This window comes from Mixophyes fleayi, chromosome 6 (assembly GCF_038048845.1).
Source record: "Mixophyes fleayi isolate aMixFle1 chromosome 6, aMixFle1.hap1, whole genome shotgun sequence".
NCBI lineage: Eukaryota > Metazoa > Chordata > Amphibia > Anura > Limnodynastidae > Mixophyes > Mixophyes fleayi.
This window is the reverse complement of record NC_134407.1, coordinates 204486183-204774540: the sequence shown is the minus strand read 5'-3', so window position 1 is coordinate 204774540 and position 288358 is coordinate 204486183. Positions and strand designations below refer to the sequence as shown.

The 288358-nt window shown below is 42.4% G+C and overlaps 2 protein-coding genes and 1 pseudogene across 4 annotated transcripts; 2 read left to right on the top strand and 1 right to left on the bottom strand.

Moving 5' to 3' along the window:
* Positions 1-6832: 6832 nt before the first annotated feature.
* Positions 6833-7332, top strand: LOC142160559 (adenosine 5'-monophosphoramidase HINT1 pseudogene; annotated as a pseudogene).
* A 43129-nt stretch (positions 7333-50461) lies between these two features.
* On the top strand, positions 50462-89520 carry LOC142095246 (E3 ubiquitin/ISG15 ligase TRIM25-like). 3 transcript variants are annotated; one of them, XR_012677767.1, is made up of 4 exons: positions 50462-50510; positions 57182-58870; positions 59613-59774; positions 89354-89520. XR_012677767.1 is itself a non-coding variant. In XM_075178153.1 (3 exons), the coding sequence occupies exon 2, from the start codon at positions 57260-57262 to the stop codon at positions 58850-58852; it is 1593 nt and encodes a 530-aa protein (XP_075034254.1). In that variant the 5' UTR covers positions 50462-50510; positions 57182-57259; the 3' UTR covers positions 58853-58870; positions 59642-60067. The 3 variants fall into 3 exon arrangements, 2 of the variants coding, with proteins under 2 accessions (XP_075034254.1, XP_075034253.1); XM_075178153.1 differs by lacking the exon at positions 89354-89520 and having other exon boundaries at positions 59642-60067; XM_075178152.1 differs by lacking the exon at positions 89354-89520 and having other exon boundaries at positions 59613-60067.
* DNAH9 (dynein axonemal heavy chain 9) lies at positions 65917-281346 on the bottom strand. Its single transcript, XM_075178154.1, has 69 exons — positions 280856-281346; positions 265637-265830; positions 261031-261186; positions 259833-259963; positions 255757-255968; positions 254274-254507; positions 249910-250077; positions 245395-245511; positions 244834-244984; positions 242943-243057; positions 241605-241673; positions 235338-235464; positions 231516-231771; positions 230124-230365; positions 228503-228638; positions 226289-226485; positions 225778-226202; positions 225004-225226; positions 224567-224733; positions 223614-224484; positions 218810-218940; positions 218577-218703; positions 218059-218199; positions 217546-217671; positions 216563-216802; positions 215607-215767; positions 213860-214016; positions 213663-213767; positions 211963-212120; positions 210816-210954; positions 208576-208863; positions 207055-207265; positions 204877-205004; positions 203872-203980; positions 201898-202045; positions 194726-194900; positions 182088-182261; positions 175350-175557; positions 166393-166558; positions 165275-165377; positions 163054-163293; positions 153980-154141; positions 150926-151122; positions 148629-148791; positions 144277-144400; positions 141288-141430; positions 137176-137337; positions 136844-137077; positions 130398-130658; positions 128416-128841; positions 127483-127602; positions 120518-120706; positions 116955-117190; positions 116196-116318; positions 107755-107959; positions 105077-105241; positions 103741-103881; positions 102417-102587; positions 101592-101714; positions 94455-94648; positions 89332-89480; positions 88556-88683; positions 85251-85478; positions 83528-83719; positions 80964-81155; positions 78805-78975; positions 74183-74365; positions 70319-70708; positions 65917-66383 (listed from the first exon to the last, which is right to left on the bottom strand). Exons 1-69 carry the CDS (start codon positions 281204-281206, stop codon positions 66156-66158), a joined length of 13377 nt encoding a protein of 4458 aa, XP_075034255.1. The 5' UTR covers positions 281207-281346; the 3' UTR covers positions 65917-66155.
* Positions 281347-288358: the final 7012 nt, after the last annotated feature.

Genomic DNA, 288358 nt, shown 5'->3' with positions numbered 1-288358 from the left:
TTTCTCTTTTGTCTCTCCTTATGACTGGGGAGCTGGAATATGGGGAGGAAGGGGCATGCAAGCATAGTAAGAGTAAAGACGTCTGTCAGGACAGGGCCATCTTTTCCATTGGGCACGATGGGCAGCTGCCCGGGAGCCCCACGGGCAAGGGGGCCCCATAGGCACGGCTCTTAATGAGAACAAATAATCCTGCAAAAGAAAAAAACCTGCAGAAAAAACCTTCAAGGGTCACTGAGCAAGTACATCTATCTATCCCTATCTCTATATATCTATATCTGTATCTGTAAATATCTATATATCTCTATCTATATCTATATCTAGGGGCCCCGGTGCACTGCTTTGCCCGGGGGGCCATAATGTTGTTAAGATGGCCCTGTGGCAGGAGGCAGTGGCAGATCCAGGGGGGGGGGGGGGGGGGGGGCGATCGGGGCGAGGGGCTTACTGCCGGCGGCTGCACACTGTGCAGGTCCGTTCAGCAGTGACAGTGTGCTGCCCGGCTGCTCTGATTGTGTTTTAAACACAATCAGAGCAGCGGGGCAGCACACTGTCACTGCCGAGCGGACCGGCACATACTGTGCAGCCGCCGGCAGCCTTAGAAATTAGAAAGGGGGCGGGGCCTAAATCACCCCTCCCCCCCCTAAAATCGCCCTGGGTATAGTAATAGCCTGGATCCGCCCCTGGCAGGAGGCGTATCTGACGCAGGTGCTCTACCGCTGGAGCAAAGATAGTGCTGATCAAGATCTTTACCCCTCACCACCAGCACCATCACCATTTATTTATATAGCGCCAACTCTCTCTATCAAACTTTAACAAAAACATTTTGGACCTCTAATAACTTGTTTGAAAAAATAAATAAAAATATAACATCTCTGTCTCTCTGTCTGTCTGTCTGTGTGTGTTAGGGAATTTAGACTGTAAGCTCCAATGGGGCAGGGACTGATGTGAATTAGTTCTCTGTACAGCGCTGCGGAATCAGTGGCGCTATATAAATAAATGATGATGATGATAACAGAGCAATGAAAATGTTTCTTTCCCCTACATACTCCAACAGTATTTTCACTTTCCTTTGCCCCTAATTTCCTCCCCCTCCTACCACCCTACAAATCCATCACTGACCCATTTATATCTGCTCCGTTATCAGTCCTCAACTACTAACTCAACATTATACAATGTACCTCGCCAACCTATCCCTTTTGTATGATAACATGTTATGCACGAAAGCCACATAAGCAGCGGTCTGATTGTTATGAATCACTCATTTATTGTGGACTTCCAATACATATTGCAACAATCAGCAAATGGTAAGAAAAAATTATGATAACTTCCAAAATGTTGTATTACTGTTCTTCCTAACTGAGTTATTTGTAATCAACTGCACTGTAAACCTCAAATTTGACATTTAGATATAATAAATTTCAAAAAAAGATTGTCTGGGCCCTGGACAATTACCCTGTTGGTCCTCTCCAAACTTTAACCATGGGATGGACCTCCACTAGTGTAGTAGTCTAGGGTAGTGCTCTCCAAGTGTTTCCTTGAAGAGGGACACAGTTCTGCTTTAATAATATAGCCAAATATTATTAAAAAAATTGCTGTCGTTTAACAGGTTGGTTTAGGGAAGCATATAACGCGGAAATTGTTGCAAAATAATCCTATACATTGTAATTTATGAAAATCTATGTTTCACATACTATGTATGCAAACACTTTGTGCCTTCGGGTAACTGGTCAACTTATGAAGATTGAAAACATTCTATATGACTTGCATTTCTGCCACATTCTAGAAGACAAACGTGACTTCTTATGTGACAATCATCATAAGTGTGCGTGATTATAAGAGCACTCCACAAGACCTCAAGGGACGGCCCCGGGACAGATTATTTTTTAGTTATTTCTAAATTATCACATGTGCGTCACTCAGTAAAGCATTTACTTTGACTCTCGTACCTCTGATTAATGAAGAGCAGTGTAATACCTGGCCTGCTGCCATTCTTGTGTCCTTGGGTTGTGCAGCCCACTATTGGATAAAAAGAACATATGAACAACACATTTCTGAATTCCCTAACACGCACACACAAACTATGGGCAATTTGTTACCAGCCAATTAACCTACTAGTATATTTTTGGAGTGTGGGAGGAAACTGGAGCACCCAGAGGAAACCCACGCAAACACGGGGAGAAAATACAAACTCAGCACAGATAAGACCATGGTCGGGAATTGAACTTATGAACCCTGTGCTGTAAGGCAGAAGTGCTAACCACGTAGCCACCGTGCTGCCCCATCTGAAGCTCAGGTGTGGGGTGCTTTAAATTTACATAACATTGAAAATGATATGCATAATGCATGTATTCTGTATGTCAGAGGTGCCTAAATGCAGTCCTACCAACAGGTCATGTTTTCAAGATTTCTTTAATCATACACAGGTGAGTTAATCTAAATCTTTTTATTGGTCAGTAAAATTCATAATAGACATTTGTTTACAGGTGATGAGGGTGGGGGGCGGGGGAAAGGGCAGAGGAGAAAAAGAAATGTTAGAGACTGAGGGGTCAATTTGCTACTCAGCAGCGGTAATCACGTGACACTGCAAATCGGAGCAATAAATAAAGCATAAATGCAATACTGCTGCTCTACGCTATGCCGGGGCCCCAGTAGAAGACACCCCTTTCGTTTTACTCTAACGGCACCGGCGAATGCTGGAAGTGAAATGTGTATGGGCTGAGAAACATCTGTGCATTGGTATAAATATCTGACCCGGTAGGGACCAATCAAAGACTTTCCGGCTTCACTAGACCCCATAGGAAGAGGTGAGACTAAGATGACGTTCGCTTGCAGCAAAAAGCAATTCTTTTTGCTGCTTGATAAACCACTAACATCGCAGTCCCCAGAGACTTCTATAGGGACTGCGCTAACAAACAAAAAGTAGATTATCCCCTTTATAAATGAAGTGAAGTCCTGCGCTAGCCATTCTCCAGGGAAAACAGCTTTTTTTCTACGGATATTTGAGCTGTAGCAGTTTATTAAATAGACCCCGAACAGTCTTAAAGGAGAGCAAAATTGAATACAGTTTCATATACAGACCATGGAATGGTCATCCATGCTTTGACTGTCCACTGCAGCAATATTTTAAAGTAAAGGGCGATAAAGTAATTCCTTCCACCCTATTACAAGCAGCGAAAGACATATCCCTCATTCTGCTGATCAGAGTTTGATGCTGAAAAAAGTAAACAAAAAAGCTCAAATTGCAAAAGGGACGTATGCATGGCTATACTGTTACAGTCTATCAGGGTAGTCTGTGGCCATGGCCTTGGGTTTCTAAACCCATCAATATATTTGGTCTCACTGCAGTAGCATAGGATAGTCCAAGGAAATCATTCAGGACCTACTCTTCTTCCATGTCCCAAAGAGAGGGGGAGAGCTAGCCGTGCCCCCACTTAGGTGAACTGACAACCCCATTCTACCATGGAAGTTGGTTTATATTGATGTCAGCAAGTGGTCACTGTCATTTCACATGGCATCAATTTTATCACAAACCAGGAAAAAAAAATATTTAGTACCACATTTACAAAAAGAGACATATTGCTAATTATCTATTCTTAATTTGTATGTATGGATTACTGCACAAAAACAATTTTGCTGTCCTGTATGAAAGGTTCAGCAAACCATCTGTCAATGTCAGTAGCATGCATCAGATGGCACTCTTATCCAAGCGCATTGTCTCCAATGATTGCACAGTTGGTGCTCTAGTGGCTCCAGGAACGTCTGGATGAGGGCAGATGTGGTAACCAGTTAGAGTGACTTTAGTTGTACAAAAGATTAAAGAACTGGGCAAGGGGACAAAATATGTACCTGTATTAAATAATACAGGGTAGTTAGAAATGGAACATATTCAGATCGGACACAAGTTGTTAATGGGGAACCTCAGGGATCGGTATAGGGTCCTGTCCTTTAGAAACTTTTTGTTACTCATTTGGTAGATGCCCTAGAAAACAGTATTTCCATATTTGCTGGCAACACTAAGCTATGTAAGGTTTTAACAAAGAAAAGCTGTCATGATCAGACACTGAAATATAGGATTTCCAGGTCTGTCTAACATGACACTACTCTACCCAGTGGCGCAGAGTCTAACGGGACAGGTTGTCTTCACCAGGAACCCCCGCAAGGAGGTGTGGGCTTTGCAGCCACTGCCCCGCAGGTCGCTGCCCTCAGGGAGAGCGTTAGACGAGACCCGTATGGAGAACACAGGAGTAGAAGAAACTCTGCAGCGAGAAAACCGCAGAGAGGTGAACAGACTTGAGAAGTAGATAGGTGTGGGTGAGTGGTACTGAACAGCAACTGAGGAATCACTGGAACAGCGAGCTGAACATGTGGAAGTGATAACTGTGGATGAGTAGCACAGAACAGCATCCAGGAAATCACTGGAACAGCGAGCTGAAGCAGCAGGAGCAAAGGGAGCCACGTCTGTGCACTGTCAGGGTTTGAACATACTTACCAACTTTACAATGTTGGTATCCGGGAGCCTGCGGGGGAGGTGGGTGTCATGGGGGGCGTGCCTCCAAAATGCGCGTAATTTTGGACCTGCCCCCCATGACGTCATGACGCGGGGGCGGAGCCAAATGCCTGCGATTCACCGGGAATCGCAGCGTTTGTGACCTAATATAACAGATATTAATATTATTATATATATATATTATATATTATCTGTAACAGATCCAGGATATTGCCACACTCGCCCGGGAGTCCGGGAGACTCTCCCAAAATGCGGGAGTCTCCCGGACATTCCGGGAGAGTTGGCAAGTATGGGTTTGAAACACAAAAAACAGGCAACTGACTGCAGGTTCAGGTGCATTAAATTATACCCTGCTAGTGAGAAAGGCACCAATAGTAAAGAAGAGGAGGTTTTAAAAGAAGATCAGGTCTGTACATCAACAGACCCAAAACTAATATGGCTGCCGCCATTGAACGGACGTGGCGCTCTGCACCGAGAGGGACCCCTGCGTGGAGCAGGTAAGTGTGCCGAGACCCGAACGCGGGCCCGGCGTGTGATAAAAGCTCTGTAACTTACTTCAGAAAAATATGGGCACATTTATAAATGACTGGGGATATCAAAATGGAAAAGGATTTAGGAATAGTAATACAAAATAGACTGAAGAGCAGCTGCTGCAAGAGCTAATGAATTTGTGAGACACACCAAACATAGGGGTCTATTTACAAATGTGCGATCTGCCATAGAAACAATCACGTTTCTCCGTAAAATGGCCATCACATAATTTATAAAGGCTTCAATGAAGGACAATTCATATATAACCCAGGGGCGGATCTAGATAATTGGTGTACCGGGGGCGATTTAGGGGAGGGGGGGGGATTTAGGCCCCGCCCCCTTTCTGCCTTCTGAGGCTGCCAGCGGCTGCACACTATGTGCAGGTCCGTTCTGCAGTGACAGTGTGCTGCCCGAATGCTCTGATTGTGTTTAAAACACAATCAGAGCAGCCGGGCAGCACACTGTCACTGCAGAACGGACCTGCACATAATGTGCAGCCGCCGGCAGCAAGCCCCTGCTAGGGGGGGGCAATTGCCCCGATCGCCCCCCCCCCCCTGGATCCGCCACTGATATAACCCCCTGTACACAGTGTGTAGTGTTGGGGTGCACAGTTTAGGCAGCAGTGCGCCTCCTTCTCAGCCCTGGCTAGCTCCTGGCATGGATATATATAACCAGAGGGTCCCCGCACATACAGGTTATTATTACAGAGCGTCTGTGAAGATCTTGGGACACAGGTGATGTAACTTGCTGGTGCAGAGCAATCAGATGTCTCCATAATGCGGGCACCAGACCATCTCTATATTGCAAAACAAACTCTTTATTTACACTCCTTCTTCACTCCAGCACATTCTTAAACGGTTGCAGTGATAAAGTAAATACGTACAGTTCTTATACACATCTCCTGTCTCCTCCTGCACAGTTCTTAATGGCTACATGGACAGAATATCAATGGGGCAGTCACATCCAAAATGGTGGCTCTCCAGCTCACCCTCATCTCTCTCTCACAGCAGTGTCCACTCACCCTTCCTGCAGGGGTAATATCTCTCAATTGGACACTAACACACACTCCGTGTGCTGCTCCTATCTATCATCCTGGCACTTTCTGAGGTAATTTATCCCTGATATCTGCCCCATATCACCAGTATTATGTCAGTGATGTTGTACTATGCCCCCTAGTGGCAGCAGGTGATGGACCAGCTCCCAGATTACAATGGAGGTCCCAGGACCTCCTCCCCTCTGTACTGTGTCCCTGGCTCTTCCTCTCCACACACATAGATCAGGGTTGCCAACTCTGAAATAAAAAACAAGCAACCGGTAAGTGAAAAACAAGCCCAAACCAATCCTAAAAAAGCCCAACTTACAGAGGACCGTCCTTTTCTATAACACTAATTTCTACACTGAATCTCCATTTAGAAAACCTTTATAAACACAAGAGGACACATTTATACACTGAGAGGACAAATGAAAAAGCAAATGCTGTAATTTAGGACACTGGTATGTCTATACCACACAGCCCCATGATATGACAGTATAAGCAGTCTTCTGACATGAGCAGCTACTGAATGGGACGGGAGGGTGTTATATAGCAGTGTTACCTGCTATAAGTGCAGCGATCGTACAGACAGCACTTATATCAGTAGGTTGCTGTAGATCCGTCTTCCTGTGATTTATTTCACGTTCTCCTCTGACTCCGCCCACCCACAAATCATTGGCGGATGTCGCTGCACAACCCGCCCACAAAAAAAAAAACACCTGAATACATCAATCACAAAATAGTAACACCACCCACTGGTCTGCCTGTCATCAGGGCTGCAGCTACGGCCGATGAGATCAGCCCGTCCCGGTGGTGAAATCATCATATTCAGGACAATTATCCGTAAGGAAATCCCGGCTAATATAATCTATGAGGACGATCAATGTATCACTTTCCATGATGTCGCTCCACAAGCGCCAACACATTTCCTAGTGGTACCCAAGAAAGCTATTAGCCAAGTATCTGAAGTAGAACCTGCTGATGACGCTTTACTAGGACATCTGATGATTGTTGGCAAGAAATGTGCTGCTGATTTGGGCCTGGCGAGGGGCTATCGGCTGGTTATAAATGAGGGACCAGATGGTGGCAGTCTGTGTACCACCTTCACCTGCATGTTCTTGGGGGCCGTCAGCTGGGCTGGCCCCCAGGCTAATAGCACATACATAGCAGTCTCATTCTGTCCTGTCAGATGAAGTGCGTTCTCTAAATATCATCCTCCAATATATTGTCATCTGCTCAGGCAAGAATACAGCGAATATGACAATGGAAGATAAAAAAATAAAATGAGTTTGTTTCTTCAATTTGTGTGGAATTTGAATACATTATTATATTTACCATTAGGTGGCAGTTCCCAATGCAGAATTCTGTTATTTATTTTATATTTAAATAAAAAGAGCCCTTATAAACCAAAAAAAAAAACAGTAACAGAGGAAAAAAAACAACAAAAAAACGATTATGCAGCCTGTGGACTTGGAGAACGGCTCCAAGCCCAAAAACAAGCTACCCGCGGCAGTGGGGAAAAAAACGCAACCTCACAAAAAAAGAAGCCCAATTCCGCTTGTTATAAGCGGAATTGGCAACTATGACCACAGCTCATAACAGTCTGATGTTGCTAAGCAACATACCCAGTGTGACCCCCTGGGTCCCAGTGCCGGGCCAAACACTCAGTCACTGGGAGGTGAGAACCTCCAGAGCGGGTGGTAGATACATTTCTCCTGTCATAACCTATTTAACGTTGCTTAACGCAGACCCCATATTTCAATATGGGGACTGAGAAGGTATCCAATTTATTAAGCATGGTAATACTATCTCAGGATGGCGTTGGCTGTCATTTTCAATGAGATTCAGCTGAAGCCTCTCTGGCTTCACTGGTTCCCTCCCGGGTGAAAGTGTTATGCACATAGCACTCTTTCCAGGAGGTGGGTCAACACTGGTGCTGACCGGCATGGTAGTTTGCAGCGATACATAATGAATGGTACAGCGGTTTAATAATAAATAGACCCCATTGTTTTACCATTGACCTGGCTAACTACGTAACCTTCAGTTTCCTTATTGTCTCCTCATATTATTATACCGGCAGTGTGTCCTCATGATTATTCCATTGAGGGACATAGATCTCATTGCCCTACCGCCCTATTGCGCAGATTACCCATTGCAAAGCCCTCCTTTGAGCTAGGTCAGCACATTGTATATTTTACCCATTGCAGAGACCACGACAATATTGCACAGCTTGCCTATTGCACAAAATCACAGTCCCTCTATTGTGCTTGCTAGGTCTGAGGGCAGTGGCGGAGGTAGTAGGAGGTCTCCCAGCATTGCAGTGTTTTGTACTTCCCCAGGAATCTCCACACAATGTTTTGTAAGTTTCAGTGAAAATCCAGCAGTATGAATGTGTCTCTGCTCCGTACTAGATGCACGCATAGCTCTGGGCGATCCTGTGACCTTGAGTGCAGTGGAAACTCCCCGGGGGTGGTGCAGAATACCAAGTTAATGCACAACTGCACTAGATAAAGTCAAGGGGGGGAAGGACGCCTGACACCAGCGGTGCATTGTGGTCTGTGGAGATGTCTGCAAGTGATCCTGGTGCCTCTGCTTGCAATTCAGGCCTTGAGATATCAACTTAAGCATGAACCTATGTTCCCTTGCCCATTATCCGGCACACAGGTATATCGCAGTATATTTTTAGCAAATAAACAACTTCAGAAAGTAGGAAAATTGCAATCTAAATACCTAAGTCCTGGTTATATAGTCAGAGATCTAAATATATGTTCTGAATATTAAGAAATAAAAAATGCACAAAATGTATATAACTAAAACTAGTTTTGAAAGAATCTTGATTGTCAATATGCAAATAATTGTTTGCCGTGAGGCAGAAAGATAATATATTCTAAATTTTCTTCCTTAATGTATAAAATAGTTTTCTGCAAAGCAAGATCTTATATATACTTCTCCGGCCTGTATTCTGGGTAGGGAAGGTCGTGTATGAAGGAAAAAGATCAATTGGTCCATTGCTCTTGTTTTTACAGATGAGCACAGTGCAAGTCTTTATCTGCAGTGTGCGGTTGTATTTAGAACTGAGGGATGAATTAAACCCAAGGGAAATGAAAAGCTGTGGTTTGTATACATAACCTTTTTTAATTACTGAGGGTTAATAAAGTGAGTAGGTGGTTATGCACAAACAAGTGTCATGAAGGGGCAGGGACAAGGAATCAGTTTAAGAGTGGGCTGGAGCTAGCTCACTTTATTGGCCCAGGAAAGCAATCCCTCCCTCCCATTCCCGAGGCCTGGTTCAAGTGTTCGCTGTCTGCTCAAGGTACAGCTTGTCCTGCTCATGTGCAAATGGCCATAGGATGCACGGGACAGTTCTAATAGTGGAGTGTTGGTGCAGACCGAAGGAATGAGGATCCAATTGGAGCGCAGGCTCGTGGTATGGCCAGCTGTTGTGGTTCAGCCCCGGAGGTATGTTGGTCCAACAGGGACTTACGGCCATGGTATGGTACGAGTGCTGTGGTTCAGCCCCAGATGTATGTTGGTCTAACAAGGAGGTACGGCCATGGTATGGTACGAGTGCTGTGGTTCAGCCCCGGAGGTATGTTGGTCCAACAGGGACTTACGGCCATGGTATGGTACGAGTGCTGTGGTTCAGCCCCGGAGGTATGTTGGTCTAACAAGGAGGTACGGCCATGGTATGGTACGAGTGCTGTGGTTCAGCCCCAGAGGTATGCTGGTCTAACAAGGAGATATGGCCATGGTATGGTACGAGTGCTGTGGTTCAGCCCCAGTGGTATGTTGGTCTAACAAGGAGGTACCGCCATGGTATGGTACGAGTGCTGTGGTTCAGCCCCAGAGGTATGCTGGTCTAACAAGGAGATATGGCCATGGTATGGTACGAGTGCTGTGGTTCAGCCCCGGAGGTATGTTGGTCTAACAAGGAGGTACGGCCATGGTATGGTACGAGTGCTGTGGTTCAGCCCCAGAGGTATGCTGGTCTAACAAGGAGATATGGCCATGGTATGGTACGACTGCTGTGGTTCAGCCCTGGAGGTATGTTGGTCTAACAAGGAGGTACGGCCATGGTATGGTACGAGTGCTGTGGTTCAGCCCCAGAGGTATGCTGGTCTAACAAGGAGGTATGGCCATGGTATGGTATAGGTGTTGTGGTTCAGCCCCGGAGGTATGTTGGTCTAACAAGGAGGTACGGCCATGGTATGGTACGAGTGCTGTGGTTCCGCCCCGGAGGTATGTTGGGCCAACAAGGAGATATGGCCATTGTATGGTATAGGTGTTGTGGTTCAGCCCCAGAGGTATGCTGGTCCAACAGGGAGTTACGGCCATGGTATGGTACGAGTGCTGTGGTTCAGCCCCGGAGGTATGTTGGGCCAACAAGGAGATATGGCCATGATATGGTATAGGTGTTGTGGTTCAGCCCCAGAGGTATGCTGGTCCAACAAAGAAGCAAGTCGTGGTATAGTACAGGCTGTGGTTCAGCTCTGGATGTACTTGGTTCCACATGTTTGAAAGCCGTGGCATGGTACGGGCTGTGGTTCAGCTCTGGATGTACTTGGTGCCACGTGGATGAAAGCCGTGGCATGGTTCGGGCTGTGGTTCAGCTCTGGATGTACTTGGTGCCTCGTGGATGAAGGCTGTGGTATGGTACGGGCTGTGGTTCAGCTCTGTATGTACCTGGTGCCACGTGGATGAAGGCTGTGGTATGGTACGGGCTGTGGTTCAGGTCTGGATGTACTTGGTGCCACGTGGATGAAAGCCGTGGTATGGTACGGGCTGTGGTTCAGCTCTGGATGTACTTGGTGCCTCGTGGATGAAGGCTGTGGTATGGTACGGGCTGTGGTTCAGCTCTGTATGTACCTGGTGCCACGTGGATGAAGGCTGTGGTATGGTACGGGCTGTGGTTCAGCTCTGGATGTACTTGGTGCCACGTGGATGAAAGCCGTGGCATGGTTCGGGCTGTGGTTCAGCTCTGGATGTACTTGGTGCCTCGTGGATGAAGGCTGTGGTATGGTACGGGCTGTGGTTCAGCTCTGTATGTACCTGGTGCCACGTGGATGAAGGCTGTGGTATGGTACGGGCTGTGGTTCAGGTCTGGATGTACTTGGTGCCACGTGGATGAAAGCCGTGGTATGGTACGGGCTGTGGTTCAGCTCTGGATGTACTTGGTGCCACGTGGATGAAAGCCGTGGTATGGTACGGGCTGTGGTTCAGCTCTGTATGTACCTGGTGCCACGTGGATGAAGGCTGTGGTATGGTACGGGCTGTGGTTCAGGTCTGGATGTACTTGGTGCGACTTGTCGATGGGTCTTGGTATGGTACGGATGTTGTGGGTCAGCCCCAGTGGTAACGGGAGACGGTTGGTGAGAGTGACAACGGCATGGTCTGCCGTCAAGCAGCTGGTGCAGCCTTTAGAGTGACAGGTGAATACTATGCAGGATAAGCAAAGTGGCTAAAACACACACTAATGGTAGTCAGATGTTTGGAACCTGTGCCCTTTGACGAGCCGGCTTAGGTTCGGTACAAGTACAGCTCATCTGGGCTGACTTGCGGTGCATTACGATTAGCCCAGATGGGTGCGGGCTCTGGGATGCCAGGGGACGGATGTCCCATTAAGCTTAAGAAACAGTGTGCGCTTATCGATGGGCAGGGTTGAGTACAGTGTTCTCCCATCACCATAGCAGTCACGGTTTAATTTAAATAAATAAGAGTTATTTGCCAACAAGTCGGTATGGTGTCTTTTATTATATTTCTTAGGAGTTAAGGTTAAGACTATGGTCTATTGGTTACGTCATCAACCAAAAGCACTTTATATGATTAGACAATTTAGTATAGAACATTGATACAAAGCAACTTGATTCTCTGGCGCTAATTCTATAGCTAGTATTACTCTGTGGGGATATCGGTGTCAAATGCAGCAATTTCAAAAAAGAGACAGTGTTAAGTCTCTATATACAAACCAAAACAAAAACATATGAAATGCGCAGAATAACCGTTAATATATTTTATTGGTCTAGCTAATGCACATAAGTATGTACAGAAAAGGTGACAAATTGATATCACTTGAATGAAAATCAAATGATGCAAACTTATAAAAGAAATTCTTGGCCAAGAATAAAGTATCTACAACACAATAAAAAAAATCAAATGTATTCAATGCATATCACAGTGATCCATAAACATGGTAAAATAATGGCAATATGAGTGAGAGATTGACTATAGATCTCATTAGGAATTGTTGGACACTCATATAGAGTTATAACCAATTTATTATATGCATTCTGTATAAAGATGCCATATTTACCATGTTCAGAAAGTAATGTTACCTATAGCAACCAATCAGATTGTAGCTTTCATTCAGTTAGTGCATTCTACAAAATGACAGCTAGAATCTGATTGGTTGGTATAGGCAACCCACAGTTTAGTAAATAAACCCCTAGGAGTGCAATGGATTTAAACACGGCAATAATCTTTTTATACCATGAGGTGTATTTAAGAAGCGCAAAAGAGAATCTACTCTGTGGAGAATGGAGGTTAGAGCCAGGGCTCCCAGAGCAGCTCCAGCATAGTAAATTGCAGCGGTTCTTTATGTACGCTGCAATATGCAGTGGTACATACTGAGGGCTACCACGCTGGGGCCACAAATAGACCCTTATATATGTTTTCTGCTATAATCGCTCCATTTTGTTGTTTTGGAATGTCACCATGTTCAAACTCATTAAATTACCTATGGGAACTTGTTGACACCGGTGCTCTCAAAGAAATCTCTCAGGTTGCAAGCAAAAAATAGTCCTGTATCTGCAGGACTACAATAAGCGCAGGTCAGACCAAAATGCCGAAGGTAGTCTGCAAATGGTTCTTCAGTGTTTTGTTCTGATCTGTGGTTTAAACTGCTATTTATGTCAGCAGCTGTTTTATCTTGTGCTGTGTTCCATATAGAACATGGCGTGAAAACATTCTCTGAAAGTGCTATCCTGAATGAAGTCTGACAGTGGATCTTTACGAGATTAATTTTCTTAATCTCAATTTATACAGGAAATTAGCAAAACAGATTTACTGCAGGAGAGATTCTTTGGTGAAAGAACTGATGATCCACTCTCTTTAAGGTGCGTTTGACTAGGAATTTATCATCTAATTGTATTGTTTCCTGCTTGTCCATTGTGTCTTCGGCTCATCATAATGTTCACAGACTACTTCAGTCGATAAGTGTGCTGGTGTTATCTACCATGAATGTACCAACGACTAAAGTTCCGATCAGTCAGCCGATTCACGCACACACGTTTTAAACAATTTTTGCCCGAGTTAGCGTCCGAGCAGCCATTTTTATCTGTCATAACCTCGTTTCAAAAGATTGTGACTCCGTAGTTAATGAGACTATAAACTTTCACATGTGTTAAAAATGCCTGTTGTATACACTTGCATACAGGAAAATATAATTGACATTTGGAGCATATAAAACGGGGTTTTTATTGCTTCTTCGTTTTGACACCGCACCATGTGGGAGACGTAGAGGCAACATCATAAATTTAAATATACACGATCAGAAAGACGTCGATGTTGGAAGAACTATCATCAGAATGTCGGACAATTGGTCGTGAGTTTCTACACACTGCAAGATTGGAAAGATGTTGTTCCATTGCTGAAAGAGATTTTCATGTAGTTTGAAAATCTCAATCCAATTCAGTGGTTTTGGAACAACCATCAGTCATCATTTTACTGTACACAATAAGGCGATAACGGGCCGAGCGGTCGTTTATATAAGACTGTAGTGTGTACCTAGCCTTAGTGTGGACAGGGATAAATGTGACAGGGTCAGTTTCACCATGTGAGGAGGGGTTGGATCTATTTAATATTGGTGGTCTTCGGCAGTCATTATAATTTTGCATCGCTGCACACCGCAGCAACACAAAATGTACTGCCGCTTGTATTTCTATATTATTGGCGAGCCCTGGCGAAGTGCGTCTCCTAAACTAACTAAAAACTCCTTCACTTGCAGCCTAACGCTGGCAGCAGATGAAGGACCTGAGCCCTGTGTGGGTCGCACATACACATAGCGAAGGGTCCTAGCGATAGATGCACAGCATCTTCTCTGGCACCGATGGAGTCTGATGGACTCCATTGGAAAGGTAAGCTAACCCCATCTTGAGTTGGTGTTAGTCTTTTAAGGCTGGCGGCAAAAAGTTAAGATTTTCTGAATCTGAATCCACCTTCAGGCAACATATGCAAAACAGTGGGGAAAAGCTTTCGAAATTACCCTCAAAGATTCCATTTGTGAAAAAGTTTTGGAATGAGGAAACAAACAACTATCATGCTGCTAACAGAAACACGGATGATTAAAATTTTACAAATGTTTCAACAAACTGTTGGTGACATAGCAGAGTCTTGGGGCTAGATTTACTAAACTGCGGGTTTGAAAAAGTGGAGATGTTGCCTATAGCAACCAATCAGATTCTAGCGGTCATTTTGTAGAATGTACTAAATAAATGATAACTAGGGGCCTGATTCATTAAGGATCTTAATTGAAGAAACTTCTTATTTAAGTCTACTGGACAAAACCATGTTACAATGTAAGGGGTGCAAATTAGTATTCTGTTTTGCACATAAGTTAAATACTGACTGTTTTTCATGTAGCACACAGATATCAAATTAAGTTTCAGTGTACAAATAAGCTATCAAGTATTTGTGTGCTACATGAAAAACAGTCAGTATTTAACTTATGTGCAAAACAGAAAACTAATTTGCACCCCTTGCATTGTAACATGGTTTTGTCCAGGAGACTTAAATAAGAAGTTTCTTAAATTAAGATCCTTAATGAATCAGGCCCTAGAATCTGATTGGTTGCTATAGGCAACAGCACCACTTTTTCAAACCCGCAGTTTAGTGAATATACCCCTTGGGGTCAGTCGTTGATATTTTCTGAGAATGCCCATTTATACAACTTTACTATCAGATAATTATTCCATTCATGGCAAGACTTGCAGCAGTCTCACCCAGACTGGCAACGCTTCCACCGAAATGTTTTTCTGTCACACTCTAACTTTATTTAGTTTGTGGATGTGTTTGAAGGAGTGATCCTGGCTCTGAGGCTTGTGAGCTTCTTTAGCCTGGCACTTTGTGAGTTTTAAAGTGATTTGAACCATGAAGGTAAAATACATTGTCTTATTTTAACCAGACATTCCACTGCAGCTCTGTACAAGAATTATGTCAGCACCACATTGCAGGCAGAGGCCTGGTACAAACACAGCAGTTTATTTGAACGTCTGTGTCATCACTGACGCTGCCCCTGTGCATGAATCAACCAATTGATACAGAGCATTTCTGCAAAGCAAGCCGGTCAGTCTATCGGTCTCTCTGTGTCTGCTGTGTAAGAGAAACACCTCCTTCCTAACAAGGCACTCTACTACAGAGAAGTGAAAGAGCATGATGAACTTATTTAGTTAAGGATAAATACTTCTGTGATATTATGTATATTTTTCAGCTAAGTAATACTCAGCCTTTGATATATGTTAATGTCAAATAGTGGCATTGCTTGCTTTTTAAGCTTGGAAACCCAATTTATCCTTCAATATGCTTCTTACACCTCACCTTGTTGTCATTTAAGGATGAAATTATAATTGGAGCATTGATACTAATTAAACGGTAAAAAGGGCTCTTCCGCATTAAGCCTTCGTAAGGCAGTGTCTAGCTTTACTAATCTAGACAGGAGCACTGTCCAAGGATTAATCCTGAAATGGATAGTAGAGCTTCATGGAGCATGGATGCCAATGCCATGGACTCCAAGGGGTATATTTACTAAACTGCGGGTTTGAAAAAGTGGAGATGTTGCCAATAGCAACCAATCAGATTCTAGTTATCATTTATTTAGTACATTCAACAAAATGACAGCTAGAATCTGATTATTTGCTATAGGCAACATCTCAACTTTTTCAAACCTGCAGTTTAGTAAATATACCCCTAAGCCTTGTTTGTGACAGCAACACTGGTCCAGGTCTAATGCCACCAAAAAAATACTCCATATAGCGTTTGTCAGGACGTAAGCTGTGGAATGGTAAATCTTACTGCAGCAAGGAGAGTTCATTGCACGGTGGCCAATGTAAACTACAGAGTCCATGCTTGATTGGCCCTGTGTGTCCGTATATTGCCCAGTCCATGGTGGCCCAGAGTGACCATAACTTGCCCAATGTGACCATATCTTGTTCAGTCTATGGTGGCCCAGTGTGACCATATCTTTTCCAGTCCCTGGTGGCCCAGTGTGACCATATCTTACCTAGTCCTTGGTGGCCCAGTGTGATCACATCTTGTCAAATCCCTGATGGCCCAGTGTGACCATATCTTGCCCAGTCACTGGTGGCCCAGTGTGACCATATCTTGCCCAGTGTGATCATATCTTGCCCAGTCACTGGTTGCCCAGTGTGACCATATCTTGCCCAGTGTGACCATATCTTGTCTAGTCCCTGGTAGCCCAGTGTGACCATATTTTGCCCAGTCACTGGTGGCTCAGTGTGACCATATTTTGTCAAGTCCCTGGTGGCCCAGTGAGCCCATATCTTGTCAAATCCCTGATGGCCCAGTGTGACCATATCTTGCCCAGTCACTGGTGGCCCAGTGTGACCATATCTTGCCCAGTCACTGGTTGCCCAGTGTGACCATATCTTGCCCAGTGTGACCTTATTTTGTCTAGTCTCTGGTGGCCCAGTGTGGCCATATCTTGCCCAGTCACTGGTTGCCCAGTGTGACCATATCTTGCCCAGTGTGACCTTATCTTGTCTAGTCTCTGGTAGCCCAGTGTGACCATATTTTTCCCAGTCACTGGTGGCCCAGTGTGACCATATCTTCCCAGTCCCTCGTGGGCGATTGTGACCATATCCTGTCCAGTCCCTCCCTGGTGGCCCAGTGTTACCATATCTTACCTAGTCCTTGGTGGCCCAGTGGGACCATATCTTGTCAAATCCCTGGTGGCCGAGTGTGACCATATCTTTCCCAGTCACTGGTGGCCCAGTGTGACCATATCTTGTCAAATCCCTGGTGGCCCAGTGTGACCATATCTTGCCCAGTCACTGGTGGCCCAGTGTGACCATAACTTGCCCAATTGTGACCATATCTTGTTCAGTCTATGGTGGCCCAGTGTGACCATATCTTTTTCAGTCCCTGGTGGCCCAGTGTGACCATATCTTACCTAGTCCTTGGTGGCCCAGTGTGATCACATCTTGTCAAATCCCTGATGGCCCAGTGTGACCATATCTTGCCCAGTCACTGGTGGCCCAGTGTGACCATATCTTGCCCAGTGTGATCATATCTTGCCCAGTCACTGGTTGCCCAGTGTGACCATATCTTGTCTAGTCCCTGGTAGCCCAGTGTGACCATATTTTGCCCAGTCACTGGTGGCTCAGTGTGACCATATTTTGTCAAGTCCCTGGTGGCCCAGTGAGCCCATATCTTGTCAAATCCCTGATGGCCCAGTGTGACCATATCTTTCCCAGTCACTGGTGGCCCAGTGTGACCATATCTTGTCAAATCCCTGGTGGCCCAGTGTGACCATATCTTGCCCAGTCACTGGTGGCCCAGTGTGACCATAACTTGCCCAATGTGACCATATCTTGTTCAGTCTATGGTGGCCCAGTGTGACCATATCTTTTCCAGTCCCTGGTGGCCCAGTGTGACCATATCTTACCTAGTCCTTGGTGGCCCAGTGTGATCACATCTTGTCAAATCCCTGATGGCCCAGTGTGACCATATCTTGCCCAGTCACTGGTGGCCCAGTGTGACCATATCTTGCCCAGTGTGATCATATCTTGCCCAGTCACTGGTTGCCCAGTGTGACCATATCTTGTCTAGTCCCTGGTAGCCCAGTGTGACCATATTTTGCCCAGTCACTGGTGGCTCAGTGTGACCATATTTTGTCAAGTCCCTGGTGGCCCAGTGAGCCCATATCTTGTCAAATCCCTGATGGCCCAGTGTGACCATATCTTGCCCAGTCACTGGTGGCCCAGTGTGACCATATCTTGCCCAGTCACTGGTTGCCCAGTGTGACCATATCTTGCCCAGTGTGACCTTATTTTGTCTAGTCTCTGGTGGCCCAGTGTGGCCATATCTTGCCCAGTCACTGGTTGCCCAGTGTGACCATATCTTGCCCAGTGTGACCTTATCTTGTCTAGTCTCTGGTAGCCCAGTGTGACCATATTTTTCCCAGTCACTGGTGGCCCAGTGTGACCATATCTTCCCAGTCCCTCGTGACCAATTGTGACCATATCCTGTCCAGTCCCTCCCTGGTGGCCCAGTGTTACCATATCTTACCTAGTCCTTGGTGGCCCAGTGGGACCATATCTTGTCAAATCCCTGGTGGCCGAGTGTGACCATATCTTTCCCAGTCACTGGTGGCCCAGTGTGACCATATCTTGTCAAATCCCTGGTGGCCCAGTGTGACCATATCTTGCCCAGTCACTGGTGGCCCAGTGTGACCATATCTTGTCCAGTCCTTGGTAGCCCAGTGTGACCATATCTTGCCCAGTCACTGATGGCCTAGTGTGACCATATCTTGTCCAGTCCCTGGTGGCCCAGTGTGACCATATCTTACCTAGTCATTGGTGGCCCAGTGTGACCATATCTTACCTAGTCCTTGGTGGTCCAGTGTGCCCATATCTTATTCAATCCCTGGTGGACCAGTGGTATTACTTACCTCTATCCAGGTTATATTTTCTTTCCTGCACTGAACTCCACCAGCGAACCAGAATTCAGTGCTGGACGCAACACTGATTGTTATCAGCCAATAAGAGAATATACGCATAGCATTCAGCTTCCTCTCCTCTTTGCTGTCAAAACAATCAGAACAAGTAGAACAACTCTATGACCCAGCACAATCGGCAAAGACATTCCCACCTCTTCTGTGACTAAGTCCATGATATTTAGACTTAATAGGCTGGTTTGAACTTTAAGATAAAATGATGTTACCCACAGGATTGCCTCAGCATGGTACACTAGCCTCCAGACAATGCCTGTTGTATGGTACATGAAATATAAGGGAATGGTTTCTATACAGTACACTATCCACGTGGCACAGAACTCAGCATTGTACACTGCCCATCAGTTGATGAATCCTGTATTGTATACTGACCATCAAGGAATGGGTTCAGCTTTGTACACAGGCCACACCTTCTCTGCATAAACCACACCCCCAAACCAATACAGCCACGTCAATTTTTGGTTCACCCTTCTCTCCCATTTGTTCTTTATAATTAACTTGACACACCATGAATAGTATAGGTGTTCAGTACATGTATAAACTTCGCAACAGCAAAAAAAAAATACTTTTTTTGCTGGTAGACATAAAGGTAGCCGCAAACTGGTTGTTTGGGTTAAAATATGTCCTCAGGCACATAAGAATGAATAGCTTATTTTTGTTCCAATATTATTAGGCGGTTATCAGGAATATTTTCTTCCTTTGAAGTGTCTGCAGGCTCCGCTGATTGCACACGAGGACCATCTGCTGTAGTTTTCAGGTAAGTAGGTCATTATAAGCAAATTATTTATTGTTTGCAAACACCTTTCTTTCTGAGACAAAGTTGGTTTGCTTGCTGCTGTCTATACATTTATAAATTGTCCAACATTCACCCTCACTACAATCATTATAACAACTTATTTTTTTAATTGCAATTTTTTTTATTCAATTCACTAACTTTTCCTAGTTACAGAGACTGAAAAAATGAATGAGAAGAATGGAAGATGACAATGGGACACACATGTTGGAAGGTATTCTTTTAAAATTTCCAATACATCTATCAATCAATCTAATATAGTCATCTCATTGTACGCACAGCTCTAGTAGGAGAGGAAGAACTGTACTTAAAACAAATGTCCTTCATTAATGGAACCATTTTGTCCTGCAACAAAATGGTTGCCATATTAAAATTTTGGAATTGATAACAAGTTTATTTAAAGCTGGGGTTCTGTTTACAAACAATAAAGCCCATTACACTCAGAGGCCTACTGGTGACTAGGTGGGAGCTTATGGGGCTCGACCATATCAGAGCTGGGTTGTGGGCGGGGGAATGTGACAAGATTCCTATTGGTCAGTGCAGTCACATCGCCCTAGGCTGGGGCTCAGCAGATGTTTGCGCAGTAGGGATCAAGGGCTATAGGGAGCAGCCTGACCTCTTGGCCGACCTGATTACATATACAACCTTACTAAACCTCTGATTTTGGCGAAGATCCGGCACCGCACTGGTACATTATCTACTTCACAACTGGATAGTAATCTTCATAATGAGACTCATTTTAATATTTTTGTAATGTGCCTGTTTCACAGGAAATACCTTTAGGTCAATGTCATGCTTTCTTTAGGTAGCACAGTGGAATAACTATGTTTTTATTGCATTGGCTTTATATAAAGAAAACACTGCAAAATTAGGAGAAAAATTAAAAAAATAGTGAATGGGTAATACTGAGGCTGCAGTGTGATTACTGGGACAGTGACTGGTTAATACTAAGGCTGCAGTGTGATTACTGGGACAGTGACTGGTTAATACTGAGGGTGCAGTGTGATTACTGGGACAGTGACTGGTTAATACTAAGGCTGCAGTGTGATTACTGGGACAGTGACTGGTTAATACTGAGGCTGCAGTGTGATTACTGGAACAGTGACTGGTTAATACTAAGGCTGCAGTGTGATAAGTGGGACAGTGAATGGTTAATACTGAGGATGCAGTGTGATTACTGGGACAGTGAATGGTTAATACTGAGGCTGCAGTGTGATTACTGGGACAGTGACTGATTAATACTGAGGCTGCAGTGTAATTACTGGAACAGTGACTGGTTAATACCGAGGCTGCAGTGTGATTACTGGGACAGTGAATGGTTAATACTGAGGGTGCAGTGTGATTACTGGGACAGTGACTGGTTAATACTGAGGCTGCAGTGTGATTACTGGGACAGTGACTGGTTAATACTGAGGCTGCAGTGTGATTACTGGGACAGTGACTGGTTAATACTGAGGCTGCAGTGTGATTACTGGGACAGTGACTGGTTAATACTGAGGGTGCAGTGTGATTACTGGGACAGTGACTGGTTAATACTCAGGGTGCAGTGTGATTACTGGGACAGTGACTGGTTAATACTGAGGCTGCAGTGTGATTACTGGGACAGTGGATGGTGAATACTGAGGCTGCAGTGTGATTACTGGGACAGTGACTGGTTATTGTAATGCTGTGCGGAATAAGAGATATTGTATTGAGCATGATATCCGCTAGCATGGGAATTGTTATACAATCTGGGATACACACATATGTACACATACAAATGGAGAAGTCAATGTACCCATACACAGATATTGTATCATCTATGTTGAACTGTTATGTGTTCGGTGTGTAATTTGATGTTTTTGACATTATTGTAGAAGTAAAATATATGATTTCATATAGAGTATATATATCTGCATAGTGATTGTGGGTTCTTTCTTAATGCAACTATACAACTATTGTGAGGATTGTATGTTATTTATGGGTCTATTTACTAAAAGTCATTGATAGGGCTGATAGAAAAATCAGTTGTTTACGCAATCTGTTAGCAAACTATCACCGAGGCACCTTGTCTATACTGTCCCGGAGTGGTGAGGTTTTACCACCAGCGATAGTAATGCCGTCGCTAGCGGGGGTGACCCCTTGATGTATAGGGAAAGGGACAATATAAACGGGTGTTTTTGTCAGATATGGGTCTTTTCGCCCTTTAATAAGTAGACAATATAACTGAAGTAGGCATAGCTTATGAGGAAAAGAGTGAGAGCGTGAGGTCAATTAACGAGACTATAAAGGAACAGTGTACTGAAATCGGGAGTGCATTATAACATATGTAATATACCCTATTCCTTTCACATGAAGATACCATTTTATTAATGTGATCATACGATCCTTCTGCCTCCACCACCACCGCTATAGGGAGGACACTCATATCTACCTCTCCTCCCCTGACCACACTCCTTCTCTCTTGTCCTACGTCTCTCAGTCATCTCCACCTGGATGCCACAACAATACCTCAAACTCATTGGGCTAGATTTACTAAGCTGCGGGTTTGAAAAAGTGGGGATGTTGCCTATAGCAACCAATCAGATTCTAGCTGTCATTTATTTAGTACCTTCTGCAAAATGACAGCTAGAATCTGATTGGTTGCTATAGGCAACATCCCCTTTTCCAAACCCGCAGCTTAGTAAATATAGCCCATTATGTCCAATAAAAAGCTAATCATCTTTCCCTCTCCAAATCTCAATACCCCCCCCCCCCCCCCTCACAGCTGACACCATCATGCTCTCACCTGTTCCCTACACCCGCTACCTTGGTGTCATCATTGTTCTCAGCTTCTCTCCACACATCCAGTCCTTCACATGGTCTTGTCGCCTCCTTCTTTGAAACATTGCCTGACTATGCCCCCTTCTCACTCCCCTTGTTAATGCTTTCATTATCTAGACTCGTGCACTCTCTTCCTAGCTGTTCTTCCCCTCATCTACCCTTACCTTCTACAATCCAACCTGAAATCAGAGGCAAGGCTAATCTTTCTCTCCCGTCTCTCCTGATTTGCTTCGTTGCTCTGCAAATCATTTCACTGGCTCCTCATTCTCTCCATAATTAATTTGAAGCTGCGCACCTACAAGTCCTCACCAGTGCCCTTCCTTCACATATCTCTGACCTCGTCATGAGATACACCCTGGCTTCACCTCTCCGTTCTGCCTCTGACCTACGCCTATCCTGCCCTCTAATAACCACCACTCATTCCCGCACAGATGCCCACTTAAAGAACTCACTACCCCACGTAACCAGACTGACCCACAACCTCCAATCTTTCAAGCGCTCTCTCAAAACCCACCTCTTTATTCTAGCCTACCCTACACTCTTGTAAACTACTTCCTCTCCACCATCTACCTGCCTTGTCCTATTAGCTCCTACTGTCTCTACTTCCCCAATCCCTCTAGACTGTAAGCTCTCATGAGCAGTGCTCTCCAGGGCCATCTTTTCCATTGGGCACGAAGGGCAGCTGCCCGGGGGCCCCACGGGCAAGGGGGCCCCATAGGCACGGCTCTTAATGAAAATAAAAAATCCTGCAAAAGAAAAAAACCTGCAAAAAAACCTACAAGGGTCACTTAGCAAGTACATCTATCTATCTCTATCTCTATATATCTACATCTGTATCTGTATACATCTATATATCTATATCTATATCTATATCTAGGGGCCCCGGTGCACTGCTTTGCCCGAGGGCCCATAATGTTGTTAAGATGGCCCTGGTGCTCTCTCTACCATATGCCTCCTGTCTGCCCCTCCTTTGTCTATCTTGAATGTAATTATTATTTTATGTTTAACTTTTTTTTCTCATGTTATGTGATTGTTAATCTATACAGCTGGTGTGTAATTAATAAAATCCATTGATTGGCTATTTTAAGTTTTAAATACCATGCACAGACACAGGTATTATAACCTTCTGATGAAACTGCAATGAATAGATATAGATATTTGATACGCCGGATACAAGTGTGTTGTACTCTCTTGAGAAATGTGGAGCCTGTTATAAGGATCAGTGGAGTGGTGAGAACAGACAGGCAGTTTTCGGTTTCTGCTTCTAAGCTAATATACTGGAGGGACATTTGACTTTTCCATATTTATATTACACACCCGTGTGAAACTAGAGCCTACTCTGGCTTTCTCCTTAATATTGGTACTTTTCAGTGTGTTCCATATTGCTTTTCAATAATTTATCCAGAGCACAGTAATATGTATGCTCCAAATATACTAGGTTTTATTTGATGCAAGCTACTTATGTTTTTTTATTAAAAAAAAATAGATTTTTATATGTTTTTATTGAATAATTGTATAATACTATTATTTATATTGTTTCCGCAGTATAGTTTCAATTTCTTCATAGTTTACTTGAGTGCTGTTTTTCTTTTGGGTTCCACAAACAGTAGAACACAAAAATTTCACCCAAATTGTAGTAAGCTAGCAATCCTAAGTCTAGAGATACAAAATTTGTCTGTAACGGCTCCCGCTGGTCACCAGACAAATCTTTAGAACAAGGTATGAGAGTGATTTTCACCTAGAGTAGCCGTACTTCCTGTAACAAGCGATTTACTCACAGGTACTCAGATGCCCCCAGGACTTTGGTGACAGGTAACCAGAAGCTGTAGAGAGGGGTAGTAACTGATGGATCGAGTAACAGTACACCAGGGGGTAAATGTATTATGGTCCGGTTTTGTCAACTCGCGGGAGTTAGGCGATTTGACAGCTTAAATTTAAAGCGGCGCTGCCTTGTAAAGGGAAACTTCCCTTTATAAGGCAGAGCCGCTTTAAATTTAAGCTGTCAACTCGCCGAACTCCCGCGAGTTGACAAAACCGGACCATAATACATTTACCCCCAGGTGATATACAGAAAATAAGCAGTATCAAAGCAAATGGTTGAAGGCAGGCAGGAAACTGGGATACCAAGGTCCAGCCAGAAGGTCAGGGCAGGCAGCAAACAGGGATACCAAGGTCAAGCCAGAAGGTCAGGGCAGGCAGGCAGCAAGCAAGGATACCAAGGGCAAGCCAGAAGGTCAGGGCAGGCAGCAAGCAAGGATACCAAGGTCAAGCCAGAAGGTCAGGGTAGGCAGCAAACAGGGATACCAAGGTCAAGCCAGAAGGTCAGGGCAGGCAGCAAGCAAGGACGGTCCAATAACAAAGGAAAGGGTCAAGACGGGCAGCAGACAAGGAATATCCAGGAACAAGCAGGGTCAGGCAACAGGTAGTCAAACAGAAAAATCATGTTTCAGCAACATAAATGCTACAACTGGCAGGGAGGCTAAGCCCTAACTGCTATTTAAAGTACTGTCGGCCAATCCCAAGTGCTGCTCCTCTGCAACGATATGCTGCAGTAACACAGCTGACCACATGAGCATCTGGAGAAAGCGTTCTGGCTGCTTGGCGGGACATACAGAGCGGAAGCCATAGAAAGAGCGTCCGGGCTGCCAAGTATCAGCTGGGACGGAAGAGTCGGAATGAGCCGTCACAGCTAACACAGCGGCTCGTAACTATATCATTATAAGGTTCATGGACAAATGTATGTAGTTTAGCTTTAAGCTTTTTTTTCCCCTCACGCTATACTGCCCCTTCACGCAGGTCCAGGTACACACGGCACAAAGGACGGGAGTAAGTGAGGATAGGGCAAAGGAAAATAATATTAGGGGCCTAGCACCATTTGTGATGTTTTGGAATGACCATATTTCTGTGTGACACTGTGGGGTGGGTTGGGGAAGGAAGGAACTTTCCTTATTCAGTTTTTTTTGTACAGTTTTGTCTTCATTCACTTTTGACAATTTCTTTGTTACAGTGGCAGACACTTTAGAGTGAGAGCAAGTTACCTATTCTGTCTGAAAGTCCTGGAGACTCCCGACAGATCAAGCAATTCTCCTATAACACTCTTACTTTCTGCAAGGTGGGAAAGGACATGATGGAAATTGTTTAATCGACCCCTCAGCCCAAAACAGTAAACACCAACTAGCAGGGACATGCTGACGTGAATTGCACCCCTGCCCACAGTGTATGGCAATAATTACCCTGCCCAAGGTGGTGAGATGAAGAGAACCCTTGAACCTTTGACGATATAATAGATTAATATAAAGTAGAAACCTATGATTATCCAAATATTCTTTATTCATATCTAGGAATACTAGGGAAGCCAGGACCTGACCTAGGGTTTCTGGTAAAGCCAATATTACAATTCAGAAAAAGCATGTTACACTGCAGAGGGGGCAAATTTAAAATATTCCTGCATATTTACTGAACTGCAGGTTTGAAAAAGTAGAGATGTTGCCTATAGCAACCTATCAGATTCTAGCTGTCACTTTGTAGAATGTTCTAAATAAATGATAGCTATAATCTGATTGGTTGCTATAGGCAACATCCGCACTTTTTCATACTCGCAGTTTAGTAAATCTAGCCCTTAGAGTTGGAAGGGGGTCATGTCATAGATCCCCTTTAAATGTTTGTGTACAAATAAAGCAGACTTGTAATGGTGTCTTAGATGCAAATGAAGGCTCCTTTAAACCACAGATTTGCATTTAGCACAGTGACTCCAAAGACTTGTGTCTCAGTATATGACTAGTTGTTCCTTAAATAACAGGGGAAACGTGGAAGAATTATTATAATACAAGAGTGATCGCTCTCCGACTTGGAGGGTAGCATTTATCATTGGTGGAATTAATTAAGGAAACGAGGATCGGACACTAGTTAATATGTCAGACTAGTGGTTTATGCCCATAATTTCTCCTCAATTATCCCAGTTGGTATAATCAGTCGCAGAGCTATGTCTTGCAACAAATGACATCTGAAGAGGACGGGCCTGCTTGATTCATCAGATCTCTTTGTCCTTCATTTGGCGGGTGGGAGGATGGGGAGTGTGAATAAGAAGAAAAAAAAAGGACAGCGTATTATCATCAGAAGTCTGTAAATAAACAAATCCATCTTGGTAGAAGTTAGTCTTGAAGGCTGGGCACATAATTCATTGTCAGTTCAGTAGATTACAAACTTCGCTCACAGTAAATGCAATAAAGAGAAGATGCGGGGACTTCAGGCAGCCAGGATTAGAATAGAGCGCTCACATTTACCATTTCAATCTTGCACCAGTAAAACCAGATTGAGTGCACAACACAGATGGGGTTTATGGAGTCGGTGCAGGAAATTAGACGGTTATTTTATAGACACATATTCCAGCTGACATCAGCCTTTTGAAGATGTCCTGGATCACACAAGAGATGGGTTTTGACAGTCTTGATAAGAGGAGCAGGTGTTTGAGATGTGTGGTTTTAAAGACAAATAAAGAATTTATTGGGCTGCAAAAATATTTATATGGTAGCTTGACATTTTTAAGTAGCTTCTTTCAAGGTCTTTCTCTGCAGTTTAAGGAAGACCGTACAGCACAAACATACGTCCATATATCCAATTCAATAAGATCACATACAGGGCTGATGTGAGTGAGTTCTCTGTACAGCGCTGCGGAATCAGTGGCGCTATATAAATAAATGGTGATGATGATGATGATACAGGGCAAATATACTTTTAAACATACAGTTATTAATATATAGTACCTTGATTTTTTTTCTAAAATCACGAGTCAATGATGTTGCCCCTATTTGATGCCCCCTGTTTAGGGATGCCCAATCGCAGAGTCCTCACAATTATTGGATTGCAGCTGCACACTGCTACCTGGGAGAGGAGAGACCTATCGGCAATGGTAGTATGTAGTAAATTTGAACAGGAACCTTTGCCAGCTCAAACATTAGCACTGTTTACTATACATACTCAATCCTTGCTGCTTAAACCGCTCGGATAGGTTGGATCCGCCAGTGCTGACAGAATTTTCAGTTCCCCAGCTGTCAGCACTGATTGCTCTGGAAACCGTGTCGGTTTGAAAAAGTCATTTTATCAATATTAAATAATTTTATCGCTTACCAATAAAACATTGTCCAATGCGATTGTTGTGATTCCAAAGCACAAAGATATTTAATTGCAAAATATAGCAGAAATTACAGAAAACCATTATTATGCATTAAAGATGTTACAATAAACCAATACACGATATTATAATCAAATAGGAAAGTATAAACATAAACCGAATGCATTACATGTTAAGTAGTGCTTCACTATGTATACAGATAACACTTAGTGAGGTCTTCATTGGTCCAGTTCGAGTTTGAACATTTCAAAGGATTGTCCCTCCATGTACACTAGGACGACAGAAGCTGCAGAGTGGAAATGTCCCAGGATCCACTTTGCTTCATATAACCCACTCATGCCGATTCTTGCAATTGCTGATGATAAGACTACCAGGAGAGAGCCCTGGGTACACTCTCAGCCACTTAGTATGGGCAAATAACCTTTGGGTGCCCCAGTATTGTGACAACAAAATAGACTCTCAATACTGGGTCAATCGGATTTCGTCTCAGAAGTCCCAAAGGTTAACAGACCAATATGTGACATTGTAGAGTATAGCCGACTCTTTCATTGTCCATTTATTTCATTGAGATAGTTCACATGAAACCAGCCAATTTTAAACGTTTTTGAAAAACTTCTGTGTTTAGAGACTTGTTGGCACAGAACTGGGGAATAACTTCAAAGGTTTTGTTCTGAATTAAGACCTTTTATTTTTAAACAAATATAGGACATCTGAACATCTAATCAGCAATACCTTGGCAGACAGATGTTTTCCTGTCCTTAATCAGCACACTTCTTTAGGGAGATTGTGAAAGACTCCTAAGCTGCCTTTTTTTTGTCGTTGGTGGTTTGTTTTCTCCGCATTATACCTGAAATACCTTTTGAATTTCTTAATCCAGGGAAAATGTTTTCCCCAAGCACCTGGCTTACTTCACTATTCAAAGACAAGACATTGGATATTAATTAGCAGTGTTAGAAAAGTCATATACAACTACCGCCAAGCTGCAATTAGTGAAAGTTTAATTGCCTTAGATTAAAGTTAGAATGTACACTGTATATGGAATGTTTTGCACAATCTGTTCTATTGACGTCAACAAATAATTGTTTATTTTCTGCATTTTTAAGTTTTAAGTAATCTGCCATACTTTTCAAAGTTGTTCAGAGAAAGTGAATAAGATCCATACACAGCTTAGCCAGAGCTGAACTACGTATACAATTCTCTGGGAATTCTTTGAGAGAAAGTTGATTTGCATAATCGTCAGTCATGTCAGTTTCAAGACTATGGGGCATATTCAATTGTTGGCGTTACTGCCTAAAGTACCGAGGCGGGCGCACTATTACGTAATGACAGTAATAGTAAATACCGTTATTACGGTAACTTTCACGCTGGATTTCAGCTCCGCGGCTCAGGGAGCTGCGAGCTGAAATCCAGCTTAGTATTACCGTAATAACGATAATACTTTTTCCGCGGTGGAAAACGGGAACAATTGAATATGCCTCAATGACTACCACCGACACCTGACTTTGTCAATCATCGCTCTAACCAGTTACTATGAGGGGAATTCAATTGGCAGCGAGATGACGTTTCCCTGGAACAGTCCGTGGAGACACAGCGCATCTGAGATTTTACTCAAATCTCCCCTCACTTCCCATAGAGATGTGAGGAGAAAATGAGCGGATATTTGATACCATATTAGCCGGCCATTTAAATTAACCCCTATGAATCCAGTTTTTCATTTAAAATTAAAATTTAGAACATTGTATTTATTTAAAGGCTTGCTTAAACAACAGATCAGTCATTGGTCTCAGAAGGATTAGAACCTAATTAATTCACAAACAAAATAAGTTGACATCATGAGTAATGGTGAAAAGACAAATAAATATACTATATTCTGAGGCCACGGTGACACGATGTCATTACCGGTGTGATATATTGTATAAATGCACATCTTTATAGTTTATGCACATTTGGGGAATCTGAATTTGCATGGGCCAATACTGATTTATGTTGTAATTCTTAAGTTTGTTACCCAAGAATGTTGGTCCGAGGATAAACATGGTCGGTTGCTTATTCAGTATTAATTTGCTTAAGCTGGCCAAACGCATAGGGACTGATTCATTAAGGATCTTAACTTAAGAAAATTCTTATTTCAGTCTCCTGGACAAAACCATGTTACAATGCAAGGGGTGCAAATCAGTATTCTGTTTTGCACATAAGTTAAATACTGACTGTTTTTTCATGTAGCACACAAATATCAACTTTAAATTTCAGTGTACAAAGAAGCCATCAAGTATTTGTGTGTTACATGAAAAAACAGTCAGTATTTAACTTATGTGCAAAACAGAATACTAATTTGCACCCCTTGCATTGTAACATGGTTTTGTCCAGGAGACTGAAATAAGAAGTTTCTTAAGTTAAGATCCTTAATGAATCAGGCCCATAGTTATTGGTAAACTGACCAAAGAGCAACATCAAAAATGATCCACTCGAAATTAATGATTGGATAGTTCTTGTACATGCTTAGTCCATTGGTAGATGACTGCATCGGTCGACTTTGCTATTGCTGGCCACAGACTTCGAAATACTGCAGACAATATCGGCAAATTGTGTGACCCCCAAATTATCACAGTGCACCAATAATCCTGTGAAAACCAATAGGTTTGTTATATGGCATGCCGGAAAACTCAGGTCGAAAATGACCACAATCGACCACCACTAATGCTCCTAATGATAGACCAATGAAGCTAGGTGCCAGACCACTGAACTACCAGGTATCCAAATGTAATGTGCGTATTGTCGCTAACCAATAACGATTGTCGAACCTCGATTTGTGTTTCCAACGCACAAAGATTTATTCGCAATAGGTGGAAAAAAATATGCTCAAGCGAAGTAATAGTAAATACAGCCGTTACTTAACGCAGGCGCTCTGGATCCAGTGCAGTCATTCAATCCTGAAGTCTGGGGACAAGAAGTCTGCACTCTGGATCACAAGCTGCTGCTTATATACACAATCAAGTACAGTAATACAATGAAGATGGTATGGCTTGCATCTATTGGTCCGGGTCTCAGGAATGTCCAAGGGGTCGTCAATCATTGGCTGGTTCATCCTAAGGAATCCAAAGGAGGGGGTCATCTCTGCAGGGGGTATGCTCTGCTCTTCCCGCCAGAATTCCTTAGTCTTAAGTAGTTCATAATTCCCTATCATTCATAACTTGCGTATGCACTCTGCGATTCCCTCGCAGAGCGCACCAAACAGTAGGATATGTAACAAGGTTCATTATGATACCACTCATGATGTTATTCCCTCAACCCGTTCTGTGTATTTCACTAATATGCATGTAACTCTGATATAACATATAAATACTACTATATTTCGACATAACTGACTATGTGTTGCAACTACCAATAATGTGTACTATTTTATAAGTATGCGTGTTTGTGCAAATGTATGGTAAAAGACCAATTACTGTTGCTGCCACGTGTAGTGGATGCGTACGCCCTTTCACGCCGTAGCGTGCCCTTGTACGTCGATGCGTACCGTACGCATCTTTTCAGACAAAGACAACCAAGTTTGCTAGACTTTAATTGAAATGACTTTATCCAATTTGCTGACTTCGACAGTTCCACCCTTTGATAGTGTAATAAACTATCACCCAATCACCGTTTCAAGTTCAGGATTATACAATACTTCTTCACAGACCATGATCTCGGTATCTGGTACCACCCTTTCAGTCTCTTTCTCAGTGTTACTCTTATGAGACCGTTTTCCACACTTCAACACAGTAGGAACACATTTGACAACTAAACCAATTGCTAAGATGACACCCAGTATAAGGAGAAGGAGCTTACCTACACTCGCAATCATTTCCTGTACCCACTCCCCCAGACCGGAGAACCATTTTGCTGGGTTCAACCATGAGAACCAACCCGCCACCTTTTCCCCGACCTCATACAACGAAGAATTATGGCTCTTTCGAAATTCCCATTTCAGCTGCAAAATTTCATCCATCTTCCGGTCTATAACCTCTTTAGGGTCTTCCGTATTATTAGTAATGTACGTGCAACATTTGACACCGAACTGGGTGGCCAGTGTCACACAGTACCCACCAGTAATAGAGGTGAGATAATTTAGTACCAGTCTATGTTGCACCAACTCCTTCTTGTACGCTTGTAGCTCCCTTCCAGTATACCTGAAAGTGTCATCATACATCTCGGTGATATTATCTATTAATTTAGCTAGGTCTTGGATATATTTAAAGTTTAATGTTCCCCGAGCGGTCCTGGTGAGATCTAGAGCAACCATAACTTGGAAACCAGCAGTTTCACTAATCAATTTTGTAGCTATGGGTTCCTCACCAGGAATCATATTTCTTTTGCCACGGTGTTCATACTGTGTGTGTATGTATGGTGGTGATGTAGTCTTGTGAATATCTACCATTTCTTCATGAGTAATAGTCATGATTTCAGGAACCAGTTTAGCTAAGAAACACAAGCCCTTGGAACTCGGAGTCACCCAGGAATAAGCTTTCCTCCCACAAACAAAATACACATCATCAGGGAGAACATAAGGAACAGTATGCCCATGAATTATATCACACAGAGTTTTGATAAAACTACCCATGCCTAGTGTCTCCATCTGCTCTAGACACGTGTCGGCATTAATGATATTTTCACATTTATCTGTAGAGACTTTTCCAATAGATACCTTCTTATGTTTGGTTATGCGCCCTAACTTGTGACTTCCATCAGCATTCCTGCCTAGTAGTGACCTTGTGAGTCTCTCTCTAAAATGAGTGTGGCGAGCCATTGTCTGATCTGATAGGTCAGCCTCCCAATTCTCCAGGCGCTTTGCATGAGATATGTTTAGGCACAGCAAAGATCTGCCTATGGAGTATTGTCGAAGCGTCAGACTAGGGGACCTAGTGTTATTGTACCTCCCTTCTATGGGCCTCCCACCCCTTAATTCGAGTACTTCGGATATGTTTAGCGGGAATGGCACTAGTCCTATGTTATGCTGCCCTTGAGGCACGTGAGAGCACACCCAACACTCAGTTTGGTTTAGCACCTTACCCACCAGGGAGTGATAATCCTCCAAAGGATGCCCGCCTATATTCAGAGTACTGGGGGACTGGCATCGTTGGATGCATCTCTCATCAACTAGGGAGTTGCAGAACTTGCAGATACAATACTCATCAGACAATAGCCCCTCACACTGCCTCCGAGTTCCTGAGCTAGCAGACCTTTTCATAACCCCTGGACCAAGTTTGATAATGGGCTGCTCAGGATATCCTATTAACTTTTCTTCGGCCTCCATTTCATCCGTATCACTCCCAGAACTCTCCTCCATCCTCCATTCTCCTTCACAAAAATAGAATGTCCTAGAAAAAGTAAAAACAAGGAAAATCCTGGAACAAAAGAAAAACAAAAACCGCCACTCCATCGCTGGAAAGATAGTTCTGAGGCAACGTCTCTGGTTCAGGTGTCTCAACTGCAGGCTTTAGGTCTCCCGGAACAGGCTCACAAGTGACAGCTCTATGTCGTCGGTCTGAGTCTTGTCTTGCACTTTCTCCGGATTATGGACTCTCCTGCAGTGGGTGGAATGGACCCAAGTGTCTCTCTCTGCAACCTTCAGTGATGTAGTACTGGTCAGCAGCACTTGGTACGGGCCTTCCCAACGGTCTGTTAAACAACCTGAACGTAAGAAATTGCGGATCATAACATAGTCTCCAGGTTCAACATCATGACAGTTCGTCTCTGGCATACCAGGTGACAGCATTTTTAGTTTTTGTTGTTGTTGTTTCAGCTGTCTACTCATTCTTATAAGATATTGTACAGTCACTTCATTATTACACTTTAAGTCGTCTTGTGGACTCACGATCAAATGAGGTTGTCGTCCGAACAGTATCTCAAAGGGGGACAGATTAAGAGGAGGTCTAGGAGTGGTTCGAATGCTGTGGAGGACCAACGGCAAAGCCTCAGGCCATGCCAACCCAGTTTCAGCCATTATCTTACCTAGTTTGTTCTTGATAGTACCGTTTACTCTCTCCACCTTACCACTGGCTTGTGGTCGGTAAGGGGTGTGAAGTCTGCTACTGATTCCCATGAGTTTACACATATTTTGGAAGACATCACCAGTAAAATGGGTACCCCTATCACTTTCAATGATTCTAGGGATACCGAACCTACACACAAAGTCTTGTACAATTTTCTTTGCAGTGAACACAGCAGTATTAGTGGCTGCCGGATATGCTTCTACCCAACCGGAAAACACATCAATACACACTAACACATACTTTAGATTCCTGCACGGTGGTAGTTGGATATAGTCAATTTGTATTACCTGAAAAGGTCCGTCTGTAGGAGGGATGTGGGATGGCTCAGTTGGAATAGTTTTCCCAACATTTTTCCTCAAACAAGTAAGACATGACATTGCTTTCTTACCAGCTTGAGAGAAAAATCCGGGAGCACACCAGTATGCTCTCACCAGTTTGCACATACCTTCTTTACCCAGGTGAGTCAGGCCGTGTGCTGCTTCAGCCAGGCTTGGATAGTATGTTCGGGGAGCTACAGGCTTACCTTGTCCATCCCTCCAGAGTCCTGAGGACTCTTGACCACATCCCTTCGCCTTCCAGACCGCCTTCTCCTGCAGGGAACACAAATCTTGCATTTCAATTAATTTCTGCGTGTCTAATGTCTGAAAAACCATCATAGTCTCGGTCGATACAGTCATAGGTTGCCCTGCTGCCCATTTAGCAGCTTCGTCTGCCCTGTTGTTGCCCAATGACACTGGGTCTTCTTCAAAGGTATGGGCTTTGCACTTTATGACGGCTACTGTTCTGGGTAACTGTATCGCTGTCAGAAGTCCTTTTATGTGTTGTGAGTGTGCCACTGGTGTACCTGCTGCTGTCGTAAAGTTTCTAAGACGCCAAAGGGCCCCAAAATCATGCACTACCCCGAAGGCGTACCTAGAGTCAGTATATATGTTGGCTGATTTACCCTCTGCCAATTCACACGCTCTCCTTAGTGCTACTAGTTCCGCCACCTGGGCTGAGTGAGGTGGACCAAGGGGTTCAGCTTCTACCACATCCTGATCGTCTACAACAGCGTAACCAGTACATAGCTCTCCTGTCTCTGTCTGTCTATGGCAACTTCCGTCTGTATAAAACGTAAAATCTACATTTTCTAAGGGGGTGTCACATATGTCGGGCCTTGCAGTAAAGGTCTGATTCAGGTGTTCCATACAGTCATGCGTGTCAGTATTCTTGCCTAACTCATCATCAACCAGGGTCTCCTCACCTCCCACCCTTTGTGTCTCTTGAGACACATACGGAAGGTATGTAGCTGGATTTAGGGTGCTACATCGTTTGATGGTGATGTTTGAGGGTGCCATCAGGGCTAGTTCCCACTTTGTGAATCTAGCTGAAGAAACATGTCTGGTTTGGGCTGAATTTAACAGAGCTGATACAGCATGGGGTGTATAGATGGTTGAATTATGTCCTAATACTACATCCTCGCTCTTACTTACTAGAAGGGCCGTTGCTGCTACACTTCTGAGACATGTTGGGAGTGACCTTGCCACATTGTCTAATTGTGCACTGTAGTATGCTACCGGTCTGCTAGCGTCACCATGTTTCTGTGTGAGGACACCTGCTGCACAGCCATCAGCTTCTGTACAAAATAGCTCAAAAGGCTTTTCATAATCAGGTATTCCCAATGCAGGTGCTCTTGTCAGACTATCTTTAAGATTAAAGAACGCTTGCTCCGACTCTTCTGTGTGTATGACACGTTCTGGTTTTGATGAAGAGACTAGCTCCTGCAATGGTAATGCCAGAATAGAAAAACCTGGGATCCAGGACCTACAGTATCCACACATCCCCAAGAAAGTACGAATCTGCTTCTGGCTCTGCGGCAGGGTCATGTGTTGTATGGCCTCAATTCTGTCGGTTGTCAGGTGTCTTAGCCCCTTAGTGAGGCAGTGTCCTAAGTATTTGACCTTAGTCTGACATGGCTGTAATTTATCCTTTGCCACCTTGTGCCCTGTTTGTGAAAGATGAAGCAACAACAATTTAGTATCATGTAAACATGACATAAAAGAATCAGAGCACAACAACAAATCGTCCACATATTGAATTAGAACAGACCCATTGTGGGGTTGAAAGGATTGCAAACAGTCATGTAAGGCTTGGGAGAAAATACTGGGGCTGTCAATGAACCCCTGGGGTAGTCTGGTCCATGTGTATTGCACTCCCCTGTAGGAGAATGCAAAAAGGTATTGGCAGTCAGGGTGAAGAGGGACTAAAAAGAAAGCAGAACATAGATCAATGACAGTAAAATGACTGGCAGACGGTGGAATCTGCATGAGGATGACAGCTGGATTCGGCACTACGGGGAATTGGCTCTCAACAACTTTGTTAATTCCCCTTAAGTCCTGGACTAATCTATAGCCCCTCCCCCCACTCTTCTTCACAGGGAAAATGGGACTATTTGCTGTACTGGCTGTACGAATTAAAATCCCTTGTTGTAACAGCCTCTCAATAACAGGATATACCCCTAGTTCCACCTCCGGTTTTAATGGATACTGTGGGATTTTTGGAGCTATCCTACCACTTTTTAGATTGACCATGACAGGGGCTATGTTTGCCATCAGTCCAGTGTCCTGTCCATCTCTGGTCCATAGGGAACCTGGTATTTCCAGCAACATCCCCTTTACTTGAGATGGACTTTGTTCTATAACAGGAGAGTGTAACATTAACCTTGGAGGGGTTTCCAATATGTCCTGTACCTCATGTGCAACCTTCTCGGGTATATCTAGGAACACACCATCTGAAGTACAGTATATGACACATCCCATTTTACATAACAAGTCTCTCCCTAGCAAGTTAGTAGGAGCCGCTGCAGCTAAGAGAAACGAATGCTTAGTATGCAGAGGGCCGATAGTAACTTCAGCGGGTTTAGTTAGAGGATAATGTAACACTTTTCCCGTTACCCCCATAGCTGGAATGGATTTACTGGTCACCTGTAGATTGAAAGGAGAGGTTATCACAGATCGGGCCGCCCCTGTATCTACAAGAAAAGTTTGTTTCCTACCAGCTATGTCAACTATCATTGTTGGTTCTTCACTCTGACTCTCAGTTAACCTCACTGGCTGTAGACTACAGGTATGACCTGACCCCTAGCGCTGACTATTATTTTCTCGCGCAGCATTTGCTGCTATAATATGCGCGGGTAGCTGTGTGTTCTCTTGCCTATGTGTGTTTCTCCGTGGAGGATACCTATGTGATTCTCCCCTTGATGTTTCTTTCCTTGCTTCTGGACAGAATCTCCTTATGTGTCCCTCTTTCTTACAGCGAAAACATACCATGGCCTTTTTACTTGAGTTGTATGCTTGGTATGATTGTGGTTGTGTGTGTATTCCTTCTAAAGCCTGAATACTCACCGTCATCAACCTATCACCTTTCTCTTCTTTTTTCCTAAAGATATTTTTGTCATGTTCCACAGCAGACTCCCTAAGAGAGTCTACTGTGATACCTCTCCAGTTAGGTAATGAGGTTTGTACCCTTGTTTTTAAATTTTCCCTAAGACCATCCATTAACACCCCTACAGCTACTTCCCTGTGATGTGGATCCTCTCTTATGTCAGTTACTCCGGTAAAGTGTGTTATTGATGCTAGCGCCCTAGAAAACTAGTCTGCTGCTGTTTCACTATCCTTTTGCTTAATGGTGAAAATCTTACTCCAATTTACTACTACTGGAAAATAGATGGCTAAATGTTTGACAATTTGTTCTATATTCTTTTGGTTAATCTCATCAGTCAAGGTGTCATCTTCCTTCAACAAACAATCTTCAATGAATTTTTGTATGTTAGTATTGGGAGGAAGACACGCCCTCAACACTACACGCCAATCCTTATTGGTTGGTTCGTGGGCATTTCCTAAGTCTTTAACAAATTTCTGACACTTAGCCAACTCTTTTCTAGGATCTGGGAATTCAGTCATAATGGAACGTAATTCTGATCTAGTCCAGGGACAATGCATTGTAACATTTCTTAAAGGAACTACACCATCCTTGTCCGGTTTCCCATTGGGAACTGATATTGTGCGGACTGGGAACGCACCTTCTGGTACACTGACTTCAGGGGACGCTACAGGATTTACAGGCCCTAGATTTAGAACACTTTCACTCCTAGTGATCACGCTACTCTCACCTATCTCAGCCATTTTCTCATACTTGCGCTGGGTTCGCCACGCTTCGCAACGGTTACATCCGCCTTGCGCGCGCTTTTCGTCACGCCTACTTCCGGTTTGCATTCGCTGCTCTGCCACGTGTTACCTTCCATTTGCCACAATTTCAAACAATCATTATGTCTATTTCTCTTTTTCGTTGACTTAATCAACCAAACTTTATCTCTTACGTTATTTAGTACTTCTGAATAAAAACTTCCTATTGTTGGGAAAGGCCTATCACAATCTTTGGTCATCTTGACCCACGTGTCGCAATACGCAGTTGCGTATGCACCATATTTCTTAAACATAAGATACCTAGCTGACCCCAGCGGTCCTTCCTTAAGCAGCACAACATCAACCATCTCTAGCGTTTGCTTCGCACCCATTGTGAAAACAACCTATTTCTCAACGCTACGCAAAAAGACTTTTTACCTGTTCTCCTTTCAAACAGAACTTACTAGAGATTTTTATCCGTGGACGGTTTCACAGGCTACGCCCACGCACCTCCTAACCCAGAAATATCGCTATGGACAACAGAAATATCAGCTCCTCGATATCCTGGCTCTCCACAAAATTCTGTTGAGTATTACTGAACTGGTAGTACCGGGGTTTTATACCCGTTTGTACCAGCGTAATTCCTCTCAGCCGTTCAACCCAAGTCACAAGCACGGTTGTACAACCATGCGGTCCGATCGCACCGCTTAGCAATACTAACTATTACTAAACTTTGCGATTACTCTTGGGGAGAAAGTTTCCAAAAGCTTTTTAACTGTTCTCTTTTCAAACAGGGCTTTTGCTGCCAGTATACCTGCCTTGTATACTACCTCGGTTGCAAGCCCGCCTCGTCAAGCGGCAACCGATATCCCTGTCTTTTTGACAGTAAATCAATTTTCACTTCAAAATCATACAATCACAAAACACATACACCTTAGTTTTCTGCGCAGAAAATCAACAATATTCCCAACAATAGTGATAGTGTTTCAGAGACTTTCACAAGTAATTATACTATGCATGTATAATAACTATCAACACGATTGTTTAACCACGTGGCAAGTTTACCGGAAGTTTGCGTACGCACAGCAGGAAGTACACATACGCTAAACAATGCAATACAGTTAAAACGCACAATGACAGAAAAAAGAAACAGTTTTCTCTTTTGTCCCTAGGTTCTAGTTAGCGTGCCCTAGATAATGCAAAACGGACATTCGGTTTCGCAACACAGAGTAAAATTCAGGTTTTGAACACCATGCGTTCTTACCCGTTTATGACGCGTCTCCACCCTTTGTTGAGGAACCGAAATCCGTTGGTCTTGCGTATCATCGGCAACGAAACCTCCAAAGCTCACGAGCCCCCAAATTGTAATGTGCGTATTGTCGCTAACCAATAACGATTGTCGAACCTCGATTTGTGTTTCCAACGCACAAAGATTTATTCGCAATAGGTGGAAAAAAATATGCTCAAGCGAAGTAATAGTAAATACAGCCGTTACTTAACGCAGGCGCTCTGGATCCAGTGCAGTCATTCAATCCTGAAGTCTGGGGACAAGAAGTCTGCACTCTGGATCACAAGCTGCTGCTTATATACACAATCAAGTACAGTAATACAATGAAGATTGTATGGCTTGCATCTATTGGTCCGGGTCTCAGGAATGTCCAAGGGGTCGTCAATCATTGGCTGGTTCATCCTAAGGAATCCAAAGGAGGGGGTCATCTCTGCAGGGGGTATGCTCTGCTCTTCCCGCCAGAATTCCTTAGTCTTAAGTAGTTCATAATTCCCTATCATTCATAACTTGCGTATGCACTCTGCGATTCCCTCGCAGAGCGCACCAAACAGTAGGATATGTAACAAGGTTCATTATGATACCACTCATGATGTTATTCCCTCAACCCGTTCTGTGTATTTCACTAATATGCATGTAACTCTGATATAACATATAAATACTACTATATTTCGACATAACTGACTATGTGTTGCAACTACCAATAATGTGTACTATTTTATAAGTATGCGTGTTTGTGCAAATGTATGGTAAAAGACCAATTACTGTTGCTGCCACGTGTAGTGGATGCGTACGCCCTTTCACGCCGTAGCGTGCCCTTGTACGTCGATGCGTACCGTACGCATCTTTTCAGACAAAGACAACCAAGTTTGCTAGACTTTAATTGAAATGACTTTATCCAATTTGCTGACTTCGACACAAAAATCTAGCCAGCCATATGTGTAGCCGAATTGGACCACAATCGTGTCGACCAGCATTGTGATGTTACTGCTCAGCTCGAACGCTGAACGGTCGGATCTGTCAAAGGACCAAGTGGCAGGATTGGATTGGCTGTGGTCAACCTCACTCTAAAATGTTTTTAGAATTACATCAAATAACATTTGCATGTACCAGGCTTCCCTTGTTGTCAAGTGTTTATTTTACCTGCTTGTCTGGGCTATGTGACTCCATAGAGTTTACCTAAGGCCAGGAAGTAAATCCTGTAATTTGCAAAGATTTTCAGCAAGAAAAACACTTTGTGCTGCAAATATATATTTTGACACAGCCGAACAGAACAGTATGTAAGCAACTGTTTATAGTCGCTGAGCCATATGGTGGCACTCGAGTTTTCTTCTTTTTTTTTTTAAAGAAAGTATTATATTTCACATTCTTAAACTGATTTCTGTTCAACTATAAGTAATACCTGTTCAGCAACAGGCCCTTAGAAAATATGAACAGAGAAATACAGAAAAGGTGGTTCAGAAAGTGCACTCCGAAATGCCTTCGTTTTGCACCATTGCCAACACCAAGACTGTCACATTCGTTAACCTACATTATCTGTTATTTGTGAATTTTGCATCAAGTTATTGGTTTGGCAACTAACAAATGTTATGCAATCCACTCTCAACTGATGTAACAGATATTAATATCTAGGAGCTGCATATGCCGATACCTTGGATTATGGTTTTTTTTTTTATTTCTAAATTATAAATTGTTTGTTTCTTGATTTGTGTTTGTGTTTATGGCTTAAATTGACCATGAGTGAGGGGAATTTATGACTGCCTTTTTACATGTGTCGTATTTTGTGTGTGAAGCTTTATATTACATTGACAGAGTGTTCCAGGAAAAATGTCACATACCAACCAACTGTCCCGATTTTGGTGGGACATCTCGTTCATGACGCGCAAAAAGGGCAAGGGCTTAACAAAAAGTAGGTGAAGTTTGACCCAAATTTACCCATTTGTGGGTGGAGTTTGATCAGAATGGGGGCAGGGCTTATTGTTCCCGATTTGGGTACTTTGAAATGGGCCCATCAAAAGTATAGGATTAGACCCCAAACCACCAGTTCCCTTTTGTGGATTGGAAATGAGCTATGCCCCCTTGTACAGCAAGAAACCTTAATAACTATGTTCCTTCTTCACCCTTTTATTTAATTCCAATAATCTCGCTCTGCAAACTGAAGGCTGCACATTCCTACAAATGTGAGCTGACAGATGCACCTACTCCACAATTCGCTTTCAGTCTTTTGCTCCCCTGCAAATGCCAGCATTCTGCTCTGTGAACCAATGCACCTTGGCAGAAATCTGGGCACAAGTCGCAATACATGGCACGTCCAAAGCTATTTTGCACTTCGTAAAAGACATCCAGGGACTTTTATGGGGGCTGAGGGGTATAGCCCTTGTCTTACCACAAAGAAATACCGCCAAATTACATACTCACATTAAAGAGTGTATCAGACTTGTTCCTGGTACTGAAAAAAATCCGTTTCTGGGACAGGCATTGGATGGGGGAAAATATTCAGCGCCTGCCCTCTATGTGCAATATGTACAATGCAAAACAATTACAAAATGTTCCCAGGTCTCACACACACACACACTGGGTACAGCTGTTTTCTGTTGCATGTTTCCTGGTGCCATGTTAAACATGCATTCTGTACTCACTGAGGGTCACATATGAACACAAAATTTGTGCACACGCAATTGTTCTTTAAATGTGCAAGTGCTTCTATGACAGGTACAGGTCAAGGTGCACGTCCACTTCATGATAATTGGAAACGCCCCCACAAAAACTTTCTTTGGCTAGTTTTACAACCTGTATTTTCAGAAGCCGAAAGAGGCCAATTCCTGTAGGCAGCACATCCAGAATTGTTCTCTAGAATTGAACTTGAGCACAACAGTCATAGAGGAGATAGTCATTAAGGAGAGCAAAGCATAAAAAAAGAGTAACTCTGCACATGGGCAAAACCATGTTGCATTGGAGGGGCGATGTAAATTTAAAATGAAGTGACAGATTTATAGTTGGGGTAGAGCATGCGTTAGACTAACTTTACATTTCAGTGTAAACATAAAGCTATCAAGTATTTGTGTGCTAAATGATAAAAACAGCAATTATTTAACTTATGTACAAAACAATAAACTAATTTGCACCCCTTGGATTGTAACATGGTTTGTCCCAGAGAAAATTTACTCCTTTTTTTTTGCCTTACTTTCCTTAATGACTCAGGCCCATAATGTCTATATGTTCATGTCTACACAGTTAGACATTTTACTATTACCAGCACTAGGCTTTGCCAGCCTGGACTGATAGCACTATAGCAGGGAAACTGGCAGAATGGAGTCCCGCCCAGAATGGAGTCCCGCCCAGAATGGAGTCCCACCCAGTAGTGTCTATGTTTCTAAAAGAATAAACACTTGAAACAAAGAGTTTATTAATCATTTATTTTCTGTTAACTAGTATTAACCTCAAGCTAGGAAGAACCAACACGCAGTGAGAGAATCACTGGGAGGAGCCTAGCACACAAGTAAGAGAAGCATTGTACTTGTAGGAGGAGCAAACACTGGTAGGCAGAGTAAGCACACCTGTGGGTACCACAGGTATGGTAGTGGGCATACCCTTACCCACAGAAAGAGGTACCATCTTACCAATGCCCTCTGTACCTATTCTTGGGGGCAGGGGTGGCTTTCAAAGATTAAAAAATGCATTTTAAAAAATATGATGAATTAACTACCTGTAAACTCTAGCTTCAACAATTCAACAAATGATACAGAGCATATGTTTTGAAGTAAAATGTAGCAAGTCATCCATATAAGATAGAAACAACACTGAAGTGTCATATTTAGTTTCCTCTGCGGGCTGTCGTCCTGACACTTGCAGCTACATAAACATCTACATCTTAGTCAGTCCTGACTCTAGGAATTCTGGTACTGCGTGAAGTCCTGAAACTTGGATATATAGAAAAGCCTCTTACTGGAGTCCAAATTGTCTCTAGCAGTGTAAAGCACAGATCATGTTGCCATCACCCACCTCCTGCACCTAAGATTTTATGGGATTAAAGTAGAGATGAGCGGGCTCGGATTGCGCTAATCCGAGCCCACCCGAACAGTGCGGATCCGACGGGATCCAAGCACTGTTCGGGTATTTCTGGCGGGCAAAAAAAATGAAACAGAGGCTATGACGTCCAAGTCTCGCGTCGGATCTTGCGAGACTCGGATTGCATAAATTCCCCCCTTGCGGCCGCCATCTTCAGTCGGGCTCAGTTCAGGGAAGAGGGAGGTTGTAGTTTGTAGTGGTGCTCCTGTGTCCTGTGTCCTGTCCTGCTTAATCCAGTGGTTACTTTGTCCTGTGCTCTGTCCTGCTGATCAGTCCAGTGGTAATTATCTTTGTATCATTTTTTTTTATTTTTTTTTTAATTTGTTTTCTATAAAAAAAAATTATGATTTTTTAATAATTTTAAAATAACTATGGACTTAGCAGAACAAAGCACAGGACACAGCACCACTGGACTCAGCAGGACAGAGCACAGGACACAGCACCACTGGACTCAGCAGGACAGAGCACTGGCCAAAGCACCACTGGACTCAGCAGGACAGAGCACAGGACAAAAGCACCACTGGACTCAGCAGCACAGAGCACAGGACAAAAGCACCACTGGACTCAGCAGGACAGAGCACAGGAGAAACTAACTAACCACTGGATTAAGCAGGACACAGGACACAGGAGCACCACTACACTACTACCTCCCTCTTCCCAGATCTCAGCCAGAAAGAAGATGGCGTCCGCAAGCGGGGAATTTATGACATCCGAGTCTCGCGAGATCCGACGCGAGACTTGGATGTCATAGCCTCGCTTTGGATTATTTTCGCCGCCGGAAATACCTGAACAGTACTCGGATCCCGTCGGATCCGCACTGTTCGGGTAGGCTCGGATTAGCGAAATCCGAGCCCGCTCATCTATACCCAAAATCAGAACCAAAACCTTTTGTGAGGTGTTTTGACAAAACAAATCAGAACCCAAAACCTCAAGCTAATCAGAACCCAAAACCCAAAACACCAAAAGTGGCCGGTGCACACCCCTAGATTAAAGTCATGGTGTTGGGAAGGTCCTGCCCCCAAGAAGTTCCTCCCTTCCAAAGCCTTCTGTACCTCTTCTTGGGGGCAGGGATAGTTATCAAATATAAACACATGCTGTAACAGGAACACAGACACCGATTTTCAAATTCTTTTATATAAAATAAAAATCCCCCAAAACCTTCACTTACCTCTTCATTAGCCTCTTAAATGAATAGTGAATGGTCTTTCTTCTTTCCTGAAGTCATCCAGATGGGTTATATCTATAAAACCTTAAGAGAATAACACTATTTGCTCCTTGTGGAGCTGCTATGTATCAAGAGGTAAATATGCAATCAGCCAATCAGAATGGCCTGTGTCTGATTGGACCACAGAAAACCGCTGATTGGCCATTACAATTCAGAAAGCATTCTACTAGCCTGTATAAAACACAGAAAACATTCTACTGTAAAATACAGACTAATAAATAGATTGGATAATCCACCTCCTTAACACAAAGCCGTTTTGAAGGCCACCACTGTCCCCAAGAAGATGTTCCACCCTCCCAATACCTTCTACCTCTTGTTGGGGACAGGGATGGCTTTCAAAGATGCGAAAGATACATAATTTTAAATATAACTATGATTAAACTTGAAAACTATAGCTTCCACAATTCAACAAATGCTAACATACAATGTTTTAATGTAATATGTTCATTTCAATCATAGAGGATAAAAACTATATATATATTTAGTTTCCTCTGCTGGCTGTCACCCTCACACTTGCAGCTACATAAATATCTACATCTTAGTCTGCCCTGACACTAGGAACTCTGTTACTGCGTGAAGTCCTGAAACTGGAGTCCAAGCAGTGTAAAGCACAGATCATGTTGCCTTCACCCACCTCCTGCACCCAAGATTTTATGGGATTAAAGCCATTGTGGTGGGAAGGTCCTGCCCCCAAGAAGAGGTTCCACCCTGCCAAAGCCCTCTGTACCTCTTCTTGGGGGCAGGAATGGTTATCACATATAAACTAGGCATGAGCGGACTCGGATTCTGGCAATCCGAACCCCCCCGAACAGTGCGGATCCGAGCCCGATCCGAGCACTGTTCGGGTTTTCCCGCCAATGGCCAAACTGAAAACGAGGCTGAACGTCAGGATCCCGCCGTCGGATCTCGCGAGATCCGGATTCTTTATATTCCCCGCTTGCGGCCGCCATCTTCACTCGGGCATTGATCAGGGAAGAGGGAGGGTGTGTTAGGTGGTCCTCTGTCCTGCTCTTTCTCGTGCTGTGCTGTGCTTTGCTGTGTCCTGCTCAGTCCAGTGGTGCTGTGTCCTGTGCTCTGTCCTGCTGAGTTCAGTGGTGCTGTGTCCTGCTCAGTCCAGTGGTGCTGTGTCCTGTGCTCTGTCCTGCTGAGTCCAGTGGTGCTGTGTCCTATGTAATCTATAACTACGTTCACTGTTCCTGCAGTATTAAAAAATAGGTACTGCAATCTCAAACTACGTTCACTGTTCCTGCAGTATTAAAAAATAGGTACTGCAATCTCAAACTACGTTCACTGTTCCTGCTGTACCAAAAAAGTAGGTACTGCAATCTCAAACTACGTTCACTGTTCCTGCTGTACCAAAAAATTAGGTACTGCAATCTCAAACTACGTTCACTGTTCCTGCAGTATTAAAAAATAGGTACTGCAATCTCAAACTACGTTCACTGTTCCTGCTGTACCAAAAAATAGGTACTGCAATCTCAAACTACGTTCACTGTTCCTGCAGTACAAAAAATAGGTACTGCTGTATAACTCCAGTCCAGTGGTACTCTCCTGTGCCGCATATAATTTTTGAAGGCTTTGCCGAGTGTGTGTGGTTTAGGGGTACGCTCTCTTGTGCTGCATATAATGGAGTACCAAAATGTGGAGGATAAAGTAGGGAAAGATCAAGAACCACTTCCTCCTAATGCTGAAGCTGCTGCCACTAGTCTTGACATAGACGATGAACTGCCATCAACGTCGTCTGGCAAGGGCGATGCCCAATCTCATAGTAGAGGGCATGTAAAATCCAAAAGCCCAAAGTTCACAAAAATTAGCAAAAAAAGAAAATTAAAATCATCTGAGAAACGTAAACTTGCCAATATGCCATTTACGACACGGAGTGGCAAGGAACGGCTTAGGCCCTGGCCCGTGTTCAGGACTAGTGGTTCAGCTTCACCCAAGGATCTAAGCCCTCCTCCTCCCCCCCCTCAAAAAAGTTTAAGAGAGTTAAGCTGTCATCAACAACACAGCAAACAACTATGCCTTCTAAACAGATGGTATCACAAATCCCCAAGGCGAGTCCAAGGGTGTTGGTGGTTGCGAAGCCTGACCTTCCCATCACTGTACGGGAAGAGGTGGCTCCTTCCACCATTTGCAGCATGCCCTCTGCATATGCTGGAAGGATCACCCACAGTGCAGATCCAGATTTGGATAATGAAGGTGTCAATGTTGTACACTCGGAGGATATTGATGTAGCTGGCACTGAGGAGGAACTTGACGAGGAGGATGCTGATGTGGTTATCCTAAATGAGGCACCAGGGGGGGAAACAGTTGTTGTCCATGGGAGGAAAAAGCCTATTGTCATGCCTGGGCAGAAGACCAAAAAATCCACTTCGGTCTGGAATTATTTCTATCCCAATCCGGACAACAATTGTATTGCCATATGTACCTTATGTAAAGGTGCAATAAGCAGGGGTAAGGATCTTGGCCACCTAGGGACATCCTCCCTTATACGTCACCTGAAGAACCTTCATAATTCAGTGTTTAGTTCAGGGACTGTGGCTCGGACCGTCAGCAGTCCAGGGACACCTAAATCCCTTGCTACCGTTGTATCCACACCAGCAACACCCTCCTCATCAATTGCCTCCTCAATCTCGATTGGAGATAGTCCTGCAGGCCATGTCACCGGCATGACTGAGTCCTCTTCAATACGGTATTCTTCCAGAGGATCCTGCAGCGCTACGCCTACTACTGCCACTGCTGCTGTTGCTGCTGGTAGTCGGTCATCTTCCCAGAGGGGAAGTCGTAAGACCGCTACGTCTTTCACTAAACAATTGACCGTACAACAGTCGTTTGCCATGAGCACGAAGTACGACTGTAGTCATCCTATGGCAAAGCGGATAACTGCGTCCTTAACAGCTATGTTGGTGTTAAACGTGCGTCCGATGTCCGCCATCAGTGGAGTGGGATTTAGACAGTTGATGGAGGTATTGTGTCCCCGGTACTAAATCCCGTCTAGATTCCACTTCACTAGGCAGGCGATACCCGGGATGTACAGAGGAGTACGAAAAAGTGTCCTCAGTGCTCTGAAAAATGCGGTTGTACCCACTGTCCACTTAACCACGGACATGTGGATAAGTGGTTCAGGGCAAACTAAGGACTATATGACTGTGACAGCCCACTGGGTAGATGCATCGCCTTCCGCAGCAAGAGCAGCAGCAGTATCAGTAGCAGCATCTCCAAAACGCCTGCTCGTTCCAAGGCAGGCAACGTTGTGTATCACCGGTTTCAGTAGGAGGCACAACGCTGACAACCTCTTAGAGAAACTGAGGGAAATAATCTCGCAGTGGCTTACCCCACTTATACTCTTCTGGGGATTTGTGGTGTCGGACAACGCCAGTAATATTGTGCGGGCATTACATATGGGCAATTTCCAGCATGTGCCATGTTTTGTCCACACAATAAATTTGGTGGTGCAGCATTACCTGAAAAGTGACAGGGGTGTGCAGGATATGCTTGCGGTGGCCACTGCCTACCGAAGACTGGAGCAGCATCAAAAACGCCTGAACCTGCCCTGACATCACCTCAAACAAGAGGTTGTGACACGCTGGAACTCCATCCTCTATATGCTGCAGAGGTTGGAGGAGCAGCAAAAGGCCATTCAAGCCTAGACAGCCACCTACAACATAGGCAAAGGATTGGGGATGCGCCTAAGTCAAGCGCAGTGGAGACTGATTTCTGTGTTGTGCAAGGTTCTCCAGCCGTTTGAACTTGCCACACGAGAAGTCAGTTCCGACACTGCCAGCTTGAGTCAGGTGATTCCCCTGATCAGGCTGTTGCAGAAGCAGCTGGAGAAAGTGAGGGAGGAGCTGGTAAACCATAGCGATTCCACAAAGCATGTAGCTCTTGTGGATGAAGCCCTTCGTACGCTTTGCCAGGATCCAAGGGTGGTCACTCTTTTAAAGTCAGAGGAATACATTCTGGCCACGGTGCTCGATCCTCGGTTTAAAGTGTATGTTGTGTCTCTGTTTCCGGCGGACACAAGTCTACAGCAGTGTAAAGACCTGCTGGTCAGGAGATTGTCATCTGAAGAGGACCGTGACATGGCAACAGCTCCTCCTTCATTTTCTTCCACACCTGTGGCTGCGAGGAAACAGCTTTCATAAATGACCCGCTGGCGGGGATGCAGAGAACATCTGGTCCGGACTGAAGGACTTGCCAACCATTGCTGACATGTCTACTGTCGCTGCATTGGATGCTGTCACAATTGAAAAAATGGTGGAGGATTACTTTGCTGACACCATCCAAGCAGACATGTCAGACAGTCCTTACTTTTACTGGCAGGAAAAAAAGGCAGTTTGGAAGCCCCTGTACACACTGGCTCTATTTAACCTGAGTTGTCCCCCCTCCAGTGTGAACTCCGAAAAAAAACTCCGAAAGAGTTTTTAGTGCAGCGGGGAACCTGGTAAGTGAGCGGCGAAGGAGGTTGCTTGCGCAAAATGTTGAGAAGATGATGTTCATAAAAATGAATTATCAATTCTTCAATCAAGACCAGCAATAGCCTCCAGAGACTACAGAAGGACTGTGATTGTGGAGTCCAGCGGGGACGAATTAATAATGTGTGAGGATGAGAAAGTACACACTGAAGGGGGAGAGGAATCAGAGGATGAGGACATCTTGTCTCAGTAGAGCCAGTTTACTTTGTACAGGGAGAGATGAATAGCTTTTTTTGTGTGGGTGCCCAAACAAACCAATCATTTCAGCCACAGTAGTTTGGTAGGCCCTGTCGCTGAAATGATTGGCAACATAAGGGTGAGTGGGAGGGCCCAAGGACAATTCCATCTTGCACCTCTTTTTTTGGCATTATGTGCTCTTTGGGGCCTAGTTTTTGAAACTGCCAACCTGTCTGCCACTGCAGTGCCACTCCTAGATGGGCCACGTGTTTGTGCCGCCCACTTGTGTCGCTTAGCTTAGTCATCCAGCTACCTAGGTGGCCTAAAAACAATATTGTGAGGTGTGAGGTGTGAGGTGTTCAGAATAGACCGGAAATGAGTGAAAATGAATGTTATTGATGTTAATAATAGCGTAGGAGTGAAAAAAAAACAAAAAAAAAAATGGATTTTAGCAGTTTTTATGCTTTTTTTAAAAAAAAAAAACAGAACCCAAAACCCAAAACCTTGAGGGGGGTGTTTTGGCAAAACCCATTAGAACCCAAAACCTGAAGGTATCAGAACCCAAAACGCGAAATGTGGCCGAGGCACATCCCTAATACATACAATGCAGAAATGTCTTATTACTACAGCAAACCAATTCATAACCTGCTGCAGTTTTTCTTCATTTGTCCATAAATCACTCCGAGCCGACAGACAAAAATCAGCCTTATATGATGATTATGTGCTCATGACACAATCACTGGACTCAGACACAAAGCACAGCGCAGAGTGAATCAAGGAAAACCAGATGACATCACTAAAATGCATACCTCTGTTCCTGCACCCTATAACTGTGCATAATACACATATTTGGTGTTCATATACTTGGGGAAATTATGGTTTAAAGAACCAATCGTGTACATTTATTTAGGCAGAGTGGTGGAAAACTGTATTTTACCATTTACAGTAAAAGGGGAGAGACTACTGTGCTGTTTAATGTCAGTCATCTCGACCTAATGCTGCCAATGAGACTGAGTGTTTCAACCCAACACTAATAATAAGTTCAGATGTGCTTCTGAGAGGTCTTGTAAATCATAATGACCACGTGCATAGACCTTTATGGTCTATCTGCCTCCTGCAAGGTGCTCATCATTACATAGACCTAAAACTAAATAGTGTTACAGGAAAAGCATCAAATCACCATTTAACACCATACAGAACAAAATATTTACATTTTGTCAACCTGCAGGAACATCTGCGCCATTTTACACTTATATTCACGCCCTTGAGCTTCTTCATTTGAGCGGGAGAATCTCCTATTACACCGGCTTCAGATTGGCCTAAACGTCTGTCTTTCATGTGTCTCACACAAGGACTCCTGGGAGTTGTAGGTTTAGGTTTCATCTCTGCCCGCTCCGCAAGACTCGGACTAAACTACACTCCCCAGAGGTCCGTGCAATGTGGGCGGGGCCGTTTAACAGGCTGGCAGCCAATCAGCGTTCTCTGGCATTGTCTCCGGGTTCCATCTCCTCTTTTAACTGTCAGTCTGGAATTCTGCAGAGAGAATGTAGGTATCTGTGTGTTCTGTAGGCTGAAGGCTGGTGCATTTATATGTTCTCATCTAGGTTAATGGTATATAGGTATTGCATGTATCAGTTATATGGTTTTATATATATATATATATATATATATATATATATATATATATATATATATATATATATATATGTGTAATTATACAGTGTACCAGGTATATGCAGGGAGGTAATTATAGGAATTACAGCCCCAGTATGCCAAAAAGGAGTGGCAATTTGCTATCATAATGGCAATTTAAAATTTGATGTATATTTAAAATAATCTTACACATATGGATTGCATCTTCCTCATACCTATTTCTGAAATGCTTTGTCATGCTTTACATGGACAAAAAGTTGCATGTGCCTATTTTTCTCAGATCCACCTAATCCCACATAAAATCTTTTCCATATGCACTCAGTCACTCATACCTGTACCCCACTACACAAGCCACAAAGTGTGTAATGGTGGCTTATTGCTATGGACTGGCAGCTGTTTTATATGCTGTATGAATCCAGAAATGTCAGTAAAACATTGCATGTGTATCATATAAAGACCTTTATTTCTCTCAGGTCCCCTAAATTTTTTTCATACACCTTCCCCAGTACTTGTACTCTAGAGTATCGCCTATTGGTCCACAAACCCTCATGTTGCTCAAATGCACTGCAAATGTGTCTTGGTTGGTAAAAAATGTGCAAAAAAAGAATCCTAATGTAAAGCAGATACTTGAAACATTTCTGCACCATATTTTGTCTGCACTATAATTGCTGCAAAATGCATGTTACATGGTCTGTTCTTCCATTGATGTCATTCTCTACTGTCACAATGGAAGTAGTGTTAAACAAGCTGCTCTCTGGATTTATTTTTATCAGCTGAAAGGATAGTAATGTGCAATACATAATGCTGGAGACTGGCAAACTTGGGACACAGGCATACCTTAATCTGGCATTTAAATATACGGCACTTTTAGCTCCAAAAGCTGAATATACTAATTACCTCTGTTGGTATATAGTCGAGATACAGAGATTTAGTTTGCTCTGTACAAACAATAAAGACAATTTTCAGTTTGTTGAGATTTCAGCGTTTTTGAGTGCTGTATGCTGGTATTTTTGCCTCCAGTATGATAAAGTATTCTAAGGCATTCTGATAACTATTTACTATATAAAATGATTGCAAAACTAGTGTGTAATTTGATGCAATCAAAAGTGAGTTTGCTGCTCGCTGTTACTCGGTGGCCCCCAGGTCCTGTGCACGCAGGAGGCTAATTCAGAAAGTGGCCCTGACACAGGAACAGATTTTTGACAGTAATGAAAACCGTACAGAGGGATAAATTACAAGGAAGTGCAGGTACTCCTGCAAGCTGCAATGAGATCCAGCATCTAACAAGAGGTATAGCTGGTGCCAAGCTACAAATTGGCAATATCCAGGCAACAGGTCAGGACAGGCAGCAATCCAGATATTGGTTGGGTTCAAGAAATTGGTCAGGGCAGGTGGCAATCCAAGGAATAGCCAGAGTCAGGCAGAGGTCAAAATTGGCAGGAAATAAAACCAATAACAATTTTCCACACAACAGCAGGAACAGCTACTTCGCAGTTGCTCTCCTGAGCCCTCTTGACCGAATTTTCAAAATTTCAAAGATTTGTTCCAAAATCTTTTGCTGCAGTTCATCATCATCACCATTTATTTATATAGCGCCACAAATTCCGCAGCACTGTACAGAGAACTCATTCACATCAGTCCCTGCCCCATTGAAGCTTACAGTCTAGATTCCCTAACATACAGACATACACAGACCATGGTCAATTTGTTAGCAGCCAGTTAAACTACCAGTATGTTTTTGGAGTGTGGGAGGAAACCGGAGCACCCGGAGGAAACTCATGCAAACACAGGGAGAACATACAAACTCCTCACAGATCAGGCCATGGTTGGGAATTGAACTCATGACCCCAGTGCTGTAAGGCAGAAGTGCTAACCACTTAGCCACCGTGCTGCCTGCCATTTTTGTTTTGCAGTTCACACTTTGAGCATATATATTGCAAAAGTAACAACATTATGTGCTTAATATTTAGCAAAAAAAAGTGACAGAAATGTGTACTTTCAACACCTGTAATGGGTTGAAGCGTCTTTCTGACAATAAAAATGCAGGCCAGATGACCCCAATTTTGCCAGTGACAACAAAGAATAATACGATCGTCTAAGGAGTAATTTCCTGGACAAGCACTTTCTCCACATGTGGACCACTGATTGCTGATACTTGATAATAAGTGATTTTAAGTATTTGACCAATAGTTTTTCCTCAACCTTGACATCAATAGGGAAACCACAACGGTTTCTATACAGTATCTTGTCAAAGACATTTGGCTCTTCCTGTAATGTTTACTTTTTTCCATTCCTTTCACTAGAAATGGACCAGAAGACTTGGGGCTATATTTACTAAACTGCGGGTTTGAAAAAGTGGAGATGTTGCCTATAGCAACCAATCAGATTCTAGCTGTCATTTTGTATAATGCACTAAATAAATGAAAGCTAGAATCTGATTGGTTGCTATAAGCAACATCCCCACTTTTTCAAACCCGCAGTTTAGTAAATCTAGCCCTTGATCTTGTGAATGATGGATTCAAGTGGGAAAAACTCTGGAAATCTTAATTCAATAGCTTATTTTGTTTTGTCAGAGCTGAAAACTAGTTTGTAATATCCAAGTCCACAGTTTATGTTCATGCAAATAATAGCAGTGCAGGTAGAACATTGCAGGTGTGGCAGCATAAATAATACGGGTTTGGATACAATATGACGACAATGAATATGTCAACACTTATACTGTCCACACCGAAGTGGTGACAGTGTAAATGTCAACATACTCATTCTGACGACATGTTTAAAATGGTGACATTAAAAGGGCAACCGGAGTCCGGAGAAAAATAGTTCATATTAAAAAGAAAAACACACAAGCATGAACCCCAAACCTTCCAAAAACACATTCACCTTAGTACTACCGTAATACAAGCCGCCGGACTTGCCGGCACAATACACTAATTATTTTTTTTTAAAAAAATAGTACTGCCAGCCCAAACTGGTGGTAGCAAAATCGGGGGGGGGGTGGGGGGGGGGTATAAAAAGCGTAGGGTCCCCCTGATTTTACTGGAACTAGCATTGGGCTTTGGTGGCAATATAACAGAGGAACCCGTATTGTGGGGATGGAGGGGGGGGGGGGTTAAATGCAGCCTCAGCAACTGGTTACCCCAATTCTCAGTTTCTAGGACCGAGACAATAATGACCGTGTGTAAGGGTCAATCATGATGTAACTGAATGTACAGTGCTAGAGTATTGCCTCTTTGCTTGCTTCTTTATACACATGTGAGGAGTGGTTGGGGACGATTTATCTATGGTGACAATTCCGACATTGGCAATTCCTACAAAATAAAAGCGAAATAATTTAAATCCGAATGTAAAATAAAGAGACCTACCTTGAACCCGACGCTGGAGATCAGCGATGGAAGCACGATGCTGAAAGCAAGCCATTCCCATTGAAGAAGTGTTCGGCAGTGCGGGGCGACGGCTGTTAATACAGATTTAAAGCGGCAATGTGGGGAGCCCTAGGGTTAAGTGCTTAAACACTTAAGCCCACATTGCCGATTTAAATTTGTATTGACAGCCGTCGCGATTACGTTACCAGCGTCGGGTTGAAGGTAAGTCTCTTTATTTTACATTCGGATTTTAATTATTTCGGGGGTTTTTTGTAGGAATTGCCCATGTCAGAATTGTGGTAATCGTATAAACGATTACCACCGGTGAGGAGGAGGTAATATCTCACATAGGCAGACCTAGTTGGCAGCTCTTATCAGTGTTCCTTTATTGTCATGGCCCTGATGCTGATTTTCCTTACTTAGATTACACACGGAAGCGTTTACTTATTAATAGATAGAAAGTTACCTATCATCGCAATTTATCATTAAAATCTCACCAAGGCAGCTCTGAGTAGGTGTAGTCACAGATGGAAGTCTTTGATAGTGTTCTTTTTCTTTTTAATTGATTTTGTATGTGGCATCCCTCTTGAAAAGTCAAGACAGTCTGTGATTTCACACTTGGGTACAGTGATATGCAAAGTATTTAGTGTGTGGGATTAAGGGATTTTAGTGAAACGGGTCTGTCTTTTTTATGAGACAAGTGAAACTTTTGACATTTTCACCTTCAGACGGCATAGAACACAGCTATCATTCCATGGTAACGAGCTGTCACTCCACATTATGTCACTTGTCCAATAGGGTACAGGGATGGGAGGGCGCATATGCAAAGGATTTAATTTGTGGGACTAGGACATCTGAGAGAAACATGGTCTTACTATAAGACACATGGAGATATCCCATGATTGGAGGTTTTGTACCAAATACAGGACCTTTTTTTCAAGATCAGGCCATACATGTAAACATTCCAATCTTCTATTTATACGCAAATGTTCCGGCCAAATTATTCAACGCGACACTTGCATCACTGCTGCGTCATCATGCAAAGCATTTCTGAAAGATGAGACATGGGGGCATATTCAGTTAGCTTGGCGGTCCGCGATTACGCACCGGATTAGCCGGCGATAGTAATATGCAGTACAGCAATATGGCAGCTTTTTCTTGACACCTCATGGGGTTGCCAAGGGAAGTCCTCGGTATTACTTTGAGTAAAGCGCAGGGGCCGAGTAATCGCGGACCAGCAAAAGCTATTTGAATATGCCCCATGGTGTCAAATAATTTATACCTCAAATGAGGAGAGGTGGCGATAGAGCTCAATATACAAACCAATAAACAACAATCAGAACTTGGTCCACAATGGGTGTATTGTCTAGAGACTACTGCTGAAGATTTGAGGGCCTATTGCTAAGATCAACACATAAAGTAAAACAAAAAGGCGAAAGTTAATAGCGCTATAGTCTTACTAGCTGTTTCAATATCTTACATATGCAGTATATATGTATATATATATATATATATGTGTATGTATATATATATATATATATATGTATGTATATATATATATATATATATATATATATATATATATGTGTGTGTGTGTGTGTGTGTGTGGGTATATTTTATTCACTTAATCAAAATTTCCATATTTAAAATGACATTACTGGTTTCAATCATGTTACAACAAAATATCTGGCTCAATATCAAATTTAATATATACTTTTATTACTTATAAAAAAACAACTAGTTAATAATCTATATGCATATATCTCGTACATCTATAGGGGACTTACTAATATCGCATGCGGACTGTTACTCATTAAGTACTAATAACTACTCAGAAGGGTTATGTAATGTACGTTCATACTATAGAACATATGTTCCTTATTGAAGTATATAGACAGGTCCTGCAAGATGGTACTGATGATAGTACACTTATGCATAAGTGTTTATTCAAGCCGATATACGGATTATGCTTTTTTTACATTTAAACACCTACGTATTCAGATTTGCGAAGCACATTTTACCATTAACAACAAATGTGTTAGATGTTGTTAGCGGTCTGTGGTTCCATATAAACCGTAGAAGAGCTTTCTGGATATTGCTCAATAAAATAGGTGGAATAGCTACAATTGAGTATTTGAACTCGGTATAGCCACTGAAGGATAAATCTCATTTTAAGAGATATTATCCTGCCCAGTGGCACGATAATTAAGAGTTGCCATGAAGCTAATTCAGCCAGGAGTTTGATGAAAAGTGGAGGGAAATTTTCCTGGTATAAAATTATGTAAGTGATATCCATTTGCAATCTACGTTATCACTTTAAACTTTGCACCTCAAACTTTCATTGTGTCTTGTTAAATATCTTCTTGGATAATGAATCAAGCTCCTTACTCTTACTTACAAAGCCCTTACCAACACTTCTCCCCCTTACATCTCTGACCTTATCTCGAGTTACATACCTAATCGACCACTCCGCCTCTGTCCTCCGTCTCATTTCACCTCTCATTACCTCCTCCCATGTTTACCTCCAAGGCTTCTCCCATGCTGCCCCCGATCTTTGGATCTCCCTTCCCCGCGTCTCTCAACTCTACCCTCACCTTCAGTCCTTCAAATGCTCACTCAAGACTCACCTTTTCAAGCTTGCCTATCCTACCACCTCCTAACCATTCTATCCATCACCTCCTCTTCCTCCACCTGCCATCTCCATTTGCTCTCAGTTGGTCCTACTGTCTCTCACCACCCCTCCCTCTAGAATGTAAGCTCTCACGAGCAGGGTTCTCTCTCCCTATTGTCCCACGTCTATCTAATGTCTGACTCCCTCGTTCGTCCTGTCACATCTTTTGCTGCACTCTGTGTGAGTCCCCATAGCATTACTCACACTCACCTGTGCTACTTTACTTATGTGTATAACCTCATATACTTGTTACTTACTTCTGTGTCCGACGCTACAGAATCTGTGGCGACTTATAAATAATAATAATGATTGTGTTTTGCCTGTGTTTGTGTGGTCACTGGCCAACAGCACTAATTGGAGACTATGTGATCTATAGCCACCTAGATTAGTCCCGTGTGGGTAGCCAAATTGGACGTAGATCCAGTTGTTTGACATTCATAATGAACTAATGTTTTTTAAAAATGTATATTTATATTTTGTATGTTATACCCGGTTTACGTTAATTACTCTAAACTATATGTTTTCTAGAGAACCTGGGATTTATTTTTGTGTACTGAGAAACTGCATCAAGATTAAAGACCTTTTAAGTTTCCTGCTTGGCAGACAATGGCACTCACCGGTCTGAGAGACGAGTTGATTTGCTCCATATGCCTGAGTACTTATACAGATCCTGTAACATTGAGATGCGGGCATAATTTCTGTTGGGTCTGCATTACACAGGTGCTAGATAACACAGGTCTTCAGGGTCCTTATACCTGTCCTGCATGTAGAAAAAGATTTAGTGAAAGACCAGCACTTCATAAGAACACCACTTTGTGTAACATAGTGCAACATTTGCAACCTGTTCCATCGGAACGAATGATGGGTGTTATCTTCTGCACATATTGTATTGAGGTCCTCGTGCCAGCTGCAAAGTCGTGTCTTTTGTGTGAGGCTTCCCTGTGCAGTGATCATCTGAGTGTGCACAATAAGTCTCGTGAACACGTTTTAACTGAACCCACAATGTTCTCCAAGAACAGTAGATGTTCCTTGCACAGAAAGGTTTTGGATTATTTCTGCTTTAAGGACTCAACATGTGTTTACTGCCAAACTGTAGCGCACAGAAAAGATCAAGCAGGTCAACAGACCTATCCCATTGATAAAGAGAGTTTGAAGAATGACCTAGTGGAACTGACTTCACAGAGAGAGGGGATTGTGGATAGCATTCATCGTCTTCAGCTCCACACAATGGAAGTACAGAAAAATGCGGCCGATTATTTAGCGCAGACAACAGCTATATTTGTAGACATCAACAAACAGCTACAGATGCTAGAGAAGCGGATCCTAAATGAGATATTGCGCCAGGAGGAGCAAGTTTTGCTTTCGACCTCTAATATGACTGTGCAACTGATGTTAAAGAAGAGCGCGCTGTCCCAACAGATTTCGAAAAAGCAGGCGCTCTACAATGTGGTTAGCACAATGCATCTATCTCAAGTATCTAAGCCTGAGAGTACGGAACTTGCTGACGAAGAGAAGGAAGAAGCTGAGAGTGGACTTGAGACATGGGATGAGAAGTTCCGCGCTGTAGGCGATTTGGTTGGCGTCCTCATCTCAGAGACTTTACATAGAGACTTAATTGATATTGTCACTAATGTAAACCCTCTTTTCCATGGACAAGAGGCTGCAGATGTGTTACTGGATGCAGACACGGCTGGATGGGATGTAGTTGTTTCAGCTGACAAGAGAACCGCATCCTGTTCAAGGCTGAAACGCCAACGCCCAAAAAACACTGAGCATCTGCAATACTTTAATCAAGTAGTGAGTGCCAGCAGTTTCCCCCCAGGGAGATATTACTGGGAAGTTGAGACCGGCAAAACTGGAAGCTGGAGGATAGGGGTAGCTTACCCAAGTGCAGGAAGGGAGATTCTGAAGTCCAGAATTGGAGACAACGATAAGTCCTGGTGCTTGTGCAAGGCAGTGAATCAGTATTCAGTGATACACGACAGTAGGAAAAACGTCTTGTCTAAGAATGTTTTGTGCTCAAAGTTAGGAATATATCTGAACATTTGGGCTGGGACTCTGTCCTTTTATGAGTTGGGCGATCCAATTGAGCACTTGTACACCTTCTCTACCACTTTTACTGAGCCTCTTATCGTTGCCCTATGTGTCGGGATACGAGGCCGGATGACAATTAAGAGCAAGAGATTCCAGTCTTTATAAATTCTTGTGCTTTGTTAGGTAATTATTTTACGGTTATTAAAAATTGTTTGCACCACAGAAAAATGCAATCTACAAGCAGCAAGGAAATAGTTTAACATTTATGTATTAAGGCTTATTTTTGCTTACACAGCACCACCACATTACTAGACAGAGAGAATATTTAGTTACTCGTAACAGTCCCTGCCCCAAAGTTAGGAGTAAATACAGGTAGAACATGGAATTTTGCACACTTGCTAAGTCATGTGCAGCGTGGGTGGGGAGAGATTTAAAATGTGCGGGTAGGTTTAGTGTTGGGAGGCTCAACTCTAAATCGCAGTGGAAAAATAAAGCTGCCCAGTATTTTGGGTGTTTCCTGGACAAGGAGACCGTATTTTCCCGAAATGAAAAAAAAAAATTGTATTTGCACCCCCCCCCCCTTCCCCCCTGCATGGCTATGGTTTGTCCACTTGCAAGCTTTTAGTTAAATCTGAGGTTGTGCTGACAAATAGTATTTGGTTCAAATCCTTAACTTAACAACCATCCTTACTTGTAATGGTTTGCAAAGTGCTAGTTCCTACTATTGCTATTCTATTGAATTGGGAATTATGCCCATTTAAAGTTGTTTCTCATGCACAGTTGTTATATGTACACACTTAGTTATTGATCATACTTGCCTTTATACTTTAGGCAAGGGGAATTGTATTGTTTGTTTTCAGAAATCTTTCCACATTGTTATGTAATAAATGTTTAAAGTTTATATTGTCCCTTGTTTACTTCAAAGTTTATAAAAGTTGATTTCCTTATATAAAGGGGAACCTAAGAGTAAACAAGGAAAGCAAGAAGAACAAGGAAGATGTGGCAAATAGGATATAAGCCAGAACAGAAGCATAGGTGGTGACAATTTGTAAAGAAAGGAAAGTATGATTCTGTGACTTGGACTGAAGTAAGTATCCAGCGATTGGAAGTAACGGTAGAGTTTGAAGAATTGCTTCATTATAGTGTTATAATTATAACACACATGGACAATTTATGATTGTGACTTCATGATTACTTTATATAGTTCACATGAGTAGTATATTTTTTGCTTTTAAAACTAAGCATATTCAGTTTATAAACACGACAGAAAAACTCAGTCTGCACATCTCGAAAAAAAATGTATTTACTTAGACTAAACCACTGACTTACAAATAGCAATTTCTTTCCCACACTTTCCATGAAATAAAAAAACCTAGCACAGATTGGTCAGTAAATGCAACCGGTAAAGGGTATCAAGTAGATATAAATCTTATGGACTATGACGTACTCTACATTGTAAAGGAAATCAGTTTAATATTCATCAGGTAAAGCAAGTGTCATTAAAATGCATACATATATAAAATAGGCTTAAACAACTCGTGTGTTTGCAAACACTGTGAAAAAGGAAAATTAAGAGAGACGAAAAGCTACCGGTTTGTGTGTCTGCAGCAGTAATGGGATGAAAGAGAAAAAAAATAAATATATATCTAAAGCATAACAAAGTGCGGGGGTACTTCCATGACTTTCATTTTTTTTTTTTATTAAGGTAAAAATGTTTAAAATACACAACTACCTAATATATATATATATATATATATATATATATATATATATATATATATATATATTTTGAAATACTGTGAAGGAAGGGAGGTATGAGGCTTTTTAATATAATTGTAAGCATTTCATGTGGATAGATGGCAAGTTTCTATTCTCTGGGTCCAGCCGCACGCCTGCGATGTCTGGATTACTGCTGGAGGGTTCTTTAGCAGAGCAAATAATAAGGGGACATCCCTAATATGCTTAATTTGAAATGGAGAAGAGGTAAATCAATATGTGAGTACCGATGCTGAGGGATTATCATAAAGGTACACGATTGCATGGAAAAAGGGTCCAGTGAAGCCCATCTCCCGGTGTATGAGGTGCATAAATGGCAAAGTAACCCTGTCACTTGCTGTCCTTTGATAAACCTGACCAGGTCAGAGTTGAACAACGATGTGATGACCAAGGCCAGTGTGCTGGCACAGAATGTCTGGTGCAACAATATTGGGCAGAGTAGAGGTGTACGTTTTTTGTAGTAAACTGCTGTATAGGAGCTCTGACATTTTACGTGAGTTTTTCAGAAGAGATTTCTTTGTCAAGGGAGTTGTGGGGATACCAAGGTAATGTTTAGTTCTGTTCACCCTGTCAGCCGACTAGACTGCCTGTAGATCAGCCCTGTGCTTTGCCGCTGGCTTTCCTGGCAGCACGACATAGGTTAAATAAATCATCTAGGCAAACAGATGGTGAAAGACACACCCTTTTACTATATACACAGCACACAAAATAGTACAAAATATGACAAAGGGTTCACCACAATGCAAACTACACACTGCTATGCCTCACCTGCATCTTTGTCTCAGCCACTTCGATGTGCAATCCCAGTTGCTGAACCACACTCTTCATTCCTCCACCCATGTGGTAGGCACAGAGCTCAATGTCTTCCTGCTTTTACAGGTCCACAACTAAAGCACAGTCTGGAGACTTCAGTGTCCACACAGACATGAGTAGTGACTCCTAGACCGCAACTGTCCTGGAGAGAAAGGTCCTCTGCTCTGCATATCTTTAATTTTTAAACCCGTCTCAAGTTCTCACCATGGCCTGAACATGAACCTACCCCAGTCCTCAGTTAATTTGCCGGCTCCCTGCACTGTGTGACTCCTGCATGTCTGTTAAGCAGGCTGCTACTCGGCTGCCTGTGTACAGATTCAATGGCCAAGGGGCGTACTTCACTACACAATCAAGTCATGTTTACACAATAGCAGCAGTGTGCAACCCCCATAGACTTAAAATACATACATAAATGGTTAGCATACTACAATCCAAGCAATATTATACAGTGGTTGGAAGAGAAGGTGTTCAGCAGACTAGACGCTTATTTTCAAGGTCCTGGCACACCTAATCACAGGAGTCCTGCTGCCATGGAGAGAGCAGAGTGAGCTGGCATTATTTTCAGATATTTTTTATTTTTGCTGTCAAACTGGCTAGTTGTGATTAAAGGTATTCTTGAAAATGATTCACAATCCTCTGTACCAGTTGCGGGTGTCATTGGCCGTGGTTTGGGGACATGTATAACAGAGGCCCAAGGTTTTGTGTCTCTTAGGCCTCAGCCTTGCTTATCAAGATTAATGTTTGTCCCAGTGGACTATGTGGAGTGATAAATAGAACCTTTGATCATTCTGTGATCTAAAAGTCTCTGGCTCTATACACACAACAATGAGTTCACTTAGTCTTTCCTGGTAAGTTGTGTTTTTTTGTGATGTAGACCATGCACCATTTTAGTAGCCCTTCTTTAACAATCGTATGAACATCATACTCTACTGTCGGTGTCTTACAAATTAACAATACAATGGCATCAACAACAATCTATTTCTCTTCCTATGCAACTTGGCACCTGACTGGCCTTCCTCATTGCTTTACCGCCAGCCTCCTGGTGTGTTTACCCTGTTACATATCTGTTGTCACCTTCAATATCATTATTAATGTCAGCAATAAAGATATTAAAGAGTTTTTGTCCAAATATATATCCTTTGGGTGGTCCACTGGTAACTTCCCTCTCCTCTGAATGTATTCAGTTCACTAGAGCTCTGTCTATCCTTTAACCGGTATCATATCCCCTCAACCACCTTTAAATCCAATCCCAACTATTCCAATTTATCAGTCTTTCATGTGCGACAGTAGCTCTGTGCTCCACTTTTATCTATTACCTTTGTCATCCAGACTAGTTCTATTTTAAAAGTGTTTTAAATTGAGGGGAGTGGTATATTTGGATCTGGACCCCTTCTGTTACAATGGGACCCTAGAGAGGTGGCATGGTTGTTAGGAAAAACAAAAAAAACAAATCTGTAGTCGGTGCTTATTGTTATCACTACAAATCTACATATCCAGCACAATACAAATTGGTTCATATTTTGATCAAAACATTTAAGCTTGCACTGTCAAGGCTCCTCAATTCTTGCACCTCACATCTATGCTTTAAACTTCACTGAAATGCAGTTAAAATCCTATACACATCCCTCACAACTAGGAGATTTATATGTGACAAAAAGGTTGTTTTTTTTAACGGTGTCAAAATAGCTTGTATAGGCTGGATAGACATTAGTTAAGTCAACGTTAGGCAATAGTTGCACACACATGCCTTTTTTATAAGACCCAATATCTCATCTTTCTACTACAAATGTGTTCTATTTGTATTCATATTGTATCTGCAATGAAACATATCGGCATTCCATGTTCACTATTGACAAATCGGTGTTCACAAAGGGAGATGGGCTGGCATCCTTAATTCTTGGTTCTTGGGTGACTTGCACCAAATTTTTTAAACCCCTGATCTAAGAACAAGGAGCAAGCTAAAGTATTTTCTACCTCTCTAACTCCAGAAAAGATACATTATATAGGCTATGTTTGGTTTTCGTCAGGCAGGATATGGTGCATTAAGACCTAACAACTCCAATTTGGTCTCATCTATCCAGAGGACATTGTTCCAGAAACCTTGTGGTCTGTTGACCACAGTACTTGTACAGTCTTTTTTCTAATAAAGTCCATATTAACATTTGTTTGGTTGACAAAGGCCTGTCTGTAGATTTCTGGATATAGCTTTTGGGATTTGGGGAAAACTCTGAGCATCATTTCTTTGGGTGACGTGGCTGGGACACTAGCTCCCTTTACAGGAAATGCTTTTGAAAGAAGATGTATTCTCTTTCGTAAAGCTCTCCAGACCGATGAGCATCAGCAATGGCTTCTCTGTGGTCCCTGCCGATATCTTTGCTCCTTGGCATGGTGTTAACACAGACCTGAAAACGTCATCAACATTTCTCCAAAGGTTTTGCTTTTATATTAGTAACCCTTCCTGATGATCAAATGATTTTGATTTGAAGCTCAGTACAACCTCTTGCTCTCGGTTTTCAGCCATGTTGGTTGGCTGCAATACAAGTCAATGGAATTCATGACATTGAAGTTTGCTGTGTGCAGGAAGATTCCCCTACCCCCATAGTCCCAACTTTTTCATATATCTGCCATCCTGATAAACTTTGTGAAACACATGCAGCATTTATATAAATGTGAACGTCTCAAATTTTGCAGGGATTTATTTTTGTAAGAGATTGGTTTTAATTCTTAGTAAATAATTTCTCCCAAAAAGAAATAAAAAAAACTTGGGACGTTATTTTAAAAACTCTCACATTAAGTTTAGGAATGTCTTTCACTCTCACAGATCGTCCTCTACTGTCTCATTCCCTTACTGTCAGGAGTGGGAGCTCTGTTATAAAAATCAAATGTTTGGCCATGCTTAATTAATCAACGACAAGAACCAAATTCATCTGGATTATTTCTTACAAGATATTCTCTATCGGGAAATGAGGTTGGAGAGCAATTAAAACCTGCAGAGAATTTCTATCTAGATCCAGAATACTTTCTATGTAAGTGATGGAATTGTACATGTGAAAGTGCATGTCTACAGTAAACATTTTTTTAATGTAATTACATATACATACACACACCATTGTAGTCTACAATATCAGCAGCAACAGCTATTTTTTATAGCGTTGCTAATTTCGCAGCGCTGTACAGAGAACTCATTCACATCAGTCTCTGCTCCATTGGGGCTTATAGTCAAAATTTCCTAACATACACAGACAGAGAGAGAGACTAGGGTCAATTTGATAGCAACCAATTAACCCACTAGTATGTTTTTGGAATGTAGGAGTAAATCAGGGGAAACCCACGCAAACGGGTAAAACATACAAACTCCACACAGATAAGGCCATGGTCGAGAATCTAACTCATGACCCCTGTGCTGTGAGGCAGAAGTGCTAACCACTAGGCCACTGCTGCCATATTAACGCCATATTATATAGTAGCTATAGTATCTCTTACGATGGTAGTGATGGCAGATCCATTGAATGGATTTTGCATGCCTTTGGTATAAGAAATTGTATTTTTAGCTATAACCAGTAAATATCGTAGCTGATGTGGGTAATCTAGGGAGTTTATCTGTTTGCCATGTATGGTGTCCGGAAGGAAGTTTATCCCATAATCGCGTTCTAGGAGGTTACATTTGACAATTGTCTCACTGAGGGGAGAGTTGCCTTCTGGATGAACGCAACTAGAATTTACCAGATTAGATTGATAGAACAATGTTTATATTTTTATCCTCCCTTCCTAATTATGTTTCCATTTGTCATTTAGATAAAAATTTTAGTCGTTCCTCCTTTTTTCTAAAAATGTCAGTTGTGTTATCTTGAAAGACCTCAGGGGTCAATGAACGCATGATTCATTGCCCCCTAAAACATGCTGAGTAATTACTTTAGTTAATGGTGGCCAAAGCTAAGTGACATTTAACGTATGATAGTAATGTACCAAAAGTGTCAGAATGCCCTCTGATCGCCTAATTTGTGGATTAGGCTTGGTTGTAGCGGAGTGTGAAATGTTAGTTATATACATAGGTCATCTGTCAATGTTCTAGATAAATGGATTAGAGCTTGGAGTAGATCTAGTGAATGATATTCCATCCCCCGTAATCGGTTTTATCATCCAAATAAAATTGCTAAAAAAATCAGCTTTATGAATTCATGTGTGACTGTTTTCGTCCTGCATTCCTCTGGTTGGGCTGCAATACATTCAAGTGACATTGAAAGGTACAGAATGAAGGGATCATTGATCCCCATAACGATTTCAAGGGATATTCATATAGCCACTCGGACGAGGATGAATTCTTAACGGAGCACATACATCTATGCTTGGTCTGTCGGAACTGGGGAGCAGTTACGGTTGGTGACTGCTCTCAGGATACAAATCTGTAATCAGGTTTAAAGTTGGGCTTGTAGTCTACAGCCAGACCTTCTGTGTCCAGAAAGAAAGCGTCATACCGGTGGGATCAACAGTGCAGTGATTGGAGCGTGCTAGAGAAGAGGGTCACATACCTATTTTCTTCTCCAATCATTCCCCTATGAACCTAGATAAAATAACCATCTCCATCAGTCTCTGCCCGAGTGATCTGAAAATCATTTTCAAGGCAAATAATACTCAAAGTGTAAGAGAAAACATTTTATTGGAACAGTTTTACAAAAATGACATTAGTCCAATGCAGAAGAACACAACATTTTCTCTACAATATTTCTCTGTTAATACTGGGTTTTCTAATTAATCACAAGGTGCAAAGTGTTTTTTGTAATAGTGCAACTGAAAGTATAACCGTGTCTGGTAAAGGAATGATGTTGAGTCCAGTAACCAGCAGCTAAATAGAGGGGGGGAATATAAGTTAATAAAAAATTTAAATCTGTAAAAGTAGGGCGAGTCCAGCTAGGACCCACTTTGATGAGTTCTCCTTTGTCTTGAGGTTAAATGTCCACACATAGGTTGGTCCTCTTTGGCGGGTCTTATACACAGGACAGGCATAGACATTGCGGGTTTCTTGCTTATCCACGGGGATGGCCTTGATGAAGATAACGGGCATGGCTGGAGTCAAGTCCTTGAGTCTCGCATCTGTGATAATACCAGTCTGTAAAACAACAACAGAACTATACTATAAACAGTACATACAAATTAAAAGGATCATGTGATCACATGAAGTTATTAATGAGCCATTTCGCAGTTATGGACAAGGTTTGTTATTGAGCAGAGCACTAGAAATATTTTTGCTGTATTAAATCAATAATTAAGAATATCTATATTTTTGTACTCTAAATGCATATGGTAAAAGGGGCATGGCTGCCTTGCTGAAAACCTGCCCACTCCCCCACGTCCCTAAAACTCCTCTGTATTCAACAGCCGAGGTGGTGTATAGTTGGATGCCTCATTTTGTATATAACCACACCCCAGATGACGTGTTGCAACCAAGGTCACCCAATGATTATACAGGACTACATGCACTTAAATGCCACTTTGTTTTGTTAATACATCGAGGAGTTTCAGGGAAGTGGAAGGATTCAGATCATGTGACACTAATATGGAGCTGATATTGGTAACAGGCCACAGAACATATAGTTTTTCAAGTCTAAAGAGCTAATTTGGGTGTCGCTGGTCTGTGGGCTATCACTCTTGTCAGGTGATTGCTGGTGTTCTGCGATAGCTCATACAGCGGTAAAAAGGGGCGTTGGTCCATGTGACCAGGATACAGTGGTGAGGGGAATATCGATCAGTTGTGGAAGGCTGGGAGCGACCACCCATGGCTTCCAGGGCATGTTGCTATAAAATCTTTTTCACCACTGGGCAAACCCTATCATGATCCTGGCAATTGAATGACTTTTAAGGGACAAAATTGTAATAATCAGAACCAGCATGGAGATGAAATCTAACTGAATCACTGCGGAGGAAATAAAGGAGACAATGATTGACATAAAGATAAAATTAAAATGTTAAATAGAGATTCGTTGGTACTGCAATTATGAGATTTATAGAGAATAATTAACCCCTACCCCCCCCCCCCCCCCAAAGTCTACATCTGCCCCTGGTGCAGGCAAGGGATTATTTCCTATGTTTTCTAATTGTAGTTATGAGTCCTGCTATGTTTATATCACTGAGGCTGCATGGCGGTTGTAGCATTGATTAGGAAAAAGCCCCAATAATGAGAATGGATGGAGGAGGTGTTTGTGGTGGAGCCTCCTATCGTACGCATCAAGGTTGGGGGTAATCTTTCCCACATAGGACATCAAGGGTCTGGTTTATGTTTGGACGTCCATCCTTTTGTGTAGCGTATCTTGTGTGAAATAGCTCTGCGGCCAGGATCGGACATTACGCCAATGAACGCAATCATATGCAATTCATGTCTGAACACAAATGATACAACTCCCTATGACTTGAGAAGTGGAACGGGGGAGGGATGGGGTGGTCTTACATAAGTACAGTAAGGACGTTCCCACGCAGATGTGGATGATTCAAGTCCTGTGTTTGCTGTAAGTACACTTGTTTTACCCGTGTCTTTTGTGCCCACTACAGGGCAGTTGTCAATGACTGATGTCTGACACAGGATAGTCTTTGATCTAACAGTGACTTGTATGCATGTAACTAGCTATCACACAACAACTTATGTAATTGATGTAAAAATAAAGTTAAAAAAAAAATGAAAATAAATATAGAAATTATTATACTGTTAAGTTATTTTATGATCAAATAAATTGTATGTGTTCTGATGTGACCTTATATTGCACATACGCTTGGGCGTATACTGCAGTCTGTTCCGTCTGTCTACATAACGCAAGTACCGTTTGGGCGGAGCCTACTTTCAACCAGGTTGAAATCGAAATGTATCTTGAGATCTGATTGCATTTGAATACGGTCTGAACTACGCACAAGCTGCATGTTTAAAATGGACACGGAACTTGTGTGCAAGTTGCGTTCGGTCATGAATCAAGCTCCAAATGTCTAGCTTACCGATCCGCAGCCATTCCTGTGTGCCTATCAAATGATTTTTGGTTGGTACCCTGGAATGTCGGTGAGAGTAGTGCAGAATGAGCGATTGTGACGGGATTAATGAAATTCTAAGCACTCACAATACCTGTCATTTCTTTTATTTCCATATAGCTTGCGGCAGTTCCATGATCTTACCTAACAATTTCATTGTGTATAGGAAAAACATAATCCTCTCAATGATGAAAATGACTGTATGGCCATTGATTAATCTCCAAGCAATGTAAATGACTGATTAGGGTGGGTGACATTAGATAACGCTTCCTAAGCCATGCCACTTTGTAATTGGTTGAAGTTCTTTACTAGGCAGAATGTACGTATGTATGTGGATGTAAGGAACAGTGGTAGCCCCATGGTTTAGGGACAAACTGTGAAATCTCCCCTTTTAAATAAGTTATATGTTCTCTCTTTAACTAGAGGGTAAAATTTTCTATACTGTTGCAAACTGTTTATAATTGTTTTTCTCCTGAAACAGAATGACATCATATCTGATTATAATTTGCCATGGAAACAATATCTACAGCATTCTACTTTATATATTCAGTTCAAACACCCAAAAGAACTGTCTTATTGCAAGATAAATGATCTGATAATATTGAGATGAATGCTAGGAGAGGAAGATTTCTGGGTCTTAAGCACAACAGATATTTTAATGATAAATGATTATGTGCAGATGGAGGATAGATGCATTTTATTAATGTGTTTACGAGCAGCCATTTTTTAAATAGTTCTTATTGCTCCTTGGAAAACTGTCACATTGATATAAATTGTACAGGAGGGGCACAGTTATCTAACAGAATAGAGTGGATTTATATTAAGGTTTGCTTCAGCCAGAATACTAGAGATTCTTTATTAAATAAATCAACATTAATTAAATACATATATGTGGTCCAAAACAAAGGCAGGACATTCTGTACCCAGACATGACTGTCCCAATTGCTCCAACCCACATAATCATAATGCACTCCCATCAATCCTAATTGTAGTGTAGCAATGCTGGTTAATGGCTGGGGAACGTTTTCTAGTATAAAGATCGGGTACATTGTACGTGTTCAAAGACAATTACTGTCTTGAATTTGTAGTGATGTTGCTCTGGAGCGTTAAAACATAAAATAAAAATATTATATGATCCCCCATGCCGTAATCCAATGGGAAGATGTTAACCCATATGGGAGAGAAAAAGCCCCATGTGAAACGGACTGCTCCCGAGGAGCACACGATGCAAAATCACTGGAGCTCCGATGTGCTCGACTATTTAATAGCCGGACAGCCAATCAGGAGCGATTTATTACACTGCTCCGCCAATTAACGATAGTCTATCTGTGATTTAGTGTTCAAGCACAAACTTCTTGCTAGTGCTGATGTTGAAAGCGACTAAAGCTGTCCAACTATAGGAGTAGACATAATCAGATTTCATCAAGACTATAGCTTTTACTCCCCTATACTATGTTGTCTCCTAAATTGTCATACACCGAAATTATTTAACATAATGGAATAAAAGTTTCTTTTTGAAACCATGAAAATCAAAAGCAAACTAAATAGTTCCATATCGCGTTTCATCTTCTCTATGGCTGTTACCAGACCTGCCCGTGTAAAGAGAAAGTTTGACACATCCATCGTCTTTGTGTTAGACTTCGCTTTACCAGTCAACCTTGAAGATTGTCCTTTGTTAATGAGTGCAGAGACTCGTGCTCTCACACACTATCAAAGACGGGTTGCTCATACATAAAGCTGATCATGTAAGAGGGGGAACATCTAAACGCTCAGATAATGAGCCAGGTGACCCACTTAGATCAGCCCTTTACAAATTGTAATGAAGCTTTTTGAAGATCGTTGGCAAGAGGATAAAAGAGGACAACACTACATGTTTAATACATTGTTTTACTCGCATAAAGGGGGTAGGAAGGGCAGGTTCTAAAGTGTCCCTAACCAAAGTAGACTGGTCCTACGGCAGATCAGGCGAGATAAATAAATCTATTTCAGAACACTGTAGACTTAATTTGTTAATGAAGAGAAGTAACTATTTACCTGTGTATCCCAGCGCGCCCCCTCCATGAAGAGGCCGTGGACGTAGGCACCTTCTCGTGGAGGACTGCTGAAGTCCTCCCTATTCTTCTTTGTCACATCACACTGCAGTGTCATCTTATCCAGGGGCCACTCGTTCTTCCTGGCCATGGACTGCATGATGGCTGTAAGGAAGGACTGAGGATTGAAGAAACCAGCCAGCCAGACAGCGGAAGGTAAAGCAAAGTCCCCTGTCCAGGTCTCCAGCTCCTTGATACGGCTGAGAAGGTCAAGAAACCAGCCGGCTAAACCGGCCATGGACGGATAGGCTCTCTTGGTCCACGAATCAGGAACTTGGTCCAAGAAAATGGCATTCTGCAAATTCTCCATATCACTAGTCATGGTCAATTCACCCTGATGGACAGAGGTTAGAAATAGTTCAGTGTTTCCATCAGTTTGTCATTTACTTATTTTTCCGGGCTGCACCTACTTTGTGGAATTCCCTCCCTCGCACAGTAAGACTTTCCTCTAGTCTTCAAACCTTCAAGCGTTCACTGAAAACCCACCTCTTCAGACAAGGTTATGATATTCCTCAACCATCATCTTAATTTCCCTAGATTACCCTATTGCCATCCTCTACACTGCTAACGCAAGACAACAACCTTCTGACCAACATTGCAACACACAGCCCACTCAATACTTTTACCTTTGCAGTCTGGCTGGTCCATTGTGCAATATGATGTAGCACATGCCCTTGTGTTTCTAACTCCCATTGTCCTATAGATTGTAAGCTTTTGAGCAGGGTTCTCTTACCTCTCTGTCTGTATGTATTACCCAGTATTGTCTTATTAATGTTTGTTCCCAATTGTAAAGCGCTACGGAATTTGCTGGCGCTATATAAATAAATGTTGATGATGATGATACTTACATGTATCGACATTTATTTTACATATAATATCATAATTTAGTTAATGGAAATAAAAGAAAAAAATAAAGTCACACACGTTTCACTTAAATGTGCACAGAAGTGTGTATATGCTGGATATAGTTTTATGTTATCGCTCTGGAGAATTATATGAATTGCATAGTATAGTCTCCTTAAATTAGTGTTGTATTAAGGAGGGTCAGTGAGCCCCAGTGTTCCTATGCTGGGCACTGCACAAAGCTTAGTGGAGTCTAAGCTGTCTGATATAATTACTAAGGGGTGACTGAATGTATTTTGTTAAAATGCTACTGGTGCTAGCAAGCCTGCTGGCCAAGCTCACTATCTGGTACAGTTCCACTGTTTTCTTTCTCAATTGAATATTCCAATCTAAGATTTGTCAGTCATGATAGAAGACCTTAGGGGAACATGACCTAATGACAGTGGAAATGTGTGACATCACTGAGGTGAAGTATGACATCAATGGGCTGTGGGCTAGGTCCAAAAAAGGTCTTAAAATATGACAGAACAGAGAAAGAGGCTTAACTTAACCGAGTTTGCACATAGGGAGAACATAAAACGCTGTCTAGTATACACATCATCACCATTTATTTATATAGCGCCACTAATTCCGCAGCGCTGTACAGAGAACTCACTCACATCTGTCTCTGCCCCATTGGAGCTTACAGTCTAAATTTCCTAACATACACACTCAGAGAGACTAGGGTCAATTTTTGATAGGGGTCAAATAACCTACCAGTATGTTTTTGGAGGAAACCGGAGCACCCAGAGGAAACCCATGCAAACATGGGGAGAACATACAAACTCCAGTGGTCACTTTATTAGATACACCTTTTTAGTACAGGGTAGGATTTCACTTTGCCCCCAGAACAGCCTGAATTCTTAGTGTCAACGATTCAATAATGTGCTGCAAACATTTCAAAGAGACTCTGGTCCACGGTGACATGACAGCATCACACAGCTGCTGCAGATTTGACAGCTGTACATACATGCTGCCAATCTCCCGTTCCACCACATCACAAAGGTGCACTGGACTGAGATCTGGTGACTGTCGGCCTGATTCATTAAGGAACTTGGGCAAGAAATTTCTTACTTAAGTCCCCTGGACAAAACCATGTTAAGGGGTGAAAACTAGTTTTCTATTTTGCACATAAGTTAAATACTGGCTGTTTTTTCATGTAGCACATAAATATCAACTTTAAATTTCACTGTACAAATAAGCTATCAAGTATTTGTGTGTTACACGGAAAAGCTATTTTATCTGTCTGTCTGTCTCTGCACTTATTAGCAGGTTTCCAGGTGTACTAATAGAGGGGTCACTGAGTGTTCATTCCTATGAAGCATAAAGCACTGATGGAGTTAGTGTCCCTTTAAGTTGAGACACAGGGATGCTTTGGCACAGCAGAGACAGAATTGAGTCCCTGCAGCAGGGAAGAGAGTGGAGAGGGTCCATCTAATGACTGGTGCTTCCTGCCACTGAAGAGATGCTCTTACCCAGTATAATATATGACCTAGTCATTTTTTTCTTTTTAACAGACCCGTTCTTGTTTGTATCTGAAAGTTCTTTTACGAGAACCAACATATCTTGTAAATGAACATTTACAGTACTGCACAGGACCTGGGGAGCTATCACATTACATTCAGGATGATTCCTCTATGTAAATGGAGGTCAGCGGGCCAACTAACGATCTCTGCTTCTGTACGACTCATAGATTTTCAAGTACAGTCAGTTGTATATATAAGCAAAGGCAGATTTGGACGTGCAAGACATTAAGGCCAAATATATCCCTGACCCATGACTTCTATTCTAAGAATATAAAGAGACAGTAATGGATTTCAGTGGAACTATTTCTTGAATATAGATAGATTTGTGCATAGATGCATATCTGTGGCAAGGCCCAGAGATACTCAGCATGTGATATTGTTGTTGAGAGCGTTACAGCATTAATTCAACTTTTATTTCCACTGTACGTCCATCTTTACATGCGGAATTCATTGTTATGTCAAACAGTTCTCGACTATTTAAAAGACGTTCAATGATATACTGTAGTTTATGGTAGAGTGAGGGAAGGAGCGGAAAGACTTACTCCTTCATACCCATTACATGAGCGATAAGAATGAAAGAATGGATAATTATGCAAGGTGTCAATCCACCCACACGTCTTCCTTTCCTGTCCTTCCCTTATTAGGTCAACACCCCTCCTCCTGCCCCATTGGCTTAAATCACAGCTTGATGAAATCTGGTTTAGCTGCCAGTCAGTGGTGGCCTTTGGGAGCCGTCATTTGAATCTGTATGTCTAGAATAGTTCACTACTTTACTTTGGTTTAGAGCATTACCCTCAATTTAGTTCAGAATCTTCATATATCATCATCATCACCATTTATTTATATAGTGCCACTAATTCCGCAGCGCTTTACAGAGAACTCACTCACATCAGTCCCTGCCCCATTGGGACTTACAGTCTAAATTCCCTAATACACACACACACACACACACACACACACACAGACAGACTAGGGTCAATTTGTTAGCAGCCAATTAACCTACCAGTATGTTTTTGGAGTGTGGGAGGAAACCGGAGCACCCGGAGGAAACCCACACAAACACGGGGAGAACATACAAACTCCACACAGATAAGGCCATGGTCGGGAATTGAACTCATGACCCTAGCACTGCGAGGCAGAAGTGCTAACCACTTAACCACCGTGTTGCCCTATATATAGTATCAGTCATGTACTGTATACTATAATATGCCCATATTTTTTTATTACAGAGTTTCTCATACCAAAAACCTGCAGAAATGGGGAATCTACTTAGAACGGATTGAGTGACTACACAGTCATCCAACATGTACTGTATACTATACCCGTATGAACATATTGTTCACCTGTTGTCATTAGATTGTGTGCACAAAGTAACTGATATACAATACAAGCCTCCTTACCTTCAGCCCTAAATCGAGCTCTTTGAGGGAGCGTCTGATCTCACTAGTGAGCATGTTCATCCTCTCGCACTCCTGGAAAGCCACCACAATGTATGGCGTCCTCTCCTCCGCCTTTGCCATAAGTTCTGCAATATTAAATTCCTCTGGGAGTTTCTCTAGGATTTCATCCAGTGTGGCTTTAACCTGCAGAGGAATTACACGATCCAGTTAGCACAACATCAAAGCCTTCCTTCCATTCTGTGTGTTCGTGCTGGCGAATGTGTAACGCAGGCCATAGGATAGCTGACTTGGTGGGTGATCTCAGGAGCTTTATACAATGGACTAGATTTGTCTACAGAACCCAATCCACGTCCGACCCTCATTGATGCATTGTGACCTTCATGTAACAGGCCAATAAACTGAGTAAGTTAAGCTACACAGCTCTATTACAGAGCACAAAAGGATCCATTAGCTGTAAACAGGGATTCATTATCCCGGAGCTAGCAGACTTTGTAACCTCATCATTACAAGTGGAGAAGCAGGCTGGGTCTGGGTGAACGTGTATGAATCACACGTTACTCTGTTCCATAGAGGCTGAGATTTCTACCAACAACTTTATCGCTTATAGAAATTGTATTTCGATCCACTAGTACAAACAAACCCAGTGTTAGTGTAACACAGTAACTCAATAATTCAGGGAATGGCTTGTCTAACAATTGTCTGCATAAGTGAGCATTGATCCTATGTATTGTGAGGGGATACAAAACACCTTGGGACATTTACACTACAACAATAGATTATATTTATACTCCCCTGACACAGCTTTACATTACTTGATTTCCAGCTTAATGAGACTCAAGTAAAATTAAAGCTTGTATCCCTACCTAAAGGTCTTATTTAAATAAAATGCATTACTTAAAAAAAGGTAAAAGTAGAAAAATATTGGCCCAAGCCTGCGTCATCATGCCCCATCCACTTGAATAGGAAAGGGGATGATTCATGTCTCTCCTTGTATATTCCAGGAGACTGCTAGAGATTCAGGAGTCTCCCGAACATTCCGGGAGTATAGGCAGGGACGCCGAGAGGGAGGGGGGTGCGGGTACAAATTACCAGGGCCCAGCCTGCCTGGGGGGCCTGGGCCGTCATTGAAGCTGTATAGGTTTTTTTTTTTGTTTTTTTTTTAAGAAAGCAGGTTTTTTTACCCTCCAGTAGGTGGCGCGTGCTCCTACTATCGTGCGTATCCACAAGTGTGGTGGTGGGGTGTTATGGGGGCATGGACCAGGGACTGGGCCCCCAACTTAAAGAGTGAAGAAGCCGGCGTTCCAGTGCCAAGTACACGGCAGGGTGGTGCTATATGCTGCTCAGGAGCGCCTGCAATGTCTGAAGGAGGAAGCCTGGAGCACTTTACACTGCTACAACAGGCAAGTTAACATTGTGATTGAGATTGATTATTATTAAGTTTTTGGTCTCTGGTATTGAAAGCTCTATATGAGCTGTATAATCCGTAGGGTTAGTGACAGGCGCGGGCTTGGCAGGGGGGCATCGGTCCCCTGGGCCGCTCAGAGTGACCGCTGTTCGGGCCGGCCGCTGTTTCAACACTAAGCCTGCGGAGTCCAGACATTTCCACTTTAAATTACCATTCATCTAAGTCGCGCACACGTCACACTGAAGTGCCAGAGAGCTGTCCAGTCGGAATCACTGTCTGTCAGCCTGCGGTGCCATCGGACATCTGCCTCTTCATCTTTCAGGTAAGTCTGCTTCTATTTAGTTTGTGTTTTTCTGCCATCGGGTTTTTTTATAGGTATAACACTTGTCGGAATTGTTGTAATCAGTAATACGATTACCACCGCTATTTTCCCTACTGTATGGCACTGTGGAGCATTGTGGTGCCTGACAAATCTACCATAATAAATAATAATAATGATGCCACCTAACTGAACCTGAGGATGGCAGTTTACCTCAATATTCTGACTTTAATAATTTTTGCTGAGTGACTGAATGGTAAAGCTTTGATACATTATGGATTAGTTAATTCACGAAAGAGAGAGTTACTATGATACTATGCTCTTAATTTTAGACAATAGGGCACCCCCTGTCTTAAGTGCCCCATGCCCCCATAGGGCATGTCTGAGGGGTGGCGTGATGTAGCTGGTGATAAATGTAATATTTTATTATAATGTATGTGTGTGATCTGTGTCATGTACGATGTTCACTTATTGCTTGGCCTTTCATATATACATTTTCCAACAGGTCCCAACATTCCAGGATCTATGCAAGAATCCAGTAGCAGGTTGTGAAAGCTGCAGTAACCGGTAGGTGAGAGTAACACAACTTTAATACATAATGGGGGAATTCAATTATCTTCAATTGTCTCCGGAACGTTCGCGAGACACTTTTCTGCTGAAATTTGACAGAAACCACTGTTCATTTTTCCTCCCAAGGGAAAATGAGCTGAGATTTCTACCGTAATTGCCAGCAATGTGCGCTGCGCGATATCCGTGTTTCACATCCCCAGCAATTGAATCTTCTTCAATATGTTGTGCCACGGCCCATGTTGACCACGCCCCCAACATTATGCGACCACACCCCTTCGCCGACGCCACTGCACAGCGGCATACATCTCTCTTCCAGCGTACCAGTGTGGGGTGGGGGGCAAAAAGTTGCTGTATTGGGGCCCCAAATTGCTCTTGGCGGCCCTGAGTGTAGGCAACTACTGACTAAAGGTTCTGACTCATAGATCTGTCCAGCTGTTCTGTTCCCAATTCAGCTACACATGTAGGGGGTCTGATTGGTTAGATCTGGTCAGAGGTTGGACCTAACAGCATAATCCTATAGTGCCTCATTAATGTATCTGGATGATGACCACACAATACTACGTTCACACTGCATTCCCAAGTAAAACACTGTTTCAGTATTTTGATTGGAAGCACAGGTCGTTTCTGGTTCGTGCAGAGTTCATTACTCCACAGAGGATGATGTCAGGGACATTTGGTTAAAAATAGGCAAATTTAGAAATTCGCTACTTGGGCCACTTAAAAGCGGACAAGGCAGGGGTACAGTCTACTTTATACGGATCGGCAGCAAAGCTTTACAAACAAAGAGGAGACCTTTATTGGTGTGGAGGACTATATACGATTGGATGTGAGCTGCTTACAATCGATTGATTATATGTCGATCATTACAGCTATAAATATTCCCATTTTCAAAGCTCTGTCACCAATATGTTTTTACATAATAAGTTGCATTATATATCTGCAGGGTAATGTTTCATTTCTTTACATTATGTAGGATTTAATGCCATAGTGAAAAGGATGTGAGGAACAATCGGGGATTTCTGTGCACATATAAATTGTCAGCAGCGTATACATTAATGCTCATACTTTTCTATGGAATGTTGAATAGTAATTTGCCTTGTGTAGTATAAGGCTCAGTTAGCAGCTGAGAACACCCTGTCCCCTTAGTGCATGGCTCTCAGGAAGCTGCTATAAAATAGCATGACGGGGGAGCATTGTTTTGAACACTGAATCCTCAATCTTTCCATCGAGTGACAGCAGGGTGGCTCTGACATGAATATGCTGTGGTATAGCATAAGCACATTCAATATGTGCTAATTAGTGTACTGCCGAGCCGTACTTATGTGAAACAAGTGTCATGCTGCTGCTGGCCTGGGAAGATGTGACGTAAACCTGACAAGTCTTAGGTTCAGCAGTGAAGGATTCTGGGGGGGGTGATTGCTTACACACTCAGGCCTGGATTTTTAATACTGTGTATGTCAACCTGGAAACTTATAATTATGAGTCTGTTAGATATATGACAGATCTGAGGAATAGGAAATGTGCTCCTCTATTTGTGAGAGATCACTTCTCCCCAGTCAGTGCAAAGGTGACATGTGCCATCAAGGAAACAGCCAGCAATGTCACTAACAGGGACCTGTAGATCATTAGTCTCCTCTGAGTCACTGTCTTATATAAACCGTAGCATTATGTCAGTAAGAAGTAAAATATCTGAGGGGACCAAGTTAAACTAAAGCAATACCATGAAAAGTTTCATCATAACAATTATTTTCATATTTAAAATTGGCTTATTGCACAGAGATGGAGATTTGCATCTACAAGTTATATAATCATACTATCCATGTTCTGTTAGTATTCGGGAAATGTTTATTTGCAGCTGATAAGGGGGCGAGGTTTTAAGAGGGACCAGATAAGCGACATTTATGGAAAGTAAACAGCATCTGTAATGTGAAAACTGGCGATATTAAGGCACATCCTGCGCCAGGAACACGCGCCAGGTCAGGGGACTGTAGGGTGTTTTGCCCATTACTCTTCCACCACATGTTTTTTTACACGATTTATCTATAAAACTGGTTCTATAAATGTAACCCATTTTATCTCTATATAACAATATTCTTTTTAAAAAGTGCAATGTACAGAGATCTGAGGATGCCAGAAAAACTGAGTGTAATATGCTAAATGATCACTGCACATTAATTATTGGTGTAAACCTGTTCTTGGTAAACTTTCTTACCAATAACCGTTTTCCTGTGCAAAGAAAACCGAGTTATTAAAAATGACCTATACATTTGTATTTGGAAACATGCCCACTTCTGTGTACACAAAACCATGTGCCAGTCATGTACATACCTTCTCCTCCCGGGTGACCCCTCCACCTTCGCCCATACTGCTGTCTCGTGGTTGCATCTCTAGCACGGTGCGGAATAGTTTCTCTGAGGTCTGAGTCAGGAAGCCGATCTCAGCGTTGGGGTGCAGGCCGTACAGGTAGGGAGATTCCGCTGGTAGGACGTCATCAATATACTGCGACAAGAAGCAGAATGGTAATGTGTACATTTATGTAATATGTAGTGGTGCTAGATGATTTGTGAAACCTTTTGAGTTTCTTGAATTTCTGCATAATTAAGACCTTAAATATATTCAGATCTTCATCTTAGTCCACTTTTTCAATTAATTTATTGATCAAAATGACCCGACATTAAATTTGTCGGGAAAAGTATGTGAACCTCTAGGATTATCGGTTCAGTTAAGGGCTTAATTATTATGAGTTTATAATTTCAACCAATAGGCTGACAATGAAGGGTGATATTGGGGGGCCCTATTTAAAAAAACATAAACCTAAGTCTCCACTACCAAAGACTGGTCCTCACCACACAGGTTGGTGAACGATTCCATCAAAGGAGAATTCTGAGGAGCTCAGAAAGAGTTGTCGATGCTCATCAGCCTGGAAAAGGTTACAAAATGATTTCTAAAGACTTTGGGCTTCAACAATCCACTGTCAGGTAGATAGTGAACAAATGGAGAAATTAAACACTACTGTTGCTTCAAGACATCCATAAACATATGTATAATATTCATTATATGTATAATAATTACATGTATGATAATAAAGAACCCCATGGTAATGTCAAAGGGTCTGCAGGCCTCTTGCACTGGCTAATGTCACTTCATGAGTCCACCATCAGGCAAACACTGAACAAGTATATCGTGCATAGGAGGATAGCACAGACAAAGCCAAGACACTACTCTCAAACAAAAACAATAACAAACTGGCAGGTGGCAAAGACCCCCAGCATGAGCCAATAGGCTACTGGAAGAATTTTCTGGGGACGAATTAGTCTAAAATAGAACTTTGTGTTTTAAATGAGAGACTTTATGTTTGGAGAAAACTAGACACTGCATTCCAACATATGAACCATCTGCCAACCAGGAAACAGCGTGGTGTCAGTATCATGGTTTGGGCCTATTTTGCCTCAGGACAGCCAGTGTTGATGGAATATGAAATCTACCAGGGTATTCATCTGTGAACTGAAGCTCAACAGAAGGTGGGTCTTGCAGCAAGACAAAAACCCTAAACAAATAAAAGTCAATCTACAAGAAATGGTTGAGACAGAAACTCCTCCAAGCCGATGTGCGGGACTGATAAACAAATACCGTAAACGTTCTAATACTGTTTTCCGATAACTTTAATATTGGATCATTTTGATCATTACATGCATGAGAAAGTATATCCTTTTGTGTTTTATTTGATTGATTGGGTTCTCGTATTTTTATGATCTATTTTTGTGCTTTTTCTTAGATGAAGATATCAACACATTTAAGGTTAGATTTATACAGAAACTCAGACAATTCTAAAAGGTTCACAAACGATTATCTGCAGAATTTCAATACAATGGAAGGAAAATGACCGTCGAAAAGTGTCCAATATAATCACCTATCTGCCTCTCAATCCCAGGAGGTTTGACGATTCCCTACCGCCCAATATTAGACGCCTTCCACACGTCCGTGTATCAAAAGCCAACAAGCCAACCTGTCTAATACATAAACTCAGCAACACGTCACCTGGCTGCTCAATCTCTCACCTGATACTTCTGCTGCATCATTTTACTTATACAATTATACCTATTCCTAATTCCTCCAATTCTATCAAGCTCCTAACATCCTACTCTCTACCCCCACTCCCCCCAATCCCACTGACGCCAGCCTTCTTTCCTCGATCACCCTACACTTTGTATTTAACTTTTCCCAACTGCCTCTAGCTAGCAAGCTTTACTTTCAGGATTTTGTCTGTTGTCTTATTATGTTCCCTCTTATTTAAGTACAGACACGTGACTCCATCTAGAGTAATTCTATGTAGTTAGGATAATATCTGACATCAGAATGGAAGTGTAAAGGGCACTAGAAAGGCTGGTTACAGACAATTCATTATCGAATACTCTATAACCTACATGTGTAATAAAAGATACAGTAATACAATACAGGTCCACCTGCTTGAAGATTTCATTCAATACCTGATGATAGCCATTGTAATCCGCATTTCCAGGAAGGGGGAATCCAGGGGCCAGGAACATCTCCCCTTCCAACATTTCAGGCTTTATAAACTCCTCCAGATAGGTCCTGCAGAGGCGCCGGTCCCAGTCATCCGTGATGTGACCTCCGTACATGATCTCGCCAAAGAGATAGCGCAGGTCGTCATAGGGGACCTAAACCACAAAGTGATAGGGAACGAGGGACAGTGAGTCAGAAGACTGGATAGTACAGACCCTCCCTGTATATAGTCTGACAGCAGCGCAGATGCTGTGTGTCCAGGACGTGGCCTGTTCTGGACTACAAAGACCAATGAGCTTATCGCTGTACATATACGCAATGTTATGTAATACTGTATTATAATGTATACAAGTACTTATGTAGCAATATATATATGGTTCTCCTGATATATGCTAAATTATTATTTACTTATTTAACACCAGAGCTGTACAGTAACATCATTGTATTCAAGCAAATGACTTCCCGCCTTAGTGTAACTTACTGTCTTATTTCCCTACCATAGAGGCAACAACAGTGTAACACCCACATATGTATGTTTCGCCTATGCTGAGGCCCAGCGATGTAGCAATACTAAGTGATGTGCCATCCATTGTAATATTAGCACTATTATAGGACCATAGTTTAGATGGCAGACCATATATCCCATCATGCATCAGTGCGCTGGAGCACTGAGATTTAACTTACATATGGAGGTGATAACTACAACCTGCACATAACTGCGCATCATATTATAGGTAACACAGCAGTTCTTATCAGAGGATCAAGGCTATTCTCTATACAGACTATATACATATCATTCAATGAAATCTCCTATCTAATAGCTAGCACTTATTACATGTATTACATATCACTGCTATATAACCGAACAAGAGGATGGCTAGTGGCAGGTCTCATAGATAAACACTGCAAATCCTGCTAAACATTCATGGACGGATACATGGGTCCAGTTGGATTCATTTTTTGGACACCTTTTGATCTCTATATGCCAGTATCGGTTACAAAATGAGTTGTCTATTGTTAATATACTAACGTAGGGTTAAGCAATCTGTGGCTTGTGCGCGGTTTCGGAATCACAAATCCCAACATGCTGAGATTTGTAGTTCCCCACAGCTGGAGAGCTACACATTGCCTAATCTCGCTCTACTGCGTGTTGAGTGTAAAGGTATATCATTTTAGTACTCTTTGTTAGCTGGAGAAGAAGCGTGTCATCTTATAGGTTTAGTATGCACATCAATCAATGAACACATTATTACGCCAATGTACAGCTATAGAGCTCAGATGGTGTAAACCACATCACAGGGATTTAATAAAGGCAGAGGACTGGCACCATCCAGTATGTAGGAGTAAGACTGTATTAATTGACACTGGCTGATTCCGGGACCTGGTTGTTGTTATGTTGGCTGGCATCCTCTGCTGTACAGACAATGCCATGAAGCGTCCTCACCTCTCACTATCCTTTCTCTGTTCTGGATATCTACTAATACCAAATAAACGCAGTGAGGGTAACCATACTCATATTTAGCCTACTGATTCTGCCTCAGTGATGTCCCAGTGAAATGATAAGCTGCATTCGTGTAACTTTTTGTTCAGCCCAATAAATGCTGTTAAGATGGGTACCCCATACTTTTGTATTGTCAAGAGCGGGAGGTAGGAGGGGTTACGCACCAAAATGAAGCATTTCGCCTTGGGGGTTGGTCCGGGAGAGCAACCGGACCAACCCCCACGGCGAGATTCGGGAGGGTCGGCAAGTATGGATACACAATAAATGGAATGGTATCAGCGGAATACACACACTATTAACATTCTACTGCAGGTAGCTGTACATTCAGAAAATATGAGAACTTGTTACGTTTCCCAAAGCTTATTTTATTTATGAAAATAATATGTCTCTTCTTATTAAATAAAACATTGGCTCTGCTACCGAAAAGCTATAACTAATTAAATACACTCCCACATTTTACTCTGTGCAGCTGCTAAGCTGTCATGTTTTTGGTAGCAGAAGACACTGCTCTAGCAGTGAATGAGAATGACCTCATGACATCCGTGTCACATTACCTACAATGCAATCAGCTCATCATGAGAAACCAAGACAAAACTTTCGTTTTGGGAAAAAAAGTTATTGTGAACACGTAATTGCTTTTTCTGTATATGTACCAGCAACGCTAGAAATTAAGTCTATTCAAAGACTCCAAATAACATGATATACAATTAATTCTCCAATTTAAAAGACCCATAGAGAATATTATTAAGAACAAACCTATCCTGGCTCTTGTAACTATAGCATGTTATATGCAAACAGAGGAAATAAAACTAATTATGTTGGTGTTCAGAGATTACTAAGCAAAGTTCACTCAATGCATTCAGTTTAGTTATAGAGCAAAATAATTCTCCCAATGTTTCACCATAATTTCCGTGAATAACAGATGTTCTGATCACTCCTACAATTGTTTAATGACCCGATTGCTCAGATGGTTTGTCATCACCCCATAGAACGGACGGTATGATGCCCCATAGCTGAAGGTCTCACCTTAGCATTGGCCTCCAGGTAGTTGTACAGCACGTTGACGGATATGGTGAGATCTCCGGTGTTAAAGGGGTAAGATCGGTTCCAGCCCTGAGGGCCAAACTTCCTCCTCTCTGCCACCACAGCATGGAAGTAACACAGAGCGAACAATATGCTCTTAAACTCCGTTTCCCGGGTGCACATCTCCAGCGTGTCCTGTACATAAACACATTGCAGAGTAAGGTGCTATGTTGTAGGATGTCTACCAAATAACACACTAGTCCTATGGGCCTAGGCACACTCTTAGTAGTAAACTATGTCTGCTTCCATATTATGTAGACAACCATGGCCTTATCTGTGTGGAGTTTGTATGTTCTCCACGTGTTTGCATGGGTTTCCTCCGGGTGCTCCGGTTTCCTCCCACACTCCAAAAACATACTGGTAGGTTAATTGACTGCTCTCTTTGTCTGTCTGTGTGTGTGTATTAGGAAATTTAGACTGTAAGCTCCGATGGGGCAGGGACTGATGTTAGTGAGGGCTCTGTACAGCGCTGCGGAATTAGTGGCGCTATATAAATAAATGATGATGATGATGACGACCTGGCCAACCTGTGGCTCTCCATGTGTTGTGAAACTACAAGCCCCAGCATGCTTTGCCAGTAGATAGCCAGTCGATAGCTGTCAGGGTATGCTGGGATTGTAGTCTCACAACACCTGGAGAGCCACCGGTTGGCCAGGCCTGATGTAGACAGTGCTGGTAAAGCCTAATCTTTTAGTGTATTTATTTACCACCATCCTATAGGATATGAACGGGAGGTGAGCAGAGCAATGGACTGCCCTACTATAGTGCCTTCTTGTATCTTCATCTGACCTTGACTTCCCATAATGCAGTGCTGCCCATTGTCTTGTCTTGTTGAATGTTAGGCAACAGCATTTTGTGAAGAGAATTAAGCTCTCCATATCTATTCTAGAGCAAATTGGATGAATATGACTCAGGGGGGATATTTTGGGATAGCAAATGCTTTATCTTTGAAAATGACTAGACAGAGAGCTGTGCTGGTGCTAGGAGCTTCCCTTTATATAGCTGTATACAAAAGACTATATGTAATATGACGGCTTACGGTGTGATGGAGGCATGCCATTAGGTAGCTGCTCTCCCAGCAGCAAGAGAGCCGGTGAGAGCTCTCTGCTTTTCTCACAGATTTCATGATAAAAGACTGTAGTTGGGAATGGAATGGGTTCCTGCACAGCGCTCATTACACACAGCTCGCAGCTGCTCTTGTATCCTAAACGCTGTATCAATAATTAAGTCACACACAAAGCACAGGCCCGTGTGTGCAGACACTGGTAGTGCTGGAAGCACACAAAGAATACTGTAGTTAATGTAGAGCTCTGAAACCAACAGAGCAGACATAGGAAACTGAGACACTTTCTGTAAAAGCGGTTTATAGCAATCGATCGGAATATCAAGGTCTCGTGTTTCTATCAGAAACTACAGTGTTTTCGGTAGAGATTCTCCATTCCTCAGGTGTACAATGATCAAACATGGCGCTTTTCTGTTTAAACTTCTCAATGTGATAATAAGACAGCTCAGATGAGCACATATAAATCTACTTTGTGTTGCCTCAAATCAATAACAGAGTATATTGCAGTGAACTTACTCTTTAGACATATCACTTAGTTTTAGACTATATGTGTGTTAACATTCCTTAAGTCATGAGGTCTGCCTCCGAAAGGACAGGTGTTACCTGGTTAAAGTTATCCAAGGCTTTATGCAGATTGGCGTGCATGCCGGTTGGTGGTTCATTGGTGATTTTGATGGAATTCTCTAGGATCCCCTGGGGAATGATGTGTCCGTCGGGAGAACCGGCAGGCTCGGCACTGATAAACACCCGGAAATCTGGGTTACTCCCTTCACTGTGACGTTCCAGCTTCTTCTCCAGGGTGCTCAGCCACTTGGCTACTAGATGGATGTTCTGTCACAACATCATAGAGAGGTCAGTATGAAGCATGACTGGTACATACAAGTCATCAGGAGATTTATAGACACACTCCTATTATGTTCTTCTATTGCAGACTATGGACCTCTCCTTTAGATCATTAGATTATTAGAACACATTTGAAGAATTCTGTGACTACAAGGATGTAGGTGAAGAGCTTCTGTACTAGTAACATAACACCAAGGTGACCTCAAATATCCTTATAATCCACAGAAAGGGGTATAATATTTTCTACATTACATAGGTTTCAACTGTGTTTTAATAGTGAAAGTCAATTATGATGCCGTTATTTACTAGTTATAACAGATGACATCACTGCTGGAGATGGCATGTAAAAAAACGTATACCTTTAAAATGTGAAAAAAACATGTGAATTGTTATTTGTGAGGAGTTCATTAGCTTATACTTCATGTTGGAGCTGCAGCGGTAGAGGGCCGTGCCTCTGCCTGTCTATGCAATAGAGGAACTCTGCTCCTGTGGACGGGGCCTGCTTGCAGTGAGTAAAGTAACCTCTGTTTCTCAATTTACAATCTGATTGTAAATCAGTGAAGCAACAATGTATGAAAATGAAGAGACTCCAGGATTAAATTAACTTGATTCCAACACGACTGAAGTGGCATTTTAGCTAATAGATGCCGACAGCAGTTGAAATAGGAAATATATGTTATACCTCCCTTTACCAAGAGCCCGAAACAACCTGAAAAAGACTATTTCAGTTCTTGAGAAAGCAGTGCACATACCTTACATTCAATGCATAATTTAAATGTCTTTACAAATACATACCTCACATTCCCAATATTTATATTATGAGTATACGCTGGAGGTAATTTATTAAGCGCAAAAAGTCCCTTGCGTAGTACAAAATCAGCTATAGCACCACCAAGTGTTTGACCTGTGCAAGTACAACTAGATTTCCATATAAAAGGCATTGTTGTGCAAAGCAAAATGGCAGCGTTTGAGGGGGGAGCAGAAGTTTGCACAGGCTGAGGATTGGAGTTGGGTGAAGTTAGGCCATTCTTTGTAAAGTACACTAGAATGTAAGCTGTCTCATGAGCAGGACCCACTGTCTGGGGGGGGGGGTGCCTGGTCAGATCCACTTTACAAAAAGACTTTCATTTTGCATCAGATAACACTTGACTGTCTTTGGTTTTAAACCTATACTTTTGAATAGACTAGCCTGCACCTCTGTGTTACATTTTGCAGTAGAAGTGCATTCTGGGTACACCACAACAATCATTATGTAATAATTAGTCAGTCAAATGCTAAAAGTAAAAAAAAAACAGCCCTGAGATCCCTTTGTTCTCTAGATTCATGGCTTAAATTCATTCTAAAATTACTGTAGTTTAGGGCAAAAAATAAATGCTTTATTTAATGAAAGGGTTGGTGATAAAGTGGTTGGAGGGTGGACTTTGATGTGACACTTCTGCGCCTTCTAGCTGTACTTCTATTTAGCAGCGGATTCATCTGAGAAAGGAGAGTGGGCGTACACTTTGGTGTTTGCGGGGAGGGTCATTCAGTCAAACAGGTGTAAAACCATGTTTCATACACGGCAAGTCAGTGTTCCACCACTCCACAAGGGGGCGCCAAACCACTGGGGTCTATGGATGGATAATACATGATTATGAACCAGTCAAGCAAGCAGCAGAGTTCTACAGACAGTAATACATAGGCATACAACTATTTAAATTTACGAACCCCTCACTTAGAAATCCCTGACCACCATTCTTAATGATGCTACCACTTGCACCCTAGGGGGGAATATTTTATAACCTAAAAAAGTGCAAATAAAAATTCTCTTTGTCAGCAACGTTTTATAAAATATGTAGAACCCTGGCAGGCTGATAAATCTTGTATTTCTCCGACAGATTTTTAAAATGTTACAGAGAACGGGGGAAGTAGATGTTATGTAGGCAGAACAGGCATCCAGGGGTACATAGAACAGCCTATTATTAGAAACCATTTTACAGACAGCAGGAGAAACAGTGCCCACATCAGGCATAAAAGGTAAGGAATCTAAATAGACTCACACAAGACCAGAGTGTATTGTAGCTGGAAAATGTATCACATTTATAAATAGTGATGGAAAATGTCTTTATAAAGAGTGCTCACTCTTATTCTATTATCACATATGTGCTGGCTATGCCATGAGCAGGGCCTACAGGGGACCCTGGCTATTATTGCAAGACCATATATTAAGAACAAAATATTGATGAAGGGTCTACGTCGGTCTAACAAACGAGTTATTTGCTTTAGCCACCCCAAAAACATAATAAAATGATTCTTCTAAGCTTCATTTTATTAATTAGATGTGGAGATATAACTCATCTCTTTAGAAGTAGGCCCAGGATCAAAAATTGTCAGGGGCCTACTAATGTTGGGGCATCCCTGACAATGAATGGGTGTATGTACATCTGGGGCCTGCGGGTGGCGCTGTTACTGTTGCTGCTTTGCAAATACACCATATTATGTAAATAAATATGTGAATAAATATAATTGTTTTCTAGTCCCTGGCACTTGTGATAACCTGGTGCTATTTCTGATGCATCATTAAGTGCCGTGCCAGATGCCTAAAGACTTCACAAGTGAAAAGACTATGAGATGAGAGGGGACTGGATGAGGGACTTGTCACATCCATGGGATCTATGTACTGAAGGCTGAATGTAACATCTGGGTTCGGGAAGAAGCTGTCACATAGAAATGACTCTTGGCCAAACATCATAGGACATCTAAATAACTTTTCTCTGGCTAGCACAAGCAGTTTTCTTACCAAAACCTCATTATATGTGTAGATGGAATTAGGTTACGTCTTGTGTAGTGGTCAGAGGAACTGGGAAATAGATTTTACTCTGGAGTGTGGATTTACTAAACGGCGGGTTTGAAAAAGTGGAGATGTTCCCTATAGCAACCAATCAGATGCTAGTTGTCATTTTGCAGAATGTACTAAATAAATGATAACTAGAATCTGATTGGTTGCTATAGGGAACATCTCCACTTTTCCAAACCCGCAGTTTAGTAAATCCAGCCCTAGATGTGAGAAGCACAGATGTCAGTACCTGCAGGATAACCCAATGTCCTTCTCTTGCCGCCAGATCTAGAGCTTGCTCGGCCACAATCTCTTGTCCTTGACCCAGAGACACGTTATGAAGATTCTGATTGTCAAATGTGTAACCCAGTTTTCTCCCTGAGAAAAACAAAGTGGTGAAGGTCAGAAGTATATAGTCATAGTATTAATGCTCTTACTATGGTCTTACAGTAGGACAATGATCTGTCTGGCTGTTAGGGAAACACACAGGTAAATAGCAAGGGATACTGAAAGGTGGACAGACATGTAGATGGGCGAAAGACATGTCGACAAATAGCTGGACAGACAAGTAAATACAGATAAAGTGGACATAGAAAATTAAAAAGTAAAATGTTCCATGGCTTAAATAATGAGTATTTCACAGAATATAACAACATTCCGCAGACTAGAACGGTGTGATACTGACTAATCTAATTGGCCAGTCATGGTAAGTGATGGTAAATGAAATGCTACAATACAGCCTTTCCATCTGTAGATTGAAGTATAGACAGGAAGACGGATAGGAGGGCAGATAAGGATCACAGACAATGGGGTAAATGTATTAACATGCGGGTTCTTCAACACCCGCAAGTTCAGCGTCTTCGGCGATTAAATTTAAAGCGGCGCTGCCTTGTAAATGGAAACTTCCCTTTACAAGGCAGCGCTGCTTTAAATTTAATCGCCGAAGGTGTTGAAGAACCCGCATGTTAATACATTTACCCCAATGTCTTCATACATGAATGACTGATGACAAAGCAATACAGTTACCTTGTTTCTCCACATCCTTCAGAGGGTCCACACCAGGGGACAAGATGAAGAACATTGGGGTGGCCGGGCCAGACTCCTCGTATGATGCTGCAAAGTCCAGGGACCGTCCCACAACATATTTACTGCCTAACTTCTCTTCCACAAAGTCCCTGGAAGGAAATGTCAGTGTCAGCCGTGGACTAGGATTTCATGTAAGTACTGTAAGTCGGATCATGTTATTTACTGTGGTCGAAGGGATTCAGAACACAGGGTTTTCCTGGTATTGTGCAATCAGTATCATGGTTCTGGCAATCTCAGTGCTGCTCACTTACCTCTCTGAGAGCCACAAACACAACATTCTGAACGGAACGTCAATTGCAGTCACCACATTATTTCATGTATTAATGTGCTCTATGTAATCAGTTACTGAGTTTATTTTTTTTAAAACAAATTGGGTCTGATTCATTAAGCAACATAGATGAAGATATGTGTCATATTTTGCGTAAAATCGCTCTGCACATGCCCAGAAACAAACATACTACAAAGATCGCAGCAACGTCCAATTGATCTTGGAGCACAAAGACCCTTATTGCAGCCTACAACTTCAGGGGCGGATCAGGGAGGGGACTGGGCGTATGCACATGGTCCATGTACAGTAAGGGCGTGCTAAGCTCCAGCGCTAGCAGCAGTGTCAGATTCAAGCGTTGGAGATCTCAAAGGTACGTGATTTTCAGTTGTATCACTTGCCCCAGCTACAGGTCGGGTGTAAGTGCTGATTACTAGTGATGGCGGCTGAGTATATATGCTAGAACATGTTTTTGCAATCAGGTGCAACTGTAAAAATGTATTTTATGCACAGTAGGCATTCATAACATCCTAATAAATGTATTTTATGAGGAAAAATATGGAAAACAAAACTTTGCATTTTTTTAATGTTTTATCAATAATGACTATGGGCCTGAGTCATTAAGGAAAGTAAGGCAAAAAAATAAGTAAATGTTCTCTGGGAGAAACCATGTTACAATGCAAGGGGTGCAAATTAGTTTACTATTTTGCAGATTAGTTAAATACTGGCTCTTTTTACATCTAACATACAAGTACTTGCTAGCTTTATTTTTACACTGAAATTTAAAGTTGATCTAGGACATGCCCAATCCCAACTGTAAATCTGTCCCCTCATTTTAAATTTACCTCCCCCTCCAATGCACAATGCAACATGGTTTTGTCCAAAGTTACTCCTTTTTTATGCTTTCTCTCCTGAATGACTCTATATTATTAACAGGTGACAATAATAAAAAAAAAAAAATTCTGTGCGTTCTTTTGGGACTTTATGTTCCACATATGTATTGAATGCATCCTGTATTGACTATTAGAGCAGACCTAGACCCGTATTCAGGAGACGTAACTTTACATCCGCTCCTTGTTGAATACGGACGTGCGTAAACCTGATTTATGTGCGCATTTTAAAAAAAAAGCAAAAAACACCACATGTTCGTTTTGGGTGCTTTAATGAATCAGGCCCATTGGCACTAGATATTTTGCACAAGTGATGAAATTAATCAGTTTTTATGCAGGACTGTGCCACACATAAGGGTGAAAGCCTAAAATGGTTTCACAGTATGTTCAATTTTCCATTTTATGTTCTTTTTTTTAATTATTGAGAAGGGGGTGTTGGATAGAAGCACAGGAGGGCGGCGGGCCTATTGCTGAGACGCTATTGCTGTTACTGGTGTGGGCTGACAGTGAATGGTTGTAGCTTCCCGAGTGCTGCAAATAATTATCTCTGCACTGCAAGGTGCACCGATTGTCACAGCCTTATCTGCTGGCTCTAGATTCCTTCCTGTAATAGCCTATTATTGTACATATGTTGCTGGTGCTATGACAACATGGGATCCTTGCTACTGCTTGCTCTCACCCCATCCCTGGCAACAACTGCCAGCCCTCTGCTTGACAGGAGGAACGTGTAGTGGTCACAGTAACTTAAGTTGTAAGTAAGTTGAGTAATATCCACTCACAATGCCTAGTCCAGTACCTACTCCTGGATGTATACATTGACTCATCTATTATACATGCCAGGTGCTATACTGCTTACTCATATAACCATAGGGCTGCCCTGGTTAACCTGTGGCTCTCAGGTGTTCTGAAACTACAAGCCCCAGCATGCTTTGCCAGCAGATAGTAAGCCCATAGTGAAAGTGCATGCTGGGACTTGTAGTTTCACAACACCTGGAGAGCCACAGGCAGGGCAGGCCGGCCATAGGGAACTGATCATGTGACAGTGGGGAATAATCCACATGGCTCTTACATAGCACACAACCGTCTCAGTTGCTGTGGAAACCTTTGTACACTACTAGAATGCCGCTGGATCTGTCCTCTCCACTTTCATGGCATTTTATAAACATATTAGTAATAAAGGAGAAGCTGGATTGAATAAAATCTCAGCAATAATAATATAGGCCCTTTCCTAGCAATGGTGGAGGTTTCATAATATGACCTAACATAATAAGACAGAGGTCATTTGTGACGTCAAAGTCCACCCTTCTACCACCTTAGGACCCCTCCTTCAGTCATTTAACTTAAAAAGGCTGTACCCCCTTCTGCAAACCAGAGAATGATCCCTAACTGTGCCCTTTCCACTCCTTGATCTCATAAAAATAATTTTGTCCCACATGTGGTTACATAACTGGTGTATTTATACACTTAGTTCACACATAGCTAGGTAGCACGGTGGCTCAGTGGTTAGCACTTCTGCCTCACAGCACTGGGGTCATGAGTTCAATTTCTGACCATGGCCTTATCTGTGAGGAGTTTGTATGTTCTCCCTGTGTTTGCGTGGGTTTCCTCCGGGTGCTCCGGTTTCCTCCCACACTCCAAAAACATACTGGTAGGTTAACTGGCTGCGCTTATTCAAACACAGACGTCTGACGTCACAGAACAGAATTTGCATTGTACTTTTGCAGGTACATAACTGACCTATCCTGACTTTAAATATCAAATTTTGTCTTCTAAAAAAACACAGTGTTTATAAAAAAGAAATAGTTGAAACCTTGACTGGCATCCAGAAGTACAAAGTTACAGTCACTGTCTCTGTACTCAGTGTGTGAAGGGAGCAGTGCTGGGAGAATTAGGATTAGCATTGGTTCATCTGCAGCTGTGCCCGGGCATGGGGAGGCCTCTCTGGAGATGGACAAAGCCAATTAGGAGGATATTTTTACAGCGCTTCCCTATCTGTTTAATAACAACCTCCCAAGTAATCAGCTGCGTACTTGGAACAGCGTCTTGTCTATAGGCCGCCAGCTCCTCTGCTCAGCTGCAGCCTGGTCCATCTACGACCCTCCGGAGACTATTTCCTGTGCACAGACTGCGTAAATGACCCTCACTCAGTTATAGTAAAATAGGACAGGGGAGCCTGATAGTTATTAATAAAGAACATTAGCAATTTAACCATTTTTATTACAGTTACATGGCTTTCAATGTATCCCTGCCCTACTAGGTCTATTGTGGCACTACAAGTTCCAGCAGGTATCAACAGGTAGAAAGTCTCAATGCAAATTTTCACCTATTGATTAAAATATTTTAAATGTAGTGCTTAAAGCTTTTTTTCTATATTAGGTCACAACAATTTGACATATCCAGGCTCGGTGTTCATGGTGTACTTTATCTGTTTGTTGTATAACCCGTGCAGAATGATTTGTGCTAACCTGTGGCATAAGTGTAGCCTGGTATTAAAGGGCTAGATCTGCAAGACACAGTTTTATTTTAATACTTAAGGGCTGCAGTTTGTTGCCTTTTAGTCTGACTTATTTCACTTCTCCTCTATTGGTCTGTAACATGTAAACAGCGCAGTGTAACTGTGGGCTCTTCTCATTGTCAGATCTGTAATACATTATGCGGGGAATTACCTCTTCCGGGGTCCCAGAACAACAGCACACTGACACTTTGATCACTTACACAGCAAATAACATTTCATGTTCAATTACCAATTGCTGTAGACTAGACTTTATGTGTTGCCTGTCAATGTTAAGTAAAATATCCCCCTCCCCAGCAGGACCTGATTATCCTACAGGCTGACTAGGCTGCAGCCTAGGGCGTGAGGCTTTTGGGGTGGGGGAGGGGGGTGAACATGTTTGGGATGCAACATTTTGAAAGGGAGAGATATAAACTCAAATTCATTTTAAAATATAACAGAATAAATGTACTCCGAAGTAAAAAAAAAACATGACAGAAAAATGTAGTAATTTTTGAAATGTTGATGTATTCCCACGGTAAAGGCTGCAGACAATGAGTCATCCCTGAGCAGGCGCTCGAGGATAAGCATTTAGGAGAGACAAGGATGGCGAGAGGTACAGGCCTCTCCCCCTTCACATCCTCACCATGGGTAACATACGTTCATTCCTAGGTTCTGCTATACAGCTCTAATTTCAAATGAAAAATTAAATGAGTGATCACTGTAACACTTTAAAATAGAGATGTTCACTGACCCCCATGTTCTAGTTCTGGTTTTGGATCTGGATTAACTTCGTGTTTTGGTTTTGGTTTGGCAAAACCGCCCTTGCATGTTTTGGTTTCAGATCCCGATTTTTTTTCTCCAAAATCCCTTTTTTTTTGGGCTAAAAATCACATAATTTAGCTTTTTTTCCCCCTACATTATTATTAACCTCAACCTCAGACTGCCAAGAACTGTGCTACCCATTCTATGTCCCGCTGTGAAATGGCGCTGGATCGCCGTGGAGGGTGGTACTTATAGAATCCAAAGCTCGCGAGATCCGACAACGTAACGATCATGTTTTGCCTCGTTTTCAGCTCCGAGGGCGCACAAAAGTACTGAGCCGGCTCGGCTCAGTACTCGGATCTGCTAAGTTCGGGTGTGTTCGGTTCTCGGGGAACTGAGCCTGAGCATCTCTACTTTTAAAAAGCCAGAAGGAGTTGAGTTTTGAAATCACGGGAACATCAACATTGGTGGGGGGGCATGTGGGTGAAGGAAGCCAGATTTTAAATTAAGGACGAGTTCACCTTTACCTACCACGTATTAGCCTGGCGTGGAAAGGAAGGGGGCGCTACAAGCTTTTACCCCAGAGAGGCCTGAACCCATAATCAGGCCCTGCACACCAGCGTGAATCACGTCATCATTTCTTGCATCTCACCTGACCGCATACGTCATCCGATCGGGGCGTATCGCCCGCATCATGCACAGCCTCTGTAGGGCCGTCTTGCTCTTCCATTCCTGAGGGAACTTCTCCTTCTCCGGACACTCTGACTCCACAAACTTCTTCCAACGCTTGGCAGATCCTTCAATGTCTCGATCTAAGCTCTTGAACTCATCCATGGCCGACAGAGCCTTCAGGTGAGAAGACATGGAGTTACCACACGGTGCTAATTCTGTGTCCTAACATACAGTAATCACCTCATACTGAGTGACAACCAGCAGTTAAGGTTGTAGCTCAACTTAATAAATTCAATACTGCAACATTTATATTATTAATGAGAGATGACGACATGTTACAAGCACCCAATACTTAATGTGTATGAGAATTATTAGCTCATGTTTGAGTGAAGTTTTTTATTCTAGTGCTAATTTGTTGTGCTTCATCCTCTGTAGGGGCAACAGGTAGAGAAATGATTCATTAACTTCTGTGACAAGCGTACTAATATATACATATATATATATATATATATATATATATATATATATCTAATATATAAATGTCTAGTGGCGTGTGTTAGTCTGTCTGTGTGTGAAAAAAATAAAACCAAGCTGCAGCGCCACCTGCTGGGCGGAGTTATACACTGACCTACTAAATTCTTAGTGTGTGTGGGGAAAAAAATTCAGAAAGGGCTGAAATTTGGTATACTAAGATGTTTTTAATTTGTTAATTGTTAAAAGTGTTTATAAAGATTTAAAAATATATATATTTCTTGAAGGAGAAGTGACAGTTGGGAGTGGTTGGTGGTTGCCGGGGGTGACAGTGGGGAGTGGTTGGTGGTTGCCGGGGGTGACAGTGGGGAGTGGTTGGTGGTTGCCGGGGGTGACAGTGGGGAGTGGTTGGTGGTTGAGGCCTGGGCTATGGCCCAAATGCATGACAAGAACCTTTTTAACACCTTAAGTAGCTTGATTTGATTAGAATGTATGAGTATCATGCACGGGTTAACTTATATATATATATATATATATATATATATATATATATATACATACACACAGTAAAACCCTGTGTCCATTATCACCATTTCTATAGGTCACCATTGTTTTCCCCCACCTTGCCCAATGTTTTCATGTTTTTCCATTTTTGTTACCTTTAGTCTTGATTATATTATACTCTTAATATACATTTTATTTATGCAATTGACATACCTAAAAATGACCATAATTGCCATATCAGAGCTACACAACCCTATCTAGAACACACAGCCTAGTCTACACACCTATCTCCATTATGTTTCATATAATCCATGTCCCAACCCTTTACAGAATAGATATTTACACATATGAATATGTGTATTCCCTTTACCCAAACATCAATCCCCTTGTGTGCCTAATACTGTCTTTTCTTTCTGCCTAATCCATCAAAACACTAACTGCAGCACTTTCAATTTCAATTGCAACTTATTTTTAGAAACAAGAGCTCACAAATAGAAAGAATTCTATATCATTGGCTTAAATCCCATTTGCGGTAATATTGGAAGAGACCACAATATTGTGCATATCCAAAACAATATACTTATGACAGTCTGGTCATGAATGACACCAATGTGTATTGAAGTAGAAGGCAGCAGTGGTAATGGCCGGCAGACCACTAGATCTATGTGAATTTGGAATCTCCATTCTGCAGCACTGATGTATAAATATAGACACTACAGAAAGAACTATTCTGCACTACAATAATCCCACCGGCAACAAAAAAAGGGACATTGTAGAAAAGCTGTAGAACTGCCAGTCCTCTTCTTCCTGCCTCCCTGTAGTCCACAGTCCTTTGCTCAGAGATAAAGAGGCTGCTTCTGGCTTCAAGCAGATAGATGCTTTGAAGCGATTCTGTTTAATGCAGGCTGCGCGCAGGAGAGTTGTGTAAATTGTTCTGAGAGATTATACAGGAGCAACTGATGTCAACATGACACAATTTCACTGTCCGCGGGAGATAAATAAAAGGCGAGATGCCTTATCTGCTTTATTGCACCCAGAATAAAACATATAGACAGATTCAGCCTTTTATTCGCATGGCCGTTGGGTTTGACCGCAAACTAGGTTTTCAGTATAGAACCACTAACATCCCGATGTGTTTATCATGTCCTTAAAAGACTGAATTGAACTTGTGTTGCTGTATATAGATCTGCAGCTGCGGCTAGGATTGGGCTTAACCATTCTTTGTACAAATGAATCATTTAGTCTAGGACAGCAAGGAAATTTGGGTTTTTCAGTGGGTCGGCCCACAAGGCCGTCTCACTGAACTAGCTGACTTAAGTTGCTGACTTAAATTGCCAGATTGTTTTGGCCAATCAAAATCAAACGTGGATTTGGACTAGGTAGGATTGGGTTGGATTAAGACTGGGCAGCTTTCCCTGCCTGTGGGCAGCTTTACTCAAACAAATTACAGTGCTACCCCGAGACCTCATCTGACACAGAGCTGGCAATCCTTTCTTTATTTTATATATAAGGTGCCACAGAATCTGCAGCGTCAGTCAATCAACATAATATAAACAGAAAACAGAGATAAGGGACAAAGGAAACAATAAAAATCAATACAGCAACTACATAAGAAGACACAACTAGAATAAAGGAAACATAACAGATAAAAGGATGAGGAGATGGGAGATAGAGAGGGCAAACTTGTGAGAGATAGCATGTAAGAGGATTAGGGTAGTAAAGTGAGGCGATAGTGGTGGAGTGAAAGGGGCAGGCGGAGCGTGAGGAGGGAATTATGTTAGGATGGGGTTGGGAAGGCAAGTGTCAAAAGGTGAGTTTTGAGGGAGCGTTTGAAAGATTTGGAAGGGCCAAAATGAAGCTGCTCACCGCAACAGGAAAAAGGCAGAATGCGGGAGAATGGTCTGCTCTCCCATAAGTCCAGGAGACCTACCCGGAATTCGTGAGCCTCTAGGAAAGTTCCAGAAGAGTGGGCAAGTATGTGGCGACTAAAAACTCATTCATGTGCAGTGTCTGCACCTCCTATGTTCTAAGTTATACAAGGATTGGCAGGCAGAAGTGGGCAATCCAGCACTCTCACAAACAAAACTTTCCTGCTGAATTATGTACAATGGTTTCACCAAGTGCTTGTCTGTCTGTAGAGATAAATACCCCTGACACCCCAGCAAGAAAGGATCACAGCAAGGCAAACACTTCTACAGTGTGATTAATGAGCAATCTCATCATCTAATGATTTATATGTGGAAGAAACAGTGAGAGGGCATTCTGTCTTGTGGCGTTTGCATGTAAAAGTATCGCTGGTTGTATATTTTAATTAAATCATCCATTCACCTTAAAAAGAGAAGCACACACCCTGCTAGCATAGCATTACCTCATAGAACAAAAAAAAAAATAGATATTAAGGGATTTTATTCTACATACACACTGCAGGACTGGAACGACATTGTTCCATCATTTATAGAGATTTTTAGGGGTATATTTATTAAACGGCGGGTTTGAAAAAGTGGAGATGTTGCCTATAGCAACCAATCATATTCTAGCTATCATTTATTTAGTGCATTCTACAAAATGAAAACTAGAATCTGATTGGCTGTTATAGGCAACATCTCCACTTCTTCAAATCCGCAGTTTAGTCAATCTAGCCCTTAGTCTGTTTATAAAATTAAATCAAACAATACAAAGTGCATTGGAATGATAATCGTTGCAGTGTACACACTAATGTGATATGGTGGCCGAACAGTTGTTTATCGTGTGGTTGCTCCGATAATCGGCTGAAAAACCTGTAGTGCTTACCCATTATAATTAACTATACATCCAGAATGTTGTCTTATCGGATCTAATCAGTGCTAGATACAGAACAATGGACTGTATGTTCTACAGAGCACCTGTATGGACTTGCACATAGAATGTAACAGTTATCAGTCTACCAGTCACAGTAAAGACTTCTGCACTGATACTGTGTGACAGTTATCAGTAAAGCCGATCATTAGGCTGTCTCATTACTGCAGCGGTACACCAGAGCCGACCATTACGGAGTAATAATCTCTAGTCCCGCTCCTCTCTGCTCAGAAAAATGAGACTTCCCAGCTCTCACCATGCACAGAGATGAGACACAGAGAGAGGGTGTTCTTTTATCAGTAGCTCCTGCCAAAGGCAATTCTACAGACACACTGGAAATGAGCTCCGCAGATGTGAGCCGGGTCTGTGCTGTGCTTGATGCACGATGAGTCCTGGAGGATGTACAAGAGTTTAGAGAGGGCATCTCCGGGATACTCACTCAACCTACTTTCCTTGTCCGCAGGACACTGCGTTGGTTATACCACATTGTATGGTCGTGCAGTGACATTTTAATTCATTTAAAGTTACACAATGAGAACATGTGTTTATCTCCACTGTGGTCTTTATAAAAAGTCAAAACATACAGACTAACTTATTCCTCCACACACCTAAGTACAGCCATATTGTTTAGTCCTCCAAGGTAAAATGAGATTTCATCCATACAAGCAGCAAAATAGCGCCACTCGGTGGCCAACATGACATTATATTCAACAGACATTGAACCACACGCGTTTCACCGACTGTGCATAGGGGGGGGGGGGGGCAGGTCGTATTGGCACCTACTGACAGAGCCGGGTTGTAGGAGGCTATAAATGATATTCTAGCTCGGTCCTTGATGCTTCTAGGAAGACATGAGAAACTCTTTGAAAGAAGAGCATTACATCTTTTAAACAAGATGCTCCAAGTTGTGTGACCCGGGAAATTTTGACCACTACTGCGTAAGAGGAACAAGATTTGAAAAAAGTAGAGGAGTTAAAAAAAATAAAAAAGGTATGTATAAATTCATTTAATTCTAATCCAAACTCTTTAGTCAAAAAGCATAATGCAGGCCTAACTCTGTTAACCAACTCTTAATCCCACCATAAAAACCAGCCTGTGGCTAGTGGCCCAAATACACTCTGTGCCACAGTTATTTTATACCTGCGCACCTGGTACTTAGTATTAGTCTATCTGCAAAACCATCATCTTTGCGGGAAATCCAGGTGCAGAATGCACACGCAGATGGCAATGTTAAATATGGGTAAACGCTGGATTAAATTTCCTTTGTCATTTTTATATTAAATAAGTTTTCTGCATAACATTTCTTGATGGAAGATAAACGGTGTGAAAATATTCAGTAAAATATGGCAATGGGTGACAACTATACTTTGTTTCCTCAAGGTGGCAGTATTGAGGAAGTGTGATGACATGATTACTGCAGAATAAAACACAAAGCTTAAATCATTCTACAGCGTACTATAATTTACTGATCATCGAGCCAGTGCTACAGACACATGTAATGTATGTTCAAGTATAAGCACAATTCATAACCGGTTCATTCTTTACCCAATGATTGTTTAAGTTCATTTCTGCATATAAATTAGTGTTTGATGAAGTGGCTTACGCCTTTAATTAAGTTTATTGCCATTAACTCTCACATAGCTTATACTCAGACAAAATCTGTTGTCTGCGTAGAGTGAGCACCTCGTGAAATAAAGCTACCGAACATTTGAACAACAAAACATGGATATAAGAAGTGTCAGATTCTGTCTGAGACACATTAACTCTTCCTTAACTTGAGGGGCTGCCAGTAACGTTCAGTGCGAGGGAAGGGAAGCATCAGCATAGAAAACAGGATCTGACTATCCACCTGTCAGGATATATGTGACCGGCCGTCTTCTCTCCTCCTGTCCTACATTCGTCTCCTTACCACCACCCCGTGACAGTATCTTATCAGCGAGGGGCAGACAGACATGACCTCTGTGTCTTCTGAGGTGGGCGAGTGATTTGATAGACAGCATGGAGAACACTCATGGAATCAATTATATGGATGGTGTGGCAACCAGCTGTTGTGGAACTACAAGTCCCAGCATGTTACAAGTTGCCTACTTGAGCAAAAAAGATCTTATTATAAAGCATATTATTGCTGTGTCAAGGAATTCTAAACCTAAAATACGTGTTGAGACAACGTACAATAGAATTTCAGACCTGTCACAAACATATGTATAGAATTTTACTTGCTGTGAATGGGATGTATTGCTAATTGCTAGTCGTTCTGTTATGTACCTCACTGTAAGCTATTGTCCTCAGTAATCAGCCTTTTTACATGTTCTTCAATACACAAGTGACAGGAAGTTTAGTGCATACAGGAAATAAGCTGATGGAAACTTATTTTAAAAAATCGTTAGTTCTGATAAACTTGTGAAACTTTATTCTGGTCACACACGGATTAAGAGCAGAATCAGTGGCCAACTGGCTTACCTACATGTCGTTAGGAGGACGGATTGAGCAGCAGGATTATTTTGTGCCTGTTCGTTTTGGTTGGAAAATGAATGTTTTACAATATGTATTAGTCTGTATCCTGGCACTATAATTAAAGACACTAAGGGGTATAGTTACTAATCTGTGGGTTTGAAAAAGTGGAGATGTTGCCTATAGCAACCAATCAGATTCTAGCTGTCATTTTGTAGAATGCACTAAATAAATGACAGCTAGAATCTGATTGGTTGCTATCGGCAACATCTCCACTTTTTCAAACCCGCAGTTTATTAAATATACACTTAAGTACCTAATAAGGAGCAGCGATGATCTCCCATCACAACGTCTAACAGTAGCTTCCTTTTTTCCCTCTAAACCTTCTTATTACCCACCAAAGACTTCTTCCCCTATCAGTGTTATCATATTATTGTCACCAATAATGTATCTGTATTAAGTGCTTTTCATATATGTACACGGCTCCATCCCCCCTTACAGCTGCGTGACCCATTCTGCACCGCAGCTCCTACCAGGAGGGAAGAGGTTAAAATAAAAATTGTACATGCACATTCCTGTAGCGTAAATGTCATTGTGGGCCTACGGCTTCATCCTACAGCCCCAGGACATCTCCTCTTCCAGGAAGCCAGTGATCAAACTATTCACTTGAATAGTGGCTCATGTGATTGGTAATGTGCCAGTTAAATGTCCTTGATAGAAACCAGCAGGGACATAAGAGACAGAACAGCACACGGCCTAGTTACACATCTAGCACAGAGAAAGGACATGCAGGTGTAGGGCAGTGCAGTTTGTAAGTACAGCACCAGAGGGCGCACAGTCACATTAATACACTTACCTTGATGCCACCCCAGGACTGGTTGGAAAGGAAATCAACCGGGCTTGTAAGACCAGGCTGGGCTGGAAAACGCAGCAGGAAGTCTAACTCAATTGTATTAATCTCTTTACTCATCAGCAGGATCTGAAACACATGGACAAATCATCATTTATTTATATAGCACCACTGATTCCGCAGCGCTGTACAGAGAACTCATTCACATCAGTCCCTGCCCCATTGGAGCTTACAGTCTTAATTCCCTAACACACACACAGACTAGGGTCAATTTTTGATAGTTTTTTTTGGCGTGTGGGAGGAAACCGGAGCACCCGGAGGAAACCCACGCAAACACGGGGAGAACATACAAACTCCAAACAGATAAGGCGATGGTTGGGATTTGAACTCATGACCTCAGTGCTGTGAGACAGACGTGCTAACCACTTCGCCACCGTGCTGCCCCAAATAGTTAAGTATTCTTTAGGTGGTCGCTTACTGATATACTCCCGACACCTGAACTGATATATAGATAAAAGCAGAGGTAGGCAACGTGTGGCTTTCCAGCTGTTGTGGTACTACAAGTTCTAGCATGCACCGTGAGAGCCACAAGATGCTTACCTCTGAATTACATACTATGCCTCGTTTGTGGAACTACAGATCCCAGGATGCCTGGCCATCACTGCTAATTTCACAGTGTTGGTACCTCTATCTTGTTTGTTTGCATGACAATGCTCTGTGAAAAACCACTATTCCCAGTGCGCACATGAGCACAGACAAGTATAATAAGTCAGAGCTCTGATAATGATGATTAGAGATGAAAGGCGTCTGATATGTTGAATGTTGTATTACCTGGATAACCACTTGTGCAGTGTACGTTAACTTGTCACATTCAAACAGACCCCTGGTGGTGTACTGGAAAACAGAGAATGTGATACTCTCTATGAGGTTCACCACCCGCTGCTTGAGGACCTCATCCGCTGGGGCCTTCTGAACGGCCAGCTGGAAGACCACGCTGAACGCCTGTGGGAATATATAAAGGCCGCGTTACAGAACCAAAGGCATACAGCGCACATAATTTTCACATACAGACATTATTGGTGTGTAGTGTGTTTCCACAGCCTGTAGAGGGAGCACTTGCATAGTGAGTGCATGCTATTAAAAAAACACATATTTCAGGCTTGAATGACACAGGAGGCTGAATGGGCTGGTTATAAGTCAGCGAAGGCCACACTAGTTCTAAAAAGGGTTGCAAACATTCCATAGAATAAATACTATATCATTGGAGTGCGAAATACACCTTGTGCTACTTGGCTGAACCAAGTGTTATGGAAAATGTAAATGAATGGAATGTGATAGTTTTACAATGAAGGCAGTAGGAGAAGTAGCGGTATGACATACCACCGTATACACCCCCACTCCCACCACTGGTTAAATATTTAATTGTAAGTAATGTTTTATAGTTTTAAATGGAGAAAATGTTCTGCATGTCAACCCCAATTCTAAATGAAATCACAAAAATGCTAACCCATTTGCAAAATAAGGTGAAAGGTGATACTTTATAAAGTAAAAGGGCAAAGGCTGTATGTAATGGAAAACCAAGCTGGAAGCAAGTGAGAGAAGACAAGTAGGTATGTGCTACCTACTGTAAAACAATATAAGGTTATTGCACCACCTACAGGGTGTCGGTAGTTACTGCGCCCTTCAATGAATTTTTGATTACAGGTTATGTATTAAACAGCACAGAAGCATTACATTGTTATTTTCACATAATTGTTTTCATTATGCAACTGACAACATTGCAGCCTTTTATGTGCATCTTGACCTCTTTTAGCAAATTCAATCATTCTGATTTGTACAGTTTATAATAAAAGTAACAACAATAATAATAATAATAATATAATAATTATTAGTTAACATTTCTAAAGGGGTTTGTACATAATGGGGAGTAACGTTCAGATTCACCAATAGGGAACAAAGTTATATATCATGTAAACTGAATATAGAAATGAAAATAATGAGCGGGCATAAAAATCTCCGAATGGGGAGAAAGGACATTTATACAGATGAAACAAGATATCACAGGACACAGAGAGAAATGCAGGCTGCTTGAAATGTGCCATGATGTTTATTGGAGCAATTTGTTCCTTAACGGGACTGTGGGGATGCTGCTGACCTTCAGAGAGAACTGATACATGGGATGGATCTTGTTGAGGTCGTTCATTATGAAGTAGAGGAGGGAGGCACGGGCAGCAGCCGGGCGGTAGTGTTCTCGAGCTTCATTGAGTTTCACTTCCGTCACTTTGGCTTCTTGGACCTAAGCAGAAAAAGGAGTTCATTGATAAATACAGTGGGGTTGGTATATTGTATGTTGTCAGGACAAACCTCAGATACAGTCTGAGATTCCACAGCAGCCAGGAGAGAAGAATTAATAGTGAACGGGACATGTTTTGTCAATGAAAATTCTAAATTCTAAAATGTTTCTGTACCTAGTCCACTTGTTTGCCAGCCACTTTCAGAGGTGGGTGGATGGGTGACAGCGGCTGGCTATGATCTGAATAGTAATTGACAAAAGCATCAGGAAGCTTCTCCTGCCAGAAATCACCATCTTCGGCCGTCCCTTCTGCAAGCATAGGAGAGTAGGGTGCCAGCTACTACAGGGCCACATGTGTATATGTGCTTCTTCACCCTTGGGTAAAGCATGGGGGCACTTACAAAATCTTGCTATATATATGTCTAGTTACGCCCCTGCCAAACTATTCTAGTAAATTTAAATTGTGACACCAATTGTGGCCCCAGAACGTACGTTGTTAACTTACTGGCAACATAATTAAGGTAGATCATCCCATGTGGTGAGTTGAGAGCCTACTAGAGGAGGCAGAGATAAGGTTCTTGCCTACAGGTCCCCAACATAACATCCCCTAGTGCTCCAGGCACAGACTGCTCTGCATCAATTAATTGCAGAACGTTTGCTGGGTGACGCAAGTCTCTGACGCTCCTTCCTGCAATCACTGGATGGTGAAAGGTATGGTTCCTCCCTCCTCCCAGTAGATCAGTTACTGGGCTCATTTCTGCAGTGAGCGTCAGATGACCAGAGAGATCAGGAGTGGAGAAGTCAGCGTACAAGTGACACCAGAAGGGAGCAGAATGCCCCGGCCATAATGTGACGAATGCGCCCATTTAAAGAGCAATGTTGTCCCCTTATGAATGTCCATTAACTGTAACTTTATGAAGATCTGGCGTTAGAAATGGGATCTCAACTGTACTTTAATGTGCTAATATGAAAAGAATTCCGGTCACCTACATACAACTCCCCATTACACATATAAGACAACTCATAGTTAAATGTACGTATAGTTATACTAGTGACAATCAGCATCCCATGTACAGGCAGGAGCATGCTCAGTGTGCTCCTAGGAGACATCCGGTGACATCACCAAGCTGCCAGCTGTCATTACATGGACTCTGAATGATCTCACTGCCACGAGGGTTTCCCCTTAACCATATCTCACCTTCTCTTCAATTTCAGCTGCAGTCTTTTTGGTAATCTCTAAGTTCTCCACCAGTTCTATGTCTCCCAGGAAATTTCCAGAGGCAGAAGAGAGACGAGAGAGCAGATTATCTTCCAGGGTCTTCAGAGTGATCTTAAACCCGTTCTGTTCCTTGGTTAGGTTTGACTGGGAACACAGCAGGAGATTTCATTAATATGTATACGTAATTTCATGTACAACTCTATCAATGCCCAAAATCTATTTGAATGGATTCAACAAGACCCAGACGGTGATATCTAGAACTGGCTGTACACTTAAAAGGCTCCACATCCAAGATGTGGCTACTAATGTATACCCTAAATTGTATACTATATCATATAAATGGCACTCTAACATACCATGGTGGTAACACAAGCTGATGCAAATCAGAAAGTGACAACACTGATCAGTTATATACTTACACCTAGCAAAATACCTATAAAGGAATACACTAGAACAGTATTGGAAGTCACCATAACACCAGCTTCCAGGACCATATCAGTATTTAGGATCAAGTCACTAGGATTTTTTAATAGGAAATAGTCTAAATTAAGGGCTCCCAACTCTTGTCTTTGAAGAATCTTAACATTGGAAGTTTCCATGATCATATGAAAAAAAGCAGGACCATTCACGCCAATAAAATTGACATCTTCTCGCCTGACCTTGAAAAGCATAAGACAGGGGCCTTTGGGCAAGAACGATTTTCTGTTCAAACTGTGGATCCGACAGGTTTGTTGTGGGTAGAACATTCACCACCATAGATCATAAACACATCAGTCCCTGCCCCATTGGAGCTTACAGGCTAAATTCCGTAACATACACAGAGAGAGAGAGAGAGACTAGGGTCAAATTTGATAGCAGCCAATTAACCTACCAGTATGTGTTTGGAGTGTGGGAGGAAACCAGAGCACCCAGAGGAAACCCACGCAAACACAGGGAGAACATACAAACTCCATACAAATAAGGCCATGGTCAGGAATTGAACTCAAGACCCCAGTGCTGTGAGGCAGAAGTGCTAACCACTTAGCCACGGTACTGCTCATGTCAGGAAGTCACTAAAGATGTATAGGAAATAATTTACTTTTATACAGTTTGTGCTGTAGACTGACCAGTGTAGGAAAATAGCCAGTTTAGAAATAAAATCAGTTTAGTGAATTATGAATTTTAGATATTAATGTAAAGTGGCCAGTGTAAGGGAATAGGTTACAAGAGGTGGCTTCATAGCAGTGCTGCATTGAAGCAGTAGAACTTGTTAAATAATATTCACAATTTCATCTCATAGCAAGCAAATTGACAAGCATCTCCTAATAGACACAGTACAATACTTCTGCATATTTATTCCTAAAAAACGAAGTGTTACTTTTTAGAAGTCTTTAACAAAAGATAAAATAAAGATCAGAACAAAGAAATGTGATAGATATAGAAGAAAGTTGAGAAATAGAGTCTATCTCTGTCTTTCTTTCTTGCTCTCTGTTAAATCAAAACAAGGCTGCTCTGGATGTGAGTCTTAATCTGAACATCTTCCTGTGCTGATTGCAGGCTCGTCCTTCTGGATGGGTTTGTATTGAAATCAAAAACCAACGTGAGGAATAATTCTAATTTATTATCTCTCCTGAGCTTCCCGCATCGCACCTGATTACAGGAGAAAAGAAACTTTCTCACAAAGGAAAATTAGCCCAGTGCCGCGGTTAGCCAGACTGTCTCAAGCGAGAGGTTTAATCTTATTCACCCCCCAAAAAAATCTATTGCATTAATTAGAGCAGACCTGCTCTATAATAATCCTTTTACTTGGAATCAAGTGACTATCTGTTGGAGCTAAACATTTACTTTTAAAGAGGAACTCTCCCTTCGGACAATTCTGTTGCTGCTCTTGGATACAACAGATCAGCTTAGCTCTGTGTATTATAAATGTATTTAATCAGCGGATATGTTGTCGCAGCTAAATAACATACCCTCCTGTCATTTTCATTAAAGACATAGCTGCTATTTCTTTCTTTGCACTGTTTTTCAGCAAAGTCTTCGTATCATTTAGGTATGGCTCTTTATTTCAATTGCACTCTTTTTGAACAACACTACTCTTATCTGTGCAGTGAACGCAGTTGTTTCCACATAGCCGCTGTGTGTCACATCACAGACATTGACGGAAGGTAATATTGATGCCAGAACGACCAAGCAATGCATTTAGTAAACCAATTGCTCATGTACAAACTAATAACTGAAAGTTGGACCCTACCAAATAAGTATCCACTTAATAAAATGTAGTTCGACTCATCCCGAACAGACCTAGCCCCTGAAATTGCAAATACTACAAATGTCACACTCAGAAGTTTTTAATATTGGGGGATGTTTGTGATTTAACTCCTGGAGATCTGGAAATTCACTTACAGGTTGAAAACAGCAAGATGGACGATATCCTCATAGTCCGGTTCTCCTCAACAGACCTCTTAATATTGGCTCGACGTTATTCAAACTCATTCTGGTTGCTAGCCTATCCCTATGTACTAAAAACTCCACCTCTTCTCAATTGACCACACTGGATAAAGGACAAGCACTACCCACTCATAGACAAAGACTAAGGAGCCAGACATGGAAGCCATATACTGTCACTGGTGCTATTCAGTCTCAGATTAGGTTGTCATTGAATGGATTGTCGCTGTTACCTTCAGCTCTTCCAGATCGGGTCGCTCCATGCTCACTACAGCGGCCAACAGCTGGTCTTCCAGCCCATCCCGGGTGACGGTGAAATTAATCAGGGTGCACTGTGCCTGCATCTCTGGCTGATAGTGGGGGTTGGCCAGTTTTGTGTGCAGGATAAGGCGGAAACTGGGGCTGTACTCACACTCCTTGTCCCCAATCTTAATGTATCTGGAACAGATGAGCAAATCAGATGAGGTTATTGAAGGTTTGGCTATATATAAACAGAGACAGGGGTTAATTGTTACATGAATATCACAAAATAATAACGAGAGCAAATGACCACCACACAGACGCAAGCAGTAAACTTTTATGCATGGATGAGAATACGTTTATATACAAGAGATATGAACAAAAGTATAAATTCTATTGCCTATTATGATTTATCTTTGGTACTCAGGAGTCTACCTTTACGAAAATAGGATTTTGGTAGTTACTGTTAAATCCTTATCTCATGTAGCCTGTAGGGGAACACAGGAATGGTGGGTGTAGGCCCTGCTCCAGGAGGTGGACTTCATCTCCTGCAGGCCATACCTCTCAGACACGACTCTAGACAGCTAGTTCATCCAAATAACTGAGATTTTGGAGGATACAAGTAAGAAAACAGCCCTGCAAGCAGAAGGCCACCGACCAACCATAGAAGAAAACATATCCACTTACTAAAGCACACAACACGGGTGAGAAAACCTTTTGTCCTCATGTTACATTTGGATACACATGATAACTAGAGCGTTCTAAATCCAGTTACCAAAGTCAAAGGGGTAGAAACCAAAAACAAATAATGCAGACTAGAGGTTACTGAGGCACTGTGGACTGCAGCACATATTCCCAAACTATTACAGTTTAATGGTTTTCTTAAAACGGAAGATTTGCATAGGTATTACAAAGAAGTTTCATTCTGACATGTCCTGGATGGGCGATTAACTCAGACACAGTGGGGACCAATAAATTGACAAAATGTCTTTATAAAGAGGTAACATATCCAGAAAAAGACAGCTTTTGTAGATGCCGTCCTACTTTTGTGAGGTCGTGACTGTACGACAAAGAGGCCACAGCAAAATCTTACCTTGGTGGAAGACAAGAAACATCACCTAGTAAGAGATAGCTGCCAGCTCAGATACCATCTTAGCTCAGACAACGACCACGAGGAAAGCAATCTTCAATGTCAGGAACTCTATAGGGATGTCTGAGAATTGTTTAAGGAGACAATCATGTGTTACTTGTCTAAGGAGACATCCAGACACATGTTCTAATGGAACTATTCAATAATTGATGGACCACTATTTGTTATATTCTTGGACTTCTTCGAGACTGAGTCAGTGTCACAAGATTGGCAGAAAACATCCCTAATATGGTCGGAATAATAATTTTAAAGAGCTTGGGCCCATAAAGGTGTTTCCCTGGAATGAAATGTTGGCCAACGAGCTCCTAGAAATTAAATTAACCAAGCAGTTCATCAGCCAGAGGCTGCGTTGAAGACATACAGCAAAGCCACTGCAGGAGTGTATGCAAACTAGCTTCCTTAGAAATGTAGAGGTCCCAATTTGGGATGCTAACTCAACCAGCTCCAAGGGAAGCAAACCACTGGAGATACTTTCCTTTAGCCGGTTAGCTCAAATGATGGTAGCATGGCTAATTCCCACTATTGTGATAGTGGTGTAAGGATGAACTTTAGGCCCGAGTCTCTAAAATTACTATGATTAAACGATGGATGACGGACAAAGAAACTTCCTCAAAGTCAGAATCCAATCCCAACAAAAAAAGAGGCAGGGAGAAGTTATCTGTTACCATCCTGGTGAGGAAATTGGATAGTTTGGGAAGGCCATACGGGTCCTTCTGAGAATTCTCTATTGCTCATGCCCAGACCAGGTAACATATGCTTGGTCCCAGATCAGCAGAGGGAACAGCATTTGACAAACGAGTCTTGGAATGAAATGCAATCAGTACAAAGTGGTTCTTTCTGATCAGAGCAAAGTTTCAGTGATGACAGACAAAATAATTAATCAAAGCTGGAGGATAGGAAGATTCCTCTGTAGCATTAGATATATTATCCTAAAGGGAATGAAAAGGGCAGAGACCAGTCACACACACAGTAGGTGTCCTTACAATCCTGTGGTCTGTCTATTGATTGTTCCTTGGATAAGTGTCAGGGTGTCAACTAACCCAAGTGTGGTGGGTGGTTCGGGCCCAGATCCCCTTGGGTTTTCCAGTGCTTTACTCATTTAGAGGTACCCTGCCTTGGGAAGAATGCCCTGGGAATGGTGCACAGCTTTTTAGTGAAACCTGGGCACAAGTATGGGCAGATCTGTTCGTTTTCCTACCCAAAGCAGGGTACAAAACATATACACAATAAAAAAAAGAGCACCCGGGCACAAGAAAGGGCAAAATGACGTAAAATGCAATGCAATAAAATTAGTAGCTTTACTGCTATAAACAAAGATATAAATAAAAACATATTATGCTGCGCTTTAATTAGAGGAATCAGAATACGAACAAATGACATATGATGACATAAAACAGAAGGTAAAGATGGCACCACCCAGATGAGTATACAATCTGAAAGGTGTGAGGAACCCTGGACACTTGTAGCTGTTGGCGTGGAACGTACCTGTGGCTGCTGCAAAGCACACTCAGCCCCCAATATTAAAACAGCCATTCACCAATCATATTGCTGCTTAGGTTTTTGGTAACTGAAACAGTGTCTTCCCCATCCAATAGTCCTGATGTTAATGTGACTATCCAGATTTGCATACATCAACAGAAGCGTCATATATTGGAATGTGAGTGTGGCTTCTGCGGAAATTGACTGTGGTTGGATGGATGCTGGGTTTGGCCAGACTGGAGGTGTGGTTTGGATAATTGGGGTAGGACTTATTTTGTCCCAATTTGGCTTTTTGACATTTTTGGAAGTATGCCGCCTTTTATACAAACTATCAGACTATATAAGAGACAAATATTATAAATATTGTCACTGCACCAAGAGATCAATCGATAACCCAAAGAAAATAGTACAGTAGTACGTCAACAAGACGATTGGCAGTATTTAAAGTTAGCTGCTTAAATTTAAGTGAACTGTGATCTCGCAATTTATAATTGTATAGTATATATGTGTAAACTACTGAAAATATTAAGTGCAATACTGGCGTATTATCAGGAATAATACACCCCCTACTGTACATTATACTGCAGTGTAAAAGTCATCTTGGATTTCCGTGAGCAGTGTAAAAGCACACAGCCTATGGCATCATGAACTTACATAATTACGGAATTCCTCAATGCCTTTATCATTTACACCAGGGACACATTGTCCCATATATTCTGCATGTTAACCCCTTCACGTCAGAGCTCCTAAATTCTCTTCATCTAGATGAGTTTTGCTTGACAAATTGCTGCACATTCTGTTGTACTTGATGCAGAGGAACTGCTGGATTATGTAGAGAATACTTTCTGTGCAGTTTTATAGTGCACTCTGTTCTTAAAGAAACCGCCTCTATCACAGTATAATATGACCTACCGCTTTTATTTTCTATACTTCTTCCTTTTCTTTAATCTTACATTGCTTCCTCTTCCTTTTCAATCACACTTGTGTAAAACTACTTTATTCTCTAAACAATATAACGTATCTCCCAACATTGTCCCGGAGGTCATCGGGACAAATTAAGTGCATCTCTGCTTGCGTGCCGTGTCCCCCTGGACATAGCCAGCAGGGACTTTCCTCCCAACAACCTGCGACTCAGGACTAATGTGCCGAACGCAGGACAGTCCCGGTTAAACTGGGACATTAGGGAGGCATGATAAAAAGACATCTCCCTGACTTATAAGTTCAAGTTAAGCTGGGTACACACTACACAGTTTTCATCCAATAATTGGCTAAATCAGCCGCCATATGACCGCTCGTTCAAAAGTTGGGTCAGTGTGTGCAGTGACACAACGGTCGAAAGTCTGCCCAAATGGACGATTGACGCCTCATTTGGTTGGTCGTACCGTTTAATATTTTCGCTCCAATCTCGTTTCCGTTGTGTAGTGTGTATAAACTTCCGACCGATCCACAACAGTGAGTACGAAATTACAGTCATTGCTCACGACAACATGGCTGTAAAAAGTCGCTAAAGGGACGTCCGCTCTTCCCTTTATTGTCCTAAACAAGGCTAGTGTGTATGCAGTCCATGGACCGAGCGATCGGAACATCGATCGCATGTAAAATCGCTCGGTATAAAATGTTGGTGGAAATTTCTGTAGTGTGTACCCAGCTAAAGTCAAACATACAGTTGTAAGTTGAGGAGTCAACAAATACCAAACTGATTAAATGATTACAAGGATTTTAGAGGTCACCTTGGCCACTGGATATGTGCTTTTTTAAAAAAATAAATCCTTATAATTTACAGAAGAGGATATTATCACTGTTTAATTGGCCGGTGATTTAATCATGTATGGTAGGTGATTAATCTCATTTTAGTAATCAGTATAATATTACATCTTGTTTACTATGTACACATATTGCAGAAACAAGCCTTCCCCCCCAGTTGAGAACCTTGCTCAGTAGATCTACATTCTGCTTGGCAGTGTAGTAGTTACTGTATAGCATGCAGGAGCCTGTGGGTAACGTCTAAGTGCCTCTCCCTCCCACACGTGAAGGTTGCTGCTGTGATCAGTATTGTATGATCTGCTGCGAGTGAAATAGGTTTTATTGCATCAGAAGCCACAATGGATTTACTGTGAGAACTCTGCTTTTATGGAAAAGAACAGTGTTTATTCAGTGTGTTATGTCCCCAGCCAGCGGAGTGATGGATGCTGGAGGTTATCTGCCCTTGCAGATGCTTGTTCAGTGTTAACCACGTCCTTTCTGCTCTTGCATCCTTCAGTCATCTCGTTTTCATAGTCAAGTCTTGAAATGTTTCAAATAAGAGCAGCTTAATACTCCCACAGTAGGACCATGTTAAGCTATGGAGACAGGACTCACAGGCCTGCAATAAGGGATTCTTAGAGGCATTGTAGTCACCCAGCAGGGTGCATTGTTGGGGGAACAAAGATAGGAATTTTGTTTATTGTCGAGTCTCCCAAAATCCTCTGTTCTGATTTCTAGACGAGTGATGCTCAACATTTTGTATAGCTGAGGCCCCAATTTTCACCATTGTGCAGGGATCTCAAATGCCAAATATTGCGGCACGCAAACTGTCAGCATGTTCCAGGACCCCAAGTGTCAGCGTGTCACTGGTCTGGATCCTTAAGCGTCAAAGTGTGACTGGCCAGCACGCCAAGCGTCAATGTGTTACTGTTGCATGACACCAAGCGCCAACGCGTCGCTGTTTCAGGACCCCAAGCGTCAACGCGTTACTGTTCCGGGACTCCAAGCTTCAACATGTCCCTGTTCTGGGACCCCAAGCGTCAACATGTCACTGTCCCGGGACCCAAATCATCAATGTGACACTGTTCCAGTACCCCTATCGTCACCGTGACACTGTTCCGGTACCCCTATTGTCAACGTAATGCTGTTCCGGGACCCCAAGTGTCAATGTGTCACTGTTCCAGTACCCCAAGTGTCACCATGTCACTGTTTCGGGACCCCAAGTGTCACCATGTCACTGTTCCAGTACCCCAAGTGTCACCATGTCACTGTTTCGGGACCCCAAGTGTCACCATGTCACTGTTCTAGTACCCCAAGTGTCACCATGTCACTGTTTCGGGACCCCAAGTGTCACCATGTCACTGTTCCAGTACCCCAAGTGTCACCATGTCACTGTTCCAGTACCCCAAGTGTCACCATGTCACTGTTTCGGGACCCCAAGTTTCACCATGTCACTGTTTCGGGACCCCAAGTGTCACCATGTCACTGTTCCAGTACCCCAAGTGTCACCATGTCACTGTTCCAGTACCCCAAGTGTCACCATGTCACTGTTTCGGGACCCCAAGTTTCACCATGTCACTGTTTCGGGACCCCAAATGTCACCGTGTCACTGTACTAGTACCCCAAGTGTCACCATGTCACTGTTTCGGGACCCCAAGTGTCACCATGTCACTGTTCCAGTACCCCAAGTGTCACCATGTCACTGTTCCAGTACCCCAAGTGTCACCATGTCACTGTTTCGGGACCCCAAGTTTCACCATGTCACTGTTTCGGGACCCCAAGTGTTAACATGTCACTGTTCTTCAACCACAGAAGAGGCAGTTCAGATTACACTGTATTGTATATATGACAATCAAAGGCACCCCAAACACAGAGTGGAATCCTATTTATGGGTCCCAATACACAGGTTGTGCACTCTGCTTTAGATAAGATCTATATGACCAACATTAAAGTGCACCTATTTATTCACACAGAAGAGGAAGTCATATTTTGACCCTCAAAGAGCCACTGTGATGACCCTGGTTCCTGCCGACGCATTTGTACAAATATTGGTTCAGCCCATAAAACGGACACCTCCCCTGTGATTACTTAGCTGCTGTAATTGAAAACTCCTATTCCTGACAGATACGGGACTCAAAATCTTTGTAGGCTTAATCGTTAGAGGGCAATTTCTTCGTGATTGTTGGTTTTGACATATGAACCTTACTAAGTCTTCAGTAACAAATGTCCATATTGTGTTTATTAAAATTTGTCAAATGTAAGATATAATATTTTCTCTCCATCTGCTACTGCCGAAAACATCTCCAACAAATTCTGGCTCCCAGCAGGTGTTGGATTAATTGACAGGTCTCTCCGTGGGATGGAACAGAGTATATGACCAGATTGTTATGTCCTTTGCTTATACCCATGTAGACCTGTCAATCAAAGGTCATCTTGAAAAGGCTGCTGATATTATCCAAGATAAAGAAAAATGTTGAAAATGAGTAATTGGGAGAAATACGGAGTGATACCATAGCATATTTTGTGTTATATCGTTACAACAGTTCTCCCGTATTCAAGCAGGAATAACAGACTTATAGCAGAGATTTGTGAAGACAGGATTGAGAATGATACCATAAAGGAACCTTTGCCTACATGAATCATCCAGGAATGCATCTAATTTCCCCCCATAATTAGCAAAGAGAGAAGTTGATTACATTACTTATTGCATGGTGTTAATTATGTTGACATGTTGGTGAATAAAAGTCATTATATTAACAGCTTTTCCCCTAATGAGAAGCACTAAATGACTTTTGTGGACCACTTTTCCTTTTCAATTAATCAGCTGTTCAGGAATCTTTCAACACATTGCGGGTCTGTCTGGTGAGGTGTTGAAAACCGAAACTTAAAAGATAAATCTGAAATATTCACCACATCACACCGGTGCCAAGCCTGGAGACAGGGCACACGTTACTGACAAGAAGCTTATCTGTATTGTCACTTCCTGCCATCCAGAGCAGCTGAAACCATCAGACGCATAAACACAGTAAAAGGAAAAACACTGACTGCTGTTTGTAACATATTATATATTTTGACTCCCTTATATAGTGATAATGCAAGGAGCCATTTTTCACGCTACTTAACAGCATGGAAATCCCTTATTATTTGTACTATGAATAATCAAATATTAGTATATATATTATAGAAGACAATTAGTCAACCAACCACCGTTAGAACGATATAATTTTGCTCACAGTGGAGCCACAACGTGAATGAATAGATATTCAGTGCAGTTTTCCCATGCTCCAGCCAATCAGATGCAAGCTGCTCTGATTGGTTATTCATGTACAGACCACTTTTCATTAATGTACATTGCAGCTCTGTGATGAGCAACTGTTCATCATTCACTCAGGTTTTTGTTTTTTTGTGGTTTTTGTTTTTTACGATTGCATTGCTTCAAGATGGAAGAAAGGAAGATTTAAGAACGATTAAGCTGATAAATGAATTTGGAAAACGTTGGATTTGGGTATTTTCAATAAAAGTTTTTACCCTCGGTGTGTGTGTTTTCTTACAATTAGGTATATGTGTGGAACTTTATCTTCCAGTGGTAAATGGCTGCCAGGGCATGCTGGTGATTGTAGTTCTACAAGCGCCAGCAATCATACACACTTAATGACTACCAGGCTTATCGTTTACAACACTTTAAGCCATTACCATGGCAGCTCATGCCCACAGGTGCCAGGAGGAGTCCCAGTCCTATTCAGCGTGGGGTTATATTTGTCCTGGAGGATGGGAGGGGGGGTGCAATTATTTCTTTCAGGAATGATTCCCCCAGAGAGTTCTGCCTCATGCTGACCACATAAGGTCAATTGGATAACCACAATCTGACCATGTGTGTGGTCATAATCTGACTCTACCAATCTTGACCTGTAGGAACATTCAGATGGCCTGATCTGTCCAATTTGGCCACATTTGTGCCCAAACCTGCTCATGCGCGTTCACCATTAGAAATACGTTATAAATGGATTGCTTGTCTCCTGGGAAAGAAGATTTAAAGTTTCAAATCCATTACAGTATCATTACCTTCCTTTCTTGATTGTTTCTCTGCCCAGTAAAGGTCCCAGGACTGGGTCCACGTTCTCCTCAAGGTTTTCAATGAGCACTACATCCCCTCCTGAAAGGGCTCTCTCCAGTGTATCCAGGTATCTAAAGAAACAGGGGGGAGCTTTTGTTTTAAAGAAAACATTTTGAGATTCATGTTTTCAGCAAAGTAAATGACAAACGATAAAACAGGTACAATGAAGATCTCAAGAGTGTATATTCCACAAGCGGGGTTGAGTAAAGCTAATCGCGAAAAATTCTAAATTGGAATAAAATCATGTGAGGTCTGAGCAAAAGAAAGTAATAATAGTATCAAAATAGTTTAATAGGTAGATAAGTAAAATAAGTAGAATACAAGTGTTGGGGTAGAGGATGTTGACAAACAAATGATAAAACCACGGAGGGAGGGAGCCTAAGATGTCCTTCAGCTCTATAGCCGGGAAAGTCTATATACTTGATGCATTCATGAATGAATGAATGAAGTATGAAGAATGAATGTGCATGTGTAAGACCAAAAGCCCCAAATTAAGATCTAAAGAGATGTTTAAACAATAGGAGTAATCATTTTATAGCACGATTCCCAAATACTATGAATTTTGTGACACCTCCAAAGATGATGGAGAAACGTTCCAGAGCAAAGAATGGAAGATGCACAAATGTCTGTCACATCCTTACTTAGAAGAGTTGCATTAGACGAATGATACATTTGTTCTGTTTAAGAACAACATCCACTCTTCTCACCCTCTTTGTCCAATCCTGAGAACCCGAAGGTTTTCCCCATACTTGTTCTTGATCCATTTGATCCCTTGTAACTGTGGATCCACCATGAGTGGCCACCTCTCACAGTTGGTCAGGATGGTGGCATTCTCAGTAGACATTTGGTCAGCAGGAAGTCCTTCATTTTGCCAAGCTGCAATATCAGCATCATCGGTCAGCATGGTTAAGGGGTCCAATCCTTCTGTCACTGGAATGGGGACCTGGAGACAATAGAAAAGGTGATGTCAGACAGTGGAGACTTTTATTAAAACTAACACTTATCATAGGTGTAGGAAACATTCTGCTGAAAAAATGTCCCGTGTTTTGCAGAAAATAAAAAAAAGGCACTAAGCAAATATTCTTTCGCATATATAAATGTTGGACAATCAGCTAGAAAACTGTCCGCCACTTGCCTAATACCCAGGAACTTTCCACTTGAGAGGCAAAAATCTGATTGTAAGTGGCACCATGTTAGGGAGGTAGAAACTAGGAGCCTTATTCATTAAGGATCTTAACTTAAGAAACTTCTTATTTCAGTCTCCTGGACAAAACCATGTTACAATGCAAGGGGTGCAAGTTAGTATTCTGTTTTGCACTTAAATACTGATTGTTTTTTCATGTAGCACACAAATACTTGATAGCTTATGTGTACACTGAAATTTAGAGTTGATATTTGTGTGCTACATGAAAAAACAGTCAGTATTTAACTTATGTGCAAAACAGAATACTAATTTGCACCCCTTGCATTGTAACATGGTTTTGTCCAGGAGACTGAAATAAGAAGTTTCTTAAGTTAAGATCCTTAATGAATCAGGCCCTAGATTAATTTCATGGCTATCAGCCAGTAACTAAGGACGGGATAAGAAATTCTTGGGTGCTACAAAGGCTCAGGCACACAAAGTTATTCATATGTCTATTTGATGTCATTAAAAAGCCATAATTCTGTCACTTAAAAGAAAAAAATGTGCAGCAAAAATTTGTCTAATCCTTGTCCCTTTTACTGAGAGAAATAAAAGATATATCACACTCAGCATGCAGCTTTTTTTAATCTCTTTCTTTTCAACAGCCCCATTTTCCATATATCCATTGTCTCTCTCCTACCACGTTGACAAAATGCAGAAAATGCTTAAATATAATACTAAGAATATTGCTTATGAGTCGGGCATTTTATTGGGACCTGAGTACACTTTACACCATTAAACAGTTCGACTTTGTTTAATGATGCAAGAGTGATTTAATGTAAATAACCTTAATTTAACTAACAGTAACATGAGTAAGATCAATGTTTTTCGATTCATTTCACTACAGCCAGAGCATTTATTGTATTAATTTTTCACGTCCATGTGTAAATAGTTTTAAAATGGGCAGGGAAAGATAGCCTTTAGCCAGTCACATCATCAAGTTGACATCAGCACAGAGTATTTCAGGATATATGTTTGCTTATTTTGTGGAGGATGACAGTGGTTTGTCCAATTGTTTTTGTGAGAGGAGGGCTACATGTGGCAGGGGCACATGATGTGAGGAGGGGACCGGAGGGAGATGCAGGAAACCAACGGATGAACAATAGACAGTGGAAGCAGAAGGGCTCCCCAAAAAGTGAGCAGTGATGGGATTTTTTTTTAACAAAATGAGTAAAGGCCATTTGTCATAGATCAGAACTCATTGAGGTGTCCGTGAAAGGCTTTTGTCATAGATCAGAACTCATTGAGGTGTACGTGAAAGGCTTTTGTCATAGATCAGAACTCATTGAGGTGTATGTGAAAGGCTTCAGTACCTAACAAGTTTCTATTTTTGAGCCAGGTTGGAAAGCAGACTATCAGAACGGGTATTAGATTCTGTAATGCTACACTTGATTAATACACTGCAGCATGACCCCTGGCAGTGAGACTGAGATTGACCTCTCAATTCTGTCCTATTCCTTTCATGCATAATCAACAACAACATGCCATGGAATCATCTCATTCTTTCCTGGTGATTGGCTGTACAGATATCATTGTCCCAGCATGACCCTCACAAGCAAAGCATTATCTGGAAACCCTGCTTACTCCTACACTATTGTAAATGAAGTCAATATGGCAGAATGCTCCAGTACCGCACAGCGGACAAGCAGTCTCTCTATTGCAGATTTTTCATTTCAAGTTCCTTGTTAAAAAGTTGCAAAGAACAAGGTCATTCAAATGTGACATTTTATAGACTATATTACCGGAGTCAAATATTGCCATGGAAATGTTTTCCACTTTATGCATCATTTGCAAATGTAATAATATATACACAAACCTCTATATTATATAATACATATATATCAGGTATAAGATTACTAGCTGATGCAGGCAATGTTTCAGACACAGTAGGGATCAAACAACTTACCACAAGCTGGTGATAGGTAGAGAGGAAATGAAATATCAAAGTACCCCGCAGCAGTAGTGCCAAGGCTCCCCTCACCAGTAGTGCCAAAGTAGTGTCAAGGCTCCTCTCAGCAGTAGTTAAAAGGCTCCTCTCAATTTTAGTGCCAAGGCACCCTCAGCTGTAGTGTCAAGGCTCCCCTCAGCGGTAGTGCCAAGGCTCCCCTCAGCGGTAGTGCTAAGGCTCCCTTCAGCGGTAGTGCCAAGGCTCCCCTCAGAGCTAGTGCCAAGGCTCCCCTCACCAGTAGTGCCAAGGTAGTGTCAAGGCTTCTCTCAGCGGTAGTGAAAAGGCTCCTCTTAATTTTAGTGCCAAGGCACCCTCAGCGGTAGTGCCAAGGCTCCCCTCAGAGGTAGTGCCAAGGCTCCCCTCAGAGGTAGTGCCAAGGCTCCCCTCAGAGGTAGTGCCAAGGCTCCCCTCAGCAATAGTGAAGATGAGTGTTGTCACATGACCATAAAAGTTTCACGCTTAATAGACTGGAATTGTAAAAATATCAAGTACCACCTACGCATAGGATTAATGCTTTAAAATATACTTGAATAAACAAACACGTATACGACACGCTGTGGATTTCAACTACTACTCTCATTTTTATGCATGATGGCCAACACTAAGTAGTTACATTTATTGCACTTAATGCAGTGAAAAGTAATAGTGGCTTTAAAAATCCAATATATCTAGGGAGAAAAGAGGGAACTATGCATGCTCAGAGGTGTGTCCTTAATGCAGCTTTTCCAGGAATGGTATAACACCTGCAGCTTTTCCAGGAATGGTATAACACCTGCAGCTTTTCCAGGAATGGTAGGACACCAGCAGCTTTTCCAGGAATGGTGTAACACCTGCAGCTTTTCCAGGAATGGTAGGACACCAGCAGCTTTTCCAGGAATGGTGTAACACCTGTACACCTGTAGCTACAATTCAAGTTGTTGTTTCTTCAAGGACATTTTCTCTGCATTACTTCTGTGCACAGATGTTACCTTTCTTTTGTGTTATCAGAAAACTAAAACTATTAAAAAGTGTATCTGCTGCATGGACGAACAGGTGGCCATCAGCAATGTCCCACTTTATTAGACTGTTGTTTAGAAGCAGGACTGGTCAGGAAAAGAATACGGACATATAATCTCAGATAGGCTGTCACATGAACTTACTTTAAGCTGCCCAAGGTATGGTTTCCAGGTCCTATCCATGAGGTCTTGTCTGTACTTCTTGGTGAAGTAGCCGAGGTAGGAGACAAAGGCGGTGATCAGCAGAACATCTCCACACAATGTGCTCTCCTGGACCTTGAAGCTCCTGACTGCTTCAGCCCATCTCACATTTTCTGAGGCAAGTCCTCCAACCTACAGATGTCCATTGTGAAAAAAATGTAATTAGATATGGTTCATGGTACTATTCCAAAACTCAATTTCTAGCACCTATCTACCTACCACAATAACCAAAACTAATTCACCTTCCCCAGAAACAGTACCACCAGCATTTATATAGCTACCCCAACAGCCAACACATATTTACCTACCTTATTATTAGAAAAGCTCAAATAATTCGAACCGGTTCAAAATTCAATCAAGATTGGCTCAGGTCAAGATCCAGGTGCCTGGTTCATAAAGGATCTTAACTTAAGAAACTTCTTATTTAAGTCTCCTGGACAAAACCATGTTACAATGCAAGGGGTACAAATTAGTATTCTGTTTGCATGGTTTTGTCCAGGAGACTTAAATAAGAAGTTTCTTAAGTTAAGATCCTTAATGAATCAGACCCCAGGGTCTTAAACATGTTAAAGTAAGCTATAAAATGCTTCCCTGTTCAAGCTAAAATGGCTTCACAGCGAAAATTACTGTGTTACCTTGTTGAACCGGCTAGATCATGGTAAAACCTGTTCCCTTTGTTTAAAGTTAGCTTGAATCCTTTAATCTATCTAAAGTTCGACAGTTTCTGGCGTAGTTTAAAACTTCAAAGCCAATTTGATGAACCAGTTCGAGATCCTCTTTTAAATAAGTTCAGGCCTCTCTACCCATTATCTAAATAACTAATATAATTCTGCTTACTTCAACCATTGATACATATTTCTCTCTCCCAATATCCGAACCATCAACACATATAAACCAAAGATAACATCCCAATCATTAACACAATCTGCTTAATAAAACATCCAGCCACAACACATACATAGTCCCACAATGTGTCCACCAACACATATCTACCTACCCTAATATCCCAACCAACAAAGGTCTACCTACCACAATGTTCCGAGCTCATATCAAGTTGACCTACCAAAAAACTTCATGTGTACCTATCCCAACACCAAAACCATCAACACATTATATTTAATGGCCATAAAGGTCAGCCAAAGGCACATGGCCAGCCAAAATACTCAGGTAGGCTGTGGCATTTAAACAATGCTCAGCTGGTTTTATGCAGTCAAATGTTTGTCAAGAAACCATTTCTCACATCATTACGCCACCATCACAGTTGACACAGGGCAGGGTGGATGTATGGATTCATGTTTACCCCAAATTCCAACCCTACCATCTGCATGTCACAGCAGAAATCGAGATGCACCAGATCATGCAATGTATTCCAATATGAAAGATTTAAATAACATATCTTGAGCTCTTAAAACCCAAATGTGAATATATACTATCAAACAACTGACAAAATAAATCAAAATGTCTGTTCCTTGTCGCATACCCAATCAAGGGTGCCACTCCTTGCAAAAAACAAACCAGTTAAATACTAAACCAGGTGCGCCAAGGAAACCATCCGTAGTAAAAAAAGAAAGGAAAATAAAATAAAAAAATTTGGGCTTTGTCTAAAATGCAAATAGTATTTTATTACAATCAATATAAATAATAATATATAAAACTCAAATAAACCATCAACAGTGGAATAGTATAAAAACTGCCTCTAAGAGGATATCTATATGTATAGTAGTATGCATGTCTGCAAATGCAGACATAACAATAATTTTAGATAATAAACATTTAGAATAGAGTCTTCAATCTGGAGACTAACGAAACAAAGTGTTTTTCCAGTATACTTTGTAAACAAATAATCAAAAATCCTTTTTAACATTTTTTTTTTCTCTGCGGTGCTGCTACAGTGCAGCACCGCATCTTAGTGTGTGTCCTGCTTCCGGCTCCGGCAGCGCTGTGATGTTGCCAGTGAGAGGAGCCACGATCAAGCAAAGAAGCGAGAAAAGAAGCATAGAAGGTAAGTACAGACTACAGAAAGAGGGGGAGGGGAAACAGAAAGAGTGGGCCACTGAAGAAGAAGGGGGGCAGAAAGAGACGGCTACAGAAAAATGAGGGCGGGGCAGAAAGAGAGGGCTACAGAAAAATGAGGGCGGGGCAGAAAGAGAGGGCTACAGAAAAATGAGGGCGGGGCAGAAAGAGAGGGCTACAGAAAAATGAGGGCGGGGCAGAAAGAGGGGGCTACAGAAAAATGAGGGGGGCAGGAAGAGAGGGCTACAGAAAAATGAGGGGGGCAGAAAGAGAGGGCTACAGAAAAATGAGGGGGGGCAGAAAGAAAGGGCTACAGAAAAATGAGTGGGGCAGAAAGAGAGGGCTACAGAAAAATGAGGGGGGCAGAAAGAGAGGGCTACAGAAAAATGAGTGGGGCAGAAAGAGAGGGCTACAGAAAAATGAGAGGGGGCAGAAAGAGAGGGCTACAGAAAAATGAGGGGGCAGAAAGAGAGGGCTACAGAAAAATGAGGGGGGCAGAAAGAGGTGAGTTTCTTACAAAAAAAGGCACTGTATATATACTGTGTATATATATATATATATATATATATATATATATATATATATATATATATATGTATGTATGTATATATGCACGCATACACTGTGGGTATATGTACAATATTACAACACAGAAGACAACTGCCTATTTGCCTACTTGTATGGATAAGTTCAACCTTTGGTGGATTTATTTCCAGTGACTGCAGCTGAGTTAAGTTAAGAAAATCTTTAGCGACTTGCAAACTGAGACACTGACATCTGTGTTACAGTGGCAAACATAATTAATTAATCTTTGTCAGGAACAGTTTAACAGTGACAGAAGAACTCTCACCCTTCATTAATAACTGTCTTGGTGATAGAAATCAAGATTAAACAAATTTCAACAACAAAATATGGTTGACACACTTCACTCGATAGAGAGGAACACCTACCCGACATCCGCTTAATGAAAAACGTCATGAAGACACTACGTGAGAAAGACATGGATTACAGCAATGTCAAGGTCAGATGGGGGGTGTGTATGAGGGATGTAATGTCTAAAGAGAAAAATACCAAACATAAAGGGCCGGATGCTGAGTTGGTTGTACTCCTGTTTGCGTAGCTTAGAATCTCCAAATTTGCACTGCGCATGCCCACAAATATATGTCTGGCAGTAGTGATATCAATGCGGGTACCTGATGGCAGGCGATTATAATGGTAGCCAACTCTAGCGAGCCGCATCTTATTGGCTGACTGCGACTTCCCATCAGAGGCTTATAGGTGCTTTCTTCATTGATCGTGCCAATATTATATTATTTTGTGAGCATATTGTAGCAAGATTTTCTTTTATTCTTACACGAGAAGCTTTATAACAGATGTATTCAAGATATTTTTTATTGTATTCCAAACTAATAGCAAATGTGCATTCTACTATAAAAACCAAAGTTTAAAAAATGGGGCGTAAATGTATCTGCTGGATGCCTCCGTAAACTTCCAGCAAATACTAATTGTGCAGAGCTGCACGCATCTTGCTATTTGTTTAACTTTGCATATTCACATAATTGCATTTTTTGTTCGCGCTTTATACATTTTTGGACGCAAATGCGTTCAAACTCCACATCTGGCCCATAACGTATTACATTTCTAGAACAGCATGGTGGTATAAAATCAGGGAGTGATACTTCATTGAACTAAACTACAGTATAGAGGCTTTATAAAATAAATGTTGACACTACCTATTCACTATGAAAAGGTATCTTATAAATGTCACATGTATATATGTAACCACTTTATAAAAGGTTTAACATCGTTTTGTACCACAGACTGGAATAAAGACATTTTCAAATTTAGAGGGATATTATGGGGGAGGGGAGGGGGAAATAAGCCATAAAAAATGAATAACAAAAAAAGCTTGAATATGCTCTTCAATACATTATTATTTCAGTGAAGCTGTTCCTATACCACTTCACATGGAAAACTCTCTCTGTATGTAGGGTTCTGTCTCAGTGTTCTCTATGTACAAATTGGGAAAAGTAATGACTCCAAGAACTGTCATGCAAATGGTAATTCAGATATGCAGTTAACACAGCGCACAAGCAATATCTTATTACAGCACTAGACTGTGAGCTCTTCGGGAAATTACCTGGTCCTTATACTTTAGATAGTAATGTATTCCGGAGATGTAATGTCATGTGACCATTTCTGCGCGTGGTAACATGCCAAGATGGAGCCCGAAACCCTACACCTTTTGATAGGACGATCCAAGTGGGTTGCAGGTTAGGCACAGAAATGTACTCGTATTTCATGAAATCAGATTTTGTGATGCAAGATGACATTTAAATAAGCTTCAAAGTGGTGGCAATTGGCATTTAGTAGCTGTTCCCAGTTCAGCGAGTGAACTTCAAAGGTGGTGGAGAACGCATGTTGGCCACTGCGTTCAATGGAACGACTTTTGGACTATGCAGTAAAAGTGCACTTATATGCAAATTAGCAGTTAAATCTATAAATGTACACATCTGAAGCATAAGATAAAATCAGTACTGATGCCCCCTAACATGCCCAGTCTATGACGTGCACAGGCCAAAAAATTGTTGCCCACCCGAGTAGGCGTTTTTTAACAAAATCTATGGCCTGCACATGAAATTATGTTGTGGTTTGTAAAGGACTCTTGCAAGCCAGTATACTATAATGGTTGTCATTACAGCACCAGCAATGACAACTATTACAGCTCCTACGGAATGTATCAGGCCAGTGTAGGTGAGATAATATTCATCACCCCAGTGTGGCACGTTAATACACTTTACATGAAGTCTTGATTGATAGGATACTGAGCAGAAATCCATAAACATCACAATCCCATACGATGTATCATTTTACAGACAAGGCTGAGGCTTAAAATTCATTTAAATTGATGGCGTCCTACACATAACCCATGAAAGGTCGCATTTTGTTTGCCAGTATTTTTTCATTATATTGTATTTTTTTTACATTTAGGCCAAAGGTCTGTTTAGTATTTTATTTTACACTGTAATTTAGTAACAGCTCAGGCAGGTCTGTTGTACTTGAATTGTTTTATGTCTTCAGCTACAAAAGATAATGAAATTTTGGGTGAAGAGTTAGGTGGTGATGAATTATAATGCCAAGTTTAGGCAAGGTGAATAGCTATTCGCTCTCGGAAAAAGAATCTACAGTAACCAATATTTATTTTACAGAATTTCACCGTGATCATTTTTTTTATTAGGTAACCCGGCCTCACTCCCCTGAAACTTGCTTTATAAATTGGTGAAAACACAAGGTCCGGATCCTCCACTGTTCCGTAGAACACTCACTTGCGCCTCTATTGTAAATGGTCTCTCTCTAGCGGTGGTAATTGTGTTAACGGGGACGAGAACCCTGACATGATTTACACCTCCACTAAAATGACGATTCCTGAAAAAGAAGAAGGCAATTTAAGCAGACTTACCTTAAACCCAAAGATCCAGCTCTCCGATGGCAGACAGACAGACAGTGGCAATGTTTGGACCCCTCAGGCTTACTGTTTAAACAGTAAGCCTGAGGGGTCCAAACATTGCACTTTAAATTAACATGAATGAACGGCGCACTGACCGTCCAAGTGAAGTGGCGGACAGCTGCCTAATCGCAATGACTAGTTGTCTGCAGGCGATGCCGTCAGGAGAGATGGATCTTCGGGTTTAAGGTAAGTCTGCTTAAATTGCCTTTTTCTATTTCAGGAATCGTCATTTTAGTGGAGGTGTAAATCGTGTCGTGGGTTCTCGCCCCCGTTAACACGTACCCAACCCCTCTCTAGGACATCCTGGAGGCCTATAAAGGAATAAAGCATTCATTGAAAGATGAAGAATGGTTGACCTGCCTTGGTGGCACCCATCCAATCAGTTTTTTATCGCTTTTGCACCAGGCCCAGAATTCATTTAAATATCTTTAGGGTGTTACACACCGAAGAAGGACTAAAGTGGGACATGGGCTTTTTTTTTTTAGAAACTGTGATTGTCCCACAAGTGGGGACCCTGTTCTGCCAGTCTGGGGAAGTGGTTTGAGCTACAAAGAAAACAAATTTGCTCAAGTTGTCTTTAAAGGGGTTGTAACAACCTGCTGATTAACATTTATTAAGTAAGCTGTTTAGCATTAATAAAATATTTTATTGGATTTTGCAATATCTACCATTTTTGGTATATTAGAATTAGCCAGTTCCTCACACCTTTGAAAACTCCCCGAGCTATTTTGCCTGGTATTTAGATAAACAAGGCTGTCTGGTGGAATATTTGAAACCTTCAAGGCAGCCAACTGAATGGAAAACTTAAATCAACACAGGGTGGTTCCAGCTGATTGTTTTGCTCTACAACATCTGCTGAGCTGATCAGCTGATCACATAGCCAGGAAAGTGTAATACTGGAACATCACAGTGTGCGGAGTTCTCTTACAATACAACCAGCAGCCATTGCAGTGTTTCAGGGACGTGAGAACTGAATATTTGCCATTTCAATCTAACTCTTTTTGATTTAACAAATATCAGAAAAATAAGGTAGAGGCATGATAGAAAAACATGTTACATCTCTTGAGCTGTATTGCCTTTATATACTAAAAAAAAAACTTATCAACACAATCTCAGAACTACAAATTGGGGTAAACCATCTCATATAATGATTATGGTGGAGGTCAGACTAACTTAATACTTGAACATGGACATGAAGCACCTTCCATGAAGTGAAAAACTCAACCCATAATCTTACAGTAGCCCAACAGCACAGAATTTGCAAAATCACCCTGGAATGAAGCTGTCACCTGGACAAACCAAAGATGTGGAAAAATATTTTACACTGTTTGTGGCACCGCTTTGGAACCATGGCGGTGTCCTCTATAATTTAATGTCTTAGACTTACCAGACGGTTGGCGAGGGAGATGGTCAGAGCGGTAGCATCAGCTTCCTGTTGACATTTCAGCTTATCTGCAGTGGCTTTCTCAAACTTTGCGGTCAGCAGGCCAAGGTTTTCGTTCAGAAGCTATAAAGTAACGATGTTCCGTTAGAATATGCTGACCTACGTCACACAGGCTCATGGGTGTGCCTACAATTAGGCAAGATGTCTTCGACACCGTGTTTTGAAAGGGGGGCTGCAAAATGAATCTAACAGTCTCTACGTGGTTTGTAGATCTAATAATGCTTAAAATATAATAAAGTTGTATTTTAAATTGCACAGAACTCGTGCAAACATTCATGGTACTTTGTATAGGTTATAAGACGGGTACTATTTCAGATGTTGCCTTCGGTAGCAGATTAGCTAGACTCAACTCTGTTCAGGCTCTGGCCATGCCCAATATTACTTTGCATTGACTTGATGTAAAGGTTCACTAAACTTAATATATAGTAATACGGAAAGTCATTTTGTGATTTCATTTCATTTCTGTAGAACTTCCAATACTATGATTTAAAGGGGTTTTCCACTATTGGATTATAATAAATTGGCTTGTATGTAGCATTCTATAACTTCCACTTAAAAGCTTTGCCTTTATTGTCCTGGTATACAACTGTATCTAATTCAGAGTGAATTGTCTTATATCCCAGACAATAAAAAAACTAGACACCACAAATATGTGGCAGGAAAGTACACAAGGCTACAATGAAAAGGTTAAATATTTAGTAAAACTTGCAGAAGGGCACATACAAGCCAATAAGTGAAAGCTACCCGAAGGTGGAAACCACATTTAACACAATGACATGATATTTACAATACCTCCATGTCGATATTGTGAGTTGGTGTAGGATTTGTTTTTCATACATTGGTTACATGTCCAATGTTATCTGGAAAGTAACTTACAGCAATTTTTGATTTGATGGTGGCCAGTTTCTCTTCTGCAGCTTCTAGCTCTGCATTCGCCTTATTCAGGGCTTGTCGTTTTGGCTCCACCTCACAGTAGACCTCAAAGAACTTGACAATGTTGACAACCCAAGAGCAGAGCCCAGCGGCGGCTAGAGATTTGGAAGCGATGAATTCTGGATTGAACCCTGGGTCATTCAAGTAGGGCTGAATGGCTTTTATGCAGTTTTCGTGAATGTTCTCCTTTTTGAAATGTACCAGGGTGTCTAAGAAACTGTCCACTTTGCCCATGACCACTTTGGCATTCTTCCAGCTCCTGTCCTTGGGGACTTTACCACCAGGGGCTGTGAGGACCATGACAGCTGCTGTGACGTTGGTGACCGCTACGGGTGGGGAGCCGAAAGACTTCAGCTCAGTGAGGTTGTTCTGGAAAGGAAAATACAAGCTCAGATCAGCTCTGTCTTCTACAAGTACCTAAGACAACGTGCTTGTCACCAGATAACACAAGGGGGTGCCCACAATTTAAGGGGCTCAAGTATGAGTTGGACGTATTTGCACCTCAAGCGTAAGCAGTAAAATAGGAACGTAACAGGAATATTTTAAAAAGCGTATTTCCATGCATATGTCCAGTCGGGTGCATCACACAATGCGCCCAGCTGTACATTAGTAGCCTATGCTTCAGGTTTTCTTCGGGAGTAACAAGTGTGCCCCACAAAATTATAAAGAAAGCATGGACTTGTGGCTAAAGTACACAACAGAACAAAGTAATGAAGTGTCAAATGCACAACAGACACCGCTATTAATAAATCTGAGTGCCATTTACCATATCAAATGTATTTAAAATACAAACCTATCTTGTTTTCCAATTTAAAAATGAAATTGGAATCTTCTTTCCTTCCGAAGTCCAAAAGGAAAAGAGGATTTTTATACTTCTGTTAAATCCATTTCTCTGATTCCATTTGGGGTGACACTGCTACCTTGGGGTATAGAGGGCACGTGCTGGAGTAGGCACTTAGTTTGAATTAGTTGGAACGATTCTAATGGAATCTCATCTTCTATAACCCTCGGCCAACGGAACTTTAACTTCTATTAAAGTGCCCATGTCATTTGAGCAGCGTGTAAAATGGTCTTGTTTTTTTACTAGTATGTGCTGTAGCAGTGTTTTTTTATGAAAATGCTGATATAGATTGGGGTGTGTCTTAGGCGAGCTCTATGTCCTAAGGTAGCAGTGTCCCCCAAAGTGGCATAAAGATAAATACCAATTAAGTAATGCAAACAGACAGCCACGGTGGCCAGCACTTCTGCCTCGCAGCGCTGGGGTCATGAGTTCAATTCCCGACCATGGCCTTATCTGTGTGGAGTTTGTATGTTCTCCCCGTGGGTTTCCTCTGGGCGCTTCGGTTTCCTCCCACCCTCAACAAACATACTAGTAGGTTAATTGGCTGCTATCAAAAAATTGACCCTAGTTTCTCTTTCTCTCTGTATGTTAGGGAATTTAGACTGTAAGCTCCAATGGGGCAGGGACTGATGTGAGTGAGTTTTCTGTACAGTGCTGCGGAATTAGTGGCGCTATATAAATAAATGGTGATGATGATGATGATGAGTTCATATAATATAGCAGACACACTAAGGAATTAAGTGAAAGGGTCAAGATGCAATCAGCTAATTAGAAGGGGCTAGCTCGTTAGCTTTGGCAAGTTGTACCATCCTAGGTATACGTAGGCATTCAGGCCTTCCTCAGTCGAAATTACTTGAACATGCCCTTACTGTACTTGGCCAACAAATGCCCACTTTTTCCCTCTCCTAAACATAGGGAGTTGTAAGTGTAAGATGTGTTAAAATCTGCATAAAGACGTACACGTATGCACATGCGGTGTACGGAGAAAAACAACAACAGACGTAGGTCCAAATCTTCAAGAGCGAGGACAACAAGAACCTAGAACCCCGTGCTCTGCTCCACATTTACCAGTTACAAGATGTACCTTGTTGAGGGTATTCAGAGCTTCCTTTGCTGCTATTAAAGCTGGTTCTGCTTTGGCCAAGTCCGTTTCGCAGTCTCTCTGCTTCTTCCCGACCTCCTCTGCAATCACAGCAACTTTCCTCTCTTCCTCGTCGGCCACGGCTTTCTCTCTACCCACCTTCTCCGTTTCCACACCGACCACCTGAATGAGTTTATCGGCGTCTTCATTCTTCTGCTTTAGCTCCACCTCCTGCGCTGCCAGTTTGGCTTTTAGGTCATCCACCTATCCCAAGAAGAAATTGTTACACGTTATATAGACAGCTTAAAAGATATTAAAACATAATGTTTTCTGTGATACGTATTAAAGAATGGTAAAAGGAAAATCTACACATTATTTAACAGTAAACAGGTGCGCCTGATATTTCTAAAATAACGTGTTGGTTTATATGTATACATGTTGTAGCTTGTTTGAGCATATTTTGCTGTCATTAATGCTCAAGAAATGGTAGACTGAAACATTGCTGCTGTTTTATGAGGTCATGTATCAACATTTGTGTGATTGCGCCTGTTAATACGGGAAGCACAGGATTTAGCGTGCCAATATCACGATAACGGGTGGTACAAAAGTTTGCTCGTTCTGATGTGAGGAGCTGGGATATTTGGACATTTCAAGCTAAATGTGGGATAGGTGCATGAATGCTCCTCATATTGTACCCACAAAAATGAGGATTTGTATTACAGAACAAGAATTATAAAAGAGCTTCAGGGATCTTTCTCGATTTAATGGGTGCTTGTTGACCCTTATTAGCCCAAACCTGATCTTTGAGCATCCTCATAGATCTCGGTAATTGTAAGCCTGCCTATACTTATTCCTACATATGCTATGTAAGCAGGTTTACATTGGGCAAATGTAAGATATAGTTACACCCATGTTTTAAAACATTTGTTTTGATACTGAAATATGCTTTTGCTATTAGGTGTGAATAAATATTCAAATAAAGCATGTACAACTCTCCTTCTCTAGCTAGTCCTGGCGACCATCATCATCAGCTTCACCTGCCCTTGGGCACACGCAATTGACACGCCTTGGATCTACGTATATGCGTCTCTGTGGTGGTCTGCATAGATGTGTCCATGGGGTGTCCGGGGTGTGCCCAGGCACATCTGAATGCAGAGGTGACCCAAGTCACATGCAGTTCTTTGCAATTTAAAATGTGTCTCTCAGACGGGAGCAGAACAGAGCGGCAGGTACCCAAGTTACCTGCTCCCAATATGACTGCAGACTGACCCTGAGAAGCCGACTTCCATGTCACACTGGAGAGGGAGGAGAGAATGAAGTGTGATTTCCCAACTTCCTCTGCACGGTCTACAGCGGTAAAGGTAAGTGAGGAGGTGTGAGAGGTCTGTACGGGGCATGTGGAGAGGTCGGAGGGGTATAATGGCCATTTGTGACTTTATTTTTATCCCCACTTCAACATTTCCATACAGCGACTGTGGATATGGTAGCAGCATGAATATTAATAGTCCTTTGAACACTCCTCCACCGGACACAGCAGCAAGGTAGGTAGCTGATGAGTACAGTACTGTGAATATTTTGGCAATGTCCAATATTTTCACGGCCCCTGCAGTGCTAGACACACCCCCTCCGTGACACAGAATATCCCTCACTAGATTTCCCTGGGTACACACCCTAAAGAAATGTGCTGCACACGCCTATTTTGGTATGCATCTGTTCACAATTAAGTGAACAAGCCCTTTATGTACTCGCCCCACGTTAGACCGCCCCTTCTCTCCCTGTCCCGCCCCTCCAGCCGCAAGTGGTTGCAAGTGTCAGATTTGCGCAAATCTGCTCTGTGTGTGGCAGTGTCAGGCTCAGTTCCCGCAGTGATGCTGCTGCTGGGGACGGACGCCCGACTCTATCAGGCCGCGTTCCTTTTTCTAGCAACGGGATGCACTGTTTCCGGCCGTCTGCACGCATACGCCTATCCAGAGCAGGCTTTATCACGCTCCAATCAGGAGCGCCCTGCCTCTAATTAAACCCGCCTCTGACACCACTAGGGTGCCAGAGTATTAGGCTCACACCTCATCTCCAGCGTTTGTTCCAGTCTTCTGTTTCTAGTATGCTGCTGACTCGGCTTGTTACTGACTACTCTCTGGATCCTGATTTGGCACTGACTCTGCTCTCCTGGTACTACTCAGCTCCCCTGACTACTCTTTGGCTACTGACTCGGTGCTGCATCGTCCTTCTGGTTTCGACCTCGGCCTGTCTGACTATCCGCTATTCACCTATCTCGTTGGTGACTGTCTTGGAGAAGCGTGACCTGCACACCCTCTGCAGCCAAGTCCATACCTCACTGCAGGGGTACCTGGTGAATACCAAGGGTGCGTTCGCTCCGCGCCTCCCTGCTCAGTCATGTCAACACCAGCAGATAGCCTCCATCACACTTCCATTGTGACAGGCAGGTTTCGTGTATTTTACACTACCCACAATACCTATGTGAGCAGAATGTAAGTAGAAAAATAAATACGCTATAATTACTTAAGGAGGTGGTCCAAAAGTGACAGCTGGACGGCATTTTTCAATGTGTACTTTCCGACCGGGGCCGACAAGCTAGCAAATCTTTACGCAATATTTTGGCAGAGACGCACTTACCAAAAATTTAATTTGGGTATACACTAACTAAAGGCGCTGCACATCTGCATATTCTGATGTTAGTAAATGGCCTCTGATGACTGATGAACATTCCCCTGTGAAGAACTTTCAAAATGTGATGCAGCACAATAAAGATGAGCCTGCTTACTGGATACATACAGGCCCAGGCTATTGACTTTGGTCTAATATGTTTGTATCAATGTAGTCACAAAAGTGGACAGGTCACTGCCTCTCTGAAGAGCAGCACACCTTTGTCTCCTGAAATAATCTGTGCTGATGATCTGATTGGCTAAGAGGAGATGAAGAGTGATAATACAAAAGAGCCCCAATCCTTACGGAGTGCATCTTACATTTTGGCATTCCATACGACGGAAACATAGAATTAATGGCAGATAAGAACTTACAGGTCTAGTATTCTCTTTTTTGGAGGGGGTTGTTTTTGTGTTTCTTTTTTTTCTATGCCTTAGCTGCTGAGAGACTATTCAATTTTATGCTACCTTTTATGTTACCTGTCTTTCTTTCCCTATTATTTTTAAAAATACTGCCTGAACCCTATTACTACCGTTGATATATTTGGATGCGTCTATCATATCACCTCTGTCCCTTCTCTCCTCTAAGCTCTGCATGTTCGGCTCTTGAAGGGACACATTTTGTTACAAAGCCTGTGCATTATTTTAGTATCCCTTTTTTGAAATATTTCTATTTTCTTAAAGGATTTTTGGAGATAGGGGCCCCAGAACTGAACATTGTACTCAAAGCTCTTTCTGGTAATACCTCTCCCTGCGCACCCAAGTATTCTACAGGATTTTACCAGGACCTGTGTACCTTTATACGGGCTAAACTGAAACTACATTTTCAAGGTCACTTTCTTCTGTTGTTGTTGACATTACTTCGCTATTGATTCTGAACTTGATTTTTGTGTTCTATAGACATTATTCCATGTAGAACACAGATAACATCACTCATGAATACAAGAAATAAATAAATGGAACAAAACTAATGTCAGAACTCATCATCTGAGCTTATGTTGCTGACTGAAACGCTCTTTCCTGTCCTTTAGACAAACCTATACCCGTTCCGCTATCCTATAGGATATACAGTAAATAGTTCCCTGTGTATGCCCTTCGTTCTACACAATACCTTAAAATACAATAACCAACTTATATAAATAAAGACACGGAGACTTGAGTAACGTGGCACTAAAAATATTTTATTATAACCTAACTAGATCTGGTGGCGGAGAAAGGGCACTGAAGATCAGCTCCAGCGATACCCAACCAAGCGTGGACATGGCAATATAGCCTTAAGTCCACCCACTTCTCTCATAACCCCACTGCTTGGCCGGCTCTAACCTGGCGTCAGAGTAAACTGCACTCACCTCACTACTCACTCCCCCTCCCTCACTGAGCCGGACGAGGCCCCTCCCCACGGAAGGGACAAGAGTAACCGATTGCCTTGTAAGGGGACAGATACCTGCGACCAATCACGATAGAGCCGTATATATCAGCCGCTGATTGCAGTGCCTTCCTCCCCCACCAAAATGTAATCCTACTTAAACCGGCTTATGTCAAACACCCTTTAACTCTAAGCTTGATTAAAATGGCGTGGGTGGGCGGGATTTTGCAAGCCGAGTCACTAAGACCAGGAAATGCATCACCTCTACGAAGCCACAAGGCCCTCCCCTCAGCATCATTGGCCAGCTCTACCACCCCATGTTAACTCTTTCAGGTAAGTGCATCAACGAATGCAACACTGTCACTATTTAATTTTGTTCGTCTAAAAGGGGACTCTCTTGTACTTTCTGAATTCATTTATTGTGGACAGGGCCGGATTAAGCCAAAAGAGGCCGCCAGAAAATTGTAAAGGCCCCCCAGTGTATCACCTCCACTACCCCATACATAAAAACTTTGCTCTTTCACCTTTGCTGCAGCCTTCAGGCTGCTTCTGTCGTTTTGCTCTGCTGTCAGTGAGGACGTCTCATGAGACTATATCATAGTCTCACGAGACCTCTTCGCTAAGCAGCACTCACTAACAGTAGGGCAGCTAACAGCATCAGATTTGCTGTTAGCTGCGCCTGCCTAACTTGAATGAATGGGACCCGAACGCCGGCATTAAGTAAAAATCTTTGTTAAGGCCCCCCCGGCTGCCCGAGGCCCCTGGGCTTTATCCTAGAAAGACCAATATGTTAATTCGGCTCTGATTGTGGGATATCGTATCAAATGCCTTGCTAAAATCTAAGTAAGCTACGTCCTTTGATCCACCCGGATCTATTCCTTTCGTTACAAAGTCAAAAAATCCACTAGATTTGGTGGATCTCCCAGAGTTAAAAAAAAAAGGATTGTTGACTAATTAAAATGATTCCGTTCCAACACTAAATACAGAGTAAAAATAATTATTTAGGCAGCCTGCAATTTCTTTGTCTGCTTCCGTTTTCAGCTTTACAATTCCTCCCTTTTTTCCTATCACTAATATATGTCGCTTCTACTGTGTGACTCACACGCCATGATTGCCGTTCAGTTCTCGGCTCCTCCAATCACTCGGATATGTTTTATAAAAGCTCTACGAGGAAAAATAAGTTGTAAGCAGAATTTACTGTAATTACTAAGGGAACATTTCTCCTCATTCTTAAACCTCTGGAGCCTTTGTGAAATTGAAAAGTTGGATTTGGAGAAATGAGGGGTGGGGGGCATCACGCTCGGCTGCAGCCGCACCGATCTCTGTATGCACGCGTGAATCAGGGATTAAAAGGGTAAAAAGTCATATGGGATTAATCTTATGGCACTACAGCATTGTTACAACAATTACATTGAGTGGATGTTGCTCTGGCGTGAGTCTCTACGGGTCCTGGAACAAATATATTACCTGCGCTACCAATAACATCTAAACTAAATAAATATGTTTCCAGTTTGTCTGCAATTACCTAGATTATATATGTCTCTGAACAAAATCTATATCACACAAATTAAAAGTCCATTTTCGGACATAGGGTGCAGATACTTATACCCTCTCTGATTACTGGAAAGGCAGCTACCCAAAGAATACAAACAAACAGACTGACACTTTTTTTTATATTATTTTTCTCCAGGCACCAGTGCCAGAAAGGAAAAATCCCCCCCACACACATTATATGGTCTATCCTAAAACCTCATTTAGGGCCTGATTCATTAAGGCTCTTAACTTGAGAAACTTCTTATTTCAGTCTCCTGGACAAAACCATGTTACAATGCAAGGGGTGCAAATTAGTATTCTGTTTTGCACATAAGTTAAATACTGACTGTTTTTTTATGTAGCACACAAATACTTGATAGCTTATTTGTACACTGAAATTTAAAGTTGATATTTGTGTGCTTCATGAAAAAACAGGCAGTATTTAACTTATGTGCAAAACAGAAACCTAATTTGCACCCCTTGCATTGTAACATGGTTTTGTCCAGGAGACTAAAATAAGAAGTTTCTCAAGTTTAGATCCTTAATGAATCAGGCTCTTAGTGTCTATTCAGTGTTCCTATGGCTGATATAGAAATAGCTTAGTGCATCGTTTTATCATAGCGCTATAAACACTTCTTGATGTGCGCCGCTTTGTGTTCCTGTGTCCAGTATAAGATAAAAGCTGGATTTTGGCAGACCTATTTTGCTGACCTGTGCCCTGATATAATCACCTTGGCCAAGAATCTCATTTGAGATCAGTTGTGTGTTTCCTGTCTGCCAATTCATCTAAGGCTTCCACTCTTTACATGTAGTTCTAAATTAGTCGTATATTTGTTTCCTGCCAGGAATGTGTCTCAACAGCTTTCCTGGCTCTACGCGGTACCCACCTGGGCTGACGTGCTGTTCAACTTTTCTAAGCCATTCTCCAGACGTTCCATCTTGGCCGACAGCTCTTTGCCTTTCTTCCTCAGAAGGTTCTGGTACAGCTTGATTTGCTCCAGGAAAGACTTGGGGGTGGTGTAATTGTATCGGCGCTCGTTAGTCAGATAACTCTTGGACAACTCATTAACACTCATGTGTACGTAAGCCATAAATTTACTTATGGATTCCTTGACAGGTGCCTGAGGTGTAGTGAAACAAAAATAAATTAAGTCCAACAGTTCTAGTGCTTGCAAATAAAAGTCAAACCATGAGAGAATCTTTCCTTCTGATACCTTACCTCTACGTTCTCTGTTTCTTGGAGGAAACGCAGGCTGACAGACTCTAGCGCCTCCTGTGGCCACTCATGGAACCAATCTATAGCAGTACAGTTGACCACAGCAGGGAACTTCCTGCTTCGAACCCGCAGCTTGCTGCCGACAGGAGAGAAACATAGAGCGACCTAGCAAGGAATGATTGTCATTAGAACAATACTACAATGAAGTGGTGGAATTAGACTAATTAAAATCTTACAATGTTGGGTGATTCAAATATACCATTGGGGTTTTATGTGGATGTTAAAAAGATTAGTTTAAGCAAAAATGGCTGCTTCATGAAGGCTTATCCTGTTGACGCTGCTTATAATAAATATAATATTGCAGCACATGATAAAGAATAGACATAATTATAAACATACATTGATTGTCATTAATATTATCAACTGTAATGCTTTTACATGGTTTCGCTTCTACATTTGCGCAACTGCCATTTTTCGGTTTGACACTTATAATTACACTCCCCTTTCCATAGTCAGCTGCTACAGAGAGGAAGCGCGACAGAGCGTTATCATTTCTAACACTAAGGGCTAGATTTACTAAGCTGCGGGTTTGAAAAAGTGGGGATGTTGCCTATAGCAACCAATCAAATTCTAGCTGTCATTTTGTAGAAAGTACTAAATAAATGAAAGCTAGAATCTGATTGGTTGCTATAGGCAACATCCCCACTTTTTCAAACCCGCAGTTTAGTAAATATAGCCCTAAGACATATACAGTATTACATTGGGCTCTTCCTCCTCCTCAATTTTAATCTTCCCATTTTTCTCCTAAAATACTGCTCATGTTCCCATATTTTTACTAAACTGGATATACACAGAGGCTGCCTTTAGTTTGTGTGTGTAAATACATCAGACCTTTCCTAGTAAAAACCACAACCTGTTTGGTAGAAGATTTTTCAGGGCACTTCTGGAACTGAAAAGCCCAGTGGAATTTTGTGCATCTAGTATATCTTTCCTCTAAACCAATATTTGCCATTGACCTGCCCAACCGAATCAAAGAGAAGAGTTAACAAGATCTGTACTGTACTCGGAGCCATATGCAAAGAAGCATAAAATTCAGGAAAACAGCTTTCACCCAAGAGCTCTAAGTAGGATGAAACCGTGTCTGTAGGTGGTAATCCTGCATCAGTATGAACCAGTGTCATGTTCGGTAAAGCACTGAAGCAATGGCGGCCATCTAAATGGCTATACCCAGAATTGTACTTGTCTGAAAAAGACTGGATTATTTGTGCATTACTCTCTTTACATGAAAACACCTTGAACTGTATATTTGGCATTTCACCATAGTAAATCGATGAGATTTTTTATTAAAAAGAAAGAAGTCTTTCTACGAGAAGTGGTTAGCACTTCTGCTTCACACCACGGGGTTCGATTCCCGACCATGGCCTTATCTGTGTCGAGTTTGTATGTTCTCCCCGTGTTTGCGTGGGTTTCCTCCGGGTGCTCCAGTTTCCTCCCACACTACAAAAACATACTGGTAGGTTAATTGGCTGCTATCAAATTGACCCTAGTCTCTCTCTCTCTCTGTCTGTGTGTGTTTGGGAATTTAGACTGTAAGCTCCAATGGGGCAGGGACTGATGTGAGTGAGTTCTCTGTACAGCGCTGCGAATTTGGTGGCGCTATATAAATAAATGGTGATGGTGATGATGATAACACAAAGCTTAAAAACTTTGTCTTGACTATCTGTGCATTCCTTTTTAGCTATAAAACACAGCAATGCAATAGTCACCCTATTCACTGGAAGTATCAATTATATTTGTAGGTGCACCTACCATTATTATTATGTGTATTGCAGTATTTATATTATATTAATGTGGTATTTTTATTCCATGTGGTTCTTGTATCAGCTACACATTGTCCATGTGGATTTGTGTTGAATTTTAATAAATGATCTTTAACATACATCCCTTGTAGTGCACAAGTACTTCCAGTTATTAGGGTGACCATTGCATTGTTGTGCTTTATATTTTATATTTTGGGATTGCAGACCCCTAGCTTTGGCACCTTATTTACATAGTCCGTATTAGCGCCCAAAGGTTTTCTATATTCCTATTTAGCTGCTTGGAAAACATCAGTTAACATGTTGTTCTTTGGGAATTCCCTTTTTTTTTTGCTACTTTCTTTTCTGGGGGTAATATTTAACAACGTTCTTCAGACACAAACATTTTGCAATCAGACGCGAAGGAATCCCTTCTGCAGAAATAATGGCTGTTTGTACCGTTCTGAATGGGCTAATCATTGTTTCGCTCTTTTCTAAGGAATTGTGGTTGTGTAATCATGTTTGAGATGCATCTTTTGAACATGTATTGATTGGGTAATCACATTTCAATGGGCCTTTTTCCAAACATTTGCACATAGCAGCTACCATCTGTTGTTCCCCTCCTCTCTCTTCCATTATAAACAGAGAGCGCAAGGAAAGTGAGGCCGCAAGACGTAATAGTCTGATAAAAATGCTGTTTCTCAGGGTTGGGACAAAAAGCTACATCTGCCCAAATTCTCTCTGCAGATAAATGTATCCTACATTCTGTGAAACAAAAACATATACAGCCAACCCACATTTCTTCAGGTTCCTAAACTAAAAATATAAAAGTCTTTGAATGATCTACAAACCTAATCAATGTATATTTAATATAATGTGAGAACTGTTTAAGTAGTGAGCCATTCCTACCTCATCTTTTCATCTTGGTGCTGCCATCCTGTTTCTCATTGACTATGTGATCAGAGTAAAACTCTGCCTTGCAGCTTCAGTGTATGCAGTGACTGCAAACTCATTTTGTTCAAGAATGCTGCTGTGGAAACTATACTGTACTTTTGTGTATACTGTATATCACTAGAATTCTCACACTTTCCTAGTAAATCTAATGGAGACTGCAGCAACATATTACAGATTGCAGAGGTGGTTGTAGGGTGTCATTTTTTATTGTAATGTTTTAGTCAATAATATGGTTCCAGTCAGTGGTCAAAGTACACATTTAGAAGTGACGGAATGAAAACTGTAATAGGAATGTAAGTGAACGGAATGTGAAAATTATACAATGAAGGGCAGCACGGTGGCTCAGTGGTTAGCACTTCTGCCTCACAGCACTGGGGTTATGATTTCAATTCCCAACCATGGCCTTATCTGTGTGGAGTTTGTATGTTCTCCATGTGTTTGCGTGGGTTTCCTCCGGGTGCTCCGGTTTCCTCCCACACTCCAAAAACATACTGATAGGTTAATTGGCTGCTATCAAAATTGACCCTAGTCTCTCTCTCCCTCTCTCTCTGTCTGTGTGTGTGTGTTAGGGAATTTAGACTGTAAGCTCCAATGGGGCAGGGACTGATGTGAATGAGTTCTCTGTACAGCGCTGCGGTATCAGCGGCGCTATATAAATAAATGGTGATGATGATGATGATGATGAAGGCAGTAGGAGAATTGGCAGTATGGAATACCACCGTATACATACACACTTCGACTACTGGTTCCAGTTCAATGCAAGCTGGATGTTTTAACTATGTTCCTTAAACACCAAACTCTTCTGGCATCAGTTTTACGGGAGCCTCATATAACTACTCTATGCTATTGGGTAAGCTGTCCCCTCATTTATCCAACTCTCAAGTCTCTGATTTCCCCATGACCCCCTCTTCACATCAAGAGAATGCCCACTGTACTCACTTATACAATAACAAGAGTGGTCAAGTCACTATCTCCCACAAGACCAGCATACACATCTGCTGAAATAATATGTAATGCTGTGAACATTCTGATTATCTGATTGGCTGCAGGTTCTATCTCCACTCAATTCAAAACTAAGGATATAAATGAAACACAGAAGATTGAATGCAAAAATGTGGTCAAATAACAGTCAAATGCTCCTTTATTTATGTATTTTGATTGATATTTAATTTATTTATTTTCTGTTATTTTGGTTATTTTTAAGCAAATGTTTATGTTCTCCATTCTACCCGGACATGTAGGAGTTTACATTAAGTTGGCTTCTTCCTCAAGTTAAATATTGGATTAAATTTATAGTCCTGCATGGGGTGGCTCACATGTAATTCTACACACAGCAAATACGCTGAGACCTTCTTATGTGTTTACCTTCAGTTGTCTCCGGACTCTGTCAATGAAGAATTTCCAACAGTTTTCTCTTGTGTCCAGCAGACCCTGGGCCTTCACTTCATTCCTTACGCTACCAATGATATTTTCCACCTCGTCATCTGGAAACAGGTCCGGAATCTCACCTTCAGAGAAGATAAAATAGCACAAACATGATAATAGGATAGGAGGTGGGATGGGAGATGTTTGGTGAGAACCTAAGATATGACAATTGTCTGGTGAAAACCTGAGTGATGGCAAGCATTTGGTTAGAAGGTAAGATTGACAAGCATTTGTTGAGAAGAAATAGGAAGCATTTAGTGAGAACCTTAGAGATAGCAATTTTCTGTTGAGAACCTAAGTGATGGCAATTGTCTGGTGAGAACATAAGTGATGGCAAGTGTATGGTGAGAAGGTAAGAGATGACTAGCATTTGGTGAGAAGGTAAGAGATGGTAAGCGTTTGGTGAGAAGATATGAGAAACGTTTGGTGAGAACCTTAAAGATGGCAATTTTCTGTTGAGAATATAAATGATGACTAGCATTTGGTGAGAAGTTAAGAGATGACTAGCGTTTGGTGAGACGGTAAGAGATGACTAGCAGTTGGTGAGAAGGTAAGAGATGATTAGCATTTGGTGAGAAGGTAAGAGTTGACTAGCATTTGGTGAGAAGGTAAGAGATGACTAGCATTTGGTGAGAAGGTAAGAGATGACTAGCATTTGGTGAGAAGGTAAGAGATGATTAGCATTTGGTGAGAAGGTAAGAGATGATTAGCATTTGGTGAGAAGGTAAGAGATGACTAGCATTTGGTGAGACGGTAAGAGATGACTAGCAGTTGGTGAGAAGGTAAGAGATGATTAGCATTTGGTGAGAAGGTAAGAGTTGACTAGCATTTGGTGAGAAGGTAAGAGATGACTAGCATTTGGTGAGAAGGTAAGAGATGATTAGCATTTGGTGAGAAGGTAAGAGATGACTAGCGTTTGGTGAGAAGGTAAGAGATGACCAGCATTTGGTGAGAAGGTAAGAGATGATTAGCATTTGGTGAGAAGGTAAGAGATGACTAGCATTTGGTGAGAAGGTAAGAGATGACTAGCATTTGGTGAGAAGGTAAGAGATGACTAGCATTTGGTGAGAAGGTAAGAGATGACTAGCATTTGGTGAGAAGGTAAGAGATGACCAGCATTTGGTGAGAAGGTAAGAGATGACCAGCATTTGGTAAGAAGAGATGGGAAACGCTTGGTGAGAAGATGTGACAAATATTTGACGAGAAGAGATGACAAATGTTTAATGTTTAATAAAAGGTGACAAGCATCTGATTAAAAGCTCAGAGAACAAATGTTTGATGAAAAGATAAGAAAAGGAAAGGTTTGTTGAATCACTGTTTCTATTTAGGACCCTGTACCAATTTTCCTAGCCGTAAAACATTGAGAGAGGTGTTACCTAATCGCCAATTGGATTTAAATGTGGATCTGTCATTTTCAAATTACTCCAGATTCTGAAAACCTCAATTAGGGATTTGTGTAAGTGAGGGTTTCTCTATACTCACATCAGAACTTTACACAGATTCAACCTGTTATATTTAACTCAAAGCAACAATTTTCATAACCAGCAAAAAGTTAAAATATATACAAAAAAGAAAATAAATAAGAAGGCATACTAAGTAAATAATCTCACACATAAGGGGGTATTAAGGAAAAAAGTTTAGAACCACTGAACTAAATGTCTAAAAGGTAACTTCTACCCTCCTCAAAGCTAAATCAGTGGGTTATATTTTTTTTTACATTGACAGAATGTCCTGTTTTCTCCATATCATATACAGACAGATGTCATATCAATGTAAGGTGACACATCCTCCACCTACTGCTAGTAAAGCGAATTCTAGGCATGGGATGCTTTCCCTTGGACTCTACTATTTGCTGAACCACGCAAGGTGTTGCTATTTATGGAGACAGTTATGTGAGAGCTGCAGGAGAGCGTCCAAGAGCTGCAGGAGAGCGTCTTTGGTCCGTCCTCTTTGGACAGACCAAAGAGGCAGTCGTCTTCTGATTGGACAACTACAATCTGAAGCCATCTGCATTTCTATCAGCGTATCAGAGCTCCCGTGTCACATTATGTCTTGGAACCCTGCTGTATCCAGTAAATCGAGGAGACCCCTTGCAAGTGAACCCACCAATGTACTAGTGTGGGATATGGGAGAGAGGTGTGCTAACACCCCCAATCCCCCCCCCCTCCCAAAAGAAAAGTAGAAAGCCTATTTAATTGCATCCAGTCAATAGCATTTACACAAATCTGCTGTCAGACATGGCGGGTCTCTTATTTTCATTAGATGATGTTCCAGTATGATGTTCCTTTAAACAGGCATCTCCAAATGTTAGATGTGGTCTCCATGCAGGTCATTTAACTCTATTATTTCATGTTATTTTATATGTATCTGGCCAGCAAACATGTATTTTCAAGGCACAGAGAAAACACTTGACAGTACATTGGGGTAAGTGCATGTAATCAGCATAGAGGAGGACTGGCAAGATGGGAAGAGGCCTCACTGGATTCCTATAGATGAGGGGATGGAGGGAATAATTTACTTCTAGAGTTAGTGAAATAAATATTACGTAGTTACTATATAGTGTTTATCTGACCTACATTAGCAGTATCACAAAACTCCTCTAGGAGAAGTAATGATCACAGACTGCACAAGGGAGACATGGCTGCTGCTCAGCATGAGTAACTCGCCATAACTTGTCTTACAGTAGTCTATTGATGGATGCTCTTGTACTGTTGGCCACTTTGTGTCATCACACCAAGCCAAACGCTGCTCATAGAGGATAGTGATCATTATGTAATACTAACATAGGTAAATGCAATGACTGTTCCCAATGACCTTGGGGAGATAATACCATGCTCCAAAATATATGACACTGTGTGGATTGTATCAAAGCCATGCTAATATAAGTGTCAATCATTCCTTGTGGAAAATAAGATGCGGAAAGGCTTACCAGAGGCCAACAAGTCATTGACAAGCACAAGGAACTTCTCGTCAGCCACCTGAGCGTCGGTCATCAGGAAAACTGTACCCACATTCTTCACTCCTGCCTTGATGTACTGGCTGGCCAGGTCCGTCTGTGGGTAAAGCACAGTACAGAACAGAATATACTTATATAGGACTATGTACTCAGTGCAGCGTGTCATAATTACATTGATATCTGTGTGGCCAGCAGTGATCTTCAAGGACACAAGAGGCCTACAAACAAAAGTGTTCAAAAGTGGTTTTACCAGTTTTGCATTAGGCAATGTCATTGACTTACTGTGCATTTGCAGTGTTAAATTAAAATTACAATTAGGCTTTTACTCAGGCTGTACTATTAATGTTATGTGTGTTAATAACTGTACAATACAATTAGGCTTTTAATCAGGCTGTACTATTAATGTTATGTGTGTTAATATCTGTACATTACAATTAGGCTTTTACTCAGGTTGTACTATTAATGTTATGTGTGTTAATATCTGGGCATTACAATTAGGCTTATAATCAGGCTGTACTATTAATGTTATGTGTGTTAATATCTGGGCATTACAATTAGGCTTTTACTCAGGTTGTACTATTAATGTTATGTGTGTTAATATCTGGGCATTACAATTAGGCTTATAATCAGGCTGTACTATTAATGTTATGTGTGATAATAACTGCACAATACAATTAGGCTTTTACTCAGGTTGTACTATTAATGTTATGTGTGCTAATAACTGTACAATACAATTAGGCTTTTACTCAGGATGTACTATTAATATTATGTGTGTTAATAACTGTACATTACAATTAGGCTTTTACTCAGGCTGTACTATTAATGTTATGTGTGTTAATAACTGTACAATACAATTAGGCTTTTACTCAGGCTGTACTATTAATGTTATGTGTGTTAATAGCTTGACAATACAATTAGGCTTTTACTCAGGCTGTACTATTAATGTTATGTGAGTTAATAGCTTGACAGTACAATTAGGCTTTTACTCAGGCTGTACTATTAATGTTATGTGTGTTAATAACTGTACATTATAATTAGGCTTTTACTCAGGCTGTACTATTAATGTTATGTGTGTTAATAACTGTACATTACAATTAGGCTTTTACTCAGGCTGTACTATTAATGCTATATACAAATATTTCAAAACTGCACAACAGGTTCACTTTGACAAACTCTTTGCATGAGCGGGATGGATGAAATATACAGTATGTAAAAAAATAGAATTATAATATCTGTGTGTGCAGCGTGAGCCGTCAATGGCATATACAATGTGTTATCAGAGCTGCTTTCTTAGGAAATGATTTTCTGTATAAACCAACACTGCAAAGTATTGAGACCAGAGAAGGGAGAGGAATCTCCCACACACAGAACTGCTGTACTCAGAGCTGACTGGCTGCCTCTCTCTTGACTCCAATTAAACACATTGGTGATATACCACCCAGTGTGGCTGAGTGGGATGAAAACTGAACAGTATTACAAAGAAAGGGATTTATTTTAAGATTGTGACAACCTCCTGAAATGGGGAGGCCATGCAGAATACTCTTTTCTATTCTGGCATTACTCCGCCATTAATTATTGTGCTAGGGGAGATGCAGTTGAGGCGCTAGTGTCATGTTGGGCTATGCCAAGTGATTAGAGGAAATCACTCATCGTCGTTAGCGGATAAGGAAAAGGTTAAGTATGACGATAGAGAGTGAACGAGAGACTTTTCCCATGAGCAGAAATGACATATGGTGGGATTTATACCTGTATATCCTCTCTGTACACTTATCTAAGGCAAACTGTCAGATTATTAGTGGAATAAGTTGGCATAATAAATAAATAAATGCAGTCTGCCCTCAACAGACCCGTCAGTGGGTTATCAATTATTTACCTGTCTGAAAACAAGAACATCTGTTGATATATTAGTAATGTTTCTGCTGTGTTATGTCAGTCTACGGGTAAACAGTTAAACATAAAAATAAAACACAGTTATAAGGTAATATTATTATACTGTATTGCATATGAGGTATATAAATATTAAAATGTGTAAAAAAAAATAGTATGTAGTCTGAAAGGAAAGAGAAGAAAATTCAACTGGATCCCTCCACTAGTGCTTCTATCTGTCTCTTAATAAGATAGAAATATAGGGGCTGATTCCCCAAGCCACGTATCTGCCGGTTTTGTGTGTATAGTCTGTAAAGTCACTTTGCGCATGCCCAGAACAGGCAGATACGTGAACGCAGTCCTGTTCTGTGTGCCTGTGAGCGCGAAGGATACGATTTTGGGGAGTGAACTGGGTGAAGAAGGATGTGTACAGTAGGGGCGTACCAAACTCAAGAGCACGCAGCCATGTCCGAATCCAGCTCTGATCACCTGAAAGTTACTTGTGTTTCTGCCGTATCTCTTGCTCCAGCTACAGGGCTAGTCTGAGTCCTGATCAGTAGTGATGTCAGTCTCGAATGCATGCTATGACATGTGTTTGTAATCACGAGCAACTGTATTTTATGTTCAGTAGACATTAACAACATTCTAATAAATGTATTTCATGGAAAGAAATGTAACCCCCACCCCCTTTTTTTTACTGTTTTATCATTAATGCCTATGTTATTAATAGGACATTAATTCAAGAATGTTTTTATTTTCCTGTGCATTCTTTTGCAAATTTATAATTCACATAGATATTGGATGTATCCTGCAGCGTCTTGTGTAGTAAAGCACAGAAGACCTACCCTAAATTTCAAAACCACAAGCATCTTCAGATCTGTGCCTTGATGAATTTGGGAGTACGCAAAGCCTAAATACGTGTGTATAATACCAAACACGGGTTGCGCTTAGAATACGAGCATTGATGAATCAGGCCCTTAAAGTATATAAATTAAAGTATGGTGACTGTCCAGCTTATATATTTAAACTGTGCACAGTGAGATCAGTCATTTTAATGAAAAACCTACTTTACTGAGACTGATTATTTAAAAAGGGGGAGATGTAAACTAGTTCAATTCACTGAAGCTGCAGGTTAGAACCAATCTCTGAAGAAATGGGGACATTAAATAAGTAATTATTTATGCATTATTGTATTATACTGATTTGTAGTTATATTACTTTTATAAATAGCAATTGTTTTCAAATATTGTGTGATTGCTTCTTTTTTATATATTACAAATTGAACTTATCCCTGTACAACTTCGCAGGGGGTGCTTATTTTATCCTTATCTGGTAAGCGATAAACAACAGGATCCATTTTCACTTTGGCTTGACAAGGGTAGTTGCTGTGCAGCTCACAGGCCTAGTGTCTGTAAGGACGGTAGGCAGACTACTTCACACATACAAGCTGACAGTGGTCATCTGTCGACTAAATTTTGAGATATAAATTAGTCCATTCATGGACAAGCCCGTCAACAAAACTGCAAGAAACATACATCTTCTCACTTGTCTCAAAATATCTCCCAACTCGACACCTCCGTTCTGCACAAGATCTACGTCTCTCATCTACTCTCATCACATTCTCCCGTTCCCGGTTACAGAATTTTCGGGCTGCACCCACTTTGTGGAATTTCCTCCCTCACACAATAAGACTTTCCTCTAGTCTTCAAACCTTCAAGTGTTCTCTGAAAACCCAACGCTTCAGACAAACTTATAATATTCCTCAACCACCCTCTTATCCTCCTTAGCTGTGTAAAGGGTGGTAATAGGGTAATCTAACACAAGACTACAACCCTTTGAGCCCCTGACCGACATTGCTGTGTGACTGGATGATATGGCCCACTAGGCACTCTTTAACTCTGCCTTCTGGCTGGACCAATATGCAATGTGTGTAACTTGACGTCATGTATCAGACTCCCATTGTTCTATAGATTGTAAGCTTGCGAGCAGGGCCTCTCTTACCTCTCTGTCTGTATTACCCAGTATTGTTTATTACTGTGTTTGTACCCAATTGTACAGCGCTATGGAATTTGCTGGCACTATATAAATAAATGTTGATGATGATGATGAATATTAACCACTTTACCAATATCACTGCATGTGTGGCCAGTATTAAAGAATGAAAGTTGACTGAAATAGACCATCAAGGAGTAAGCTGGACATAAAGGACAAAACAGAGCAGAAGACCTTTGGCTATGTTAAGGGCTATTTGGAGATAGACACATGGAGAAAAAGACCATTGAAATAATATTGTCTATAATAGACAACTAGACTGAGTGTTGGGTCTAAGTGTAGCAGACATTTGACCACACACCAAAATTTCAACTTAAAACTATATGAAGCAAAGTCATTCGTCATCTCAGTTTTGGTAAAACGTTGAGGAGAAAGCACTTGTATGGCTCACCGATTCTATATCCTACCTTGAGATCAGGGATACCATAACCCTTCCTGAGAGTGATCTGGAAAACCTCCAAGGAGCTAATGTAAGCTGCCAGTCTTGTCAGACTCTGCTTTCCGCTCCCCCCTACTCCGACTAGCAGAGCATTCCCCCTGGGGGACTCCAGAATACGGTTGATTCGGCAACTGCATTGAATGAAAACAAAGATAATAATGATACTCTTCACTGAACACAACAGAGAACATACACTCTAACATACTATCCTAGCAGCATGGCAAGCCGCGTTTAACATGAATATATTAGCAAAAACATTTAGCTAAAGCAGAGGTAGGTAACATGTGGCTCTCTAGCTTGCTGGCAGGGCATGCTGAAACTTGTAGTTCCACCACAGCTGGCGAGACACAGGATGCCTTAGCTTCAGCTAAAGTATGGTCATGTAAAATATATTAACACCATCTGTGTTAGACAATGTCAGACATCCTACTAAGACAGCAAATGCAGGAATATTTATTCCAACTGCAATTACAATACAGGCTTCTGTATCTATACGAAAGAGCAATGATCCTACTGATAAAGTTTTGTTTTATTAGAAATAAAAAGTGATATGTGCTTTTGATGACAGTGTCCTTTTAGCTATATTTTTGGCTATTTAACTGTAACGATTTCATCTCCGTGCATCACATCTGACAATGCCCCAACAATGCTCTCAAAATTAGCTTTCCGAAAAGATTGGCAATTACGGGAGAGTGGAAGCGCTGGAGAGATATTAAGGTGTCTCTGAACGCAGTAAGTGTTTTTCCTGACTGGTTCCCTCTCCTCTAGGGAAATTATAGGGCATCATATCTCTCACATCACAAACTGATGACTCTGCACTTCGGTTCTGCATCTGCCTGTTTAGTTGAGATTTCGGTAGCGAGATGGGTCAGTTGTTCAGGAGAGGAGATGCGCGTTATCACCGCTGTGCTTCTCACTATTAAAATGACAGACTTGACAGCCCAGGGGATATAAATACACAATTTATCCTCCTCTCTGAAAATAAAATCTCAGTTAAGATCTGTCTTGTGCTGTATGCGAGCGACTTTTGTGGCAATTGTGCAAAACATATGTATATCATTTTCTACAGTTTAAATAGCCTGATAACGCTATGCTTAAAAAAGCAAGTTTGCAAAAGTCAGGTGGGATTTACCAACCTGGAACTACTTCCAATATCTTACAATTGCTGCTGCCTCTGATGAAACGGCTGAGTTAGAGACGAGAAACGCGTCAGAATTAAGAGCAGCATGTGCATTTTCCCTAGTTTGGATTTCTTCTCGCAGAGTTTACTTTGTGACATTTAAAAATGAGTGGACAGATTCATTAAGGAACGTAAATGCCAATATTTGCCTTAAATTGCACTATGCGTGTCCAGAAACGAACCACACACCAGAGAACGCAAGTGTATGCAATTCATCTATGAGCGCAAAGAACAATTAAGACAGGTTACGATATCATGTGCAGAACAGGGAGGGGAATGGGTATATGCACGTACTGAATGTACAGTAAGGGCGTGCAAACCTCGAGCGCATGCAGCAGCGTCAGATTCAAGCTTTGGGCATCTCTCAGGTACATTTATCTGTCGTATCAATTGCACCAGCTTCAGGTCTGGTGTAAGTGCTGAGTGATAGTGGGTCAGGTGTAAGTGCTGAGTGATAGTGGGTCAGGTGTAAGTGCTGAGTGATAGTGGGTCAGGTGTAAGTGCTGAGTGATAGTGGGTCAGGTGTAAGTGCTGAGTGATAGTGGGTCAGGTGTAAGTGCTGAGTGATAGTGGGTCAGGTGTAAGTGCTGAGTGATAGTGGGTCAGGTGTAAGTGCTGAGTGATAGTGGGTCAGGTGTAAGTGCTGAGTGATAGTGGGTCAGGTGTAAGTGCTGAGTGATAGTGGGTCAGATGTAAGTGCTGAGTGATAGTGGGTCAGGTGTAAGTGCTGAGTGACAGTGGGTCAGGTGTAAGTGCTGAGTGATAGTGGGTCAGGTGTAAGTGCTGAGTGATAGTGGGTCAGATGTAAGTGCTGAGTGATAGTGGGTCAGGTGTAAGTGCTGAGTGATAGTGGGTCAGGTGTAAGTGCTGAGTGATAGTGGGTCAGGTGTAAGTGCCGATAACCATTGATGATGGTCACGTATGCTAGAACATGTATTTGCAATCAGTGGGACTGTCTCTGCCTCTGATACACGGTGCTTTCCTAGCCTCATAGTAAGTATGGCAGCGAGTCATTCCTCATTTGAGTAAATAGGCATTGAAATCTATTTCCCAATTCCCTTCACAAACTCCCAAAGTGTCCTTACATGTGACACATAGCGTCTTCAAACAGAACCAGATTCATGGCGGCGTTGACCTCATTGTGACTATCCAGCGCATCCACCAGGATTTTATTTAAGGACTGCCAAGACTGCACCGGCAAATACTTGGGCTCTCCAACTCCGTTTGCGAAATGGCAAAACATATTCATCGCCTTTGCTTGTTCCAACATTTCATTTATGTCCTGTTAACAAACAAAAACATTTGGGAGACATATCAGCCACGATCATTCACAAAACTTATTTACACAGAGCTACGAAAATAAGAGGTTGATCTCTGTTCATATAGATAAAATTGTGAGAAATACGTAATGTCTATAGGAGGCCCTTAATCAGAGTGCATATAACATTTTCTCCAGGAAACTCTACCATCTTTTGTGATGTTGCTTAGCAACCAATATTCTATACTATTCCTGATTAATAGTGCAACATACTACACAGCTCTGTACAATAGGAGAGGCACATTACTTACAGATTACATAAAATTATGTATTCTAAGTAGACTGCAAGAATTCTCAAACAGAAAATCTGGACAAACGGATCCAGACACGTCTACAATTTGTTGTGACCTCTCGCTTCTCTGATGGGCCACACTCCTTAATGTATGCTGGAAATTGGAACTTTTACAGGAATAAAATACTGGTGTAAAATTCTGCCCTATTACCAGCAGCCGCTATGCTTTATCTATGGCAAGAACTCTTAGCGTTGTCCTGCTGAGTGTGATGAGGATAAAGCATAATATCTCATGTGCAGAAGAGACGACCATTTATCAAAGTGAAGTGGTGCAGTTTAATTTGAACGGGCCCGGGAAGTTGGACAAGGCATATTCCTGGAAGTGATAGAGAGGAGGGAATCCACACCGCTCTTCAGTAGTCAGGTTTCCTCTAGTCATCACTGGATACTAATAAAGAGCATACACAGGTTTGTTCCACTGGTGTTTAATTTGCTTCCTGACATGACAATCTATACCGCAGTCTGACAGCAACAGAACGCACATACAGTGGCTGCTGGTAAGTGCCACAATCACCCCTTTACAGACATTTACAGGTGATCGGGTGCAGCCTAAAACTTTAACTTTTGTCAATTGTAATAAAATATTGCTTAATAAAGTACAAGACACGTGTGTTTGATTGCTGTAGATCACAAAGGATCCATACTTATATGCACCATGTTAGTAAATAGATCTTCTGTCGTATTCCACATTTATTCTATATATCCATCATTTCAGGTTGCTTCCTTATTTGTGTTCATTAAACTGATGTTGGACCAAAAGGTTTTAACAAGTGTTGGCACCATGAAATAACTGCTTCTGATTTATTACTATACTATAATAAACTAAGGGTGTGCACCGGCCACTTTTGGTGTTTTGGGTTCTGATTAGCTTGAGGTTTTGGGTTCTGATTTGTTTTGCCAAAACACCCCATGAAAGATTTTGGTTCTGATTTTTTTTTTAAAAAAGCATAAAAAGTGCTAAAATCCATATTTCGTTTTTTTTTTTCACTCCTACACTATTATTAACCTCAATAACATTCATTTCCACTAATTTTCAGTCTATTCTGAACACCTCACAACTCACAATATTGTTTTTAGTCCAAAAGGTTGCACCGAGGTAGCTGGATGTCTAAGCAAAGCGACACAAGTGGGCGGCACAAACACGTGGCCCATCGTAGGTGGCTGTGTAGGCTTGAATGGCTTTTTTGCTGCTCCTCCATCCTCTGCAGCATATAGAGGGTGGAGTTCAAGCGCGTCACTACCTCTTGTTTTAGTTGATGGCAGGGCAGGTTCATGCTTTTTTGATGTAGCAGGAACAGTGAACATAGTTTAATATCTGATACTAATATTTCTGCACTGCAGGAACAGTGAACGTATATAATATAGATTGCAGTTCCTATTTTTTGGGACTGCAGAAACAGTGAACATAGCAATATAGATTGCAGTTCCTATTTTTTGGGACTGCAGAAACAGTGAACGTAGTAATATAGATTGCAGTACCTATTTTTTGGGACTGCAAGAATATATTGCTCTAAATTATTTTTTTATATTTTTTTAAAATTATTTTTTTATTATTTTTTTTTTAAGAAAATTTCTTAAGATTTTTTTATAATTATAAAATTACTATGGACTTAGCAGAAAAAAACACAGGACAAAAGCACCACTGGACTCAGCAGGACAGACACTGACCAAAGCACCACTGGAATCAGCAGGACAGAGCACTGGACAAAGTACTACTGCACTCAGCAGGACAGAGCACCACTTGACTACTAAACTAATCAGCAGGACAGAGCACAGGATCTCAACAACCTCCCTCTTCAGTGATCGCAGGGAGAATGAAGATGGCGGCCGTGAGCGGGGCATTTATGACATCCGAGTCTCGCGAGATCCGACGCGAGACTTGGATGTCATAGCCTCATTTTGGATTCCTTTGGCGGCCGGAAGTACCCGAACAGTGCTCGGATCCCGTCGGATCCGCACTGTTTGGGTAGGCTCGGATTAGCGAAATCCGAGCCCGCTCATCTTTATAATAAACACACTACCAATACCATATATATAAGTCATTTAGTCCAGTCTATAGGCCGTTCTGCTGCCAGAATTGTCTATTATTTCCCCAGAACACTTATTACTCTACTCCAGTCTCTTTAGGAACTTCTTACCTTTCAGTGTCTTACTCACTCTTATCTTGAAAGCACAACACTAATCTGTATCTTCTTATATTTCTCCATATGTCCTGGACGGAATCTTTATTCTGCTTAACACTGCTCAACACTGCCTCCTTTCTACATCTTTATCTATCGTTGCCAACTCTCCTCATAAACCTTTCTCTTTAGCTCCGTCTTACCTCAGGAACTCTATCCTTCCATCTACTAGCAGCTGGACCACAAAAACCTAGCCCTTACCGGCATACTGGTAGATACAGAACTGTTTGAGATCTGCGAGTGTAAGTGGAAGGCAAAACTGAACAAAGACTTCCGCACAGACAGATTTATATAAAATATACCTGCCCTTACACTGCACACTATGCTTCAACCAGAGCCAACTACTTACGTCATAGAACTTCGTCACCATTTCAGTCTGGATCTTATCAAATATGTCAAAATCTTTTTGCTCCACCATCTTGTCTCGGTAAACGCGGTTAGATTCATGTAGGTAAAGCTTCACCAAGTCTTGTGACGTTTTAAGGCAATCTGGTGTGGAGAACAGAATTCCCTGGAATAAAATCAATGTCACAATTAATCCAGTATGGCAGCTTACAGCACAGCACGGCTTTCAACTGTATGTGTCTGTGGCGGTGCTGTGTTATTTCATATAAAGCAACATCTAGAAAAGACTCTACCAGGGATATCCATTTTTTTTTGTTTTGCCTATATTATTATGTTTGGACTGATTTTGCCCCTGGTTCCAGTTGACCTCTCACTTACACGCAGTGGAGGCAGCCATTTTGAACCAGTGCCTTATGGATATTAATCACGTAGTGCCTAAGAGATGTCACAGATTCCTAGTAAAGGTTCTCCCCAGCCTGCCTAACTTCAAATGCTCCCTCAGAACCCATCTGTTCACACTAGCCTATCCTTCCTCCATCTAACCCTGCCCTTCTTTAACCCTCTTTACCTTTCTTCTTCACTTACCATACTTTACCTCCCCCTCACTCTTTCTCTGCTCCTTCCTACTCATGCCCATCTCTCCTCTCTGTGTCTTGTCCCATCACCTTGTCTCCCCTCTCTGTGTCTCCTGTCAGTCTCCCCCTCACCTTTAGATTGTAAGCTCCCTTGAGCAGGGCCCTCCAACCTCATGTCCTGTTCCTCCTGTTCCTCCTTTGCCCCTGGCTCCCCCTCCTTTTCTCCCCTTCGCCACTCGACTCCTACCGCTGTCTCTCCACATCTCCCTCTACTCTGCATCTCCATCTTTGTCCTGACCCTGTTAGTAGCACCAACACTAGTGGGCACAGGTTCAGCCTTCTATTCTCTCCCCTCCATCCCCACTCCCTGTGTACTGGTAGTCACTTTCACCTCTTTGCCTGTGCTCCTGCTCTCTGCTGAGTTTGACATTTTTGTGCTTCTGCGCATTATTTGTACTTTCTGTACTAATTACACTTTGTCTTTGTTCTGCCTGTATGCAGTGTGCTGTTACCCTGTACTGTTGTCCCTTGCTGTATGTACGACACTGCGGACCCTTTGTGTCTCCTCATACATAAGAAATAATGATAATAATAATAACAGTTGGCTGCATCACCACGCTGTTCTTTAACTTGCAAGATTAGTACATATACTGATTTTAAAGAGTTGTTGTCACCAGTAAAATGGCAGACTGTGGTGCACTGAAATCTCTATCATGGTCTAACTTAAAAAATATATTTGGGACTTTCTTCTGGTAATGCAAGATGCTGGTAAACAAGCAGATAAGCTGGAATGATGGTTATTACAATGCATTTCAATGTCCTGTCTAAGTTGGCAGTTCATGGATGGTGCTTGTGGTTCCCAAATTCCATCCAGAACATCCTCACATGATTTTGTTTTAATTCAGAAATTCTGTTTTTGATGCAGTGCAAGGGTTACACTAAACTCGGATACGCTATCCTGCCCTGATAAGAAAAGTAAAAATTATCACTGAAATTTTCATCCCAACTATAACTAATAGTTAAAGGGGCTGTCTATGATGTTCTATGTGAACTTATGACTCAAGGATTTACCTATTGCCAGTGCTTTTTTTTCCCATTGAACGCTGGGAACGGCGTTCCGGCACCTTTTTTTTTACTTTTTTTTTTCTCTGCGGTGCTGCTACAGTGCAGCACCGCATCTGTGTGTGTGTGTGTGTGTGTGTGTGTGTATCCTGCTTCCGTCGGCCGGAAGCAGGGCAGCGGGAGGAGCAGCGATCTAACTAAGGAGAGTGAAAAGAAGGTAAGTAATACTGACTACAGAAAGGGGGAAGGGGCGAAAGTAGAAGAGGGCTACAGAAAAACAAAGGGCGAGCAGAAAGAAGGCTACAGAATAGAGGGGGAGCAAAAAGAAGGTTACAGAATAGAGGGGGAGCAGAAAGAAGGCTACAGAATAGAGGGGGAGCAGAAAGAAGGCTACAGAATAGAGGGGGAGCAGAAAGAAGGCTACAGAATAGAGGGGGAGCAGAAAGAAGGCTACAGAATAGAGGGGGAGCAGAAAGAAGGTTACAGAATAGAGGGGGAGCAGAAAGAAGGCTACAGAATAGAGGGGGAGCAGAAAGAAGGCTACAGAATAGAGGGGGAGCAGAAAGAAGGCTACAGAATAAAAGGGGAGCAGAAAGAAGGCTACAGAATAGAGGGGGAGCAGAAAGAAGGCTACAGAATAAAGGGGGAGCAGAAAGAAGGCTACAGAATAGAGGGGGAGCAGAAAGAAGGCTACAGAATAGAGGGGGAGCAGAAAGAAGGCTACAGAATAGAGGGGGAGCAGAAAGAAGGCTACAGAATAAAGGGGGAGCAGAAAGAGGGCTATAGAATAAAGGGGGAGCAGAAAGAGGGCTACAGAATAAAAGGGGGAGCAGAATGAGGGCTACAGAATAAAGGGGGAGCAGAAAGAGGGCTACAGAATAAAGAAAGGGAGCAGAAAGAGGGCTACAGAAAAAGGAGGGAGGTGGAAAGAGAGGGCCACAAAAAAAACAGGTTCCAGAATAGGGGTGAGAATAGCTAGCGGCCATATGTGAGAAAAGTTGGTAGGCAGCCGCAGCAGGGGACATGTCAGTGTGTAACAGGTGAGTGATGTCCAGTTGTTATGTTTGTTTTATTAAATTAACATATGGGGCCTCCCCTCTAGATATCCTGCGTTTACTCCATCAGTCATCTGGACTGCAGCCTTGCCAGCCAACCAGGAGGAGGTAGGAGTTATTATTTTTATTTTACAATTGTCAAGTGTGTGAGGGGCAAGGAAGGGAGTAAATTTATGTGTATATATATATATATATATATATATATATGTATATATATATATATATATAATTTTTTATTTTTTTTCATAAAAGATTAATAAGACGTGAGTTCCGGCACCTTTTTTTTTTTACAAAAAAAGCACTGCCTATTGTTATTGTGAGCAGGTCTACAAACAGTGATATAGCTAGAACCCCAGGCCCCAGTGCATAATCTGAGATAGGGCCCGCTCACTCTTCCCCACTCCTAATAAAACCTTGTCCCCTCTTATTGCCCGTCTGTCCTCCCTCATGCCTGTCCCTCTTATTGCCTGTCTGTCCTCCTTCCTCATGCCTGCCCTCTCTCATTGCCTGTCTGTCCTCCTCCCTCATGCCTGCCCCCTCTTATTGCCGGTCTGTCCTCCTCCCTCATGCCTATCCCCTCTTATAGCCTGTCTGTCCTCCTCCCTCATGCCTGTCCTCTCTTATTGCCTGTCTGTCCTCCTCCCTCATGCCTATCCCCTCTTATTGCCTGTCTGTCCTCCTCCCTCATGCCTGCCACCTCTTATTGCCTGTCTGTCCTCCTCCCTCATGCCTATCCCCTCTTATTGCCTGTCTGTGCTCCTCCCTCATGCCTGTCCCCTCTTCCTTCATGCCTATCCCCTCTTATTGCCCGTCTGTCCTCCTCCTTCATGCCTATCCCCTCTTATTGCTCGTCTGTCCTCCTCCCTCATGCCTGCCCCCTCTTATTGCCTGTCTGTCCTTCTCCCTCATGCCTATCCCCTCTTATCGCCTGTCTGTCCTCCTCCCTCATGCCTGTCCCCTCTTATTGCCTGTCAGTCCTCCTCCCTCATGCCTATCCCCTCTTATTGCCTGTCTGTGCTCCTCCCTCATGCCTGTCCCCTCTTCCTTCATGCCTATCCCCTCTTATTGCCCGTCTGTCCTCCTCCTTCATGCCTATCCCCTCTTATTGCTAGCTGTCCTCCTCCCTCATGCCTGCCCCCTCTTATTGCCTGTTTGTCCTTCTCCCTCATGCCTATCCCCTCTTATTGCCTGTCTGTCCTCCTACCTCACGCCTGTCCCCTCTTATTGCCTGTCTGTCCTCCTCTCTCATGCCTGTCCCCTCTTATTGCCTGTCAGTCCTCCTCCCTCATGCCTATCCCCTCTTATTGCCTGTCTGTGCTCCTCCCTCATGCCTGTCCCCTCTTCCTTCATGCCTATCCCCTCTTATTGCCCGTCTGTCCTCCTCCTTCATGCCTATCCCCTCTTATTGCTCGTCTGTCCTCCTCCCTCATGCCTGCCCCCTCTTATTGCCTGTCTGTCCTTCTCCCTCATGCCTATCCCCTCTTATTGCCTGTCTATCCTCCTCCCTCATGCCTGTCTCCTCTTATTGCCTGTCAGTCCTCCTCCCTCATGCCTATCCCCTCTTATTGCCTGTCTGTGCTCCTCCCTCATGCCTGTCCCCTCTTCCTTCATGCCTATCCCCTCTTATTGCCCGTCTGTCCTCCTCCTTCATGCCTATCCCCTCTTATTGCTCGTCTGTCCTCCTCCCTCATGCCTGCTCCCTCTTATTGCCTGTTTGTCCTTCTCCCTCATGCCTATCCCCTCTTATTGCCTGTCTGTCCTCCTCCCTCATGCCTGTCCCCTCTTATTGCCTGTCTGTGCTCCTCCCTCATGCCTGTCCCCTCTTCCTTCATGCCTATCCCCTCTTATTGCCTGTCTGTCCTCCTCCTTTATGCCTATCCCCTCTTATTGCTCGTCTGTCCTCCTCCCTCATGCCTGCCCCCTCTTATTGCCTGTCTGTCCTTCTCCCTCATGCCTATCCTCTCTTATTGCCTGTTGTCCTCCTCCCTCATGCCTGTCCCCTCTTATTGCCTGTCAGTCCTCCTCCCTCATGCCTGCCCCCTCTTATTGCCAGTCTGTCCTCCTCCCTCATGCCTATCCCCTCTTTTTGCCTGTCTGTCCTCCTCCCTCATGCCTACCCCCTCTTATTGCCTGTCTGTCCTCCTCCCTCATGCCTATTCCCTCTTATTGCCTGTCTGTCCTCCTCCCTCATGCCTGTCCCCTCTTATTGCCTGTCTGTCCTCCTCCATCATGCCTGTCCCCTCTTATTGCCTGTCAGTCCTCCTCCCTCATGCCTGCCCCCTCTTATTGCCAGTCTGTCCTCCTCCCTCATGCCTATTCGCTCTTATTGCCTGTCTGTCCTCCTCCCTCATGCCTACCCCCTCTTATTGCCTGTCTGTCCTTCTCCCTCATGCCTATTCCCTCTTATTGCCTGTCTGTCCTCCTCCCTCATGCCTGTCCCCTCTTATTGCCTGTCTGTCCTCCTCCTTCATGCCTACCCCCTCTTATTGCCTGTCTGTCCTCTTCCCTCATCCCTTTCCCCTATTACCTCATGTCTGTCCTCCTCATGTCTGTCCTTGTTTGGGACAAGCATCCATGAGAAGGACCCCAATATTGGTATGTCAGTACTCATTTAGCAAACTGTGTTCAGTTCTATACAATAGATGTCAAGGACATAGAGAGGTAGCAATATCACTTTATATATCACTGGTAAGATCTCATCTGGACCAGTGTCTCAAACTCAGTCCTCAGGATGCCTAACAGTACATGTTTTCCAGGTGACAAGGGAAATAATTATACCACCTGTAGATCTGTAACAATCTGTCAGTCAGTAATGAATACACATGTGCTAAAGCAAGGAGATATGGAAAACATGCACTGTTAGGGGTCCTGAGATTTAAGAAACACTGATCTGTTCTATTTACCAGATCTCCAAGAGGGCTGGGTGATATCACTTTATAGCACAACACTTATATCAGCCATGGTGTAGTACTTTACACCAACTCTGTGAAATCACAATGGGGTAGAGAACAATTCAGCTCTACATCTCACTGGTAGAATCAGTCACAGTTGGAGGCACAAGCATGAAGTGGCTGCAGGACTCCAGAGACATGACTACTCAACATTTTGTGCTATATGGTGTATGGCATTACTATTGATAAACATGAGAGCCAATTGGACTATAGAGACACTTATGTAGATGCCCATTTTAGAGTTTAATTTCTATCCATTCCTAGGTTATGTTCAGTTATGTCCTTTGTATATACTTTGTGAGCAAACACTGTGTGTGTTTGTAGCTATATAAATAACTCATTGTAATAATATATTTAAATTATTAGCACAGTGTGCCAATTTATATCGTTGGAAATTATTCTTGATACTGATGATACTGATTCTTGATATTGAGTTTCAGAAATGTACTTATTTTATTATATTGTGTTATATTACTTTGTAGGAATTGCATTCAGTTGTGAGGTATATGTCTGATGCAATGGGCATTTGTTTGAGGAGTCTGTTGTGTAGCTTCGAGAGAAAGTCCTCATTAAGGCTAATTAAGTCTATTCATGTGAGTAACCAACATGCCCTTTTTTGCCTAAATGCACCACAAGAGGTCGTTACTGGTGTCCTGAGTGGCCTTTTGTACAGAGTGTTAGAACCTGTCTGAACATTGTAAACAGCATGGGATGTAGGATATCACAGATAGGTATAAATTTTGTTAAGTATACATTGCATTTAAATCCATTTTTGGGAAACATATTGCATCCTGATACTAAAAATAACTCAGACTTCTTGTGGCCACTAAAGAGTTCAGGGGGTTGGCTTATCCCCCTGCGAGGCTGTGTCCAAAACTGTATAAAAACCACACTGGTTTGTACTGAAATGTTTCATTATTGTTCCATCTGACTTTCTGAATACTGGTACAGTTAACCAGTGTGAACTGTCCTTATCAGGACACTGGAGCTAATAAACATCACTTGCTTCAAGACCTGCCTGACAACTTCTTTCCTGCTGTATTTCTTGTGACCTACAGATTAGACCCAAATCTAATTAGTTTCCACCTGTTCTGAGGTTTGGACCCAGCTTTCCAATACCACCGCTCTGCCCACTACCCAGCAGCTCTGGCCAGTGGCATAGGCCAGGGGGGATCCATCCACGGCAACCCTGATCTATAGGAAGAGGTCAGGGGTACCAGCCCAGGTGCACCAGCCAGGGGGTACACTCGCAGTGTAAGTTACCCAGAAGGAACACGGTTCTGGATGCCGTTAAGGAGTCCAGTGGTGGCAGCAGCTTAAGCCCCTCTTACTGAGGTTAGATGGCGCACTTGAGATAAAGAAAGAGAACGGTGGAAAAGAAAGCCCAGCCGGTTCCCAGCAACAACAGATAGGGTGGCATAGGTGGTCCATCCTGTCACAGTGTTAATATATCCTGTGTGCAGATACCCATTTGATTTGTGGTAATAATAAGCAATTTATATGCCCTGTAATTAAATCATCCTTTTAAAGAAAGACTACAAGTTAAAACAGAAGTGAAATTTTTACGTACAAAGGTGTTTAGCTGTTGAATGTGAAGGTTTGCTAGCCGTTGTTTACCACGATGATTACCAACAGATTGCTGTCTTCTGCCCCATCTGCGATCAGCTGTCTCATGGCTCTGTTTGTATCATGCTACCTTACAGGATTAATGTCTCATGTAAGTACTCAGCGGTGACTAGGAGGCCCGACACAATTCTCCTTGTCAAAACAAGTTGACAGCTCCCTTCATTACAAATAGGCCTATGCTAATTGTCTCATTACCACGCGGTCTAAAAGCAGAGCCTCAATTAGCGTTGCTAATGAAGAATGATATGAGAGTGTCCCTGCATTGTGAGATCTGAGTATGTATTAAAACACCAACCCACAATTCTCTTACAAAATGTTGTTTGAAAATAAATATCTCTAGTTTTGGTGATGTAATGTGCCCCACGAACTGCTTAAGAAGATCTTGGTTATGGACAAACAGGACCATGAAAAGTAGAGGTCTTCTCCCTATTTTGTTGCTGGTTTTGTAATTAAAGTACTACTAGAACACTGGCCTTAAGCAGCATTAGACAAAAGTCAGACTGTGTTCTTATACTCCAGTCTTACTAGTCATGTGAGCCCCTGGTGACATCACATGATCTCTACATACAATATACATATATACACAACGGAGATGGACATGACAACTTATGGCTGCCCTCACTGGCAGAGCCGTAACTTAGAATTCTAGCGCCTGGGGCGAGAAAGACAAATGCCGACCCCCATAGCTCTTAATTTTAACCAAATTAACCTAAAATATTCCTAAATTGCGCCCCCCTTCAGCGTTGCGCCATGGGCGGTCGCCCCTGTCACACAGCCCTAGTTACGGCCCTGCTGTATGTAGAAGGTTAAAGAAGAATTTCAGTTAAAAATGCAAGTTATTCCTCTATTGAAACCACCCCACCATATTCACGAATAGACTTGGAATCTGTAAATATATCCCACTCTTGTTGGAACTCTTTAACGAGGCAATATCCCAGTGCACTTCTGTGCTGTGGAAGATAAAAGCCACACAAAGAAGAAAACTGCTGAAATAAGTAATTTGAAGTATCGTTTCAGTAACACATGGTTTAGAATTAGTAGAATCAAGTCGGTTTCACTCAGATACAAGTAAGAAATTCTTCTGGTTTGGAGCTGAGCTCACACCTAGAACTAGCGCTACATGAGTAGTTTAGAACACAGCACCTTTCCATACAGACGGGCACAGCATTCAGAAGCCGCTGTATTGATATATACACAGCAGCAGTGGTAAATCTGAGTGGCCTTATCACACAAGAGCAAGTCAGCTGCTGTATTATCACAGCTGAAGCTCTTCCATGTAACAGAGAAAGCGAGTTTAACCTTCATCACTGCGCATCACTAAGAGGGCTTCAGAAAGCTGGCATTTTAAGACCCTCACGTGATGCTACCCTAAAGGTTCTGTTTGCATTTCATTGATTCATCGACAAGCTCACTGGGAAAATGGACTAGATTAGGAGTAGTTTTTCAGTTTATTCTTAGTAGTGGCAAGAGATGAATATCTAATATAAAAAAGTACCAGGTCTCTTCATTTATAACTAAATCTAAAATAGAAATGTGAAGGACTCTTTTGCAAACCAGTTCTGAGATGTCAAACCTTGCATGACTCCCATGAGAAAACAACCCTAGAAGTGACTATTTACCAATAACCATCTCCATGTACATGATATTTAGGTGACAAGAACTGCACTGAAAACATAAGAGACTGACTGGAGCCACCATAAATCTGTTTGCTTGATATAAAATCTCTTTCTAAGACTCTGGACCAACCCAGAAGTTCCATGAAGTGAAGCTTGTAGACAACTCAGCTGTGACACAACATATAGCACCCACCTGGAATATGTTGGATAGGTCCCTCAGGTTGAAGATGTAGTGGAACTTGATGGCTGTGGGTAGGAAGGTTGAGGTCACCTTCTGATGCAGAGACAAGGCTAAGTTAATCAGCTGCTGGGTAGTCTTCTGCAGAGGAGTCGGGAAGTTGCCCACCTTCAGATGTTGAGTCAGAATGCTGCTATAGATTGTAGACAGAGCATCCATGCCAGGGAAGGACAGAGCAAACACACTGAAATGTCTCTGCAGGAGAGTAAACAATAGTAAATCTTTACTATTTGACATTTTTATTAAAAAATATGTGCACGCAAAAAAACAAAATTTAATACTGATTAATTAAATGTCCACCATCAATAGAATAATAACACTACTCAAGTAGTTGAGTGGAAAACCCTACCACCAAACATCTCCCACTGAACATATTTTTTACCAGGTATCACTGACTGGTGGAAAGCTTAACAATTTCACATCGAGGGGTAAATGTGTCAAGCTGAAAGTGTTCCGGCGGGTTTGAAAAGTGGAGATGTTGCCTATAGCAACCAATCAGTTTCTAGCTGTCATTTTGTAGAATGTACTAAATAAATGATAGCTAGAATCTGATTGGTTTTTCAAACCCGCTGGAAAACTGTCAGCTTGATACATTTACCCCCTAATGTCAAAGAAGCCTTCCCTTAGCACTCGACTTTTTGGAAGGCTGGCATAGTGCCAGGTGTCTGTGCTCCCAGAGGTGGACAACCAAGCAGTTTTACAAAGCGGTTTATTACTTGATGCATGAATTGAATGGTCTCTTACAGAGGACATACATGCTACCAATGATGACGAGGAAGAAGGCTACACAACCCTTATGAAGTGAATAATTGCAAGCAATGACTGAATGTTTGGAGATATCACTGGAAGAATTAATGAATGCAAGATTACACTGCACAATGAGATATCTAAAACTATCATGGTACCCAGTACTCTTATGCAAGAGCGGACGGGTGCTCAAATCTTCTTCGAGGGGGAAAGAGACAACTCAGCTATAAGTGTAGAGGCACCACCTTTTTGACATATACGTCTCTGTCGGCCTTCTGCCAATGAAGTAAGACTTGGTTATCTTTATTATTGGCAATCATGCTTCCGTGCAGATGACTTATCAAGGCTTCCCTAATCCTTGGCTGTACAAGAGTCCTTTTTTTGGTGCCCATGGAAGAAAAAGTTTACTTATCGCTCTGTGCTCCACCATTGACCGGCACAAAAGGACGTAACGCAACTCAGACCATTATTTTGGTTGTTTTTTATATCTTGCTCTGTAGCAAACAGCAGTTCTAGCCGTTGTACAGCCCTAACAGGCAGCTCTGCCATTTCAACACAAAAAAAATTTGCTTTGGCTATTTGGACAATATTAGGACCTGTAGGAGGGAACCATTCCTTCTCATGCTTGATGCATGTAATTCTCATAAATATAACTATTTCTAATCTGAAATGTTCTTCATGAGGCTGTCTGCTTCAGGGAATAGAATAGTTCTTTCTTTCTCCATTGAGGGTGTTCTATTCTTATTAAGGGTGTTATCCCCCTCTGGGAATTCACCTCCCTTCAGTATTACAGTGGGGGTCCCTCTCCATTAATGTAGAGTTCAACACTATGAATCATAATCTGACAATGCAAAATGAATAGACACACCAGTCAGAGGGTTTTATCAGAACAATGTGCATGCACATGTATATACGTGTATTGCATATATAAATTCATCTGACTACTTGCAAAAGGACTCCAAGTTGTGGCTTAATTTATGAACTACTAAGTAATTGATGTTAAATGAAGGCTGCTTGCCTCAAACCATACACTGCCCTATAATAGGCTGATTGACGTTACAGCAGCCCTATTAGTCACTTCTCCACGATAAGGGAAGTTGCAGAGAAGTCACAGTCATAGACCTAGTGGAAGAAAGCAATGCAGAAACCTAGCACTGACTGGATGAGATAGAGGACCTGGACTCTGCTTTCTCCTGGCCAGTGCTTCCCCAGCCATTGCCTTCTTCATCTGCATACATGATGGTCTCGTTTGAATAGACCAGTTTATTGGCATTAAAGCCAAACCAGCCACTTGTTTGAAGACTTTAATATGTTAATGTTGAATGAGACACCCAGTTATATCAGAAATATCCAGAAATACATGATAAAAGCAACTTCATGGTCAGTATATGTCACCCAGAAAACATATGCTGCATGAAGGTGTATTCACCTGTAGTCGGGGGTTGATGGTGAAGCTCCCAGAAGTGGGATTCATACAGGACACGTACTGGACATTCATTATTTCTTTCATTGTCAGCTTGTTCCGGTCGTACCTTATTTAAAGCAAAACAGTAATGAGTGATGAAAATTATTTGTACTGTACTACACAGGAGAATGAGTGAAATGGCTACAACTCTGAGCTAATTTGTCCTTTGTAGCTCTATACTGATGCAACACCCGTCCACTAAGTTATAATATCCAGCACTGTAACATACATGTAACTGGATTGCCTGAACTATATGTACATACGTCTTATCCTCACCAGCTGCCGTATCCCCCTGATGTCTAACGCTATATCCAACCAGACGGAGAACGCCGGCAGAGGGACGCCCAGTTCCGCTTGTGTACAGCAATCTCTGGGCTATAAGACTTTTGTAATAACCGTGATAGGATACGTGTCATATATAATCATACTACTAAAGAGAAATACATAAACATAGAATCTGTTATGATCTAGGGTCCTCACTTTGATGGGATATTCCACTGACAGCTGGGGAGGTATAAAAGGACAACCCCAAAAGGAGTCCGTCTAGGAATGAGGAGCACAAAGAAACATTCCACATTCCATTGTCCAGTTATGGAAGTTGGCTTCAATTTTTTTATATTGAGTATGTCCTCTATAAAACACATTACTGAACAGTTTGTGTTTGTGAGATTATTTGAGGGTATATAACTGTGCTGTGATTTTTACAGTCCCACCCTAACCATTTACAATCACCTGTTCTTTTCCAGTGTAGGCCACATGATATTTTTCTTGGAGGGGGATCTCAAACATGGTCCTTGTTCAACATATAGAACGACGTTTATTATAATCTGAAATAGGACATCAGAGTCCTAGCATAATTCTTGCCATAAACTAATCTATGACTGGCTGGTCAATGTGAGAAAACAATTGTTGAGCCAAGTCACCCTGTTTTTCATTAATACATTTTGTTTTAGCTATATGGTCAAAATGACTAAACAGGACAACGCCTGAGGATCAGAAGGGTCAACGTCCAAACCTAATTATTAAATCTTACACTAAGCCTCTTCTCTCCCCACAACCAAGTCCAAATCTACGATCTTTACCAGTGTCCATAGTCCATGTGTTGGCGGATGAGCGTGTGAGGCTGGACAGTCCCATATGTATCAACCTCTGGCATGTTCATATCGTCAATAAAGTAAATCAGTTTCTTGGTACCCGGTGGACCGTAATTCCTGCCAGATTTTTTCTCTAGCGGCTTCTCTAGAATAGCTGGATGTAAAAAAAATAAAAATAGATCTCCTAAGATGTTAGGCAGGAAAAAAACATCTATATACAGTATAATATGACGTTCAATAAATGGAGCTGGCTGTACAAGAAATGAAAATAATAATTACAAACCATGACAACTGACAGAATTCTAACATCTTAATTAACAAACTAAGAGCATGGTATACCATTATGTGTCTTAGTAAATGTCAATGAAATTAATGCAGTATTTCCTTCATTTTGTCTGGTTTCTGTCTAATTAATTCCCAGAACAAAGGCATCTCTGAGTCATTTAAGAGACTACAAGCAAAAAAAACTGCAGCACAAATGGTGTTGTGACATCACATGTCTAATTTCTGTCTTTTTCTCACTGATAGAGAACTGGACTTCATCCCTATACTTCTAAAGAGATGTATTTTGTGCATCCAAGTTGTGATTTTGTCCAATGTAACAAAAAAAGAAGCTTTAAACACACAACTGGTGCCTTTATAATACGGGATGATTATTCAATCAATGATCCGATCATGTAACACATATTCAAACATGCAGATGGGAAGAGCCTGCTGAGCACATACCGAATGGTGGATGAGAGAAGGGCAATACCAGCCAGACCAGTTTAATTGCTACATGCGTAACTTTGCAGGGATAGCGGCAGCCAGCTCACAGCATTTCAGAACCGCCTGTGTTTTGCTCCTAATGAACTGCGGTTGAGCCATTTGTTGAGCAAACTGAGTCCAATTATTTTAGTTTAACTTGTTCTTTTAAGGCAGACTTTCTGTGCCTCTTGAATGTACAAGGTTCTTACAAACAGTGACACAAGCACATACTTTTAAATCGAGGCACTTATAAGTCTGCTAGTGACCCATAAAACATATTCAAGATAATAGCCAGACTGAGATGTCCAAAACGCTGCAGAGAAGTGCAAAATAAGCAAAGGCAAGATTAGTGGGGTGTCACGTTCCTGCATCGGTAGCTTAACCTACATTTGTACAAAGAGTGGTAAGTGAGGAGCACAAAGCTAAAAGAAGAGACATGACAAGCAGGGTTATGTCTGGCATATAGGCCTCATGGGGGGTACAGGCAGTAGTCCAAGCAGGGCCGGACTGGGACTAAAAATAAGCCCTGGCATTTAAAGCACACAGGCCCACGTGTTGTGGGCTCCATGCACTATATTGTTGCACACTGATGCTGGCGCAGTACAACATGATGTAGTATGAGTGTGTGTGTGTGGGGGGGGGAGGGGGGTATTTATTTCTCCTAATGACCCTCAACATTACATTATTAGCACCCCAATTACATCAATAAACACCATGACAATACATTATTAGTACCCAAATTACAGCAATAAATAACCCCCCACACACACTCTTACTACATCAATCACCCCCAGATTACAGCAACCGGCATCATCCCCCACATTACAGCATTCAGCATCACCCCCCACATTACAGCAACCAGCATCACCCCCCACATTACAGCGTCCAGCATCACCCCCCACATTACAGCATCCAGCATCACCCCCCACATTACAGCGTCCAGCATCACCCCCCACATTACAGCATTCAGCATCACCCCCCACATTACAGCGTCCAGCGTCACCCGCCACATTATAGCAATACCCTCTCCTACTTATTAGCAATACTAAGCACCAAACACACTACAACACCACCAATTATACAGACGCCACTGTAGGAAACAATGTTTTGCTTTTTTCAAATCTCCCACAAAATAGCAACAACGAACAGAGTACTTACACACACATATATGTAACAGGTACCCTATTCCCTCAATTAAATAGTAATGGCAGAATTTTCATGAATCATTCCACATGAAATAAAACTAACATATATCTAAAAAAAACATAACTATTGAATGATCAGTTGAACCCACACGGCCGCATTAAAAGTATTTCCATCTACAGCAAAATGTCACAGAAAAATATTTTTGTTTTACTACAGTAATTGGATATGCGTCTTTTCTATTCATTTTAAATAACACAGTATATAAATTAAGGGGGATAGAGGAGGTGGGTGAGAAATAATTGGATGTGATCCATCAGTTTGATTAGATAGGAAACATCTAGATTATTTACCTGGAGGCGTCTACCGCCTTGACTCACAGGCAGGGCTGACAAGAGGAATTTTGGGCCCCGATACAGCAACTTCTTTGGGCTCCCGTCATATTCAACAATGAAAGACTTGCCTTTGGCAGAAGTTCATATGATGCCACACCGTAGTGTGCCCAGTTCATATTATGCCACATCGTAGTGCCCCACGGTCATATTATGCCACATAGTATTACCCTCAATTCATATTTGGACATGCAGAAGTGCCCACAAATCATATTATGGCATAGTAGTGCCCCCAAATCATTAGTAAAGCTCAGATAAAAACTCATTCACAAATAAAAATTGGTACAGCATATCAGATACTGAGTGTGAGTCTCCCAAAAGCAGCTTAATACATCATTTACAATGCAAACAAAAATAGATATATTGACACAATTACAGATAAAATTTATGACAAGCAATGTTTTTTCCTCTTAATTAAAAATCTCTGTACAGATAAATATGCAAAAAACTTTACAGCGCAATAATGAGCAATACATAGTGTTAAACATTATTGGATACGCTGTAGTGTCCCCAGTTCAAGAAAGGATGGTTAAAAACATATTGCACACGAGACAATATATGAACTTACCTGATTATGGCATCCTGTGTTCTGTTCTCCTACTGGGCGCGCTGGGCGAGGAGGGATCAGCAGCTGTCAGCTCACACAGGCAGTCGGGAGCAGGAATAGAGGGCAGTGGTCGAAGCAGAAATTTAGGAGTGGGGGTATAGAAAATATAGGTGAATGGAGTATGAAGGCTTGTTTTTTTTTGTTTTTTTAACACTTGTCCCCTCTGTGCATTTCCATTCTTCATTACTACTTGTGTTTTATGATGGCTGCATCCCTGACATTCCCATTCTTAAGATGTCTCTCCCTTTACACTTTCTTTTACCTATGCCCCTGCACCATCTTCTCCTTTGTCCCTCTCACTTAACCCCCTGCACCACCTTCTCCGCTGGCTCTCACACATCTTCCTGTACCACCTACTCCCCTGGCTCTCTCACACGTCTTTCTGCACCCTCTACCCCCCGGCTCTCTCACTCCTCTTCCTGCACCCCCTACCACCCTGGCTCTCTCACCCCCTCTCCCAGAACCCCCTTCCCCTTTGGCTCTCTCACCCCCTCTCCCAGCACCCCCTGGCTCTCACCCCCTTTCCCAGCACCCCCTTCCGCTCTCTCACCCCCTTTCCCAGCACCCCCTTCCGCTCTCTCACCCCCTTTCCCAGCACCCCCTTTGGCTCTCTCACCCCCTTTCCCAGCACCCCCTTCCGCTCTCACCCCCTTTGGCTCTCTCACCCCCTCTCCCAGCACCCCCTGGCTCTCACCCCCTTTCCCAGCACCCCCTTCGGCTTTCTCACCTCCTTTCCCAGCACCCCCTTCGACTCTCTCACCCCCTCTCCCAGCACCCCCTGGCTCTCACCCACTCTCCTAGCACCCCTTGGCTCTCACCCCCTTTCCCAGCACCCCCTGGCTCTCACCCCCGCGACACCCCCCCCCCCCCCGAAAATCGCGGCACCCCCGCGACCACCCTCCGAAAATCGCGGGCACCCCCCGAAAATCGCGGCACCCCCGCGACCCCCCCCTCCGAAAATCGCGGGCACCCCCCGAAAATCGCGGCACCCCCGCGACCCCCCCCCCTCCGAAAATCGCGGGCACCCCCCGAAAATCGCGGGCACCCCCCCCCTCTTCAGTAAAAAAAAAAGCAAATTAGAAAAAAAAAACAGGAAACTCACCAGTGTAACTGGCTGCACAGCATAACGGGGAAGGGAGCTGGGGAGCGCGCAGCAGAGGTAGCTGGTTCCTGGAACCACCAGCCGCCAAGAAGACAGGGGGAGTCGGGCCGGCCCATATAGCCATCGGCCCTTCTGGCATTTGCCAGAAGTGCCAGATGGCCAGTCCGGCCCTGAGTCCAAGTGGAAATGTAGAAGTGGAACTATGAAAAATGTAATATGAATGTAAGTGATCGTAATGTGATAGTGTTATAATGAAGGCAGCAGGAGAAGTGGCGGTATGGCATACCACCGTATACACCCCCACTTCAATCAGTGTATATATATATATAAATATATATATATGCAAGTGAATGGAATGTGATAGTGTTATAATGAAGGCAGCAGGAGTAGTGGCGGTATGGCAAACCACCGTACACACCCCCCACCTCAATCAGTGTGTGTGTATATATACACACACATATATATATATATATATATGTATATAATGTAAGTGAATGGAATGTGACAGTGTTACAATGAAGGCAGGTACAGGTAAAGTACAGCTGATAAATGTTAACCTTTATTATATTTTCAAGTGAACACTACACTTTTATACTCACATCACTCAACTGATAATAAGACTTTTTTTTACATATTGTTGTAACCTTTTCTGGGAAAAAAAATCTAAATATATTAGAGTTGTTTAATCTAACTTGTAAGCTGGAGAATTCAGCTTACATGTATGGAGTGAGTGTGAATATATAGTACCCCTTAGAACCTCCTTTGATTGTACACTACAATAAACTGTGGCAGGCAGCCAAGAATACTGGTAGTTTTTACTCTGTTCAAACAATGTCACCACTCTCAGTAAATCAGTAGTAATGCAGACAAGCTATGTCATGGGCTTGTTCACAGCTATGCACTATTAATGCGCATTTTAGCCATGAACACCTGAAAAGCGCATTAAAATAGGATGAATGTAGTAGGCCATGGGGCACTGCTATAGGGCGTTACGCCTCTGGGAGAATGTTTGTGTATGTGGCCATTTCCATCATTGCTTTCTAGCATTTACGACGTATTTCCCATGCATTAAGTGCTAGCAGTGCAACAAATTGTATTAGTAAAAGTACAAAGCATGAAAAGCAGATTGAGAACGCTTTAAAAATGCATCACTAAAATTTGTGTTAGTTTGCATGCGTTTTTCCCCGTTTTCATATATCTGTGAATGAGCCCTAAATGCTGTGTGTTAACTAGAGATGCTGGGGCTAGGTTTCGTAAAACCGAGTCCACCTGAACACATTTTCGTGTGCCCTTGGAACTGAAAACGAGGAAAACCTTATTGTTGCATCGCCAGATCTCGTTAGTTTTGGATTCTATAAGTACCGTCCGCCACGGAGATTCGGCGCAATTTCACAGACAGACACTAAAGGGGTAGCAGGGTTTTTGGCAGTCTCCAGTGCAGTTGGGCAGCGTCATTAATGAAAGAGAAAGAAGAGGGATGGCAGTGTTCTTAAAAGTCTCCAGTCACATAGCTCTGTGCCATAGCTCACACAGAAACAGGAGAGGTGGCAGTGTTCTTGCCAGTCTACAGTGTCAGGGTCATTGCTCACTGTCATTGCTGAAACAGAAACAGTAGGGGTGGCAGTGTTCTTAAAAGTCTCCAGTGACATTGTACTGTGCCATAGCTCACACAGAAACAGGAGAGGTGGCAGTGTTCTTGCCAGTCTACAGTGTCAGTGTCATTGCTCATTATCATTGCTGATATAGAAACAGTAGGGGTGGCAGTGTTCTTAAAAGTCTCCAGTCACATTGCTCTGTGCCATAGCTCACACAGAAACAGTAGGGGTGGCAGTGTTCTTGCCAGTCTACAGTGTCAGTTCCATTGCTGAAACAGAAAGAGTATGGGTGGCAGTGTTCTTAAAAGTCTCCAGTCACATAGCTCTGCGCCATCGATATGGATTCACATCAGTCCACAGAAGACCAGGAGCACCAAGCAGCTGCTGGCATCAGTCATAATGACAGTAATCCCTATACGTCATCAGCTAAAGCCTATGTTAAAGTGTATAGTGTTTTTAAGTCAGGGAAACAAAAATGAAAAAAAAAAAAAAAAAAAAAAGGTTTTACCTTGGTAAAGAAAAAAAGACCTGTAATCAAGGCAATGTAAACTGCAGGAAAACATAAAATTGCCTACACACGCAATGGCAAGAAAAGAATCAGGCCTTTGCCTTTCTGTACGAGTGCTAGTTCTGCAACTGTCAGTCAGGCATCTTCTTGTAAGGTTAGTCATGACGATGCAAGACCTTGTCATTGAGACTCAAGCAGTGGTGCCCAAATACACGAGGAAGGCCTTTGCCTGCAATTACATCAAAGTACAGAGACTTCACTAGTGGTGGATTCCACCGGGGATAATTTAATATTGTGTGAGGATGATGTACACAGTGCTGAGGGTGAGGATGATGACAACAACATCTTGCCACTGTAGACTTCATTGACAGCACTGTTGGGAGTAAGGCAGCTAATCTATTGGTTGCTTGTTTTGTGGGTTCCCAAACAAACCAAGCACTTCTGCCACAAATGTGTTGCTGGAGTGCTTGGTTTGTTAAATCTGTACATGTCCTTTTCAATATCTTACAGAAGGGTGGCTGGGTGGGCCCAAGGACAATTCCATCTTGCACCACTTTTCTTTTCTGACACTGCACTGCTTGGCTATATGTCTGTGTAGGCCAAGTAATGCTGCATGACTACACGTTGTGGCTGACTTCTGCCAGAAGCCTATATAACCCACCTGCCATACGGAGTGAGGGGTGTGGGGGAAGGGGTAAACACACACCAATTTAGAGAGGTCCTGTCACCAAGTTCTCTGATGTCTTGTTAATGCTTTACTACCTGGAGTAGCAAAGAATTGGGGATTCCCACATGCTAGAGAGCATTAAAACTACTTTGCTCTTTATGTGCTACGCTCTCTCTCTTGCACGCTTCCTCCAAGCTGTTCAGTAGGAGAGCTGTGAGGTATACAAAACATTGAACCAGGAGCAAGAATAGTGTAGTCCAAATAGCATAGTCTTGGAAGGCAAGTTTTCTGGCAACTGTCAGCTCACTCCTGGACCATATTTTCTATACCTGAAAGCTCTCCTGCTGTACAGACAAGAGGAAGCCTGCCCAAGGGAGCACTTGAAGAGTGCACTGGATTTAATATGCTCTCTATGGAATAAACTGTTTTGTTTTTGCTACCTACATAGTGCACAATACTCTATGCAGTAAAGCAATAAAATGACTCCACATAACCTGCTTACAGGGCTCCTTTAGGTTATGTTTATTCACATTGGCCTTGTCCAATATAACCAGGAAAACAGCTCTGGTGACAACAGCACAAATTAACTCCTAACAAGCAATATACAACACATAAATATGACAACATGACTCGCTATGGTAACATACTGGTGTGGACTTCAGTATAGAGAACCTGGCTGGATAACCCAAATGATTTGGTTAATTGAAAACAATCCAAACAGGAAAGAGTTGAACAAGACAATATATGGATCACAGCATTTGAACACTATTTAATGTCAAAGAAGCAAAAACAAAATTATCTATCATCTGTCATTACTAACTTCAAATATGACCTATAATCCACTGCAATAAAGACTATGTTATAACACTGCCATCCAGTGTACATATTTAGTATTGCATTCAGATTGTGCTCAATACCGCACCTCATTTACAACGTGCCCTTGATGTGCAGCACAAATCACCTTGGTGTTGCAGCGGGACGCAAAGATGGTCTACTCAGCGCACAACAAGGCGCACACCTGCTCTGCACTCTTGGGAGACACCTCAACGATGTGCACCTAGGTGTGCGGTAATCTCACTCCACAAGATGCAACTCGTTTTTGCACTGATCCACAAAATTATATGCCCGCTCCGCACTTAGGAAGGAATGCCCTCACTCTGCCCCATTCCTCCCCAAACTGCTCATCTCCTGCAAGAACTGCTGCTATTTTGTACTGGACCTGGCCGTCTTATGCTTTGTAAATAAGTCCCTCTGTATTCAACATTGTGCTATACCTCCGACATCTGCTATATGTAGGATCTGCCATCTACTGCATGCAAATTCAATATTGTATTGTTACACTCACAAGTGACAGGCGATGTCATCCTGTGAGTGACAGGTCTTGGTGATCCTTACAGTGACAAGACATCTACAAAACCAAAGCCTTATTTAGACAATGTTGCTCCCTGAAGCTTGAAGACAACATTTACCAAACCCATCGAACCCTGATTTCCACTGCAGCACTGTTAGAAAGAGTGCAAGAGTATTTTATTCCTGCGTCATCACAAACAACAACTCCAATGGCCCTTAGTGATTATAATGGTGCTCATATAAAAGAAAAAGGTCAAATAGAAAAAAAAAAATCACACAATAAAGGTTACTTCCCTTTCCCTGTCTAACTAATCAAAACTGTACAGAGCACTAGTATATTTCAAGCCTGTCATTCAGACATCTCAGGCTTCTATACATGATTCAAGATAAAGAGACAACACCCTCCTAGGCAAGTATTTTCGGTAATTTGGGCTGGTAGGATGCAGTTTTAGCTTACTTTTGTTATAGTTTTCAGTTCTTTGACTCTGACATACATTACTATATTCAATAACAGGTGTATTGCTTTTTACATTTGAAAGCTGTCCCTGTAACCTTCAAAATAGTTTGAGCCATGCAGAGCTATTTTATGGATCACTGACAGCTCATTTGTGTCAGCGTGCTCAATTTCTGATGTCCTTAGTTACCAGACCCTGCAGAAGGCACATGGGAAAAGGGAACATAAAAGAGAACAGCCCCCAGGTGGTTGGAAGCCTGTATATTCACACTGGTGGCACTTATCTAAAAGAGATAATGGTCTGTATTTACTCTAAATTATACTACAGATAAATGTTCGGCTAGTAGTCAGTCAACAATGGCAGCCAGTCCCCACATTACCTTGTAGCATGGCTGATGTAGTGTAGTAGTTGAAGGGCACGTTCTTGATTAAATACTCATCGGGATCGAGAGAAGATAGTTTTTCTCCAACCAATACCGATTTTCCTGTGCCAGCATTGCCGACCAACATAACCGGCCTCCTCTTCTCCAACAATTTGTCCATAAAATAACGAACTCTGATGGTCTCGTTGGTGTGAACTAAACAAGCCTAAAAAAACAACAAACATCTCATCCATGAAAACACGTTCTTGTAGAAAATATTATTAATATATAATAAATAAATAACGTATAAGCTGGTAGTACAAATGAAGTTTACACACAGGGGCGAACAAACATTAAAGAGATAGACTTTGGGTTGTAATCTGAGAAGAAGGCTTTACAAAAAAGGATTTAAAATAAGTACAAAAATCCCAATTTCTCAAATAACCACTTGTTTTCAAAACTGGCATGTCTGGAGATTAACATATTGCATCTATAGAACTTTGTGAATGTCTACAATGCAGGTAAAAGAGACGGTTTTCTCGGAAAGAAAACCAAAAGAGCCGAGACCTGAAACTTCACATAGCTTCCTGGAGGATCAGCAGTAATCAGTCCACCTGGAAAGAAGAGGCAGGAAAACTCCTCAATTCACCGGGAGATATAAGTCTTCCAAACTCTGCAGTAATTCCTGACATAAAACAGCCTTTCAAGCGTTGAGTATGGTCTGGACCTCACCATCACAGAAACCTTTAGCTCTAAGAATCATGGCTTCAACAGCCATGCTATTAAAAGGTAAACTCTGGTACAGGAAATTGCCCTGACTTAAGATCTGTCCTTAGAGGAGGAGCATTGCTACTGGAGGGAAAAGGTAAATGACATGGAAATTCCAAGGAACTGATATGGCTTCAACTAGATTGTTGAAAACTGCCCTGAGTTCCGAGCTTGGACTCTTCCTGAGTCCAAAGACTCTGGAACTGATGCTGAAGCACAATGGCACCCCACCCTTGAAGGCTGGCATCTGTACTCACCAATGTCCAGCACCAGATGGATAATGGGCAACCCCACGCGGAGAAATAGACACATCTTTGGAGACTGAAAGTCTGTCTGATAAAGAGATGTTGAAACTTTTTCCACTGGGAAATTAGTTATATATGGAATGTGTTTGAATGGAATTGTGTGAATTGTGTAACCTTGAAAGTGAAAACCATCATTCCTTAGAACTTCATGCATAGGTGAACTTTCAACTGTCTGCAATCTAACAGGGACTTCATATGTCCCTGTAGATACAGAATCTAGTCCTGTGGTAAGAAAACACTCTGCTGAAGCGTGTCAAGCAGAAGCCTCAGGAAGATCATCAGCAGGGAGGGGATCAGGTTGGAGTTCTTGTAAGTTATGATCCAACTATGAGCTTCTACAGTCTCTGTGCCATCTCCTGAACTTGAAGCAAGGCTGAAGAGTTCGTCTTGATCAGCAGAACGTCCAGGTAAGAGATGAACATCACACCTCTGGATCTGAGAAGGGCCACCCTCACTGCCATCATCTTTGTGAACATCTTCAGCAACGTTGCCAGGCCAAAGGATAGGGCCTGAAGCTGTTAGTGCTGGGACTTAACTATGAATCTCAGACATTGGTGTCCCTCCCAGATTGGAACATGCAAATATGCATCCTTGCGTATGGACACCATGTACTTAGGTTGTTCCATGCTGCTGATTCCCCGACCTCAAGGACTCCCATCTTTAACCTGTCTACCCACAATTGAATATTTAAGAATAGATTAAAGATTTGAGCAAAAACCTAATCTTTTTTGCTGTTTCAGGAAGGGAATAACTACTAGCACAGAAACAAAGGACTGAGTGGCTTTCCTTAGGGCAAATCTTTTTACTCTGTCTCAAGGAAGACCAGCGGTGAAAAAGCGCCTGAGTGTGGATTTCAGGAGATCTATGATATATCCCCCAACTTATCATGCCTCTCACCCACATGTCTGTGGTGGAATAGAAACACTGGTCCCGGAAGAGAAGCAGACGTGTTCCCATCACAGAAGTTCCTGGGATGAAAGAAGCTTCCACAGGGACGAAAAGAGGTCCCTTAGGTCCAGGAGTATTAACAGGGTGATAGGAATGTTTTCTTCCTGTGGCCTAGCACAGATTATTTTATCTAGTTTGGGACAGAAGAGTATCTCCCCAGAGTATGGAAGAGACTTCAGGTCCAAAGCTAGATGGCACAATGCGTTGAAGCTGAAATTCTATGAGCCCTAGAAACCGTCTGTTTCTTTACTTCTTGAACAGCGAACTGCCAGGAATCTCTGATTCTTTGCTTTCTTTTATTTCTAGTGCGTGCTGTCATTCTCTCCCTGATGTCTGTAGGAATCCTCATCAGAACACAAAGAGGGTCAGAGCCTTCCATCAATTACCCTTGGAAGAAATCAGACCTTTCCAGAGTCTGAAGAATCCCTGTAAATCATCCGTGGTCTAGACATAGAAGTATCAGGATACCTGAACCAGATCCTGAGGCCAATCTGGCTTGTCAGGCGCTGTAAGGGAAGAACTCGAAGAGTTCCGGGAGAGAGGGTCAGGGCGGGATATTGCACTGCCAGAGGCTGCCATGGCGGGGCAGAGGAGGGAGTATCCAAGCTCTGCTCCCTAGGTTGTGTGGTGAGCTGCATCAGTTCTAAACTAGCCTGAGCAAGAGATCTGATACAGACTGGCTCCGCCATATCAGCCAGTATACTCTGCCTCACATGCTGCACAAAGGGCCTCCCCCTCAGTGAAATCTGGAGCAGGCAAAAATCTTTGCCACTGTCCGCCCTGCAGGCTTCGGTACCCTTCCCACACATAGAGAAAAATGAGAGAAGAAAAGAGAGGACAGATGCAGTAACACAAATCAGGAGGATGTGAGGTGGCAAAAGGCACATGGCAGAGAATAGTGAAAAGCCCACAGAAAACCAGGACCCCAATAACCTCACCAGTATTTCCTTGCAGCTGAGGGGGCAGACGGGGAGGACAACAAGCTGCTGCTTGTATGCAGTACACAGTCATACTTGTATACTTTTATACAGTCAGAAACAGGTATGTATGGCGGGACTGGCCTCAGCAATGAACAGGTCACAATTACAGCATGGCAGCCATCTCTGCGCTTTCATCTGGCATGTTCTCTTTAGTGGGAAAAGTTAAAACTTCAGCGCTAGGCTTGAGAGGCGATAAAGACACCGACACGTTTCTAAAGGAATGCAGCGCACACAATGGCGATTCTGGGAGATAAATCTATCAGCTTTGTGTTCCACACACAATACAGCTGGGTCTGAATCCTGCTTTTCATCATTTCTCTTTCACTAAAATCTAAGCAGCATTTAACTGTCTTAAGAATGATAAAAGCAAAACTCAGCCGTATTGTGCAGTACAGTCTCTGTTGTATATATACAATAAGATTTTCAAATCATTTTCATGCTGAGAATAATGTGATGAATTACCCACTGTTATATCAACAGATGAGCAGAGGAAGGGTCAGTTGCGCGAGGCCATGTAACAATCACAAGGAAATATACTGTAGGCCATTTGTCAACTGAGTAATTGCACTTTTTTTTTTTTTTTTTACACATTTTTCGTAATGTATGACTAAGTCTTCATAGATGCTGCCCTTTTGTCTGTATCAGTTAAATGCCGTTAAATAAAATTGAAATTAGCAAAAGAGCAACAGATTGAGCTGTGACAATTCACATTACACAGCACTACATCACTGTGTAGCTCACACTGTCTGCTATTGACTACCACTTTTTTTACTATATAGAATTGTCTTGGTGCAATCAGGGATCAGCTGTTAATTAAACCACACCCAAATGGGAAGAAATAAATTCATAAAAATTCACCCAAATAGGAAGAATAAATTCAGAAGTCGCAAGTGAACAAACTTCCTTTGAAATATTAAATATTAATATTTTATTAGTATTATTATCCTTTATTTGTTAGGCGCCACAAGAGTTCCGCAGCGCTGTACACAGTACTAACAGTAGACTATACAGGGTGAAACATTACTGAACAATAAACAAAAAATATTAACACTTCAGAAACTCCAGGCAGGCTAATGCAGTGAAGACGGAGCAGAAGAACAGGCATGGAGAAAGGAGGGAAGGGGGCCCTGCTCATATGAGCTTACATCCTAAGGGAGGGTAAACAAAAATCAGGCACAAAGGGAGCCAGTTGAAGTATGGGGGAGAGAAAACAGGGGCCCGGGAGGAGAGTGGGGAGAATGAGTGGAGGAGATTAGGGGGTTAGGTGGAAGGTTGGTAGGCTTTGAGGAACAGGTGAGTTTTCAGTGCCCGTTTGAAGGAGCACAGATTAGGAGAGAGACGGATGGAGCGAGGGAGGTCGTTCCAGTGAAGGGGGCCGCACGTGAGAAGTCTTGGATTCTGGAGTGGGAAGAGGTGATCAGAGTGGAGGAGAGGCGACGGTCATTGGCTGAACGCAGGGAGCGGGCAGGAGTGTGAATGGAGAGGAGGTTAGAGATATAGGGGGCAGTAGACTGGGAGAGAGCCTTGTAAGTGATGGTCAGCAGTTTGTAAAGGATTCTGTAGAGGACGGGGAGCCAGTGTAAGGCGAGGCAGAGAAGGGAGGCAGAGGAGGAGCGGCAGGAAAGGAAGATGAGTCTTGCAGCTGCATTGAGTATAGAGCGGAGGGGAGCGAGATGAGCGTGGGGGAGGCCGGTAAGGAGGAGGTTGCAATATTCGAGGCGGGAGATGATGAGTGTGTAGATGATAGCTTTGGTGGCATCTTGAGAGAGGAAGGGCCGGATGCGGGCAATGTTGCGTATTTGGAAGAGACAGGCTTGGGCAAGGGATTGAATGTGGGGAGCAAAAGAGAGAGAGGAGTCGAGGGTGATGCCCAGGCAGAGGAGTTGGGTGACAGAGAAGATGGTGGTGTTGTTAACAATAATAGGTCGTGGTGGGCTGGGAGTCTGGACGGAGGAAAGACAATGAGTTCAGTTTTAGAGATGTTAATTTTGAGAAAGCGCGAGGACATCCGGGAGGGGATGGGAGAGAGGCAGTCAGATACATGAGAGAGGAGGGTGGAGGAAAGATCAGGAGAAGAGATGTAGAGTTGAATGTTGTCAGCATAAAGGTGATACTGAAGGCTGAAGGAGAAGATGAGAGCACCAAGGGAGGAAGTGTAGAGCGAAAAGAGTAGAGGGCCAAGAACAGAGCCCTGCGGGACTCCTACGGGGGGAGGAGGAAGAACCAGACGTAGCTACAGAGAAGGAGCGATTAGCGAGGTATGAGGTGAACCAGGCGAGAACAGATCCAGAGAGGCCAAGAGAGAGAAGAGTTTGCAGCAGGAGGGGGTGGTCCACGGTGTCGAAGGCCACAGAGAGATCTAGGAGGATGAGTAGGAAGAAGTGACCCCTGGATTTGGCTGATAGGAGATCATTAGTAACTTTGGCCAGGGCAGCTTTGCTGGAGTGGAGGGGGCGGTAACCTGATTGGAGAGGGTCGAGGAGGGAATTGTCCGAGAGGTGTCTGGTGAGGCGGCTGCAGACAATCCGTTCAAGTAATTTGGAGGCATAGGGGAGTAGTGTGATAGGGCAATAATTAGCAAGAGAGGTGGGGTCAAGATTAGGTTTTTTGAGTATGGGAAAGATAAGAGTGTGTTTAAATGAAAAAAAAGAAAGCATATAAAATAATATAGTGTAATATTTATTAAATCAAATAGTAACACCACACCTTATCCCCGATAACTAATGCCATCTAACTTGTAGTGAAAGCACCACTGGAGAGGGATCTTCTGATCCTCCTCCGACAGGCCGGGTGCTCCTTCTCTCCTTCATCTAACTAACGTCTCTGTGCACTGACTGATGTTCGCACATGTGCAATAAAGACACCAGGTCATAATTTGAAAGCTCATACTTTTGCCGCTCGACCGGTGGCATACAGTCATCGCCTGGAAAGCCTCTTATTGAATGCGCTGTCCTGGCATGACTTTCATGGCAAATAGGTCCAAAAATGCATCCCTTATCTCTGCAAAAAGCGGCGTTAAGCAATGTCAATTAATGGAGCAAAACCCATCATCATCATCATCATTTATTTATAAAGCGCCACCAATTCTGTAGCGCTGTACAGAGACTATTTGTTACTCGCATCAGTCCCTGCCATATTGGAGCTTACAGTTTAAAATTCCCTAACACACACAGACTATGGTTAATTTTGTCAGCAGCCAATTAACCTACAAGTATGTTTTTTTTAGTGTGGGAGGAAACCTGAGCACCCCGCGGAAACCCAGGCAAACACGGGGAGGACATACAAACTACACACAGATAAAGCCCTGGTCAGGAATCAAATTCATGATCCTAGTGCTGAGAAGTGGGAGGTTGCCCTGCTCTCCCGGGAGTCCAGGAGAACTCCCAGATATTTGGGAGTCTCCCGGTCATTCCGGGAGATTAGGCAAGTATGGTTTATTGTAGGAGTATAATACAGGAATGTCAAAATACATTTCAATAAAATGTCTCCATAATTGATGCAACTCTTATATACTAGTTTATACAGTAATATTTATTGAAGAGGGGCATTTTAAAAAAAAGTATCTTGTAATCAAATGTAGCAACCATGACATGATGAGGATTATAGTGCTCAAAGTTGTTTTAAGACCGCATGGCTTGTGATGAGCTTACATGCACTGGCTCAGCAGTAATGTGTTCCTGGAAATGATGTAAAAATGTTTGCATCTAAGTGTCTCATATCTGATACATTAAGAAAACGCCGACACTGTCACAGACCTGCAGGGGCATCTCTGGATCGTATTCAAACTTCGGGATGAGTTTGGACCACGGCTCAAACTTCTTGCTCTCGGGGTCGATGTAATAGTCAAACACGGTCCCCTGGGATGGGAACTTGATGGTCTTGAATTCAGTCACCCACCACTTGCTAAACTCCACTCTGTAATCAACCAGCTGCGGGACACAAAACGGGAAACATCATTACGTACATTCTACTGCGGAATCTTAGGAATTAAACAGAAGAAATATTTGAAAATGATCAAGATGCAAGTTACCAAAACAGCCGTTTCCACATACAAATACAATATTTGCTGTTGTCACTACCGTTAGGCAATTTTAATGATTGTGCAGTAATAGCAGAACCCAAGATTTAATAAATTTACTATTGAGTAACAGTGAAAGTCTTTATGAGGGGTTGTTATCTGTAGATGTCTGAAATGTTTCGGCCTGTACATGCCCCAATCGCAACTTTAACTAAAAGTACTTTAGTTTGTTTTATCTTCCCTGCTTCTTCCCTGCTTCTTTCTGTGCTTTTCAGCCATGTTTTATAGGAGGGCTGTTCATTTATATTGCAGATGGGTTACAACCCAACTCTGCTGTGTGCTCTGTATTTGATAGAGGTGTAATCAGAAAGCCCCATACTGCACAGCGCTGTACAGAGAATACTGAATCATTCACATCAGTCAATGCCCATTGGAGATTACAATCCAAATTCCCTGCCACACACAAATTGGGGTCCATTTTTGTCACCAGCCAATTAACCTACTATTATGTTTTTCTGTTGAGGGAGGAAACCGGAGCACCCGGAGGAAACCCCATACAAACACGTGGAGAACATACAAACTCCACACAGATAGGGCTCTGGTTGGAAATGATGACCCCAGATGTGGGCAATGCTAACCACTGTGCCACAGTGTAAGACGCATTAGTTCATGACTTTCAACGTGGACATATAAGCTATTTTTAATAATATCTGTAAATGGTAAAGTGAGCTTTGGCATACACTGAAGTTCATAACAGAGCAGCATGCACTAAACAGTAATGCATGATTTCCTGAGTAAATACAACTATTCTGACAATCAATTACATATAAAACCCAAACAGTACACATATATTTCCCTTTAAGTCTAAAAATATTAATATGTGTAATTCAGGTTTTTTTTTGGCTGTGATTGCTGCTACTCTTTGATCACAGGAAGGAGATAAGAACACCTTGGAGCAGATAATAGATTGCCAGTTTTAATAATATAAATGTTCTGTCGGCAGACAAGGTGTGCTTTCAAGGAAAGGAAAAGGATCAGCCAGGCCAATAGAAGGCTCAAAGTAATTTTCTTTGCAAAAGTGGTTTTTAACCTTTTTTTTTCGATTTACAACAAAGCCTTGACATTTGTAAGCTTCTTAATATCGATTTAATGGTGTGGCAAGAGATTAAAACTTAAAGCGCAGAATTTAAATGAGTGACCTTAGGCCAATCCACAGGAGGAACCGGAGCTGGGAAGAAATGTTATTTTCACAGAACAGTTTTTACCATGTAATCTCGAGTGAGGGAAAAAAACAAACAAACTTTTCTTTGCATGGAGTACAGGTTCCAGTAGACTTAACAATGTCAATATCCTGAGATTACAGTCTACACTTTCAAAAAATGGATTTACCATTTAATCAGCCCTAAATATTCAGTTTAACAGGCATTCATTTCCCAGAGCAAACTTTTATAATATTTGCAAATTTATTCTTTTGTGCATAAGAGTGGCAGTTCCAGTTCTAAAAGTATCTTCATTCCTCATGCGTTTAATGGAGGAGGAGTATTATTATTATTATTATTATTATTATTAATTTTTATTTATAGGGCGCCACAAAGTATCCGTAGCGCCGTACAAGAACAAACAATGGCACAGTACAAGGTGAAACAGCACAGTACAAGTAACAGTAAGCACTATAACTCTGGGGGCTCAGGCACAGCATGAAAGAGAGGGAGGGAGGGGAAAAGTGAGTACAGGCAGGTAACTATGGCCCAAGAGGGTGGGCACAGATGACAGGTTGAGAGTCACTGAGGGGAGCGGAGAGAAGCGAGAGGAGACAGAGGGCAGAGGGACTGAGAGGAGGAGAGCTGAGTAGCTGGAGAGCGCAGTTAAAAGTGATGGAAACAGAAGGTAGGAGAGCCCTGCTCAAAGGAGCGAACAATCTAAAGGGAGGTACACAGATGAGTACACTCATCTGATGTCATAGGGGAGGGCTAGGTATATCTATAGGATTGATGGGCGGGGAGTAAGTCATTCTCTTGAGTTTGGAAGTTGGATAAGTACCCTGTGCCTCTGCTGCCTGTCCCTAATGCATTGATTCATTGTGTTTTGCTTTTCCCAGTTTTTTCCTCATTTCTGTCCTTTTGCTGAGTTTCCTTTGCTGTCTCTTTCTCTTTTCCTCCCTGGTTTCCATCTCTTTGTCGTTTTAACTTTGTGCCCTTACAGCCCCCTGCCATACACCCTTGCTGCGTTTCTTTAGTCACCCCCCCCCCCCCCCCCGTTTTCCCACTAACACAGCAGTGTACCCCCCTTTTAGTCTCCCCACAGCCCCCCCTCACCCTCCAGCTGTAATGAATCCCCCAGCGGCTCCATGCTGGGGGGAGGCAAGCAGGCCCAATTTTATCATTCAAATATCGATAAGAATTTCCCTATCCTACTGTTACTGAGCGGAGATCGATTGAGGGATTGAATTGAGCTGATAAGTCCTTTCCCTCATTCCCTGTGGAACAGGCAGCATGCTTCGGAGTATGGTATTGCCCTTCCTTCTCCTAGAAATGAATATGGGTTAATCACTAGTTATATTGATTGGAAGCGATAATTTGGAGCTGGAATTTTTATTGTCTATATAAATTCAGCAAGCCATCATGTGGGCGGTTCATTGTAGTCTCATCAGGTGCCAATGACCACTCCAGTACCAGGGCGTAGCTCACGCTCGGGGACCTTTGATGTTGCTCCACCTACAGATGGCAACGTTATCATCTTGTAGAGCTACGGTATGTACGCAGGCCAGTATATCTGGCCTCACATTTACGCATTGTCCAGGGTCGTTAATCCTGTGAGAGCGGGCTTGACTTGAAGTCATTGGCGTTGCACCCTAGCCTGCGCATTTGGATTAGTTTGCTATACAGTATTTGCAATACAGTGCCTTCTGGTGCTGCAGTCCCTTAGGACTATGCTTCGTACACTGCAGTTATATGGCTTTATGCACAATTTTTACCCCTCTGTACCTTATGGTTGTGCTTTATTTGATGCAGTCACATTATGATCGGACCAACTGAGAAGGGGGCGCTGGGTTGCGTAAGCCCCTAGGGTGGTTTCTCAGTCTGCCCGTTGTAATTGTTAGTGAATTAGCTCACCTTTGGCCCTCGGCCGCAGTCCCGTGGCTGGTGCCTGGTGATGGTCCCCCCCTCACCATGTACCAGTTCTCGGTTCTTTTCGAGCGGGCATTGGTTGCACTGGGCTTATACAGTCCTCAATTCGGCACCCCTCCGTATTGGGGCAGCCATGTATGCAGCGGTTGCTGGTGCTTCTCTGCAGTATATTAAACAGTTGGTCAGACGGAAACTAATGTTTACTATGCTTTAGTATTGTGTGCGGCCTTCTCTTCTTACTTGGCTTTACTCCTCGCTTACTCTCTCTGCTGCGGTGACACAGGGTTTCAGCTGCTTGTTGCCTTTGGAGGCAGGGCGTGAAAGAATTTGTCCATTTTTTCCTCTATTTGTGGGCCCGATTGGCACCACAAAATTTTATGGCTTTACCTTCGCTTGTGTCTTCCGCTCCCCCTTTGTTTCCTCTCTCTTACCTTGTTAGCATGTACACCTCTGGTATGGAGAACTGATGGTGCTGCTGGGTGCTTGAGGTTCTCCTCGTCTTTCTTTACTCTTTTTCAATTTCTCTTTCTTTTTCCTTTTTGGGGCTTCTCTACCCGGAGTCCCCACTCCTCCTGTTCTAATTTACCGATGCTCATGTATGCTAATGTATGTTGGATTCTTTCTTGCCTTACAGACTACCAGACCCTGCTGCAGATTTGGGTGCTGGGACACTCATATGTCCATTGGGCTGTGTTGCATAGGGCAGCTGGGGACACCTTTTCTTTCCCAGGGGGGTAGTGTCAGGATCTGTCTTTATTTATACTGCAGCATCGCATCAGCATGCTGCCTTGTCTCGGCAGCTCCTGTCTCACATTGGATTTGGTGTTATTTATATGTGCTTTGCACCACCTCTTTCTCAACAGAGGTGCTGCTACTGAACCCTTGTAGCAGGGGTTAACCTGCTGCTTCCATTAATTATTGCACCTGTTCTCTCTCTATTTATACCTGCCTCCCTCAGTTCACCTTTGCTGGTCATTGATGTTGCTGTTCCTGTTATTGTTGTTCTCATTTGTCACTCCTGTTACTTCTCCTGTTCCCTGGGACTATTGCAAGCTGCTAACCGACATCCTGGTTTCTTGCCACTCAACCTGTTCACCTGTACCAGCCATATTATTTGTTGTTACCTGCTTTCAGCCTAACCCAGAGATCCATTGTTCAGTGTCTGCAATATTCGGTTTGTACCATTTTCTGCACTATCTGGATCATTTCTGCTCAATAAATATTATATGCTTTCACCATACTCCGGGCTCCAATGCTGTCATTTCCAGCTCTCAGCATAGACGTGTGAGTCAGTAGTGGTCTCTTGGATAGTTCAAAGGGGTGTGGTAGCCAATATATTGGTGATACATTTGAAGGGAACGATTTGGGCCACTGTAAATCCATGGACTTTATTTTATTGATTTAATTCACCCTAGCTTGGGTCCATGCCTTCTGACCGGCTTTTCTTCTCTGCTGCTCTGATGTAGTGCCTAGGAGGGTCTGGTGTTCCTTCCCTGAAGGGTGCGGAGCTGATGAAGTCTAGCAAAAAGTTAACTCTGTGGAGGCCCGGTTCTCACCCTCTTTAGGTGGCTTGCGGTATGAGCACCTGCAAATTAGATTTCAGAGCCCCTTTCTTTATAGGCTTGATGGAGTTCACTTGAGTAATGAAGGCATGGTTTTGTTTATAGGAGATATTTATAGGAGTTTAGCATTGTAGGCATACGTATGGTGGCGAGCAGCGGCTCTTGAGGAGCCAGGCGTGGCCGGAAAATGCAGTGCATATGACGGCCAGTGGTTGGAGCACACATTATGGTAGTGGGCATGCTGAACCTGTCTCTCTTCCAGGAGTCGGCTATAGTCTCGGTTCAAGTACCGCCCCTGAGGGGCAGGATTGTGGTTGTGTTACTTTTAGCCCAGAAGGATTGTGGATTCTGCAGTGCCCGGAACAGATGGTCCTGGTAAGGTAGATATGTGCACCCTTGGTGTGTTATGGTCCCCCCCACCCCTTTTGCGGATGTCCCTTGATTGATGCTGAGACATCCTGGTAGCCTGGCGGATGTCGTACTGACTGCTCTTTTCTCCACCACCATATTTCTAAATAAACTCCTTTTAATTTTGCCACAATTATGTCTCGTGTCAATAATTTAAAGTAGTTAAACGAGTATAAGAGGTTAAGTGAAGTAAGGGACATCAGCCGTTAAGCATTTTATAGGAATATAAAGAGTTTCTTGTAGTCAATTGCCATTGGCTTGAAGGATGATGCCTTACATCCAGTAGCAGACAATGTGCAAAACAAGTGGGCTACAATTGCTTACTCACATGAGGACAATGCAAAAAAGCTGGAGCTTCCCTTGTTTCAGCCACTAATATATATATATTACAAACATCGCTGTGTGAACATGAATGTGAATAGAGTCCCGTGCTACAGAACACCCGAGCTGGCCTGTGACAGCAGTCCCACTTGATATCACAGAGGCCCATGCTAGCGGTCAGACAGTATATGGGAGAGGTAATAATAAGACTGTGTCTATTGTTTGGTGTATTAATTATCCAATAAATGTGAACTTGTGAAGATAGGTCCACGTTTTAAATGTACAGGACCTGATGCTGAGTTGCTTGGGGCGTTATTTACAATATAAAAGCTGCCAATTAAAATAGCATATCTACACCCATAAGCTGAGTAATTGGCATCTCAAGATTCGTCCATCTCTGCACTATATCCGCCATGTTTACGTTATTGATACATAAACCCATAAATGCATACCCATAACCAGGTCATAAGCACAAGTAAAGTGTGCTAATATTATGTTAAAATACACATGAAAAATCCTATAATATATGCATGATTAATGCAGAAAGCACCTATCAGCTGCAGAGGTGAATTCACTATGGGCCAATCAGGAGCAGCTAGTTAGTGCTGGTGACGGACATCTCCGTCATCAGTGTGTATTTGTACTTGCCCTCTAGCCGGTGTAAGAGATACGGGTCCTGACATGTGTATATGCATCTCGGCACTGGTCTGCCTCAGCTGCATTGGTGTGAACATGCCAAACTATTCTCGGCGTACATTAGTCCGCCTCTTCCCTCCCCCGTTCTGTCTCTTACAAGGACTCACAAGTGTCAGATGTACGCTCTATTTCTTGGCATGCACAGCGCAAATTTATGCCAACATCCAACTCAGAATTTAACCCATAATATACTTTTTCGTTGGATACAATTCCTTGTGTATAACAGCAATATACTTCCACTTACAGGACAAATAATTAAAACAATATGTCAACTTCACCTGTAATATTTCTAAACAAAGTGTATGAATTATTTAGGCTGCATCTGCATTCAATACAAATGGCCATATATTTGGTGATGCTGCTGGCCAGAGGAGATTAGTATTAAATAAAAAATGATGGGTGAGGAAACATTTTAATCTAAATCTTAATCTAATTTTTGTCTGATGTAATGCATTCAAAGGCACTCTAACCTCAAAAAGAACATTTATTTGATAATGGCATCGGAATGTGTATGCTAGATAAAATATTATCATATCTCCCTGTACAGGCTATGTGCCGACTCAGAGGCTCATTTGCATAAGACATACATTTCTGTACTGTGCATGCACACTAAAAATGAGTACATATACATGTGTATGCAGATTTTGTTGCATTTTACATCTATGACTCCTTACTGCTATAAAGGAAGGAGAGTGTCAGGCGCCGTCCCTCCGCTCCTTCGGGACGGCCGCCTGTCACTTCCTCCGCCGCAGACACGATACTTACAACCAGACCGCCAGTCCTGTTGCCCATGCGCGTCCTGTTACCAGGCAACGGGATGCTATTCGGATCCGCTGCGGTGGCATTGCACTGCCGGCATCTCATTGGCCACTAGCTCTATTTAAGACTGACTCTGACACCATGCTGGTGCCAGAGTATTGGGTTATTCCTGTTCCAGAGTTCCTGTGCTTATTTGGCTTGTCTTGACTATTCTCTTGCTCTCCAGTGTTTCCTATTGACCCGACTTGTCTGACCACTCTATTGGATTCTCCCTGTGCCTTGATCCCTTGTGGAATTTACCGACCCGGCTTGTCTAACCATTCTATTGGATTCCTCCCGGTGTACCTCCGCTGCTAGCTCGTTACAGATCTGGCTTGCCTGACTACTCTCTCTTGTAACTCGCTATACGAATGAATAAAGGATCAAGACCTGCGTGTCTCACGCAACAAAACCCATACCTCCGTGCGGGGGTTCCTGGAGAAGACCAGGGGGCACATTACACTACGCACCTTCTACTTGAGCTGTGCCAACGTTAGCAGGCACTCCTCGTATCAGAATTGTGATAGAGAGAAGGGGCAGGCGAGCGTATGCCGGATACAGTAAGGGCGCATTCATGTAACTGCAACTGAAGTAAACCTGATCGCAGACGCATACAGACCCGTCAAGAGGCGCATCTCATGTGGGCGCTGGTGCAACAAGAAGTATGATGTTAACGCTATCTAACTGCTTCTGATTGACTGATTGCGGATTGAACCTTCTAGCTGTATTTAAATCTTTAGTGTGGCTGCTCTGTTATATAGTTGTATCCATCTCTTCACATTACACTATTTGACTTTCGCATGTACTACTAACACTTTCAAGCTACATGCGTCCAACTTAACGGATGCACATAAATGCACTTTTTCATGTGTGTCCTTTCCTGCTTATGTTCAGGTCGCAGATGTGTACAAATCTACACATTGCCCTTTAGCGTGTAATGTTAGCCACCTCCGCCAGCTCTCTGTCATATCTCCACTCCTTTATACTACGGCCATGAACGCAATAATGTCATACCCCCAATTATGTTGTATCCAACACTTATCGTCATCAGCTATTTATATAGCGCCACTAATTCCACAGCGCTGTACAGAGAACTCACTCACATCAGTCCCTGTCCCATTGGAGCTTACAGTCTAAATTCCTTGACCGAGAGAGACTAGGGTCAATTTAACAGTAGCCAATTAATCTACTAGTATGTTTTTGGAGTGTGGGAGGAAACCAGGGCACCCGGAGGAAACCCACGCAAACACATGGAGAACATTACAAACACTTATCGCTAGGCTATGCCCCAAACCCATTGCATAGGGAATGGATTATCACATAGGAACATATCACATAGGAATGGTTTGACAAAAGTGGTCAAATTTGGATATGGGTATTGTAAAACTGACCGAAATAATGGCAATGATCTATAATAGGTATATTACTATACATTAGTCTTTAAATATTATTAGTAAGGAGGTTAATCCACACGTTGCAAACCGGTTTATTGAATACATGATCATGTTTGTAAATGTAATATGCAGTCTCGTGGAATCGGTAGAGATACACAAGGAGCTAAGCACCACATATCTGTGCCGCACTATGACACCCACATGCACTGAAGAGCCAGTATCATGCATGCGTAGTAGACATTTCAGGCAGACCGCTGCGCATGCGCAGTAGACATTTCAGGCAGACCGCTGCGCATGCGCAGTAAACATTTCAGGCAGACCACTGCGCATGCGCAGTAGACACCTAGATGGGCCGGACGCCACTGCGAATTCGGCACTTGTCCACCAGATACAGTACATAGTACCCATGTATCTAAAAAAATATTTCCATTAGACAAATATAAATACGATATAAAATAGGGTTACTGTGCATTTGGAACTCTGCTGGAAGATTTTTGCTATACACAGGAGTTTTAGCGAGCACTAAAGTCTTTTACCAGATGGCAAGACTAACAAAAACTAGAGCAGTTTCACTCAAATTAATGCCATCTCGCCTGGAAATTTAGGGTTTGCTTTATGTACATCAGCCTCTGCTGCTTTCACTTGCAGAAAACTTTTCCCATAATCCCATTATCTATATTGCCTTGGCTTCTTTCGACCGGCCTCTGGATTAATGTTGTGTTCAACAGCAGAGAGGAATATTTTGCTAAATGAAAATACTATATGCCAGTTACAGTAATCCCCATAATTCTTCTATATTGTAAGCAGGCAATGATCTTACAGCTATATTAGATCTCAGCTCAGCGCAGTTTTAATAAAAGGCGCCTTAAGATTATATCTGAACAAGTCGTAAAACATTAGCCGAGCCTGGGAGACAATAGAATTAACATCTTACAACAAAGCTTGTTCCAGGACGCTGCGTTCCGACATGCTGAAATGCTGGCTGTGCAGAGAGTTTTGATTGCACGGCATTTGTCATTAATATTTTACAGATGTTTTCAGGCTGCATCAATCCTGACCCAAAGAGCATGCAATCGTCTGGTGCACAAGTAATACTTTACATACATAGACATTGCAGAAAGAGAGGTGTATAGATGTTGGAAGTTCTATTAGACATAAGCACATATATTTAAGATATCCGGGTGCCGATTGTGGGGACATGGGCGTGCGAATGGCATAATGTTGGTTCCACCCTCATCGCGAGTCGCAGCAGAGGGTCAGGTCAGGATAACGCGATTTTTGACAGCCCTCAGATACCTGCAAGTGATACAGCGACTGACAAGCGCATCTGCGTCTCCGTGCGGGTCTGCTTCAGCCCCAATTACGTAAACACACCCTTACTGTACTTTACTGCCCCTACCCTCTCCAAACATAAGGAGGCGCTAGTGACACAAGTGACCGTATCGACATTGTGGGCATGCGCAGGACACATTTGCATACTACGCTAATGGGCATACAACTAAGACAGCATGAGCCCCAATGTTCTGCTCTGCCATTTTATATATCATCATCATCACCATTTATATAGCACCACTGATTCTGTAGCGCTGTTCAGAGAACTCACTCACATCAGTCCCTGCCCCATTGGGGCTTACAGTCTAAATTCCCTAATATACACAGAGAGAGAGAGAGAGACTAGGGTAAATTTTTGATAGCAGCCAATTAACCTACCAGTATGTTTTTGGAGTGTGTGAGGAAACCGGAGCACCCGGAGGAAACCCACGCAAACAGAGGGAGAACATACAAACTCCACACAGATAAGACCACGGTCGGGATTTGAACTCATGACCCCAGCGCTGTGAGGCAGAAGTGCTAACCACTAAGCCACCGTGCTGCCCATATATTATTTAGCACACAGTCTTTCATATATATCATTGTCAAATAGTGCCTTTACTTGTTCTTTACTTCACACCAGGCTATGCATCATAGTAATAAAACAAAAGACAAAGAATGCTTACGTAATTAAACTATACACTTTATCAAGTTAAGTGCCTGCTGACACATTGCTGAGACTCAGCTCACTAGTCAGATCTATCCCTTCCAGTGAAACCCCTGTTCTTAAGGAAAACAGGTAATAAACACTAACCCGCAGGGCTCTTTCTTACATGTTTTCAGGCTGTAATATCTTAGAAATTGTATAGCACTATATAAAATGTTGGTGCTTTATTATTAACATCATCCATTATTTATAACGTCTAACGTGGAAAAAACAGCAAAAGAAAAAGCACAACAAGCAACCGCTTTGTGGCATTTCCACTAATCTTGACCTAATGACGGTCCTTATGGCTTGAACCCGCCGTCACCCTTGTAACAACTAGGACCTTTGTGGGCTGTAGCTCAGCATTGTAGTCATCCACTGAATGAGCAGGAGCTGAGGTTTGGTCAGTATAATAAACACTCTTTGTTTTCTGGCTGCATAAATGAGATTATAAAAGAACTGTTCCTGCTTTGCAGAGAGAGTAGTTATACTAGAGAGGAGGCAGAGCTTTTAGGTTAACATGCCCATCTCTCCTAGATGGAACATGAAACCGGAAGAGATGTCTGTGTCTTATTCATACTTGCCAACTCTCCCAGAAAGTCCGGGAGACTCCCGAAATTCGGGTCGGACTCCCGGGAGAGCTGGCATTTCTCCCGCATCCCGCAATTCCCTTGGCAAAATGACGCGATTCTCGGTGAATCGCGTCATTTTGGCCCCACCCCCCGCAACAAAACGTCATTTTACTTGTGGGGGCGGGCCCAAAATGACGCAATTCAAGGTGTCCGCTAGTCACGCCTCTCTCCCGGACGTCGCCTACTGAAAGTAGGCAAGTATGGTCTTATTTATGCTAAAGGATAAAAAATAAAATCAAAATATAAAAATAGTAGATTATTTACATAGTCCTGTTCTGTTCTTCATGTCCTACCACAGAACCAGAGAACACAGGATGCAAACTCTGTGCCAAGGATTGTGACAAATGCTTCCTGCATACAGAACAGGCAAATTGGATCTATATCAGGCCAGGCCAACCTGTGGCTCTCCAGGTGTTGTGAAACTACAAATCCTAGCATACCTTGCCAGCTATCAGCTGGCTGTCTACTGGCAAAGCATGCTGGGGCTTGTAGTTTCACAACATCTGCAAAGCCACAGGTCGAGCACTACAAAGTTTTCCAACAACTTAAAGATGTCATACAGGTGCCAAGAGTTGTTTCCAGAATACAGAATAAGAGAAGCTGTACTGTGTATACAGAATAAAATATCAATACTGAGAATTACACTCAGAATGCAGAGCGAGAGAAGTTATACTGTGTCATTACCGTACATACAAAAAAGACCAGAACTAGAGAAATGGTACTATGTAATTATCCACACATACAGACTGAGAGCAGATACTGAGAAGTACATCCAACCTACAGAACAAGAGAAGTGATACTGTGCAGTTGTTTATACATACAGACAATGAGCAAAGTCAAATCCAGTGAACATAACAAAAGAATTGGAATTCAGCAAATATACACAGTGTAAAAATAAATATGGAGAACAAACAAGTCTGGGCCTCCACGTCACAGCCAACAAGGTCCCCTATTTCTTTGAACCCCTGCGTATAAAACTTCACATCAATCTTCTCAGGATCAACAAAGGTAATAAGATTTGTATGCCTGTACGTGACAGTGTTTTCTGTACTAGTCTCCAGAAAATATTGGATCACACAAGTGAAAAGTGGGTCAATACAATATGCGTTTACTAAGTAACCTAAATAAATCTCTAATACTAAACATTGTCAGGACATTTGTCACATAAACTGTACTACTTCACAATATAAATCCCTGTTGTTTTCTCTGCCATGGTAGACCGCTGCCTGTCTATAACCTTGTAATTATTGTTCAATGTTCAATTTTCCGAAACATAAATGGAGCTTCTATGAATGCAGCAGAAGACTGAAGGAACGGCACGGAACAGACGCACCAGCAATAAACATAATGTATACATTATTTTTCTTTGTTTTAGATATGTAAAAATGTCATCATAAGAGAAGTACGAACGGACCGTACCTGATCCTGAAACATTGCTCCTCCAAAAGCCCACACGGCAGCAAACACAAAGTACAGCTCGTAGAGCTCTTTGGGGCAGTCGGGAGGTGTGTTTTCCTTAGTCAGGAGACATTCCAGGAGATAGCACAACATCTGGACCATGCTCTGCTCTGGGATCGGTATGATCTTCTTCAATCTGTTTAGAGGAAATACAACGTGTGTGAATTTTTTTATTTTAATGTGTCCAAAGGTGACAAAGTCTTGGTGTGTAACCAAAACCCAACCCCAATCTTTACCGGCCCAACACAAGTCCCTGCTGTATATCTGTCATGAAAATAACCTTCAATAAAGCCTAGCAGCCTTTATTGGATCAAGAGGTTTCTGATTAGTAAGCACAGAATACTAAAAGCAGGTAAGGTCCAATTAGCCAATCTATCTGCCCATTATATTTATATTAATGACTTATTGTCAAGACAGACCTATGTTTATCCCATGTAAATTCATTTACTATTGGTTTTATTATTACATCTGTTGGGAGATTGATCCAAGCATCTACAACTCGTTCAATAAAATAAAATACTGTAATAGTATCAGACATTACTATTTGGATTACTCTTGAGCATTACCCCAACAATTTAAGGCAGTATCTCTTTGTTTTAGAACTAAACTAAAATACTCTATCTTCTTTCCTTCATGCTGTACATATTAAGTTCAACAAGTTATTCATGTCATGGTTTGTGCTTAAAGCTTGCAGTAATGTTATATCTTTTCCTTGGACCCTTGTTATTTTATCAATAACCAGAATTATAAATGATGTCTGTCAGGAATCCTATATGTCGATGCAAGGCTCATTATTCAGCTCTCACTGCACAGCATGGCAAGCACAGCTGATGCAAGTTTACACAGATGCAATCAGGTGATCACTGAAATCACAGAGCTGGGCACTTGAACTTCCAAACAGTATATAAACCTGCTCTGCCTGTCATTGCCTGGCAGAGTATCAGCTTTGCTGCTCTGAGCTCACTCTCCTGTTTACTGCTTGATTCCTGATTATTGACCCGGCTTGTTACTGACTTTGTGATACTTAGTGACTTTGTACTGTGCTGACAGATTTTGACCTTTGGCTTTTCCTGACTATTCCTCTACTTGCTGATTCTGTTTACTTTACCTGTATCCTGCTGACCTCAGCTTGACTATTCTGTCCAACCCGGACGCAGTCCGAGCCATGTCGGATTGTGTCCGGGTTACTACACGCAGCCAAATCCACCCTGCTTTGCGGTGGGCTCTGGTGAATACCAGTAGTAACTCCGTACCACCGTTTGCTGTTTCAATCTTAGCTGGTGTTGTGTCCACAACCCCGGATCTAACTAACTAAACCTTTGTAGACTAAACAGTCAAGATTTCTGCTGCTCCTATCTGTTACCTGGCTACCCGTTTAGACCTTTAATTTTATTGATACCAAATCTATTTACTATTCTGAAGATGGAATCTTTAAATATGCAGTTAAAGAATACAAATTATTGAAATGTGTTTGCAAGCCTCTCCTTGATACATGGAAACTCTTAACTAGAATATGTTATACTGGAGGGATAATTATATATATATGATTTTTTAAATGTTTGTTGACAACCACAAACCATTGTTTATTTTTTTCCCCTCTCTATACACAAATACTGGGATTGTTTTCCCCCCATATATGGACAGTGACGCACACTGAGCTCTGAGAAGCTGGAAAACAGGTATTCACAGATCTGACTTATTGATACAAACTCAAAACAAATGAAAAATGGAAAACCCAGCGACGTCTAATGATTATTTCATGGTAAATCTATTATGTAACCGTCCCGCTGTGCATTTCAATGAGGCAAAGTGAATTCTGTAAATAAGAAAGGAAAGCTAATTTATCCAGGTCCTCTTAAATAAATGTTATAGACTGCTGGGTGTCCATTCAGCACCATGACTGAGTGGGTACAGGGGTCATGCATTCCAAATGAATGCTGGGCACTGAGCAAGTTTCCAGCCTGAGCCCGTCTGTTGTGTACAAACATAATTAGGAATACATTCAGTTTCCCCGTTCTGAATGATGGGAATTATTTCTATTTCATTTGATGGCAACAGAGAGCCGCTGTGTGGGTGAACAATAGTGTTTGATGGTAAACCTATGAGACACTCAGCATTGGCATTTAGTGAGGGAGGAGAGATAAGGATGCAGAAGTTAAGCATCTATATATATTCACTCTTACACAGGGAAATATGTGTTTGCAATTGTTTGTACTAGTTAAAGAGACTTCAGAGGGTGGGAGGCCAAACCCTGGAGGAAGCTGCAAAAACTAAACGCATAGGTTGACCTCCCGCACCCTGTTTTTATCTTGAATCATTACTTTATATCTCTGATCTGTGTTGTGGGCTACACAGTGACACCATCCGGACCCGATGTCTGGAGTCCATGAGTTTGAATATCTCCAACTACAGATAAGCTATTTTATATTTGGTGTAAGAGTATTCAATCTTGTTGTATGACAAAACAAAAATGGCATTACTACACATAGGGGTATATTTACTAAGCTGTGGGTTTGAGAAAGTAGAGATGTTGCCTATAGCAACCAATCAGATTCTAGCTGTCATTTTGTAGAATGCGCTAATATAAATGATAGCTAGAATCTGATTGGTTGCTATGGGCAACATCTCCACCTTTTTCAAACCCGCAGTTTAGTAAATCTAGCCCATAGTGTAGGTGATGATGATGACACAGTGGGCCAATTCTGGCCATCCCATTTTTATTCTTCTTTTTCCTCTGTTTTCTCCTACCTACCAATCTCTAGCAAGGAAAAAGGGAGACCTAAGAATTGTTGGATCCATGAAGAGCTTGGCACACCTATAGAGTTTCCAGATAAGGCATTATTGTATTTAAGCAAATGTATATAGAATTTTATTGAATTGATAACTGATCAATTGATGCATCAAAACACTACACCATATTGCGCTCTCTTGTTATTGTTTAATATTACCTTACTAGGTCCTTTGTCTGGTTGAGGACCATACGGGAGAAGCTGCATTTTGACAACCCTGGTGGATGACGGCACAGATCGGTTACACGACATATATATCTACTATATAAATGCCTAGTGGCGTGTGTGGGAAAAAAAAAAACAAGCTGCAGCGCCACCTGCTGGGCAGAGTTATACACTGACCTATATATTTCTTGAAGGAGAAGTGACAGTTGGGAGTGGTTGGTGGTTGCCGGGGGTGACAGTGGGGAGTTTTTAACACCTTAAGTAGCTTGATGAAGGATGTGGCGATGAAGATGAAGGATGAGGTGATGGAGAAAAATGATGAGGTGGTGACATGTGGACAAAACCACGTTAAAAAAGGGCGCTTGCGTCGGGAAGTAACGCTCTTCCCCTGGGGAGGCCTGGGCTAGGCCCAAATGCATGACAAGAACCTTTTTAACACCTTAAGTAGCTTGATTTGACTAGAATGCATGAGTGTCATGCATGGGTTAACTTGTATATATATATATATATATATATATATATATATATATATATATTGTGGCAAGAGCCCGCTACTGCTGAAGCACACGCGAACAACTTCTTTTTATGCAGCTTTATTGTCAGGATGGTTAAAATGTATTTGACACCGTATGAATTTCACAGCAATTCTGGAGACCCTAAACACTATCTAGACATAGACCAGCTCTCTCAAGACCAGCCAGCTTCTCCAGCGTTGGTCTCAGTGAACAAATGACACAAGCAAGCTTTTATACATGACACTCCTCCCCCAGCCTTAGCTTGATGGGCATGTGACACACCCACCTTCCCTTTAAGAGGAAACACCCATCACTGACTCTGTTTGCACTAACAGACACACCCTGTCTGTTTGCTGAGAGGAAGGAGCTTTCAAATCATGTAAGTTAACCAAACTTAAAACTATACATAAGTCTTTACCTGGTTTAACCTCAATCTAGGTGCATAACTGTGCCAATGTCTTACTCTGCTTGTATGCTTTCTCTGCATCTTGTCAGGTAAATGCCTCCCTTTGTTCCAATATATATATATATAATATATATATATATATATATATATATATATATATATATATATATATATATACAAATATACATATATATATATATATATATATATATATATATATACACACACACACCAGTAGGGTCTATTTAACAGTGGTGATATGGCTATATTTGTGCCATGATTTCCTAAGGGAGTATTGCTTAGTAATACTTAGCTGCCGGGTGATACTTCCGGACAGTGACAAGTGTAGTATTACCACTTCATCAGGCCAGTCTTGTTGGACCTGTACATGTGTGACCAGGCATATTATTATTATTATTATTATTATTAATATTTATTTCTACATCACCAGCATACATTGTTTATAATTGGATAAAAGCATAGTAATATAACAAGACTGGGTATAACAGACAAAGTTGTAGGAGGACCTCTGCTCACAATCATTGCAATGGGAAAAAGTGCCTAGTGTTGCTGTCTGATCCAGTCAGGGGTCAGAGTGTTCTTGAGTACAGAATGAGAATAAATGTAAGTTTGTGTTTACGGTGTAGTGTGTTGGTAATCAGGTAGAAGAGACAAGGTTAAGAAGGTAGCTCAGGAATTTGGTAAACTAGCTTAAAGAGACGAGTTTTCATGGAGAGCATGAAGGTTTGGATGTAAGAGGGAAGTCTTGTTGAGTGAGGGTGGGCAATGCACAGAGAGGGGGCAACCTGCAAAATGTCCTGTAATTGGGAATTGGAGCAGCTAATGTGTGTGGGTGAGAGGAGTAAATCTTGGGCACAGTGAAGGGGTGGAGCTGGGAGATATTTTGAGACAAGGGTAGAGATGTATATTGGTGCAGATTTTGTAATGGCTCGATATATATGATTTAGTACAGGTAACCAATGTAGGGGCTGACAGAGTGAAGCAGCAAATGAATGATTTGCAAGGAAAAATTGTTTAGCTGCTGCATTCAAAATAGATTGTAGGGGTGAAACGTCTGGTTAGAGTAAAAGCAGTAAGATGGGAGTTGCAATAGTCAAGGAGATTATGATGTTCCCGGCAATTGTTGATATGGTCCACCGGGCGATATATCAAAGCATCACACACAAAGAAGGGGTTAGATATCCGCATAGTATGTACTTAAAAAGATGGGAACATAAGTAATGGAGCACTTGCTATAACTGTAAATGTGCATCAAAGGGAGAGGAGTAGTCCACACACTCCTCTGTGTCTGCCTCCGGGTCTGGAGGAGGAGTGAAGTGAAGGCCATCATGTCAAAGGGCTGCAGGGGAGGCAGTGTCTGATTGTGTGAGCCATGAACATGTGCATGGTACTTGTATAGCTTTGATCCTTGCTAAACAAGTGTACCCATGGGACGTGCCATGTGTACATGGGATATAGATCCCATGTCATCTATATCAGTTACTGGCGAGAGGGGATGCCAATGGGACAGTGGGCACATGGGTGTGTGTCCAGCTCCTCCTGGAGCATGTGGTCACCCCCATCGCCCTTCCCTAAAAACACCCCTTCAAATCTTACTTTATAATGGCTGTGGTGTTTTTGCTTTGTCCTCTTCATCTGTTGTATGACCTCTACTGTAATTTAATAAATTGTTTCTTTAAAAAATAAAAATAAAAATAAATAACCCACCCCTTTAATGCCACGCTATATAGATCAGGATGGCGAGAGAGAGCCCTCAAATTGGGAATATCCAGACAAAATCGTTATAAGTCGTTATAACTCTCCAAGTCCTATTTAATAACCTGAATGTAACGAATGTAGACGGGTCATTGAAAAACAAATATAACCTTTCTGCTGTATGCACTGCCTGAATAGGTGGGAAGCAGCATGGCCAAGATAAGAGGCTTAGACAGACTCTGCAACACTGACTTTGGAATAAACATCTGCACCTTGTTTAAAAATAAACCCCATACATAAACGTGTTTTGATCTGTGCCAAAAAGCCTACACACTATTCTGAACCAATACCCATTCGGGAACTGGCGGCACATTAAGATTGACTTCTGTTGTGTGGGTGTGTGGGTAACGGTTACACACTAAAGAGGGTGTGTGGGTAACGGTTACACTCTAAAGAGCACAGAGCACTTGGCGCTGTCACCTACACGCAGTGAGGACGAGAACCTATCTATTTAATATGAACAAGTTACATCTACATCAATGGTTTTCAGGGGGCACTGGTAACTGGTGAAATTACTTAAAGGTGTCAGAGGATAATACAAACCTGTCAAATATATAAAACAAACAAACACAACGCACAGTCACTGATTATTTAAGGCTGTGTTTTGCTGCACGTTACTCCAGGACGGCAAGGGTTAGTATACATCTCATCATCTGCTAATCTCGTCCATGATATGTGCATTGCATTCCCAGCAAGAGTGACCCATGCTCCATGGGTCCGTGCGTCATTCATACTAGGCCTGCTTTACTTGAGCAGAGACCAGTCAATTTGGCCACCCGACTCCTATTTAAGCAGCAGGCTTGCTGATCACTGGAAAGGTCAGGAATGATAAATGCAAATAACCAGCTAATGCAACAGTATGATTACCATGCGAATGCAGCCAGGGCAATCTATTCTGTGATGGGGAGTAAATGGATGAAGCCATGATCTCCATAAACTTAAAGCGGTTTTCAGTGGGATGCAAAAACCATTTGAAAAGCATTTTGTAAATGCTGCTAGCAGTCATTTTATAGAAAGCTATTTATATTTTAGGTTTAATGGCTGCAATGGGGAAGTTCGGTTAAAACCAGAACTCAAACTTTAATCTTTGGTTGATATTTGTAAGTGTAACATTTTCAGTTTATTTGTCCTTCTATATCATCAGAACAAGGGACAATACAGTGTTCTTAGCATCACTTCCCCATTCAGTAGGAACAACACATCATTTACCATTGTAGGAATAGTGGTTCATCCATCTACTGGAGTCGCACTATTCTGTTACAGGCAAGATACCAAATAAACAAAAATTGCTGGAAAAACTAATCCTCCTGCTCTCCTCAAATTGGGTATGTCCTGTAATTATACAGAGATTGTCATGAAATAATATAGTTTAACTGAACTCTTTGCTATAAAAATCACATGTACCCAGGTGGTGAGGAAGAGATAATATGATATCATTATCCTAATATACTCTCCCCCCCCATCACAGCCCGCTGGCAGTACCTGGTTCGGAGTGTGTCCAGGCACACAGGCAGGTACTTGTCAAACAGAATGGTTAGGTTGGCTCGCTCAGACTGGACCTCTCTTTTGTCAATCCAGCTGGTGACTGGTGGATTCCAGCCCAGATCTGCAGGGTTGATGTACAGGATCCCTGGGGAGACAGACACATATATATAGATATAATACGTTTCTGGTTTACAGCTCAAGTTACATTTTATGTTAACTGTTAGCACTCAGATTTCTGATCTCTTCAAAAACAAGGCATGTCTGTGGCTGGAAAATATGACATTCAAAAATAACAATGTGAAAATGGAGTTCCCCTGTATTACCTCGACTAAGGGGTAAATTTACCAAGCTGTAGGTGTGAAAAAGTGGAGATGTTGCCTATAGCAACCAATCAGCAACCAATCAGTCTAGCTGTCATTTTGTAGAATGTACTTACTAGATAAATGATAACTACAATCTGATTGGTTGCTATAGGCAACATCTCCACTTATTCAAACCCGCAGGATGATAAATGTACCCCTAAGTGTACATTTATATCCGTCTTCTCCTGTTTCTGTACTTGCCTTGAAGAAGAACTTTGACCTGTATAATTTTTTTCCAAACTCTACCCGACCTATAGCAAGCAAAACTACAGTGCCCTCTCTGTGGCTCATCCAAATACCTTCCTTCCCATCTAAAGGCACTCTAAACATTTCCAGGTTCCTCTACTGGAGAATTTGTTTATAAAATGAACTGGGATGAGTAGCTCTAAAATGGTCCCCAGCTTTTTAGGAGCTTTTTCTGGCTAACCTTTGAACAGGAAAATGGACTTGCTTGATATTGTTGCGGCATTCGATTTGAGACGCAGTCTATATTATACTGTTAATTGAGCAATAAAGCTCAGAGTATGTGTTACCATCCCACCTTACTATATAAAAAAGCAGCAAAGAAACCCAATACTAGTATGGTCGGTGAACAACATAGGCCTCATCACTTTGGGATGTTACAAGGTAAGTACAGGTGTTGTACACAGGAATACAAAATGTCATTTCATTTAGGATGAATATATATATTTGTTTGGTTTCCAGAGCCCAAGAAGACATATTCTCTCTTCAAGGTGCCCTTAGTTGGGGCACTGAGTCTGTATAAAGTATTTTACAGTGATTAGTTCCTCTGTATATTTAAAAGCAGCCTGATGGATGCTGAATGAACTTATATTTCAAATGTGCAAAACCCCACAGAGCCTCAAAATGGGCCAAGACCTAGGATAAATAGCTCTCTGCTCATGTAAAAATGCTGAGTATCAGCAAGAACTACACTGCAGAACGGACAATGGATGGCAAACTACTTCATTTAATAGTTATACTTGTTGCAGGATTCATTGGTCCCATCTGATTGTCGCAGCCAATAATTACTCAGTGGACATTCAAGCTTGGTCCGATTCGGTTACGTTGCCTCCTAAGCACTGTATATAGACCTTCAAACACAGCACTGGGCATTTAAAATCCGCCAAACCATGATAGTCCTCTTACAGTCTTTGTGGGAATGACTGCCATTAAAGCTGTGATTGACTAGAGGAAAAACAGAGAACTGCTCCCTGTCCTGGTCACTCAAACAGTATCGAAACAAGAGGTGTGTATCAGGGCCATCTTAACAACATTATGGGCAAAGCAGTGCACCGGGGCCCCTAGATATAGATATAGATATAGATATAGATATAGATATATAGATGTATACAGATACAGATATAGATATAGATATAGATATATAGGGATAGAGATAGATAGATGTGCTTGCTCAGTGACCATTGAAGGTTTTTTTTGCAGGTTTTTTTATTCTCATTAAGAGCCGTGCCTATGGGGCCCCCTTGCCCGTGAGGCCCCCGGGCAGCTGTCCATCGTGCCCAATGGAAAAGATGGCCCTGGTGTGTATGGAAAGTGCCACACGGACTGGACAGCACCATTCAACATATATTTCCATCCTATTCTTTACCTGCTCTGGACACTGTGGCCGGAGTCGCAGTCCGCAAGTGACTGATCTCAAACACCAACCTCATGGTGGGATTCAGGGGGATTCGCTCGTTACTGGCCAGAGTTAAAACCTACATAAGAAACGTGACAATAGATTAGAGTCTTACAAAATGGTTTAAAGGAACTGTCACCTCCCTTCAAGAATAACACCTTGAACCCTTTTCATATGCAAAGTGTTTGAAAAAATACTCCTATTTTAAAAGTTCCACTGAGGCGACATGCTGAGCCTTCCGTCACGCTGCGTGAGCTAGTCCTCAAGCTCTGAACGTCCCGTCAAACCTATGGGTTGTCATGTAATTGTAAAAGCCTGGAGAGGGTCAAGTACAAAGAGCAGGAAAGCAAAGCAGTGCTTGGATCTCCACTGTGGAACTTTTAAATCATTATTTTTTTTATTTCATTTGAAAACGGTTTTCTATAACGTTTATTGCAGCCATAAATTGTGAAATTCTTTAACTTGTGTCAATCTGTGCTGTAAAGTACAAGAATCACGAATGGATTACAGCAAATCACGAAGCAATGTCATCTCTTGCATCCGTGTCTCAGGAATCCATTAGACTTCGTGAATAATAGACAAACCTGAAGTTACACAAAATAATGAAGTGCTAAGTGCTTTATGAGGTACTTCTCAGGAGAAGTGTACTAAGGATCTGATACATACAGGCAAATAAGTTGTTAAGTTGCTGTCATACGCACTTTCATCTTTTAAATGTCATTAAATAGAAGACTTTTTCTTTGTCATACATAAGATTTTATTCTGGACTGACATGACACTTAAGACATAAGACAAGATGGTGTGCATCACGGCTCTTAACACTTTCATGAATGTCATGTGATCGTTGGGGTACAGGAGACTCCTGGCATACATCCAGTGAGGCACGATCGTTGACCTTGCCACAGAAACTGTGCTAGGAGGGAAAGAAGAACATTTCTATATTAACGCTTTACCCCAAGCCTCTCTCTCACGTACCTTATTATCATCCATGACGGTATTCAAGGACTCAATCCACATTGGATCAATATCTCCATCAAGGACTATCCACTTGGGCCCATCGTGTGTAATGTTGGCAAGTTCACGCATGATTGAGGAAAACAGCCCTTCAACACAGACAGAATAATAATTAGTGCCTCCAGTTTCATTCTATTTCATAAGATGCTCTATCCAAATTCCCACATCCGATCTCCTGTATAGTATGCTGAGCAGTCTATTAGTGTATTCTCTACTAATTAGGGAAAATATAATGTCCTCTCTCTGCTTCTTTTATTTCACCTGACTTAAACAATTAACAAGGAATTGTAAAGATGTAAATGGACAACATGTCACACATTCAAATTAGGGATGTGCACCGGCCACTTTTGGGGTCTCGTGTTTTGTGTTTTGGATTCAGATTTGCTTGAGGTTTTGGGTTCGGATTTGTTTCGCAAAACACCTGACGAAAGGTTTTGGTTCGGATTTAAGGTTTTGGATTCGGATTTATTTTGAAAAAAACATAAAAAGTGTTAAAATCAAGTTTTTGGGTTTATTTTCACTCCTACGCTATTATTAACCTCAATAACATTCAATAACAATCATTTCCACTAATTCCCAGTCTATTCTGCAGAATCAGTGAACTTTGTAATATTGCAGTACCAATGGACTTATACTGCAGGATTTTTTTTGGATATTTTTTTTTAATTTCTTTTTTTTAGAACTTTTTTAACATTTTTCGTGCTGTGCTGTGCTGGACTGTGCTGGGCTGTGCTGTGCTGGGCTGTGCTGGGCTGTGTCCTTCTAAGGGCATTGTTATTTCCCCAGCACAGCACAGCACAGCACGAGATATAGCAGGACAGAGGACCACCTAACACAACCTCCCTCTACCCTGATTAATGCCCGAGTGAAGATGGCGGCGACTAGCGGGGAATTTATAGGATCCGAGTATCGCGAGATCCGACAGCGGGAATATGACTCAGAGCCTCGGTTTCAGTTTTGCAATTGGCGGGAATACCCGGATCTGTCTCGGATCCGGATCGGCAACGTTCGGGTGGGCTAGGATTTCAGATATCCGAGCCCGCTCATCTCTAATTCAAATATATCCCTAACAGCCTCTGTTATAATACAGAAAAATGCATCTAAAATGTTTAAGGGTTAATTAATTTAATGAGAAAATTAAGCACAATTCTTCTTTTCTTCTTCACAAAGAAGATCAATTAGATAGTTCAATAGTCTGTAAGGTGTCAGATGTTGCCACTGTTTATTTAAGTGAAAATAATTGGAACCTTTTGTACGAAAAACCTTTGTGCCACTGTTTTTACACAATGAGGTGCCCTTGACACTGGGATGCAGGCTTAAATGTTTTGATCAATACCTCATGTTTTCATTTTGCTAGATACATACAGATATGCAGTGTTAAGGATAAGCGCTGACAACAAGTTTCTTTTTGTTTTGTATACATGGATGGGCATTTATATTACTATGCAGCTGGTACCATATATAATATTGGATATGACGAGTGCTGGTGTATTTCTTCTACAATTTTTGGGTTCAAATATTGCCTTATGTTGTCTTAGCAGCTGTTTATCAGGCCTATTTAAGGCACATTTGGGTGTGGCTCACAAGCCAGCTCTTACTAAATGTAAGCCCCTATACCTGGGAGGTGAGTGCATCTGACTTTAACTGCATTTTGATAGTGTTTAAAGAATGTAGGTCAATATAAGACCTGCATATAATGAGGTGCCCTTGACGCTGGGAAACAGGCTTAAATTTTTTGTTCAAAATATGAACCAATACCTCATGTTTTCATTTTGCTAGATACACACAGATATGCAGTGTTAAGTATAAGGGCTGACTACAACTGTCTTTTGTACTATTACACAAACTACACCACATCTTGCATTTTACGAGAACATTGGGGTTGAGATGGATGATATGGGAAAGTGACCTTGTGGACAAATATACAATGTCTGTAAAAAACATTTACATGGGAAAAGTGGGGAGTGTACAGGAAGTAGTTTCATTGAAATAAGGAACCAGTATGTACAACAGAAATAAAGAAGCAGTTATGGAGTATACTATTAGAAGATAACTAGAGAGACTGTACTTTAATTCAATGACAACATAAATCCTAGAATTAAAACATAAACAATGGGACGGAGGAGGAAGAGAAGTTACCGTCTTTCCACTCTCGGGTGGCTGGGTTAATGATACCGAACAGCTCATCGTTGGTGACTGCTTTGGGATTAAGGTCGGTCCACACGGGACGTTTCTTGGTGATCTGGTAGGTTTTATTTAGGGACTTCAGGACCTGAGATTTTCCAGTTCCAGCGTTGCCAACAATGAACACAGAGTGCCGGACAGCCAGCAGTTCTTCCAACTGCACCACCTACGAGGAACAGCCCCTAGTCGTTACTAAACAAGGAATTTGTTATTTGTGGCTAAAATTGGATTAGCAATTTTAAAGGGGAAATTCAGCACTGAAAATGAAAAATTCAAAACTTTAACATCAGGGTCAAACATGAGCTGAGGATTTCTGGCTAATTATCAGTGATACAATTTAAAGTGTAAACAGATATTGATTATGTTAATAAATTGGGATCTCTTAACCGTATCAGCAGATAAGATGTCAATTCTGTCTAATTTGTGTTCTTTAATAAATACTTAGTCCAGATTACAGTATCTTGGGCCTGATTCATTAAGGATCTTAACTTAAGAAACTTCTTATTACAGTCTCCTGGACAAAACCATGTTACAATGCAAGGGGTGCAAATTAGTATTCTGTTTTGCACATAACTTAACTACTGTCTGTTTTTTCATGTAGCACACAAATATCAACTTTAAATTTCAGTGTACAAATAAGCTATCAAGTATTTGTGTGCTACATGAAAAAACAGTCAGTATTTAACTTATGTGCAAAACAGAATACTAATTTGCACCCCTTGCATTATAACATGGTTTTTTGTCCAGGAGACTTAAATAAGAAGTTTCTTAAGTTAAGATCCTTAATGAATCAGGCCCCTTATCTCTCTCTCCTCATTTGCCACCCCCAATGCAAAGAAATCTGTGTTATATATGATATATAATCTAAGCTTCATCAACTTTAGACATATTTTTATTATTTTTATTTGCAAAAGTATTTAACTCTCTCATCTAATTTACAGCTATCGCATTACTATCCTCTATTTCGTTTAAGGAAAATAGCAGGTTTTAAAGTGTGCCAAGTCTCAATTTCTTATCTTCTTAACCCTAAATCTTCTAAAAGAATCAGGAACACAGTTTGATTAATGAGTCTGGAAATCATGTGCTGCCTGTTTATTCTCCCAAAAATTCAACTGGCCAAAGCGTAAGAAGATGTAAGAAGAGTACAAAGGAGTTGCTCTGATATTGACATGGATGTACTAGGCAGCACAATACACAGTAATACAGAAAAGGTACAAGTAATGTAATGATCATACGGACCATAACCATAGTACCGGGAGGTGACACCAACAGGATATATTGATATAATGTAACACTGCACTGCTGAATTCTAGAATACAGAGACTGATACTAAATGCAAACTTGTTTTTAGTACAGTCCAATTTAATAACTGCTAATTAACATTGGCTGATTGTTTTATATAGATTATGAAACACACGGTTTCATGTTAAATATCACACTTACTTAAGCCATTAACCACACATGTTAGTGCTTCACCTTTAAAACAAAGTTGTCTTCTGCTTGCAGTTTGAGGTCCAGAACAGCCTGCTTCACAAATGTTTCAAAGTCGAGATCTCTCTTCCTTGGCACATCCAATGCTGGAAAGAGGTCTCCGATGAGACCCATGAACACAGGCATGTCATCTGTCACGATCTTAGGGATGTTGAAGTCACGCAGAGCTCTCATCAGGACCTGGTCTTCAGGACGGTCAGGGTCTCCTCTCTTCAGGGAGCCAGCTACCACCAACACAGATTTGATAGCTCTCAAGCCCCAGTCATAATGGTCCTGCATTGGAAAACACCAGGTAAGCTTTGGGACATGTATGTTGGAAGTAGTTGGTCACATGAATGTCTTATATAAAATAATATGTAAACCTGTATTTCATGGAAGCTAAAAACTTAAGCTCAAAATCCTTCTTCTAGTGTTACCAAAGCAAGTACTGATATTTTCTACCAAGATAACACTTTCACTATAAGTTTTAGAAATACTTTACTGTCTAACCATCTGACACAATAAATATATGTAATTGCTCCGGGAATCATGGCTCCACGCTACACCTATGTGTCCACTGGACACATTGGCAGGGGGGCAAGAAGAAGAAGGGAGCAGCACAGTGGCTCAGTGGTTAGCACTTCTGCCTCACAGCACTGGGGGCATGAGTTCAATTCCCGACCATGGTCCTATCTGTGTGGAGTTTGTATGTTCTCCCCGTGTTTGCGTGGGTTTCCTCCGGGTGCTCCGGTTTCCTCCCACACTCCAAAAACATACTAGTAGGTTAATTGGCTGCTATTAATTGTCCTTAGTCTCTCTCTGTCTGTGTTTGTATATGTTAGGGAATTTAGACTGTAAGCTTCAATGGGGCAGGGACTGATGTGAATGAGTTCTCTGTACAGCGCTGCGGAATCAGTGGCGCTATATAAATAGATGATGATGATGATGATGATGAAGGGAGTGCATGCCTGTTTTATTTGTACTGGGCCCTACAATTTCTGATAACAGCTGTGTTGTGTGATGGGTACTAGAAACCATTTCATATGGTTACCTCAGTGATGGGCAACGTGAAAGAGGTGGAGGGCCTCCAACCTTTAAAGGGGCCGCACAGAGGAAGAAGGGATATCCCACTGCACTCTTCTAAGTATACCATGTGACCTCCCTGCACTGTGCAGAGGTCATGTGACGCGGAAGTGGGCTGCCTCTGTTCCGCCTTAGCCTCTGTTTACTAAGCCGCTGGGGGGCATTAGGTGACGGCTCGCTCGGCGAGACGCCTGTTGTCCCCAGCTGGTATAAGCTTTGTTCCCCTATAAAAATAGAAGCAAGCAGAATTTCTACACGATCTATACTGCTTGGAACATTTATTGGGGGTTACTCTGGCAGCCAGCAGGTTAAATCAAGCAAATAAACGTGAATGTCTATGAAACGCTGTGCACGACAGACTTGCTCAGCCGTGCGATATAAATCTCCTGACGCTTGGCTGCTGCAATCATTATTTCATACTCATCTTTAGTTTAGTTCCCAGTACAACTCCAGCAGCACTTTAAACTTCAAACAACCTTTAACCAATTGTACTCGTATCTCTCACAAAGTGTCTAATTTAAATCAATAGGACCCTTTGTCACATACAGTATTGTACTGGAGCAGCAGGGCTGGTCGCTTCAGTGAGCTACGGAGGAAGGATAGATTATTCTGCTTCGGTGCTAAATTACAATGTCACACACCGGCCTGGCAAATCGGGTTTGATACTGTAACCTTTATGTAGCAGGAGAGAAATGAGCGGAGTTACGGATTCAGCATTAAAGTACAGGAATGACTGTCTGGCCAAGCATGGCGCTCAGTAAAGGTTCTTTTCAAGTGTGTTCTGCCAGGCTTAGCATTACACGAAGGACACAGGATACATTATCAGAACAGTGTGGATCTAGTTCATAAGCAGTAAATAAATGGAGGATAGACAATTGTACTGTAAGATAGGGGGATGTGAGAGAAAACAAAAGGAGAAACATCAATACAGGAATACAGAGAAAATAAGTCTAGGGGTATATTTACTAAACTGCGGGTTTGAAAAAGTGGATATGTTATCTATAGCAACCAATCAGATTCTAGCTGTCACTTTGTAGAATGTACTAAATAAATAACTAGAATCTGATTGGTTGCTATAGGCAACATTTCCACTTTTTCAAACCCGCAGTTTAGTAACTATACCCCATAATATTATAGACCACTGACGAGCATTGCCCTCATACCTGTTTGGATAGGAGCTCTTTGCACAGCTGGTAGAGAGTTATAAACTTCCTGGCCAACAGCCTGGCTTCAATAAACCCTTCTGCCACCAACATGATTTCACAGATCAGTTCAAAATCGGGGACCACCATGGCACAGGGTCTAGAGGAAAGAGACATTGATGTCATTACTGCTGGTATCTACAGTGTACAGAGATATATAAATGTTGTATTATTATGTAGAGGATCTTACGGAGTTAATTCACTGTCCATTGCCCATTTATACTCTTGATTTTACTAGGCCTTTTCCTCCCATGTTTTAGCATGGTCAATTTTTTTTAAAGGACAATATAACCCAAAAGCAGAGATTTTCATGTAATCAGATACAATACAATGCTCGTTGTTTCCACTGCAGTTGTGTTAATGTGTTAAGGAGTATTTTATCTTTTTTTCCCACACACTAAAATAGCGCCGATATAAAACAAGAATCTCAAATTGCAAAGTATTGCAGTAGATTTTTATATCTGGAAAAGTTCCTCTATAGAAGTTTAATAACTGGGGTCCAGGAGGTAAATGTATCAAGCTGCGAGTTTCCGGCGGGTTTGAAAAGTGGAGACGTTGCCTATAGCAACCAATCAGATTCTAGTTATCATTTATTTAGTACATTCTACAAACTGACAGGCTTGATTCATTTACCCCCAGATGTATATAAGATAACATACAATGTGAGAAGTACTTAGGACTAGCTCTATGAGAGACTCCCTTGTCATGAGCGAAATACAATACACTTATTTTAAACAATTTATTTAAACCAAATGTCAACTTTCATATTAAATGCAGGTAAGTTTTTGCTGTTCAAGCATAGATGCCATATAATGTGCGTAATGTCCATGTATGTAAATGGTCCAGTGATGTGGGACTTTATGAAATCACTGACCACATCCTTTTGTTTAATCCAACATTCTGTACATTGCATCTAGGAGACACAAGACTGTCAGTAAGAGTCTCTTTCTCCAAACTGCCATTAATGCAGCTCTGTCCTCCTAATTAGATGTGTAAAGGTGTCAGACTTCAAATGGATTGTACAGGTAGATTGCTGGAAAAGGGTATACATAATAAAATATAATTATATATATATATATATATATATATATATATATATAGGCCTTACCTGAACAGCGCCTTAAGATTTTCTGGCAGCTCGGTACGACCAGCGTACCCCGGATTCATTGTAATGAAAATACCGACTGATTGAAATAGATTGATCTCTTCTCCCATAAAGTTAAATCTCTTTTTCTTGTCTCTGATAGCGTCTTGTATACTCTTCACCTAATAATTAAGGGACATATCTGTTTTACAGCCATAAGTGACAATAGATGTGTACAGTTAATATATACTAATATACACTTTAGGATACACACGATACGTGATATTTACATAGGAACAATTTCAATTGCTTGCATTGTCAGATTATAACTTTTCATTTTAATTTTCTATTCAAATAGTCATTCGCCATTCAGCTATGTGGCGGTGTAACTCCACAAGATCAGGTACAACACATAGCACAGAGGTGAAGGTTTATAGAGAAACCTGGCACTGAACGTGAGGACGCTGGGTCAGGTAACAAAGGATACGAGCGGCATATTACACAATGAGTAACAAACAAAACAAGAAGATAATTTAATCTTAGACAAGATGTCTTCCCCAGAATCGTGAGAGGACAGATGACAGGCTTTAAATGATGTCGCTATGGGGATCAGTAACCTCCATTTCCAGGGCACGGAGCTATCATGTACAGAAATATATTGGTTCAGCCAACAAAATGGCTTCCTTCTGTGTGTGAAAAAGTGATGTGTCCTCTTTAAACCTAACCTATATTCAAGTCTGCCTGTCATATTTAAATTCTCTTTTTATTAAAATACAGTTTTTTTCAAAAAACTACACATATAAAATGCTGAGGGTGTTAATTGGTTAGTAAAGAGGAGTTAAAACAGCCTGGCAGTCAGACTAATATGAAGAAGAGAGTGTAAGAAACAGCGACCTTTATGCTACTTTCTAAAGTCCCCCAGGGACCCCACTGGCGCTGCTTAAAAGGTCTCAAATTTGTAAAGGTTGCCATTTGGAGGCTGAGAATTTCCCACAATGCCTTTAGCCGCCAGCATGATAATAGCAGTGTCTGCAATCTTCAATAAATTGTCAGAAGATTACAGTTCTGGCATCCTTAGCATCAACCTTTTTTTCATTTCTGAACAAAACAGTTGTAAAATCAATATTGAACTGAGGTCCACCTGTTGCTATCACATTTTAAGGTGTGTTTAGGTCTCAGCATCTAATTGTGTTTAACCATCATCTTCTGCTCATCTGGGATGACTTCAGTTCTCATGGGGGGTGGAGTAGAACAACCGGTAGCCAATAGGATTATTGGAATGCTGACAGTAGGAGCGAATATATCAGGAGAGGAGTGTGCTGATCTCGTGGGAGGTAGTGGAAGGTCCCCATGTGCTTTGTAGTAGTGCTGAAAGTGCATGCGACGGGGGCAGTAATAATAAAAAAGAGGCCTCTCACGGTCAGTTAGCAGGCTCCTCAACAACACAGAGTAGTGACATGAGACTTCTCTTACATTGATGCAGGTAGGTTATGGTATCAAATGCACCTCTATTTTAAGCAAGGATTTTACATCCACGTTGTTACTAATCAGATTGTACTTAATCAGATAGGTCATAAGAAAGATTCCACAAAGAAGAGATGGAGACAAGAAGAACTGCCCCAAATATAAGGCAGAGGAGGCAGCTGTCTTGTGCACTACAAGACATCTCCCACAACTGGTCCCACAATGTACCACCGCAGAATGTGAGAGAGACGTTCCCTTACCTGCACAGCGACTACAGACAACACCTCCACAGAGATCCGATTGAATTCATCAAAGCACCCCCAGGCTCCTGTCTGAGACAGCCCTTTGTAGATGCTTCCGCAGGACTGGAAGATAAAAGGAGAGACAGAGATATTGTATCGTGTCAGATCTTACAGGAGTGGTGTCTACCATAGCGTGGTGTGCCCAGTCCACTTGCCTTGTAGTCCATTTGCTCAGAGCAGTTGAAGACATAGACCATGATACCGAGAGCTCGGCCCAAGTCCTTAGTGGTTTCCGTCTTTCCAGTACCGGCTGGACCAGCAGGGGCGCCACTCATTGTAAGATGAAGAGACTGGGTCAGAGTGATATAACATCTAGGGTGTACAAGGTATAGATTACAGGATGGATACACTATACAGTTCCCATTATCTAGGCACACATTCACTGGACTTAGAGGGACATCCGAGTTAAACAGTCTATATGTCTTTAAAAATACATGTTGTGTAGTTGTGTTTTTAAAACATGGCGATTCCCATGCATGAGAACCTTATGTAACAATACAGCCATCAGGGGTGTTATTCAATTGAAGTTTGTCAATAACATTTAATTCCAATTCAGCTGAGGAAGTAGCAATGGGCTATCACACATTAATACGGTCAATTTTGCAAAGAAATAAGGTTCTAAGAGCAAAATTAGTAACTTATCTCTGCTGTACTGAATGCGTATACAATAATGCCAAGTGAAAATAAACCATCCTGAAAGCACATTTTCTTCCACACGTTTACTCCACAACATATATCAAGTGCCGGAGGGGGCGTGGTGATGACATTGTGTCACGGTGGCCCGCCCCATGCTATATGATGGCAAGATCCATGGCATTGCATAGCAGGGGAGGGGCATGATTACATGGATTGCGTCATTAAGCACCGCCTCCGTCTTCCTGAAGGACTCCCCGAAATTAGTAAGCCTCCTTGGGCCAACCCTCCTGGATATTCTGGGAGAGTAGGCACACATGATAAATCTCCTCAACATTCCAGTGGGTGCTCATTACGCACACTGCTGTACTGTTATGCCTCTCACCCTACCGGTACAGTAATAAGTGGAAGACGGTGGAATAATAATTTGCACCCCTTGCTTTGTAACGTGGTTTTGTCCAGGAGACTGAAATAAGAAGTTTCTCAAGTTAAGATCCTTAATGAATCAGGCCCTTGAAGAGCATATTGCATTGGCTTTGTCTATGTTCTTGCCCCATACACTTCATTCAGACAATAAGATGAGTCCAGTCCAGACATCATGGGGAAAATGTATGAACCTCCGATTTCTCCAAGTCACCGGAAACCGGCGACTTTGCAGTGAAAATTTAAAGCGGCGATGGCTTGTAAAGGCAAGTTTGACTTTACAAGCCATGACCGCTTTAAATTTTCAATGCATAGTTGCCGATTGGTTAATAATCATCCTTCAAGTGCCCATTTCAGCTCAGGATTTTGCAGAGACAGTCCTATACGGTCTGCATAAAATATGCAAAATATGGGAAATATTATGGTGTTTTCCACATCCCTTCCTGCAAGTTATTTCATAATTACTTTTTGTCTTTGTGTGGGGTATTTTCCCATACTTAGAGCTCAGAAATGATGTTACAACATAAACAGGGACATTTAATAAAGCTGCACAAAGAGAACATTCAGAGTTTCTTTTTTTGTGTTTATGAATTGCAAATAGTGTTAAAATGTCTTAACCTGCTAAAAACAGACTTTCAAATAGCATTACGAGTCACATTATGGGACACTGAAAATCAAGCTTTGGAACTGTCATAGAAAGAAAGAATGCCACGTTAAAGTAGGTATTAGATGCAAACAGAATATAGGTGCAGAGGGCATTCAGCAAACTTCTCCAGCTACTAAACCTGTTGTTGCTCTAAAAAGAAGAACATTCCCGTCCCACAACGCTGGCACTCTACCCCTTACCTATCTGTTAGAGGAGTGATAACAAGTCGGGGAGTATTGCCAAGATATTCATAAGAGTAAACGAACTGGGCATCACAGATGTTGGCAAAGCAATGCTTCTTGTCATCGTCCCAGCGGTGCCTGAGCTGTGACAGCCATACGAAGGCCTGTGAATTGTCAACCTGTAAAACGAGAGGAGTCAGGCAAGTTAAGCTCCATCTGGAAAATGACACTTAATAAAAGAAAAGATGTTCTATGGCGAGACATCTCTGTCTTAACCCTTTACTATGTATAGCCTAGGACAGGCCCTAATTGCAATGTGTGTATAGAGAAAATGACTGCAAAGCTGAATAATACTCATTTCGTACTCTGCTAAATATTTATAATAATCAGTAACAACACACGCTACGCTCTTGGGAAGAGAACCAAGTATATAAGACGACAGTTTTTTTCTCTACAATTTAGAAACACATTTCTATCTACTATGTAAAACCTAAATGGCACATGGAGATGTAAACCAATAAACACCAAAAACAACTTGTTTACTTTAACAGACAGCAACTTGCACACCAACGCTATTGGTCCCATAGTTCCAGGGAGTTTGGAATTGTTTATTCATGGTCTTTTCTCAGACTAGTCATGCGTCTATTTTTACATTGGTAAACGACCTCAATAAAATATGAAGTCGTACACTAGGGAATCAGCACCAATAACATTAATTTTGAGGTCAATGTTGTCCTTGCATCCCTACAATTACACTTTTGATGAGCTGGGCATTCATTAAATGAATGGAGATTCAGTGAACTATATGGAGGCTTCAAAGTTCCTGCCTCCACCTCTCGTTCCTCATCATATCTTCATCTCATTCTAGATAGCATTTACATTCTCTCGAGAAGTCACCAACAGGTCGTATTTTACATGATCACATGGGCAGAGAATTGAAAAAAGAAGGGACAAAGATCCATTAGTGGACTGACCTTCTGTGTGATCATCTTAGAGACCACATCACGGGCGTGTACGTCAATGGTGCAGATCGTCATAATTTTCTGTCTGTCCCCCTTGGACAATTGGCCAATCAGCATGGTGATGAGTGTATTTAGCTGGCTGACCTGCTTCTTGTAATATTCCTTCATGGCATTCTCGTAGCCTTCCTCCAGCCGAGCAAAAGAGATACCAACCTCTGTGGTCCACCAGATCTGTGTGCAAGTGAGAGCAACCTGCAAGGGGAGAAAGGAAGTCCCACCAGTTGTAATACAATTAAGCAGACACAGCAAAATAGGTGCTTAACCCTTGGTGCAAAAGATGACCTTGACCGATCACCACAACCAGTAAAAACACCCACAAACACTACAGATGTGTCACCAGTCCTTTGTCTCTGCATCCCATATGATGCATGCCCTGAGACTATATAGAACAGAAGAGCCTAGTAGTGGCTACTATCACTGTTACAATTATAGATACACCACAGAAAAGACACATTATCGCATTATTTGAAAAAGAGAAAACATGATTGAAATGGGGCAGAAAGCCCCCGGCCAATAGGAGCTAATTGCATGGCGCTCACATCCAACCCTGGGATGACATTTTGGACCTCGCGCTACATCCCTGCTGCTACTGCCAAACCCCCCTAACCAGCTCACAGTAAATATTGTGTTTCAGCCAAGGGGTTTCCGACCTCTTTAAAAAGACAGAGAGAAGAGGTGACTGTAAAATGGTGGCAGATTACAATTATACATCTGGGGGTAAATGTATCAAGCTGAGAGTTTTCCGGCGGGTTTGAAAAGTGGAGATGTTGCCAATAGCAACCAATCAGATTCTAGCTATCATTATATAGAATGTACTAAATAAATGATAGCTAGAATCTGATTGGTTTTTCAAACCCGCCGGAAAACTCTCAGCTTGATACATTTATCCCCTGATGTCCCATACTTTACACCAGCCGTCCAGTCGGAGCACATACCTGGGCTGGGTAGTCAAACAGCCATTGCTCTCTGGGCTTCTCTTCATATGCTGTGACAGCTTCAGTCATTTCATGTCTAACAGTGTCCCTCATAGAGTCCAGAACGCGGTTGAGCCAAGTTTCAACCTGAAAAGACACATTTTAAATGTCATATATGTGAATTATACTTGAACAATTTCTTTACATTATTACTGCACTTTGAATGTTTCTGTATGATATTGCTATCTAGGGAGAGGTTTGTCACGTAGCGCCACATATAGGCTTTGAGAAGGTACTGCATCTGTCAATGAAACAAAGACTGTTCTTGGCACTGTCCTTTTGGCAGGAGTTCCTATAATACGACTGTATATGCTGTACTTCAGTTTGCAGTACATTTGTTATACTGAATAATGTATCCACAATATTTCTTCAAATTATAAATAAGAAAGATGACCTGTTCTGAATCAGGAATCCCTGCTGCATCCCTAGAATAAAGTCCAACGTGTTTTACCCCAGGCCCTTGTCCAAACTCACCTGCCCGCTGCAGTCACAGGGCTTATTGAACGTGACATATTCATCCTCTTTACTGTACATGCCAAGACTGGTCTTGGACTCTCCATCTTTGAATTTCATCTTTGCCATATTGTCGAATAATTTGGACAGGTGGCGCATAACCTGTAGTGCGGTATATATATTACTGGAACATGTATACAATTATTTTTGCAAATAACCTGGTTACTGTCATCTCAAAAAGCATGAAAGCATGACATAACTTTCACCTATTACTAAGGTAAATACGGAAAAGCAGATGGCACAATGTATCCAGCTAAGACTGTTAAAATATTAATATATCAGAGACAATTTCCAACTGTTCTAGTTAGTAGTAGAATATTGACCTAAATGGGTGGGTAGAATCTCTAAAAATGATTATCAAGGCCCACTACAGATCATCTATCTACGGGCCAACCAATCGTCACGAGCCTGTGCCTCAGTGATGTCACTGGTTCCTACTGAAGAAAAAGTATACGGTTAAATAGATAAATAATACTCACAAGTTGTGGATCGGTCCCATTTGAGAGGATATCCAACAAATCAGCAGATGATATGAAGTAAAACCTGGGAAATGCCAGTCGTTTGGTATCCAGGTATTCAGCCAAGGCCTTTTCACATAATGATAACCTAAGAGACAAGTAAAATATACACACACGTTATTATACATATTGTAACCACTGAAGTTGACCCAGATGAAACTGCTGTATTAATGGCCACCAGCAGTAGATCTTACCGTCCCTGTATATCCTCCAGCTTATCATAGAGTCCTGGCTTGTTGGTAGCTTCTACCACATTTGGAGTCCCGTTAGCATCATTTGCCAACTCTTTAAAGTCCGTATCAATGCCTTCAAATCTCTTTGAGTCCTGGAAGACGTTGAAAATTTTTACTACAGCTGAAGGAGGTGAAGTTAAACAAGAAACATTTCATTGTACTCTACATACATGAATTAAATGGAAAGTTGTTTATGCCAGGCTTTCACTCTACTATTTTGTTACTAATCTCGAGGCCTCCCCCATTTGATCTTCTGCAATACAGTGTTCTGAACCTGTATGTTACAACTTCCTAGTAAATGTACAAGAGGCATTCCGCCTCTCGTGTCTGCACAGTTGCCAACATTTTAAAATCCTCATCCTCAGCTAGTGGAGGGAATGGACTGAGGATGGATTGGGGAGTGTAAGAGAAGGAGGGTTGGGTGTGTGGGATTTTGCATGAGGAAACATCTTGTTGAGTGGTGTTGGGAAAAGGGGGAGGAGATCCAAGTGGACAGAGCAAGTTGAGGTTAGCAAAAAGGCATGGGTGGTTAGAAGACTGGGTGAATGTTAGAGAGATGAAGTATGTTTGTTTAGCAAAAGAAAGGGCAGTGTTGTAAGAGGAAAGGATGACGTTATGGTGGAGGAAGTCGGCGTTAGAGCAAGATTTCCTTCAGTTGCGCTCAGCAGTGCAGAAACACTTTGCAGGTGACGGGCCTGTTTGGAGTGCCATGGTTGACTATATGTGGTGGCTCCATAAGCACTGTCTAGGGCTAAAGTGAGTATTTAGTTGTATAAAGAGGCAGCCTAGTTATAGGAGCAAGCAATTGATTTGGAGGAAATGAGAAGTGGGTCGATTTGACAGTATGTAGGTGTTGCCGAGTGTATGTGGATTTGGGTAATGGACAGTTGCCGACTATGGAAGAATTGGGAGCACTTTGACAGTTTGAAAATTGTTCTTGTAACGTTTAAATGTTTTCGGGGCAATCCACAACTACTTGATCTTAGCCATTATATTTAAAAGGCCAAAGTACTTTTTATACGAGCAGATTGCCTCTTATCTTCACTCACAAAAATATTCACTAGATATTTTTTGTATGTTGTGTTAAAAAAGACTAGGCTTTGTATATTGTATTGTACAGAACAAATAAATTGATTATTGTAAAATGTATTCACCTTCAGACAGGCAAAAAAACAATTGTAAAAACAGAGTAAACGCCTATTGCTGACTAACTATACATTTTACAAGTTAATCCCAAAATATATTTTCTGACAGGTTTGTAGAGTGTTCCACAAGTGTGTCTGAATTTCTGCAGACTTGCTTACTTGTAAAGCAGGAACATATTTTCTGATTGCTTGGATTTTATTACTGTCGGATTATAGCTCTCTGCTACAACACAAATGTCAATTTATAAGGCTTAAGGCTGTTGCTTCATAAAGAGACAAAATGATGGCATTTGTAACTTTTCACCAGAAAGCTCAGCTCATGACATCTCTACAGCAAACAAAATTATACACTGCCTGCAAAACCTCTCAAATAGCAGTCTGTGTCAGTAAAAATCTATATTCTATTTCGGGAAGGCTGTGTGGTCCATTTGTCAGTCAGAATCAGAACGAGACAGCTCAGACTGTGTCCTAAAGTAAGTTTCAACAAATGCAACAAGAAAAGGCAGTAGACCAATTAAATGTAAGCTGTCTTATTCACATTTGGGCTCATTCCTTTACCTTGTTGCATCAGATAAAAAGAATGTACAATAAAAGCACATGGAAAAAAGCACAGAAAGACGCTGGTGAGATATAGCAATGTGCTTATGAAAAGCTGCAGGAGTGACAGGAATCGGAAGTACGTCATTACAACTCCTGTCTCTATGTTAGATTTTTTTCACAGATTACGTATAGTAACAGAACTCTTTTCTATTTGTTTGACATATTTGTCAATGTAGATGTAGTTTTAAAGCATGAATTTAAAATGAATAGCTTTACATGCTTTAAGATCTAACTCCAGGGGATATATTTAGTAAACTGCAGGTTTGAAAAAGTGGAGATGTTGCCAAAAGCAACCAATCAGATTCTAGCTTTCATTTATTTAGTGCATTCTACAAAATGATGGCTATTATTATTATTATTATTATTATTTATAAGGCGCCACAGATTTGCTAGCACTGGATAAATAAGCAAGTAACAAATAGATGAGGTAATACAAGTCAGTAGCTCAGATGAGTGTAAGTAATGCTATGGGGACTCACAAAGAGTGCAGCAAAAGACGTGACAGGACGTACGACGGATAGGAGACAGACGTGGGACAGTAGGTAGAGAGGACCCTGCCCGCGAGGGCTTACATTCTAAAGGGAGGGGTGGTGAGAGACAGTAGGATAAACTGGGAGAAAAATTTAGATGGCAGACAAGGAAGAGGTGGTGATGGATAGAATGGTTAGGAGGTGGTAGGATAGGTGAGCTTGAAAAGGTGAGTTGTGAGTGAGCGTTTGAGGGACTAAAGGTTGGGGGAGAGTTGAGTGAGACGGGGTAGTGAGTATCAAAGATTAGGGGCAGCACGGCAGAAGTCTTGGAGACGAGCATGGGAGGAGGTAATGAGAGGTGAATTGAGGCAGAGCGGCGTGGCGGGGTAGGTATGTACCTCGAGACAAGTTCAGAGATGTAAGGAGGAGAAGTGTTGGTAAGAGCTTTGTAAGTGGGGGTAAGAATTTGAACTGAATTCTGAAACACACAGAGAGCCAATGAAGGGATTTACGCAGAGGAGAAGTGGAAGAGGTGCGGTAGGAGAGGAAGATGAGTCTAGCCGCAGCATTCTGTATGGATTGAAGGACAGAAGTGTGAGAGCGAGGGAGACCAGTGAGAAGGAGGTTGCAATAGTCGAGACGGGAAATGATGAGTGAATGGACCAGGATTTTGGTTGCTTCCTGAGAGAGGAAGGGACGGATTTTCGTAATGTTACGGAGGCAGAAGTGGCAGGATTTAGTGAGGGACTGGATGTGAGGGGTAAAGCTGAGGGCTGAGTCAAGGGTGACTCCAAGGCAGTGAGCTTGGGTGACATGAGAGAGCATTATGTTGTCAACCAAGAGGGAGATATTGGGAGGGATAACAACATTGACAGGAGGAAAGATGATGAGCTCGGATTTGGAAATGTTGAGTTTCAGGAAGTGCTGTGACATCTAGGTAGTTATAGCAGAGAGACAGCTACATACCTGGGTTAGGACAGCAGGAGAGAGGTCAGTGGAGGAAAGACAGATTTGCATGTCATCAGCATAGAGGCCAAATTATTGAATGAGTTCTCCAAGAGAGGTTGTGTAGAATGAGAAGAGCAGAGAGCTAAGAATAGAGCCTTGAGGGACTCCAATAGAAAAGAGAATTCGGGAGGAGAAAAAGCCATAAGCAGACACACTAAAAGAGCGGCCAGAGAACTAGGAGAGCTGTCAGTGTTTTTGGACAGGGAGGAGATGAGGGATGTGAAATAGGTTTGTTTCTCTAGAGAAATGTTCAGAGGAGCGGGAGCACTTTTGGAAGAGATGAGTAAGAGGGGAGTGCCAGGGTTGGGGTTTAGATTGGCAGGAAAGAAATGGGTATGGCAGGGGCTGCAGTATCAAAGGCAACAGAGAGTGTGGTGTTGTAAAGAGAGACAGCAGCGTTGGAACATGATAGGGAAGAAATTGGAGCAAGTAAGGGTTCGAGAGAGGACGCAAAGATGATGGGGTCAATGCTGTTGATGGGACGCGGTGTGCGAGCGACTTTGGGTGGGAGAGGTGGGGCAAGGGGTAAAGAGAGGGTAAAGGAAAGGAGATTGTGGTCAGAGAGGGAAAGACAGAATTGGAGAAGTTGGAGATGTCACAGAGATACGAAAACACTAGGTCCAGGGAGTGACCATCACCGTGGGTGGTGGAAGTTGTCCATTGGGAGAGGCCATGGGAGAAAGTGAGAGTGAGGAATTTAGAAGCAGCAGTAGTAATAGGAGAGTCGGTAGGGATGTTAAAATCCCCAATGATAATAGTGGGAAGATCAGAAGAGAGGAAATGGGAAAGCCAAGCAGCAAAATTATCAAGAAATTGAAAGGATGGGCTAGAGGAACGATAGATGACCGCAACACAAAGGTGGAGAGGGGACAAGAGGTGGATGGAGTGAACTTCAAAGGAGGGGAAGAAGAAGGGGGGGTTCAATAAAGCTGAAGGTATAGCCAGGAGACAGTAGGACACCTACACTACTTCCTTGGTGGCCCCCAGGACGGGAGTGTGGGAGAAGGAGAGCCCCCCATGGGAGAGTGCAGCGGGAAGCAGCATCAGAGGGGGAGATTGAAGTTTCTATAAGAGCCAGGAGACCAGAGCAATGGGAGAGGAAGAGGTCATGACTGGGAGTGAGTTTATTGCATACAGATCTTGCATTCCAGAGTGCACAGGACAGGGGATGGTGAATAACAGGAATGATGGGAAAAGGTTGGCGGAAATGGATATTCAGGGGGGACAGGATGATATGTGGTGGAGGGAGGAGCAACAGGATAGAGGGGATAGGTTGGGTCTTTAGTATGGAGTAGTGATATGAAAACAAACAAATAGATGGTGAGCATACCATATAGCTAATAGACAATTTTGCACACCTGATCCTTTACAGATAGCTGGCGCAGTGGCTGTTTCATATATTTACCATATAGCTAATAGACAATTGGTTATATGGTACAATCTGATTGGTTGCTATAGGCAACATTTCCACTTTTTCTAACCCGCTGTTTAGTAAATATAGCCCCAAGTATTAAAAGGTGCACATCATCTGACTACTCATACCTCAGGAAGCTGTGCTCGAATGTCATCTGAACCAATAAAAATGCTTTCCAGATGAGACCAGGTTCGCTGAACCTCAAACCAGATGAAGATCACAGAGTCGGCAGTGGAGAGTTTCTTTTGCCAGCCTGAAACTTCCTCTAAAAAGTATGCTATGTACTTTGAAGTCATTAGGTTCTGGAGCTGAACTTGATTATCCTCCAAAGTCTCAATAAGCTCTTCATCTGACCTAATCAATGGAACATTTGTACGGGGGTGATTTTCATACTGAAATTTCATCCCGCTCCAAGTGGTGTCGAGCTCCTTCAAAACTTTCTCCATGCCCATTTCTTTAACAGCTTTGTCAACGATGCCACGTACTTCATCCTCAAAATTATGAAGATTAAGTTTTAGCAGGTCAGCAAGAGTGGTGTCTTCATCCATAGTGAAGCGAACACCAGTTGCTTGCATCAGTTGACTCCAATGTCTTTCACGGATAGCTGGATTCTGAAGTTCTGCCACAGCTCTTAAAGACGTCAAAATGTTCTTCACTTGGTTGTCAAGTCCTGTGAATGCATCCCATGCTCTCATCTCCTTGTCTAAATTCCGAATGTCCTTTGCAAACCTCTTACACTCGAGGTCCATGTTCTCTACGTTGATCTCTCTCCACCTGGTGGTTTGCCAGTCATCCATACTGGATGTAACCAATGTGATCATGTCCCAGAGCTCCTTAAGTAGACAGACTTCTTTCCTGCACTGTTTTAATTGCTTGTAATCCGGAACATTGACTTCAAACAAAGCTGCGGACTCATAAATTGAGCCCATTCTGGTCTCCATTTTTTTAATTTCCATATGTTTGATATCAAGCATGGTAAAGGGTGAAGCACTGTCAAACCTGAGGAAAACAAATGAACTGTTATAGTAGATTACAATGAATTTTTTTTAAAAAGGAGACAGCCCTGTGGTACATTCTTTACCTGAAAGGAGCCTCTTTGCGGAACCTCTCTCGGAAATTGTGCTGCTCAACATCAAATGTGGCACAGTTCCTGCGCAGAAGTGTCACTTCATTGGCTTGTAATGGTGCTACCTGCTGCTTAACAGTAAGAGCCACCTTCTTGATGTTGTTCCATTTCTCCGGAAGCTCCTGCAGAAGAAATAAAATAAAGCATTTCTGGCTAATGCAACACAAAAGATACAATAATATACAGAACTAGGTTGTCTATAATCACTCCATTGCATTCAATGATGAAACCTTGGAGCAAGGTGATTAATAAAGGTGATTAACAAAGACCAGGTGATTAGCGGTTGTAGATGGTCTGAAACCAACAGGTGGAAGATATTATTTAATTCTCTCGCAAGTCTTAATAAATCACAGAAAAAATAAGAAGTTATCAACATAAGACATAGGACTGACCTCCAGCTGTTTGTAGACTTCATCAGGCAGTTCCTGCTCGTAGACTTTCAGCAGCTCAATGGTCTGCTTCAAAGGTTCAAACAACTCATCGGTGTTGCTCTGTCGGTCCTTCACAGCCATTAAGTGACCCATGATGTCCACCAGACCTTTATAGTCTCCTTCTTTCAATTGCTTACTCAAACCTTGCTTTCCCACCTTTATAAAGTCTTCGAGATCAAGTAGACTTAGGGTAAAGTGTGAGAGAATCATTTATTCTGACGTTATGACTGACCGAACGGTACATACGTACAATGACTTTATACAGACTACACATAATATTGCACGATAAATACCTTTTTCCTTCCACACACAATTTGTTTTTTTTGCATCTTTTGGACAATTATTCATGACATTATTCAATATAATCATTCAATAATACATAATTCTTGAGGAGTTTTCATGAATCTATAATCTCCCCAAATACTCCAGTAAATCTGGACACCTTGCAAGGATAAATGAATCATCATAGATCATTAATAATTATTTCCTACATAATGCATACAGGACTAGCTTTAATATAGCCCAGAAATAAGTTTTGAACCAAACAGTGTTCTCTTTCCAAGTATGGTGGGAGCATGAGAAAAACACTAAGGGATATATTTACTAAACTACGGGTTTAAAAAAGTGGAGATGTTGCCTATAGCAACCAATCAGATTCTAGCTGTCATTTTGTAGAATGTACTAAATAAATGATAACTAGAACCTAAATATCAAATAAAGTTAGAGATCTCTCACCTGTTTGTTACATGATCAATAAGATGTTGCTTAAACATCAGGCTCCATCTCTTGATCACATTGAGCAGGGCGGATTTGAAAGGGTGGGCGTCTACCTTCATCCAGCATTCAAACACATTGACCGTCTCCAGGCGGTTGACTTCATCGTAGATTTTCTCATAAGAGTCTATCTGCTCTCTGAACTGTTGCAAAGTGGGTGGTGTTTCCGGGACCCCGTCCTCGGCATGAGCTTCTATCTCTTCTGCAGTCAGCACGTGACCATAGAGCAGGAACTGGCGCATAAACTCCTTCCGGTCATCCACGTACAGGTAGGAGTACTGGTCAAAGGAGTTTCGGTATTCAGAGCATGTGGTCATCATGTTCTGGACACTTTCCATGAGGAAGTTACGCATGTCTGCTAAATCCACCATGTCTTCCATATCAGCCTAGGGAACATTTGGCTCAATCCAGTAACAAATATTACAGCAATATATTGATTAAACAGATATATTACCTAGAACAGAAACAATACCTGATAGTTGGGGAACGTGTTGTTTTGGGAGAGCCTGGGCACTAGAGATGAAATTCTGTAGATATCGTTGATAAGTCCTTCTATCATATCATATAGGCCATCACTGGAACCAAGATCCAACGAGGGTCGAAATACCATGTCTGGAATCACAAGGTCCAACTGCACTTCAAACAGTGGTGCGAGTCCAGTCTTGGTATCTGAAAGGGAATGCACAAGTTCTTGGTCATCACAGGTGGAATCAGGTTCTCTCAAAGTATAGGTGACACACAGTTGATCTCTTTTAAGTCTATTCTGATTGTAATGCCAACTATTCCGGTGAAGTCGGGTTTAATGTAGACCTTACAGTATAACTGCAGCACAGTACATTACAATTGCATATTAGAGTTAAACTATAGTTTTCAGAGTCCATGTGTTTAGCAGACATACCAACTGTGTCTACAGAACCCTGGTGCTAGGGTCCTTGGCGCCCTAGGTACACTTTCACAATCCGCGCCCCTCCCCCAGACACTTTCACAATCCGCGCCCCCCCAGGCACACTTTCACAATCCGCGCCCCCCCCCCCCCAGGCACACTTTCAAAATCTACGCCCCCCCCTCCCCACGTCTTTCCTTACATTTACTTGCCTCCATAAAGCTGCTCCTCCCTGCTCCGTCTCCTCCCCTCCACTCACTGACACTGTCGGGCCGTGATGATGATGTCACGCCCGACAGTCAGTGAGTGGAGGGGAGGAGACAGAGCAGAGAGGCGGCGGTGGTGATCCATAGCCCCTTCCCCCTCCTCGTGGATTAATCGGAAGCTGTGCGGCGGCCGTGGAAGGTATTTGTCAGCGGGCGCCGCACAGTTTTAAAGTAATTTTTATTCTGTGATGCCCTCCAGAGCCCGGCGCCCTAGGCAACTGCCTAACCTTGCCTAATGGGAGCGCCGGGCCTGCCTGTGAAAGATATTACATTTTAGACAAATATTGTTCAACCCTTGCGTCTTTCTCACACCATTCATAAGTTACAAATTCTTCCAACATTGTCACAGTGGCTTTAATGAGTTTATTTATGCAGCCTGTGGGATAACATGAGGTGACACAATGGGCTAAAGACAACTCCAAACCCCCACACAGCAGCAGCGCAATTATAGTATTGTGTTATGACAAGCCTCAGCTACGCACGTGTGATGTGTGGGGGTGAAAGGGTTAATCAAGGCAAAACCACCTGGTCCGTCTAAAAATGACTAAAAACCCCCAACATATATCTCACACCTACTTCAAGAGCTGACACTTACTCCTGACTTATCTCAAACTGCAGTCTCAACCTAAGTGAATCAGAGAGACCGTACACCAAACAAATCCATGCAGATAAATGTAGCATTATAAACAGCCGCGCCTATCTAATTGTGAGCAGAGCGCTCCGGTGACTTCATCGCTGCTCTGCGCCTGCTCACAGCCTATCAATGACCCGTAGAAGCAACAATGTGTGCCATATCTAGGACCCTAGATAGGTGTCCTGGCGCTAAACAGGTGTCAAACACAGAAGTCCAAACTGCAATCAAGGACTTACTAATAGGGCTTAGTTCAAAAATGATAAAAGAATAGGTAACACACTAGGGTGCCAGGATATCAACCTAAATTGTATTTCAATTTATTGCTTTAAAGAGGCACCTGTGAGGTATTAATTCCTTTATTTAATATCAACAATAGTTACATTTCTGACATTAGCCACAATATATAAGAAAATATAAAGATCACATTTTGGGAGACCAAAATGTATTTCTGCCTGACATAAATGTGAGGCCACCTTAAAAACAATTATTTCATGCCCTGTACTAGTGAGACCAAGGGCTAGATTTACTAAACTGCGGGTTTGAGTGGAGATGTTGCCTATAGCAACCAATCAGATTCTAGATGTCATTTATTTAGTGCATTCTACAAAATGACAGCTAGAATCTGATTGGTTGCTATAGGCAACCTCTCCACTTTTTCAAACCTGCAGTTTAGTAAATATATCCCCAACTGTTCTTTCAATATTTGTTGATTGCCCAATGGCTAAATTCTTTTTGCCATTATCTGCCCTAGTAACAAAGGCACATGATAGGATAGAATCCACAGCTATCCAATTACATATAGACGTGTACAGACTCCCACCCCGGCTTTCAGACTTTATTTTCCTGGTTAAGCAACCCCTTTCATTCAAGGTGACAAGATCAATCCCAATTAGTTCTGCATACCCATGTTATCTAGGATGAATTTTAAGGAGCACTCGATAGCACTGAAGAATCCGTCAAGAACCATTTCATCTATGTAATCCACGTACGCTTTCCAGGTGTCAGAAGTTGGATCTGCAGAGAAGAGATCCAAGTTTTCCTAAAGAAAATACAAATAAGTTGCACCTGATTACACATCTGAGCCGACGGATGCGTCCTTTCACCTCTATATCCCCCACGGTTATAAATATAGTTTTTATTTTCAGTGAAAATCTAAAAAAGAAAAATGAATGGCTGGAGGATCAAACCACTACATCTCCTTTACTAAAAATCTGTGTTTCATTATTTTTTACAGCCTTCAACAAAAATGGCACACATACGTTTGAACAGGTTCATTTAATTGAATTTTGTATTTCATATCCTACACAATCCCCAGGTCACATAGTAATGCTGTGTACTGCCATTGTGAGGCAGGCAATGTAATACCTGCAGTTTTCGGTTAATGATTTTTCTTAGTAGTAATGGGGAATAATCAGACAGCAGCTTGATTAAATGGGGCCACATGAGGTTCCCCTAAGCAGAAGCACATTTTGTGTCCCGTTTCCCTATATCCTTCTGATTAAATGAGGAAATTCAAAGTTAATGTAGCTGTGATTTGCTGAAGAATGTACATAAGTTTGCTCGTTTGTATAGCCAATAAGGTGCAGCCATCTCTAAGGCAACATAAGTCTATCTCTGACAGCTTTAGAGATTGGTAGTTGCAAGTGAAATGAGGTCAGGAGTCTTTGTGTCACTGTCGGTGTGGGTCTGTATTAGTGTGTTTCCAGGGTCCGAATGTGTTGGCACGGGTCTGCCTTAGGGCTCGCACACATCAGCCTATCCATCATCTTTCCAGGGTTTACCCTGAACGTCTGTGTGTGCAGTCGTTGAACGCAGTGGCGGAACTACCATTGGTATGGCCCATGGAGATAATGGGGCCCGCTGCATGGCAGATGCAGAGGGTCGAGTGGCCCGGTTCCCTCCTCCCCGTCTCCCTGCTCTGAGGCCCACAGCTCGCTAGTTCCGTCCCTGGTTGAACGTTACCGAGCAGTAAACACAACTGAGATGGGACATTGTAAATGAAAAGTTTGTGTCAGTGTCAATCTCTCTGTGTACTGTGAATTTGACTTATGGTTTTAAATCATAATCAAAGCACATCTGACAAACGGACAAAAGAGAGATATACAAGACAGACAGGACAAAGTTTAGAGTTACCATCTGTGTGTCACTTTACTAAGTCACTCTGTTTTGATATTTACGAAACTTGTGTATTGTAAGTGATAACACTAATACACATATTAGAGACCATTTCAGGGATCTTCGAGCAGTATAAAAGCTCTCAGCCTGTGAGTTTGCACCTTTGAATGGTCACATAACTAATTGTTGACTTTTCTTCAGGCTAAAAATAAACCAAGAAACAGAAATTGTTTCCCTTCCTGAAACCATTTATGAGTTTCTGTGTCACAAATCAGAGAGAATGGAAAGTAGGGATTCTTCAATAGGAGAAAAACTGTGTCTTCATGGACTAAACTCTCCCCCAAAACCATGTCCTACCACCAATGCTGCCTCTGCTGCCTTCCCTTAGCCCTGGCCCTGCTGACTGTACCTTCATGAGTTGGTGAATCTTGGTTCCGGATTCCCGGATGAGGTTATACCGTTTCTCCAAGCGTTCGCTCCGATCATCTAGGTTCAGAAGAGTCTCTCTCTTTGCATCTTTCCGCTCAAAAATAGGCAGCACCCAAGTCTTCATAATGGTCTGGATCTCCTCCACGTTGTCTCGGGCTTTCTGTACCCTTCTCTCCAGATCATGGATGCTGTCTCTAATTTGCTGGATGTAATCCCAAACCCCTTGAGAGAACATACAAGTCGCATTATATCCACAGTAAGATACATTCTGGAGACACACTATAAACAATTGTACTAGTGAACTCTTCATTAATTCTCTTGTTGTCTATTTACTAATAAATGTTGGTCTTCATGTTAAATGTTCTCCAACCCATCATAAATGTTACTTCCCTGGATCTGTTGATCTGGCAGATCCCCAATAGTTCCAGCTGCATGATAGGAGAGTCTCTCCTGCTTGGATGGGCTTTGTTCAGGTTGTCTAAGAGCCTCTCACTTTTGTACTGCTTATTCATGAATGAGAAGCTCATGTAGGAATGTAGGAGCTTCTCTAACACTGCCAAACAAGTACCACTCAGCAGTAGGCAAGGTCTCTTGGGTGGGCCAATAGAAGCATCCAGGGACCTGCCAGATCGATAGTATAACATAGGACTTTATATAGAAGACAACAGGGATTGACCTGTACTGCTTCCCAACTCGTTGCCTGGAAGCTGCCATGATGTAGGTAGGTACTTCTAAATAGAGGCTATAATAAATAGAGGCTGCTGTAAATGTGACGCCTAAAAACCAAACATATAGTGACGTGTCCTATAATCAAGTAGAGTTTTAAAGGCTGTAGAAATGACTTTAGTGCAAAAATAGACCAAAAATAAAGTGAAAAATGATTGAGGATATAAGTTACAGCACAGTCTAAAAGAGATAATAAAAAATCTTCAGAACATTTAGTCTTAGTTAAAATCTCTGGTATAGTCCTCAACTTCTACACAAATAATGTTAAGATGACTAAAATACAAAAAGTTATTTTTTAAGAAAATAAAGTGGTTTCTTTTAGAACATTATTTCCGGATAAGGTGAATATTTAGTGCAACACTTTTAACAACACACAGTTTTCTCTAACACACTCATCTCTAAGTACCATACACATTTTGCTCTTTTATTTGTACTACTACAAAAATAAAAACAATCCCCTTGAGCAGGAAGTCTATGACAACTCTGCAATGGGGAACACAGAGCTCTGCCTATTAATGATTGTGTGATCTGGAACCTAGGGGATCCTAGTCACAGTACAGAGGTTGTCAATGAACACATTGTATGGCTGCCATTTCTGCGGACATCTTTCAGCTATGTAATGTAGAACATTAATATTTGACTGTACCGATTGCTTTCCAGTTTAAACTCTCTTCTGCAGATTTTAACCGGACATCAATCTCTTTCAGCTGTGTGTCTATTAGGGGGAACTCGACCTCCAGGATGGTGTTAATAACCTTGTTGTACCACTTGGTGGCAAGTTCCAAGTTGGCCGTGTACTGTCTGTAGGACTCCTTGGACGAGAAGATGTCCTCGGCTTCCTTTGGGATGGTTTCCATCCGAAGTGTTTGGAGATATTTTACTTCACGGAGCACAGACACCAGCTGTAAGACAGACACATTAATATTTATCCATCCAACAATCTCTGAGGACCACTGGATGAAGGATTTAAGTGCACAATTAGGTCTACACTGCATAAGATATAACCTCAATGATTACATATTCTGGTAAGAATATATAAATATGTGGAAATGTTTATTTGTAATATAATAAGATTTTTACTCACCGTAAAATCCATTTCTCTGACTCCATTGGGGGACACTGCGAGACATTGGGGTATAGTAGTGGGCGGGCTCAGGAGTCTTGTCACTTTAACTGCTAAGTCTTTAGACTCCTCCCCTGCTATGCCCCTCCTCTCCCGAGAGATCCTCAGTTTTGAATAACCAAGAGTGAACGTAAAGGAGCTAATATAACCTGGACAGGTCTTAAATTATAAAGAACCATAACCAAAGTTTTCACACACAGAAGTATATACAGAGCAAGGGAGGGTGCGCAGTGTCTCCCAATGGAGTCAGAGAAATGGATTTTACGGTGAGTAAAAATCTTATTTTCTCTTTCCTGCCATTGGGGGACGCTGCGAGACATTGGAGATATACCAAAGCTTCCTCAAGGGTGGGAATGCTCTGGACCAGCTGCACGCATAATCCTGCGACCAAAGCTTGCATCAGCCGATGCAAAGACTTGAAATCTATAAAATTTAGTAAATGTGTGGACAGAAGACCAAGTCGCCGCTCAACACAACTGTTCCGCCGACGCCCCGTGTCTAGCCGCCCAGGAGGCACCCACTGCCCTAGTAGAATGTGCCCTTAAGTTCTGCGGAATGGCTAGAGAAGCTGAAATGTAAGCCTCACGAATCGTGGACGTGATCCACCGGGTAATTGACTGCTTTGAAGCAGGCCAGCCTCTTTTATTGGCTTCATATAAAATAAAAGATCTCTGGTCTTTCTGACCAGAGATGTACGGTCTTCATAACTCTGTAGAGCTCGTACCACATCCAAGTACTGCATAGACCCTTCTGAAGAGTCTTTCTTTGGTTGGAACGCAGGCACAACAATTTCCTGATTTAGGTGGAACCTGGAAACCACCTTAGGAACAAAAGATGGCATGGTACGAAGGACCGCCCTATCAGCATGAAAGATAAGAAAGGGAGGGTCACAGCGAAGCGCTCCGAGCTCAGACACTCTACGAGCTGAAGCTATAGCCAGCAAAAATACCGTCTTCCACGTAAGATACCGTAAGCCAATAGACTCTAAAGGTTCAAATGGAGGCCTAGAAAGAGCACGAAGAACCAGATTGAGGTCCCAGGGCTCGACAGGATGGCAAAAAGGAGGTTGTATACGTAATACCCCCTGTAAAAATGTCTTGATGTCTGAATAATCAGCAATCTTTTTCTGAAAGTAGACAGAAAGGGCGGATATCTGACCCTTGAGGGAACCCAGACGTTAACCCTTCTGAACACCTTCCTGAAGACAATCCAGAACGTGGGAAATCTTAAATATTGAAGAACTGAAAATGCTCCTCTCCTACTGCTAACCGAAGGCGACTCTGGTGGCCCTCCCAAATCGGTACATGCAGGTAGGCATCCTTGATGTCTAACAATGCCAAAAACTCCCCTTTCTCTATCCCTGTTATCACAGAGCGTAGGGAAATAGAAGAAGGTGAAGAGGGAGAGAGTTCCCGCTATTCTAATAGCTCCATTTTGGCCACGTAGAGCGTGGTTCTCAGATCTATACCCCAGTGACCTAACTCCAAGTCACTTAAAAAAACTGAGGATCTCTCGGGAGAGGAGGGGCATAGCAGGGGAGGAGTCTAAAGACTTCGCAGTTAAAGTGACAAGACTCCTGAGCCCGCCCACTAGTATACCCCAATGTCTCGCAGTGTCCCCCAATGGCAGGAAAGAGAAATGTGTAATATTGTTTTATTCTTTTTCTATTTTATTTGTCAACTATACCTTTCATTTCACAGATATTTAGCGTGTCATCTTAAATTTGAACCTTGTATGGCCCAATGCGGGTTTACAATCCAAGTGAAACCAGAGAGAGAACAAAAAAATGGAACCATAATAATACACCGTGCAAATCTTTCAACATAATAATGACAAGGGAAAGTGTGTCAAACATAACATACATAAAATACACAACATAGAGTCAAACATCATACATAAAATGCACAACATAGAGTCAATATAAAGTCAGTGATAACAATAATACACAATTACAATAATAATATAAATATATAGCTGAACAAAGTGCATCTTGATCTGTCACTCCCTTAGAAGAGGACGGGGGCAGCCATCCCTAAACCGTGGTTAATCAGGTACAGAGCTGTGTAGAATATTAAAGTTGAAGTGCCAATATGGTGAATTATATATATATATATACACACCAATTCCAATACATGCACATACTGAAATAAACTTGATATAGGGTTATTTGGATTGATGGTTATCTAGTCTCCGATGTATAGTGCTTAATTAGACTATAGTGGTATGATACATTATACCTAACATAGCTACAAAACAGACAGTAAAACATGGAGTAGTCTTCTAAACAAAATGATTTAATTAGATTAAAAAACACGTGCATTAAAAATGATAGGATAGATTAACTGTAATGGTGATAATATTAGTCATTGTAATCCAGGGGTTGGTCTCTTGACTTCCACTAATAGTCCTAACCAATTAGGTTTAAAAGAGAGAATCATCAGGGACCAAAACACGAATCAGATAAAAAGAGCAGAAACAGAACTTGTACCCTACGCATTTCGGCATACATACTTAATTATTTATATCTCAGTGCCATGACAGCAATTGGGTGTATGATAAAATAATAGAATAAAGAGAGGGGGATAGTGTTTTTATTTGTGTAGTTGCAATGAAAGAACAATTGGCATTAGATATTTTTGTGAGCGGCGTATACAATGTGAAAGGTGGACACCTGGGCCACTAGTGTCCAGGTTCAAAGCATCGCCAATGGATAGTATGTCAGATTATGAACTCAGACTGATTATTTGCACATTATTTGCGCTTTATGTGACATCAAGGTACATGTGACCTAGAACATAACAAATATGCCAACGGAAAAACTATCCACCTCTGTTTATCATCCTCCCAAAAACTATTATGGCACGGATATAAAAATAACTAATCCAGTAACAGCACATAACCCAGATGAAGTTTATTTGCTGAAACGCGTAGGGTAGAAGTGCTGTTCCTGCTCTTTCATCTGATTGATGTTTTTGTTCTCTCCTCCAATTCTAAATAGTTTGCTCTTTTAGTGGCAGTCAACAGCAATACCCCACAAGGAGTGGACGAATGCTATGACCAGAGGTGATAAGATGTTTTATGAACATGTGTAATGTGCACGTTTCAAATCTACTTTTGAGACTAAAATCCTTTCATTTAGAATAATACACCACTACACTTTCTGTACATTGAGGAGGCTTGAGATAGAAATATGTGGACTTAATATGAAAATGGATGAGTTTGTATCTAACCAGCAATGTGAGCTGAAAATAATGCATCCTGGATCTGGTGCAGACAGACAGGGACCTAATGTGCGTTATAATATATCCGGCTGTGCACTCAGTACTACTATTAGCATCAATATACCTGTGGATCAAAATTGACGTCAATCAAATTGGAGTTTTCTGCGCGTATAATGAGAGGTCGCATGAGATTATACTGAGACTTTTCCGATACTGTCCGGCACCACTCCGCGTATAGTTGCTCTACGTACCTGCAAAAAAATGGGGGCATCATTCAATAATACATATAATTTAACTGGGCAAAATCTATTTAAAGTGAAGAACAAATAAGGTTGATTGTATTTATTGTTTTGTTCCTCTGCAGTATTTGTAATAGCATTTGCACATAGTTGTAGCCTGAAGTTGTCACTGATTTATATGTGGCGAATAGAAAGCTTTTGACTATTAGCTAGACCTCTGTAAAAACAGCAACAGGAACAGCTATAAGAAATATGGGTATCCCCCTGATGAAGTACAGACAACAAATACAATGAAACGCGTTGGTGTATTACGTGTACCAAATTTCTATCCTACAAATTAGATGTTTAGTGGACTACATTAAGGGCCAATATTGGGAGTGAATATCAGAAACCATCGACTATCCAAGTTTTAGGTGGACCTTGGCATTTCAGGCATGGAACTCACATGAGCATTTTTTTATTTTTTCAATGTGTGTTACTTTGGCTTTTATGTAGAGTTAGACACAATTTATGCCACAAGAGTAGGTGCAAATTTAGTTCATGAAAAGTAGTACGTAGAGTCACAGGACTGGCGGAAGTATTGCAGGAAAACTTGCAGCATGAAGGCGTAAGCGACTTATCTGTGGTTTCTTCCTCCTCTAAATAGCACATAAGGTTTGTAGAATGCCCTATGCTAGCCTGCCCCTTCCCTCCCCAGTTGATTGAACAACAGGTATACAAACAACGGCAGTCACTTGAAAACAAGGGAGTGTGCTTTCGAAAAAACTTGCTACTTTTAACTTTTTGGGATTATTGTATTAAGTATACAGCCTTGTGGTATTCCAACCAATTATTAATCTGCTAATGTATGTTGCAGAAATTATAGAAGTTTTGATCTATTTAGTGGTAATAGTTCTGTAAGGCATTCAAAACCATGCTACAACCCATTGAATAGTCACTGAAAAAATTAGATCATTGGTAACGACTCAAAAAAACTTTTGCATTCTTAAGCTCTTTATAAAATATTTCTGTTCTGACTGCAATGCCAGGGAATGCATTCGGCATTAGTACAATTCATTCACAACCACGTTTTTGCTGTTAAAGCCACTTTTACTTAGAGCAAGACTTGAGCGATTTCTAACTCCAAAGCGTTGGATTTACTGTCCGGCCTTTTGGACGGTGGAAATTTTAAAAAAATACGGCAATGTGTAGCAGTATGAAAAGTACCAGAACGCATGGTGTTTAGGTAAAACTGACAGAAAAAGAAACACAGTGGCGTAGTGGTTAGCATGTCTGCCTCACAGCACTGGGGTCATGAGTTCAATTCCCGACCATGGCCATATCTGTGTGGAGTTTGTATGTTCTCCCTGTGTTTGCGTGGGTTTCCTCCGGGTGCTCCGGTTTCCTCCCACACTCCAAAAACATACTGGTAGGTTAATTGGCTGCAATAAAAAAAAAAAAAAAAAAAATTGACCCTAGTCTCTCTCTCTGTCTGTCTGTCTGTGTGTGAGTGCGTGTCTATAGTAGGGAATTTAGACTGTAAGCTCCAATGGGGCAGGGACTGATGTGAATGAGTTCTCTGTACAGCGCTGCGGAATTAGTGGCGCTATATAAATAAATGATGATGATGATGATGATGTGTAGCAGTATGAAAAGTACCAGAACGCATGGTGTTTAGGTAAAACTGACAGAAAAAGAAAGATGATTGTGAGAGGCGAGATAGCTCAGACCACAGAGGCAAAATACACTTATTAATTATGAGGACATTCAATATTTATTGATTAAGGCAGGGTTTCCCCAAACCCAGTCCTCAAGGCTCCCCAACAGTGCAGGTTTTCCGGATCACATGTGACATAATTAGGACCACCTGTGGATCTGTTACAATGTATCAGTCAGTAATGAATACACCTGTGCTCCAGCAAGGAGATATGGAAAACCTGCACTGTTAGGGAGCCCTGACGACTGGGTTTGGGAAACCCTGGATTAAGGGGGTGAAAATAATTAAAAATGATCCTATAAGGGTAAAAATATTTTATGAATATATTAGGTGGGCCAAATTAATGTATGATTATGTTAAGCAGGCAATATTACTATAACATTATATTAAAGGGTCAATAAAATTTTATAATTAGATTATGGGAGCAATACTAATTGATTGCTATGGGGGCAATAATAATTTATTTATGACAGGGCAATACTTATTATTTCATGACGTGACACCCTTTAGTACTACAAGTGCCAGCCTACACATGGGCACAAGCGCATATTTAAAACTGGGGGCATCCAGCACAAGCAGGAGATGAAGATTTTTAAGAAAACTGTGTTATGAACCTAGTTTAATGCAGGTTAAATTTTATTTGCACCATAATTAACAAATGTCAAAGTTTGAAACCTGCACTTGCATATAGAGAGTCACATTGTAGGGCAATCAATCTTTTTAATCCAAGTCTGATTTCACTCGCTCCCAATGGAACTGTCAGCACAAACTATTTATTCTCCTATGCAAATAAGTACCAGCCAATAACTGGCGTATTTGTGGCTGGCTGCGTTCCTCCAGTATTAGTGTTACATCAAGCGTGAACAAAGCGGATCCGGCTTGCATTCACACGTGGAATTGTTGTGCAAATTTGGGAACATTTAATATAAAAATATAAAGGGATAGAAGATTTGGACAAGGTTCATTTCTGTTTTGTGTGGGAAAAGTCAGGACAATTTAACTTCGTAAACGATAAATAGAGCAGGAGAGATGATTTGCTTTTAAATCAAAAATTTTAGCTTTTATGTTTACTCCTATAGCTGTATGAGAGAGACAAGAGAGCATCAGGACACTGGGCTAACTTAGTGCAACGTCGTATTTTACTGGCAAATATTCTCGGAAAAGAAAAGTTAAGACTTAACCCTTTTGGATACCAGGTAGGCAAACTTGAAGTAAAGTAACGTGCAGTATTTTGGGTGTGTTTGGAGACGTATGAATTTTATGATGTCCTCTCCACTAGGATCTCTCAAATAATGGATCTCCATTACTGTCATCATCATCATCTCTTTATTTATATAGCGCCACTAATTCCGCAGCGCTGTACAGAGAACTCACTCACATCAGTCCCTACCCCATTGGAGCTTAGAATTTAAATCTCCTAACATACACACACACAGACCGAGAGAGACTAAGGACAATTTAATAGCAGTTAATTAACCTATCAGTAAATTTTTGAAGTGTGGGAGGAAACCGGAGCACCCGGAGGAAACCCACGCAAAAACGGGGAGAACATACGAACACCACACAGATAAGACCATGGTTGGGAATCCAACTCATGACCCCAGCACTGTGAGGCAGAAGTGCTAACCACTAAGCCACTGTGTTGCCCACAATTTAGTTGAGGAAATGAAAGACGTCTGATTGGCAACACCACCTCCACTGCAGAACAATTTTCAGAAACATCCCACTTAACAAGATATTGTATCAAAGATCCAGAACTGTTCAGCTTCTGTTCCCAAGATGGTATTAACTGAGGAAACTCTTAAAGGTCAACTAAACCCCCTATAGTGAATATTTTATATGTGAAGGGTGAAGGTAAATCTCATTGTCTGGTATCACTTGGCTTTTTATTCCATTTTCCAACACTGATAATGACACCACATCTCCTAAACAGTGTTGAAAGCGGTATCGGTCTAAGACAAAAAGCTGAAATGATGCAGCATGTTCTGACAGTTATACTTGCTGTGTCAGTACGCTCCCTGTTCCTGTGCATGAATCTAATGATCTGCAGTCTGTACACTTCTACTACCTACGAGATGGTAGGCTAATCATACAAGTGAAAGGCTTTGGAACTATCCCAGAAAGACATAAAACAGAAGCGCTACCATAAAAAATAATTTTTACTTTTTGCTTTAATATCAGCTGTGAGGAGTTTGTATGTTCTCCTCGTGTTTGCGTGGGTTTCCTCCGAGTGCTCCGGTTTCCTCCCACACTACAAAAACATACTGGTAGGTTAATTGACTACTAACAAATTGACCCTAGTCTGTCTGTCTGTCTGTCTGTCTGTGTGTGTGTATGTTAGGGAATTTAGACTGTAAGCCCCAATGGGACAGGGACTGATGTGAGTGAGTTCTCTGTACAGCGCTGCAGAATTAGAAGCGCTATATAAATAAATGGTAATAATAATAATAATAATAATAATAATATCAGCTATATCTAAATAACAGAACAGACATCTTTCTGTTCCCAGCACAGATTATTTATATATACTGCAGACAGATAGATTCATTTCATTGTGTATGTACCTAAAATCTCAAAAGCATTTATTTAAAAAAAAAACAGACTGTGGTGCTAATTAGGTCCATGTAGAGGCCTAGACATGACAGACTACAGTAGACTTCATCCCACATTTGTCAGCCCTGATATAAATCCCAACTTCACAGCGGATCTGTGAGGCCTTGGCTATTGGAATTCTGTGTCTGCCATTGATCTAGAGCTGTAATTAAGATTTCTCATCCCTGCTCAAAGCCCAATTAACAACACACTTTTATTTCAAGCCTCTGACTTCACAGAACTCTCCAGGGGACACAAGAGCACTTTGTAGGGTACCAATTAAACCGGATAAACTGCTCTTTGTGCTTACATGTAGGAAAAGAGGAAACAGTCCCCTGTGAATGCAGCCTTTCCGTACAGCAATAGATCCACTGGGTTTAATGTCTAGAATGGATTGACACTGACCTATTATAGAGAGATTACATCTGTGTAAATAGGACTGGCCTAGTCTTCACTTCAATAATTGTCATGTGACCCGATCTATAAAAATAAGTATGTTTAGGTGGCGGGCACTTGGGTCTCCCCGGGACCACAACATTCTGCGTTCTCTCTCTTTCAGCAATGCTTTATGTTTTGTGGCAAGAGCCCGCTACTGCAGAAGCACACGCGAACACCTTCTTCCTTTTTATGTAGCTTTATTGTCAGGATGGTAAATGTTTTGACACCGTATACTTTCACAGCAATTATGGAGACCCTAAACGCTAGCTATACATAGACCAGCTCTCTCTCAGGACCAGCCAGCTTTCCCAGCGTTGGTCTCCGTGGACAAATAACACAAACAAGCTTTTATACATGATACTCCTCCTCCAGCCTTAGTTTGATGGACAGATGACACACCCACCTTCTCTTTAAGAGAAAACGCCCATCCCTGGCTCTGTTTCAACTAACAGACACACCCTGTCTGTTTGCTGAGAGGAAGCAGCTTTTAAATCATGTAAGTTAACCAACTTTAAACTACACATAAGTCTTTACTTGGTTTAACCTGAATCTAGGTGCATAACTGCGCCAATGTCTTACTCTGCTTGTATGTTTTCTTTGCATATTGTCAGATAAATGCCTCCCTTTGTTACAGTTTATTTAGATTTCTGTTGACAATTGATGGACCATTAAAGTCTCAGTATAAAAATACTTTTGTTAATTACTAATCCAATGTCTCAATAAAGGAAAACACATTACTGCCCTTGTAGGGTAATGCCTAGTGTATTGTAGCATCTGTGGAACAGCCGCTGTGTCATATCCGATTCCTGGACATCTATTAACCAAACAGTAGAACAATGCCTTGCGAGGAGCCTGAGAGAGCATATGAGTGCCGTCCTGTCCAATACACACACATTCGTCCCTCGCCACCCACTGTTCAGGAGGTGCTGACCTAACACCTCTCCTCTTTACTAGCCCATATTTGGTTAGAGGCACCAACAATGCCGAGGACTAGTACAGCTGACTCTGGGGAAGGTGAGCCTCGTTTCCTGGTAGAACTCCAGGGGTAAGGTGGTGAAAGTCCTCTCCTTAGAATGTGCCGCACTCTAAGTGTTCCTACGATGGTGTGGATAGAGGTAGGAGAGGTACCGTCAGCTGCTCCATCTCAACTGAAGTCTAAATATGAAGTGCCCCATCAGTATTCACTTTATATGTAGGAGAGATGCATCATTTCCACACACACAACTGTTTCTACAGCAGTGGCTCTAAGAATTGGTATATGCATCACTGTAATGCCGAGCTCGGCCTCTGCCTGTAGCAATCACTGCCAGAAATATAGCTGCCTCTAGAGATCAGCTTAGAAACTCGATAATTCAGTGGATCAGACTGTCAGCCTCCAATATAGGAGCGTGTACATATTATATTATACGTGATGCATATTACTTACCTATCTAGAAGGGCCATCATCTCTTCATACTTCAGCTTCATTCTCTTACCCTCATCAGACTCCATGCACCTTAAAAAGGAAACATTCATTTAGAATCAGAAACATTTTACGTTTTTATGTGTTTTTGAGGAATGCCCAGTGATACCTGCAGATAACAGGTCCAATGTAATAGCTGAACTTCAATCACACATGTCTGATTGTATTTGCTGGAATGCAATAAAATGGTTACAAGACTCTTGGGCCCTAAAGTGTCTCCACACTATAGAGTGTGGCACATTGCCTACCATAATCTAGAGAGTGGCACAATACCTACCACACTATAGAGTGTGGCACAGAGAGTGGCACAATGCCTACCATAATCTAGAGAGTGGCACAATACCTATCACACTATAGAGTGTGACACAGAGAGTGGCACAATACCTACCACACTATAGAGTGTGGTACAATGCCTACCATAATCTAGAGAGTGGCACAATGCCTACCATAATCTAGAGAGTGGCACAATACCTACCACACTATAGAGTGTGGCACATTGCCTACCATAATCTAGAGAGTGGCACAATGCCTACCATAATCTAGAGAGTGGCACAATACCTACCACACTATAGAGTGTGGCACAGAGAGTGGCACAATGCCTACCATAATCTAGAGAGTGGCACAATACCTACCACACTATAGAGTATGGCACAATGCCTACCATAATCTAGAGAGTGGCACAATACCTACCACACTATAGAGTGTGGCACAATGCCTACCATAATCTAGAGAGTGGCACAATACCTACCACACTATAGAATGTGGCACAATGCCTACCATAATCTAGAGAATCGCACAATACCTACCACACTATAGAGTGTGGCACAATGCCTACTATAATATAGAGAGTGGCACAATGCCTACCACCCTATATGGTGTAGCAGAATGCCCACCAACCTACAGGGCATGGCACAATGCCCTCCACCCTATATGTTGTAGGAGAATGCCCATCACCCTACAGGGCATGGCACAATGCCCACCACCCTGTATGGTGTAGCAGAATGTCCAGCAACCTACAGGTCATGGCACAATGCCCTCCACCCTATATGGTGTAGCAGAATGCATATCACCCTACAGGGCATGGCACAATGCCCACCACCCTATATGGTGTAGCAGAATGTCCACCAACCTATAGGGCATGGCACAATGCCCACCACCCTATATGGTGTAGCAGAATGCCCACCACCCTATATGGTGTAGCAGAATGTCCACCAACCTACCAGGCATGGCTCAATGGCCACCACCCTATATGGTGTAACAGAATGCCTGCTACAACTAGACACAGAAAGCAGCGAGACTCACGGGTGGGTAATGTGGTAGAAGTTCTTGTACGGAACCTGCAGCCGCTCTCTCATGTCTTTAGCCCAGTTCAGGTTCCCTGCCACCAGGGGCATGTTTTTGTTTATCTGTGGAGATCCTGGAAGACAATTTAGGACAGATGTTACACGTATATAGCAAAACAAACAGACTGAAAAGAATGTAAGTGATAAACCTGGGTTTTCATCAAATAAATATTGAGTGAAGAAAATAAATATTGAATTAAATTCAAAATTGTCATTGTGCCAAAGAACATCAGACTCCAGTAACTCTTCTTAGTCTAAACATAAAATCATAACATTTTACTTTGATTTTCAGTATCTGCATCTACACCAAGCTGTCTAAGAGCCATATAACAACATAATATTATATATAATATATGTGTAAACTCATCACACATAATCATATATATTAATACATGAAACCTGACTTCAACACTACAGAAATTTTGCTGTGAACCCCACATTTTCTGTCAGGTTGAAGCCAGGCTTCACCCAAAAATACGGACAACTTTTGGGGAGGAAGGGGAAGAATGGTGGTTTTTTTTCCTCTAGAATAAAGAAATTTCCGGGGTCCTGAATAATAAGGGCCTGACAAATAGCTAGCACTAACTCATTGAAGCCCTGTGTGATAGAGGATTCCTTCTCCCAACCTGTCAAGTCTTCAAAATCCAAGTCCCTTGGGATCTCGCCTTACTCCTGAAAGGAGAATTGAGATTGTGGCACCGCTGAGGAGAAGAGATGTCTGTCAGTTCTGGCAGGCTTTTCTGTCTGAGGAAAAGCCTGGCAAGCAGAAAATGCCAGAATCAGGGGAATGCATCTTCCCCATGAGAGAGAGAGAGGGAGATAGATAGAAAGAGAGAGAGAGAGAGAGAGAGAGAGAGAGAGAGAGAGAGAGAGAGAGAGAGAGGGATAGAGATAGAAAGTGAGGGAGAGAGAGAGAGAGAGAGAGAGAAAGAAAGGGGAGAGAGAGAGAGAGAGGGAGAGGGGTTTATCATCATCTCCCGTCTCGACTACTGCAACCTCCTCCTTACTGACCTCCCCTGCTCCCACCTTGCCCGCCTCCGCTCTTTATTCAATGCGGCTGCGAGACTCATCTTCCTCTCATGCCGCTCCTCCTCTGCCTCCCCTCTCTGTCTTTCCTTACACTGGCTCCCCTTCCCCTACAGAATCCTTTTCAAACTCCTCACCACCACTTACAAGGCTCTCTCTCAGTCTACTGCCCCTTACATCTCTAACCTCCTCTCCATTCACACTCCCGCCCGCTCCCTGCGCTCAGCCAATGATCGCCACCTCTCCTCCACTCTGATCACCTCTTCCCACTCTAGAATCCAAGACTTCTCCTGTGCTGCCCCCCTTCACTGGAACGACCTCCCTCGCTCCATTCGTCTCTCACCCAATCTGTGCTCCTTCAAGCGGGCTCTTAAAACTCACCTGTTCCTTAAGGCCTACCAACCATCCACTTAACCTCTCACCTCTTCTGGTTCTCCCCTGCCCCCTTTCTCTCTCCCCGTTGCTTCACTGGCTCCCTTATGTACCTGATTCTGTTTACCCTCCCTTAGGATGTAAGCTCGTATGAGCAGGGCCCATCTTCCCTCCTGTCTCCATACCCGTTCTTCCGCTCCGTCTCTACTGTATTTGCCTGCCTGGAGTTTCTGAAGTACTGGTACTTTGTGTTTATTGTTCTGTACTGTCTTACCCTGTATATTCTACTGTTTGTACCATGTACGGCGCTGCGGAAACCTTGTGGCGCCTAACAAATAAACGATAATAATAATAATAATAATAATAATAATACATACACAGATATACTCAAATGTATACATATGATACAACAATATGATGCACACCAGGGTTTCTGCCACAACCTTACAAACCTTGCTTTGTGTCTTCCAGCATATGTTTGTCATAAATAGCTTTTGCAGAGTCCAGTTCTTGGTCAAACATAGCAATAAGAAGAGGGTATTTCTCAAATGCATCTTCTGCAATTAATGGTCTGTCCAGCAGGCTCCCAAACATATCCAACAGCTGTAACCGAAACAATGGATGCATGTGATTAGATGAATCGCTCATATCTACACCAGTAAAAACCAGTGAATAGCATAATACAGATGTATTTGGGCAGCAGATTTGACATTATCAGTAACCTACAAAGCACAGGCGGGCGACGTGAGACTATCCAGCTGTTGTGGAATAAAAACCCCAGTACACATACTGGGGCTTGTAGTTCTGTGCCAGCTGGCTAGCCACAGGTTACACAAGCCTGCTTTACAGGGATAAAAAGTTATGTTTTCAAATACAAAATAAGCAACAAAACCACAGAGACCATTCCTGTAAATGTTCAGCTATGGTCATGTGAGTTTGTACGGAACTAGACATTTTCAAAATAATTATAAAATGGTCATAGCCGCTTTACTCCTCGAGGAAGTACTACACACCCTGAAGGCATGTTCCAGGCCTGAGGCGTCATCAAATGCCAGGTAGAACACGGTCCCCAGCCGCCTGTCCATATCTTCCACTCTCAGCTTGAACTCCAAGACATCTGCCTCAAATTCCTAACAAAGGACAAACAAAGTCAGAGAGAGAAAATGTAATTATACAACTAAAGCTGGTAACATGCTGGAAATATTCAAAGTATGAGTAAAACACATCAGTGAACATTCTTCTGCCTCTTGAAAAAAAAAAAGGAACTTATAGCTATTAAGTCATCCCACCAGCAGGGGGCATCTTTGGTTTGAAGCAGACCTGAAAGTTTCTGGATTTGAGGCGGTTCTGCTACAGTGCAGAAAGGAGAGAAAACTTCAATTATATTTAAAAGAAAAAAGTCCTGATTGTAGATTAATGCACACAAATAATACAGATGTGAACAAGGCACATAAAAGGTTTTCAAAGCACTTACAACCTAAAAAAAATCTTGATAATTACATTTTTTTTTCACCCATAGCATTAGTCTGAGAGATTAATATAGATGTGTGTTTACTTTGTACTTATTCAGATTTCAATAATTATGATATGCATTCCAACAATGGAACAGGACTTTAAATGGAGTGATGTCACTAAAGTTGGAGTACACTAAGCATGTGGGCTAGGGGCACTTGGCTTTGACAGACGGCTGTTTCTGTGTTTAGACATAGTTATTTTTTTTTTCGTTCGATTTACTAAAAAGATGATCAGATAAATGGGTGATCGGGATGACTGCCTGCAGTTCCCCTCCAAAACACTGGATGGCACTATCTTTTTTATCTTCATTTCCGATTTTACAAACTTTTATATATAAATAGGAATAAACTAAAAACTCTGTAAGTAGGACTCCTAAGTGACTTATAATATCCATATTATCTTGACCAGACATATTATAAAGAAGTATCTAACCTGTAAATATAACATTCCTTAGGGTGTATTAATAGTTTCTTTATTGCATAACAAATATTTTTAAGTAACGTTTAAGTATATGGAATAATGATGATGGAGTAAATATACATGGAATAATGCACTTCATACTGTAAATCATATGGATATTATAAGTCATTTAGGAGTCCTACTTAGAGAGTTTTTAGTTTATTCCTATCTAAATTTAAAAGCTGTATATGTTTGTTGTAGTTGGTAAAATCTGACGTGAAGATAAAAAGATAGTGCCATCCAGTGTTTTGGAGGAGAACTGCAGGCAATCATCCCAAACATCCCTTTATGTGATCATCCTTTTAGTACATTCCTTTATTTGTAATCTATGGACTTTTTTCTCTGGCTCAGTAAATCACATTGTAGTATAAGGATCATAAATCAGAGCATGGGGGGAAATGTAGCATTCTAAAGTATCAAAGCTAATGTAACGATTGTCTTATAAATATGTAATTTGTTTTTTAAATTCTGAATGGAAAATAAATTATTGATGGATGATTTAAATTTGGTCTTGGGATTCTACTTTATGCTACCTGGTCACATACATTGCTGTGCAGCTGAGGCTTCATCTTTCATGCGCGTGGATAACAGCCTAATAAAAAGTTTTATTAGCTCCTTAATTAAGCTTGTGCAAGAGACTGATTTGTGGAATAATAATCACTATATCTTGTCAAGGACAAAGAGATTGATCATGCTTAGTCACCGCTGGGTCATTCATGCATGTTTAAAAACTGTCACAGGATCACTCCCTACTCTGACTTCCAGAGTGTAATGACTGGCAGTCTGCTCAGCAACACAAATCAGACACACTGATAAATAATAGTCAGCTGAACTCAACTCTCGCAGTCTGCCCCCTGGTGGAGAGTTCAAATGCTGCATGGATTTTAAGTTTGCAAGCAGGGCCCTCTTATCTCTCCGTAGGTATTACCCAGTATTGTTTAATTACTGTTTGTTTCCAGTTGTAAAGCGCCACGGAATTTGCTGGCGCTATATAAATGAATGTTGATGATGATGCCTGAAGGAACAAGTCCAATTTAAAAAATTCATTTAAAACTCCTTAAGGGTTATTTAGAGCTGCAATTTTGCATTTTTGTAAAGAGCAGCTCTGTGCTGGCATCAGTTATATTGTCAATGGGAGGGCCTTTTGCTCTTTACACAAGAAAGTGATTTTTTATTATTTAATATAAACATTAAAATGTATAAATGTGACGAACGTAATACAGACCCAACGTCCTCTCACTCTCATGGGTCTAGCCTCCTACACAAGACTCCAGTGAGCAGTGGAGAACATTGATGAAGTGGGTCCAACATCTGAAGGTATGCAGGTCTTTAAAGTGACATTAATACTATTTCCAGCATGTGTATTCCCCATTCGCAAACCCGCAAATGGTGGCACACAGTTAGGGCTTAATAGCGCATCACCAGGAACTATAACAAAATCTGGGCAGCGTACTGCCGATGCCACTAGAGTCCTGGGCCCATCACTCTGCTCTGTGATTAGCAGAGAGGGCGTCTCTTCTGGGCATACGTGGACTAGCACATGCGCCACTTAGAAGAGGATTGTGCCCTAGTAGGGTGGGGTTCGAGGACCCACTCACCTGCAGACCCAGTAGCGGCTGCACCCACAGTAGTTCTGCCACTGCACACAATGATTCCTCAGGGTGACTTGTTAGAGCAAAAATTGGGCAGGCTCTTTATTTTGTTCTCTGCAGACAAACAGGCTGTGGCAGGAATAAAAGCACAACGCTTCCACATGTTTGCATTTTCATAAATGACTCTGAGATATCTACTCATACATGTGATAAATGAGTCAATTAGTGACATCACTACTAGCCAGCTTTTGATGACTAGGGGCCTGATTCATTAAGGATCTTAACTTGAGAAACTTCTTATTTCAGTCTCCTGGACAAAACCATGTTACAATGCAAGGGGTGCAAATGAGTGTTCTGTTTTGCACATAAGTTAAATACTGACTGTTTTTTCATGTAACACACAAATACTTGATAGCTTATTTGTACACTGAAATTTAAAGTTGATATTTGTGTGCTACATGAAAAACAGGCAGTATTTAACTTATGTGCAAAATAGAAAACTAATTTGCACCCCTTGCACTGTAACATGGTGTTGTCCAGGAGAAAACGTATTCAATTTTTTTTCCTTAATTTTCCTTAATGAAGCAGGCCCTACATTAGCATACATTGCTGTTAAAAGGGTAGTTCATATATTGATCCAAGTAAGTGACTAGGGATGTAGGACAGATGTAGATCTGTTAATAAGAATGATAAAGGTTATATGTAAAGGATGTATATGATTCTTAGTGGGTAAAGCACTGCGTTCCGGTTGAAAGAAGATGATAAGAGTGTAAGTTCTCTGTTAGATTGTAAGCTCCACGTGCAATGCCCTTTTCTCAGTCTATTACATTTTTCTTTAATTGTCCAGAGCTGCTTCTAACCTTGGCTCTGTATAATAACAATACAGTTGTAATTCTGGCCATGCATGCTGCAATTGGCCCGAAATCTCAGCGGGTGTAGCCCGAAAACTACCTCCGTGCACGATAATATTCTGAATCGAACTGACCAGATCATTATCTGCCACGTTGGTAAATGTGGTAATAAGATGACTGCAGATCGCTCCTATCAGTGTGCACTCATCTTCTGAACACACAACCTCAAGCCATGTCGGAACAGACCAGGGGGTAAAGGTATCAAGCTGAGAGTTTGCCGATGGGTTTGAAAAGTGGTGATATTGCCTATAGCAACCAATCAGATTCTAGCTCTCATTTTGTAGAATGCACTAAATAAATGATAGCTACAATCTGATTGGTTTTTCAAACCTGCTGGAAAACTCTCAGATTGATACATTTACCCCCAGGTCTTTGAGTGACCAAGTAGGACATTGGTTCTGTCACTTGGGCCTTGAGGCGAGCAGATGGATTGGCTTATGTGTGACAAGCTTTAGGAGCTTCCATCCTCATCCATTGGCTGGTTACTTGCACAAGAGTGGAGACTCGAACTTCAGGGACACACAAATTCAACCAATGAACATGAGGTTGCTGTAAGTGCCCATCGAAGGAGGATGGTATTTGGTATACATAAGTTTGTAGTGGAAGTTAAGCAGCTGCTGCTGATGAAGATGATGATGAGATGTAATATTATATACTCTGAGCCTGTACCACTCAATATACCACTGACAGAGGATTGAGAAATCCATGGTTCAAAATCTGTCACTCATGGGGGGGGGATTCAATTAGCCGCAAAGTGCCTCACGGATATTCCAGAGACACCTCATAGAGGTGCGAGGAACAATGAGCAGTGATTTCTACCGCAATTGCCGGCAATTGTACTCCCCCCATAGAGCATTCATGTTGTCCTAACTCCTCCCCCGCGAGGAAAGTTTTGTCACAAAAGTACTAATCAAAATAAAACAGAGAAAGTATATTTAAACCCACAGTGCATGTATCCTGTCTTCATAGTGGTCACTACTATTATTTATTGGACTCATAGACGTGACAAACAGACACGTAAACATGAGATCTGACAGAGGGTGTTGCCCACCTTGTTCCCTACGTCCAGGCAGTTGTACGTCCTCTCGGAGAACACTTTGTAAATGTCTTGGAACTCTTGGTACATCTCGGCCACGGTCTGAGTCAAAACTTTTCCTTTAATACCCCCGATCTCTATTTTATCCAGTTTCATCATGTCCAGGGCAGTGACTAATAAATCCTGTGGAGATAAATCAGCAGTCAGAACAAGAGTTAGATTTGGAAATACAGTGTTAGTTGCAAGGAGAGAATGATGTGAACGCTTATAGCATGACTCTTAGGGGTAGATTTACTAAACTGCGGCTTTGAAAATGTGGAGATGTTGCCTATAGCAACCAATCATAGCTGTCATTTTGTAGAATGTGCTAAATGAATGATAACTAAAATCTGATTGGTTGCTATAGGCAACATCTCCACATTTTCAAACCCGCAGTTTAGTAAATATACCCCCTGGTGATACTTCTGATGAAGTTCCTGGCTCTGTGACTGAGGGGTCTATTTATAACCTCAGCACGGTAGCCATCAATATGTCTCACTGCAATGAAGTACCGCTGCAATTTACTATGCCGGGTCTGCTCTGGGACCCCCAGCGTAGACTCCTGACATCAGCAAAGACTTTTTCTTTGTACCTGCAGCCTAACTCTGCTGGCAAATGGAGAAGGCAATGCACAGCACAGTGGCCTAGTGGTTAGCACTTCTGCCTCACAGCACTGGGGTCGTGAGTTCGATTCCCGAACTTGGCCTTATCTGTGTGGAGTTTGTATGTTCTCCCCGTGTTTGCGTGGATTTCCTCCGGGTGCTCCGGTTTATTCCCACACTCCAAAAAACATACTGGTAGGTTAATTGGCTGCTATCAAAATTGAACCTACTGTGTATGTGTGTATGTTAGGGAATTTAGACTAAGTTCCAATGGGGCAGAGACTGATGTGAGTGAGTTCTCTGTACAGCGCTGCGTAATTAGTGGCGCTATATAAATAACTGATGATGATGATGATGTGCGCATGCACATAACGCTTTCACTGGGGATCCAGCGACTCCCGAGAGGCTTCAGATGGATCCCATTGAAAAAGACCAGTAAGGCCATCCTGAGATGGCGTTACTTTGCTACGAAAAGCTTTGCTATTATCAGTTTAATAAATTAGCCAATGCAGCTATCCCCAGAGACGTCTATGGGCAGCACAGTGGTTAGCACTTCTGCCTTACAGTACTGGGGTCATGAGTTTAATTCCCGACCAGTTTGTATGTTCTCCCCGTGTTTGCGTGGGTTTCCTCCGGGTGCTCAGGTTTCCTCCCACAATCCAAAAAATATACTAGTAGGTTAATTGGCTGCTATTAAATCTATGATTTATCCAACCTTAACCCTTTGTCACATAAGAAAACTGGTGAAAGAGCCTTTACACCAACACATTTGGTTTTTCACCATTGGTTAAATAGACCCCTTATTTTTTTTGCCTACGAGGACCGCTGTGGCCACGGAGTACATATACCGATAATCTTGCCATAGCATTTCGCAATTTTGATTTGTAAGCCATGTTTCAGTACAACATTAATGCATGAAAAACAGTATTTTAATGATTAAAACTCTTCCATGAAATAGAACCCTTTCACTGCAACTCAACCCAGCGACACAGCGGCTGGAAAGGGTTACAGAAGAGGGAACTAAGATCGATAAAGTTTTGTATTCAACTGCTGTGCGTCCGAAGGATCAGAATGTTCCTGGTAATGTCCATTAGTTTAACTACAAGAGCAGCCTGCGCACCGCAGCCCCACTTCTCCTGCTACTGCCAGGCGGCTAAACAGAGGCAGGGATAAAAAACAAAACACTTAATAAAGGAATCTTCTAAAAGCATTAATAATTGAAACTTTAAGCTTACAGTTCATTAACTCTAAAAGCACTATTTACCAAGGAGCTAATTTAAGGAGCATGAAAGCCGCCCTTAAAAAAACTGCAACATTAAATTTCAAAGGAGTACAATTAAAATGATGCAGGGGTTCTCAAGTATACACAATTACAGTTTTAAACAAGATCCCTGCTTGAGAGCAAAAGTTGGATGTATAAACCTTGCTTTACGCACAAGTATGGATCAATTTTATATTATAACAGTTCAAAAAGTGTTAAAAAATAAAAAAATTGACATGTTTGCATTTAAAACATTTTTAACACTTCTTTTTGCACTTCAAATTAATTTAAATGAAAATGTGTGTTCTGCATCAATTCCCGACCATGGCCTTATCTGTGTGTAGTTTGTATGTTCTCCCCGTGTTTGTGTGGGTTTCCTCCGGGTGCTCCGGTTTTCTCCCCCACGCCAAAAACATACTGGTAGGTTAATTGGCTGCTATCAAAATTGACCCTAGTCTGTCTCTCTCTCTCTGTCTGTGTGTGTTAGGGAATTTAGACTGTAAGCTCCAATGGGGCAGGGACTGATGTGAATGAGATCTCTGTACAGCGCTGCGGAATTAGTGGCTCTATATATATATATAAATAGTGATGATGATGATGCATTATCCTGGGTTCTAGCAGCCGGAGGTGAACTTGCCATGATATAAAATCCAGTTAGGCACACTAACTGCTACACTATTCAATAGTTTCATCATTAGAAATGACAGCGAAATGGGATATTAAGAATACTGGATTTGTGCAGCATCTGCCTCTAATTCGTGCCAGTAAGACAACGTGCTGTGGGGATCACTTGTAATCCTCCTTTGTAGCTTCACAGCAACAAAAATATCCCTCTTTGGAATGTAATTACTTCTCTGCAGCAGGCTGGATTTAGTGGCATTAACTCAACCTCTAAGACACTGGATGAGTGGGTCTGGCAGACGAAGGGTTACACACAGGAAGGACTTCAATCTTCATTAAATATGCTCTCTCCTGTGGTTCTAAGGAAGCTACCGCGGGGTATTGCTTCAGATAAAATGCTGGCTTTATTCTGGTTTGTTCAACCAAACTGAAGAATCAACATGTTTATATAAGAAACAGACAATATATTGATCATGTTGATATTGATGTTGCTGTACAGCTCTCTTAGAAGATAAAACGAGCAGCACAGTTGACAACTTCCCTTAACAGGAAAGCTTTAAACTTTTTTTTTGGGGGGGGGGGGGGGGGGGAGAAGAGGAGAGGACGGGAATAAATGTCAAATATAGACTTAAAGGGTCTACATTGTATATGTGAACTCTAGGCTGTATCTAACTATTGGTTAGATACATTCTCTTGTAGAGTTTATGTTCCAGGATCTTATTAAGCAGACACTTGATTTTCAGGGAGAGATAGGGCAGAGACTGGCTGAGCTGGGGCTCCCATAGTGAGCTACCCAGGCCCGGCGCTCCCATTAGGCAAGGTTAGGCAGTTGCCTAGGGCGCCGGGCTCTGGAGGGCGCCACGGCGACCGCTGACCATACCTTTCACAGGCCCGCCACACAGCTTCAGATACATCCACAGGGAGGGGGGGAGGGACTATTGCTCACCACCACCGCCGCCTCTCTGCTCCGTCTCCTCCCCTCCACTCACTGACTGACTGTCGGGCGTGACATCATCATCACGGCCCGACAGTGTCAGTGAGTGGAGGGGAGAAGACGGAGCAGAGAGGAGGCAAGTTAGAAGCAGGTAAGAAAAGACGCACATTTTCAAAATCGGCGCCCCCACCCTGCACACATACACACTATTTTGTAAGTGTGCAGGGTGGGGGCGCTGATTTTGAAAATGTGCCGGGCGGGGGGCACCGATTTTGAAAATGTGCCTAGGGCGCCACGGACCCTAGCACCGGCCCTGGAGCTACCTTGGGCTGGGTCAGTGGGCTACCTGTATTTTTTCCTAATAGGCTGCTGAGCCGAGTCTTGTCCCCCAGGCTAAAATTTACCATCCCTCCCCTGGGTAGGGGTGTATTCAGCATTGTGGTTACACCCAGGTGCCCAGAAGAAAAAAAAAAGTCTACAAAAGGTGTATTTATTCTTTAAATCCCAGATGCCGTCAGTGTCCCTGTTTTCTAGCACCAACATGTGATGTCTTTTCTTCTTCTCCAGAGCTGACAACTGTCACCGAGGGCAGTTCCAGCTATTCCACATTCGCCTGTATACTCTAAGAATTGTTGAAAAGAAAGTATGTAAAATATAGTACAATTATTTACAAGTATTCTTATCAAGTACATGCAGTTTTACACAGTGTTGTACAAGTGATATTTTAGACGCCGTTTTACTGACCAACATGTCTAAGATATAATGAGACATTTTCAAGATACAGTTGGTGGCCAAAGTCTTATTTCTAGTATGAAGTGTTATTTCAGTAAGCTGTAGTACCCAGTATAATGATTTTCATCTCTAACCTGTGAACCTTAAGCCGCACAGAGAAAAGGGCCACCCGCTGTCGTGTTGTACTTACCTCGATGGCTTCCAGTCTCTTTATGAAGCAGTCCAGTCTTGAAAAGATGAGCACAGGGGGGAAGTCCCAAGTTCTCACTTCTTTACCGTTTCCAAAGTAGCTGGGCAGTTTGTCCCTCTTATCTTCAAATGTGTGTATGAGAGAGCGTAAGGTGGAGAGGACTTCACGCACTCTGGCCACACTTTCCTCCGGTTCCCCCTTCATCAAATCTTCTGGATTTAAGTAGTTTTGAGCCTGTGTTAGATAATGGAGAGTATCGGAAGATGTTCAACATGTCAAATTATATCCTGAAACACGCTTACACCACACACAGGGGTCATGGTATAAAGCCACACACAGATAGCCTTGGGGTCATCTTATAACCACCATAGATTTAGGTTATCCTTCTGGTGCTTGCTATAAGCAAACGGTGATTACCAGCACTGTGTTGTATGTTAGTTCTATCCTGGATCTGACCACGACCCCAGTGATGTCACAGTCCGAGGTCACAGATATCCCTTACTACTAGACCACACCAACATACTATTGTTCTTTTAGAGAATATTATCAGTGAGACTGACAGGAGAGCTCTGTGAGAAATGAACATAAATGGCGATGGTGAATAGGTACAGTTGAATAACAAGAATATTTTATATATTTATCCCTTAAAGGCTAACTCCGCCCAAAACTACACATTTTCTTTTGGGAGAATTCCACTCATTAAACATTAAACCAAAATATTTCTTAGCTGGGTTCTCTGTTCCACCTGATCCAAGGGGTGTGTGACGTAGTCCAGCAAAGCTCTCATTGCTTATGGCCAGGTGGGCTGGTAGGAGCCCAGAGAGCTTTACGAGACCATGGCATACTTCAGTGGACCCACCAGACTGGGGGAAATGCTGGTCCCAATTGTAAAGCGCTACGGAATATGTACACTAAAGAAATAATACAAGGGGGGAAAAAGTAGTTTGTGGTTGTAGGTGTTGGTTAATAAAGCTGGACATGCCAGACTAGCAGCCAATCTGGCAGAACAGTGTGCAGTGTGTGGCCTCATGAACAATTGTCCCTAATACTCAAAATCCAACCTGATCTGATTGGTCAGAATGAAAAATTAGGTTGACCAATGGCATCCATTACTGTCTGTCTGGTCACTAACCCATATTCGGTAGAGCACACGGGAGGCCTAAACAACTGCATCTTTGTGGCCCTCCACCGGGGGCTGGCTGGTAAATTTTAGTAGCCAAAGTCGAGACGTGGCTCAGCAGCCTATTAGGAACATTATAAAGGAACAAAAAAATGCAGGTGTCCCAGTAACCCAGTCCAAGAGTCCACTATGGGACCGACTCGGGGCGGCAGATACCCCTCTGACCTCCAACCTAGCCAGCCCCTGGTTATTACTGTATAGGAAAGAAATGTGTTTGTTTCGGTTGCACCGAGTAAGATGACCCCGACACAACCCTCCAGGAGAATATATTACGCCTGTGGATGGGGCTAGTAGCTCACTCACCTGTTGGATGAAGAGGTTGCAGATTTCTTGCATCAGGACTATAAATCGTGTGGGGGTGTTGTAGTATTTGGAGCGAGCCCACACCAGGCACAGCACATGCAGCAGAGGAACAATCAGAGGTTTCGCCTCATTAAACTCAACATTCTCTATTTCATCAAAGTGGCGCTGGAGAGGCTTCAGATGGAGATTGATATCCTGCGCTTCGGACAAGGCTGGAGTTAAGAAAAGGACATGGATGAATTAGGATGACAGATTTACATAGCTGAGGAGGCATCTTTTCCTGGGCTGAATCAATATGCACGAGAATGAAGTCTATCAATCCAGTAAGAACTAAGGACATCCCTCCCGAATGTGTTGACAAAACTGGACCCACACTGATCGTGCCAGCAAAGTCGGTCTCTGGCCCTGCGAGGGCTATTCCATATGTGCCGCAGTGTCCGACTAAAAACGTGTTTTAAAAAAAATTGAATAAAATCTCTATTGTATTTCTCCCTGATCTAAGAATATCAAATATCTTATAAAATAAGCCATATTTGGTATTCCTCTAATTGGGAAAACTAGTTAACTTAACTCACTTATGGAGTATATTATTGGGGTTGGTGAACGTAACCTTTGATAGAATCATAACAAAGGTATGTTCCCCCTATTTTTGCTATTATTGTTACAAATAAATACATATATAATTACAAGTTAACCCGTGCATGATACTCATGCATTCTAGTCAAATCAAGCTACTTAAGGTGTTAAAAAGGTTCTTGTCATACATTTGGGCCTAGCCCAGGCCTCTTCAGGGGAAGAGCGTTACTTCCCGACGCAAGCGCCCTTTTTTAACGTGGTTTTGTCCACATGTCACCACCTCATCATTTTTCTCCATCACCTCATCCTTCATCTTCATCGCCACATCCTTCATCAAGCTATTTAAGGTGTTAAAAACTCCCCACTGTCACACCCGGCAACCACCAACCACTCCCAACTGTCACTTCTCCTTCAAGAAATATATAGGTCAGTGTATAACTCTGCCCAGCAGGTGGCGCTGCAGCTTGTTTTTTTTTTTTCACACACGCCACTAGGCATTTATATAGTAGATTACAATATGCTATCAATAGAACCCCAAAGTGTTATTGAATAGAATAAAAAGCATAACAGATATTTCCAGTGAATCCATTGAGGTACAAAACCCCTCCGGTCATTAAGGGGTAACTTTATTGTGCTTCTCTGCATCCTCTCTAGTTTCAGGACATGGTTTATGTGAATTGGTGCCCAAAACTGAACTGTGTTTATAAATAGGCAAAATTGTGCTTTTCCATCTTGAGGGTGTGCCCCTTTTTAGTGGAAGAAAATGTCCTGATGTTTCTAGATGTAGCAGATTGACATTGCTCACTCTATGATCTACATTTATACCTATATCTTCTCCACTGTGGATTCATCCAAGAATAAAGGTCATTCACAATGTACAAATAGGGCCGATCTACAATGGCTGTCCACCTGATGGCCTTTGAAATACAGAAGTGGAAGTTGCTGAATCAATTTATAGGTTTTATAGGTGGCTTTCCATACATTTGCAAATGTGTCCAACTGAGACTTTTGCATTTTTATGTACAAGAAGAAATGGCAGGTCCTTTGCTGGCTATAGCAGTGTGCTGGGGGATTTTTCTCTGTGTCTGTTCTTTTCTGGATAACCCCACCCTTTCAAGCACCTGCTTTGAAGCTATAAATAGATCAAGCAACTTCCACTTCTGTATTTGTCTGAGAGGTATGTTGGTGTCAGTAGCTGAGGGGGAGTGCTGGCGCTGTATTGCTATTTGGAAGCTTCTGGGGTACCTCTTGGTAAGTTAGCTCTCAATTTAAAAACACATATATGTATGGCCCAAATATATGGAACTCTCACTGTTTAGAGTTAGGACCACCCTATTAGCAAAAGCGCCGTGGTGTGGCGGATGACTTTCCATACGAGGGAGAGAGGCCATTAAGCCGAACCTAGTTAAAATCATGTGTTTGTGTCCAGCATGTGCTTAATGCTGCAGGGTTAAATCTGGGAGTGAACAACCCATAGAAGGAAGGGGAGGGTCTAATGGTTTCATATTAGCAGTAGAAATTGGAGACGACTTCCTTTTCCAAGGAATCCGGATACCTCCCTCCCACCCGGCATTAACAGTTTATAAGAACGAAGTCTTTTATTCAAGACAGACGAGTTGCAGTCGGAGTGGGAGAGCATCGCAGTAGGCTCACGGTGAGCAGACGGTATTTACGCGGTTAGGGGTAATGGTCACTGTCCTTTTCGAAGTACTTGACTCTGGGTTACTCTAGTAAGGAGGCCCCTGGGATGCCTGGTAAGGGCATAACACCGTTTGAGTCCAGAGGGGGATAGTTGATTATTGTTCCACAAAAGTACCGGCCAATAGATAAGGTTTATCCTGGGTCGGTGGGAAGGTGTTCTCCCAAATTATTGGTATATGCTTTTAAGCTGACTGCGTTGCTCTCTCCGCCACCTCCTTTAAGCCAATCAAAATAAATCTGCCCTTTCTTGCAAATCTTACATTGTTGTCCGTGTCTTTATTATGGTTACTGGTATTAAATATACAGAGTTTAAGTGTAAGGTTTGGTACATGCAGAGGAAATCAACACTATGCATTTTAATTTGCAAATGTGTGCAACTAAGACTGCATTTTTATGTACAAGTAGAAATAGCAGCTCCTTTGCTGGTTATTGCAGTGTGCTGGGGGATTTTTCTCTGCCTTTGAAATACCCCTCTAATACTCATGGCCTACCCATTTATCTCATTTAAATAAACCATGAGGGTTGAGAGAGGGGGAATAGAGAGAGATAAGGGGGAGAGAGAAGGGGAGGGGGGACAGAGAGTGAGAGAGAAGGGGGGAAGAGAGGGAGAGGGAGATGGATGGAGAGAGGAAGAGAGGGAAAGGGTGAGAGAGAGAAAGGGGGAGGAAGAGAAAAATGGGGGAGAGAGAGAGAGCGAGAAGGGGGAGAGAGAGAGAGAGACACAGAGTCAGAGAGAAGGGAGAGACAGGGAGAAAAAGAAAGAAGGGGGAGAGGGAGAGAGAGAGACAGAAAAGGGAGGGAAAGAGGGAGAAAGAGAAAGAAAGGGGAGAGGGGCAGAGGGAGAGAGAGGGAGAAGGAAGAAAGAGAGAGAAGGGGGAGAGGGGGACAGAGAGAGAAAAGGGAGGGAGAGAGGGAGAAAGAGAAAGAAAGGGGAGAGGGGCAGAGGGAGAGAGAGGGAGAAGGAAGAAAGAGAGAGAAGAGGGAGAGGGGGACAGAGAGAGAGAAGAAAGCGAGAGAAAGAGAGAGAAGGGAAAGACAGAATGAGAGAGGGAGAAAGAGAAAGAAGGGGGAGAGGGAGAGGGGGAGAGAGAGAGAGAGAAAGAGGGAGAGAGGGAAAAAGAGAAAGAAGGGGGAGAGGGAGAGGGGCAGAGGAAGAGGGGGAGAGAGAGAAATAGGGAGAGAGAAGGGGGAGAGAGAGAAGGGAGAAAGAGAGAAGAGGGAGAGGGGGAGAGAGGGAGAGCGAGAAGGGGGGAGATAGAGAAGGAGGAGAGAGGGGGGTAGAAAAAGAGAGAGAGATGGAGACTGATAGGGGAGGGGGAGGGAGACAGAGACAGAGATATATTTGGCTTGTGATCTTTGTGAGCCTCCTTTTCTTTTTTTAAGACATATGTGTTGTAATGAGTCTTGCCAGCTGCATTGCAGTTATATTAATAACAACAACAACTTGTAACATACCTATTGCTTTAAAAAGGAATGTCCTTAATACTTTTAAAGAGTGAAGGGAAAGGTTTTACACCCCTAACACTAAGCTAGCACATTATAGAGACCTCTCTCCTGATTTAGTGGTTTAAATGAGAGGAGACTGCTGATTGGATGAGCATAATGGCCATCCAATCATAAAATCCCTCTCATTCCTCATTAAAAGTTCTACATAACAAAAATGAATAAGAGAGGGAGAGGTAGTGGGTTATTATGCATGAAAACGGAATGTCGACCCAAAAATAAGTCACCTGTGATATGAAATCTCCATAGATGGCGACAGAACTATTCATCTGTCCTGAGTGCAAAGCACACCCTACCTGCTACAACATCCCTGAACAGCGCTTTGAATGCTGGGAAATAGCTGCTCTGCATTTTCTCCAGCAGTTCTGCCATCCTACGTACTTTCGTGGTTTTTAGTTGATTGTATATACATTCCAGGTCTGCGTATCTGAAAATACAAGAAGCAATTAAAAAAAAAAAGTGATTTAGACCAGGAGGAGGTCACTTACAGAGTGCACAAGATGCACTGTGCAGTGCAAAACCAACTTTGGACCGACTTTGTGTCTTATCTACGTAGGACCAGCTGGACTTTCTCCAAGGCAAATGGATTTTCCAAGCAAGATGGAGGTGCTTGTGGAAGAGATTACGTTTTTCTGAGTCAATTGGTGGATTGGCCAGAGTAAGGGCATACCTTGTAAAATACGAATAATGCGCACTGGTATGTTACAAAAACTAGTAAAATAATGGGGATGAGAGGGTACTTTTTAGAATTGGTATTTGCTTCACAAAAGGGGCACACTGCTATATTTATTCCACAAAAGGACTTGAATTTTGCCCCAGCTCAGAGTGGTATACAGGTCCTGATTTATACTTTTAGCGGGACTCATGTTGCACTTTCACTGTGTACTTCAAGCATTGTAGCAAAAAGCTTCACATACACAAAATCCCCTCAGTCGAAAGGTTAATTTAAGCCGACCCAAGCAGTATTTTAGGAAACAATGGGGAAAATTGATGTGCGCTAAGCAGACCAGGTGTGAGGATACTGAAACAAGTGGTTTTGTGGTGCACATACAGGACACTTTGTATATGACCTCCACAGTGATGTGACATGTATATTTAAAGAGTACCCACCAGAAGAGCAGTAGGAGATATCCCCTCTTAGTTCGATAAGGCAACAATTTGATTGCAATAGAAAGTGCCAGTCTGTAGCCTGAGCCCCCATAACCTGGCAAAGCTCTGGAATCACCATCTAATAGCTGAGAGATCCAGCGCTAAAGTCATTTCTTTAATGTCTACTCTTGGGGAAGGGGAGGAGCTTTCTTACTTGCCCACGTTCTGCCAGGATAGAGAGCAGTGGGCAGCACTTTGAGGCTTTCAGCTAGATGGTAGATCCTGTTCTGGTCCCAATGTTGAGAAACCATGCATTACAGCCAGCTGGTGACCTTGCTCCATACTGGTCAGTACTGTAGCCAAATGTTATCTGGAAAGGGAGACCAGAACTCACAGTTACTGTACCTGTTTTTCCAGAAATCGAGCTCTACAATGGGGTTTGGGTTCCTTCCTTGTAAAAGCTGCTCAGATGACTCTCTCTTCAGCACTCCACGCACCTGATGACTCCATTGGATGATGGCAGATTCAATGGCATGGACAATGGTCTTATCTAGGAGGTCACTGTTAAGGAAACAAGTTGGAAGCATGAACTTCGGTTTACATAGAAGCGCATTTGACACCACAGTATTCCTGTATCAGTGTGACAGGAGCCTCACGTCACTAATCTCTTCCTTTGTAGAACCCTTAACACTCCACAGAGACTGCGCTGACCAAGGTTGTCAATGATTTGATCACAGCAAAAAAGAATAACCATTACTCTCTTCTAATTCTCCTGGATCTCTCTGCTGCATTTGACACTGTTGACCACTCTCTCCTCATACAAACGCTACAATCTCTAGGTCTTGAAGGCACTGTCCTATCCTGGTTCTCATCCTACCTATCTAATCGCTCTTTCAGTGTTAATTTCTCTGGATCCACCTCTGCTCCACTTCCTTTATTAGTTGGAGTACCACAAGGCTCAGTCCTAGGTCCTCTGCTATTCTCTATCTTTACCACTTCTCTTGGAAAACTAATAAGCTCCTTTGGATTTCAGTATCATCTCTATGCGGATGATACACAAATTTATCTATTCTCTCCTGATCTTTCACCATCTGTGTTGTCTCGCGTTACTGACTGTCTTTCTGCCATTTCATTTTGGATGTCTTCTCGCCAACTCAAACTCAATCTTTCAAAAACTGAATTAATAATATTCCCACCCAAAAACAGAAGCTTCCTGCCTGACATTTCAATTTATGTTGATAACATGACCATAAATCCCACCCCGCAAGCTCGTTGCCTAGGTGTAATCCTTGATGCACAACTGTCATTTATTCCCCACATCAACTCTATATCAAAATCATGTTACATACACCTAAAGAACATTTCCAGAATATGCACATATCTGACACAAGACACCGCAAAAACATTAATTCATGCACTCATCATCTCCCGCATCGACGGCAATTCCCTCCTTACTGGTCTTCCCAAAGTCAGACTTGAACCCCTACAATCTATTTTGCATGCAGCGGCTAGATTGATTTTCCTTACTAACCGTTTTTCCTCTGCTGAGCCACTCTGTCAGTCTCTACATTGGCTGCCTGAATTTCAACAAATCCAATATAAAATTCTTCTACTAACACACAAGGCCATCAACAAAATTGCACCGACACACTGGTCTCGAAATATCTCCCCACTTGACACCTCCATTCTGCTCAAGATCTACGTCTCTCCTCCACTCTCATCACATCCTCCCATTCTCGGTTACAGGACTTTTTCCGGGCTGCACCCACTTTGTGGAATTCCCTCCCACGCACAATAAGACTTTTCTCTAGTCTTCAAACCTTCAAGCGTTCACTGAAAACCCACCTCTTCAGACAAGGTTATGATATTCCTCAACCACCATCTTAATTTCCCTAGATTACCCTATTACCATCCACTACACAGCTAACGCAAGACAACAACCCTCTGACCAACATTGCAAAACACACAGCCCACTCAATACTTTTACCTTTATGTTGTAGCTGGTCCATTGTACACTATGATGTAGCACATGCCCTTGTGTTTCTAACTCCCATTGTCCTATAGATTGTAAGCTTGCGAGCAGGGTTCTCTTATCTCTCTGTCTGTATGTATTACACAGTATTGTTTTATCAATGTTTGTTCCCAATTGTAAAGCGCTACGGAATTTGCTGGCGCTATATAAATAAATGTTGATGAAGATTAACCCTGATCTTTCCACTGTATAACTCTGGGTGTTCCCGGCTGCCATCCATCCCCTATCCATATACCTAGGCTGGGACCATCATCTAATGTATTTCACCAGATCATCCTTTACTGCCATAGTCTGTTGACACCACACAACTCAATCTGCTACACCGTGCCTTACTCCTGCACCGTGCTACACCGTGCCTTACTCCTGCACCATGCTACACCGTGCCTTATTACTGCATCGTGCTACACCGGGCCTTACTCCTACACCGCGCTACACTAGGCCTTACTCCTGCACCGTGCTACACCGGGCCTTACTCCTGCACCGTGCTACACCGGCCCTTAATCCTGGGCCGTGCTACACCAGGCCTTACTCCTGCTACACCGTGCCTTACTCCTGCACCGTGCTACACCGTGCCTTACTCCTGCACCGCGCTACACCGTGCCTTACTCCTGCACCGTGCTACACCGTGCCTTACTCCTGCACCGCGCTACACCGTGCCTTACTCCTGCACCGTGCTACACCGTGCCTTACTCCTGCACCGTGCTACACCGTGCCTTACTCCTGCACCGCGCTACACCGTGCCTTACTCCTGCACCGTGCTACACCGTGCCTTACTCCTGCACCGCGCTACACCGTGTCTTACTCCTGCACCGTGCTACACCGGGCCTTACTCGTTCACCGTGCTACATCGTGCCTTACTCCTGCATCGTGCCTTACTCCTGCACCGTGCTCCACAGGGCCTTACTCGTTCACTGTGCTACATCGTGCCTTACTCCTGCATCGTGCCTTACTCCTGCACCGTGCTACACCGTGCCTTACTCCTGCACCGTGCTACACCGGGCCTTACTCCTACACCGTGCTCCACTGGACCTTACTCCTACACCGTGCTCCACTGGACCTTACTCCTACACTGTGCTACACCGTGCCTTACTCCTGCACCGTGCTCCACTGGGCCTTACTCCTGCACCGTGCTACATCGTGCCTTTCTCATGCATCATGCTACATTGGGCCTTACTTCTACACCGTGCTACACCAGCCCTTACTCCTGCACCGTGCTACACCGTGCCTTACTCCTGCACCGTGCTCCACAGGGCCTTACTTGTTCACCGTGCTACATCGTGCCTTACTCCTGCATCGTGCCTTACTCCTGCACCGTGCTACACCGTGCCTTACTCCTGCACCGTGCTACACCGGGCCTTACTCCTACACCGTGCTCCACTGGACCTTACTCCTACACCGTGCTCCACTGGACCTTACTCCTACACTGTGCTACACCGTGCCTTACTCCTGCACCGTGCTCCACTGGGCCTTACTCCTGCACCGTGCTACATCGTGCCTTTCTCATGCATCATGCTACATTGGGCCTTACTTCTACACCATGCTACACCGGCCCTTACTCCTGGACCGTGCTCCACTGGGCCTTACTCCTACACCGCGCTCCACTGGGCCTTACTCCTGTACCATGCTACACCGGGCCTTACTCCTGCACTGTGCAACACTGAGCCTTACTCCTGCAGCGTGCTACACCGGGCCTTACTCCTGCACTGTGCAACACTGAGCCTTACTCCTGCACCGTGCTACACTGGGCCTTACTCCTGCACTGTGCTACACCGTGCCTTACTCCTGCACCGTGCTACACCGGGCCTTACTCCTGCACTGTGCTACACCGTGCCTTACTCCTGCACCATGCTACACCGGGTCTTACTCCTGCACCGTGCAACACCGAGCCTTACTCCTGCACCGTGCTACACCAGGCCTTATTCCTGCACTGTGCTACACCGTGCCTTACTCTTGCACCATGTTACACCATGCCTTACTCCTGCACCGTGCTCCACTGGGCCTTACTCTTGCACCGTGCTACACCGTGCCTTACTCATGCATCATGCTACAGTGGGCCTTACTCCTACACCATGCTACACCGGTCCTTACTCCTGCACAATCACAGTTCTGACCCTTTAATCCACCTATTTTATATATCTGCCACGCTGTTAAAACTAACATGGGCTTATTGATACATGTATGCAGAGTTTTGCACACGTGAACAGCAGCCTCCACTAACTCAGTTACATTCTCTGTGTACTAAGCACAAGCAGGACACAGGTGAAAGTGTTGACATAACCGAGCCCTCAGACCTTTGCTTAATATTATCAGCCTAACCAATCACTATTCAGCCGCTGCTGGCACCAATTCAACTTTGTAATGCTTCTTTGTTATTTGATTTCTAAGGTATCAATAAACCACATTTCTAACTGAGCCGTATAACTGAATCAAGTAAAATCAACATAAAACACAAATCAATACCTCCATAAACCAGAATGCAGAGCAACACAATAGTTCCAATTAGCCACTGTAAAATGCGATAAATATTTCTATTGCTCGGCATGAGTAATGTCTATTCTACACTGCTGATTAATAGATGGCATGTAGCGAGTCCCTGAAATGCTGCAAGGGTTAATCAACTCTCCTTCAGCACAATACACAAACTGCTGCTCTATTACCTGTGCAGCAAATTCAACTTAACAGCAATAAATGGGATTAAACAGAGCTCTGTCACAGAGAGTTATACAGCTGGAGCCTGAAAAGTTCACTCACAAATGTACGAAGAAATTTTCTTTGGCCTGATACTTAAAGTGAAGTTATTTTACATATAAATAACATTACAGAATTGTGCAAAATAACAAAATATTGGAACAAAGCAAGGTCCAATCTAACTGCACAGTATAATCAACATGAAATCTCAGGATGATTTAATATTGACAAGCTATCCGGGTTACAGATGTGTACAGTAACATACGAGTAGATACAGGTATCCTCACTTACGTCTCGTTGTCGTAGTTGATGTATTCCACCCTCTCTGATCCTGAAGGAAGAGGGAGCAACGTCTTCCCTCGGACCTGACCCACCATCACAAATACGGTACTTTTCAGGTTGTCCACGTGGCGCATTACATCCTGGGACACTACTTGAGGCCAGTTTTGATGGTTCTTCTGGTTGGCCAAAATTGGGACCACGATCTGTGAAGACAAAAAGCGTTAGACCATCATGTCCAACTCGGATGACCACAGCTAGATCTCTAGAGCACAGGATATTATGATGTCAACAAGGACTGATTCAAGAAAGGATTACATCACTTTGGTCAGAATTGTACTGAAGCTTAATTGTGAGTGATCGCCGCAATGTCCGGCAGCGCACATTATCGCTTATTAAGGTAACGAATCTCCACTCATTTTCTTGTGCACTTCTATGGGGTGTGAGGTAAAATGAGCGGAGATATACCACCGCGGCGTTGCCTTCATGGACGTTCCGCAGGTAATCCGTGGCACATGGAGCAAAATGTATTCCCCCCCCCCCCCCCCCTTAATGTTACTTGTTATTTTTATGAGGTTCAAAATTTTCTATACAATCTCTGAAGTACCATCAGCAAGATACTGCAGTCCTATGTATAACAAGTAGAGATGCTCAGGCTCGGTTCGAGAAACGAACACACCCGAACTTAGGGGATCCGAGTCGGCTCAGTACTTCTGCGCGCCCTCGGAATTGAAAACGAAGCAAAATGTCATCGTTACGTCCTCGGATCTCACGATTTTTGGATTCCTTCTTAAAATCCAACATAACGGCAGACCCAAGGACCATTCCATCTTGCACCATTTTTCTTTTCTGCCCCTGCTGTGTGCCAATGTGCCCTAGATGTGCTAGGAACTACTGTGTGTTTGTGTCATTGCTCTGTCGCTTACCATCCAGCCAGGTCGCTGCAGTATTTGTCCGAAAGTGTATGAAAATAATATTGTGATCTGTGAGGTGGTCAAAATTGACTGCAAATGACTTCAAATGAGTGTTATTGAGGTTAATAATAATGTAGGAACAAAAAAAGAGCAAAAATATATGATTTCAGCATATTTTAGGATTTTTTCTAAAAAATCCAAAACCAAAACACACGAGGGCGGTTTTGCCAAAACCAAAACACGAAGCTAATCCAGATCCAAAACCAAAACCAGTTCACGGGGGTCAGTGAGCATCTCTAATAACAAGACACCTGGCCACAGTTGTTTTTTTACACGTCTTTCAATTTTAAGGTTCTAACAGTTATAAACGCACATTAATCCGCGTCCCAATATGAGCAGTCATTCTCATGTTTTACTGCAACTCATTTTTAAAGGATAAAACAAAGCATTTATATAGACAGGGTTTTAAAAACAAAAGCAAAAAGATGTTACAGCCTGAATTTTATTGACAGATTCAACGTCTTTTTTAACCTACTAGAACGCCTGCTGAATTTGTCCCTTCCAAGTAATTAGCCTAATTGTATATTGTTTTGGATATAATATACTGATTCAGGGAACGTTAAGGTTGTTTTTCCATTTAAAAAGAGTTTGGATAAGTCTGAATTGTTAGAAGTGGTTGGTGACTAAAGAAAAGCCATCATTAACATAAAAGAGAATATAGAAAGGACTTACCTAATACATATGCAGTTCTGGCTAATGCCTGGTTCTACGCAAGAAACTGAGTAATAGTAATCAATGTGGAAGCTGAACCAATATTCAGCATTTCACTGGAAGCAACAAGTCCTTTTCTATCATTTTATTAAAGTTGTGATAAAGAAAGACATATAGCAATTGGATGGACTTTTAGAGTTGAAGAAACTTATTTCACGTTGTTGCACAGCCCCATTAGGAGAAACGCATAATGCATCTGTCCAGTCACTAATTTCCCCAACTTTATTCACATGATAAGAACTTAGAGCAGTGACAACTTTTATTCATAACAACACTGCCATCTTGTGGCCAAGCCAGGAAAGGACAGCTAGTCTGTATTATTAACTTTAGTTTCAGAGACTTCTTGTTTTGTGATTTGTAATATTAGGATGTGTTTTTGTGATTTGTACCGGGAGGATGTGTTTTTCTGATTTGCACCTTAGGATGTGTTTTTGTGATTTGCAAAATTAAAATCAAAGTATTACATGTTTTTGGCTTTTAATAATACAGGATATCAGTATTCAATATGTACCAGTGACAACATTGCACTGCGAACGTAGTCCCTCAGTGATGTCACTGGTTTCTAGCATACCTACCAACTTTATAGTCTTTATAGGCTTATGTGTCATTTGACAGCAGGGGCGGGGCCAAACGCCGCTATTCACCGGGAATGGCGGCGTTTGGGAGCTAATTCTGCCCACTTCACTAGGAAGTGGGGCACTTCCTAGTGAAGTGGGCAGATGCGGAAGATTGCCACACTCGCCCAGGAGTCCGGGAGACTCTCGCAAAATGCGGGAGTCTCCCGGACATTCCGGGAGAGTTGGCAAGTATGGTTTCTAGTGACATGTGATGGCGGGGCTTCTTACATACGTTGAATATGTCGACACTTATCCATACTTACCAACTTTGAATAGTTGGTTTCCGGGAGCCTGTCATAGGAGGTGGGAGTGACGGGGGCGGGGCTCCAAAATGTGCGTCATTTTGGCCCCGCCCCCATAATGTTATGACGCAAAAAGCGCCATTTTATAGCGATTCCCGGTGAATCGCGGCGTTTGAACCGAATTCTGCCCGAAGTGGGCAGATCAGGGAGATTTCCACACTCTCCCGGGAGTCCGGGAGACTCACGCGAAATGCGGGAGTCTCCCCGACATTCCGGGAGAGTATGGCTTAAAATGTAGAAAGTGTGACTGTCGACAGTCACAATGTCGACACTAAGTGAGCAATGCTGCCGAGCCCGCCAGCAAAAAACAATTATTAAAACATTAAAAAACTACCCCCAACCCCTCCCCTCCCAAAGCACATTAAAACTTGTGCTGGCAGCCAGAGGACCCGGCAGCAATACAGCTAGCGGACCTGCCCACAAAAGGTTAAAAGATTTTTTTGCAACACGATAGGAATCATTTTTACAGATTTTTTTTTTAACGCCATTTGGATTAAAAGCTTACAAGAACACAGATATTGGTAAGTATTAGTGTATATAAATTTAACGGTGACGAGGAGAGTGCTTTGTTTAAATTTCTTGTTGGGGCACTACAGGTCACAGCGGGCATTGGGTGCCAGGGCATGTTGGCACATGTGGGTCCCCAAGTGCCAGCATGCCCTGGTTAGTAGCACCAGCATGCCCAAACTGTTATTGGCAGCCTGGGTTTGCTGGGTCCTGTAGTTCACAAAATGGTGTCTTTTCTATCTAAACCTACTTTATTCCCACCAGGGGTGTGGGAACAGCACTAGAGCTTTCAGCATGGGGCTGCGTACACTTGGGAGGGGGTCCGCACTTTTGTTTTGCAGACCCCAACTTCCTAGGGAATCCAGCCCCACGATGACCAGTCTGGGGCTGGTTGTCACTATGGCAGGGAGACCCCACCCTGCGGTTTCCCCTGCTATAGTGCCACAAGATAGATAGGTAGATAGATAGATAGATAGATAGATAGATAGATAGATAGATAGATAGATAGATAGATATGGACAAAAGTATTCTGGCCCTTCATCCCAAAGGTATTCAATGGGGTTGAGGTCAGGGCTCAGTGTAGGCCAGTCAAGATCTTTCACACTGAACTCATCAAACCATATCTTTGTAGTCCTTGCTTTGTGCACTGGGGCACAGTCATGTTGGAATAGAAAAGGGCCTTCCCCAAACTGTTACCACAAAGTTGGAAGCATAGCATTGTCCAATATGACTTGGTATGCTGAAGCGTTAAGTTTGCCCTTCACTGGAGATAAGGGGACTAGCCCAAACCCTGAAAAACAGCCCCAAACCATTGTCCCTCCTCCACCAAACTTCACAGTTGGCATAATGTAGTCAGGCAGGTAACGTTCTCCCAGCATCCTCCAAACCCAGAGAGAAGTGTGATTCATCACTCCACAGAACACGTTTCCACTGCTCCACAGTCCAGTGTCGGTGGGCTTTACACCACTCCATCCGATGCTTGGCATTGATCTTGGTGATGTGAGGCTTGCATGCAGCTGCTCGGCCATAGAAACCCATTACATTAAGCTCCAGCCGCACAGTTTTTAATGCTTACATTAATGCCAGTGAAAGTTAGGAACTCTTCAGCTATGGAATCAGCAGAGCGCTGGTGACTTTTTCGCACCATAAACCTTAGCAGTCGTTGACCCTGCTCTGTGATTTTACGTGGTCCTCCACTTCGTGGCTGAGTTGCTGTTGTTCCGAAGCGCTTCTACTTTCTAATAATATCACTTACAGTTGTCCAATGGCAAGGGCCCCATTGAAACACCTCAATTCCATAATTAGCAGGTGTGGCCAAATACTTTTGTCTATATATATATCTCAATACTTACACACATACTCTACCGTAGCCAATATTTTGGCACCCTTGCCCTTTTTTCCTCTAAACATAAGTTGGCATTAGCAACTGTATTTGGTCTCCAATATGCTTCAATTATTTATCTGTTATCTGAAATTTGGTCCATTCTTCTTGTAGGATTTAGATATGGACACAAAATTGGCCACTTAAGAACAGTTCAGCGTCCTATCTTGAACTGTTCCTGGATGCTTTTTGAAGTGTGTTTGGGGTCATTATCCTGCTGAAAGAACCATGTCCTTCGATGGAGGCCCGGTTTACCGATATTGGGTTTAACATTGTGCTCCAGTGTGTCTGAAGGTCAGCTTGAATCTGTTGAATGATTGATTGTGGTACATTGTGGTGCTTTCTCCACCATTCAAACAATCCTGTGCTGCAATCTTCATCATCATCATCCCCATTTATTTATATAGCGCCACTAATTCCGCAGCGCTGTACAGAGAACTTACATCAGTCCCTGCCCCATTGGAGCTTACAGTCTAAATTCCCTAACACACACACACAGACAGACAGACACACAGAGACAGACAGACCAGGGTCAATTTGTTAGCAGCCAATTAACCTACCAGTATGTTTTTGGAGTGTGGGAGGAAACCGGAGCACCCAGAGGAAACCCACACAAACACAGGGAGAACATACAAACTCCCCACAGATAAGGCCATGGTCGGGAATTGAACTCATGACCCCAGTGCTGAAAGGCAGAAGCACTAACCACTTAGCCATCGTGCTGCCCAATTTCTCTCTTGCGGTCATGTCAAGAGAGTTTGTCTACAGTGCCTTGGGCTATAAACTTCCTACTATCATTGTGTACTGTGGAAACTGGAACATCAAGGTCTCTAGAGATTCATTTATAGCTTTCAGATTGTCCATACTTGGCTACAATCTTCTGACTGACCTCCTCAGACAATTCTCTGGCTTTCTTTATTTTCTCCACTCCCATTGCAGTACATAGTGTGACCCAAAACAAGAGAATGAGCCACCTGCCACTCACCACAGTTCCAAAGTGAAAGAGAATCACCTGCTTGACATCTAATTATTTCCATTTCCAAAATGCAGCAATAATTATGTCTAGCCCATTGATGAATCTCTGGCAGAATAAGCTACAACTTGGTAAAGTATTCAGCTTTTTGAGCAAATGGTGCTCTCTCTCTCTCTCTCTCTCTGTGTATGTATATATATATATAAAAGCCTATTTACTAAAAGTGGAGATGTTGCCTATAGCAAACAATCAGATTCTAGCTGTCATTTTGTAGAATGTACTAAATAAATGAGAACTAGAATCTGATTGGATGCTATAGGCAACAGCTACACTTTTTCAAACCCGCATTTTTGTAAATATACGCCCAAATCATGGCCAAAACTTGTGGGGTACGCCATCATTGGACACTACTTTGCTTCTTCTGAATATGGTCAAGTGCTTCATCTGTGAAGAACTCGAGGAAATCAAGGTTCATTACTGGGAAACAGCACATTTGGCTGTTTTTTATATTTTTAATGTAATCATGTTATTTTGCTTCTATTCCTATTAAAGTATTTTAATTGTACTACACCAGCCCTGGCCAACCTGTATATGATCCATCTGATTATATGGGGGAGATTCAGCACAATGTGTCTCTGGAATGTCCATGGAGATACATTGGGCAGATGTTCTGGCTGGAAACTCCTCGCTTGTATCTCATAGAGGCGTGAGGAAAAATGAGTGGATATTCCCTATCATAATGGGCAGCATTTGGCGCAGCCAGACATCACAGTGATGTCCAGCGGCACATCTCCGGCAACTGAGATCCCCCAAGGAGTCTAGGATCTCAAGCCTAGTTAGCAGCACTAGGAAGTCAGAGGTTTCACAAAGCTTCAAGACAGAAACTCTCTCTCCTGCTGGTAGACCAATTTCAGATTGGGCTGAAAGGACATAACCCAACGGAGTTGACATAAATAGATAACCTCATCTGTAACTTAAATAACCCTTTATAACAAAACTGACTACCCCAATCATGTGAAAACCCTGGAGGTCATTAACCATTACCATGAACGGCAGCACAGCGAGATAGTGCTCGAGAGGTCAGCCATACCAACACCATCATCCTCTCGAGACCTTGCCCTTAGATGAAGCTCTATCATAACGAGAACCAACTATAACAATTAATGCCACCTGGCAAATTATGATCTTGGGCTCACCTATCCTTGAGAGATGAGTTTATTTACTTACAAAACTTCAAGCAAAGGTCCAATGGCATGTACTTTATGAGCCGCGTGCAGATTTTGATCAAAGAGTTATAGTGGTTAATATCAAAGATTCAGAATTCCCTTGGCTCTGTCACCAGACTCTCTGATTGTAGATAAAATATGCACCCTTGGGTACATTCCCTCCCAGTCACTTTAAAATCACTGTGGCCAGAGACAGCACTTTGATAGTAAAGCACTTTACCTGTTCTACCGTGTTGGTTTTCAAACAGACGGAAGATAAATTTGGACTGGGTATTCACAGCTGTAGAACAGCTGTAGGCTGTAGATGGTACCAGGACAAAGTGGGCATGACGCATGGGGCTTCGGACATTTCTGGCCACTGTGGTTGAATACCGCCAGCGTGTCTGAATTCTTCTGAGCCCCAAAATATTACAGTTACAATAATAACCGTGGGACATTGCCACAGGTCCCACAACATGTGAGACTCCCTATTGGTAGCCCTGTCCATAATCATCATCTCCTTGGGACCTTGCCTTTGGGGGTACATTTTTCCATACCCTCAGACTCCATTGCCATGAAGGACCAAACCCACATAATCAGGACTCTCCAGGACCCCTGTACTCATAACCCAATTTTACCCCACACCGGGCTATTCCAAACAGGCAGGAGATGCTTGTTTACCTTCATATTTAGCTTTCTTACTGTTATACCTTAACCCCGCTTACTGCTAGCTCAGTCATGTTTCCTTTTCACAAGGCTTGTTCTAGGATCTATTTGTAAAAAATACACTTGTTCATGTGTCATTGCAATATGATATACTGAAAACTGGTCCCTACATCGATGGTAGTCATTACAGCTACTACGAAAACAACGACAACACTTATCCTGACATAAAAAATAGAAAAATGGAGAAGTCTGCGCTTCCCTTGAGTATGAATGTGTGTTGTGCTGTCTTTGGGAGGAGAGTGGGTGGAGGTGGGTCCTTACCCCGACATGCTCAGCGCGAAGCTGTCATTCCCGACAGACTGGTAATGCGACCAATCACCATCCCGGGACCACAAAATTACGTCACTTTCAAGGGCAACACTGTTATTCCTGCTCTTAGGGGGGTAGTGCATGGAGGCACCACCTGTACAATGTAGTAGCCTTCGTAAAAAACATTGTACAGTCAGCACTTCCTTGCATTACCCCTTTAACGGCACGAATAATAGTATCGCCCTGGAAAGTCACAAAATTTTCTGTTGCTGGGATGTTGATTGAAAATGAGACCTCCAACAATGGCGACCAGTCAGGATTACCAGTCTGTCAGGAATGACAGTATAATATATATATATATATATATATATATATATATACAAGTTAACCTGTGTATGATACTCATGCATTCTAGTCAAATCAAGCTACTTAAGGTGTTAAAAAGGTTCTTGTCATGCATTTGGGCCTAGCCCAGGCCTCCTCAGGGGAAGAGCGTTACTTCCCGACGCAAGCGCCCTTTTTTAACGTGGTTTTGTCCACATGTCACCACCTCATCATTTTTCTCCATCACCTCATCCTTCATCTTCATCACCACATCCTTCATCAAGCTACTTAAAGTGTTAAAAACTCCCCACTGTCACCCCCGGCAACCACCAACCACTCCCAACTGTCACTTCTCCTTCAAGAAATATATAGGTCAGTGTATAACTCTGCCCAGCAGGTGGTGCTGCAGCTTGGTTTTTTTTTTTTTTTCACACGCACCACTAGGCATTTATATAGTAGATATGTATTATATATATACTAGGGGTAGGGGTAAGGTATCATATTCATCCACATTGACCAGCTCCTGTATGTGTGGTATTTTTTATTTTTTTTATTGCTAAAAGCAACGACCAAGACAAAGATGCAGCAGAAGACCATGAAAAACAAGACGTAATTTATACACCTGACAAGACACGGAGTAGGAAAAGCTAATTAGTATGAACGTTGCCTAGTTTGAAATCCTGTTGTTTCTGCAATTATAATTACAGCATATTATAATAATGTTAAGGTTTCGATTCCCATTCTCCTCATATTTTGATGGAATAATTTGACTTTGTGTTCTTTAAATACTATTTTTACAACCACAGGTTTTATGGGAGGCAGAGAGAGAAGGAAAGGGAGAGACATTTATAAAACATTCATACTAACTAGTAATTTTCCTTAATTAGAACAATTTGCCTAAGAAAGTTGATAGTTGGATAGTTTTCTTACATTGCACATGACTTATATAAATGTTCTAACTTTACCTATCAATGTGGTTAGCACTTCTGCCTTACAGCACCGGGGTCATGAGTTCAATTCCCGACCATGGCCTTATCTGTGAGAAGTTTGTATGTTCTCCCCGTGTTTGCGTGGGTTTCCTCTGGGTGCTCCGGTTTCCTCCCACACACTCCAAAAAGTGTGAGTGTGTGTGTGTGTGTGTGTGTGTGTTTAGACTGTAAGCCCCAATGGGGCAGAGACTTATGTGAGTCCTTTCTCTGTACAGCGCTGCGGAATTAGTGGCGCTATATAAATAAATGATAATAATGATAATAATATTTTCGATCACCATATGCCTGGGTGACAACATTACACTTTTTATAAATGTCCCTAAAGATTTGTGGTTGAACCCTACTTCCAAATAGTAATACTTCCATGTCTGAGAGTTCTCTGGTGTAAATATATCACATTGTAAAGCTATCATGTTCTTTGATAATGCGGCCACTCTGGTCCTTGTTCCACGGCAGTTTATGGCTAATATTATACTTCATCTGGCCTATAAAATAAGTGTGACAGCTCTCGCTAATAAAACTTGTATTCTTTCTTCCCTTTTGTCATGTTTTGGGTGGGGGGCAGTGAAAAAGAAATTTGTGAAGGAAATTGAACATAAAACAAAAAATAAAACAGTCATATCATTGTCCCCGACCCTATGTCTCCTGAACACCCTGAGAAAAAGCATCTAATTCTGGTATGCACATAATGATAAGCGCTCGGCGATATAGGGCTACATTTACTAAACGGCGGGATTGAAGAAGTGGAGATGTTGCCTATAGCAACCAATCAGATTCTAGATGTCATTTTGTAGAATGTGCTAAATAAGTGATAACTAGAATCTGATTGGTTGCTATAGGCAACATCTCCACTTCTTCAATCCCGCAGTTTAGTAAATGTAGCCCTCAGTCTTTTTATAGTCATTTTCTGGGGTTGTGCTATTTGGTAAAACTTTCATCTACCTATCAAATTTCGAACAAAAATGTAAAAGTAAAGATTATATTGGATCCAATAAGGTATGTACATGAAGGATCTATGTGTCATATATATAGTATATATGTATCAAAAAAAATAAAAATAATATATATATATATATATATATATATATATATATATATATATATATACACACACACACTCACACACACACCTACTCTCCAAGAATGTCCAGGAGACTTCCGAATTTCTGGGATTCCTCCCGATTTCCTGGGAGAGCAGCCTCCCAGGTCCTGGGCACATTAATTTACTGGCAGTGGTGGGGATTATGATGGGAATCACGCCTCATGGTAGGGTATACAATGCTATTCGCCAAGCCCCGCCCCAACACGGCCACCTGTCCTCCGTATCTCCCAGAGGCAAAGTTGGCAACTATGTAAATTATTTTATTTTTTAACATAAACACACATACAACATACTTGACAAATCTCCTGAATTTCAGTTAGTCCTCCCTGACTCCCGAAACAGTAGGCAAACCTCCTGGACCCTGTAAAATGCCGAAAATTCATGGCATTGAACAGCAGGGGGCGGGGCTTAATTATTTCATTAGGCCCCACCCCCACTATTCAATTCCTTGAATTTCTGTATTTTTTTAGTAGGGGCGGGACTATAGTGACGTAACACGCCCCCTCCTACCCTCTGTCACATGATCTGTACTCCAGGATCTTCCAGAGTACAGATTTAAAAAGTAGGCAATACATGCCCAAATACATGCCCACTTTTAAGATTTCTCCCCCGGGAGATCCGGGGGAGAAGTCATGTGACATGGGATAGGAGGAGTGGTGACATTTACCATAGCCTCGCCCCCACCATAAAAAGCCGAAATTCACAGCATTGAATGGAGGGGTGGGGCTTAATAACACGCTTAAGCCTCGCCCCCTCCATTCACTGCAGTGAATTTTGCCAAATTTCGGGAGTTTTGCCTACTCTTCCGGGAGTCCGTGAGACTCATGCGAAATGCGGGAGTCTCCCGGACATTCCGGGAGAGTTGGCAAGTATGGGCAAATATGACATACAGGGGTCTAAGTGGAAATGTAGATGTGGCAGTATGGGAAATGTAAGCGAATGGAATTTGATAGTTTTATAAGGAAAGCAGCAGGAGAAGTGGCGCTATGGCGTACCACCATACACCACTGTACACCACTGTGTGTGTGTGTGTATGTGTGTGAGCGTGTGTGCAGGGGCGAGCTGGGCCGGGGGGCACCCCCGGGCCGCTCCGTCTGACAGCTGTTCGGGCCGGCCGCCCCCCCTCCTCCCCCCTGTAGACACAATATTTTCTATTACCGGCAGCCGCATCACAATACACGCGATGCGGCCCCCGGGCTGAACTTTGCCAGCCCGCGGGTGTGTGTGCCTGTGTGTGTGTGTGTATGTTAGCTAAACTTAGATATAAAAATGCACAAAGTGTCCCACATGGATCTGGTCATACAGGTGAAAGCTAGCTCTGGTCAAAAAGGGGTTAATGCTGCACATAATTATTATTAAGATTATTTGCTCTCCCTGTACAACCACTACATAACCAGTATGAATAGCTGTCAGTCCTGCTCTTAGTGTGGGATGGGGTGGGACGCTGCACTGTCACCATGGCAATCAAACACACAACTTTCATCTAATAAGGTCTGCATTTGCCCTAAGCCGGGTTAACCTGTTATCTTCTGCATTAGGCATGGATTTTATAAGCATAATGTATTTAACAGTGAATAAATTACAAATTGGGTTTACTGTAAATGCAGGACATCCACGGAGCTTATATAATCACCTGGTGCAGTGCTATACAATAAACACAGCTATAATCTGATTGGTCGCTGCGTTTGTAAAAAAGCCTGTATGGGGTAGCTATGTGGATACCTTACTGTGCCAGGGCAGTCTGACCTTGACCTAAGCTTGGGAATCCCTCCATGCACAGCAGGGAGTCCCTGCCCTCACCTGGTCTGTTTGTAATATAAATCAGTGCCAGTAAACAATGGCTGGCTGAACAAACTTCACACAATCACTGCTAGGTAGACTACACACCTTGTTTACTGGTGAAAGACTTAGTCATAGCTACAAATGCATTGCTGCTTGGGATTTCCAGGGGGGTTGGGCAGGGTTACCAAGCAGGCACTAGCTCACAAAAATTCTCAAAAGATCATTCACCCCTGCCACTGTCTAATTAATGAAACCCAATAGCCGGGCTGATCTGTATTAATTTTCCATGCCATTCACCTCTTGTAAAAGAATGTTATAGAGATACATACCCCAGGGCCGGTCTGACATTAATGGAACCCTGCAATAAGAGTTATCCAAAAGCACAATCTAATATTAAAGTGGCAGATGGCAACTCTAGACGGCCATTATTATAATATAAAGCATTGTTAGAGTTTGCTGAAGCCTAGGTTTTAATCAGCTAATGGGATATCAAGCCCAGTGTACAACACAAGAGGAGATGTAAGAATTCTATTAATAAGGAGTAATAAATCCTATTGTGATAATAAGAGCCCATATATTAGAGAGTAAAGGAGTCCTGGGTAATGTTCATGCATTATTGAGTTTGCAACAACTGTGGTAGAATGGGTTAAATAATGGGATGACTTACCACAGTCTACAGAACCAAAAGAAGTCAAATCAACCATTGTGACGCGTTTCACCAGCAGTCACAGCACTTTGTGACTGTGATAATAGGTCTACATGGGAAACAAGTGCTCTGTATATACTTATTTTTGTTTCCACCACTGGATGGATCAACAATGCTATAAGTGTGGTTCATGACAGGTCAATGCTTGAATGCTGAGCATACAGCTTCTTTCTATCGGAAGAGAGTAAGACAGGAGTGTAGGACATCCAATAGGGGGCAGGCTGCTGCAAAAGTACAGCAGAAGGGCAGACACATTTCTAGGCAGCACAGTGGCCTAGTGGTTAGCACTTCTGCCTCACAGCACCGGGGTCATGAGTTCGATTCCCGTGGAGTTTGTATGTTCTCCCTGTGTTTGCGTGGGTTTCCTCCGGGTGTTCCGGTTTCCTCCCACACTACAAAAACATACCGGTAGGTTAATTGGCTGCTATCAAAATTGACCCTAGTCTCTCCGTGTGTGTGTGTGTGTGTGAGTGTGTGTCTATATTAGGAAATTTAGACTGTAAGCTTTAATGGGACAGGGACTGATGTGAATGAGTTCTCTGTACAGCGCTACGGAATTAGTGGCGCTATATAAATAAATGATGATGATTTCTAGTTATAGTGTTCTCGACTGATGTCAGACCTGATGTAGCCCTACTCGACTGATGTAGCCCCACGACAGCATGGGATGTGGTGCAAAGGAGATAAAAGAGCAAATTTAAAATGTGCACACAGATTTAGAGATGGGGAAGGGGCTTGTCCTAGCTCAACTCTAAATTGCAGTGTAACAATAAAGCTGTACAATATTTGTGTGCTACAAGCAAACAGTATTCTCCCTGCATGCAAAATAAAATTAAATCAATGCAACATGGTTTGTCTAGGACAGGGGTAGGCAACCTGTGGCTCTCCAGGTGCTGTGAAACTACAAATTCCAGCATGCCTTGCCACCTATCTGCTGGTTATCTACTGGAAAAGCATGCTGGGACTTGTAGTTTCACAACACCTGGAGAGACGCAGGTTGCCTACCCCTGGTCGAGGAGCAAAGATGAGTATTTTTCTTTTTTGCTGTGCTCCTAACTCTAGATAAGGCCCATAATGACCAACAATCATGCTCATAATTTTGCTTGGTGATTAGAATTAGGAGGTGACTACAAGAAGCTAAGATTAGGTATTGTTATTATCTTTTATTTATAAGGCGCCACAATGCTTCCGCAGATCAGAACAATGGGCACAGATAAGCTCTATATGAGAGAGTGGTGACATGATACTGATAAAGGTGACATGAGAGAGCAGGAGTATCAATAAGATATCTCAGCTCTTCTGTGGTCCCAGACCATAAATGATATAGTATTATTTTTTAGGGATCTGAACAAATGAAATGACTCTGCAGCCCACTCTAAAATAGTCTCATTGGCAAGAAGTGATTCACCTGTGCCCAAGAAAGTATAATGTAAAACTGATTTTTAGCGGTAGGAGATAATTGTATTTTGCCTACATAAAACTTCCGCAACAAACTTCTGAGGTTTCCTTAAGGGCTTGTTCAGTTGATCGGTAAGGACATTTTAGTAAGAATTTGCTCACACCATTTTCCGGATGGAAGACGTGAGCAACCACTGTGATTTTGGGGTTAGAAATGGGATCCTGTAGTCTTCACGCCTTTGCTGTTTGTGCACTGCGCCCACGGGCTGGCTAGACTGGGGGGCATCTGCTCCCCAGGTCGGTCCCATAGTTGGCTACCTTGGGCTGGGTCACTGGGCCACCTGCATTTATTTCCCTTTAAAATGTTCCTGATAGGCTGCTGAGTTGAGTCTTGCCGCCTCAGGCTAAACTTTGCCAGCCCTCCCCTGACTGCCCCTCTCCCACCGTTTGTCTCTCTCATATTGTGTCTTGTCTGGAACAGTGTGGGGCTCGTGTTAAGTTGAACGCAAATTACATTCTTGGCGTACAATACGATTTGTTATGCTAGTAAAAAAAGCGTATTATGGGGCATATTCAATTGTGGAATTTTCCCGTGGCGTTAAAACTATTACCGTTATTTCGGTAATACTAAGCCAGCTTGAAAGGTACCGTTATAACGGTATTTACGCGCACTATTACCGTAATGACGGAATAGTGCGCGCACCGCATTACTTTTGCCAGTAACGCCAACAATTGAATATGCCCCTATATGTCAAGAACGCAATTTGCGTTCAACTGAACGTAAGCTCCTTTGAGAGCAAATTCGTACTAAAGACCCATTCGCTGCTTGTCTCTTCAATCCCTCGCTCGCTTGCCAATAATTGCCCATTTTGTAGCAGCTTGTTTCCTGTGGGGTGTTCTATACACAGGTGATTTTTAATTGCTGTGCACCCCAATAATCCTCTTTTAATTCCATTCAATGAGCATAATAGAATGAGCAATCTAGGCAGTTTAGGGTATGAAAGGCCACTTTGACAGCTGTAATGAGATTTCAGATAGTTTAATCTCAATCAATTTATTGAATAAAGTGTTTTCTCAGCAATTAATGTTGAAAGATTTAATGGTAGCCACTAAAACATAGTACAATAGTTTAGGTCTAACAGGCCATCTTTAGTGATTTCTTTAGTAATGCCCAAGTGAATGAACCAAACTGATTTAGCCACCTATGACCTCATACAGTGGAATGCTCCAATCATGACAAATATTAGACACATGTTTTAACACAGAAGGAATCTGAGAGTCTTACCTCCTCCACCATGGCAGAAAAGTGTTCCAGAGGGGTGTATGAGAGGTCCCCATAAATCAAGTTGTTCTTCATTGACTCTGAGCTGAGTGACACATTGCTCCTCTTCAGAAAATAGACTGCTTTATTCTTACAAGAGTTTGGAAAGTCTAAGGAGGGCACCAGATGCCCTGCTGGGTTCAAAATCACTATCAGCACTAAGTGGTCTGCTTTATCCAAGAACTCCTGGAAGACCAGCCGGTGCTCCTCGCTAGAGAGACATTTCTGCCAGCGATCAGCCTTCAGCTTTAAAGTTTTCAGCACATAGTCTTCTACAAATTGCAGCCTCTTATCTACAGGCACCGGCTCCCCCATCTCTCCTGTGTCCCGGGAGCAGAGATTGTCAGAGTCTGAGGAGGGCTGGCTGGGATTGCTCAGACACCTCAGTCTTCCCTCAGCTGCTATGGAAACTATGTTTGTATGCAACAAGTTGCAAGGAGTCCTGGTTGCTGCTGCTGGGACAATTGTCTTTCTCCCTGGGGAGGCTGAAGAGACACAGGTGGTTAGGTTACTATTGTACTCAAAACGTTTGTAACCACAGACAAATTGCCATGAACTAGTTAGACCAGATTTAAGTGTTGAATTTAAGATTTTAATGGAGTAAAACGACAGAAAATCAGTGGGATTATAATCTACTGCACCTCATAGGACCTTTTAACACTTCATTTCATTCATCCAAAAGTGATTACAGCAGAGGGTGTTTTGGACATGTAAGATTTAGATCGATATCTCACAAGGGATATTCAAAATACTATAAGGCTGTCATTCCAATGGTTTTAGCTGTGATATTGACTCTACAGAGTGTGTAACATTGTTAGAGGCGATTACAGAGGAAAGAAAAGGAACATTTTAGAGAGTTACATATATTATGTTTGATGTGTGTGTATGATTGTTTGTGTGTAATATATATATATATATATATATATATATATATATATATGCACAATGCTCTTTTGTTATAGTTCTCACCGGAACTGAGTTCCGGCACCATTTTCGAGAGATTTTCTAAGTTTTTAAAGTAACATTTGCATATTTGATGTTTGGTCCATGTGGACTTGACTCACCCTGTCGAGCATTGCAGGTCGGTGGAAAAATCATTAAAACGGTGCATCTGTTCTGGCTGGGATGGCGCTGCTCAGCTTGTGATTGGTCGTGTGGTTGCGCGCTGAGTGCTTATTGCGGTCAGTGACCGTTGTGTTTCATTATACAACTGACGTGTGTGGATGTGTGTACAGTGATTGACTGCATGATGTGAGTTCCGGCACCTTTTTTCTTACAAAGAAAGCACTGTATATATATATATATTAAGGGGGAGTTTTAATGAGATAAAATATGCACGATGTGTCTCCTTGCACCCCATAGGGCTGCGAGCAAAAATGAGCAGATATTTTTATCGTCCTAACGGTAAAAATGTACAGCCGCGATGTTCTCGGGAACATTGCGGCCAATAGAATCTCCCCCTAAATATTTATCATGGTCAAAATGTTCTCTGACACTAAACCTATTAATACACATACATATATATTTGATTTGAGCACAGGAAGGAAGTGTCCAATTTGATCACAGACACACACACACACACACAAAGCCATTGGGACCGTTCAGGTTGTTAGGCACTAGCACCGACTGGGGCATATTTATTATTTACCGCATATTCAACATGACCAATGTCAATCCTTATCGTAAAGATAAGGATTAAAATATTGTGACTATTTATTAAAAATCTTCACTAGGAAAAGCAATCACGATTAACTGCTGTTACTGCAAAGACCTGTCTCCTATGTCCTCTATGGTCACTATCGCAAAGTGGAAAGTGGACATCTTTGCGATAGTGGCCGGGGAGGACAGCAGGTAAAATGCGGTGAGGGACCAGAAGATCCCTCTACCACAATGCTCTCCTCAGCTGGCGTTAGCCATCGGGCAAAAGTTCCGAACAATTACCGTCGGCAGCCACTAGCAGATAGCGGGCATCAGGCCCTACGGTCACAATCAGTTTACGATCGACCCAGATCACATGTTAATCGGGATTAGCGGTGGATTTGGGTCCAAATATGCAATTTGAACCAGGGAGCTTGATCTTAAATGACCAATCTGCTGTGTAGCCCAGAAAAGATATGGTATTATATATATTAATCAGATCAGATTCTGGAGGGTTATTATCTAGATGGGTGCCAACAACAACACGTTAGACTATTGTGCACCTCAGACTTTTTTTATTCTTTGCATTTTTTCCATAAGCAGCCCACCTCTTTATTTTTTTTGTTTTTGTTCCTATTAATTTTAGTCTGAAGAAAGAAAAGTGGAAAAACATACAATGGTATTTAAGTTGATCTTTGCCCAGTGAAAGTGTGGGTTATTTACAGGGCAAGCAGTCAAGATTAAACGTACCTGTGCATCAGAGCCAGACCTGTTTAGAAACTTTAGACTAGAAAATCAATCACACGTAAAGCTCACAGATCAAATGCTTGTTTTGCAGCTGTGATCTATTCTATACAGACTACAATGTGATCGGGGAAGCTGAATGCTGGGCAGCATGAGGCTTGTTAGAGTGGGTTGTGCAGTGGAATATTTTAACATTTGTGTATGGAGGAAAGCATGTGGCATCTGGGGAAGTTGTGTCATAGCCACAGAGAAGTAAAGAACCAGCTGGAAGACGGAGTAAGATCTAGGAGCTCTCTAGGTATCCTGTATGAGCAGCAAGAACAACACACCCTCTTCTCTAAGATACCATGTACATAGGGATCAGTGATGAACACAACACAAAGTAATGCACCACAGACCAATGTTAAATTTATTAGGAAATGTCATCGGGAAAGATGAGAGACGCTCCCCTCCCCGTTGATACTAGTTGGCTGCAGTAAGAGGAATCTTACCACAAGCCAGTCCTGGGAACATCTGTGAATGTTTAGTCAGCATGTTGGTTCGGGCATGAACACCGGAACTGGAAGCCCGGACATGAGATACCAGTTCCAGATTCTATTTAAAAAAAAAGAAGTAAATAAATAAATAGAATTTTATTTTTTATAGAAAAAATGCTTTATTTTAATAATAAATAATTTTTACTGTGGGCACCATCCTGAGATGTACATTCTTATCATGGGGAAGCATCACAGGTGGCCATCATCGATGCCTGCTGCCTGCATTAGAGAGCAGTGGAGCGGGATAAAGAGAGCAGTGGAGCGGGATAAAGAGAGAAGTTGAGTGGAATAAGAAGGGCAGTGTAGCGGGATAAGGAGGGCAGTGGAGCAGGATAAGGAGGGCAATTGAGCGGGATAAGAAGGGCAGTTGAGCGGGATAAGGAGGGCAGTGGAGCAGGATAAGGAGGGCAGTAGGGCAACGATAAGGAGGGCAATGGAGGGGGATAAGGAGGGCAGTGGAGCGGGATAAGGAGGGCAGTGGGACAAGATAAGGAGGGCAGGGGAGCGGGATAAGGAGGGCAGGGGAGCAGGATAAGGAGGGCAGTAGAGCAGGATAAGGAGGGCAGTTGAGCGGGATAAGAAGGGCAGTTGAGCGGGATAAGGAGGGCAGTGGGGCAGGATAAGGAGGGCAGTGGAGCAGAATAAGGAGGGCAATGGAGCGGGATAAGGAGGGCAGTGGAGCAGGATAAGGAGGGCAGGGGAGCAGGATAAGGAGGGCAATGGAGCGGGATAAGGAGGGCAGTGGAGCAGCATGAAGAGGGCATTGGAGCAGGATAAGGAGGGCAGTAGAGCATGATAAGAAGGGCAGGGGAGCATGATAAGGAGGGCAGTGGAGCGGGATAAGGAGGGCAGTGGAGCAGGATAAGGAGGGCAGTGGAGCGGGATAAGGAGGGCAGTGAAGCAGCATAAGGAGGGCATTGGAGCAGGATAAGGAGGGCAGTGGAGCGGGATAAGGAGGGCAGTGGAGCAGCATGAGGAGGGCATTGGAGCAGGATAAGGAGGGCAGTAGAGCGTGATAAGAAGGGCAGGGGAGCATGATAAGGAGGGAAGGGGAGTGGGATAAGGAGGGCAGTGGAGCGGGGTAAGGAGGGCAGTGGAGCAGGATAAGGAGGGCAGTGGAGCGGGATAAGGAGGGCAGTGGAGCAGCATGAGGAGGGCAGTAGAGCGGGATAAGGAGGGCAGTGGAGCGGGATAAGGAGGGCAGTGGAGCGGGATAAGGAGGGTAGTGGAGCGGGATAAGGAGGGCAGTGGAGCGGGATAAGGAGGGCAGTTGAGGGGGATAAGAAGGGCAGTTGAGCGGGATAAGGAGGGCAGTGGAGCGGGATAAGGAGGGCAATGGAGCGGGATAAGGAGGGCAGTGGAGCGGGATAAGGAGGGCAGGGGAGCGGGATAAGGAGGGCAGGGGAGCTGGATAAGGAGGGCAGGGGAGCGGGATAAGGAGGGCAGGGGAGCGGGATAAGGAGGGCAGTGGAGCAGTTAGACAGTGTAATGGTAAACTGTACTGAATGGGTGGGTTTTAAGGAAGTGTTTGCAGCTTTGCAGGTAAAGGAATAGCCTAATAGAATAATGAGATTGTTCCAGAGAGGGAGGGGAAGAGGGAGAAATCTTGGATGTGGGAGTGAGACGTGGTGGCCATTGGTCGATCGGAGAGGGGGAGGAAGCAGATGAGTTGGAGTGGGCTTTGAAGGTGAAAAGTTTGAAGAGCATACCTTCCATCTGTCCCAATTTACAGTAAGTGGGACAGTCCAGATTTTTTTACTGCTCTGTCCCGCCCATGGACATGTGTGTTCCACGGGTGGTAACGTTGGGGGTAGGGAGCTATGTAATAGGCAGCCTAGTGCTTTACAATCCTAGGCAGCCTTCTGGGGGCGTGGCCATACCCCAAGACCCCCTGTCCCGCTCCCAGAGACTGACATGTTGGGAGGTATGGAAGAGGAATCTGTACAGGAAAGGGAGCCACTGTAAGGCCACTGATTCCACAGCGCTGTACAGAGAACTCATTCACATCAGTCCCTGCCCCATTGGAGCTTACAGTCTAAATTCCCTAACACACACAGACAGACAGAGAGAGAGAGAGACTAAGGTCAATTTTGATAGCAGCCAATTAACCTACCAGTATGTTTTTGAAGTGTGGGAGGAAACCGGAGCACCCGGAGGAAACCCACGCAAACCCAGGGAGAACATACAAACTCCACACAGATAAGGCCATGGTTGGGAATTGAACTCATGACCCCAGCGTTGTGAGGCAGAAGTGCTAACCACTTAGCCACTGTGATAGATCTTTACATGGATATTCCAGGAGGTGCTCCCCAAGAGTATGACCGTGTTATCTGTCATCAATACTGTATATCAAAAAGGAGGGAAAGTCTCTATAGTGGGGGCTCTCTACAGGGCCACAATATTCAATTCAAATTTATAATGCTTTATTTCATTACTTTAAAGATATTTCCAGAAAACTAATTTTATGATTATGTATTTACTAGAAAATTATTTAATAGCTAGTCATTTGTGTCACTGTTATACTTTTAGAATTAAGTTATGTGTTAATTCTCTTACTGCAATATCTATGTATATGATGATACTTTTAATTTGCTAATAAATCATAAAATAATTTTATTTCGTTTGGACCTACTTCGAAAAGAATGAAATAAAGCATTACAAATTTTAATTGAGTAATTGTGGACCCATAAGGAGCCCCCACTATAGAGTCCTTCCCCCTTTTTGATATACTTGACAGAGAGAGGCATCAGAGGTGGACCAGCCAGAGAGCAAGATTAGCCTTGCCAAAAGAAAAAGTTGTTTTTCAGTGCTCGTCTGAAGCGTTAAGAACCACAAAATCAAAAATGAAAGTTAATTCATTAGTGGTTAGCACTTCTGGAGTCATGAGTTCGATTCCTGACTATGGCCTTATATGTGGGGAGCTTGTATGTTCTCCCCGTGTTTGCGTGGGTTTCCTCTGGGTGGTCCGGTTTCCTCCCACACTCCAAAAACATACTAGTACAGTGGTTCCCAAACTTTCTCAGTTCGAGGCACCATAATTTTTCAAGGCACCCCTAAGCCAAAATAATTACCGGGTAGTCCCGTTTTTTAAGTAGTTGGGTCAAAATGACGTAAGATGTATTTGGACTCCTTCACCATCACATTGTGCCCCTTCATCATATCACTGCGCTCCTTCACCTTATCAGTCTGTATCCCCTTCTTTGCCATCTCACACACTGAGTCCCCCTCTTTGCCATCTCACACACTGAGTCCCCCTCTTTGCCATCTCACACACTGAGTCCCCCTCTTTGCCATCTCACACACTGAGTCCCCCTCTTTGCCATCTCACACACTGAGTCCCCCCTTTTTGCCATCTCACACACTGAGTCCCCCCTCTTTGCCATCTCACACACTGAGTCCCCCTCTTTGCCATCTCACACACTGAGTCCCCCTCTTTGCCATCTCACACACTGAGTCCCCCTCTTTGCCATCTCACACACTGTGTCCCCCTCTTTGCCATCTCACACAGTGTCCTCCTCTTTGCCATCTCACACCCTGTGTCCCCCTCTTTGCCATCTCTCACTCTGTGTCCCCCCTCTTTGCCATCTCACTCTGTGTCTCCCCCTCTTTGCCATCTCATACTCTGTGCCCCCCCTCTTTGCCATCTCACACTCTGTGTCCCCCCTCTTTGCCAGCTCACTCTGTGTCCCCCTCTTTGCCAGCTCACTGTGTCCCCCCCTCTTTGCCAGCTCACTCTGTGTCCCCCCTCTTTGCCATCTCACTGTGTCCCCTCCTCTTTGCCAGCTCACTCTGTGTCCCCCCCTCTTTGCCAGCTCACTGTGTCCCCCCCTCTTTGCCATCTCACTCAGTGTCTCCCCCTCTTTGCCATCTCATACTCTGTGCCCCCCCCTCTTTGCCATCTCACACTCTGTGTCCCCCCTCTTTGCCAGCTCACTCTGTGTCCCCCCCTCTTTGCCAGCTCACTGTGTTCCCCCCCCTTTGCCAGCTCACTCTGTGTCCCCCCCTTTTTGCCATCTCACTGTGTCCCCTCCTCTTTGCCAGCTCACTCTGTGTCCCCCCCTTTTTGCCATCTCACTGTGTCCCCCCCTTTTTGCCATCTCACTGTGTCCCCTCCTCTTTGCCATCTCACACTCTGTGTCCCCCCTCTTTGCCAGTTCACTCTGTGTCCCCCCCCTTTCCCAGCTCTCCCTGTGTCCCCCTCCCCTCCTTCAGCGTCTCTCTCTCTGTGTCCCCCTCCCCTCCTTCATCGTCTCTCTCTCTGTGTCCCCCTCCCCTCCTTCAGCGTCTCTCTCTCTCTCTCTCTCTGTGCCCCCTTCACTCTCCGTTCCTTTATTTACCTTCTTCCTCATTTTCTGCTGTCTTCTCTCTGCTGCTCCTGCTCCTCACGACACTGTCGGGCGTGATGACGTCACGCCCGACAGTCTGTGAGAACAGTGAGGAGGATCCGGCGCTGGGTAGGTAAGTTCTTTTTTTTCTTTTTCTTCTGAGGGCGATCGCGGCACCCCTGTGACAGCGCCGCGGCACCCCAGGGATCCGCGCACACACTTTG

What these genes read in the sequence shown, in the direction of transcription:
- DNAH9 (XM_075178154.1), bottom strand. Translation starts at nt 281,206, where the DNA reads ATGGGGGAGCCGGTGCCTGTAGATAAGAGGCTGCAATTTGTAGAAGAC. An exon ending in CATACCTTGGGCAGCTTAAA is followed by an intron (nt 117,191 to 120,517) that starts GTAAGTTCATGT and finishes TATTGTCTCCAG; the next exon opens with GTCCCCATTCCAGTGACAGA. An exon ending in CTCAGGATTGGACAAAGAGG is followed by an intron (nt 116,319 to 116,954) that starts GTGAGAAGAGTG and finishes CTGTTTCTTTAG; the next exon opens with ATACCTGGATACACTGGAGA.
- LOC142095246 (XM_075178153.1), top strand. Translation starts at nt 57,260, where the DNA reads ATGGCACTCACCGGTCTGAGAGACGAGTTGATTTGCTCCATATGCCTG.